The following is a 270621-nucleotide window of genomic DNA, read 5'->3' on the forward strand; positions in this document are numbered from 1 at the left end:
AATCTATGAACATTTAGAATATCCCCAACGCATCAACCATTACATTGATTAGACTGTACTAAAAAGATCACTCGGCGTGTTCACATGAGACCCGAGAAATTCTTTTTTTTTGTTTTTCATGTCAAATTACCAAACCCAACACACAAAACTGTACTTTTACCCTTTATTGGCTATATATTCAAAGAAACTAAGCAAAAACCTGATGAAGAAACTTACTTGAAATCAGGCTATATCAAGCTGGCTACACATTGTCCCATGGGGAGTCAGGAATTCAGCACTATATCTTAAATACATCTATGGAAACAAACCTGTATTCATCACAGAAAACGGTAAGTCTCTCAAATCAAAGACAAAATATCAGGAAATAGACCAGCAGAATCCATCTACAGGATGCTTACAAAGATCTGAACAAATCCAAAAACAAATCGAATTCAATAACAAAGAACAACACCAAACAGATTTTTTTAAAGATTCGTGTGGTTTTGTGTATACCTTTGACCTGTTTCCTGAAGTAGACAAGCTTGTGAGGTCATGGCGGATGATTTAGGAATCGAGATGGAGCTGCCAGTGATCTGAGACGGAAAGAGGAAGATGGTAATTCAAATGAGAGAGAAAGAGGAAGACGGTAACTAAACAAAACTTCATCAAATACAAAATTTCAAGGTTTGCTTACCAGCCTGTCATGAACTTCTTCGACGCCCAACCCCTAATGAACAACAAGCACTGTAAGTTTGCAGAAAATAGCTAAAGCATCAGACCACAATACAACATGAATGACCATAACATAAAGACTCAATAATCGACAGATTCTAACCAAAACACTTGGGATGCAAATTCATACTCTACCTAATCCCCAGAGGTCAAATTTTTATCAGCATATGCAGAATAAAGATCAATATATGTTTGGCTAATTCACACGCTAACCAACTTATCTAAAGAAGTGTTATTATGATTAGACTGAATCTAGGGTAAAACAAGTTCCAAGATTTTAACTAAGGGAAAACAAAATCTTTGAAGAATAAATCTTGAAAGAAACTATGAGCTTAATATCAGTCCAGTTCTACTTTTAATTTCACATGAATCTTGAAATGAGAAAACATATAACAAGATTCTAAATCAGGTGAAAAGAAAACTAGACCTCGTGGCTTCGAATTAAGAAGAACCATCGTCTTTGTCGTCGGAATCAGCCACGAGAGTCAAAAGCACTCGATCTCTTTCAAGATTGGCCATAATAATCTCCGGCTTCTCGTCTCCATCGCCGATATACTCAAGTCGGAGAAGAAGAAGAAAGAAAGAGAGGAGAAGAGAAAAGAGATGGCCAAACTAAATTAATAACCTAATCGATCTTATCTATCTTTTATTTTTTTTTCTAATTATTTTTTTTAACTATTTAGAAACATTTTAGAGGCAATGAAATTTTCATCTTCCCGATTACTCTAGGATAACGTTTTTATTTTCATCTATGCTATTATAAAACTAAAAATTAGGCGCCAATAAGAAATATTTTCGGGGTCATCATATCATAGCGTTTGTCTTTTTAAAAAAACTATAAAAAATTTCTCGAAACTCAACTATAGCAGAATCTCAAAAACGCTATTATATACTGCTATTGATACCCTTATTTCTTGTAGTGTTTGAAAAACTATGTGGCGTTTTTCGGATGCTGATAGTCTAAGTGTCAGATACTATCTCTAGAAAAACTGTTTCAATCGAGTACACAAAACTTTGGAGACAATCTTGTAGATAACTGAGCAAAGACTGATGGGTCGGAGATCAATCATATAAGTCAAGTTTGGCTGTTTTGGGATTAGGCAAATCTGAGTAAAGTTCCTTCATGAAACAACCCTTCCCGTCTTTTTTTTTTAATAATAATAATAATTTTCTAGTGGTCTCATACCCACTAACAACCTAGCCACCAATCAACAATAGCGGATAACCAAAAATTCCATTAAACCAATAATAATCCAACAACAAATAATCAAGTAAAACAATAAAGTCAAGAACCAAATTCCAACATCTTACAATGTTCTATCAACTCAGTTCTAGCAATCTAACAATAGCTAGACCACAATCAATCAAGCCTCTAGAACAACCTCCTCCTCATCACCTCGATTCCACAATCACACTTTGCCTTTACCTGCACCACAAACACATATTGAGATGCATGAGTATTGTCATAAACACTCAGTGAGGCCATCATCCCATCTACTAGGCTATACACACAAGCAACTGAGATTCCATTGTTAAGCTAAACAAACAAACACAATCAACACATCAAACCAGACAAAACTCAGTATCGGATAAGGTTGGTGTCGATCGACGCTGGCACAACATGGTGTCGATCGACACTGAGTTCGCAGACGCGAACTGCACGAATCCGAACGACGAACCTCCGATCTAAATCATCTCAAAACCATCCCAAACTCCTCAAGAACCTATGGGTAACATGAAAACAACAAACCCAAGCAAGCAAACACCACAAAAACCAAGGAAACAAGCAAAACAATAGAGATCTCAGGCTTAGATCAGCCATGGTCAAGCACTCACCTCTTTTGCAGGAGATTTGATTGAAAAACGGTGGAAACAACTCCTCAAGAAGCTTCTCCTTCGTTCCGAGCAACAACCTCCCCTTCCACAGAAACAGAAGTCACCAAAAACCACCAAGAACAAGCCAAAATCTCACAAGAACACTCTCATACACTTTCTCTCCTTTTTCTCTCTTTTTCTCATTCAACGGCGACCAAAAACATGTAACCCTTGACTTGGGTCGATTCTCCCCTTATATACCCGGTTTATACAAACCAAATAACCCAAACCAACCCAAAATCGCGTAATAAAATCAATCTGGTCAAACCAGAAAAGCTGGTGTCGATCGACATACCCATGGTGTCGATCGGACCTCCTGTAGACGGTAGTCACTGATTATATTCCGAAAGGAATAGAACGATGCTTCCACCTGTGCTGGTCCACCAAGCTTCTCTGTGTTATCCTGAAGTTCATTGAGGTTCCTTAAAACCAACCATAGATCATCTCTAACACTTCCAATATCAATTAGCTTGTCCCAAACAATCTAACATAGACTGCATACCGAATCACCATAGACACAGGAAATGAAAAAAGAAATTGATCCCAATTTGACTTTGATGTCTATAATATGGCTATTCGATCTGATAACTTCAACCTTATACGCTCCCTTCCATAATAGAGCCAAACCACCACTAAGTCCTATCGGCTCAACTATATGAGAGTGCTCATATCCCAACCCTTCTGAACATTCTTCACATAGGTTTTGGAGTTCTTCGTCTCCAGGAGGTACAAAAAATCAGGGAAATACTTACGTTTCATTTCCCTCAACTGAGGAATTGTCAAGGTGCCCCCCAATCCTTGGCAATTCTAACTCATAAAACTCAATATTGTGTCGTCGGTTCCTCATGTAGAACCACCTTTCCTTCACTAGTTTTGGCCATCTTTAGTGAATCTTCCATTACAGCAAAGGATTTGCGCTTGGACCGGACACCCTCTCCTACATCTCTGATCTTATCTATCACCCTGAATTCCACTGTATCTTGCTCCTTTCGTGCAGCCTGAGCTTTCCTTCTCCACTTGTTGGGACATCTTCGTTTGCTAGTATGCTTAGTTCTGGTCCCTGTGGAGCCAGCTGAGAAGCTAACTCTTGGATCCGTCGAACCATTACCATGCTTAGTAGCAGTCACAAAGGAGGTAGAAAAGGATTGAGCTGGCTTGGAGATCCTCGTCATTGCAACACCAGATTGTACTGCCTAGTGATCTCCTTTTCAGTTTCACTTATGTGGTCCCCTACTCCCTCAAAATAAAAAAATAGACCTTTCCCTTTGTCTACATTTGTGGTGAACTTTGGTGGCGCTTCCAAACACATCAAGGTTTTTTGTCCTTTAGAGTCTCCAGCTAAGTCCCACACAAAACGTCTGACTCTCTAAGCATGAATCTTCCTTTCTTTGGGATCAACAACATATAAGTATTGTCGCATTTCATCCATGACACTTTTGCAATTTTTGGTTTACCAAAAACCAAATCAATGTCAACATCTTCATCAGTTAAAACTCCATACAGGGGATGTCTTTGCTAATCTTCGCAATCAGGCGGCTGGGGATGATCTTAGCAACTTCAAAACCTCCCGTAGAAATTATTTGTCGGTTAGAGGGATTGAAAGGACAATGATCCTTATCATGAGTGAGGCGGTGATATTGATAGCAGCGATGTCTGATTCTCTCATACTCCAGACCAATTTTGACAACATCTCCATTATGGATTTGGACCTCCCTGAAATTCTTCAAAGGTCGACTAACATTGAACAGAACTCTTACCTATACATATCTTTGCTTTGCAGTTTCAAAGGTTCAAAAGCTACATCAGTGACCTGAACCAAATGCTCTGCAATCTCTCGGATAGTGTCAGCCGTATCATAATTAACGGGATATTCCTCAAACGGATCCAGAACGAAAGAATCTTCAAGTAGTCAAAAGGTGGATTTGCAACCCATCTCTCTATTGTCATGCTCCAGTCGTTAACAGAACAAGCTCCAGCCCCCAGAACTGCTTGTAGATCAGTTTCTGAATCAAAGATGAACTGAAACTTGTCATCTGGTAACGATATTCCTCTTGCTCGATTATACACTCGCCACATCCTTGGTATCTCTTGAATCATACTTGACATCTTTTGGTTCTCCAGATAGAGCAGGCGACCAATGATGTTACATTCATTTCTCACACTCGAGCTAAATCTAGGGTAATCCTTCAAGAAAATTGGATTTTTATCCTCTAAAGACATCTCTTTTAACACTTTGTCTAGAGCAGATTCCATTTTTTCACACTCCATGACCAAAAACCCAAAAGTCACTCTCTAAATATTCAGCGACGCTAAAAAACAACTACGCCGGCGACCCAAAATTGGATGAACTAGGTCTAAATCTATTGCTAAAATACAATCTTTCATCTGTAACAGAAAATATTCTACTCAAATCCGGCAAAAAACGTAGATATTTTCGGTATTCTCAGCTTTCTCAAAGGGTTTGAAATCTGAGAAAGAGGTTCCTAAGCAAAAAACCCATGAAAATCTCAGTAATAATTTATTGTGTCTTCATCCACATTCTAGAATATATATATGTATAAACAAAGTTGTAAAAAATTATACCTCCCTAATTTTACTCCCACCAATGCCTCCACGTTTAAAGCTGATTTACTTAATCCAAATTCTCTCTTAATCTTCTCTTTATTATCTTCATAGTATAATGGTCTGTCTCTTTCATCCCTCTATTTTTTTAAGTTCTTAAACTTCTAATAACAATCACCACTGAAATCCTTCTGAAGACCATGATCCTCATAAAGTTTTTATTTCTTGTGAATTATGATGATGGTGAGCCACATCATAGATTAAATAGAGTGGATCGGAAGCTATTCCGTCAAATGCAAGGTAATCACTATTTCATCTTCTTCTTTCTTTTTCTGAAATGTTTAAAGCAGTTTTAAAAAAAAAAAAATTTTGTCAACACTTTAATCTCCCTTCTTGCTTTTAGGAAGATGACGCAAAATTCAATATCAAACACCAACGACCATTACAAAATACATGATACCTTATCATACCATCATGAAAAGGTATAATCACTATCCTTATCTCACGTGTATCGCATTTTTTGTTCTTCTCTTTGCCTATTTAAGTATTGATTACCTTGATGGTCTATTTGTTTTGTCTATAGTCTTTCCTTCAAAACATGTAAAAATTGTCTTTCATAAAGCAGGTTTGACAATGAGATACAAAAGTTAGAGAATAAAAAGAAGGCAAATTAGGAATACAAGAAAGGTAAATGAAGAAGCATTAAAGGAAGCTCCAAGAAGAGCACATAGATAAACAGAAATTTCTTGGCGGTGTGCTGACACGACATGGATTTTACGCCAAAGGAGAAGCCTTTCAAGAATATTAACATGCCATAAAGCTCAAGTCTTCTCAACCCAACAAAACCTTAAGTCATGATGTCATAAATTATGTGTGGTCAACCGTCAACTTCTTCTACATTGAGTTGAAGCGTTCATGTCTTGGAGACTTGTTTATTTGGAGTTTTGTAATTTAACTTCTTGAGCTTTTCCAAAACATATTATATCTTTCATGAACTCTCTTTCGTTATTTAGTTCTATTTATTCAAGAATTACACCCTATCCTACTATATTAATTGAGAATTACAAAAAAAGAAACTAACCTTAAAAAGTGTTAAAATTTACATTCAAATGCTATTAGAAATAGTTAAATAAAAGATAGAATCAATGAGGATAATATTGATAATTAATAATTAATCATCTAGCCTAATTATCTAAGTAAGCAGAAAAAATCGCGGGTAACATGTATACTCATTAATCAGTCAATCGAACTAAGTTAAATACATTGACCAAATTCAAAATATAACAGCTTAGATTTACCAAATCTAAATACTCTTAACAATAAAATAAATTACTCACCACGATAAGATTATACTCATAATATTTGCATAACCAAAAATAAGAATATATTCATAAAAAAACTACTCACGACAATATCACTAGAGTACGATCCTAATCATATAATCACCCTCAACCCTACAAATACAGAATTCTATTCTGTTTCACACCATCATCGAATCCCGCACACAAATATTTACTAAAAAACATAGCTACAAACATGTTGACTTTCACACCTTTAAAACCATTACCTTTCACACCTTTAAAAGGACCGAAGCCTTTTAAGAATTTATTGTGTATACGCGTCAAAATTCTACATGTCTGGAGGCAATCTTCGGTAATTCGGTTACTGCCGACGATTCCATGGAATTTATCGTAGTGGGTGAAGCTGTATGTCATTTTTCCATATATAATATTAAGGTTTTTTTTCCCATTATTGTTTTATTAAACAATTTATTTTGCTAAACATATTCCCTATATAATAAAACGGAAATACACAACATTATTTTGTAAAGTATATAATTTTAATAAGTTGGTTATAAATAGATTATAAATTAATTATTATATTATTTGTATAGTTTAGATTTATTGTTTCCAAAATTCTTCTAAAAAATCATTTGATATCATCTAACTTACCATATTAATTTTTTTTATTAAATTATTCATCAAATTAAATCCTTTGATATCTAACTTAACATATTAATTTGTTAATTATTATTATACTTCATCTCTCATTTTTATATATGAGTCTATTTTGTGAAACAAATAAATTATCATATTATTTATTATAATTAAAAAATAGTTTTATTTTCGGATATACTATAAGTTGAATTTTTAAAAATAAATATAAATGATTCAATCTATAAAATATTCAATTTTTATTAATATTATTCTTTAAAAATAATATACATTGAATTAAATTTTTTTACTGAGTAACGGGTCAAAATTTGAATATTTAAATTCAATTTCATACTTTTTTGTTGAATTTTATAATTTTATATAATATAATAAACTTTAAATAATTTATTTTGAAATATTTTTAAAATATTGAAACTTGATATTAAAGTTAGAAACTATAAACACTCTAAATTGGTTTGTTATAGCAATGTCAATAATATGTCAATATAATATGAAAGAATTTAAAAAAAAACTAAATATATTAAAACAAAAAGTATAACAATATATTAAATTACTCATAATATAATAACTCGTTTTTTAAAAACCAAATTCACAAAATTATGTCTTATAATGACATTCAAGTCATGAGGTAGAATATACATTGCTGAAATAACTTCACGTACATAAACTAACAAAACATATTAAAATTTTATTTTAAAATAGAAAATATATAAAATTTTGTATAAAATAAAATTTAACTAGTGTTATAGCACAAATACTTATCTAGAATCATTAACAATATAAAATTTACAAAATAAGTGTATTTTTCAAGTCATCATATTTAACATATGATTTTATTGCATAATATTTTATCCAAATAATATTTTAAAAATAATTACATAAATTTTATTTTATAAAAATTACAATATAAAAAAAAATGAATTTCAACCCGTGCTCTAGCACGGATCTTAATCTAGTAGGGTGATAGAATGGGAGCTGCTTAAAAAAAAACATTTTATCAAAAAGTTTGAGAATGGAGTTTTTGAGGGGTCATGGAAAAATAGAAAATCATCCAAAACTTGACAAAATCCATTCACTGGTCAATATAGGTTTTCACACAAATCTTTTGTTAAGATATCCAATATAAAAGATATTTGTGCTACAACACGGGTCAACATTTTTTCTTATCATATAAACTTTGTGACATTTTTTTACTTACTTCAAAACTATAGAAAAGATGTCTTTTTATTGAGAAAAGTTTTTCAAAAGTTTAAACAGTTTTATTCATTGTTACCGCCTCGGTGTTTTATTGACAAAGTTTTTCGATAAACATTTTTAAAATAATAAAAAATATTATATTAGCAAACTGAATTTATAATCACAAATGATTATAAATAACATAATAACAAAATAAATGATTACAAATTTACATATAAAAAACTTATGCTCGCGGTTTACCGCGGGTTAGTACCTAGTATGTAATTATATCACACATATGAATTTAATACAAATAGTAACTGAGTTTCCCGTATGTAGTACATGTTGAATACTAGTTAGTTTATAATACATAGCACTAAACTTTATAATTTTTTTTTCAACCAAACATTAATAATTAAAAAAGTACTCTTAGATTGATTGCCCAAACAGGATGATAAGAGTTTACAAGAGAAGATTCAGAAAATAAAGATCTGGAAGACCGAGCAAGACAATCTGCCATTGCGTTGAGGTCGCGGGGAATCCTGACTAGGGAGAAGGAAGGGTAAGATGTTCGGAGCTGCGAAAAATCCTCCAGTAAATTTGAAAAAGCAGGTCAATCGTCCGGCGTCTGCACCATCGCAACTAGCTTTGCACAATCCGTCTCGAAAGCCTGACAAGCAACTCCAGCCGCTAGTAAAGACTCCATAGCCCAGATCAGTGCTTATAATTCTGCGTGTAGGGGAGTAAGGCCTCGTCTGACACTCCGTGCGCCCAAAAGAAGCGTGTAATCTTCACCATTACAACACCACCAACCCAAACCCTGAAAAGGGTCCGAACCTTTCCATGAACCATCAACCTGGCAGCGGGTAGAATAATCCCTCTCCTCCACTAAGGGCGGGGGGGGGGGATGCAGATTTCTTACTGAATAAGATTTGGCTTCCTCCCACAATAATTTCTCAGTTGCCGTTTGATTTAAAATCTCAACTGGCTCTAACTCAGTGCCCTGGAAAACCTTTTTATTCCTGTCATTCCAAAGTGACCATAAAATCCAGGGGAGGCGAGAAATGAAATCAGAAGCCCCGGCTTGAGAAGTCGTCCGCCAAAATATGAAATCTAAATTCGCATAGATAGAGGCATACGGAAAACCTCCTGGTTCCAGCAACACCGGGACCAACTCCCAAATACATCGCGACCGAGGACAATCAAACAGTGCGTGGTTTATAGCATGACATAACATGACATAACATGAGTTGGAAGTGCCAAAGCCACCGATTTGATCATAATTTCCTTGCCACCTTTCGATAAAAGCTTTGCAGACCAACTATTTACTCGATCATCCAATCGATCTTTTATATAACTAAAAACCTTAGTTTTCAAACCCTGCAGGATTTCACGAATACCCAAATAAAAATCCATGCCGCCCTCTTTAGAAATACCAATAACATGACTAAACTTTATAAATTACCAAAAAAAACTTTATAATACCTAACATTAAACTTCATCTTTTACCAAAAAAAACTTTATAAATTATGTAAACAACTACAATTTTATTTTTGTTCACAACATGCACCTGGTTGGGTTGGGTGAAATAAAAAAAAATTATTTTCTATTGGTAAACAATGAATATTTGAATCCAACGGACTTTCTATACGGAGCGGATCCAAAGCGAATTGCACACCAAAAGTGGATTTTCAAATTACTCTTTGAAACAAGACAAACCTCTAATTAAGAAGTCCGTAATATTTTTAATCACGTTACTTCAAAATCATGTCTTCCAATATTCAGTTACTTTGTCTCTTGCATGTATTCCATTTGGTAATTTTTTTATATGTTTTTCCTTTTGACAACCACTACAAAATTTTTTTATTTATTAATATCAAATATTTCGTCTCAATAACAACAAATTCGTAACAATAAAAAAATTGTGAAATGGTGTATTGTCCGGTTCCTAATGATCACTATCTTAATTTGAGTTATAAGAAGAATAATGTAAAGACCTAATATTGTTGGAAAACCTTTGACTTTCAAGACTTTTTCTCTACTAATTAGAAGGATTTAGAAGTTTGATTCTGTTTACAATATTTGATGATGCGAAAAAAACCAACTTATTGCATCAATTTCATCAGTGAGTCAAAACCAAGATAACAGAGTTTATGAAACAAATTAACAAAACAAAATAACGAAAACAACATATATCACGATCAGATCTTGATGTAATCTAATTGTAGGTTTGAGTGGTGAAGACTATGAATGAGCTTCCGTTCCAAATCACCAGTCAATTTACCTTGTAAATATAAGATCTAATGAAAAGCCATCAAGTCTCAAAGGATGGTTCTGCCACAAAACTAAAAAAGAAAACAGGACTAACATCAGATGTTTGGAAGCCTAATCGACCCAAAAGAACATCAATATATATATATATTTTTAAAGTTTCTTTAAAACATAATTTTTACTAAAACCAGCGGTAAAAGTAAGCCTGGGCATAATATCCGAATCCGAAAAAATCGATCCGAACCCGACCCTAAAAATCTGATCCGATCCGAACCAAAAATTTAGAAAAATCCGAATGGATTCTAAATTTCAAGATCCGAAAATCTGAATCCGAACCTGATCCAAACCGAAATCCAAATGGATATCCGAACATGCCCAAAATATAATTATATATTAATAATATCTTAGTAATACTTATACTTCTAATAGTTTAGGTGCATAAAAGTTTAAAATTTTGGATATTTTAAATTTTTTCATGTATTACAACTATTTTTGAGTATATTTAGGTAAAAAAATACTTGTAATTTTTAGATATTTTTGTTTTTTTCAAGTCGTTTGAATAGATTTGGACACAAAATTTTGAATTTTTGAGTACTTTGGATAACCGAATCTGAACCCGAAAAATCCGATCCGAATCCAAAATTTGAAAATATCCGAACGGATTTCAGAATTAGAAATCCGAAAAATCCAAACCCGAAATATCCGATCCGAATCCAATCCGAATATCCGAACGCCCAGGAGTAGGTAAAAGGGTTACGTGAGTCTGTCATAAAACATTTTAAGTTTTTAACTACTCTAGAATCTAGATGGATATATTACTTGATTAACGTAAACTGGTACGAAGTTTAATTGTTAGGCCATCTTTATAGGCATAACTATGAGGGTGTTCTTGGGCTTTTTTTATTTGGGAAAAATTAGAAAGTGGGCTTAGATCATTAAAACTGATCTTATTTGAGAACTGTTTTTTTGTGTTGTTCTTGTGTGACGTGTTCAATTTTAATTGGAAAGATATTTTTGGTCGTCGAGAGATTACTCTCGTTTCATCTTCTTCGGTATTGTCGACGAAACGGCGATTTCAATTTCTTCTCTTCGATATTGTGTCGATCTCATCTCCTCTGTCTCCTCGTCTAAGCCCACTGTCTCCGCTGTCTCCTCTGTCTCCTCGGCGATCTCCTTAGCGATCTCCTCGTCTCCTCTGTCTCCGTTGTATCGCCAAGCTCCTCGTCTCCACTGTCTCCGCTGTCTTGCCAAGCTCCTCAGCTCCTCTGCAAGAGATCTCCTCGTCTCCTCTGTCTCGGCTGGCTCGCAAATCTCATCTCCGGCGAACAAAGGCAAAGGTAATCTCATCTCCTTGGTTTCATCGATGTTTCATCGATTTAGGGTATTGAAATCTTTGAATTAGGTTTGGATTTAGTATAATATAATAGGGTTTCGTCTCATCTGTCAAAGTTTTTGATTAACATAGGATTTGTTTGAGTCAATTTTGAGTGTCGTGTGTTGTTTGAGTCAATTTTGAGTGTCGTGTGTTGTTTGAGTCAATTTCGATTATGCTTTAGCCTTTGAATTAGAGTATAATGCCGTGTCTTTGAATTAGAGTCAATTTTGAGTGTCGTGTGTTGTTTGAGTCAAACCTTGTGAGTCAATTTCGATTATGTTTGAGTCAATTTACAGTGATGAACATTAATCGATTTTGTTGTTTGTTTATGAGGCTTGTAGGTGAGGTTATACATGGGAAATTAAATCGGATATCCATCATCAAACGATAGTAATCACAAGGTAAGTGTATATTCACAGTTTTGTGGTTTAGATAGTAATCACAAGGTAACTCGTAACCAGGGGAAATTAAATCGGATATCCATCAACAAACCTATGTTTTTAATGAATACTCGAATGTTTGTTTCCATTGTTATATAGTATTTGGAAACTTATATATGTGTTTCGGTTTCAGGTTGAACAAGTCATGGACTCTTTATACGACTATGGTATAAACAGTCCATTAGACTATAGTTCCGATTCAGAAGAGGAGGCTGAGACCTGTTACTATCCTCCGCAACCATCAACTGAGATTGGATTCACAAGTCTGTGGAGTCGTGAAGCTCAACCAATTTCTGATTATGAGACACAACTGATCCAGCTCAAGGACCAACTGATCCAGCTCAAGGACCAACAAAACCATTCAGATCAGAGGTTGGTGAACCTGGAGAGGGTTGTTACTGAGTCACGAGAGAAGAAACCATTGTGTCAAATGGCCCCTGAATTTGTAGTTCTTGGTTGCTTCGGTATGATTGTATTGCTAGTGGTATTTATCTTGTTTAAGTAAATTAGATTAGGCTTTGGTATTTGGATTGTAGTTTTAAAGTTCACATGAGTTTATATGAGAAATGACCAAAGTTCACATGAGTTTATATGGGAAATGACCTCTATATATATGAGAAGAACATAAGAGTGTAAATCATCAAAATCAAACATACATTTTCTCTTCTCTCTTTTGTTCATCTTCTCTCTTTTGTTCTCTTCTCTCTTTTGTTTGTATCTTTTTTTTTTTTTTTTTTACAATGTTTTTTTTTTCATTTGAATTTGGTATTGTATTTTGAATTTTAATAAAAATTTTATAAGTTTGCAATTTAAATGTTATTTTATAAGTTTTTATAATTGTAATATGTTTAAGAATATTATATTATTAAATCTTATGATCTTAAACATGTTCTCCCAATAACTAACTTTTTAACAAAAAATCTTAACTACTGATCTTACAATAATTTCCTAATATATTTAGTCTAAGAACACCAAAAAGAGTTGTCCCTTTAAAGATGCCTTTACATAAACAAAAGTGACATAATGTTAATTAATCGGTTCTATGGTGTAGTGGTTAGCACTCTGGACTTTGAATCCAGCGACCTGGGTTCGACTCCCGGTAGGACCTTTCTTTTTCAATTTTTACCACTTCTCTCAATTATTGTTTGTTTGGACCTTTTTTTTCTCTTTTTCTTTTTCTTTTTCTTTCTCTCATCTTCATATATACTATCTTTTATCAAGTAAAAATCTTTATATATCTCCAAAGTGGGAGCAATCCTCACCAACTATATATTTGGTTACCTAAGAATATTTTGAATAAATACATGACGAGAATGGTTTTTGTTTACCTCCCCTCCCGTTCATGATCCTGAAAACTTGATCTTGTTTTCATTGGAAGTTGTTTTTTTTGGATGAACTGCCCGTCTTCCTTCTTTTTGAACATTCTTCTATTTCAAATCTACATTGATACTTGAGAAGTTTTCCAATATCTAAATTTGACCATATACATTCTTTTTTACCCAATAGAAAAAAAAAAAAAAAGAAAACGGAAAAGCTAGGGCAAAGTGTGAACCATATTTCTTCTTAAGATAAGTCATGATTCTCTTGAATCACACTTCTTCGATAACATGAACTTGAGCAACATGGCTTAATGATTGTGAAATAGGAGCATAATCTGGTTCTTGCGACACTTTCATTTCTTTTTTGATGAGCTTCAAAGGGACACCTAAACGTAGGATGCATAATTCTGTAGCAATTAGCACATACTACTAATAGTATAACATAAACAGCTCAATTTAGATACCAAAAACATGCATTATGTACATATTACTACTAGACTTCTATCTCTCCCTTAATACAACACTAGAATATATCCTGTGCTATAAAGCACGGATCAACAATTTCTCCAAAAATTATTAATACAATAATAAAAGTTATCATTATAGTGGTTTTAAAAATTTATTTTGTTTGAGACAGTTTTTACTTTTAATATTGCAATTGTTTGGTAAATCTAGATATATCTTTTTAAATACTAATTATTTTAGAATATTATCATATTTTAATTTGTTTGATGTATATTATCATTTTATATTCTTTGTCGGTTGTATTTTGCATCATTATTTTGTAAATTATTTTAAAATATTAATTATTATATTCTAATTGTGAGCGAATATTAATCACATAATTTTAGTTTTACTAACCCTTTGATGTGAAAAATTAAAAACACACATTTTTCATCATAGATTGAGTAATATGTCTTCGTTTTTACAAATTCAAATCACAACATATGCAGAAAAAAATCTACATATTTATTTATTTTCCTTTTTTTGTCAACCAAACATATAATTAGAAAATAACTCAAAGGTTGGTTGCTCATATGTATATTATTTGTCATCTACATATTTATTTATCATATGTATTTTAAGATAATTCAAAACAATATGTAAATGAAATAAAGAAAGATGATAAGAGAATCATAATTTAAAATCTTAACAAAATCTTCCAAATATAGTAATTAAAATAATTAGAAAAGATTGGTGGTCCTCTAAGGGATGACTGGACTTTCAGAAATTTTCGAAATATGATTTCAATATGTGCTTTGGATGACAGAAATTCAAGAGGTGATAAATTTTCATGGATTGGTGAACGGTACACTCATACTGTCAAATGTTGTTTGGATCGGGGAATGATGAACAGTATTGGAACAACCACTTTCCCAAATGCAGTTCTAAACTTCATGGAGTTCTCAGGATCAGACCATAGGCCGCTATATTTGCAACTAAACAGAACAAATGAAAACCGGAAGAGAGTTTTCTTTTTTGATAAACGATTGTGTGAATTGCCTACATTCAATGCGGTTGTCCAAGAAGGATGGAACAGGGTGAATGACTCATATACATCATCTATAACTTCAAAGATTGCAAAATGTCGGAAGAGTATGGTTGCTCTAAAACATCAATCCCAACTCAATGCAGACACACATATTAAATCATTATATGCTCAACTTAACACGGCCATGGAGAGTACTATTCAGACAGTAAGAGAACAAGTTCCACAAATTCAAGCTGACTTAACTAAAGCTTACATTGATGAAGAAAAGCACTGGAAACAAAAGAGTCGAAATCAATGGATGGAAGAAGGAGACCATAACACAAGCTACTTTCACGCCTGTGCGAAAACAAGACATGCGAAGAACAGAATCAACTCAATCTACAATGATCAAAGAATCCTTTTGCAGGGTTATAGAAATATTGGAGAACATGCACAAGAATTTTTACTAACATGTTTACATCGAACGGTCACCCAGTTTCTCCTAATGACTTTCATGAATTTGAGGCTACGGTTACGGACGACATTAACACCGCCCTAACAAGAGACTTCTCCGATCAGGAAATTTATGAGGCAGTCTGTTTAATTGGTGATGATAGAGCTCCGGGGCCAGATGGACTGACGACAGGTTTTTATAAACGATGTTGGCCCATTGTAGGACAGGATGTTATACAAGAGGTTCAAAGTTTTTCAGCACTTGTACTATGACACAAGGCATCAACATATGTATGATCCCGAAACTAGAAAATCCTGAAACCCTATCAGACTACAGACCTATTGCTCTATGCAATGTTCTATATAAGATCATCTCTAAGTATCTTGTGAGCCGTCTCAAATGTCACCTGGATAGTATTGTCTCTGATGCACAAGCGGCTTTCATTCCCGGGAGAATTATTCAAGACAATATAATGATCGCACATGAGGTGATGCACTCTCTGAAATCCCGAAAGCGAGTCTCTCAAACATACATGGCGATTAAAACTGATGTCAGTAAGGCATATGACAGTGTGGAATGGTCTTTCTTGGAATCCACTCTCAAGCTATTTGGTTTCTATGATCGTTGGATAGGTTGGATCATGGCGGTAGTTCGCTCAACCACTTACTCAGTCCTTATAAATGGTTCACCGTATGGATATATCAAGCCAGAAAGGGGAATTCATCAAGGAGATCCCATATCACCATACCTTTTTATCCTTTGTATTGACATCCTAAGCCATCTCATTAAATCAAGTGCTACATATGGTGATATTAAAGGTGTAAAAATAGGTAATGTTATTCCACGTATTACTCACCTACAATTTGCAGATGATTCTCTTTTTTCTGTCAGGCAAATAGAAAGAACTGTCAAGCTTTACGTGATATCTTTGATATATATGAATACTACTCGGGCCAAAAAATTAACACTGACAAGTCCATGATTACTTTTGGCTCGAGAGTATATGGTACTACACAAGACAGATTGAAGACCATTCTAAACATTCAGAACCATGGAGGAGGAGGGAAATACTTGGGATTACCAGAACAATTTGGAAGAAAGAAGAGTGAAATGTTTGAATTCATTATTGAACGCGTTAAGAAACGAACTGCACATTGGACTGCTAAGAAACTTTCTCCTGCAGGAAAAGAAGTGATGCTGAAATCAGTAGCAATTTCAATGCATGTCTATGCCATGTCCTGTTTCAAATTACCTAAGGAAGTCACCTCTGATCTTGAATCTTTGCTAATGAACTTTTGGTGGGAGAGGTCTTCTCACCATCGTAAAATACCATGGAATGCCTGGAAGAAATTGCAAGTCTCGAAAAAGGAAGGTGGCTTAGGATTTAGGGACTTAGAGAAGTTTAATGATGCCCTACTTGCAAAACAAGCATGGCGTCTTATACAGTATCCAGAATCCCTGTTTGCTCGTGTTATGAAGGCTAGATACTATCCAGATGAATCTCTTTTAGACATGAAGCCAAGGCGATCTCAATCCTATGGATGGTCATCTCTATTAGCTGGAGTTTCTCTTCTTAAAAAAGGATCATGGTTCATAATTGGAAATGGAGAAACTGTTTGGGCTGGTATTGATAATATTGTTAACACACATCCACCTCGACCAATCTCCACAATGATACCACAAGACTCCTTTTTGCTACGAGATTTAATTGTTAATCAAGGAACTTCCCGCTCATGGGATCTCCACAAAATTGTAGACACTATGGCTACGGAGGACCAGGAAACTGTTAAAAAATTTTATCTCTCAAAGTAGGCTAGACCAGATCAATTAGTTTGGAACTATACTGTTTCTGGCGAGTACACTGTGAAATCAGGCTATTGGTTCCTAACACATGACCCATCTGAGAGTGACTATCAAAATAGAATCCCACATGGATCCATTGAACTCAAGAACAAACTCTGGAAGTTAAACATAATGCCAAAAATTAAACACTTCATTTGGCGCACAATATCTCTAGCCTTACCTACCACTACTAGACTTCGGTCCAGGGGAATGAACATTGATTCTCTATGTTCACGATGCAAACAAGAGGATAAAACTATAAACCATGTTTTATTCACCTGTCCCTTTGCAATATCAGTTTGGCGGTTCTCCAATACCTCTGCTTTAAACTGGAGACATTTATCCGAGAATGCAGAAGTGAATATTTCCACCCTGATAGACCATTCAACAAGACAAGGAATTTCTCTTCAAGATGCTTTACAATCTTTAAGGCTGTTATGGCGGATTTGGAAAGCTAGAAACAACACCATCTTTAACAATTACAGAGAAAGTGCTTCCAAAACCGTTTTGCAAGCTCGTTCGGAAGCAAAAGAGTGGATTGATATAAAGCTGCATAAAATGTGTTCACAACATCCTACACAACAAACTCATCGGTGGTTTGCTCCTTTAGAACCAATAGTGAAATGTAACTTTGATGCTGCTTTTAATCAAAATAACAACCAAGCCACTAGTGGTTGGATAATTCAGAATCATCATGGATCACCTCTCTCCTGGGGCTCGTCTGACTTAGGATATGCAGGATTGCCACTAGAAGCAGAGACAAAAGCCCTACTTGTCGGTTTACAACAATCATGGATTAGAGGTTATACCAATATCATGTTCGAAAGCGATTGTTTAACTCTCATTCACATTGTAAATGGTGTAAAGAAGAACAGGTTTCTAATCAACTTACTCCATGATATACACTACTGGACTTCAAAGTTTGCTTCAATTTCGTTTTTATTCATAAAGAATGTAACACTGCAGCTCATACTTTGACAAAATTTGGCTGTTATAATAGTAGTTTTTATTCAGATTCTGTAACTTTGCCGACATGGCTCAGAGATACCCTTTGTAAAGACAACTTTTAAAAAAATAAAGTATTGTTTTGTGGGAAAAAATAGTTATTAAAATAATAATTTGGATATTTAGATATAAAATATTACTTTTTAAAATTCTGATTGGTTTACAATTTTTAAAATTAATTAATAATTTTTGTCCATAATTAATTAGAGAGAAAATATTTTTTTGGAAAGTAATAATTATATAAAATATTTTATTAGTCTTATATTTAAATTACATTGTTTTATATTTACTAAAAACTAAATATTTGTCTTTAAAACCAATGGCATGAAAATTTTACATTTTATAAAGTTTGTTTTATATTTGTACTTTCAAATTAATATATAGAATAGATAAAGTAATTATGACTTTATTATTCTCCAATTTATCTTTGAGTTGGTCACTGGTGCAAGACTTTATTATTTACATTAAATGTTGAGTTGCTTACTGACATAAATTTTTTAATTAAAAATAACTTTCTCCCATTTATCTTTGGGTTGGTGCTACAAAATATTTTTATCAGATACATTTTTTTCTTCAATTTTTTACTGATCCAGTTCCAAACCGTCTCTTTCAGAATTAGATTCGGTATATTAAAAAAAAATACAATTTCATACCAAGTTAATGCGGTTAGGTAAATTAGAGATTAAAGAAAAAAAATAATAACGAACAAAAATTTCGTCACTCACACATTAATTAAAATAAAAAAGAGAAAAAAAAAAAACCCTGACTCAATTAAGTCAATCGCATTTCCCTAGAGTCCTCTCTTCTTCAAGCTTCACAGAAACCACCACCCTTCTCTCTTTTTCTCAGAGACAAAGAGCTCTGAGAGAGGAGGATCCGTCGGTGTGCTAGTCTCACTCTTACACTACATCCGATCGTCGTCTCCGGTAACTTGATTTCGTTACTCTCCGATCAATTTCTTACTGGATGAACTTTTTTTTTATTTCGTTCGAATTTCTGACTTGAACTTGTTGTTGTCAATTCAACCTTAAGCTTTCTCTTCGTCTTCGTATTCCATTATCTTACTGCTTCGATGCTGATCTCTACTTGTTTCCCCCCCCCCTTTTAGCATTTCCAGTGGCGTCTCTTACTAGTGTTTCTTCACTAGATTTAGACTGGTTCTTTTTTTTTTTTTTTTTGGATGCATTTTTTCTCGTATGATTGTTCGGTTAGCTCCATGTTTCTCTGGATTGGAGAAAAATACGAGTTCGCTGCTCTGGATTTCGTTTTCATTTTCCCGATTTGTCCTCTTGAACGATTTAAGCAGCCTTGTTTGATTGTTCATTTTCATAAATCTGTCCAAAGATATTAACTCACAGTAGCTTGGATCTGAGCTTTTTTTGTTTGTTTGTTTGTTTCCTGCGTCTTTTTGTACAATTTTACTTCAATTTTGAGATTGATTTAGTAGAACCTTTGCTGTGTACAATGTGCTGAGATAGCTTAACTAATATAGCCTGTGATGTTTTTATTGTTCTAATCTGTAGGTGAAGTTTTGCGATTAGTTTGTGTTTGTGACATTCAGATTTACATGTGCAGAGTTGCTTCAGTTTGGTTATTCTGGAATTGATGGATCAGGTTTGTGTACTAGTTGTTTCGGTTCGTTGTCACTGTTTTACTCTTTGACGAGTCTTTTGGTTAAACATGCTCTTACTAATAATGCAGTACGAGAAAGTTGAGAAGATTGGTGAAGGTACTTACGGTGTGGTTTATAAGGCACGAGACAAAGTGACCAATGAGACTATAGCTTTGAAGAAGATCCGGCTTGAGCAGGAGGATGAAGGTGTACCTAGCACAGCTATTAGAGAAATCTCCCTCTTGAAAGAAATGCAGCACAGCAACATTGTCAAGTATGAAGTTGTTCGAAAACTAATTGTTGAAAACTGATTCAGCATGAGTCTGGTTTAACAATTTTGGTTACTTTTTTTTTGTTTTTTTAATTATGTTCACAGGTTGCAGGATGTAGTGCACAGCGAAAAGCGTTTGTATCTGGTCTTTGAGTATCTTGATTTAGATCTCAAAAAGCATATGGATTCAACTCCTGATTTCTCCAAGGATTTACATATGATCAAAGTGAGTGCTACACTTTAGGCATATTTATTTTATTTTTGTGCTTGATGCAGTTTTATGTGAAGCACTTTAACAAACCAGAAACCCCTTAAAGCACTGTCATATGAGCTATTTGGTTGCTCATGCTATCATAAATTTCCTTCTGGTCTTTTTAGTAATTCTACCTGTTACTGCATATTGGTGAAATCTAAGTTATGTTATGTCCTCCCAATGCGTTTTTTGTACTCAACACAAGCTGATTAGAGCTGTTCATTCATTCTCTGCAGACATATCTTTACCAGATTCTCCGTGGAATTGCGTATTGCCACTCTCACAGAGTTCTCCATCGTGATCTAAAGCCACAGAATTTGTTGATTGATCGCCGCACAAACTCCCTAAAGCTTGCAGATTTTGGACTGGCCAGAGCATTTGGTATCCCTGTCAGGACGTTTACTCATGAGGTGCCAAAGAGCTTAATTCTTGTTCATATGTTTCTGTTATGAAATCTTTGGCATGGCTTCACATTTGCTTCATTCCTCAAGGGTAAAGAATCACTTAAGTATCTGATAAATGTGAATTCAGGACTAAGACATTTCAGATAGACGGATTCGAGATACCATAATAAGTTTCAGTGCTATATTCAGATTTTGACGTCTCTTCATGGTTATTCTCACAATTTGTGCGTTGTGTTCCTTCTAGGTGGTTACTCTCTGGTACCGAGCACCGGAGATACTCCTAGGATCTCATCAGTACTCTACACCCGTTGATATCTGGTCTGTGGGATGCATATTTGCTGAGATGATCAGCCAAAAGCCCTTATTTCCTGGAGACTCCGAGATTGATCAACTCTTCAAGATTTTCAGGTTTCATTACTAACTTGCTCAATCCAGTCATCTTCTAAATACTACAAGTCGAAAGAACTTGTCTGCAATGATATCACAAGGAATTCTGAAAACATTCTCATCTTGAAATGTAATTTTGGAGTACTCATGAACACAGAAATTCAAGTGTCAACTGATTATACATTATCACTGCCATGTTTTTTGTCTTCAACCAGAATCATGGGAACTCCATACGAGGATACGTGGGGTGGGGTAACTTCTCTGCCAGATTATAAATCTGCTTTCCCTAAGTGGAAACCAACGGTACTTCAAATTTCTTTGTTCATTTGTACATTTTGTTTCAGCAAACAAGAGTTCACGACACAATAATATTCTTGCCCTTATTTTATTTATTTTCGTATACCACAGGAGTTACAAACTTTTGTCCCCAATCTAGATCCCGATGGAATCGATCTCCTTTCTGTAAGTTCACTGACCATATACACACACATCTATATATTTTACTTCTGCTACATTAGAAACCTGTATGCTACATTAGAAACCTCTACTCAATCTTTAACCACTTGAGGTTTTAGTTGTCTTATAAAGTCATCGATAACAAAAAGCAGAGACATTGGGTTGGCTCCTTGTATATGCCACATCAAGCCAAAACCAAACTAGTCTTAGACATGAACAGTATTCAATAACCAGGATTCATGGAAGTCCTAGACCAAACCAAACCAAACTTGTGAAGCTCATGTGAAAGTAAAGAGGATGATAATAATATATCTCTATTTTAATTTGATTTGTTACAGAAAATGCTGATAATGGATCCGAGCAAAAGAATCAACGCAAGAGCCGCCCTGGAGCATGAATACTTCAAGGATCTTGGCGTCATGCCGTAGAAAGAGATAAAACCAGTAATCTCTCCTTCATTCTATATATAATTATCATGTTTCAAAATTAAGAACAATATTAATGGGTTTTGTTTATTCTTTCTCTGAGTTCATTTCCTACTTATATATCCTAGTACGAAAAAAAAAGAAGAAGATTTCGAGTGTGTGTTTTTTTTTTTACTTTTAAGCTTTTGAGATCATTTTCTTGTATCCTTTTGTTACCCAGAATATACTAGTCCCCCTCATATATGGTTTTTGTTTTGCAAAATTACCGTAATATGCAACTTCTTTCTGTATAGTAATAGTAGTGATTATCATCAGTTTGATAAAATATCACTTTTTCGCAGTTGTGACTTTTTTCATATACTTCTCGGGACAAAATGATATTTTCATGTAAATGTGCCAATAATCAAAACCTAAAAACTTAACAACAAAATAAAAAAATAAGACTAAGGTAATCTTTATAGCTGGACTAGGATTTGATAGAGATTAGAGGGTGGATAGTTTTGTTTAATCAGGATATGTAATTAAGGAGAAGAGAGGGTCCAATAAAATCAATTAGGTGAGACCAAAATTGACGAGTTGTATAACGGCGACAAAAAAATTTTGACGAGAAGAGAGCTGGTCAACACGTATTGGATAATTTGGATTACACATTTTACATTCAGTCTATTTTCGAATAAATAAAAATGTCAAATAATTAAATAGAATCTAATAAAAAAAGGTAGACAGATCATTACCCGATGATGACCATCTAAAAATGTTGACATAGTTGTTGAGTCGACACATTCATAAGTGGAAGCAGTAGGTCCACTTCAATCTGTATTACCATGATTTTTCGATATAGGCTTACTTGGTCTCAGCTGCTCTTTCATTGAGCAAGGAAGCACTGTTCTTCTTCGGAATAAGACATATATTTGGGTGAAACTACATTTCGAATGTAAAACGTTCTCCTAATCTAAAAGAGTTTTTAACAGGAACGTTAAAGATATGCAAATGCAATGATGGCAGATCATGAAATTAGGTGTTTGGAAACAAATTATATGTTTGTAATGGGGATTGCACAATACTAATAAATAAAATTTTGCGGGAAAAGAATTGAGCAAGTCCTTTATTAACGAAATGAGGTCGTCAATTACAAAGAGTGAGAGTTTGTCAGCTTACAGGCAAACTGACGACCAGAAAAATGACTATCTCAAAGATGGAAGCGAATTACAAAAGGCAATAAACTCTGTTTTCGATGTGAAGTATTGCTCTCTGGGTAATGTCCGAGAATCAGAATGAGGTTGTCAATAAATGTCTTGAGCTATTTATAGGTGAGTATAGAGTTAGGGCACTTTAGGGTTTTTGTCGTGAATTCCCGAGATTGCCCTCTGCGGAGTGTTAGTGACTTTCTCCCAATTATATCGGGCCAAAATAAAATTAATCTGTCTTGTTGGGCCGAGTGGCATATTGGGCGCAGCCCATGTCCAACAATAGTCCCCCCCTTAGTCCGGAGAGCGGCAGTTTTCTGCGATCAGCGGGCATGCTTGAATTGTCTGTAATATGTCTGCTCGGCACAGATTGTCTCGGGTTACTTGTGAGATTGCAGATGATCGGCGAGACTCCATAGTTGGAGATCGGCATGGCGCTGATGATGTGGAATTGTGCCGTGATGACTTGACTTCAAGTGGGTTTGACCGTTCTTGATGGGCGTCGTCGAGGATCGCCGCACGAGAGAGTGATCTAGGTGAGATCGGCAGATTTAGTGATTCTAAGGGGATCGAAGATCGGCCGATTTAGATAGGTTTTCAGAGAAATTGAGATGAGTTGAGCGGCAGTAATGAGCTTGGCGGTGAACTCGGCGAGATGAGCAGAGGTAATGAGCTCGGCGAGATGAGCAGAGATAATGAGCTCGGCGAGATAAGCGGAGGTAATGAGCTAGGCGGTGAGCTCGGGGAGATGAGCAGAGGTAATGAGCTAGGCGGTGAGCTCGGGAGATAAGCGGAGGTAATGAGCTAGGCGGTGAGCTCGGCGAGATGAGCGGAGGTAATGAGCTCGGCGAGATGAGCGGAGGCAACAAGGTCGGCGGTGATGGGCTCGGCGAGCAGCTTGACCGAGAGTTTGCTGTTGGTTGTCGCGGGATCGAGAATGGAGTAGCTGGTCACCGCGAGGTTGGCGGGTTGAGAGAGACTATGGTCGGCATGACGGATCTCGGAGGTCGGTGTGGCGTCGATGAGGTCGACACTTCTCATGAGGCTGTTTGTCGAGGCCCCCTCCTAGCTGGAGGTCGGCGAGATATTTGTGGAGTCGAGGTGAAGAGAGGTCGACGAGAGTGAGATTTAGGTCAGCGAAATTGAGATTAAGGTTGGCGCGAGCAGCTCCGTGGATGAGGTCAAGGTTGAGGTTGAGGTCAGCGGACAAGGATTGATGAGTTTTGAGGTTGGTTCTCGTGATGGTGGCAAAGCTGAGGTAGGCGGGACGCTGCACGATGCCCCAGAGGTCGGTAAATCCTCATTCCAGGTCGGCGCTTGTCCTATCGTCGGGGCGAGCTCCGAGGTCAGCTCCTAAGATTGGTGTTCATGTTGTGCGCTTGCATCCCACGTCCTCTCATGGGAGCGGCAAGAAAAGGTTTGATCGTCAATTTGAGGTTGGCACTTATGATAGTGCGGGAGAAGGTTAATAGGTCGGCAAGAGTGTGCAAGTAAGAACTTGGCTTATTCAAACTTGACCGCCTGCTAGCTGAATGCGAGACTGCGCTCGGCTTTTTTTCGTGCGGATTATTTCACCGCGACATCCATGTGGAACGCGTTATAAATCGTACACCTGGCCAGGGCGACAATGTAGAAGCTGGACACTCGTTAAGACAGACTTGTTCGAGAGAGCTTGGTTGTGATTAAATGTACTCTTGCGAGTGTAATTTTTATTTTTATGTTTTATTATAGTTGTGTCTTGTAAAAGGCTGCCTACATACCCTTGAAAAGGGCTCAAACCATTCGTAGTTCATTTTGCGAAGGAAGAGCTCGGTATGCCGAGCGTTCTTTTTTTTTTTTTTTTTTTTTTTTGGCCCAGGGCGCCTTGTTGTTCTTCGATTTGGCTGAGTTCCACGACCGGTTATCTTGATAGATGGTTTGACCTTGCGTGTTTCTCTTTTTCTACCTCGATGTACTTGTTAGCCCGGTGCAGCGCGTCGTCGAGAGTCAGAGGCTCGTATATGATAATATCATCCCTGAAGCGAGACCCATATGCAAGAGCATTTCGGAGAGCGGAGATCGTAGTATCGTCTACAATGGCGAGCTTTGAAACAACCCTCTTGAATCGTTCCATGAACTTTCTGAGCGATTCGTCGTCCTCTTGGTACATCGTCCAGAGATCAGCGTTAGATACCCCTTTTATCATAAAGGTCGAGTGGTGTTGCAGGAAAGCAGCGGTGAGCTCGTAGTAGCTATCTATCGAATTGGCTTCAAGACGAAAAAACCAACTGAGTGCGTCAAGGGCTAAGTTTTCCACAAACATCTAACAGCATCCGGCATCATATTCTTCAGGACTAAAGTGTGCTCGGTTGATTGCAACACTCATCGAAGTTAAGAAAGGTTTTCGGTCGGTTAGCCCGTTGTACGGGATGAACTTGAACTTGTTGATATAACAAACGTGAACACTAGAGATTCTTGTCGTGAAGGGTGAGCGTTGAGCCTTTTCGAGCACCTTCTCCAAGTTGGGAGCAGCGCTTGTTGCTCGATGTATCTTGGCCGAGATGTCCTTTACGATCTCTTCGAGTTTCTGGATTTTTAAATCCTTGTTATCTTTCAGGTCGTCTCGCAAATGGTGGTTCGACAGTGTTGGAGTCGGCTGGCTCCTACTACGCTTGCTATGACGGTGCGTCTGGTCTTGATCGGCGGGCGCCCCGTCCCTGGTGTGGTCGTCGAAAGATCCTTCAATGATGGACGTCAGTCGGCGTCTGTAACTCTCTGAGCGTTCCTCGACTGGCGGTGATAGGGGTGGTAGTGTTTCCAGGTCGGCAGGGTAGCTTGTGTGTCGACGATCGTGCCTTCTTTGCTGGAGTCTGTTAATTTGTTCCTGCAATGCTTCTTGTGTTGCAACGAGTGCGTCGAGCTGCTCAGTTGTTCGTGTGTCCCGACTATTGAGCTTGTCGAGGATAGTCTGCATCATATCGTCAAAGTTGTTCCTCTGTCCAGCAAGCAAGGGAGCTGGGAGCGCGGCACCATCAATGATAGCTGGAGCCACGGTTTGACGATGCTCGTCACGTGCGGCAGGAAGAGGTGGGATTGGCGCATCGAGTACGGTATGCATCGGGTCGTCGAGTCCGCTCCTTTGTGTTGTGGGCAAAGCATTTGGAAGGGCGGCATTGTTGACGACGGTCTGGTCTGTGGTAGGTCCGTGCTCGGCATGCATGGCAGCGAGAGGTTCCAAGGACGCGTCGGGCGCTGGTAGAGAGGTTGTGTTGTTTGGCGCAGCGCCTTCGACTGTGGTTGTCGTGGAAGGTGGAGGTAGGAGAGTGCGTGTTTTTATGTGTCCCCATCGTTGTTCTGAAGGCGATGGTTGTTCGAAAGTGGTGTTGAATTCTTCGTTGGAGTTCCTTGAGTTCGCCATGCCTCGATCTGGAATCTTCGTGGAAACGTTGACCGTCAGTCTTGATCGTCAAAAAGGAGCGCTCTACTCTTGCCCCACGGTGGGCGCCAATTGTTTGTACTAAAGATTGCACAATACTAATAAATAAGATTTTACGGAGAAAGAATTGAGCAAGTCCTTTATTAACGAAATGAGGTCGTCAATTACAAAGAGTGAGAGTTCGTCAGCTTACAGGCAAATTGACGACCAGAAAAATGACTATCTCAAAGATGGAAACGAATTACAAAAGGCAATAAACTCTATTTTCGATGTGAAGTATTGCTCTCTGGGTAATGTCCGAGAATCAGAATGAGGTTGTCAATAAATGTCTTGAGCTATTTATAGGTGAGTATAGAGTTAGGACACTCTAGGGTTTTCGACGTGAATTCCTGAGATTGCCCTCTGCGAAATGTTAGTGATTTTCTCCCAATTATATCGGACCAAAATAAAATTAATCTGTTTTGTTGGGCCAAGTGGCATATTGGGCGCAGCCCATATCCAACATTATAGTTGGTGCAGTTTAATGCGTGTGCCCCTAGCTCATTCATACGTGAATAAAAATGTATAATTATCAAAGGGAATAAATCGCCTTTTATTCCAAATATAATAAGTTCTAGTCTTTTTTTTTTTTTTCACATGACGAGTGATCATTTTTTTTTTTGTGACATGTTATTTTAATATAGATTTATATAATTCTCCAAATAAAAATTTAAGGTATTTTTACTTATAATTATAGAACGCATGGTTTTATATTACAAGTTATTTATCTATATTTCAACAAACAAAAAATGTATATTTGTAGCGTATGATGTATTGTTTAATTTTTTATGTTATTATTTAATTCGTGAATAATAAGTATTAATAATAAAATCAGTTTCTTACAACAATTAATAGCACATTAATAATAAAATTAGTATATACTATATGAGTAATATATTTTGTTTTGTAAACAAAATTCAACAGCTACATGTCACCCCCTATAGACTATGTACTTAATTTTCAGTTAATTTCATTGTCATTTACCTAATTACTTATGATATACTCTGGAAATAACTTAAAATGCTTGTTATAACCCAACTAATAATAATGCCAAGACTGATTCCTCTAAAAACAAAAGCTTACTGAATCTATGACACATCAATTATTTTAGTTGACAGAAAGAAAGAAAAAAAAATCATTAATACAATACCAAAATAAAAACACAATTAAATTTTAAATTGAAGTCATGAAATTAGTTGTTGACTCGTAAAAAAGAGAAAGGTGGCTTAAAGTGGCCAAGTAGGCAGGCGCTCTATAGCTTTTAGAGGAAGAAGAACAAAAAAAAAAAAAAAAAAAAAAAACATAATTCTCATATCTGTCTCCCTCTAGTCAATATTTCCTTTTTTTTATTTTTTTGAATTTAATCTTTTTTTGTTTTCTCTCTCCTTTTTTGTTCTACACAAAACTTATTGCTCCAAAGACTTTGTAGCGAGAAGAAGAAAAAAAAACGCGATTTTTATTTGTTTTCTGGGTTATCTCCGATGTTAGATTTGCAGCCGTCAGATCGGCGTCACGGAGCTCCGAGTTCTAGTGGTGGTGGTGGTGATGAGCTGATCAGAACTTATAAAGGCTGGAAAGGGAATAACGTGAGCTTCTTCTTCTATCTCTTATAATGATTGATTAGAGTTTTTTTCTTTTTGAGTAAGATCTGTATCAGATTTTTGGTGGAGTTGTTGTTAAATACTCGGAAATTGTGGAAAAGTCGTTTTTTTTCTTTCTGGGTTTGTTTCATTCTTCAAAAGTTTGGAGTTTTAAGTTTGACTTCTTCTGTACCCTAATGGTGAGATGTATAAAGCTTTAATTTTTAGGGTTTTTTTTGCTCATTCTTTTTCTTGATTTGGGATTTGACTTTTGGAAGCTCTCAGAGTTTACTTTGCTCATCGTTTGAAACTAGTCTCCATTTTGCTTTTCTCTGACGATTGATTCATCAAGATTTGTGCTTTCATTGAGATGATTAGAGACCCATGGATGCTCAATGTTTTCCTCGTTTTGGTCACCTAATCAGTTCAACTACTTTGTATAGAGATTCTACAGTATAATGTGTCTTCTTAAGCTGATGAGATTTTGTCTGGTTTATGCTGTCAAAGATGCTGTGATCTCATTAGTTACAAGAAGTTGTTTTTAGTGAGTTTAAGTTGTGAAATGTGAATTTAACTGTTTTGGTTATGTATGTAACTAATTTTTTCCCCAATGTTTTACTGATCTTTGTTTTGTTCTTTTTTTCCTACAGGTGTTCTTCCTTGGAGGAAGGCTTGTGTTTGGACCTGATGCTCGATCTATTCTAATCACCATCTTCTTGATTACAGCTCCTGTTATTGTATTCTGTGTATTTGTTGGCAGAAAATTTATTGATGACTTCCCTCACCATAGAGGAGTATCCATATTAGCTGTCGCTGTTGGTCTGATCGTATTAGTGAGTTCCTCTTTCTCATGATTACGATTCTGCATTTACATATCTCTGCTGTATAATGATAATAAAGTTTGGTATTTTACTTCTCCACAGGATCTAATATTTCTTCTTGTAACCTCGGCGAGAGACCCAGGAATAATACCACGTAATCTGTATCCTCCTGAACCAGAGGTTAATGAAGGCAATGGAGAACCGCGTCTTGCTCATACTCCTCAGAGTCGGTTGCCTCGGACAAAGGATTTGATTGTAAATGGAATTACTGTGAAGATCAAATACTGTGACACATGCATGCTTTACAGACCGCCCCGTGCTTCTCATTGCTCGATATGCAACAACTGCGTTGACAAGTTTGATCACCACTGTCCTTGGCTTGGTCAGTGCATTGGATTGGTAATGGTTTTTATTTTGCCTCAACTAGATTCTTGCTTGTTCCCTCTTTTGTCATCCGTATCTAGGATTTCTAAATTGCATTTGCCTAGGCGATTCAAGAGTAACTAACAGTAATTTGGGGTATTTGATTGCAGAGAAACTATAGGTTCTACTTCATGTTTGTGCTGTGCTCAACTCTTCTCTGCATTTATGTCCATGCGTTTTGCTGGATCTACGTCGTACGCATAATGAATAGTGAAAACATAAACATTTGGAAATCTTTTCTCAAGACTCCTGCTTCCATCGCGCTAATAATCTACACTTTCATCTGTGTCTGGTTTGTTGGTGGGCTTACTTGTTTCCACTTGTACCTAATGAGTACCAATCAGGTAAAAATACTTGCTCTCTTAAAGCTCCATGTTTCATTATGCCCTCAAACTGTTGGATAAATTTAGCTGCTTGTTAACTGGTTCTCTGTTGTTTGATTGTGATTTGGCAGTCAACTTACGAAAACTTCAGGTATCGGTATGATAGACACGAGAACCCCTTCAACAAAGGAATAATAGGGAATTTCATGGAAGTGTTCTGCACAAATGTTGCCATATCTCAGAACAGTTTCAGAGCAAAGGTTTCAAAGGAGCCAGCAATCCCACCAAGGACAGTAAACGGAGGGATGTCAAGCCCGAGCTTACAGAAAGTTTCCAACGACATAGAGATGGGAAGAAAACCAGTGTGGCACGAGACAGTAGAAGAAGAGCTCGGTGACATGGACAAGGACATGGAAACAGCGGTTACATCACGGGATTTGAGCAGAATGCTTCCACCAGAAGAGTCTGAAGGACGAGGTATTATGCATTCGAGAGAGTCCAGCAGAGGACGAGGGATTATGCATTCGAGAGAGTCTAGTAGAGGAAGAAGAGGAGGGAGTTGGGAATTGTCAAGCCGTATTAACGAAGATTTAAGAACCAGGGATGAGAAAAGAGCTGGTGAAGACAGCTCAGAGTCTTCAGACAATGATGCTTCCAGGGATTTACATGTTGAGATTTTCGATGCAGCAGCAGCAAGTAGAGGCAGAACCGGAACTGGTATAGGGCGGTTATAGTCTACGGTGTAAGCCAATTTACAAGATTGTGAACAAAAAAAGTAAGAAGAGATCAAGGAAACAAAAAGATTGTCATTCAAGTTTGTTTGGTTATTACCTCATTGTAACGTGTTTTGTGTAAAGTATATGTTAAAAAAAAAGGATAAAAAGCCTTTTAATTGCTGGTAATGAAACAACTGAAATATTTTATTTTACTAGTAGTACCATCAAAAGAGTAGCAATGTTACAAAAGCTCCAAATACCAAAATAAAAACACATAAACAAGACAGACATAGAGACTAGAGTTCCCTATGGTTGGTTGCTTGGGATATAGAGTCATCCTGCAAAAAAGTAGAAAAAAATATTGTTAATTTCACAGAGGCAGGAATTAAATTTACAGAGCAAAATTACCAATATAAATTCTGACATTGACGTACCTTATTTTTTACTTGAGAGAGAATTCATCTGAGATAAGTTTCTCATCTTCTTCGTAGACTTGAAGGTTCTTGGACTTCATAAGAAACTCTAAAGCCTCTTCATCAAACTCAACCAAGTACGCCATCTTCACAAGCTCTGATAACCGTCCGATCAGATCCTCTCTCTCCCACATCACTCCCTTAGCAATAACATCGGCAAAACAGGTGGCGTACTCCAAAACCTTTCGTTTTCCACAAGCTTTCTCCAACTTCTCTGCATAAACCACTCCTTTCTCTCTCTCCCACCTTATCATCCTCTTAGCCTTTGCAATCAGCTTCTCTCCCTTGGACGGGAGATTCAGAGTATACTCCGTCGTTATTGCCTCCAAAGTTTCTTTGACGTCGATGTCAACAAGGCACTGTATCATTCTTGAACGCTCCTCAGCTTCTACTTTGAGAGATGGATCAGAGAGGAATCCAAGAATCAGCTTCACAAGCCCTGGTCCGATCAGATTACTCTTTGACTCGTTAACCTCTTGCTGCTCGATTTTGACACCGGATAGCTCAGCTTCTGTGACCGTGACACATTTGGAGAAGTCTTTGACACCGATTTGTCTGTAAAGCTCAACAAGCTTGGTTCGGGACAATGCAGGGATGCTTGGAGTTGGATACCAGACAAAAACAGGAGAGTTGATGAACAGATCTTTCAAGAGCAAGTCATCAGCTATGAACACGTCGCTTATGTTAGCCAACATAACTCCTTCATCGCTGTTGCAGTCCAATGCATGTACAGGTAAACGCGTAAAGGATTCAGAGAGGAGCTTCTCAGCTCTACGTGTGTTGTGTCTCACAACAAAACTCCAAAACGCACAACACTCATCATTTGACAACTTCTCCTTCGTTCTCTCCCAATCTTTCCACAAACCACAGTAATCTTCAATAGACGGGTTGGTTCTCACTCCAAACACAGACGAGAAGAAGGCTAAGAGCTCATGATCCTTGTAATGGTTTTCAAGAACATTAAGTCTTGAACCAAACAGCTTACCCTTGTCATAGAGAACGCAGCTAGAAACATCTGCCCATTTCTCATCGCTCGGTAACCAAATCCGGCCTAGAGACGCATCTTTCTTAGGTTCCCATTTAGCTTCGTTGAGAAATCCGTATATCCGAGTAATACTATCAGTTTCAGAATGAGCATAGATGTGACTAGCAAGCAACTCGCAAGCTTTAGCTGAAGTATGACCAACTCCTATCTGGATAAGCTCTTCTCTGAACGATTTAAGCTCTGAGCCATAATACTCTTCGTCGATGAAAGGACCATCACACGGCTCTAACTTCCAGCTGCTATCAAACAAGAGACACTCACTGGGACTGCGGTAACCAACATGTGTCTTCAACCATTTGCCAGAAACTTTATCAAGAAAATCTTCAAGGAGCTTATAGTTTCTGTCTTCAATCAAGAAGGTGAAGCACTTGAAAAGTGACAGTGCGCTTGCAGGAGTGATGCGAGATGGATCAGGGAGACTTAGGGACCTAACCACATGGCTCATGCCTTTTCTCAGCTCAACTGTAACATCCAAGCTTTGTAACTCTTTCTTGTAATCGTAGATACTCTTGCCATACCAGTTGGAGCTGTCATCAATAAAGGGAAGATTCGCTATGAGGCGGAGCGGTTCCCAGTCAGCATCAAAGAGAATACAATCTGTTGGTGCTCGGAAATCGCCGAGTTTGGTCTGCAGCCATTTCAACTTTTTGAAGCTATCCACAAGTTCTACAGGAAACTTGTGAAAACTTCCCATCAGCTGCCTGTAGCAAGATAAAAGAGACGAAGAGGTGCATTGGGTTAACCTAGAGGAGGTAGCTTTCTCTTTGAAAGTGTGCACAAACTCTTTCACAACATCTTCAAGCTGAACCTTAACACCAATCTGTTTCAGTTCTTCTTTGTAAGAAAATACTCTGCTTCCATAGAAACCATCGTCGATCAAAGGGAAGCAATCAAAAACAGAAACAAGACAACTCCTCTCTGGATCAGGTATGAAACACTCAGCAGGGGATTTATAGTCATTCTTCTTTGTCTTGAAGCATTGAGAATTCTTCAGGGCGTTGATCAGCCTATGAGGACTGAGATGACGCATGCAGTCAAGTACTAGGAGCATTGCATCAGGTGTCAAATACATCAGCTTTGAAGTATTCAAGTGAGAAACGATGAGGCTGTGATTACCAGGAAACTTAACTACAACGCCAAGCAACTCAAGCTCTTCCTTGTAGCCACTGAGGCTAACTTCACCATAGAAACCTCTGTCAATGAATGGGATATCGCTGATCAGTGATGCAGCTTTCCAGTCTTGGCTGAACAAAACAGCACCATCTGGAGATCTGTAACCAGAACTTGTCTTCAGCCATTGACCATCTTTGACTGCAGCGATGAAATCAGCTGGCGGGAGGCGCTTCTCTCTCAAGTACTTAATAAACTTCAGAATAGAGAACACGTTTTCGCTTGACAGTGTTGAAGTCTCAGCTAAACTCATTAGGTGATTGCCAACAAATGCACAGGCTTCACTAAAGTCAAACATAACACCAGCAGTTTTCAGCTCATCTTTGTAGTTCTCAATCTCTTTCCCATAGTAGCTTCGATCAACCAGCGGGATATCAACTAGAATAGATCCGTTCTGCAGAATACTTCCCCATGATGAAGTATGGTAAAACGACTGAGAAGGTGGACGGTAATCAGAGAAACCATTCATTGTTGTTCTCAACCAGCTTCCTCCTCTAACAGAATCCAAAAAGTTGGAACGAAGAGCATGTCTATTACGCTTGATCCACTCCAACAGCAACAAAACATTCTCCTTTTTAAGAGCTCCTGACAACGCAGGTATAGCAGCATTTGGAGGTTCTATGTCAGGGATATCTCCAGCCTTAACATAAGATTTCAAGAACTCGAGAAGGTCTCTCTTGTTAGACCGCAGACCAGCAAACCTGTCAGATGACAAATACTCTTCTGACAGTTCTATGTATCCATTCTGTCTCCATGGATTGGAGCCAACTAAGCTAACCCATTTACCAGAGCTAGCAGGGACAAGAACCCCATTCCTGCTTGTGTTGACATTACCATAGTTGTCCACAAGCGGCATATCTTTGCAGCATTTACCCGCTTCTTCTTCTGATAAAAGATCCTTTGAGAGTGAGTGATGAAGGAAGTGTGCATATGCAACCACAAGCCTTTTGTCTCCATTAAGATTCTCCCGGAGACGTTTTTCATAGTCAGAGACACTAAGATTGGCGACCTTAATCTTCTCTTTGAGCCAGTTGTGTATCGTTTCCTTCTTGGAGCAGGCTTTGAACGCTGTCCGCGTTGTCTGTGGCATGAAAACAAAGTTGTACATGCATTTTAGCTCATCGTTCCAGTCAAGTAGCCATGCCTGGTTCTTCTCTGTGGACAAGCAAAGAGTCCGAGGATTGAACTCTACCAAACTGCTAAGAGAACTCACTCCCTTTTGAACAACATACTTAATAAGTGGAACTTTCACCATGTTTGTACTCTGAAACCTAGACTGCCAGTTCTCAGCGATGAAGAGTAGAACCTCCACATACGTACCTTCTGACACACTTGTCACGAGGTCACAGCCCTGAATGCATTTTACATACCACTCGTTGCTGACTTGCTTCAAACCCAAGAACTCCAGAACGTTATCATAAACTGTTCTATCAAACGAGGAATCAAGAATGTATATCCCATGTGATGATATATTCTGTAAGCTCGCACCTTCTTCTCTCGCTTTCTCCAAGATGTCCCAAAAAGCAGGAATGAGCCGACCAACTTCGCACGGCCTGTGGAAAAACTTCTGTCCCAAATGTGATATGCTTGGCACAATTTCCTTTGCAGAAATCTTTGCCTTGATAGAGTCTCTGACAACATTCAGCTGTGTGTAAGTAGACTGCTCAACAGGCAAGAACCTAAAAGTAGGCACCAAGCTAGAGACAGGAGCCTCAGTCTTCTTCACCAAGGAAGTGAATGCATCCACAAAAGCTGTACAGACACAGCTGAGAATCCCTTGGTTCCATATATCATCCAGTAGGATAGTTTCTCTAGACGATGCGAGGATGAAATCTGCTTGAATGATAAATGGGAAGTTTGTTACCATCTCGGTGGGAAGAAACGCATAGATACCAGGAGAGCTGTTTCCTCGACCAAGACGCTCTCCGAATGGAAATGCCAAAGTGATAACCCAAACATCGACCTCACTTCTCCTGTCCACACGGTTCTCATGTTTAACTGGAAACTTTTGCCTCCACATGTAGTAAGAGCATTCTTGTTCAGAGTTTCTCCCTTTTTCAGAAGCTGAGAGGTGTATCGTGTATGACTCCGCATCAATGCTCTTCGTCGTGACAAAGTTAGTCTCACTTACAATCCCTATTGAGTTGACAGTGCTGAGCCTAGGATCTTGGCAGTATTCTCTGATAGACAAGCGCTTGATTTTTGACAAAAACAGCAACACCTCAGGATGAACATTGGAAAGCTGTTCTTTCACCGGCTTGACTTTGTCACTCTTCAAAGGCAAGATAATGGTTGTTGTCGGGAGAGCAGAACCCGAACCATACATCCTTTGTATATCAACAAGAGAAGGATGCTGCTCAACCCACTCAGGAACAATGTAGCCAAGGCTGCAGTGGCTGCAAGGTGCCTCATTAAAGCGAATCTGATAGCCATTGCTGAAAATATGTGGCTGTGAGGTGATAAGAAACACACTCTTGAAACCAATTCCTGCCAAGATTGAAACAGAACACACAAGTAAGAAACAACAAGGGTCTTTGAAATTTGAGTTTGTCTAGAGGTCCATATAATAAGAAGGCAAAAGACATACCTTTCTCTCCAATATAACCACGCTTCCGGTTTCCTTTCTTTGTAGACCTACCAACACTACAAATGGACTCAATGTTCTTCTCAGAGAAACCATTTTCATTGTTAAAGATAAGGAGAGTTGCTGGAGCTCCTGTGGCTGTGATATCCTCAGATGTTATCACAAATTCAAGAGATGGATCCACACCTTGCGGATACTCATTATCCTCAGCATTCTGAAAAACCAAACAAAAGTATAAATGCAAATCATTAGCAAAAAATCAAGAAACTTCTGTTTCAAGCACAATATACTTCAAATCAAGAGAAATACATATCTGGTACTACTAACGAACACATCAAAGCCATTTCTATCGGTTCCCTTCGTTTTTTTTTTGTACGTTAAGAGTAGTGCATAAATGATTCTATTGTCTACATAAAAACCATAGGTAACAACAACATATGAAAACGATTGAAACAGTAAACCAAATAAAATGGAAACGAATTGGATCCGTTTAGTTCCGGTTCTGGTACAATAGTGCGGGGAAAAAAAAGATTAGAGAAACAGAGAAATTAAAATTAGTGAGTGAACGTACTTGGATGAGTTCCATGAGGAAGTGAACATCTTTAGCGTAGAGCTCAGCGGAGAGATTCTTAACAGCTTGATGAAGATCCTCCGTCAACGGGTTATCAGCTCCGCCGATAGAAAACTTAGTCTTCCGGATTCGATCAATGTGTTGCTTAGCCGATTCCGCCATTGTTTCGCTTCTTCCAGGTTTGCTTTTGGTTTCTCTCTGCAAATGTGAGAAGAAAGAAGAAACTAAAAGTGAGAGGGATTATTTAAAGAGAGAGTGTCAAGGAAAACTTCATAGGGAAGGTAAACAGAACTTGGGAATTAAGGAGTTGCGTTATAACTAGATGATGTGACACTCTCTCTCTCTCTCTTTTTTGTACAGGGAAATACCAAAAGACTATAATTTTATTGGCTAACCAAAAGACACATATTGTACTACTCTGTTTTTAATTTTCAAGAATAAGCTATGCAACTTGGTAAATCTAAGTATCTTTCAATTTTTTTTCTTTCTTTTCTTTTTCAAAGTGTGAAACATTTTCATTGATTGAATTCATAAGGAGACATTACAATATGAATTGACATAACCAGTCAACTGCTTCCTTTTATTTTTCTGTGTATCCAATTAAATCTTGTGGGGTTCTAATATGATCTTTCCTACTAGCTTACCTTATTTAAAAAAAAAAAAAGATGGTTAGCTATTGGTAAATATGGCAAGTATACTATTGTATACTCAACTATACAAAGCATATGTATTACATGGCCACATCCATTAACTATATGACGTTATACGGTCAACATCATATACATATAATTCAGTACACTGGTCAACTAACTCCGGTGAAGACTGACGTTGACTCCGGTGAAGACTGACGTTGACTCCGGTGAAGACTGACGTTGACTCCGGTGAAGACTGACGTTGACTCCGGTGAAGACTGACGTTGACTCCGGCGTTGACCAACACTTAAAAAAAGAAGTCTAAATTTAAAAAAAAATATTACAGTAAATTATTTATGGGTTTTCATGATTAAAAGAAATTTTCTATTCAATATCCAAATATTTTTTTTATATCTCTAATATATTCATTCTTATAATTAATTACTTTTTATTTTTCAAGCTAAAGTAAATAGTTAAATAAAAATCATCTATAATTATTTTCAAGATAAAAAAATCATTTATAATAATCTTCAAGATAGAAAATCATTATAAATGATTTTCAAGATATAAAAACAATTTATAATTATTTTCAAGATATATATATATATATATATCATAATCAGATTATTTAATTACTACAAAATCAATAAAATCAAATTCAACTACTTTCATTAGAAAATAATATGCAAAATATTGAATATATGACTCTTTACTCTAAATTTTGCATGGCAAATGTTATAAAAAATTTTATACACTCTTTACTTTAAAATTTACATACTCAAAATAACATATAAACAACAAAAAATTAACAATATTTACTTTTAAGATATGAACATTTTCATTTTTACCCTCTTTTACATAATTACAATATGTTAAATTAATTTTTAGAAATTTTTTTTAAGGTTTGGGTTCTCTATATTACATTTAGGATATATTTAGGAAATAGATTCAAAATATCTTTAGATATTGAATTAACATATAAACAACAAAAACAAAAATTCACAATATTTACTTTTAACATATGAACATTTTCATTTTTACCCTTTTTTACACAATTACAATATGTTAAATTAATTTTTAGAAATTTTTTTAAGGTTTGGGTTCTCTATTTTACATTTAAGATATATTTAGGAAATATATAAAAAATATTTAGATATTGAATAGAACATTTTTTAATTTATAAAAACCATAAATGATTTAATATAATAATTTCTTATTTTTAATTTTTAATTTTAGAAAATTTTTTTGGTCAACACCGGAGTCAACACTGGTCTTCACCGGAATTAATCAATCAGTGTACCAGATTGTATGTCTATGGTGTTGAACACATGACGTCATGTAGTTCATGCATGTGACCATGTAATACATATACTTCGTGTAGTTAAATATACAATAATATAGTTGGTATGTGTGACCATGTATTCACATATACTTCATGTAGTTAGTCATCTTTTTTCCAAAAAAAACACACAAAAGAAAAACATAGTTATGTTTTATGGGTCAAATAAAATTTTGACAAATTAAAATACATACATGGATGATTAATATATTTGTGACTGAATGGTTCAAAATATATGAAACAAAATCATTTAAAATATGAATGCCATTTATATAATGCATGTGAAATATGATCAAACCATTATCAGTCACACAAAAAAATAAAAAAGAACTCGCATGTACCTTATGCGAGTAAAACACGCACAATCGATTTGACCAGGAATTAACAACAGATTCAAGAAAACCTATTTCTTTACTGATGGGTAGAAGAAACTCAAAGATTACTAGAAAGTTCTAACAAGCTTGAATAGCCAACTAGATTTTTTCTACACAAATATCGAGCCTACAGGTTCCCTAGTTTGGTATTTATACTGAGAGGGTGTTGGCGTGCGGATATGACTCATTTCCTTATTCCTTAGGAAAATAATCTTTTATCTTTCAATATTTTTTTCGAGTACGTCTATTTATAAGCTAGCCGTACCGAGCTGCTCGAGCTTTTGCTTAGATTTATTTCTAATTTAAACCGGGTTAATACTAGATGTCCTATATCATTCTCCTAAAATGTGTTTTTTTTTTTTTTTTCGAGCATCATATGTATCGTTCATTGTGATCGACTTACATTTAAGTACAAATGTAAGTCGATCGGTATACAAACTAACCTTTCTTTTACGAGTTGAAGTACTGCAAGATTGGTGAGAACGTTGGTCAACTTCATCTTCTTCCATTTCAAGATCCAGAATGATTATTTCCTTTCGTTTCTCTTTGTTTTCTTCCAATGATTTTCTCATGGACTGTTGAATCTTGGAAGAAACTTTTGGGCATGCACTTCTACTTCCTTCTAATCCAGCCAAGTGATGTTTCATTCTATTTATTTCACTTCCAACATATTGTTTACCACAAAAGTCACAAGCTGTAACTTTTCTCCCTCTTGAATCAATAGTTTCACTGGCATAGTTCCACGCCGGATCTTGTTTCTGATGACGAGTGGAGCGTTGGGAAGATTTCTCTTGCTTTACATTGCTTGATGATACCTTTTTCCGATCATTCTTCTCCATGATGAGTATATCACTACAAAAAAAATAACATGGTTGCACCATTAAAAATTAGTATATTTACCAATAAAAATGTTAAAAAAAAAAAGAGCATATGCAATCGACATGTACATCAGTACATCCAACATTATGATCCATAGAGTCAAGAAATGAAGAAGATGACAATATATATTGTAGTGAATACAAAGACATGATTATTAAAACCATAAAACAAAACAAAAAAAGACATGATTAAAATCTTAGTGGTTGTGGAATGGAAAAAACGAAGCGAAGATCGGATTATACCTTAAAGCTTGACTCTGCCTTGAAAGAGAGAGAGAAGTGGGTACCAAGGTTCCGTCTTCCGTGCAAACATACACAACCACTTAGACCAGAGATTCGACTTGGTGCATACTTATAACTCTGCCTTAGACTCCTCCTGATTTTGAGAGTTAAGAGAGTCATCGCTGAACTAATACAGATAAACTCACAATCAATTGTAAACACCTTAAAATTCAATATCGGAATCTCTCGATGTTCAGAAAACACAGAGGATTACCTCGTCGGCTCTCAAGCTGAGAGAAACCCAACGATTACAAGAACAAATGTAGAGAGAGTTTACAAAATGATCTATGATGATTAAAATTGAGAAAATGAGCTAACAAATTGTTTTTATGCTTCTTGAAGATTCTCTAACGGCCTCTCCCTTCCAACCGTCCACGTGTTATTCGATTATTTCCTCCTGAACTCGCACGTACAACCTCGCACGTGTGGCTTGCAATGTTAAACTGTATCAAATCTCCCCCCATTGCAGAGCCTTGTCCACAAGGGTCTTCAAGTTACAAACTCAGGGAACTTTTTGTTTAAGTCAAACAAAAATTCCCATGTCGCCTCCTCGACTGACTCGTTGACCCATTTCACCAACACCTTGGTAGCAGCCCTGCCCTGCCTGTTAACCATTTTCCTCTCCAATATCTGTTCCGGTTCCTTCTCAAACACATCTGGTAAAACAGTAGGAAGACTCGTTGCAGTCGGCACATTACCAACCAATTCCTTCAACTGAGAAACATGAAAAACAGGGTGTATCTTAGTGCCCACAAGGAGGTCCAACTTGTAAGCAGTTTCACCACAACGATCCACAATCTTGTAAGGACCGTAATACTTAGGAGCAAGCTTCTGATTAACTCGCATAACCACTGAATTTTGACGGTACGGCTGGAGCTTTAAGTACACAAAGTCACCAATATCAAACTCCCGCTCCGTACGATGCTTGTCTGCCAACTGTTTCATTCGATGCTGAGCTCGCATGAGATGGAACTTCAAAAGTTTCAACATGTTCTCCCTTTCCTGCAAGGAACGAGCAACCACAGCTACCTTCGATTCACCTGGTAAATACGGAAGATGAACCGGAGGGAGCTGACCATAAACAGCTTCATAAGGCGTCATTCGTGTAGATGTATAATAGTTAGTGTTGTACCAGTACTCAGCCAAAGCCAACCATTTGCACCACATATGCGGCTGAGCATGGCACATACAACACAAGTATGTCTCTAAACAGCGATTGACCACCTCCGTTTGACCATCACTCTGAGGATGATATGCAGTTGACATCCTCAATTCCACACCCTGCAGAACAAAGAACTCCTTCCAGAACTCGCTAGTAAAGACTGAGTCTCGATCACTAACAATTGAGTTAGGGCAGCCATGGTGCTTGAAGACATTGTCAAGATAAGCTTGAGCCACCGTCAAAGCACTATATGGGTGAGACAACGCAATGAAATGAGCCGCTTTACTGAGTCTGTCCACCACCACCATAATAACAGACTGATTTGCGGACACAGGAAGTCCTTCAATAAAATCCATCGACACATCACTCCACAAAGCATCAGGAATTGGCAAGGGTTGCAAGAGACCAGGAGAAGCTGCATTGTCGCTTTTGCACTGTTGACACACTTGACAACTCCTGATATAAGCCTGAATGTCATTGATCATTCCCTTCCAATATAACACACCACGAACTCGTTGGTAAGTAACATCACGACCCGAATGGCCTCCAACACCAGAGCAGTGAAGCCACTGCAAGATTGTTTCGCGAATCTTCGTGTCGTTAGGAACCACTACTTTACTCTTCCTGCGCAAAACATTCTGCATCCAAGAATAATGTTTCTTACCATTAGGCTTAGCCTCCAGAAGCTTAATTATGCCTAGAATTTCTCCATCGTTCGCATAAGCAGCCTGAATTTCCTTCATCAAATCACACTCAACAACCGTCATTGCCATGTGCAAAACCTCAGACCCTTCTACTCGAGATAAAGCATCAGCCCCCAGATTCTCCTTCCCTTGCTTATACTGAATCTCATAATCGAACTCAAGCAGTTTTGGCAGCCATTGCTGCTGAATAGGAGTGTTAAGACGCTGCTCCAACAAGTATTTTAAGCTCCGCTGATCAGTTTTGATAACAAAATGGGCATGTAACAGATAGTGACGCCACTTTTGCACCGCGAAAATCACTGCTAACAACTCTTTTTCATAGATTGAGAGGTGAAGTTGTTTTCCCTTGAGTTGTCTACTGATATATGATATCGGGTGACCCTCCTGCATCAAAACTGCACCGATCCCATAACCACAAGCATCTGTTTCTACCACAAAAAGCTTATCGAATAAAGGTAACACCAACACTGGTGCCCGACATAAAGCCATTTTAAGACCTTCAAAAGCTTCCTGTGCTTCCTCATTCCAAACAAAAGAATCAGTCTTCGTTAAAGCATGTAAAGGTCTTGCTATAACCCCAAAATTCTTCACAAACCTGCGATAATACCCTGCTAAGCCCAAAAACCCGCGTAATTGTTTGATACTATCCGGTCTAGGCCACTCTGCAACCGCTTGAATCTTGGCAGGGTCTGTAGCTACCCCTTCTCCACTGATAAAGTGTCCCAAATACTCAACCTTATCTTCTGCAAATGCACACTTACTCCTTTTGGCAAACAAGCTCTCTGATCGCATCACATCAAACACCTTGCGAAGATGCTCTGCATGTTCAGCAAGATTCCTGCTATAGATGAGAATATCATCAAAGAAAACCAAGACAAACTTCCTCAAGAATTCCTTAAACACTAAGTTTATCAAACTTTGAAAGGTGGCAGGTGCATTTGTCAGTCCAAAAGGCATGACCAAATACTCATAATGCCCCCCATGTGTTTTAAAAGCTGTTTTAGGAATATCTTCTACCTGCATCCGCACTTGATGATATCCCGCCCGAAGGTCAATCTTAGAAAAGACCTTAGAACCACCAAGCTCATCCAATAAGTCTTCGATCAAGGGAATTGGAAATCTATCCTTCACGGTCACTCCATTCAACTCTCGGTAATCCATACACAACCTCCAACTACCATCTTTCTTCTTAACTAAGACCACAGGGGATGCAAATGGACTAGAGCTAGGCTGAATAGTCCCACCAGTAAGCATATCCTCTACAATCTTGTTTATCTCATTTTTTTGATGAATTGAATACCTGTAAAGTCTCTGATTCACTGGATTTGCACCCTCCACCAACTGAATCTGATGGTCATGATTCTTTCGAAATGGTGGTAACTCCTTTGGCTCTGCAAATACATCTGGATAGTCTTTCTCAAGTTCTTCTATCTCCAAGCATGAATTCGCATCACTGCTTATAGCACTCAACGATGCATTCGCATTCCCAACCTCAGCATTCACTGTCGATACACAAATCATAGACACCTGCATCTGGTCTTCCTCCATCTTCTTAAGCTTCTTAGCTTTAACATCCCTAACAGAACCATTCTGAATTCCATGCAACATAATCTTCCTGTTTTGCCACATAAAGCTCATTTCTAACAACTTGAATTCCCATGTGATTGGACCCAAAGTCGACAACCATTGAATCCCTAAGACCATATCACATCCCTGAAGAGGAATTAACATCACATCAGATTTGAAAACAGTTGTGCGAAACCTCCAACGAAAACCATCCACCTTGCCCTGAACTCCCAATTTCCTTCCATCAGCTACAGAAACCTTAGACAACTTGGATGATTTAATCTGACAACCCAGTTTTGTTGTAACTCGTGGGTCAATAAAATTGTGAGTAGAACCCGAGTCCAACAGTACATAGATTGGTTTTTTACCATATAAACCCTTCACTCTCATGGTTTCATGGTCAGAAATTCCAGAAACTGCATTGACAGATACCCGAGGCATGTTCTTCTCCTCCAAAGCTTCATGCTCCCATATCATTATTTCATCATCAGCTTCAACATCTGCTGCTTCAATGCTATACAACTGAGCCTTCTTGTGGTTTTGTTGATAATGCTCTGGGGTAAATTTCTCATCACACCAATAGCACAAACCCTTCGACCTCCTATCACTCATCTCCTCTTTAGTAAGGAACTTCTTCGGAGCACCTTCATTCACCTTTGCAACTGTTCGCGAACTTTGTGAACCACCTTTACTCATATTACTTCCTTTAGTTGTCTGCCAAACTTGAGGAATTTGTTTCTTAGGATGTGCCCTCTCATAAAGTCTTCCCAACAATAAGCAATGTCTCACCGTTTGAGGTTGAAACATCTTCACATGCATCTGTGTATCCAAACGCAACCCTGCCAGATATAAGCTCACCAAATACTCTTCAGGTAGATTCACTCTTGTCTTAATAAGATCAAACTTTTGGTGGTAGTCAATGATTCCATATGTCTCCTGCAACTGCTTCATTTCTGCCATGGGATCATCACACTCATCTTCAAACCTTTCCTTCAACAACTTCACATAACCATCCCAATCATAAAGCACTTCTAGACCAATACCAGACTGCACAAACGAATAATGCCAAGTTGCAGCATGTCCATCAAAATGAATTGCAGCCATCTTTACTCGCATCTCCCTAGGTGTATAATCAACTCCAAAAAACTCTTCAACCTTAAACAACCATTCCTTAATCTGATTACCATTGAATCTAGGAAAATCGATTTTACCCAAACGAGTCAAGTTACCATAATGATAATGAGCATCAGGTCTCACCGGCTCAAATCTGATAACCTTTGGAGGATCCAAATGACTTGATCGAACCTCTTGCGACGATGAGGATGCTGGATCAGTTCGCCCGTTGCTATTACTGTTATCACTACGATCATACTTCACTTCATCCCGATCCACTTCTCTCTGAACTTCTTTACCACGATTAGCGGTGGCGCGGCTTAGAGCTTCAAACATTTCCGCCATATGCGTCCTCATTTGCTGATTCTGTTCCGCCATATGCTTCTTCATCTGTTCGTTTTGCTCTGTCACCAGATCTTCCAAACGCGTCATCCGCGATTTCAACGGATCTACCGGCGCGACTCCATGATTTCGAACTTCGATCACCTGAGAACGAGTTTCCACTCCCATTTCCGAGAATCGTTGCAGCTCTGATACCTTTAATACAGATAAACTCACAATCAATTGTAAACACCTTAAAATTCAATATCGGAATCTCTCGATGTTCAGAAAACACAGAGGATTACCTCGTCGGCTCTCAAGCTGAGAGAAACCCAACGATTACAAGAATAAATGTAGAGAGAGTTTACAAAATGATCTATGATGATTAAAATTGAGAAAATGAGCTAACAAATTGTTTTTATGCTTCTTGAAGATTCTCTAACGGCCTCTCCCTTCCAACCGTCCACGTGTTATTCGATTATTTCCTCCTGAACTCGCACGTACAACCTCGCACGTGTGGCTTGCAATGTTAAACTGTATCATGAACCCGACAGTTCCAGAGAATATTTTAACTAATCCTCTAAATTTTAAGAAACCCTAAATCAACTTCATATCTTCCTAATTCTTTTTTATTTTTTCCCCTTAAATGTTTACGATATCGAGATATACGAATATCGTGGTTAATTACTTAATTATATAAAGTTTCATCTCCAAATATTTACTCCTCACAAAAATTGCCGTAATCGAATATCATCAATGCATCATAATGTGGCATTTCCCGTTTAAAGAAGTAAGTGAAATTAAATTATCAAAAGAGGGAACCGTTTTTTTTTATTAAGTTCTCACCACGAGTCCGGTTTAGTGAGTATACTACACAATACATTTGCTCAATAACAATTAGAAATCCGGATTTGAAATAGCGGTTTATAAAGTTAATAATCAGATTGAATCACCAAAAGGAAAATTACACCAACTTGTATGAGCAATATAATGAACAATCGACAACCTGTAATCTCCTCTATATGTATCAATAATGACAAAAAAAAAAAAAAAAAAACTTTATGAAAACATTTCTCAGAGTGCATTTTTTCAGCATATTCCGTTTCCATTAGTTATCATAAAAATGATGGTTTATATTTGGGAATAATTAATAAATTTAGACACATATAATTGAGTAAATAATCTCCTATATAATAAAACGGAAGTACACAACATTGTTTTGTAGACTATATAATTTTAATAAGTTGGTTACAAATAGGTTATAGATTAAGTTTTATATTATTTGTATAGTCTGGATTTATTGTTTCCAAAAATCTTAAAGAAAATATTCTAAAGAATCATTTGATATAATCTAACTTACCATATTAATTTTCTTTATTAAATTATTCATCAAATAAAATCTTTTGATATCTAGCTTAACATATTAATTTGTTAATTATTATTATACTCCACCTCTCATTTTTATATATGAGTCTATTTTGTGAAATAAATAAATTATCATATTATTTATTATAATTAAAAATAGTTTTATTTTCGGATATACCATAAGTTGAATTTTAAAAAAATATATAAATGATTCAATCTATAAAATATTCAATTTTGATTAATATTATTCTTTAAAAATAATATACATTGAATTAAAAAATTTAATGAGTAACGGGTCAAAATTGAAATCCAATTTCATACTTTTTTGTTGAATTTTATAATTTTATATAATATAATAAACTTTAAATAATTTATTTTGAAATATTTTTAAAATATTGAAACTTGATATTAAAGTTAGAAACTATAAACACTCTAAATTAGTTTGTTATAGTAATGTCAATAATATGTCACTATAATATGAAAGAATTTAAAAAAACCAAGTATATTAAAACAAAAAGTATAACAATATATTAAATTACTCATAATATAATAACTCGCTTTTTAAAAACCAAATTCACAAAATTATGTATTATAATGACATTCAAGTCATGATGTGGAATATACATTGTTGAAATAATTTTACATACATAAATTAATACAGCATATTAAAATTTTATTTTAAAATAGAAAATATACAAATTTTTATATAAAATAAAATTTAATTAGTGTTATAGCACATGTACTTATCTAGAATCATTAACAATATAAAACTTACAAAATAAGTGTCTTTTTCAAGTCATTATATTTAGCATATGATTTTATTGCATAATATTTTATCCAAATTTTTTTTTAAAAATGATCACATCCTTTATTCTATAAAACACAAGTCACATGTCCAATAAAATTAAGCCACTTTATATTCTCTTTTCTATTTTAAAAAAATAACTAAAAAATAATACAACCAAAATGCAAAACGTTAGAAAAAAACCTGAATTTTCTTGAGTAACTGTCCTCCGACTCCTCCACAATCTCTGCAATTTCAAAATAAAACCACTGTAAAATTATAAAAAAAACTTAACAATCATCCAAACCATTCTATTTTTTTACCAACCATCGACACCATCTTTTTTTTTTTTTTTTTTTGAACACACCATCGACACCATCTTTGTTTCTTTTTTTCTGCATAACAAAAGGCCCTCAATGATTTTCACAATAGATCTTTACTCAACCCTTTAAATTTATCCAATAAGATGATATCATCATAGATGCTTGCTTTCCTCATATCGGGTAGAGAAAAAGACGGAGGCATAAGGAATCTGAAGCAATTGACAAGAGCTTAAACTTTTTTACGGTAACAAACTCATGCAAACTTCGTCAACAAAAAAAAAGCAATTACATCAGCTGAATTTATGGTTTTTCTAGCAGGTGCGTCAACTAAACATGATGTTTTTTTTTCATGTACCGTAACAAGAATTGGTGAGTTTGGTAATGTAATTAATTCTGTGTTATTTAAATGCCTACTAGAATTATCCGATCATGATAAACATAAATTTGGCTGTAATTTGCATTACAGTATTTTCATTTTGTAATATGCATAGCGATTTTTGTTTTTTTTTTACTTTGCTATACTATTTGTGTATGTACGTTGATCTCTTGAAGGTGGAAAATTAACTGCTACATACATGCAAAGCACAATGGTGTAGATGGAAAAGTGATGAGAGGTTTAGGAGATGCACATGATTCTTATGTCTAAGCTTTTTCCCGTACAAGGTAGGGGTCTAATACTAGTAAATTATATTTTATAAATAAATTACAATATAAATAAAATGAATCTAGTATCATGTAAAACACTTGAGTAAACTAACATTTAGGGTAGGGAGTTGTTATTAAAAAAATAGTTATAAAATATAATTAAATATAAGAATGGCGACGCTTCTCTCTGAGGGCGATCCTGGGTGTGATCTACAGTTCTACCAAAAAATTTCTTGTTCTCCTCCTTGGAGTTTTGTTCCGATTGAATTTTTTGGTCTAAGGACTTTAATCTTCGTTGGTTTCTCTCTGCCAGAATGGTTACACGGCAGTTTCTGCTTTCCGTTTACCTCGTTGGATAACCGTTTGGGAAAACCGCAATGGACCAACCTATATAATCCTGCCTTTCCCGACAATTCTTCCCTCTCGATTTTGTTCACAACTACTCTTCCCCTGTTCTCTCCTACTACAATCCACAAAATGAGTGACTATATCAGAAAATCTCTCCAAGATATGGACTTGGGCATCACTGATGCACCGGTTCTGTTGCCTCCCCAATTCATTGCTAAAGCCGTGACTGCTAATTGCTACTCATTGGTGGTACAAACGGTGAACCCTCACAAGCAGAATCTGAGGGCTTTGATCGGCCATATGCCCAAAATTTGGGGATTCAAAGGTAATATGATTGGACGAATTCTGGGGCCTGGAAAAGCTTTATTTGTGTTCCAATCGGAGGAATCGCTTAACATGGTGTTACGTCGTGGACCTTGGTCCTTCAATGAATGGATGTTGTCGGTTCACCGTTGGCATTCAAACATCACTGATGAGGCCTTGAAGATAATACCGTTCTGGGTTCAAATCCGAGGGATTCCACTTCTCTATCTCTCTAATGACATGGCCAGGTATGTGGGTAATCAATTAGGACCAGTAGACACTGTTGATTTTGATGAAAATTCCCATATGGTGGAGTTTGTAAGGGTTAGCATAGATTGGAATGTAGACTGGCCATTGCGTTTCAAGCGTAATTTTCAATTTATTGTGGGAGATAACACTATCATCAAGTATCAGTTTGAAAGACTTCGTAAGTTCTGTTCCAAATGTGGTTCGCTGAAACATGATGTGGCTGAGTGTGATCTGAATGGAGATGATGCGGATTTCTACCAGGAGGAACCTCCAAATGATACTGACAATAACATGGATGGCCCCTATGGCGAGGAGAATGTTCTATCTGAAGCCAATTCCCTTGAAACCATTGACCCGTTTGAAACAATACCAGGGTTGAAGAATCATTACTCGTCTCCGGGTGCTGGCCCGAGTTCCACTCCTCCCAGTGAGTCTCCAAGTGTGTTCGAGGATACTGAACTCATGGCAGAGCGACTATGATACTTACATGCCAAGTTCAGCAGAGAATTCAGGGACACCTTTTCTCCTATCCGTGAAGATAAGGATCCAATTCTGGAGACAGGTTTTAAGAGTTTGAAGCGTAAGAGGGTGGCTGTTGAAGCTTTTTACCAACAATGGGAAGCTGCTGAAGATCAGGCGGTCCTGTGCCAGATCCGCAAGAAGGAACGTGTTGAGTCTGCCGGTTCATGTTCTGCAACCAATGAGATAGACAGAGGTGCGGGGGGCCTGGTACCCCCATTGTTCCATCCATGACGATCATCTCTTGGAATTGTCAGGATCTTGGTGGCTCGTTAACACAATCTTCTCTACATAGTATTTGTCGTATTTATAAACCTAATATGTTATTTCTTATTGAAACTCTAAATAAGTGTGCTATGGTTTGTGACTTTGCTCTTTCTCTAGGATTTCCCAATGTAATTATATTGCCCCCTCATGGTAGGAGTGGTGGTTTAGCTTTGTTATGGAAAAACAATGTTTCAGTGTCCCAAATCTACAAGGATGCTAGAATCATTGATGTAAACATTTAGTATAATAACTTTCAGTTTTATTTGTCTTGTGTCTATGGTCATCCCATTCAAGATCAAAGACATTTCTTTTGGGATTATCTGGAACAATTATCTCCATCTAAAGATGGACCATGGGCATTGGTTGGGGACTTTAATGAAATTCTTTCTAACAATGAGAAAATTGGTGGTCCTTTAAGAGCTAACTGGACATTTCAAGATTTTAGACAGATGATGTCCATTTGTGATCTCTCTGATTTAAAATCTACGGGAGACATATTCTCTTGGGTTGGTGAAAGGCACTCACACACAGTTAGGTGTTGTTTGGATAGAGTCTTGGTTAACTCAGAATGGTCAGCTACGTTTCCAAGAGGAGAGGTGGTATTCCTTGAGTTTTATGATTCTGATCACAGACCGGTGGTACTCCGTTTTGGTACCATGACCCATTTTTACGAAAACCTTTTCGTTTTGATAAGCGCCTATTAGAAGTGGCGAGCTTTAAGAACTATGTAAAGGAAGGATGGAACGCTTGCAAAAACCAACGTCATCACACTATTGTTGACAAAATACGACATTGTCGCACTTACATGGCTTGTTGTAAACGAAAAAACAATTTGAATTCTGCAAAACAAATAGATGTGCTACATTATCGTTTAAACAGAGCCATGTCAAGCTTTCGACGTGCAGATCGGGACCTAATTACACGATTACGACAAGAACTGTCCACTGCATACAAAAATGAAGAAATCTATTGGAAACAAAAAAAGCAGAAATCTATGGTTGGAAGTTGGGGATCGTAACACAAAGTTTTTTCACGCTGCTACTAAGAATATGTTTGCTCAAAATTACATTACTTCAATCAAAGATGACCAGGGGAATATTTTTAGTGGGAATACAACTATTGGCCATCATGCTGCAGATTACTTTCAAAACATGTACACAACGACAGGCCATTCGGTTTCACCATTGGAATTTGCGGATTTCACACCTACTGTTACACAAGCTATAAACGATGATCTAACTAAAGAGTTTTCGTCAGAAGAGATTTTCAAAGCACTCTCAATGATAGGAGACGACAAAGCTCTAGGCCCAGACGGGCTCACAGCTCGTTTTTACAAAGAATGTTGGGATGTGGTTGGGGAGGATATTACCAAAGAAATTAAAGAATTCTTTTCTACTTCAAACATGAAACCAGGCTTGAACAATACTAATATTTGCATGATCCCAAAAAATACAGAGCCAGATACATTGTCAGAATACCGCCCCATTGGTCTTTGTAATGTTATATACAAGATCATCTCAAAGTGTCTTGTTAATCGTTTAAAAGGACATTTAGACAGTATTGTATCTGAGTCTCAAGCAGCATTTATTCCAGGGCGTATGGTCACAGATAACATTCTGATTGCTCATGAACTAATGCGTTCACTTAAAGTTAGAAAATGTGTATCACAAACATATATGGCTGTCAAGACTGATGTCAGCAAAGCATATGACCAGGTGGAATGATACTTCTTAGAAACAACAATGAACTTATTTAGTTTTTCACCTAAATGGATCAGTTGGATCATGGCTACAGTGAGTACGGTTGAATATGAAATTCTTGTTAATGGTACACCATTCAGGAAAGTGTTACCTAGTCGAGGAATAAGACAGGATGATCCCCTGTCCCCATATCTTTTCATTCTGTGTGCAGACATTCTAAGTTATCTTATCAAGTCTCAGGTGTCTTCAAAATGCTTACAAGGAATTAAAATAGGAAATGGTGTTCCTCCAATAACTCACCTTCAGTTTGCAGATTATAGTTTATTTTTCTGTAGAGCAAACAGCTGTAACTGCCAGGCTTTAAAAGATGCATTTGATGTATATGAGTATTACTCAGGCCAAAAAATCAACACATCAAAGTCCCTAATTACATTTGGATCTCGAGTTTATGGTCATCGACAAAACTCAATGAAACAAATCCTACAAATTTCAAACCAAGGAGGCGGTGGAAAGTATTTAGGACTACCGGAACAATTTGGCAGAAGGAAAAAAGAAATGTTTGAATATATAGTGGAAAGAGTAAGACAACACACAAACAATTGGAGTGGCAAGTTCCTTTCATCTGCAGGGAAAGAAGTTTTGACCAAATCTGTTGCAGCTGCGATGCCGGTCTACGCTATGTCCTGTTTTAAACTACCACTTGGACTTATCTCTGAACTTGAATCTTTATTGATGAATTTTTGGTGGAAAAAATCTGAGTCGTCTAGAGGAATTTCATGGATTGCTTGGAAAAGACTCCAATACGCTAAGAAAGAAGGTGGTCTTGGATTCCGGGATTTAGAGAAATTCAATGATGCCCTGTTGGCAAAACAGGCTTGGCAAATACTAAAATTTCCTAACAGTTTTTTTGCTAAAGTGATGAAGGCAAGATATTTTCCAGATAGTTCAATCCTTGATGCAACACCTAAAAAGTCACAATCTTATGGTTGGTCTTCCATCCTTTCTGGTTTAGATCTTCTCAAGAAAGGGATTTGAGTTATAGTCGGTAATGGGTCGTCAATACGAGTCAATGTGGATAATGTCATACCAGATAATCCACCACGTCCTGTTTGCTCTGTTGATCCTCTGTTTAACGGAACGCTCTCATCATTTATTAATGATTCTGGTGTTGTTAAATTCAGGGATTAACTGCAGTTCGAAATATGATATCACCGAATGATTTTGAGGTTTTAACACAAATTTACATTCCGCAATTTGACTCTATGGGTAAAACTATTTGGCATTACAATGCCTCTGGTGAATACTCTGTTCGGTCTGGCTATTGGCTAGCTATACATGATCCCGTGAATCTCATCCATGTTCCTAACATTCCTCATGGTTCCATTGGGCTAAAAAACAAAATTTGGAAACTACGAATTTTACCAAAGATAAAGCATTTCCTTTGGAATGTCTTATCTAAATCTTTAGGTACTGCAACTAGACTTGCTTCTCGAGGTATCAATATTAGCAAACAATGCCAGCGTTACCAAGGATTAAATGAAACAATCAACCACACCTTATTCACATGTCCTGCAGCAAAGATGGTTTGGGATTTGGCTGACCTACCTTTCCATGCTACTTTTCATAACACAGATCATGAACTTAATGTCTCTTCCTTGTTCCACATATATGACGATCAATCCGTATCCATAGAACATAAACTTCTTCCTTTTTGGCTTTGTTGGAACATATGGAAAGATCGGAACAAATTCATTTTTCAAAATGTTGTATGTGACCATACTCGAACTGTAGCACAATCTACGACTGATGTCGCTGAGTGGATACATTGATTTCCGGACAGACAAATTAGTACAGCTTGTACTGAACAAACAGTTAATCCTCATTGGGAGAGACCAAAATATCCCTTTGTAAAATGTAATTTTGATGTTAGTTACAGAGCGGATACAAAGAAAACAATTGGAGGTTGGATGGTCCGTAATCATCTTGGAGTTGCCACTAGTTAGGGTTCCAGTGTTTTAAGGAATGCAAATAACCCATTGGAAAGCGAAACACAAGCTTTATTGTTTGCCATGCAACAAACTGCTAACAAGGGTTTCAACAAGATTTGGTTTGAACAGGACTGCAAAATGCTAATTGATTGTCTTAATGGGTCTATACAAGACGCTACCATTCATGGCATACTTCATGACATTAAGATTTTTTCCCATTGCTTTGAAACTGTTAGTTTCTCATTTATTCATCGAACAAACAATGAAGTTGCCCATTTACTAGCTAAATTGGATTGTAATAATGTTGATTTTTATTTTGATTGTTGTAATCCTCTTGTTTGGTTGATGGAACCTCTGTATTTTGAACGATTTTATTCTGAATAAATTTTCTTTGCCTAAAAAAAGAAAATAGTTATTAAAAAAACAATTCTCTTAAAATATTAAATAATTAAAACTATTTATTTAAATTTGAGAATAATACTCGTTCAATATTGAATAGTCAAAAAAAAAATAATAATAATGCAAAAAAACAAAACGAGGAGGAGAAGATGAACTCAAACAAAGGTTGAATTCAAATCTCTCTCTCTTCTCTTCTCTTCTCTTCTCTTCTCTCTCTAGCGTGAGAGCAGGCGCAGATTTTTCCAGATCTTGAGAGAGAGATAGAGAGGAGAGAATCGTATCGGAGAAGAAGAAGAAGACGACGCCGGAGGAGCTGAAACAATGATTACGATCCCATACCTTACAGCTGTATCAACGTATTTCAGCTACGGCTTGCTCTTCGCCTTTGGCCAGCTCCGCGATTACTCCCGCCTTCTCTTCGATTGGTGGCGCACCAACAATCTCCAGGTTCGATTTCTTCTCCTCACAAAATTAATCTGATTCTTCTATATGTCTCCGTCATTGTATTCGCTTTGTGGCGGCGTTGTTGAGTCTTCTTTTACTAATTTGTGTATAGGGATACGCACCGATCTGCTTGGCGCATGAGGATTTCTACATCAGACGATTGTATCATCGTATTCAGGTTTCTTCTCCAATTTTTGTTTCTCCTTGTATTTAACATTATGTTCAATCTCTTCATTTGTTGCCTTATTGGTGTTCATTTAGTTGTTGCAAGCCATAGGAATTATATAAAATGTTCCTGTTTGTGGAGTATTGTGTATGGACTCTTTGTTTGGTGTTTGATTCTTAAAACTTTGATGTTGATACAGGACTGTTTTGGACGTCCCATATCAAGTGCACCTGATGCCTGGGTTGATGTCGTTGAGAGAGTCTCTAATGACAACAACAAGACGCTTAAGTGAGTCTGTTTTCCTCTGCTTTTCCATTGAACAATTATATAGTTTCTATGGTCACGTTAAGATATATATCAAGGCAAATGTAAAGATTTGAATTCATACGGTTTATAATTGAGAATTGAGACTCATCACCTATCTGGAGGATGTCAAATAGTAAACCTTTGGTTGTAAACTCTGTGTAGGCGAACGACAAAGACTAGCAGGTGCCTTAATCTGGGGTCCTACAATTATCTTGGATTTGGTTCTTTCGATGAATATTGCACGCCTCGTGTTATTGAGTCTTTGAAGAAATTTTCAGCTAGTACGTGCAGCTCTCGCGTTGATGCAGGTATAGAGTGTCGTCTTTGCGTATTAGGTCTCCAACATTTCTCTTCTCTTTGTTGGTTGTTGCCTGACATCTGTTGTTTCTGCCATCAGGAACTACATCTGTGCATGCAGAACTTGAGGAATGTGTTGCTAAATATGTGGGACAACCTGCTGCTATTGTTTGTGGCATGGGCTACGCAACAAACTCAGCTATCATTCCTGTCTTGATTGGAAAGGTACGTATGCTGCTCCATCTTCTGATGAACACTTATTTCCATGTTTTTAGTAGCTTGCTTACTGCCATGTAATACAGGGAGGGTTGATAATAAGTGATTCTTTGAACCATACTTCAATTGTCAATGGTGCTCGAGGTTCAGGAGCCACTATCCGCGTTTTCCAACACAACAGTAAGCATTTCTCATGATTCACTTTCCAAATTTTTTTGCCAATTAAATAGGTGACATCATCTTTATGCTCTCTTGTTGATTGCTTTGCAGCACCTTCTCATTTGGAAAAAGTATTGAAAGAACAAATTGCTGAGGGACAACCCAGGACGCACAGACCGTGGAAGAAAATTATTGTTGTTGTAGAGGGTATTTACAGCATGGAAGGGGAAATTTGTCATCTTCCCGAGATTGTCTCAATATGCAAGAAGTATAAGGTGAGGTAACATGGTAAACCATCTTTTGTGTTTAGCATGAATGAGAGATTAAGGAACTCGATCATTAAAAGTTGTCTAACACTAATTTGGTTGTCTGATGTCTTACTTAACTTCTTGCATATCCTCGTTTCAGGCGTATGTTTACTTGGACGAAGCTCACAGCATTGGAGCAATTGGCAAGACAGGAAGGGGTGTTTGTGAACTCCTGGGAGTTGACACTGCTGATATAGACATAATGATGGGAACTTTCACAAAATCGTTCGGGTCTTGTGGTGGCTATATTGCCGGATCCAAGGTTAGCAATTATATACCTTTGTTTTCACTCACTGATTGATTGTTTGCACATTTCCATGGTTTATATTGTTTTCATAAATCATAAGTTGGACCTTCCAGGAAACTTAGAAATATGAAAAAATGTTGTACATTTTATGCAAATTAAAATAATCTTTTATGATGAAGCAATGAAACTTTTGAAAGATGAGTAAAAAGCTGATACAGTAAGGCCATTCTATATCTACACAACAGACAGCGTGATTCCTTAGGCAAACAGTACACTTCATCTCAAAATCGACCAAAGGCTTTATAGCATATTGTATTTCAACTTTGCAGGACCTCATCCAATATTTGAAGCACCATTGCCCTGCTCACCTGTACGCAACATCAATTTCAACTCCTTCCGCACAACAAATCATATCGGCCATACAGGTTATCCTCGGAGAGGATGGTTCAAACAGAGGTATCTCTGCAGTTTTTTTTTGCTCTTGTAACTGCAACTCTTTTGCTCTTTGAGTTTCATAATCTCAAGTTTCAGTCTCAAATTCTTTTAAAAAAACATTCGCAGGGGCACAAAAGTTAGCAAGAATAAGGGAGAACAGCAACTTTTTCAGGGCTGAGTTGCAGAAGATGGGGTTTGAGGTTCTTGGAGACAATGATTCCCCAGTAATGCCAATAATGCTTTACAATCCAGCAAAAATCCCAGCCTTCTCAAGGGAATGTTTGCGAGAAAACGTAAGCCTTCTCTTATTTCTGCTGCATTATCTCACTTGCTTTCACACAAGGGAAATTCAGCTCTTATGTTAACGTATTTTTAAAAATCGTGAACAGTTGGCAGTTGTGGTCGTCGGTTTCCCTGCTACACCTCTATTGCTAGCCAGGGCTCGTATTTGCATATCGGCATCTCACTCAAGAGAAGATCTTATTAAAGCCCTACAGGTACTACATCTCCCTTTTAGTTCACTCTCTTTCTCTCCCACATCATTTAACATGTATTGCCCTAGTTATAGTAGGAAACATGAATCCTCTGATAAACTTCATGAAAGCTTGACAAATTCTCAGCATATCATACATGAATTGAATCTATACACAAAAAGGCTAAGTCCTAAAAAAGGGACTCTGCTTTTAGTTCATCCTTCTCACACTCTGATCCTATCTTTGTTATGGACAGGTTATAAGCAAAGCTGGTGACCTTACCGGGATTAAATATTTTCCGGCAGCTCCAAAGAAGCAAGACGAAGAGAAATATGGCATTAAATTGGATTAAAACAGTAATGCATCAGTTTTCTTTTCGAAAGAGGTTTTGGTTAGCAATTAATTATCATTAAGTGTACAATTTTCTGGCTGTCGGTCTTTGTTTTGTCGTCCTGTTACTTGTCGTGAAACATGTGATTGTTGTCTTCTTTCTTTCTTTGCTTTTGTAAGGGTTTAATTGTATAGTTCCCTCGTGAATTATTGCCCAAAAAAAATTCAGATGCTAGCGTAGACGTATGTGCTTCTGCTTCACTCCACGAACTTAGGGGCCCAATTCGTTGGACCAGAAGTAATGAACTTCGAAATATTTTGGTTTTGGTCTTCCAGAGACCACCAAGACTATACAAGCCGTAGAGTGGTTCTCAAATTTTCTGTGGCAACAAATTCTGCTTGTTGTAGAAAGCTTTCCCGTATGTTAAAGCTTGTGGATGCTTGAATGGTATGGTAATGGTACTCTGCCATTATTGATCTTGTTGAGATCATGAGGCGAAGTGTGTATACTTCCTCTTAACATGTTGAGGTAAACCTAGATTTAGTTGATATGGAAGTTGTTTTATCATGCATTATCTGGCGCCTATTAAATAGTTAGTTAGTTGTTCCAACACTTGAAGCTATCCGGGTAAGCGGTAACGCTTTAAAAGATGAATTACTGCTAGGCGCCCAAATTTATATATATATTTTTTTCTTTACTTGGAAATTTAGCAAAAATGTAACGCACAAAAGTTAGCAAGAATAAGGAAGAACAGCAACTTTTTCAGGGCCGAGTTGCAGAAGATATGATTTGAGGTTTTGGAGACTATATATGATTCCGCAAGTGCTACTATAATTAAACATGACGATCGAGATGAACTTTTGCTGGAAACACAGATCGGTTTAATTTTTGGTTTAGTTGGTTAAAATATGTGTTTTTAATTCATGATTCAGCTATTAATATGTGTTGGTTAACATAGTATGACGGACTACTAAAGCCTAATTTACTTGGAAACAATTAATTAAACCCTTCTTCCAAAAAGGAAAGGAAAAGGAAAAGGAGTTCAGGTGATTTTTTTAGCGTTCAAGAAAAGGAAAACGGAGAGTTGAGGCTAATAAAGTCTCACTATAAATACTACTATAGAGTATACATTGTTTCTCAACACAACAGTCGCAACACGCAAAAAAGACGAGAAAACCCTAAACTCAGTTTGTAAATTGATCGTCTCTCTCTCTGGTTTGTAACTCGATCGTCTCTCGAAAACAAACATCGATCAATAACAATGGGGGGCTTGAAGAGGAAAATAGACACGGAGAAGAAGATCGAGAGGAAAGAACCACGAGCTGTTACATTCTCGAAACGTAGGAAGGGCCTTTTCAGCAAAGCGTCGGAGCTCTGTCTTCTCTCCGGCGCTCAAATCGCAATCATAACTACTCCTGTTTCTGCTAATTCCCACAACTCTTTCTACTCTTTTGGACATTCCTCCGTGGATAGCGTTGTCGCTGCTTTCCTCGCTGATGAGACTCCGACTCCGACTCGGGATGTCGATGATGAAAATCTAGGGTTTTGGTGGGAAGACGAGAGTCTCGCCAAGTCGGAGAATGCGGAGGAACTGGCTGAGGCGATTGATTCCATGAAGAGGATGTTACACGATCTCAAGGAGGAGTTGCAAAGAGATGATCAACACGTACCAGTGGACGACGTGGTGGAGAAGGAGAACAACAACAACAACGATGCTTCTTCTTTAGGTTTAGGTTTAGGTTTAGGTGTGGGTGGATGCAACCGAGGGATGGAATACTTTGATCAAATTGTAAAATATCTTGCATCGAGCTCACTCGCTTGATCTCCCATATCATTTACGGATTTACCAAGAAGAGCCATAATAGTAGTAGTAGTAGTAACTCCATGAATTAACAAATTATCAGCATAGTCCATGATTTGAATCTACCCCCCAAAAGGCTAAATCTTGAAAAAGGGACTGTGCTTATAGTCCTCTCTGTGTTATGACAGGTTATAAGCAGAGCAGGTACCTTACCAGGATCAGATATATTCCGACAGCTCCAAAGACACAAGAAGAAGAGAAAAATGGTTCAAACAAATATGAAAAGGGGTAGGTGTGAGTTTGAAGAGAAAAATGGGATCAAACACGTAACAAATTCCCGTATTAAGTCAGATCCGCTACCTTTTTGGTTAAATGGTTCCTCTGTTTCCACCCCACATATGAAAAGAGGTAAGTGTGAATTTGAAGAGTCTAATTTTACTTTTCTCAATCGCTACGTTTTCTACAGTGTAACTAAAAGACATTCGTTCTCTTCTCCTTAAAACTTCTATTGCAAATAGCTACACCTGTTCGACTACATAATCCTTATCATCATCAAGAACATCCATGGAGACAATCTCAAGTGAAGAAAAGTGAGATCAAAAGAGTTAAAAACCTTCTTCTACTCTACTTTTCCCACTCCCACTTCTACTAACACTACTGTGCCTGATGCTACATTCAAACAACAAATATCAAGATAACAAACAATAGAGACGAATGAAAGATCTATAGAGTAAAAAAAAAAAGCCTTTCATGGTTTCAGACATTGCAAGCTTATACTCTGCCATGACTGACTATCATCAACAAAAAAAAACAACAACAGAGCAAAAAAAAAAAAAACGATCAAAAATCTCTCTCACACACTCATGAGAACTCCCTACCAAGCTTCTGAATTGCACAAAACATCTTCCTCCTCGATCCAACAGCATTAATCCCCATATCTTTAAGATCTTCCAATGTCAACAATGGCAAAACCTCTTCATCAACCTCATGTATCTCAAACATAGGCCAATATCTCCCTAACCCTAACTCCTGTAGCCATATCTTCACACCTTCTCTTCCTCCTCCTCCACCACCAACTCCTCCATCCATATTAGATTCGAATTCTCTGTTTCCACTACTATTGTTACTGTCATACCTTCTCCTACCGTTAAAACCACCACCATCTCTATCCAAAGACTCTTCCTTTATCGGACTCTCTGAATCTTCTCTGCTAAAATCCCTAAACCCACCTTCCAATTCTTCCCCTCCACTAATTTTATCATCCCCATCCCCAGTTTTTGATACCCAATTGGATCGGACCCTCTTCGCCGCCGCTGACCCGACCCGTTTCTTGACCCGCCAACTCGCAACACCAAAAGAATCCACATTCCCATCTCTCTCATCATCTAGGGTTCCGATATTCTCATACCCAGAACTCAAATTCGTTAGGGCTCTCGTCCTCGACGATTTACTCATATCTTTTCTATTACCACTCGTCGCCGCCTGTGTCCATTTCGATCTCCTCCCCTGCGAATCGTACGCCGCCGACCCCGCCGCGTGGTGATGATGTTGCTGCTGATACTGGTCCCCGCCGATTTCGCCTAATCGAACACTTGGTCTTCTCAATCGTTTGGATCCCGCGGCTGTAATCGCCGTCGCTTCGGCTGAAGTAGACGCCGGAGTAGGAATAACTCCGCCGTTTGTTTGCTGACCATCCAGTGGCCGCAATTCCGCCATTTCTTTTTTTCTCAAGGCAAAGTGGTATTCTTAATTTCAAAGCTTCTCAGATTGGAACCGCCATAAGCGTGGAGTTTTACTAAAGAAGATGAAAGGACAAGTCTTTTTTAGGTTTTATCTGAGAAGGAATCAGAAGAATCGTCATCAGGAGAGAGTCGAAGAAGGAAGAAGAAGGAGAGGTGTTTAGTTACTGACACGTGTGTGTTTGTGCAGACAGACACTAACAGTTTTTTTAAGAATATTTATAAACAAGTCCCTCCACTTTTTTCACTTTCTTTTTTAGTCCCTAAAAAAATAATATTTTGATTTCCCCCTTTGAAGGAAAGGTTCAATTCAATTGAGAAAGGGTACAATGGTCATTCACTCATCTTCTTCATCTTCATCCTTGAGACCTGAGATTTTTCAGCTTCGGCAGAAGATTTGGGTATATTCGCGGCGGTCATGTATCTGAAAGAAGGATGTTCGTTGCTGTTGAAAGTTCAAAAACCTCTTATCCCATTTGTGCTCAATACGAATCTCAATGTGAATCATCTCCTCCCAGAAGCTACAACAAACCATGCGGAGATCAAAGAATCAGATGTGGTAAAGAGGCTGAGACAAGAGTCTTGTGTTCCTTTAGCTTTGCATTTCTTCAAATCCGTTGCAAATTCGAATCTTTTCAAGCACACGCCTTTAACATTCGAGGTGATGATCAGGAAGCTTGCGATGGATGGTCAGGTTGATAGTGTTCAGTATCTTTTGCAGCAAATGAAACTCCAAGGTTTTCATTGTTCTGAAGATTTGTTTATCAGTGTTATTAGTGTGTATAGGCAAGTGGGTTTAGCTGAACGAGCTGTGGAGATGTTTTATAGGATTAAGGAGTTTGGGTGTGATCCTTCGGTTAAGATTTATAACCATGTTTTGGATACTCTGCTTGGTGAGAATAGGATTCAGATGATTTATACTGTTTATAGAGATATGAAGAGAGATGGGTTTGAGCCTAATGTGTTCACGTATAATGTTCTTCTTAAGGCTTTGTGTAAGAACAATAAGGTTGATGGTGCGAAGAAGTTGCTAGTGGAGATGTCGAATAAAGGGTGTTGTCCTGATGCTGTGAGCTACACTACTGTGATCTCATCGATGTGTGAGTTTGGTATGGTGAAGGAAGGTAGGGAGCTGGCAGGAAAATTTGAACCTGTTGTGAGTGTGTATAACGCTTTGATTAATGGGTTATGCAAAGACCATGATTACAAAGGGGCGTTTGACCTGATGAGGGAAATGGTGGAGAAGGGGATATCTCCTAATGTTATCTCGTACTCTACAGTTATCAATGTGCTTTGCAATTCTGGTCAAGTTGAGCTTGCTTTCTCGCTTCTGGCGCAGATGTTGAAACGAGGGTGTCATCCAAATATCCATACATTGAGTTCTCTTGTGAAGGGTTGTTTTGTAAGAGGTACAGCAGTCGATGCTCTAGACTTGTGGAACAGGATGATCAGAGGATTTGAGTTACAACCGAATGTTGTAGCGTTTAATACTTTGGTTCAAGGATTTTGTTCGCATGGGGATATGCAAAAGGCTATGTCTGTCTATTCACACATGGAAGAAAACAGATGTTCTCCAAACATCAGAACCTATGGCTCTCTTATCAACGGCTTTGCCAAAAGAGGTAGCCTCGAGGGTGCAGTTTATATATGGAATAAGATGCTAACTAGTGGATGCTCCCCAAATGTTGTGGTGTATACGAACATGGTGGAAGCTCTTTGTAGGCAATCCAAGTTTAAAGAAGCTGAATCTCTTATAGAAATTATGTCTACAGAAAACTGTGCTCCTTCTGTGCCAACGTTTAACGCTTTTATCAAAGGTTTATGCGATGCTGGGAGGCTTGACTGGGCTGAGAAAGTGTTCAGACAAATGGAGCAGCAGTACAAATGTTCTCCCAACATTGTAACATATAATGAGTTACTGGATGGGCTCGCAAAGGCAAACCGAATAGACGAAGCTTATGGTCTTACCCGAGAGATCTTCATGAGAGGTGTGGAGTGGAGCTTATCGACTTACAACACACTATTACATGGAACATGCAATGCAGGTCTCCCGGGGATAGCTCTGCAACTAGTAGGAAAATTGATGGTCGATGGTAAATCTCCGGATGAGATAACAATGAATATGATACTATTAGCCTATTGCAAACAAGGAAAAGCTGAGAGGGCAGTCAAGATGATGGATCTAGTTTCATGTGGAAGAAGAAAGTGGCGGCCTGATGTAATCTCTTACACAAATGTGTTATCGGGTCTATGCAGTTCTAATTGTAGGGAGGATGCAGTGATTCTTCTTGAGAGGATGATAAGTGAAGGTATTGTCCCAAGTATTGCTACATGGAATGTATTGGTTCGATGTTTTATTCTCGATGACATCTTGAGCCCATGAGATCAGTCTACCATATGAGTAGAAGCATCAACTCCGGTGGATATATGGAAATCTTGTGTCAGTTGGAAGCTTGGCTTGTGGGTCTTCACTGAACCCTTTAAGAACTCCAAGCAAACATTTCCATCCTAGCAAAAAATCCTGACAAATACATTGCTGAGAGATTGGTAAGGAAATATGAAGAGACAGATGCTCTTTGGTCATGCTTCTGTAGTAAATGTTTATGGTCAGCAGTCTTTTATTATTCTATAATTATATTTTTGGTTACAGATAAGCTATCCGTAGAAGCTAAATACAATTCTCCAGACTCTTGTAGAAAAAAATCCAAAAGAATGTTTAACAAAACTACCGCTTATGCAGAAAAGGAAAATTTCCAAATACTCTGTGAAAAGGAAAATAGGTTTCTTTTTTTGGGTTATAAATAGGTTTACTAACTTGTTATTTTTATATTTTTTATCTTTTGTTGAAGAGAATCGATATGGTGAAGAACTCTGCGAGGTATTTGGAAATACAAGAGGAACGCAAGAAGCTACCAGTATGGGTACACAAAGACGAGTTTCTCCAAGCTTTGAAAGAAAATCAGAAGGTGATACTGGTGGGTGATACGGGCAGTGGTAAGACAACACAAATCCCACAGTTCGTTTTAGAAGCTGTGGTCAATGAAAACCCTAATCCTGGTGGGACTGCAAGGTTGGTTGGGTGCACGCAGCCTCGTAGAGTTGCAGCGATGTCTGCGGCCCGCCGAGTTTCTGAAGAGATGGATACAGTGATCGATGAAGAAGTCGGTTGCACTGTCCGTTTCGACGATTGCAGCAGCTCCAGAACCGTGCTCAAGTACCTGACCGATGGAATGCTTCTGAGAGAAGCACTGGTGGATCCGCTCTTATCAAAATACAAAGCGATCATTCTGGACGAGGCCCACGAAACAAGTATAGCCACGGATTTGCTTTTTAGTATTCTTGAAAAAGCCTTGACTAGCCGGCCTGCTCTTAAGCTGGTTGTGATGAGTTCAACCCGATACGCCCACGAGCTCCGCCACTATTTTAGCGGTCATAATGTGCCTCTCATCAAAGTCCCAGGTAGGCTCCATCCAGTGGAGATCGTTTATACTCGAGATCCTGTGACGGACTATCTCGAGGCTGCTGTACGCAAAGTTATCCAGATTCACATGTGTGAGCCACCTGGTGATGTTCTTGTTTTCCTAACCGGGGAAGAAGAGATTGAAGATGCTTGCAGCAGGATCTTCCATAAGCTCGGAGATCAAGTCAAAGTCGTGCCACTGTATTCCTTCCTCCCGCCTGCCATGCAACAGAGGGTTTTCGATCCCACACCACATCCCGTGAGAAAGATTGTCGTCTCCACCAACATTGCAGAGACTTCTCTACCCATCGACGGGATTGTTTACGTCGTTGATCCTGGTTTCTCCATGCAGAAATACTACAACCCGCAAACTCGTCTAGACTCCTTGGTGGTGTCCCCAATATCCATGGCAAGTGCTGACCAGAGAGCACGTCGTGCCTGTACAACAGGGCCTGGTTTAATACCGGCGGTTCCTGAGATGCTTAGAGCAAACCTCGTAAACACAGTTCTGGCCTTGAAAAGGCTGGGTGTGAAGGACGTGTTATCCTTGAACTTTATGGATCCTCCTTCCCAGAAGACCCTCGTTCGAGCCTTGACGGATTTGTTTGACCTGGGAGCAATGGACGATGAAGGTAACTTGACAGAGATAGGCGAGATGATGAGTCTGGAGGTCTAATCAAAGCTGATTTAATCGAGATGTTAGCCCCTTCGAATGTACTATTGTTCCTGATTTTCTGATATTTTAGATACTTAACTTCATTATGTACATGCTTAACAACAAATTTTAAATAATATTAGCCAAAACACAGAGTACTACTTTATACAAGAATTTTATGCGACAATATTAGTCAAAATTTGATTATAAAGAACTGATGTACGATGCTTCTTTTTCTTTTCACAGCTGTTTTGCTAATGCAGACAAATTAAGGAATCCAGATACACAACAAAGCTCGTGTTGACGAGTTGAGTGTTAACAAAAATCTCATAAAATTCGTAATTTTTGTATAAAACCTACAGGTGAGTGTATTGATGTATGATTTGCAAATTTTGGTTTCAGTTTAAGATCCTGTCCGTCAAGAAGCTGCTCGGAAGACTTCATAACGATTAGCTCGAGGAGAAAGTTTTGGTGTCTCTATCCAAGGTTTGAGATTATATTCAATTATTCGTGTGTATTGAAGCCCTTGATGAAATTTGGAATATAAGGTTTGGGTTTTTAACTGAAAGTTTGGCTTCAAACGAACATGTAGGAGGGGAATATCGAGCCACTGAAAGATGTAATAAACTTCCTGCTTCAGATACTTTTCTGGTTCAAAAGATCTGTCAGGTATCCTCTTAAGCTCCTTGTCTTTTAGGACTTCTCAGATTTCATTTTTCATTGACTGGTGGTTCCAATTTAATTTCCTTCCTATTCATGCAGCTCGTAGGAACAACGTGAGGGCTGACTGCTGAGACCACTTTACACTACTCTTTCGCTCAATCAATCGCATTGTCTACTTTCGCAACTAGTAAAAAGTCGGGGAATAATGACAAGACAAAATTACAAAGAACATAACATTTGCTTTATATTCTATAATTAGACATGGAACAAGCAGTCTCTAGCTTCCCATTCTATTTTAGTCTTCTATGATTTTACCTACATCTCTCGTGAAGAAAATTTTGGAAAACAGGATAACGAAAGAATCAATGCTCTATAACCTCAAGAGACTACGCAGAAAACTATCACCTCGATGATCTTTCAATCCCCAAAATTGTGCAATAGCAGAGGGACTTGCTTTTCAATGAATCTATCATCTTCCTGGGGTTTTGTTTTGTGCTTCAGTGTGGATGGTGATCAATCAATTCTTAGATATGCAGTTTCTTATTCAGCTGGTGTAATGCAAAGCTGACCATGTCCAGGACTGTGCTCTACAGGGTACATGCTTGTGCTTCTCACAAATTTTTGATGGTCGCTCACAGGTTTTCTGAGCTGTGAGACCATTGAACGCTTGTTTTTGTTTCTCTTCTTTACTATCGAGCATGATGCTAATGGGTCTGGAGATCCTGCTCCAACTCTCCTGCGCATACAATGGTTTCTTAAGAGAATATTGATAAAGTTTGGCAAAGAAAGAAGATGAAATTGGGTTAGTGATGATTACCTGAAGAGCTTCTCTGCTGCAATTCTTGCAGATCTAATTGTATTGCGGCTTGGCACCCATTTCACGACTCGGTTAGGATCAGCTCTCATGGGAGAGTGTATTTTGATGAGCTAAAAGAAAATATAACCAAGTTTAAACCAAAAAGTTAGAAGGGATGTCCTAATCTATAATAGGCCAATGCAAATGACATAAACGAATCAAGTGGTTATTCCATAGCAACTGGTTAACTGGATAATGAGGAAAAAAACGAGACAGCAGATACTTACACCCAAGCATTCCATCATCTGGTAGTAAGCTCTACCATGCAAAGGAGTATGCCCTTGTCGCGATTCTGAAAAATATCTAGTCCTGAAAGAATAGTACAGGAGATTGCTGTCAAACGTAAACATGGTTAATAAGTAGACAGCTAGTCAAAACAAATATAGGTAGACTTTATACCACTCTTTATAGCCTGGATCCACAGTAAAACCATACATATCCACTGAATCACACGTCGAGAGAGCAAACTCAAGAGCCTTGAGCCCAGTTCCTTTGGCTGCCGAGCCAAATGAAGCACCAAGCATTAAGTACACAGGATTTTTTATTGGGACTTCCTGCATAGAAAGAAAATCGTCAAATATGTTTCTAAGACCAGGCGCAGATGACAGATATTCAAAACCAGAAGAGCCAAGAGACAAATAAATGAAATGTACAAACCCGAATCATCTTGTTCATAATATCATGAATTGTTGTTTTTACTAGGAGGACCTCTTGCTTTTTTTCTGCACAATTTCAAAGGATCAGAGAGAGAGAGAGTAGAGTATCCATTTGCAAGCATTAAAAATGTGATACATACAAATGAACATATATAGAGAAAAAATGGCGATGATAACCATGAAGGAGTGAAAAAAAAGGGAACAGATAGTTATACAGTACCATCCAACTCCACGACTTTGTCAAGGGCTTTTGCTGACCCTCTGTTAAGAAGACGGAATGTACTTTTCTCTCCCACATATTCCTTGTAGTTCTGCAAGAGGATATTCCAAACAATAATGAAGCAAAGTGAGACTACAGAGGGGAAAAAAGTATTGGAAGTTTGATAGAATAACTCATCATTAACCTGAATCGGAGCACCATTTTCTCTAAGAACCGCATCATAAGTATCTATCTCCTTTCCAAACTTTGTTTTTAACAGATCACCAGAGTTACCAATAACAGCACATCGCTCAAACTGCCGGGGAAAATATGGTGGTGTTTCAGGAAGCACCAACGAAAGCTTCTCGAAGCATAAAGATTTATTCTGGCAATTATTACTGCGCCAGAGTGAAAGTTTCATTAAGGCCAAGAAAAGAAGACAACAACACAGCATTGTACACTATATTTACAAACTACCAAATAGCTTGTGACTGAGACCCTTAAATTCTAGCTAGTTTTGAGCTCTTGTCTATGAAAAGGGATAGTGATAATAACCGATGATCATGCATTTTATAATACTTACAGTTGAATTCCTTTATTGATTCTGCGCCATGCATAATCTTCCCATCCATTTGGTAAGGCATCAATGTATTCCTTGGTGAGTATGGTAGAGCTATTCCTGACCTAGTAAACGAACTCGCCAATTAACCCATCACTGTAAAAGACTACAACAAATAATATGAACTGAAAGTTACACAAACTATAAGAACTAAAACACCCACTTGTTCCCATGTAGCTACTGCTTCACACAGGTCAAACTCATATGAAAGTCCTTCAAGCTCTCCAGATTTTGGATCTTTCTGTTGTTGTACATTAATCCAAGACATCAAAATAAGGTTAAAGTATAAATATTCAACAAACCAATCTTAAATCTGCTAATGTATAGAATATAGAGTCATGTAAACCAGTCAAGAGGGAGCAATTACCCATTTGGGAACAGTATCCTTTGGGAAGTTAATTGAAACTTTGCAATAATCTCTACCCGTAGCAGCTTGTAATCCCAGACCATTTGCACTCTGCATCATCATCATTAGATCAGTTCTAATCACCTAACTCGAAACGGATCAAGCAATCGATTCCTAGTGATTGTTTCGGATTCACTTACTACGCACTTCTTGAATCCGCTCTGCAAAGACTGCAACGCCTCTAAATCTTCATTGCTAAGCCGATTAGACTCGTCTAAATCTACGGAATCATCTTCTTTATCATTAATTATTTCCATACTTCACAAAAAGAAAAAAAAAAAAAAAAACACGAATACAAACACTATACACTGAGGACAACGATGGAGTAGTATACACCACTTACATAGATTTGAGACGCCGATAATGTAGATTAGAACAGCAGAGATTCCAGTAGTTAAAGCTAATAAGAATATCAAATGCAAGAGCTTCATCGATTCCCCAGTCAAAAAAAAGCTTCAGCTTCGATCCTTTCGAGGAGACAACGATGTGAATTAAATTACTTAACGCGAAAGTTCCCCGATCTAGGCGAACATGACAATGAACATTGTTGGACAAACAACGTGTAGTCTCCGTTATGAAGCTTAAGACGGCATACAGTTTTATCATTAGACAAAACGCTGCGTATTTAACGAAATAATGTTTAAAACGGCAAAGAACGCCAAGATGTTCTGGTGAGAAATATGAAAACGTTAATATCAAAATGTGGCCACGTGGCTATAAACCTCTTCCTTGTTCATCTTCAAAAGCCCTAAAGATTATTGCAAAGATGTCAGATACTTCAGATTCCATTAAAGCAGCTTGATAAGCTTCAAGAGCCCATGATGAAATGGTGAAGAATCTTTTTGAATTTTCATGGCGGTTTTTAAGTATGGGTTTGGCTTGCAGATCCAATTTCTCTGTAATTCCCCTGTTTTACTGTTTCTCGAAGGTAAATATATGCACTCTTTAATAACTACGACAGTATAATTCTATGTAATTTCGTTTTCATATATTTTTAAATTCGTGTTCCTTGTTTGTGTTAATATGTTGTTTCGCTTACAGGTTCAGTTCAACACTGCTACTGCTGCTGCAATATATCATCATGACAAGGGTAAAGCACCAAAGTGGAAGAAATTGAATTCAGAAGATCTTGGGATAACCAGTTCTATGATTTCAAAGCCCGCCCGGGTAGTTCTAAATGGCCTTAAGAGTAAAGGTTGATGCTTTTTTAACCTTCGGATAGAATTCTAAAGATGAAATCTTAAATGTGTTTTTTTTCTCAAGTTGCTGGTTTTGATATTTGTTTTCTTTTTTTTTTCCATGATGTGTGTAGGACATGATGTTTACCTTGTTGGAGGCTGTGTAAGGGATCTTATTTTGAAGAGGACGCCAAAAGACTTTGATGTACTTACTTCTGCAGAACTTAGAGAGGTTGGTGGTCTCTAAGCTTAAGAGTCATCTCTATAACATCGTCTCTCAATCGGATTTCAAGAATTGTTTTTTTTTGGTTGGAAATGTGTTTAGGTTGTTCGGACTTTCTCAAGATGTGAAATTGTTGGAAGAAGGTTTCCTATATGTCACGTGCACGTTGGGAATGATATGATAGAGGTTTGTTGTGTTCTTGTCAATGAATTTATTTTAAAGCCAACATAAGCATAGCAAAGTCAACGATAAGAACAAATCTCGTCACTTTAGATTTCTTTGTATTCTTTTTGAGTAGGTTTCGAGTTTTAGCACATCTGCTCAACATTCTCCTAGAACTGGTTCTGGAAAATCCAATGGCTCCTATGACGAGGACAGTATCCGTTACAATAATTGCTTGCAGCGTGATTTCACTATTAATGGGTATCTTATTAATCCCTAGACAATTTCCTGTCGAAAGAGAGAAATGAATTGTTGGTTCTTCATGTTTCCTGTTAACTTTTATTACATTTCCTTACTTATTTATATTGCTTTTCCTATCTCAGTTTGATGTTTGATCCGTATGCCAAAGTTGTATATGACTATCTCGGGGGAATGGAAGACATTAGAAAAGCCAAGGTGTGGACGTACGCTGTAATACCTTTTTTCGGAGATAATATCTAAATATATATATGGTCTAAGTGTGGTTCTTTGCGCACAGGTACGGACGGTGTTTCATGCTGGCACATCTTTTCAAGAAGACTGTGGTGAGTTTTCACTTTTCATGGAAAACAAGTTCTTGTATGAATACCATTAAGAATCTATATAATGGAAGCTTATTAGTGCTTTATTGTTTATAATATTTTCAGCCCGGATTCTTCGTGGAACAAGAATTGCTGCGCGTTTAGGCTTCACAATATCTAAAGAAACAGCTCATTTTTTAAGGAACCTTTCCTTCCTTGTACAAAGACTCCACAGGGTAGGCTTTTGTTGTTGCTACTCTCCACAAAGAAATATTTTCTACACATCTTGTTCATGAATGATTCTGCATTAAATGTGTAGGGAAGAATCTTGATGGAAATGAATTACATGTTAGCATATGGATCAGCAGAAGCTTCTTTAAGATTGTTGTGGAAATTTGGGATACTAGAAATTCTTTTACCAATTCAGGTTAGTACTCGACTCTTGTTGTGTCTTTTATCGCATCTTTGTGTCTATCTAACTTCAATATTCACAGGCAGCATATCTCGTTCACAGTGGTTTCAAGAGACGTGACGAAACGACTAACATGCTGCTGGTAATAAGCAGATGCACATTTTGAAATATTCTTCAGAGACAAGTGTATGTTGCTTAACATGTGGAGTAAAGAGCTTATACTTAACATTCAACCGTGCAGTCTCTCTTCGGCAATTTGGATACTTTGTTGGCTCCAGATAGACCTTGCAACAGCAGCTTATGGTATATAGGTCTTCGTCTATTAAGATCCTTTAGGAACCATCCTTATTATATACAGTTGACAATATTGTAATACCTAACATAATTGGGTGGGGAATTTGCAGGTTAGCAATCTTGGCTCTTCACAAAGCCCTTGCTGACCAACCTCGATATCCTTCAGTGGTTGCCGCGTTCAGCCTTGCTGTACACAATGGTGGAGATGTTCTAGAAGCTATAAAAATCACCCAGGAAGTCACAAAGCCACATAACAGAAGCTTCTTCGAGCTACTGGAGCCAGAGGAACTGGACTCCCAAACCTTATTGGATGAAGTCATGGATCTTGATTCGTCTATCAAAGAAGCCTTGGGACAGATGACTAATGGGAAGTTCATTTCTAAGGCTATGGCAGCGTATCCTCAGGCCCCACATTCCGATATGGTAAGCACTCCTAATTTTCTTAGCTTCATATAACGAAGTTTCATTGGTACATATGCAAATGCAGATTCGTCTCCGTAGAAAGCCTAGACTATTATAGGATAGGGAGTTTGATATACTTTTTGCTAATGATTAGAAACAAGATTTCCTTGGTTAAGCTGTTGTACTAATTCTCTTTCTATCGTTGGCCTTTCTACAGGTATTCATACCGTTGCAGTTGTACCTAGATGCAAGAAGAATATTCGAGTGTGTGAAAGAAAATGTGCAGAAGGAATTTGTGCCTAAGCAAGACAGTGAAATTGATTATACCTCATTATCTTCAGGCTACCTTCCAGAAGTTAGACATGTATTTGCCAGGGTTGTTTTCGACACAGTCTTTCCATTAAACCCATCTCAAGAGTTGTAGTCCCTCTTGGATTGGCTGTCTTTAAACTGATAGACGTTAGAACGCAAAAGGATGTTTTCAAAAAACTTTTCGTATGTAGAACATAATAGCTAGATGTAGTGAACACCAATTTTGTACTATTACAAGGTAGAAACAAAATAAGAATAATAATTGGGAGTTTGTTTCCCTTTTCTTGGTCAAATGTGCCGGCTATGCGATGGAATGTCCTTGTAGTTTGATGCACTTACAGATGGAGCAAGCACAGTAGCTGGAGAAGCACCATTAGAGTTTGGCCTAAGAAATTGAAAAAATTATAGGTATGTGATGTGTGTCTTTCATATGTTGGTTCTAAAATGACTGATGTATATATTTTTAAGTGCAGGTGATGAAAACTTACAATCCAGCTAAAACTTTGACAGCATCATAAATACCCCATGAAATGCGAAGAGGAAGGCAACGTGTAAACATACCCCATAACCCTAGCCTCTTTACTGCCTGTAGCATGTGAAAGAATAACAGCCAAGTCGGTAGCAGCCATAATTAGCCATGTATATATCATTGGATTTGTATGGAACGGTTGCTCCTTTAGAGTTATTGAGGAAAGAGACTAAGTTATCTGCAGGATGTGAGATGACTGCGCAGAAAATTCCTGCAATGTAGCTTGACTCAAAGCTGATCTGGCTTCGAGCACTCCTCTTTTGGGGTAGGCATCACTTTCTTGTATATGAGCTCCACATTGTTTTCAAAAGTAGCAAATTTCAGAAATGTATCCACAGCAGGCATTCTTTATCTGATGAGTATTTGTCTTGCCTGCTGCCAGAAATGTTATGTTGGATCTGATTTTGTGGTTCTGTTTGGCATTCAACTTTTGAGTTGATTGGTGATATTCAGCAAATGCTCTTGTTGTTTCTTCCGCTGCTCAACTTCTAAAGTTGATTCTTAGTCCATTCGCCAAGGACAAGTCTTCAAGCACTACAGAGGAGGATACAGTTATCTGCCCTATTTGCTAAGCAGATCCTGCAATTCTGTTTTTTGCTCTGCCTTGCTAGCACAGGTATGGTAATTTTCTGAAAAAAAGTTGGATCAGAATAGGGTGATTACCTCTCTCCCCCAGATGTGTAGTATAACTAATTCTACGAGAAACCAAGTAATTGCACATGATTGCGTATTTTGAGGATATGAAGTTAGACGAGAGAGCAGTAATGTCATTGGCAGAAAAATACCATACCTTGTTGTTACTTGCGCTGAAAAGAATGACTTGTGGCAGGTAGTGTTACTTACTACTGCATAAGAACAGACTCAGCCTTCATGCCTACTAGGATGCAGACTGTTTCTACCAACGCCTACATAATCTACTACCTTGTAAGTCATCCCGTATGTTACAGGATAAACCGGTTAAGAACCTGGTTTAGGCTATCTAATTTTGTGGTTTAGTTAATTATGATCTCTGGTTTACTTATTTCATCTTTCTCGCTTCTATATGTACGGCATTAGTCGCAATTGGCAAACTTAATAAAAAAAAAACAACTTTTATCCTCTTCTTCAATCTCTCTCATCATCATCATCAAATCTTAGTTCTCTGAGTTGGTTCTTCTTCCTTTGTAACCTTCTCTTAGCCTTTGATTTGCCCTTATCTCGTTCTCTCGGTGAGAGCTGATTTGGGAGTCTATTTACTGTTTCACCGTATCTCGAACGTCGACAGAAGCGGACTACCGAGCCGTTGCAAACACCAACCCCTTAACCATATATTTACTGTATATATAGGGATGTTAATAATGGGTTTTACCCAGATGGGTACCCGAAACCAGGATAGAATGGGCCGGTCCCGTTTACACAAAATCTTACACGGGTTTTAAATGGGCAGGACTCGTTTACACAAATTCTTACACGGGTTTACCGTAGTGGGTTATGGGTACCCATCGAGTTTTTTTTTAACCTCATGTCACTTAAACAACGACGGTTAAGGAGAAACACCAAGTTACGATTTGTCTCTTTGTTTTTTTTATTGTTTTTATTTTTCTATGTTCATGGTGGCTTTGGTTTAAATAATTTTTTGCTCTTTGATTGGTCTTGATTTTCCAGATCGTTTGATTTTGTGGTTGTCTCTTCTATTCATTTTCGAAAATATGGGTATTGAAACGAAAATTTTACTTAATCTGATGTGTGGTGGGAAAAAAAAAACTGATAGATTAACATTCGGGTACCCATCGGTAGTTTTGATATAATCGGGTTTACCCACACCACGTAAAACCCGAACGGGTTTTTTGAGTTCGGGTCTTTTTTGGATGGGTTTTTTCCGGGTTCGGGTCGAGTTGGGTTTTTTTACCCACCACTACATCCGTATGTAACGTACCTGATAAGTGATAATGCAATCAAGAAGATTGATTTTGGTTGTATAAGAAAATTGTCGACGGACGATTAAACAGGATATCTAATTGGGCCGAAGCTTATTAGCCCTCAAGGCCCATTAAGAAGAGCGAAACCCTCAACGTGTATAAAAAGCATGTTATGTTTACAAGTGTGTTAGTAACTTCGCTGCTCTCAACTCTTCCCGGGAAAGAAGAGCGAGACTGTTTCATCTTCTTCATGGCAAGTTTATTGGGTTTGTTTTGGGTGGCTCTCTAATGTCTTATAAGATAAATAAGTCTGGGCTACTATATCTGAAGAGGTTGTTGATTTTAAAACTTTGTTCTTTTAGGTAAGCGAGAGCTAGAAGATGACTTGGAGACCAAACCTATTTTGAAGAAACATAAGGAAACATCCGAGGAGGAGGAGAAGGTAACCTAAGATGCTCGGATTCCTCTTGCTCTTTGAGGATTACACTATGTTCTGATAATGGATACACTCATGTAACAGGAGACAACGAAAGGATTTCCTGAAAGTCTCCAGCAGCAGATCAAAGGAAGGGACGAGTTTTCAGAGACAAAGTCTGATCAATTTGCAGTGGATGAAACTCCCGATTTTGTAGAGGCAGTTGCAGCAGTAAGAAAGAAGCCTGATGAAATTTTGCTTAATCCTCTAGTTCTTTGAGAACAAATTTTCTTCTTTACAATATTCTGGCTACTCACTCATGTAACAGGATAGTCTCCAGCAGATCAAAGGATGGGTCGAGTTGTTGGAGGATACGAAGCCTGATGAAACTCCCGATTTTGTAGAGGTAGTTGCAGCATGTAGAAACTGGATTTCCACAATGAATTTGTTTATGGGGGAGAACAAATTCGGTAAAGTAAACCCTCTAGAAAATCAATCTAAGCTTTGATTGTTAGAAGAAAGGAATTGATCTTTTAAGAACTAGGGTTTCCATCGCTAAGAACAAGAAGAGAACTCAATAATTGTATTCAATGATGGATAGCTTACAATGGAGAAGTCTTTCCCCCTTTATACATATTCATTAATCGCACAATATATTAACTTTCCTTATCAGACGAACTGAAATAAGGAAAGTTACTCTATCTCTTAGATCGGCCGCCGAGCGAAGTGGAAGTCGGTTCTTCATCCTCGAGGCTGGGCTTCTTCTATCCGAAGTGGGCTTAAATGACCTAACTGAGTACTTAACCGGATTCTCAGTTAAATAACCAAATTGTCTTTCTGGTTTAGTTCGGTATGTCGGGGGTGCTAAATCCCGCACCAACAATTAGTCCCCCCCCCCAGTTCTAAATATTTGGAATTCAATTTGAATATTTTGAACTATGGAAATGAGAATATCCGATCTAGACCATAAAGAATCATTTGATTTTACCCGGGATTCCCGCGCCACTTCAACGTGAACCGTCCGGATGACACGTGTCGTTTGCGTCACATCTGCTAGGTCGGAAGTCGAAGAGCCGCGTAGGTCATAATGACTCTTCGTAGGGTTGCCGCCCATTCGACTCTATAAATACGCCTCCTCCCTTCGTCATTTCTTATTTTCTGCCAACAGTGAAAGGTAATCTGCTCCGAACTCTCTTCTTTTTAATTATTTATCTCCATTTTTCCTCCGCACTCTACGAACTCACATCATGGCGGGCACTTCGGATACCTCTTTTTCGCCGGAAAGCAAAAATGGGCAATTAATTCGTCGCACCTCCAGACGCGTCGCGCAAATCGGAGAATCCAGTAGATCGGGCTCCGAAATCCCATCTCTTCTAACTCGCTGCTCAGATGGAGCTTCATCATCACAGACTCCTCTACCAGTTCGTCATGAAGACAGGAGTGACGAACTGACTCGAGATGTGTTGTCACAAGAAGAAGACCGATTCGCGCCTTAAGGAATCTCAATCGAAGATATCGATCCTTTGTTAGACCATAAAGGACGAATTGGAGGCGATAAAAGTTTGAGTTCGATCAAAACCGTGAACGACATGCTGAACTCATGCGGTCTATTTAACAGCAACGTCACAATTCTGATTCCTCGAGCCGACCAGCGCCCCTGGAACCTGCCGGAAGGGTACATATGCTTGTACGAGGGTTATTTTACTGAATGTCGCCTCCTATTCCCAATCCCAGCATTGATATCACTCTACGCCCAAAGACGCAGGATAGCGATCTGCCAATTTGTCCCTGGAGCCATTTGTAACTTCATGGCTGCCCTTACCATAGCAGCCGAAGTCGGAGTTAACATTGGAGTTCAATGCTTTGAGCAACTATCCAACTTCAAGTCATCAAAGAGTCTGCATCGCTGGGAAGTGAATATGAGACCGGCGCACAATTTCCTTGCGGGTCAAAGAGTTTCCAAATTCAAGAAGTGGGTGAACCACTACTTTTATGTCCGCGTTGATCAGTACTCGCTCGTTAATCCATTGGGTTTCCATCGGAGAGTGTGGAATGAAAATCCTGGTAGATTTTATATTTCCAGTACGTTCTAACTGACTTCAGCACCTCTGCCAATTTTAACTTTTTCATGTCTTGCTTCCAGATCGTCCATTTTGCGCAACACGTCTAGCTCCGGACTATCACCCTGTCAGGAACGCTCTACTATCCGGGAACAATCATCGGTGGGAATTTATTATCCGTATCCGTGTTGAAACAGCGATGGGCAAACCCAGGACAACATTCCCAAGTTTCGCGAGTTCGCTGGGACGAACTGCGGAGCCAGCCGGCTCACGTGTCGTTGAATCCGACAGTCTCCAGGTCGTTCGCCGAGAAACCTAGGCTGCTATCAAAGCCGATATCAATCCTCCTCAGGACCAGTCTGATGTTGATCCTGTTCAGGATCGGACCATTGTCGATCCCACTCAGGCTTCCGAAGAAGACGTCGACTTGGTCGATGTTGCGAAAGGTGATACCCCTCCCCTAGCTTTAGGGAATGCCGACCCTCCGAACGATGAAGAAGATGTCCCTCAGCTCGGAGCTGGACCAAAAAGGAAGAAGAGGAAACACAAAAAGAAGGCGTCGCAGCCAGCAGCAAACCGCAAACGCTCAGCTGAAGACGCCGGACTGGAATATGCCGACCGATTCCGTCTGGCAAGAGAAAATGACAAAACGGATCGGTTTGCCTTTGAGTATTTCGGTGATACCCCTTTGGTCACAAGTCGTGATGCTTCAGGCGAACTTTTCCGAAACTTGAAGATCTCCAGTCGAATTCTTCCGTCAGCGGACGAACTGGAGTTCCAACAAGCGTTCCTTGACGTCGCCGAATCCCACTTAATGGTTAGCCTTATCATTTCTTTAACTTGTTCAAACTTTGTGCGGGCAAGACTGACGTATGTTCTTTGAATTCACAGACTACCGCCAGGATGAATACGCTGACTCAGTTGTACGATAGGCGAGTCAAAAGCTATAAAAAGTCTGGATTCGAGCTTGAAAAGGTGAAGGAATGCGCGGAACAAATCCGAGTTGCCAGCAAAGCTAAGGACGAGAGGATCAAGGAGCTTGAAGCTTTTCTCGCTGAAATGGACGATATCATCGCCAAATCCGAACTGAGGATTGGCAAACTGAATTCTCGAGCGCTTATTCTCGAAGAAGAGAAATCCAAACTGCAGGGAGCATGCAACGAGTTGAAAATCAAACTCGACTTTGAAGTTAAAAGACTTCGGCGGGATCGTTTGGAGAAGGTGGAGTGAACAACGAAGAAAGCACACACTCGATTGAACAAGGTCAAGGCTTATTTAGTCGAACAAGAGAAGATTCGCCCCTTGGAAGACCTGTTAAACCAAGCTACCGAAGTGCAGGAAACTGTGAAATATCTGATCGAGAAGGGGGCCGTTATTCCTGAGGCCAAAGCCGAGGAAACTATCCAAGCGATCGACATCCTCGAACTGAATGAAAACGACCTCGTCATGTCCCCTGATCAGCTGGGCTACGGACTTCTTCACCCCGGAACGATGGCTCCGGACTCCGTCTACCATCCGTATGGCTCCAATGCCGAGAGCTTCCAAGCCGATTTGACCGGTGCTTTGGACGCTGATCTTTAGTTTTTTGTTTTTGCCCCAAACTCTATTATGTATGGGTTTGAATACCCTTGTAAAACATTGCCGACTTGTTCGGCCCATTCTCCCTTTTGAAACTTTTTCTTCTTTTTTGTGCTGGAATTTTTCCTTTTGCCAAAAAGGAAAACTCAACAAATTCTGGAAATTTGCACTTTTGCCATTTTGCACACAATATGGAAATTTCACACCCCAGTGTGCATATAAATCAACCGGCGCGGTCTCCGAACTAAACAATTCTTGAAAAACTTTAAACCAGAGTGATGTCGAACTCTATTAGCAGCGTGGAATCCCCTCTTATTGGGAATGGTGTCCCGATGTTCTCAAATGCCGAAGCTATCGAAAGGGGGATGCCCTACTACCTGAACATCCGAGCACCTTGGATGATGATGTTCCGCTTCAAACCGGAAGAGAGACGTGACCTGGAAGAATTTCTTCATCAGGTGGAAGACCGTCATACGGAGTACCGCGATCGACTCGCCGCACTCGAACAAGCGCAACGCGAATTGCTGCTCAAGCTTGAGATGCTCGAATCCCACCCAAAAGATTGGATCGAGAATGGATTCGAGAGGATAGCGGCCCTGCCGCCATGTCTGGTTGCGTATTGCAACAAGTGCTGAAAGGAAGCAGATCGGAAGCCGACACACATGGATCCTACCCTGATTGGTGACTTCATTCCAGGAAACGTCAAGCCGTTTTATATTAACAGGCGTGCTAGTGATGCCGAGCTTGCTGAAGCTGATACCTTCTTTCGTCATGTAACTATCGCGAGAAATCCTGCAATATCCGCTTCCAAACTAATCCGTTGTTGACTTTGCTTATGCAGATCGCAGGTACACATCAAGAATTGAACCAGGATCTCCACTACTTTCATATGAAAAAAGGTAGGATCGACCGCCAGCTGAAAACTTTAGAATCTGAAGTTACCATATTTAAGGCAAAAAGGAAAAGGACTATTGACTTGCTGGATGAGTCCGAACAGAAGGCCAGGGCATTGGAAACTCGCCCCGAGGACTGGGAGAAGACCGGGCTACAGCTGTTGTGGCCGATGCCAAAACGACTCAAGACGAGTGTTCGTGAGATCGCTGCGAATGGCGCACCAGTTCGGAATTAACATGTGTTATTTGAAATAAAGATTATGTGAGTATTTAATAAGATTCTGCCGCATTGTAGCAGGCGAATTACACTATTTGAATATTTAAAGTTTGCTATTTCTATTGCTGAAAATGTACCAGAAGCGAGACGTCTCCAGACTTATATCCGGCAATTTTTATTAAACGATGGTAGAAAACATCAATCAAACTTTAAAAATTAAGCTATTTAGCCCTAACGGGATACGTTTGGTCGGAGGGCGAGTTACTGGGCTCGGCTTATCTCCTTTGCTTTAGTTCGGATGCCGGACTGCGAAATTATTCTCTGGGTTAGGCTAACCATTCCGTCTGAACTAAAGTTTGGGTGCGAAATAAATACTATGGGTTCGGCTTATCCCTAAATTAAAAGATCGGGTGCGGAATAAGTATTCTGGGTCCGGCTTATCCCTACATATGAAAGTCAGGTGCGAAATAACAACTCTGGGTTCGGCTTAATCCTGAAAAATAGTGTGTAGTTACGCGAGTTGATCACCTGGCCAGGATATTATTTTATTATTATTTTTTTTGTTTTTTTTTTGTTTTTCTTTTTAGAAAAAATAAAAAGACGTGCTGCATTAAATGTTTTTCGCGGTCTTTGAGAATTATTTTCGGGACGCGGCAAAAATTTCGCGGTATTATGATTGGTGGATTCAGCGGCGGTTACTTCCCACGACACTATATAAATAGGGTTGAGGGTTGGGAGAAAGAAACATTCCAACTTTCACAATTTCTTGAAAAAGAAGGATTGTAACTACTCGATCCGCATGGCTAAGACGGGCCCGGGAAAGAATAGCTGCTTCGGCGAGCAATGCCGGGTGTACTGAAGCGTCGGATAATCCCTCCGCTCTAGATCGGGCGGAGACGTTTCTGGTTCGTGCACCTGTCCCCTTCGTCGATATGACTAGCGCGGAGAGAAGTCTTATATGCTAGGAGCTCTGACGGTACCGAGCTCGCCGCTATAGGTTGGGGGCTCATCTTACGGCGAGACGTCTTAGGCTCGTCGAGATTTGTCGGTTCTACCGCTTGGATGGGACTGTTCGGGTTCTGAACGAGATGATCGTCGAAGGTTTCTTCTTGGCGAAGTGGCGAATGACCCGGTAGCTTACCGCGCGTACGTCGTGCCAGGAACAGGTTGCGCGCATGGATGTGCCTGCCCTACTCGAGGTCGACTGCCAACCTTTGGAGGATACCGCGCATCCGTTTATCACGGACATATGGGCCTATCGGGCTTACCTGGAAAGGTTGAGGCGATATGCCAATTTTTTGGAATCGGCTGGCCCAATCTTTCGCGAAAGGCATTTGGTCGAGGGCCCATGCACCTTCCTGGAATATTTGGTAGCTAATGGCTTCGAAGTCCCGGTGGATAGACTTGAGGCCTTAAGGCAGGCACGCTGGTTTTGGCGAGCCAAACTAATCAAGATGGAGGTGGAGGAACCTTTGGAGGACGATTTGTCTGGTCCTCGTCCTCCACTTCGGCTGCAGGACCGTCCAGAACGGTGATGGTGGGCCTCGTACCGCGCCGAACTCCGAAAACGGACGGGTTTTATTTCTTTTTGTTGTTTTTGTTTTTTTTTTTTTTTTTTTTTTTTTTAAGAGAACTGGCGCTAGAAGGAAAGGTTTTCTCCTTTGCGTCTCTTTTCTCCCTTTTTTTATCTTACTAATCGGTCAAATCTCCAAAGCATGTAATGGCGATTTGCGATCAAGAATTTGCTCACTCGTATTGTCCGAATTATTCAATGGAAGTTTTCCATTTACACTTGAAAATAACGATTGTAGACGAAGTGTACTGGAATTTAATCCAAACGACTTTCAGCGTAATTTGGCGTACTGCCGATCGAAGTGTAAGAAAAAGGACGCTCTTTATTGACCATGTCTCTCGATGTATTGTAATATCAAATATCATCGATTTCTTTAAAGATGTTGCCAAACTTGTTCGTGTTCAAATTGCTCTAAACCCCAATGGCAAGCGTCGGTCCTGTGGCTTTGTTGAGTTTGCTTCTGCTAACGAAGCAAACAAGGTGAGAGACTAGTTTTTTAGTAGTATTGATGAAATGTATCTTACATGTGTTTATTTTGAAATTACACCATTTGCTGATTTAAATATTTTCAACTGCAGGCTCTGGAAAAGAAGAATGGTGAATATTTGTTTGGTAATAAGATTGCTCTTCTTGGCGTGGCTGACATAGCTTCCTACCCTCCACGACCACAACGACCCAAGTAAATTGGTTTTGACATTTGTTTCTCTAACTTATTGATATTCCCATTACACAAGACTAACGCTATTATGTTTTTTTGGTTAATTAGTTATTGCATAGATCACGACGTTTGGTAAGTTTTTTTTTTTTTTTTTTACACTATTTGCCTCTTAAGTCATTAGTTGAAATTTTTGGTCTACATGGGGAGAGAACACAAGGGTTTTTGATATTCCAGGTACGAAGATTACCTTCTAAGAGAAAGCTTTCCGATAGAAGAAGAGGAGACACCTCCCGATTTTGTTGAGGTACCTCTTCTTATTTTCTTCAAAATATGCCATATATGCTCACAAGAATCGCTTAGCTTTTTTTAGTAACACAACTGTTGTCACAAAGTCGACAGATGACTTATTTTAAAGTCCCCTCCTCCTTAGAGTTGTGCTAACACACTTGGCTGTTAAAATCCAGATAGTTGCAGCAAGACTACAGACGCTCTTTCTTGCCAATCTCTCTCCCCAAACTAAAATATCACATATGTAAGTAGCACCTTAAATTTTCCAGTTACGTTCTCAGAGCAAGTTTTTCATGTTCTGATATTTAATCCTTCCACTCTTTTACAGCATCAGCTTTTTCGAAGATGTTGAAGTTGAAGTCGTTAGTGTTCGACTTATTGTAAACCCCGAGGGTAAGCATGTGGGCTATGGCTTTGTTGAGTTTGCTTATGCTTACGAAGCAAAGAAGGTGAGAGTATTTCTGTAGTAATGAAGACAAAAAAAAGTATGAAAGTACTTCGAATATACAAGTAGTTATTTGAAAGTATGATACCTGATTAAATCTTACATACACTGTAGGCGCTGAAAAAGAAAAATGGCAGATATTTGCATGATCGTAAGATTTCCCTTCACTTGGCTAAGATAGCTCCATACTCTCCACGACCCAAGTAAACTGATTTTCCATATAATGGAGATTTGTTTTATGCAACTTATTGCTAGAGGTTTGATGCCATACAGAAGACTAACTCCATTGGTTTTTTTCAATTAGGTACAACCTTGTAGAGAAGCTCTGGTAAGGGATTTAACTATTTACCTTTTGAGTTTGTTATCAAGAACACATTGGGTGATTTTTTTGGTGTACATGGGGAGAGATCACAAGGGATTTTGATATTCCAGGTACGAAGACTACCTTCTACGAGAAAGCCGTCTGGTACTACAAGATGAGACACTGGAAGGACTTGATGAAACTCACATTTTTGTTCAGGTAGGTACCCCTGCACTTATTATCTTCAAAATATGCCAGGCTCAGAAGAACGCTTAGCGTTTCATAACACAACTGTTGCCACAAAGTTGAAAGATGACTTATTCTAGGGATGAATCTTTTTAGATGAGGCTACTTTGAGTTGTTATGCAATTTTAACTCCTTTTCTCCTTAAGAGTCAGTGCTAACAAACTTGGCTGTTAAATTCAGGCAGTTGTAGTAAGAAAAAAGACGCTCTGTGTTTCCGATTTATATCACAAAACTAAAGTATCAGATCTGTAAGTAGCACCTTTAATTTCCTCTCTCTTTCCATCTTGCAGCAAGTTTTTTTCATGACTAATATTTTATCCCTTTGTACAGCATCAATTTCTAAAGATGTTGCAACAGTTGTTCATGTTCGACTTGCTGTAAACCACAAGGGCAAGCAACTTGGCTATGGCTTTGTTGAATTTGCTTCTGCTAACGAAGCAAAGAAGGTTACATTAGTTTATATATTAATGATGAAATGTATTTTAGTAATCATCTTGCAAGAAGTGTTTAGCTGATTCAATCTTTTTATACTGTAGGCGCTGGAAAAGTATGGTGAATATTTGCACAATCGCAAGATTCATCTTGATGTGGCTAAGACAGATCCTCCATGCTCTTCTCCACAACCCAAGTAAATTGATTTTCCCATGTTAGGGAGACTTGTTTCTGTAACACTGGTTGCTAGAGTTTTGATGGCATTACTGAAGACTAACGCTATTATTTTTGTGAATTAGGTATTTCATAGATCACAAGGTTTGGTAAGGGATTTAACTATCTGCCTCATAAGTTTATTATCAAGAGCACGTTGGGTGATGTTTTTGGTATACATGGAGAGATCACAAGGGTTTTTAATATTCCAGGTATGAAGACTACCTTCGACAAGAAAGCCTCCTGATAGAAGAAGATGAGGCAGTGGAAGGACTTGATGAAACTCCCAATTTTGTTGAGGTACCCAGGGTACGGTACCCTGTTACTTATTATCTTGAAATAAATCATGCTCAGAGGAAACGCTTTAGCAGTGTTCTAACAGAACTGTTGCCACAAAGTCGAAATATAACTTACTCTAGGGATGAATCTACGTTTTGTTGATATGCGATTTAAGTCTTTTTTTCTCCTAAGAGTCGTGAACAAACTTGGCTTTTTAATTTCAGGAAGTTGCCGTAAGAAAAAGGACACTCTTTATTTCAAATCTCTCTTTAAAAACTAAAATACCAGACATGTAAGTAGCGTAGCACCTTTTAGTATCCTCTTGTGTTCTTGGAGCAAGTTATTACTCATGACTGATATTTTATCCTTTGTTTTCACAGCATCAATTTCTTTGGAGATGTTGGAGAAGTTTTAAGTGTTCGACTTATAGTAAACAGCTGGGGTAAGCGTGTGGGCTGTGGCTTTGTTGAGTTTGCCTCTGCTAACAAAGCAAAGGAGGTGAGAGCAGTTTAATGATGAAAAATATTTAAGTAGTGTAGTACTTATAATGACAACTTTACAAGTAGTTATTTGAAAGCACCATTGCTGATTTAATCTTTCATATGGTAGGCGCTGCAAAAGAAGAACGGAGGAAAATTGCAGCGTCACTATATTTCTCTTGATGTGGCTGAGATAGCTCCATACCCTCTCCGACCCAAGTAAATTGATTATCCATGTTTATGGAGATTTGTTTCTCTATTCTTATTGCTTTTTTTAATTACTTGCCTTTTGAGTTTTGTTATCAAGAGGACATTGGGTGAAATTTTTGGTATTCATGGATGAAGAGATCACAAGGGTTTTTGTTTATTTCAGGAACGAAGACTGCCTTCGACGAGAAAGCCTTATGATAGAAGAAGCTGATTGGCAGACAAAACCTAATAGGAAAATGAAGCTCTATGGGGTTCATAAGAAGGTAATCTTCAGTGTATCTCGCGGTAAGAAGATTACCTTCTCTGACGACGACAAGTGATAGAAGAAGAAGAAACTCTTTAAGGTTTTTAACTTGTGATACAATGCTACTTTTTTTAACTACTTGGGTTTTTCAGAGAATGTTTTTCACTCCCTTAAGCCGTTGCTCTTTGATTGTTGTCATGAAAGCATAAGTTATGTTCTTAAACTTCAATGGATTCAAGTTATGTTACTAGAAGCTCAGCTTTGTCGTGCCTCTATTTCAATGATGTTAATATTTTATCCCGTAAAAAAAGACCACACCTAGACTCTATTGCTTGATCTTACGATCCATAAGCAAAGTACATAATGTGTGATGTAACTGCCGTAGTACATTTTGAACCCCACACACACAAAAACAATCGACAAAGAAGAAACTTGAGAAACTAACTAAAAAACTTAGACCAAAACAACAAACATTAGAGAGCAAATCAAGTAAAGTAATCAACCATGAAGACGATCAATGGAAGAGTTTCGACAATAAGACGTCATAGCGAGATGATTATTTAACAAGATAACTTGTGCATTTATAATATTCTCAATGGAGAACGTTTCCATGAAACATTATTCGGAACATAACATTCGAGTCAATCAATCACAAAATAACATCTTTTTTGGAAACAGAGAAGTAACTCTTTAAGCCACCACATTGTTGTTTGATTTGTAACCTGCACACATCAAGAAGAAGAAGAAGAAGATTTCAAGATCCATTTTAATGATCTTGTTACACCATATATTAATGATTATACGCGCATAATCTTCAATGATCTCCTTAAACGTCTCTAAATGAGTAACACAGAATACAAAACTATCACTTCAAAATCAGAGAAACAAATAAAAAAAAACTCAAAACTAGTAAGATTTTTGAGTGATTATATGCAAGTTTACACCAGATGATGATGATGATGATGATGATGATGATATTACCTAAACCACAATAAGTTAATTCAATTTTGATTTCAAGATGCGAGAGAGCTCTCTCTTCTCAAATTGACTACTTAAATCACACATGGAAATTTTGATATATATAAAACCAGAGGCAATCGCGAAGAAGGAAGGGGGAAGAAGAGATCAATGTTTCCGGATCTGACCTATTTGGAGGAAGATTGAGAGTGTTTGGAGAAGTCAGGCGGCGAATAGATGAGAGAGGCGACCATAGTTCCAGGAAGAATTGCGTATTTGGCGAGCGCAGCAAGTTTCGTGACTAAGGCTTCTCCTCTCATGAATGACATCTTTCTCTGTTCTTCTTCTGCAAAATCTCTCTGAGCCGGCGAATGAATTGGGGAAGACGAAGACGATCTGATTGTGTGATACGACCCCAACAAAAAAGACAACAGAAGTATTGGGCCCTTATGGGCTTCCTCATTACTTACATCGTTTAAGCCCATATTACTTGGGAGTAGGATTGCTGTTTAAATATATTGATGCTATTAGAGAAGACTAAACGCTATTACTTTTGTTAAATTAGCTACAACCTTGCCGAGAAGCTTTTGTAAGGGATTAAATTATTTTCCTCTTGAGTTTGTTATATTATTATTGGGTGAAGTTTTTTTAGTGTACATGTGGGGAGATCACAAGGGTTTTTGATGAAACTCACAATTTTGTTGAGGTACATGTTCTTATTATCTTCAAAATATGTCATTATTTTTGTTGAGGTACTCACGTATTTGCTAAGGTTGTTTTTGACACATCTTTTCATTAAACCCATCTCAAGAGTTGTAGTCCCTCTTGGATTGATTGTGTAACACAACTTGTGTTTAAACTGATGTAGCAGTGTGCAAAAGGATTTTTTTCAATGACTTCCATATGTAGAAACATAATAGGTAAGAGTATAGATGTAGCTAGCAAATACCATTTTTGTACTATTACAAGATAGAAACAAAATAAGAAAAATAATTGGGAGTTCTCTGTTTCCCTTTTATTGCTCTAATGTGACGGCTAAGCGACAGCCCCGTCTTAAAAAAAATTTCGTCCCTAAGCATACAATTTTTTAGGACCCTTATCAACATAATTTTTTTTTTCTTTTTTTTCTGGTCCCCATTTCCTTAATGTTTTTTGCAAAAAAATATTTTGTCCCCTGGCCATTGCCCCTCTCGCCGTAGGTATGAGCCGGGGCTGCTAAGCGAGGAATTTCCTTGTAATTTTATGCACTTACAGATGGAGCAAGCGCAGTAGCTGCTGGAGAAGCACCACCAGTGGTTGGCCTAAGAAATTAACAAAATTATAGGTGTGCTCTTTCATATGTTGGTTCTAAAATGAGTATTAAGTGTAGGTGATGAAAAACTTACAATCCAGCTAAAACTTTGACAGCATCATAGATAACCCACTGCGCGCCAGTGAGTGTTCCTATCATGGAAATGCGAAGAGGAAGGCCACGTGTAAACATACCCCATAACCCTAGCTTCTTTACTGCCTGTAGCATGTGAATTAAAGAACAAAAACCAAGTCAGTTTCAACAAGCTGTATAGCAGTGGACAACTCTAATTAGCTGCTTGATGTTCTGGTGAAGAGCATGGATCTGTGTATGGCGTTTTGTACTTACATCAGCAACGGTTGCTCCTTTAGAGTTGTTGAGGAAAGATACTAAGTTATCTGCAGGATGCGAGATGGCGGCGCAGAAAATTCCAGCAATGTATCCACCTGCAAAGCTAACCCCAAGCTGAACTGGCTTCGAGCACTCCTCTTTTGGTGTAGGCATCACTTTCTTGTATATGAGCTCCACAGTGTTTTCAAAAGTAGCAAATTTCATCATCGTATCCGCAAAACCCTAAAATTCGTTTTTCTGACTGAAATCATCATCTCAATGACTCTACATTTTCTTGAGTATGGAGACATACATGGAATCTGGCGTCCCCAGAGAGGAACAAGTCCTTTGTGCAACCCTCGAAGGCCTTCGGATCTGATGATCTTTGGTAAACCATCAGATAAACCGCGGGCGAAACCAGGCTGAGTCTGAACCCTGACTTTGACCGCTTCCATTGGACAGAGAGCCACATCAGCAACGATTTCCGCAGAGGCCGAGCCAGCTAGGTAAATCAAGGTCTTGTACTTAGCTGCGTATTCTGGGCCAACAATATCTGAGTAGTACTTCTTGGAGTACTCATAGAGACCGTATTTAAAAGCTCCCTGTGCACTGTACCCGAGAAGCGTCGGTGACCAGCCTCTTGTGAAACCCTTGAGCCCTTGCTCTTTGATGGTTGTCTTGAAAGCAGAAGTTATGTTCTTGTACTTCAATGGATCAATCTGAAACAATAACATTAAGGGCCTTTTTGTAAACTGAGCTCAGATTCCCTCTCTGATTTCACATAAAAATTATGCATGAGGTTGAAAAGTCTCTGACGGCGTTGAAGAGTCGATGCCGTGTAAAACAAGAAACTCAAAAGTTGACAGCATGTGGAAAGTATAACAAGAAAAGTGGAATTAACAAAACTTTACTAATTTGAATAATTCATTTGAACAAAAAAATCATAAAATACATGACAGAACAATATCATTCAAGATTTCACCATTTCAATAATAAAGTAGCTTTTGAAGAAGCCTTACAAAATACTATAAACAGAGTAGTTGGTTTGGAAATTGGAACTTCACCTGCATGTTGCATTTGATGACATCAAGTGGCGTAATCGCCGTGTGCGTGATACCGCAGCATAACATCCCGGCCACCGTACACGCCGCGAAATACGCTGGCGAGTACATTTCTACTTTCTCGCTCGGCGTCGCGATGGCGAAACTGGCGGTACCGTTAGATGATGAGACTGAAGAAGTCGGAGAAACCAGCGGCCGTGATTTGAGATGAGTCGTCATGGTCGTAGCTGGCTCCTCCGACGACTGAAACAGACGATGATGATCGGACGAGTAGAGAAAGCTCGGGATCAAAGATCTGCTTGAGTCGCTGGACTTGGACATTTCCAGAGTAGAGATGAGAAAACTCAAAATTATTTCTGTTGGTTTTTGACTATTCGGGAGAGAGGAATATCTCAAAGGTTGAGTTTTGGTGGAATCGAATTTGACGTTTTTATAGGTGCTGAGAGTTTTGGTTATGAAAATGTCAATATTTTAATCAACCCCCTCACCCATTTGCATATTTTTACCATTGACTGACCTGACATCTAACATTCAAATACTGCTTTGTCACTACTCTTTACTTGTCAATGAGGATTTGCATACCGAATAAATCATTGAAAATAAACATTATTATATGTACCCAAATAATTTGGAAAGCCGTAAAAAAAAATTTGGAAAGCCGTCAAAGCAATATCCCCCTTGGTATAATTAACTGTCAACATTGTTATATTTATGTAACAATCCCAAGTATGGTTAGAACTTCATTTGCTGCCAGCTTCGAATATGGCTTAGAGTACTAGCTAGTTTCCTCTGTGGGATTCTTGTCAAGAGGCATTGAGGCCGGGTTTTTTGGATAATTATAATTAATTATATTCTTCAACATAGTGTTGAGTTAATTTATATTAGTGACATATTGAAGTCTGTGAGGTCTTTCATACCAAATCAAGTACCCCATGTGCTTTGAATAATACTAATTGAATTTGTAAAATCTTCACCAAAAAGAACCTAACTTGGACGAAAAAAATAGCATAGCACCAAGAAAATATAATTAACTTGAATCAGGCAGGGGTGAACTTTACTAATGTAATTTGATTAATATACATAACTAAATTTCTTTTAGAAGAGAAATAGTATGATTTTGATACAACATAAACAGTAGTATCTATATGTATTTAAATGATAAGCAGATTAAAGATTTTTGTTAACTAATCTTGTTATTTTTGCCTTAGAATTCAAAAATAAAATATTAAATACCTTATTTGAAAAAAGAAAAAAATAATCAATCCATCGGCTACACTTGACTGATATAGGTCGCATAGCCACACGGTGGACAGGTCATTTGGTTTTCTTTCTCTCGAGGCTCGCATGTGTGTTCTTCTCCGCATCAAACGCTGTCGTTTGTAGTCACTAAATTATTTCAACACTTTTTCTCCAAATCTCACCGAACGTTTTCTTCTTCTTCCCTTCCGTTTTCTCTGGTTCACCTTCTTTTTACCCGCTTTAATCCAACGATTTTCATAATCCGGTTTAACAAACTAACTTCGTCACGAACACACACAACTGATGGATCGGAGGAGGGCGGGTAGCCCAGTGTATGGTCGCCAGTGGAGCGAATCATCGAACAGTACGGAAGCGACATCTCCGGCGATGTCTCCTGCTCACCGGAAGCAACTCGGAGGTGTCGGAGGTTTCTCCACCGTCAAACGGACTCAGAACGTAGCTGCCAAAGCGGCTGCTCAACGATTGGCTAAGGTCATGGCCTTGCAGAACAAAGACAACGGAGACGACGATGATGAAGACGAAGACGAAGATCTAAGTCTCAGATTCGCATCCCCTTCTCTTAAACCTGCTCGTCATGCGCCTTCTTCTCTTTCCTCCACTGGAAGCAATAGCAGCAACGGGAACAGTAATTTGCCGGCGGTTTCCTTCGTTCCCCGAAATAGATCGCCGTCGCCTGCGGTTAATTCCGTCTTCTAGCTTATTCAATTAGTTCAGATCAGCTTGATTTGATTGTGTTATCAACTGTTATTTTCTGGGATTGGTTTTAGCTTGTGGTGAATTTTTGGTTCTTTAGGGCTAACTGGTCTCTCTTTTGTATTGCTTTGATTAGTTAGGCAGAAACTTCGCCGAACAAGTGCCATCAGTGCGTTCTGCTTCGACCCGAAGGCCGTCAATCTCTGCTAGATCCACGACTCCGACTCCTTATCTAATGCCGCCTAGTAGGGTGTCGGTGAAAACTCCGGTTTCTATTCCTCCACTTGATCCTCCAACTAGGAGCAGAGATAAGAGGTGATGCTTTCTCATTTTGAAGTTCTTCAAAAGATTGTGCTTCTTATTATAGTTCTCAAATCTTGTTAGTCAATTGAACATGTGGCTTAGTAGAATATGTTTGGTTAGTCTTTGGAGTTGGTGTATAATATGTTTTTTCTCATTGACTAAATATTTGACTAAAGCCTAATAATAGAGCTTGATAAAGGTTCATGAGAAATTGGAAGTGAATGGGTTCCTTGACCAAAGAGATAGTGATCCACGCTGGAATTGGTTGTGTTGCTTATATGATATTTCGGATATTTAATGTTTTTAGGTTTTATGCTGATGTACCATCCGTAAATTCAAAAGAAAAGGGTGATCAGCGGGAAGCTTCAGCTCTTCGTGATGAAGTATGTGATTGTTTCTTTTGAACTCTATGGGGGCATCTGGTCAATTTATTTACATATTGGAAACTATAGTCAAATCAGAATTTGTGTACCTGTCAGAAGAGTTGACTTGAGGCTGATTCATTTTTAAATGCAGCTGGATATGCTACAAGAGGAGAATGAGATTGTACTGGATAAGGTTTGATCACTGTCACTGAGTTTTATATAAATGATAAATCTGTTAACTTCCGTTGGGCATAACATTCATACTTGATTACAGCTTCGTCGTGCTGAAGAAAAAAGGGTGGAAGCAGAAGCTAGGGCTAAGGAGCTTGAGAAACAGGTTTTTGAACTAGTTGCCTTTTATAATAAGTTGTCTTGAGTATCAATTTTGTTACTGATGCCGTGTCTTGAAATTCTGAGGGGAAAAAAAAAAATACTCCACTTGTTTAAATCTCTTTGCATATCTTGTTGAAGCAGACTCCCACCTCGTTGTTTCTTGTGCATCCTTAGATTTGTTATTAGGAGAAAATATAAACATGAACCATTCTATCTAGCACACGCAGATATAAATTTTCTTGGCATCTGTACAAGGTTTCATTTGTTTTTATTTTTGGTTCCAAAAGGTTGCCTCTCTTGGAGAAGGAGTGTCTCTGGAGGCAAAATTGTTAAGCAGGTGGGAGCCTGTGCCTTCTTTAGCTTCTCTTTGTTGTTCTTTTTTCCAGAATATATGGTGGTAATTTTGATCGCTCACGTTGAATTGTGTGTCTTTCTATAGGAAGGAAGCAGCATTGCGTCAAAGAGAGGTTAGTGTGAACTGGAGTGTCTTAGTGCTCAGATGTAGTTTTCTCTTAGTCGAGTTTCTTTCTCCCCCATTCTGATCTTCTATCACTTTATGCAAAACATAGAATTTAAGCTGTGCAGAAAATTTGTACCTGTTACAGGCTGCTCTAAATGCTGCTAAACAGAAAAAGAGCGGGAAGGATGAGGAAATTGGTTCCCTACGTGCAGAACTTGAGGTAAGGTACACTGATGTACTGGTTCCATGAGATGTACCACTTTTATTGACATGAAGAAATCATGTCTTATTTTTCTGTCCTATGTTCAGAATTTGAAAGACGAAGCCACAGCTGCTGCAGAACGGCTTCAAGAAGCGGAATCCGAAGCAAAGTCTCTTCGCACAATGACTCAAAGGATGATTTTAACACAGGACGAAATGGTTTGTTGATGAAGCTTGGGTCTTATTATCTACTAATCATTTATTTTATAAGTTTCTGAATTTATGAATTGTTGAATTATCCAGGAAGAAGTAGTCTTGAAGAGATGCTGGCTTGCCCGGTATTGGGATTTGGCTGTACAACATGGTAGGTGGTTCATCCATTTCTAAACAAAAGAGTTTATTTTCTGAACTAAAGAAAATATTATCATGCTCCAATAGTAATTAAGACACATACTTGTGGTGCGGTAGTTATACATCAAGTTCACAGATATTTGCTTTTTCTATGGTGTACTTCTGTAGGCATCTGTGCGGATATAGCACCATCTAGGCATGAGCACTGGTCAGCATTGGCTCCTCTTCCATTTGAGCTCGTCACCTCTGCAGCACAGAAAGCCAAGGAGTTATCCTGGGATAAAGGCTCGTCTAATATCTGCTATAGTTTAAAATGTTAATGTCATATTGTTGCTTCCAGAATGTTTAATTACCAGCATATGAAATAACGCAGGTGGGAATGGTCGGAGTAAGGTTGCTAGAGATTTGAGTGATCTAACTGGAGAAGGAAATATTGAAAGTATGCTTTCAGTTGAGATGGGATTGAGAGAGCTAGCATCATTAAAGGTATCCACGATTCTTTCTGAGTTACCTATAAGTGTTGTCACCTAGCATAGATCTCCAAGGACAACGTTTTGAAGTTTCTTCTCTTTTATAAAATTCAGGTCGAGGATGCGGTTGTGCTTGCATTCGCCCAGCAGAGAAAACTGAGTTTGGTTCGTCAAACTGTTTCTGGTATGTATGTTTTTGCGAGCTATATAACTGCAGCTAATGCACAATGACAAATATATGCCTTCTGCTCTTGTCGCTTCTAAACTTAGAATGTTTAAACAAAGGATGAGCAATCTGTTTTCTGTATAGATACTTGACACTTATAAGAAGGCATAACTAAAAGCAAAATTTTAAGCTTTTGTTTTCTCTTTATCTTACAGACTCCAAAGGTCATGGAGAATCCAGATTTATCGATGCATATGGTAAGGAAAAAAATCTCTCTAATCCTAAGATAGAAGTCTTTTCGTTCTTTTACTTCTTTTTGTTTTCCACCCTTGTTTTAGGTCCTTGAGACATAGTGCATGAGTAGTTGATTTAGTAGAGAAAATAGTTGAAAATAATGAACCTGAAAATTCTTGACTGGGTTAGATATATAGAACCATTGATGTAGCATACCTAATAGGATTTTTCTGTGGTTTCAAATTTTTGCCCTACACATATTTTTTTTTCTTATGTAGACGTAATCAACCCTATCATGAAATGTTCTTACAACGTTCGCATGCTGTTTAATATGTAGAATTGGGTGAAGCGGAACAAGAAGATGTTGCCTTCAAGCAGGTACTTTTTTAATACATACACTCATCATGGTATACACAAACTTAAAGCCTAAATCTTCCATCAATTCACTTGATTTTGATTCGACTACACTTTATTGTATATCATTATGACATAGATAGATAATATCCCAGAAAAAGTAACCACATCGATACATCAATTGGAACGCATCTGGATATTGATGGAGTTTATGAGTCCAAACAATGTAAATCCGTGCTTATCACTTTAAGTAAGATATCCTCTTGATTCCTACAAAAATATAATGCAGGCATGGCTGATGTACTTCTGGGGCAGAGCTAAGTTACACGGTGTGGAAGAAGACATCGCAGAGGAACGCGTCCAGTTGTGGATCAGCCGTAGCAGCGGGAAATCTCAGACAACCTCTCATGATGCCTTGGATGGTAAAATCAGACTTGGCCATTTTGTTTCCATTACTTATTTTTTTGCTTGAGTTAGGTTCGGAATGATAAATTTAAGTTTTCCATATTTTGCTCGTCTTTAGTGGAAAGAGGGTTGATAGAGCTAAGGAAACTGGGAATAGAGCAACAGCTGTGGGAAGCTTCTCGAAGAGAAATCGATCAGCTTCCATCTCCTACTTCTTCGAATCACGAACTTGATGCAGATTCATAGTAAAGTCTCTTCCTCTCTTTTGGTAAAAGAAAATTTCGTTTTGTATATCTCTTCATGTAAGTTTCACGAAGTATCTGTGTACCATTGTTTTCCTTTTTTTTTGCCCCCTTCTCACAGTCGAGTGTGTAAGCTTTGGTATTCTTATTTACACAATTAAGTCCAACAATTTTGGGAAAAGAAAGAAAATCTGAGTTACTCCAAAAATAAGATATCGAAAACACTGATCCCAATAAGAATCAGTCTTGCCCTTGCTGTGTAATAATAACCTGGTTGAAGTCTTATGACAGAAGAAAACCATGCTTTGAAAGAAGTATTGAACAAGTACTTCTACCAGTGGATCTGACACTCGTACCTCTATTCAGTATTCAACTCTACCAAATACTGCATTTTTGTTGTGGGAAATTCTCCATGGTTCTCAAACAATCAATATCCCAATCAGAAACAAAGAGATTAAAGTACAAATAGGAATTAAATAAGACTCGAATTCAATAACACTTCAGGGAAGAAAGAAAGAAAAATCTCTAGAATAACCCTTCTACAATATTGGAATTGGATCTTCCATGACATCTTCAGCAACAAAACCACCAGCACGTCCATTGTTACCATTTAACACAACCACACTTCCTTCGGCATCCACATCAACAATCACAGAATCTCCTTCTTTAATGTCCCTTGAAAGCATCTTCTCTGCCATGCTATCCTCCAAAAGCCTCATAATCGCTCGTCTAAGCGGCCTCGCACCATAACTCGGGTCGAATCCTTCATCCACCACTCTCTCTTTAAACCTCTCAGTCACCTGAAGCTCAATCTCTTTGACCTCAAGTCTCGCCACCACCTCTTTCAGCATTATATCAGCAATCTCCTTGACTTCCAGCTTCGTCAACTGTCTGAAGACAATCATCTCATCTAACCTGTTCAAGAACTCCGGTCTGAAATACTGTTTTAGTTCCTCAGTCACTAAGCTCTTGATTCTGTTGTAGCTGCTGTCTTTCTCGTCATGGTCGAGATCAAACCCAATTCTTCTACCACCTTTTTCGATCACACTGCTTCCTACATTTGAAGTCATGATGAGAAGCGTGTTCTTGAAATCGACAGTTCTTCCTTTGCTATCAGTTAGTCTACCGTCTTCTAGGATCTGAAGCATCATGTTGAAAACATCAGGATGGGCTTTCTCGATTTCGTCAAAGAGAACAAGTGTGTAGGGCCTGCGTCGAACCGCCTCAGTTAACTGACCTCCTTCTGTATATCCTACGTAACCAGGAGGTGAACCAATGAGTTTTGAAACTGTGTGTCGTTCCATGAACTCACTCATGTCAAGACGGATCATCGCTTCTTCTGAACCGAAGTAGTAAGCAGCCAAGGCCTTGGCAAGCTCTGATTTCCCTACACCAGTTGGACCAGAGAAGATGAAACTGGCGATAGGACGGTTTGGGTTCTTGAGTCCAACACGGGCACGGCGGATAGCCCGACTGATGGCTTTGACAGCTTCATCTTGGCCAATGACTCTTGTGTGAAGAGTCTGCTCCATTTGAAGAAGACGGCTAGATTCATCAGACGAGACTTTTTCTACTGGGATTCCTGTCCAGGTGGCGACAATGTGTTGGATGTCCGATTCCGTGACAGTAGGACCTCCTTCCTCAGCTTCATTCTCGGCTTTGGTCACTTCTTTGCCTTTAGCTAAAACAGCAGCTATCTCAGCCCTGAGCTCTATTTCACGGTCGCGATGAGAACCAGCCTGTTAGCAAAAAGAACTCAGGAGCTGTAAATATTAAATCTTGGGGTGTATGGAGGGTAAGAAAAAACTCAATGTTGATACCTTCTCAAAGTCTTGGCCTCGCACAGCTTCATTCTTCTCCTTAGTGATTTGCCTGAGTTGCTTTTCAAGCTCTCTAGCTTCCTCAGGAACCTAAACAAACAATACTTTCTCTGAATCAGCTCACGCAGCTATCAAAACACATCTATCTTGGTAAATGAGTGAAACATGCAAATATGAATGAACCTGAGCATGGCGTAGCCGAACCCTAGACCCAGCTTCATCAATCAAGTCAATCGCTTTGTCTGGAAGAAACCGATCACTGTCCAAACAAATAAAAGAAGATGGGTTGAGATTAAGCTGCAATTTGATTAAATGTTCTTTGTTGCTTAAAGACTGAAATAAATAAAAGACAAAAACCTGATGTACTGATGTGACAGTTGAGCAGCAGCAACCAAGGCCTCATCAGTGTACCGAAGTTTGTGGTGAATCTCATAACGCTCACGCAAACCGTGCAAGATCTGAATAGCTTCCTCTACAGTTGGTTCAGGTACCTTGACAGGCTGGAACCGTCTCTCCAATGCTGGATCTTTCTCAATGTGCTTCCTGTACTCATCCAATGTTGTTGCACCAATACACTACCAAAAACATTTAGAAAAACTTGAGTTTTACGGTTCTATTAATTTACATTTTGACATAACTACACCAATAAAAAGTAAGAAAAATTTACCTGCAATTCACCTCTTGCAAGAGCTGGCTTTAAGATGTTAGCAGCATCGATGGCACCTTCAGCGGCTCCTGCACCAATCAACGTGTGCACTTCATCAATAAACAGAATTATGTCATCACTCTGCCTGATTTCCTCCATAAGCTTCTTCAGTCTTTCCTCGAATTCTCCACGGTACTTCGTTCCAGCCACTAGAAGACCCATATCAAGCGTTATAACCTGACAAAAAATGTAAAAGTAAATTAGTTGAAGCATATATACACATACTCGTGCACTCTAACTAAGTATCTTAAATTAATTATTAATTATATCTTATGGGAGAATATTTTACCGTCTTCCCCTCAATTGTTTCAGGAACATCACCACTAGCAATTCGTTGTGCAAGTCCTTCAGCTATTGCTGTCTTACCAACTCCAGGTTCTCCAATAAGACAAGGGTTGTTCTTGGTTCTTCGAGCCAAGATCTGGACCACTCGTTCGATCTGAGGCTGTCTTCCAACAACTGGATCCAGTTTACCCTGCAACAGGAAGTGAAAAATATTAATATTCAGCAGAAACCTCCAGGCATTAACATGACATTCTCTTCAAAATGAGTAAGGATTTTAATTACCTCCTCTGCTAGTTTAGTTAAGTTAGTCCCATATTCTTCTAGTGTTGGCATTTTGCTGTTACTGCTGCTTCCTCCACCAACGCTTGCTGTGACTTCATTGTTTTCCCCAACCATACGTATAACCTGAAAAAATATTATATGAATACCCAAAATGTTATCACGAAACGGTTTACAAAGACAGGACATTATTGTTAGAGAATCCAGAATTAGTGCATTTACCTGCGTCCGGATGTTACTAGGATCTGCACCCAAATTCTCCAAAACACGAGCTGCCACACCCTCTCCTTCACGAAGAAGACCAAGCAAAAGGTGCTCTGAACCAATGTAGTTATGCCCTAGAATTCAAACAACCAAAAGTTCCCAAATTGATAAGAAATAAGTTAGTTACATTAGTAAAAAGAAGCTTTATGTATTGCACAACTCATAACACGCTCCAAACCCTAAATATAATTAAATAGCAACAGATCGTTACCAAGTTGTCGAGCTTCTTCTAGTGACAACTCGAGGACACGCTTTGCACGAGGAGTAAATGGGATCTCCACTGCCACAAATCCACTGCCTCTTCCAATGATCTTTTCAACCTCTACACGAGAATCTTTAAGATTAATCCCCATGGATTTAAGAACCTTGGCAGCAATCCCAGTCCCTTCTCCAATTAGACCTAACAATATTTGCTCAGTCCCAACAAAGTTATGGCCAAGCCTCCGAGCTTCCTCTTGAGACAGCATAATAACCTTAATTGCTTTCTCGGTAAACCGCTCAAACATGGCTTTTGGTACACATCGCCTAGCTTTTTCCATACGATATGAGATATTAAGGTTAACCTTAGAAACGAAATCTTGATGACTAGGCCTTGCCCTAAAATCCAATGCATTGGAAGCCTTTAACCCTGTGAAGCACTGAATTTTCAAAACAGGTGCTTGTGAACTGAACATCATCTTCACAGACCCTCTTGGGTTTCTGTATTCTTTGGACTGCACATGCCTTCCGGGACAAAAGAAAGGAGCTGTAAAATGAGCTACCAACCTACCCATATTGTGGAGTTGCGAGGCTGCAAATTTGGTAATGGTAAAACATAAGTTCTAGCACTATATTGGCTTAAACCAAAATACTTAAAAAAAAAAAAAAAACTCCGATAAGTTTTGTGCTTTCATTGAGTGATTAAGAAAAACACAAACATCATACAATGACAAAGCTACACTAAATCGAAAATCTGTGCATTACAGGCAGTGCTGAAAATAAACAAATGCCAAACACTGATACTTAGATCCTATTGAACCAAAAACAGAGAAGAGAAAGAGCTCATGGCACATGAATACACCATTTCAATTCACCAGCTAAGAGCAGCAGTCACGATTTAGCAAAAAAAAGCATTCAACTTTAAACAAATCTATACGCGAATACACAACCCTAATTTCAAAGTAATCATTTTTTTTTTGCAAATCAATACAACCAAATGAAAAAAGAGTACCCAGATTCCTGAAACACAAAAAATGAAACCACCGAAAGAAACAATCTAAAACACCATGAGAAATAGAAGAAGAAGAAGAAAACTCAAACCTTTAAAAGCTCACACAACAGAGAAAAAGAAACCTTTCAATGAACCACAAAACCCACAACAACAAATGAAGAAAGAAACAGACTGAGAAAAAAGAGAGTGAGTGCAGGAAAAGAACAAGGGTTTTTTATTACCGTCGACGCCTTTGGGGATGGATAGAGAGAGAAGTTGGGAGAAAGCGAGAGAGAGTCCTTTTTAATGGTCGGCCCGTCTGAGGGAAAGAGATAGGAGGAAAGGAAAGCGAAGAGATTATTTCTCTCTTTTTATCTATCTACTCTCCTTCTCTCGCCCTTCATCGCCGCCCTTCATCGATTAAACACACACACACTCACCTACCAAAGCTGCATCTCAACCGTTAGATTTACACAGAAGCATTCCACACCGTCGGATTTAACTACTTTTATAACGAGTCAACCTCAATGAGAATCTTGGTCCCAAAGATAAGGGTTTGTGACGTTTTGAGTTTAAGACCGGTTTTGTCCGTCAAACCGGAAATAAATCAAAGAACATAATTAAACCGAAGTTAAACCAAAATCAAACCGATTTATCATATTATATAGTTTTTTGTTTTTTCGTATGATCCACTTTCATTGGCTAGAGAGAGATTGTAACGGTGTCGTCGTCGCCAAACGATTGATTTTTGCATATTGAGAGCTTCTTCTTCCCAAAAAAGGTTCCTTCATTGATTTCTCAGTGCTCTCTTTTGCGTGTTTTTTAACGATCTGATTCCATGTCTTTGTTTCTTGTTCGATTGTGAATTTGAGAAAATGGCGATTCGAGATCTATCTATCTATGTATACGTTTTTATTTTCTTCAGTTCGAACTGATTCGGAAATGTCAAGAGATCAGATCGATTCTTGGGGGTTTACGATCTTAGTCCTTTAGATTTTCGTAATTCGATTCCTGTACATCAGATTTGGCTTAATTCTATATGTTCGTAACTGAGGAGTTGTACGCTCTTTAGCAGAGTCTTTGGTGGTTGTTTAATTATGTGTTCTTCTGAGTTTTGAATGGCTGATCTTTTGAATTTGAGATTCTTGCAAATGGGATAGTTATACTGTGAATTGGTTTTTATGTTTTTGATTTCAGTTCACCTTCTGATTACGTTTGGTGTTTTTACCTTTTTGTCTTATAACTTAGTATGAAGATCGGTTTTGATAATCTTGTTTTAGAATATAGATTGATTATGGAAGAGAGGTTTGAATACTCTGTTTGTGAGATTCATTCTGTTTGGTAACTCAATTGATTGATCTTGTGATGGAATCGTGGAAATTGATGTGTGTGTGTGTTTCCTGCTTTCCTATTTTATAAGGGCTTGAGGTATATTATTACTTTGATTCTTGTAAAGGATAAAGAACAGTTGGTTAACGTTATTATTATGCTTGCTTGTTCAGGGCACAACGAGAATGGAAGAAGAGTATGAGAGTCGTCGAATGAGGAGATGGGAAGAGTTGGACACTGACATCTTAGTAAGAATTTTCCAGAAGTTTAGCGTCTTTGAGCTGACTTCGGGATTAGCTCATGTTTGTAGAGGATGGAGAGCTGCTTGTTGCGATCCTATTCTTTGGAAGACTCTTAATTTGTCACACATGAGATCTAGTTTCATCAAGATCCCATTAGAGCCTTATGTCTATGTTGAACGCCGCTCTGATGAGGCCCTGACCCGCATCCTGAAACTCTCCATGAACCTTAGCGGAGGAAACACTAGGACCTTGATCTTCCATTTCAACTTGTTTCTGAGTGATGATCAGCTTACTTACACCGCTGAAAGGTATGTTTGTTTTCTTACTTCCCTTAAAAGAGTCTTCCACATTGTTCCATCAAAGCATGGCCAAAGTTCTGGTTTAGGTTTAGTTTGGTTAAGGTTTAGACACTACTCATCAGTTTTAGACAAAAGTTTGTTAGGTTTTTGGTTTAGTTTAGGTTGTATGCCTACTCTGAGTTAAAGTTGGTTGTACTCAATATGTGCAGGTGTCCAGGGTTGAGACGGGTTGTCCTTCCAGCTTGGAACAGAATAAAGAAGACTGGTATATGCAAAGCTATAAGGATCTGGAAAGATCTAGAGTCACTAACAATGCCGAGCATCGCAAACCCGCCTTATCTCTTGACAGAAATCGCCAAGAACTGCAAGAATTTTAAAGAGCTCAAGATCATGGGTCCATTCGAAGTCTTCTTTGCAAACACGCTCATCACTTGCCTCCCAAACCTCAAAATCCTCAGCCTTAGATGCTCGGCTATAAAGCGGGAAGCGCTCATGAAAATCCTTGACGGATTACAGAGCCTTGAAGTGCTCAACATATCACACTCTCACCTGGTGGAGTACAGCAGTTGGCAACCGCAGCAGAAGGTGATTGTTAGAGATCTTGATAAGACGATAATGGAGAAAACAGCGAGGTTGAAGCGGTTTTTGACTTGTATGGAGCACAAGACGTGTTTGATGTGCCAGAGGACAGAAAATGATGAAGGGATAGTGCGATGGTATAAGTACGAGGAAGGAGGGTGGAAGGTTGATGAAGTGAGTTCTCTTCATCTTTGATGTTTTTTTTGGTGATATTGTTTCTTTGTGGAGACTTAACTTCTTCTTGTTCATTTATATTTGTTTGAGTTGCTTTGTGAGTTGTTTTGATGTGAACGATATTATGTGTATATAATGTGTAGACGTTTGTATGTAGTGATCAACTTTGGATCACCAACTTTGACACAAAATAGGCAAATAAAACAATAAACTTTCAATATTACAATGTTTTTTTTGGGTTTTTTTGTCCATAGTTTTTGTTTATTTATTTCTGGAACAGACATAAAGAGGACCAAATAAGTATTGAGAAAAAGGTTGAATTATGGATTTATAAATCATAAAGAGTACACTGTACACTAACTTGTAGTCAAAATGGAACTAGTTTTTAAAAGTTTACAAAGGGGAAAAAACATGCAAACATCACACACGAACTGAGACGGCACGCATGTTACATGCTGCAATTCATATTTCATCACACACAACAACAAAAATGGCACTAAAAGTGCGTTTCTCACAATAGGTCATGCTATCTCAAACTCATTTTTTATCACTAATAATCAAGATTTGATTAGTTAATGAGATATTAATAATTTTGACAACCTACTCTAAACATAGATTAGACTATAGTAGTAGCTAGTATACAACTTTCTTATATAACCGAACCATCGTTAATCGAAACCATAGAAATCAATTCTCTTTTGCCACTGAAAACGTGTACGGGTAATAAAAGACATAATTATGTTGAAGTGTACGCAAATGTCTAAACATTAAAACGAAATGTCTATGCAATGTCTAAAACAGAGTATTCAAACCTAACTATGATAATGTTTAGAGTTTACGCAATGTTCGCTTATAAATTTATAACCTAAAAGAGAGTTTACGTAATGTTACAAGTTCGCTTATAAATTTATAACCTAAAGAGAGTTTACGCAATGTTACAAGTCCTAAAGACGAATAGTTAAGCACATGTATGTATAATAGATGTGAGTTTACACAATATCCTCTTGAGCTACAAGTCTCACTCAAGTAGGTATAGTCAAAAGCACATAGCAGCATACTCGTCTAAAATAAATAAGATTAGTCACATTTGTATTTGCAATCATATCTGTACCTATTTTCTCTTACCTAACCACTCGTCTCGAACGGCATCACCGAACACTGTTTTTATAAAACTCAGCCACCACTACTAATAAGTTAGGTGTAACGATCTATTCCTTAAATAAAAACATTTACAAAAATTTACATGTACACTAAAATATTTTTCAGATTAGAAAAAAAGGACCTCTAGAAAGATTCTTTTTTTTTCTTAGTCCGTCTCTGACGACGACTATTAGAAAAAACAAATTGTTGAAAATTATTGTTGCGTAATTGACCATTTTATTTGTATTATCTACCAAATCGTACAATAATATCATATGTTTAATGCTACCCGATTGCAAAATTAAATTATAAAAATCTATAAAAAATTAAAAACACAAAACACGTTACTCTCATAAGTTCTTTTTCTTTGTTTAGCTCTCTCTCTCTCTCTCTCTCTCTCTCTCTCTCTCTTCGCTTCTCTTCTCTTCTCTCTTCGATTTAGCTTTCAATCATGGTTCTGCAAATATGGGAGACGTTGAAAGAAACCATCACAGCTTACACGGGACTATCTCCAGCTGCGTTTTTCACCGTACTAGCTCTCGCTTTCGCCGTTTACCAAGTCGTCTCCGGTTTTTTCGTCTCTGACGAAGTTCACCGACCTCGTTCTTTGGAGGTACATCCCGAATCTGACCCTCTTCCGCCGCCTGTTCAGCTCGGAGAAATCACCGAGGAGGATCTTAAGCTGTATGACGGCTCCGATTCCAAAAAGCCCCTTCTTATGGCCATCAAGGGTCAGATCTATGATGTTTCCCAGAGCAGGTACTTACTTTACAAAACAATGGTTTGAATCTTAATCATCACAAAGTTAGACAGATAGCAGAAGAAAACGATTCAATCCAATTAGTTTCGAAGATTTAGGGGGTTTAGGTTAAGTTAGTTAATTTCAGTGATTGTTGGATTTGGGGGTTTTTGTTAATCGTTTGATTATGCTCTTAATCTCGTTTAATTATATAGATATGTAGTAGAGCTGATGAACTATGTAACTATGACTGGGTCACAAACTCCTCGTATGTTCTTTTTTGTACACAGAATGTTCTATGGACCAGGTGGGCCGTATGCTCTGTTTGCAGGGAAAGATGCGAGCCGAGCTCTGGCTAAGATGTCGTTTGAGGAGCAAGACTTGACTGGTGATATCTCAGGTCTCGGTGCATTTGAGCTAGATGCGTTACAAGACTGGGAGTACAAGTTCATGAGCAAGTATGTCAAGGTCGGAACCATTCAAAAGAAGGATGAGGAAGGCAACAAAACTTCAGAAACTTCCGAAGCAAAGGCTACCTCTGCGGAAGGTCTTTCTACAGACGTTGGAGAAGAAGCTTCCGAAACAAAGGCTGTCTCTGCGGAAGGTCTTTCTACAAACAATGAACGAGAAGCTTCCCCAGTTACCCATGATGAAACTTCTAGAGGTATAGACGAGAAAATCGCGGAAACCACTGAGAAGAAGGATGATCATGATGTTGCAAAGGAGTAAAGTCGTCAATGTAATCAGAGGGCACACTTTCTCTTGAGGAATTAGTGGGATTTTTCAGGGGTTTTAAGTATGAGTCGTATATAGCTCAAGGTGGAAGAATAAAAAACGGTGGCTTTGTTTGTACTTTTTGGATCTTTTATATAATGATTACATCTAATTCTCTGGTTACGGAAGCTTTAAAATTACATTATTTCTACAATGCACCGACTCGTGAGAAGTGGTCAAATCGGTTCTGAGTTATAAATGCTTTGCTCTAAGGAATTGGTTTGTATTTGCTTTGGAGCATACTTGCCTTGTAGTATTAAGAAAACATATTGAATTAGTAGAGTATGTATGAAAATGATAACATCCAACTCATAAAAGGTTTGGCCGTTTGGGTTCTGAATTGCTAACATGTTAGAGTTTTGTGATCTACTTTGAATCCAGTCGCAGAGGGAAGATAATATATATATATATATATATATGTATATATAGTTTCGGTGTAACCAATTGCAAATTTTTAGTGCAAATTATGAAGAGTTCACGAAACTATTTTGTATTTTCTTTGTTTGTATTTTTTGGATATAGGTTTTATCTCTTATTCCAAAAAAAATAGTTTTATATGTTTTCTATACACTTTTTATGATCAATTAGGGATGAGTATACCACCACCTTATTCATGTTTTGGATTCTTGGAAACTGCAATTTTGTAATATTTTGCCAATCAAAGTATTCATCAAGTTTTCACGTTTTAGTACTAATAAAAAGCGTGATCTATTAAAATTAGTTTTTTTAGTATTTATAATTTTTTACATTTTTTTTGTCCAGTTTAGTTTGTTCTGCTATATTAGCATGTTACTAAATATATAACTAATGAAAACGTGATTATTCTACTAAAACTGGTTTTTCAGTATTTATAATTAATTTACAAAAAAATGTCCAGTTCAGTTGGTTCCGCTTACAATTATTATGTCAGGCCAAGTTGTTAAATTGAAAAGTTCAAAATCTATTAATTGTGAATATTGAAGTTTGATAAGTTAATATTAATTCATGAAAATGTGAGAAGTACTTTTTACCGAGAAGTATTTTTTACATTAAATATTTTTTAATTTATGTGAATACTCTAAAATCAAAATTTTATGAAGTTTGTATGATCAAGTGATCATTGAAAATTCACCTGACAGCAAAATGACAGGGTTTCTTGACAAAGTTTAGTTTATCTAACAATCTTATAAACTTGTTCGAAATAAATCTGATATAATTTTAAAAAGAAAACAATTACAGTCCCATATGGTCTCAAGCACCCAACCAATATTTTTTCCTCAATTTAGCCAAAAATATACATTGTAAATTGTTAAAGTGGAATTGAAATCCATAAATGATAGCATACTGCACCAAGTACGTCCAACAACAAAGAACATGCCAATAACATGCTCTTGTAAACCCATCTTAACATTTTTTAATTATTTCTTCTAGATTTCATCCGACTTAATAATTTTTTATTAATAATAAATGAAGATTTCTGATATTCGTTTTATCAACAAAAAAAACTGAAAATTCTAAACGATAGCAAAAAAAAAAAAAAATTCAACCAAAAAGTTGTCCTGGTGATTCGATTAAAAAAAATGGTTATTGTGTTATGGAGTTCTGAGTAGATAGTCACATGACATTAAATATGTTTACAAAATACAAAATGGTAAATAGCATTATAGAATTATCAAACTATTAACCTAAGTGGCAGGTTTTACCGAATTAAACCAACAAAAATAACTATTTTACCTTTTACAATTTATTGTTTTTTTTTTCACTAAGAAATAATGGCAATATCTGTTATCTATATTAAGGTGTTATATTTTATAACGTGTCTTCTTAATTAACAGATTGCGGATTTTGCGCAAAAAAAAAAAACAGATTGCGGATATGAAGGTTTGGGCATTATTGTTGAAATGAAGTTGTCAAACCGAAGTGAACCGTACAATTCAGTAAAGACGGTTTGAATTTTGGTCTCTGAAGAAATTTTGGATTTAAATCGACAACTGGTTAGTTTCGGTTTGGAACCTTCAAACCGATCGGTTGAAATTATTATTGATCCACATTTTCAAATTCAAATATCAGATTACATTCTTCCCTCTTTCCGCCCCTCTCGCTCTCTCTCTCTCTCGAAGGTGAAGAAGCTATGGGCGTGAAGTATCTGTGGGATGTTTTGGAGCCTTGTAAGAAGACTTTCCCACTCGATCATCTTCAGTGAGTTTATCGCTTCATCTCAATTTCTCTTTAACTTTCTGGGTTTTTTTTTTTTTTAAAAAGACCAAGTCTTGACGAGATCTAATCGCTGTAGAAACAAAAGGGTATGCGTAGATCTCTCTTGTTGGATGGTGGAGTTGCATAAAGTTAACAAATCTTATTGCGCCACCAAAGAAAAAGTTTATCTTCGAGGACTCTTTCACCGACTCCGAGCCCTAATTGCCCTAAACTGCTCCATCATTTTAGTCTCAGGTAATTCTACCCTCCTGTTGTAAAATTGAAATCAGATTAGCCAATCTGGGATTTTGTTTGTAGCTCAATTTTTTTTCCTTTGGCTGGTGGGTTTGTATCGTTTTCATTGAGAATAGTTGTAGCAGAAGGCATGAGTGATCAAATCTGTTCTGAGTTATTCATAATTTGTTTCTAAAGATTTGATTTTTTTTTAATGGTATTTGATCATATACTTGATTTGTTGCAATGTGGATTGTAATTGTAGATGGTGCAATTCCTGGAATAAAAGTGCCAACTTATAGGCGTCGGTTGAAAGCAAGATTCGAGGTACAATGATGTCAAATTTTATCATTGCATATGATGGCTAAGTTTCTCAGATTATGTTTCGATTTAATGCTTTATTGGTTCAGCCAGGTCGCTGATGATGGCGTTGAACCTGGGAAAGAGACTTCACTCAAAAGAAATATGGGGTCCGAGTTCTCCTGCATCATAAAAGAGGCTAAAGTTATTGCATCAACACTGGGAATACTGTGTTTAGACGGGTAACTTTCCAAGACTGTTCGCCTAGATTGACAATGTGACCTATGGTTTGAGTATTTTGCTCTACTTGTGAGAGGGTTTGCAACTGTAAACATGGACACTTAAGCATCTATGCTCTAGTTTCTTGTTTGACCATATTGTTTTCCCTTCAAATGCAGGATTGAGGAAGCTGAGGCACAATGCGCTCTTCTAAATTCAGAATCCTTATGTGTAAGACACATTTTTCAGCTTTAATCAGTTTCTTGTTCTTCATGCTGTTAACACAATATTCAATAACAACTTATGGTTTTCTTGAAAATCCATAGGACGCCTGTTTTAGCTCTGATTCAGATATCTTCCTTTTTGGTGCAAAGACTGTATACAGGGAAATATGTCTTGGTGAGTGGAGAGAGACACTTTAGCCCTGTTGGTTTCTTTTACTATCTGATAATGGTTGATTGTATTTTATGGCCTAATTAATCTGCCAATGAACTAGGTGACGGAGGTTATGTTGTTTGCTATGATATGGATGACATCAAGAAAAAGCTTGGGCTTGGTCAGAACTCATTGGTAACTTAACGAGACTCTTTAAGTGATTAGCTTTATATACTTAACCCTGATCTTTCGAAGCTGCACCATGTTATTATAAAATGATTTGATTGGTAGAAGCATGACGCCTCTGATATTCCAGCCTATAATGTTTTCTCGATAAACTTAGGCGAGATAGATAGGACTAAGCGTATGAATGGTTCCACTGAAATGTTGTAGCTTTAAGGGCTCAATTCCTTTAGTTGCATCAGTAGACAAGAACTCTCTGTTGACTATTATTCCATACGTTAAAGAACTTTGAGATCTTAGATATGTTCCATCAAATGGTAAGGTTATTCTTACAATGTTTTCTTGGGTGATGTTCCAGATAGCTCTAGCGCTTTTGCTTGGCAGTGACTACTCTCAGGGAGTTCGTGGTCTTCGTCAGGTGTGTTCATGACTCAAGCTTTTGTAAACCTCCATCTATCGGGGTTGTATATTATGCTACTTCCTGTGTGTTTATCAATAGTTGGAATCAAAAGACTTATAAACAAGTTCTTCTATGTACAGGAGAGAGCTTGTGAGCTTGTTAAGTCGATTGGAGAAAATGTTATTCTTCAAAAAGTTGCATCGGAAGGACTTGCCTTTGCGGAAAAACCTAAAAAGTCTAAGAAGCAAGTTAAGCCTTCTGTGTGCAGTAAAAAAGGGACCTTACCTTTGGTGGTTATGAATGGTATTGAAAGCAACAACTTCTTTGTGTTTTGTGATAACATGCTTGGCTTATTCACTTAGTTGATTTTGGTGGTTACCCAAACAGAATGTCTTTTATCATTAAAAATCTCTTTCCGTAATTTCAATTTGTTGTAGGAAAAAATAGTGAACCAGAAGGACTGGAACAGATCAAGCAGGTGATCGATGCGTTCATGAACCCCAAGTGCCACCAAGCAGACTCTAATACAGTTTCCAGGTTAATATTTCTTTCCATTTCTTTGTTGTCAGTCCTGTGATGATAATTCTGCTCCATATTGTATCTATTCTTAGAGCTGGCAAGTACATATACCCATCTTTTGTAGCAACAAGCTTATAACAGGAATATCTGTTAAAAGCCTTGAGATTAGTGCACTTGGAAAAATAGTTGAATTTCTATACAGATTTCGGATGAAGGAAGTGATATAATTTTTATACTGTTCTTTCAGGGCCCTAGCTGAATTCTCTTTCCAACGCACCAAGCTTCAGGAGATATGCCACCAGTTCTTTGAGTGGCCCCCAGAGAAAAAAGGTATTACTTTGGATTTTTACATATTTCTTATTCCTTGTAGGTTGCATTTGCAGACATTGTACAAAACCAATTGTGAAACTAGCGTTTCTTCTTTTTCACTATGTTTCATTTTAGATGAATACATACTTCCTAAAGATGCTGAAAGAAATCTGAGAAGGTTCGCTATTTTGCAATCAAAAACAACTGAGGTTGAAGTTAATCTTCCTCTCCATAAGGTACCTCTCTCCCCCTCTCAGGCGGGTTTTACGTTAGATTTACTCCAAAACATGAATTCATAAAATCTATATACTGCTCATAGAAGGTTATGATATTGGTAAATATGAAACTTTTGTTTTTGTTTTGAGTTTGGAGATACCAGCAGCTTAAAAGTTAACTGGTTTTCCCTTGCATAAATCAGTTGGAAGTTAACTGGATTTTGTTTAACTCTTGTGAGAAAAAATTCTCTTGCAGCCAGAGAAGTGTCCGGTGTCTGAAATCATAAAGACTCGCAAAGTACAGGGACGAGAATGTTTTGAAGTCTCATGGAATGATCTAGAAGGGTTAGAGACGTCCATTGTTCCTGCAGATCTTGTAGAAAGGTAACGATAATGATCATAGCATGACCTTCACTCATTTACTCAAGACTGGGAATAAAGTTTACGAGAGATCTAAACATCGATCTAGCTCAAGTGATTGACATTGACAAAACATCGATCTAGCTCAAGTGATTGACATTGACTAAACCTGTGTTGTATGGTCTTTAATGCAAAGACATAACGCACTATGAATCAGTAACTGAAATAGTGTCTGAAGTAGTTTGGCTTGGCAATAGAAACTTCATAAAAGAGTAATAGTTTGGTTTCCAGAACGCTGCAAATACTGAATATGGAACGTCAAAACAAAACTTAGTACTAGATCTACTTATGCAGGCAAATAGCTTCGGTTTATGTGACACATAACACCAAATTTGGTTCAGTTTTATGTTCGTGTTCGCTGAAATACTGTTCTCGTTCTGGTTATGCATATTTATCCGACTTGTTTCTTTTCAGGGCTTGTCCTGAGAAGATCATAGAGTTCAAGGAGAAACTGGCAGCAAAGAAGAAGAAACCAAAGCCGAAACAAAAGCAGAAGGAAAGTAGTTCACCGACCAAATCTTCTTCTCTTGCCGAACTCAGGCATTGTATAAGAATAATGTTATGAGACTTCTTTAATCTTTTTATTCTTTGTATTAAGCTCTGCTCTTTCATTTCATCTCCTCCTTTTCTCCGATTCCACCACTGTTCGAATCCCCACCGACTAGTCAGTCTTAGATTAGATCCACGCTCTAGGTTTCTCGTAGCAGGTCTTTCTTCTTCACTCGCTAACCAGCCGTGATGTTTCCTAAAAATACGGTTTTATCGGATATAAGCGCGTGTGGGATCTTCGGCATAATCACCTTCTCGTGCCTCAGTTTCTGGGGTGAGATTGGCAAACGCGGCGGCATCTTCGACCAGGTCCATCCTTATCTCCATTTCACATACATACATACGCCGTCGTACGTCGATTCCTTTGGTTTAGCATCTGCGGTTGACTTTTGTGTTTTTTTTTTTTTTTTCTTTTTCGGTTTCAGAAACTCATACGGAAGTTTGTGCATATAAATATTGGGCTGGTGTTTCTACTTTGCTGGCCTCTGTTCAGGTAATAACGGAATGAAAAGTGTCGATTTTGATAGGACCAATTTCAGCTTTCACCAGTTAAAATCCAAATACTCTTTGATTATTTCAGTTCAGGAATCCAAGGAGCGCTTTTTGCATCTATTGTAACTGGACTCAATATAATAAGGATGCTATTGCTAGGCCTTGGAGTGTACCACGACGAAGGAACCATCAAGTCTATGAGCAGACATGGAGATCGCAGGTACCTCAATCAGAGACATCACATACATGCCTTAGTATTTGAATCTTTAACTATCTCTTAGCTATCTTAGTTTCTATGATCAAGACTCAGTTCTTATTGCTTTGTATCACTTCACAAAGTGTCTATAGCTGCTCTCTGCACCAGGGAACTACTTAAAGGACCTCTTTATTATGCACTGTCCATCACATTGGCCTGTATCGTCTTTTGGAAAACATCCCCAATCTCGATTGCTGTAATATGTAACCTTTGCGCAGGAGATGGTACGTACATACAGTTAGCTTTGGTTATTTGATACAATAATCGATTGAATGATGAATCTTTATACACGCTGTGTTAAAAGGTATGGCTGACATAGTGGGGAGGCGGCTTGGAACAGTGAGGCTTCCTTACAACAGAAACAAATCATTTGCTGGTAGCATTGGAATGGTCACCGCCGGGTTCTTAGCTTCTGTTGGGTATATGTACTACTTTGCTTCATTTGGTTACATCGAGGTTAGCGTGGGAATGATTCTACGGTTTGCCGTCATCTCTATAGCATCAGCTCTTGTGGAATCACTCCCCATAAGCACCCAAATTGACGACAATCTCACCATCTCCTTAACCTCTGCATTGGTCGGTATTCTACTCTTCTAATAGTACCCTCCTCTCTTTGTTCTTCTGTATCATCAAATAAAAATAAAGGGTCGAAGCTTGATTGCCCTGTGGTGTGGAGGTAAAATTGCTGCATTCAGAATCCCCATCTTCTTCTTGTATATGTACGTATTAGTGAATAATCTCATATTGTTGTTGTCTATGGATCGTAATTTTCAGCTGCTAGGTACAATGTTGTAATGTTCTATCCATTAGTGAGAAATATGACTAATACATATGGAGCTTTCTAGCTCTCTCTAGAAGAAAGTTTCCATGGAGCTTTGACGACCAAAAAAAGAGCACATCATTTTTTTCTGCAATGTGATTAAAAAATGATAGGAAGGTTTCAACTGGATGCATACATACATCACCAGTGAACAATTCTTTTTATATGCATGCATGATGACAAATCAAAATGTACCACTAAAATGAGAGACTCTTTCCAAGGAAGACACTTGTCAAAATATATATATATATATATATATATATATCTTTTGTTAAAGGTCAATAATTGATTTTTGGAGAGGTGTATATTACTAATTAGTTGTTGTTGATCACAATTGTGAATAATCAGAATCAGAGACTCTTCTATTAAAACATGTACAAAAAGAAAGCGTTGTTGATCACAATTATGAATAATCAGAAAAGAAAAAGAAAACATCTCTACAAATGACTATGTTATATAATCGAAAATTCAAATATTAAAAAAAAAAAAACTTGTTTGGTAGACAACAAACAAAAATGAAATAGAAATGAGAAAACTCGTGATTGGTTCACGAATTTTTAATAAATTGTTGACTAAAAATTACTTTGCGCAACGTGGGATTACATAAGCCTGGTAGGCGAGCTTATTTATAAGTTTAAGCAAACTATAGTATATGTTTTGTCACTTTCATAATCCTTTTTTTATAATATAAGATATTTTAGAAAAACTTTTTTTGTTTTATAATATAAGATGTTTTTAAGTTTTTATACTATTTTTAGATTAGTTTAATATTTTCTATTATGCAGTCTTGTTTATGATTGGTTAAATATTTTTAAATAGTAATTTCTTAATCTACATGTTTCACTAAAACATCTTATATTTTGAAACGAATGGAGTATATAACAGCTTGTTTCGGCATATGAGGAACAAGTTGTGAACCCTGCAGTTCGTTGGTGATGGGAGATACGCATACGATCTCCTTCTTTGGCTTGCTTCTCAACAAATCCCATCAATTTTTCTGGTCTCTTTTTAAAGACTAATCTGCTTTCCCATTCAAACTAATGTTGCAAATGATGCAAAAACGCTATTTTCTTTGAATCTAATTTAATATTATTTTCAAAAAAAATAGAACCACTTCTCTTTCAATTAAACTTTCTTTGATCGAGAAGAACAAAACCAAAATTATAAACCTTTTACAATCACAATTTGATATTTTTGTCAATTTCTATCCGCAAATGGAGGCAAAGAGTTGACTCCAAACAAATACTTGTTTTATGTCTTCAATAATGATTTTTTTTTTCTTGTTAATGCATATAACAAATTATATTCGACGATAGATCCTTGAATCCTTCAATGATAATTTATATTTCACAATAGACATACGTAAACCATAGCTATAAGTCTATAACTATATGTTAATAAAGCTTTAGTACTTAATTTTATTTTTAAAATTACACGAAGTGATAGCTCTAACGGACCAAAAATCTACAAATGATTTGCAAGATAGTTAATAACACTTCTTCTATTTTTACACAATTCAAAAAAAAAAAAAAACTCGATAAAAAGTGGTTGACGAAAACAGAATAATGTTAGGAATGAGTTATATTAAAAGATCACAAAATTGACTAGTTCTAGTTTTAATTTAACTGTTATAATTATTTTCTTAAGCTCAGCAGAATAATATATTAATTAAGCCACTTCAATTGAATTGAAGGATTACACAAGTTTGCTATTTTTTTTTTCTGTTTCATGACAACATAATGCTTTGATAGAATTTTGTTCTGTCAAAATTGTCGGTGGATTTTACAAAAAGGATGCTTGTTAGTTTTACTCTGTGACAAACTGTTATTAAAATGTGTATTTTTACGTAATAAAATTTGACCTATCTTCTTTATCTTATTTGCTTCTTCTAACCTAATAATACATCGATGCCACACAATATAGTTAATTAATAAGATCATAGTGAAGTGACCGTAGAACATAGTTATAGGTTATCCTCCATTAAAGTATTTCAAAAGCTTTTTTTTAATATATATATATATATATATATATATATATATATATATATTATTTTTATTATTGAATTAAATTTATTGTTGAACCCCAATAAAATTAAAATACCGGTAGATTCTTCTCTCATCACGTGTCTCAGATTGTTTTCGCAGAAACATTTTATCTGATGATTAAATCTTCTATCTCCTTTTATTTTTATTTTTTATTATTATTATTTTTGTGATACTCATCAGAAAACTCTACCGATGGTTGTGCTCTTAGTGCAGTGGCAGAATGTAAATTCAATTGTAGAAGGCATCATCACATCAGGAATCGAGTTTCGCTTTTAGGAATTTGGCTAATAGACCAACCAGTTGTGGCTGAATGATTTGAAAAAAAAAATTAATAAAATCATCCTTTATGTTTCTTCTTTAATATATACGTCAGTGTGTCATTTTCTATATCTTTTATTTATGTCATTCACTAATTCTGTGCGTTTAGATCCGAAATTCGCTATACCTATAACAAAACGATGCTAAGCATATAAGTCGTGCGTGTCACAGAAACGATATTGGAATCTTGTTGAACTAAAACAAATATGTCAATAGTAAATGTCAGATGATTTAATCCGAATCTAACGTCATCACAGTGTCGGCTACCAATGTGTTTTTCTCAGTGAAGGCATCACTTAATCATAATCAATATAATCGAGATGAGAGAGTCCTTGTAAAACATATTCCATGTTTTTTTAGATTTTCTATAAAGTAGTAATAGTGTAATACTACTAAATATATTACTTAGTATATAATAAGGTGATAAGTAAATGTATTATATATGCTTATTCTGTTACATACAGTTGCTTATTAAGTGAATGTTATTATACCAATGAATTTTTTTTTTGTCATGAGTATTACATTTTTCAATTTTTAAATTCGAATAGTGACTCAAAGACGACATTAATATAAATAATTAAGTTATTCGTAGTTGTCAAACCAATAATGTTATTACTTTAATAATGTCTTAAATAATCTAAACAAGTATCTCTTATTATAATATAAACTGAATTTAATATAAGAGGACAAAAACAAAAGCCAATTCACCAATAAAATATCTGATTATAATTTAATTTACAAGAGTTCATCTTGAGGAAGGCAAGTAGGGTTTAGTTATAAACTGCAAAAGTCTTCTTCAACTCTATCCTTAGAAAGTTAAATTAAATTAGAATAATTCTATTCATAGCCAATAACAATATCACATCACACTTATTTCAATTAAATTTTACAAAGATTACTGTGAAAATGTCCACTCTTGCATATTCAAAAATTGGTAGACCAATCGTTCCATTTTCATAGAAAATTTAATAATAATTGCAAGCAAATAAATAACCTCCCCTATATTATTGTAGCATTTTAATTGAGTTAACCCCTAACATAATTTGAAAAGGCAAGCAAAGCAAAGATTAACTTACAAAAGTCTGAATATTAATCCTGAAACAAAATATATAATTTTTTAATGTGCAGAAAATTTATTAATTTAAATGCACTGTCGTATAGAAAATTATGACACTTAAAATTCAAAGATTATGGCTCCACCTAAAATCATCAATTAATAAAAGACTTGATTGATACAGTGTTCCAAAATGCGATATATCATCTACAAAAATATGTGTTTCGTGTTGAACCAGTCCTCTTTCATATGAATAGTTCGACACTAGTATGAATTAGATATTACTAATCTTACTTTTATTATAACAAAATATATAATAATAAAAATTTGACCTTCAAAAACTGTCTATATATTTCCCCTTTTCGGGTTACGTATCTCTGTCAAAGATTGTCATCACCAATCTACATTGTATATACTTACTTTCAGTATCATATACGTATATATATATATATATATATTCAAAGTAACTTAGGAAAAAAAATGGTGTATAAATCAGAAAAACCAAACCGGAAATTAAAATCAAAGGAGAAGCAAAGGAAAGGATTATGGTCACCGGAAGAAGATGAGAAGCTTAGGAGTTATGTTCTCAAGTATGGCCATGGTTGCTGGAGTACCATTCCTATTCATACTGGTAACTCTTGATAATAAATACCTTTAGATTTAACAAAAATATATATATATATATATATTATGTAAAGAAAGGAAATATGTCAATTTGGATTTTGGAATATGATTAGGAGTTATATACATAATATAAATATTTTAATGGTGGTTTACATAATATAGGATTGCAGAGGAATGGGAAGAGTTGTAGATTAAGGTGGGTTAATTATCTAAGACCAGGACTTAAGAAGTCTACATTCACTAAAGAAGAGGAAATTACACTTCTCTCACTTCACTCCATGTTGGGTAACAAGTAAGCCTTTTAAATTTTTATATGACCATTTTTTTCATCAACATATATAGATTACATACATCATCAAGAAAGATATTATTATTTTGTTTAGAGTTCACCGTTAAGAATTTAAGTAATTATGAGTTTAAGACTTATGTTTATGGTTTAGGTTTTTAGACTTTATAATTAGGAGATAAATTATTTAAACTAGAATTGGACCCGTGCTAGAGCACAGGTTAATATTTATTTTATTTATATTTAATTTTTATTTAAAGTGTTATATATATGATTGTATTATTTGTTTTAAAATTTTTTTTTTTGCTCAAACAAACACTATGCCATGAAATCATACGTTGAATATAACTTATGAAAATAACATCTATTTTGTAAGATCTATTCTAGTAGATCTAGATTTTGACCCAAGGTACACTATAGTTTAAGTTATTTGATAAAAATATTAATTTCTGTTTGTTAATTTTATTTGATTTGTTTAGATTTTAAAATTATATACTGTATTTTTATTGTTAATTATATGAATTAACCTACACTATACCGCATATTAATTATTTTGTTATAGTATTACGTCAATTACTCTAATATTCATATTGTTAACAAAATAATGAGATGATATTTTATCCATGTAGCACCGAATTAATGACATTTTAAGTTTCTAATAATATCTACTCAAACATGTCTAGCCATATAACCCGTCGTGTGATATTTTAATTTGTTGTACACCGTAGAAAAAACTTCATAAAAATCTAAATATATTTTCAAAATTTAAAATGTTTTAATAAAGTTTCTTTTTTTTAGAAATTGAACTACTTATAATATTTGAACTTCTTATAAAGTTTAAATATTATTAATATCTTAAACAGTTATAAAAATTAAATGTTTTAATAATTGAAATATTAATAATCTTTAAAGTTGTTAAAAAGTTCACAAAATAATGAGATGATATTTTATCCGTGTAGCACCGAATTAATGACATTTTAATTTTCTATTAATATCAACTCAAATATGTCCTGCCATATAACCCGTCATGTGATAATTTAATTTGTATATATTATTAAAATTTAAAATGTTTGAATAAATTTTATTATTTTAGAAATTGAAATACTTATAATATTTGAACTTCTTATAAAGTTTAAATATTATTCATATCTTAAACATTTTATAAAAAGATAAATGTTTAAATAATTGAAATATTAATAATATTTAAAAAAAAATTAAAAAATATACATTTGAATTTTTAAAGTTATTAAAAGTTGAAATTCTTTAAAATAAAGAACCATAATAAAATGCATAATTTTTTTAATTTCAATGCCTGATAAATCAAAGTTTCTGCTTATTTGTATTCAGAATCATTTTGGTCTCTTTTCTATTAATATGACTTTGAATATTTGCCTAGTTTTCTTAGGTGAGGTAGGGCATTTTGTATATTTGTTTTATTCATTGGTTGAGCAATATATGTCTCTGTTTTAAAAAATTTTAATTACATCATATACAGAAAAATCATAAATTTTATTAACTAAATATATTAGATAAAAACTTAAAATAATTTAAATATAAAATAAAATAAATGTGAAAGAAGAATCACATATTTTTGTTTTAATTAGGTTGGGAGATTTCTCTATCTTTTCAATATTACCTATAATTGATTTATATGTTACTATAATTAACTAAATCCATACTATTCTTACTTACCAAAAATCATACTAGTATATTATGATACACCTATGTCACAAGTTTATAACTAAAAAATCATAAATATATTTATTATATAGTCTACAATAAATGTCGTGTACTTCCATTTTATCATATAGGGGATGTAGACCAAAACGATGACTTACTATTCTCTTAATACCGATGATGAATAATGATTTTAGTGTATTTTCATGATTATCCCTTTTAATTCCCTTCGTTTTTTTTTTACAAGATGGTCTCAGATATCGAAATTTTTACCAGGAAGGACTGACAACGAGATCAAAAACTACTGGCATTCTAATCTAAAGAAGGGTGTAACTTTGACGCAACTTGAAACCTCAAGAACCCATCAAACACCTTCAATCACAAACTCATTAACTGAAAGATCTTCTTCATCTATCAATCTCGGAGAAACATTTAATGCTCAAACCCCAAGCTTTTCGCCAAGTCTAGTGTTTTCCGAATGGTTAGATCACAGTTTGTTTATGGATCAGTCACCTCAAAACCTTGATGTACCGCAAGAGAGAGGATTCATTGTACCATGTGGACCTCTTCATCATTTAGAAAACAACTCTTCCCCTGATTTGGTACCAACTTCAGATTTTTTGTTGGAGGATGAGATATCTGAGGTCGAGTTCTGTACTTCATTTTCAGACAATTTTTTGTTCGAAGGTCTCATCAACGAGCTACGACAAATGTAATTGTTTGGAGATCCAAGTAAATGGGGTTAAAGTTAATTTAAGTAGAAGAGGATAAGAAGAGTAAATAAATAAATACTTTAATTCGTAAGTCCTTAACTATTTAACTATTCCTTCACGTTTCTTATTTGATAATTATTTTGACCTATTACATTAAGATATTGACTAAAAACATCAATTCTGACGAACACGAGTATTTGATTGGACTAGTCGGATTATCAAACATTGTAAGAAAGGTAGCAAAACTCAGGTCTTAAACAGAGATATCAGATTGGGATGAAATAGTTTGAGCAAAGCAAACAAAATTTAATGTCGGGAAAATTCAATATGAAAATCATCATAAAACATAAATTCAGCTCTATCCAGAAACATAATAAACTAACATCAACAGCAACCTTACATTCCAGTGAAAGCCTTCTTTCCAAAAGAAGAAGAACCAGCTGGGATCACCTTCAACACATTGAACCTCACTGTCTTCGACAATGGCCTGGAATTACCAATCACAGAAAACAAAGATCAAAACAACTACCAAAAAAAAAAAGGATCAACAGAGACAATGTTGTTGGATTGAATCGGATCATAACCTGCATTGGCCAATGATGACATGGTCTCCTTCCTTGACACGGAAGCAAGGTGAGACATGAGCAGGGATGTTTGAATGCCTCTTCTCATACCTGAGAAGAAAAGGATAAGTCAATCTTTTAACATCGACAATAAATATCATAGCAATTCAATAAACATATAGAAGAAGTATGAATGTTATTTACCTCTGATACTTCTTGACAAAATGGAGGTAGTTCCTGCGCACGATAATGGTCCTCTGCATTTTAGCACTGTGGCAAGTACCAGCTAAGATACGGCCTCTAATGGAAACAGTTCCAGTGAAGGGACATTTCTTGTCAACGTACGCTCCTGTTCCATAGAATAAACAAAACACAATCACGCCTGAGAATCTATCTCAAAGATACAAGGATACCGATGCATATTTATTAAAAAACCCTTTCTTCTATTTCATCATACTATGTTTCTCTATATAAGAACACATTCGAATCAGTTCCCATCCTACTAATACAATATCCACTAAATAACATTGGAATCAGGGAAACAGTAATGCAGATACAAGATAAGACTATATAGGGTCAAGACTCACTAAATCAAAGCTTAATACTCTACCAGACAAATAGAAAATGAACGATTTTGAGAGCTATGAATTCAGGGAAACACTAATGTAGATCCAAAATCAAGACTCACTATATCAAAGCTTAAGATTCTAGCAAATGAATTTTTTTTGAAGGCTATGAATCTATCAGGTATATGAAAAAAAACTAGCTCGCAGGGTTCCTAATCTAAAATAAGGAGTTAAGCACTAAACAAAAACCATACCATCAATGGCTTCACGAGGAGTCTTGAAGCCCAAACCAATGTTCTTCCAGAAACGGTTTCCACCTTTCCCAGGTCGCTTCCCCTTTCCAGATTTCTTCGAGCTTTCGATAAAAACAATGAACAATATAAACAACTTGGTAACGCCATTCAAATCACAGTGAACAGAGAGGGAGAGAGAGAAATCGAATCGAGAAATTATACCTAAGGAAGACCTTGGGTTGCTTAAGAAAAGCTTTCTCAGTCTGTTCGGCCATGGTTGAAGCTTAGCTCCCTCGTGAAAAGCTTGAGGCAGTGATGTAGGAGGAGACGAGATAAAGCGGCAGCGACGACTGAAATGAAAACCCTAATTTACAACACACCTTCTTATATATAAGATATTTCTAAGTGATCTATACGATTGGGCCCTTTAACTGGGCCTTCGTATCTAAAAAAAAAGCCTATGGAATTAAAACCCTAAACCAGTCCTAGAGTTCCAGTTGAGTTTGAGTATTTTTTTTTTTTTACATCCTTCTGTTTTTTTTTTTTTTTTTTTGGTTTTGGAATAAATTAAATAGCATCTACGTCTAAAAAAACGAAATACAAAATTTTGGTTAATTTTTTTACAAAAATCAGTTCGAACTTTTGTTTAATTATTTTTACTAATATTAAAATTGTACAACACTTTTTTACATCTAGAAATTTCAAAAGAGGCCCTTTTTTATGAAAAAAAAGCTGTACAAGGTACAAATGAATAACAAATTAAAACACAGTAAAACATGGTTACATAATGACTTTGTATCTTGCTATGTAACCAAATTAAACCCACACCAACCAACTCCTAAGCCACAAATAATCATTTAGTAACCTTCAAAATCCATTGATCACATATAAATCAGAACAATCCAAATAGCTTGGTTGGAGCGGTTCCTGTGGCGCGGTACTTTGCGGCCATTTCTTCGGCTTTGAGAACATCTTCTCCGCGTTTAGCTTCGGCCATAGCTCTCTTCTCTTCAGCTTCCTTGTGGATTCGAGCTATTTTGTTTTTCATTTTCTCTGCGTACTCTGCTTTCTTCTTTAGTAGTTGCTCCTATTACCATTGCCGATTTAAGGGGCTAAATTATAAGAATCTAAAAAGACGGAAAGAATAATAATGAGTTTATACTTTTTAATTACCTCGATCTTTTTTAGCTCAGCTTCTACAGAAGCTTTCTTGCTGTTTTCCCAAGCTCCAACGTACGAAAGCTTCTTTTGAGCTCTGTTCCATTTAGGTTAATAAATTAGATTATATACAAAATATATAGGGAACAAACAAATAAAACAGATCATGATGGTATTAATTAAAACAAATAAAGATTAAGAAAAGTAGAACTCACTTGTTCTCCACTTTGGATTTCTCGGCCTCTTCCCAAGCTTTGATGAGAGAGATCCTCTTATCTTGCTCGAGCCTTACCAAAACAGCATCTTCGTACACACCAAATTATCAGCAAGGAAAAAACAAGAGAAAAGTTAACTATTATAATGCGGTATATACATAAAATTAAACTAGCCGAATCATCTCAATTATTCCCTTTAAAAATATATTTTTCTGATTATGTATCAATCATTATCTAAGTAATTTGTTGTCTTGATTACCTCGGTGAACTGAACCTTCTTTCTTCTCTTCCGCAGGCTCTTCTGCAGCGACGACAACAACAACAACAAAAAAACAATTGAACTATGACAAAAGTAACAATGTTTTGTCAAAAAATTCATTGTTAACACGGCCAAGAAAAAATAAAATTATAAACAGAAATTAAACAAGAAGTAGAACAACAAGTGTTATAAAATATACCAAAATTGTGAACAATAAAAAAAAAGAAATAAAACGAATAATATGAAATAGTTGTATATGAAAATTTAAATGATTTGTTACTTGCAGCGACGACGAGAACAATAGCTTTGGAATCGTCTGACTTCTCCTCCGTGGACGGCGGTGTTGAGTCCGACGCGTTGGTTTTGGGCTCTGTGACCTTCTTCTGCTCCTCTTGAGTCATGTTGTCTTGTGGTAGGTAGCTACGATGTTACGACCGATCAAATATCTGAGAATAATTCTGATTAGTTTCATTGTTATCAGAAGTTCGATTATTTAATAGAGATTTTTGTAAGCATAACTGTAGATACGAAAACTGAGCTGGACTAAGCAATGTCCTGTCTCTCGTTGGCATATGATGACTTTCTAATTTTTTTTCTTAAACGCAAATATTCGTGACAGCAAAAGAAACAAATGCTACTCTTTCCAGTTTATCGTTGTGTGCACGATCATTATTGTTTACACAAAATCCTAAAACGCACCCATTCACCCAACTAATAATGATATTTCAAAAATTTAACCATGTTTTTATTTTTGTGTGTATAATATAATAATTAATTATATAATTATTGATGATGATGATGAAATGTTAGAAATTATTTTCCAGTTTCTCATGTATATTTCTTTTTGGCATAAAAATTACTTTACAACAAACTAAAAAATCTGACACGTTGTGATCACGTTGGCAGAATAAAGGAAAAATGACAACTAAGAATAATATAAACCAATAAGCGAACACAAAAAGCTCACCGGTCATGCACGTACAACCACTCTCCCGATTGGGAAGAGAACAGGTGAATCCAATCAATCACATAAGTCCGGTTACCCTAGGGCCCACCACTTTTCATTCTGCAAGTAGTTTCTGATCAAGTCGTGGTAGATATAGGCACATAGCGATGGTAATATTAATAACATGTTTTAGATGAGGAGGTAATTAAAAAGATCAGCATATTTGATCAAGGTAAGGAGTTTAGGCACTGCATATATGAATAAAATAAGATAGGGTCAAAAAGGGAAATGAATTAAGAAGTTTTTACGCGTTTAAAAAAAAAAAAAAAAAAAAAAGAAGAAGAAGAAGACATGCATAGCGATGCAATCCACCGTTTTCTTATATTTTTGTGTTGTTGGGTTGTTTTTCTTTGTAATCCACATTCCACTCATGCGGTTTTCAAACATTCTTCATACATCATATATAGTAATCTTTTAAATAAAAAGTGAAAGTGAAATCTTTTTTATCTATAAATTTTTGGTTATAATTGATAATGGTGGAACTGATTTTTATTTTTATGTAATTTAGGATTAAGATTCCTAAAATTGAACTCTTTTCATCTATAATTAAAAGCAATGGTTTATAATTATCAAAAGGTTCAAATGTAGCCAAATTAAAATAAAGAGAGTGTTAATGTAGGCTCCACTATAAATAAAAGGATATGGAGCCGTTCGTTTTTTCTAATAGCTCTCGCTTATTTTGGTAAAACCATTACACATCTATAAATTAAGCAACTTATTCCTAATCTTTGTTCAACTTACGACATTGACTATCATCTTTGATAAACACCTTTGATTACGTATTCAAACTCTGAATTTTAAAGGTAAGTAATCAGATATTTTTCTCTGTTTTTCAGTAATAAATATAAATCTTATATGTTATATTTTCGATATTAAATAATGGACGATGATTCACTTATTTTTCAGCGATAATTCGGATAAATTTTTGCATATTAGTAGTTTTGGTGATATTAGATTTTTCGGTGATAGAATCACAATCACTCAATAGCAGTGGGACATACTCAGCTCGGGATCCCACACTCAGTAGGGATTTTGTTGAAAACGTGGTTTTGGAGTGCCGGAGGCATAGCACGATTTTGACGGATTTCGGAGGTATTGGAGATGGAAAAACCTCAAACACGAAAGCGTTTAGAGAAGCTATAAAAAAAACCTTAGTTCGAAAGCGGCTGATGGTGGAAGCCAACTCATTGTCCCGAAAGGGAAATGGCTCACCGGAAGTTTCAACCTCATCAGCCATTTTACTTTGCACATCAAAGAAGGTGCAACCATCCTTGCTTCTCACGTAATGTCTATGTTTGTTGCTAGGTTTAGAATTAGCCTCTCTATATATAGTAACTACTCATCTATATCCCAATTATAATCAGAGGTTTAATTGCGATATTCACAAAATAAATAGATATGTAGATACAAAGATTAATTAAGTAAAACCTCTATATAAATTAATAACATTCTGGATCATGATATATTATTAGTTTATTGCTATACAAATTAAACTGAAAAACTAATTTAGGATTGAAGAAATATACTAATTTATTGAAGTACGTATCAGTATATATATATATATATTGTATTCTCTTTGGGATAAATAACATTTGGTTTGAAACAAACAGGACGAATCTGAATATCCCATGCTTCAAGGGTTGCCGTCATACGGAGATACAAGGTTTGCTAGTTTAATCTACGGAAGAAACCTAACTGATATTGTTATCACTGGTAAGTGGTAATTAATTAAGCACTCACGAGAAAAATATTAACATACATCATACAATTTAATAGGCATTCGACCTAATCAAATGAATATTGGTTTATACAACCAAACGTTATTCGTTAGGTGACAAAGGGATAATCAATGGACAAGGGAAGTCATGGTGGGCAAAGTATCGAAATGGTGGTTTCAAGTCGATACAAAGACCCATGTTGATCGAGATTGAGTCCTCCAAAAACGTTCAGATCTCGAATATCAATTTGTTTGATGCTCCGACGTGGAGTATCCACCCTGTGTATTGCAGAAATGTCATCATTAAAGATGTTAAAATATCTAATCCTATCGATTCTCCTAACACTGATGGAATCAATCCAGGTATATTGTCTACACAAAACTGATATAACAACATTTTCTATATTATTTCTGTTATAGTTAACATTAGAATAAATGAAATGACCAATCTTTAATTTTATAATAAGAATGTATTAAAGTCTTGAATGTTTATATAAGTTTGCAAAATATTAAAACGTCTGTTTTTTTTGTTACGTAATATTATGAACTAAACTGTCTACAATCAAAATGTATAATTTACCACTGGTTTCACAGATTCTTGTGTCAACACACTAGTAGAAGACTGCTTCGTAATCTCTGGCAACGATGGTGTCGGCCTCAAGAGTGGAATCGCAGTTGTTACGGCAATCCAAATGCTTATGATCCGACGGCTCTCATGCATTGCCCCCAACGGTGCAGGCGTAGCCCTAGGAAGCGAAGTGTCCGGAGGAATTTCAGGTGTAAGAATCGAAGACGTAAATCTATACAACACACAATCCGCTGTCAAGTTTGAAACCGCTGTGGACGGCGGCGGTAACGTTCAAAATGTTTGGGCTCGGAGGTTCATGATCAAGACATCGAAATACGTTTTCCTAATGATTGGATCACACAAATCAGTACCAAGAGGTGGATACACTATTTCCAAGTCCAAGCCGATCGTTACCAATATCAACTTCCGAGATATTAGGGCTGAGAATGTTACCACCTCGGCGAAGCTCCAAGCGATGAAAAGCAATCCTTTTACGAGTTTATGCATGTCGAATGTTAGTATATCGCTTTATCCGAATGCGAGTAAGCAGCAGTTCCATTGTGTGGATATCGTCGGAAAATCGAAAAGCGTTACGCCGCAGCCGTGCAGTTTGTTACCGGATACGGGACTTCAGTTTGGGTGTACTTTTCCGACGGAAAAGATTTGTATTGAGAATGTTGTATTAAAAAGATGCCGTGCTCATATTTCCTAGATTAGGATATGCAACGTGCGCGGGTTTATGATTTATATAATCCATAATGTAAATATGAAAGAACTAAAATGTAACATTTGTATATAAGAATTCAAGAAACCCAAGCGTTCATCTTTTTCGTTTTTGCTGACGTTCAATAAAATTTGTAGAAGACAAATTATGAAAAATTAGAAATTGCAAAGAAATATTAACTAGATCCAACATACAGTCTTATATCACTTAATATTATCATTATCAGCACCAATCAAGAAGTCATAAGAACTTTTGTAAAAGTTCCATGCAGTCAACGTGTGTAGTGTGTATATGTATATGTATGTGTAGCGTGTATATGTAAAAGTGTGTAAATATTAAAATCTATCAAAAACTGTGTGCAAAAGCCAAAAGAAAATAAGATGTGGCCAATTTCTATGGCTAAAGATGCATTATTCTAAAGTTAGTCAACGTGTGTAGTGTGTTAATAAATATGAGTCCTAACTAATAACTTTGTTGAATATAATTCATGATACTTTTTATTATTTTAGGATTGTTTCTCAATTACCATTGACAAATATAGTAAAGAAAATTAAATCTTAAACTTAAATACTTTTTCAATTTTCTCAATGATATAAAATCCATACATTTAATAACATATCTCTATAATTGATCCCAAAAAAAAAAATTAACATATCTCTATAAATGTAGTGGTCCAAAAATAAAGTTGGTAAGAATCAGGTCAGCAATGAGAGTCCTGATAATCCCAAGAGGTTTAATTGTAGAATTCCAAATTTAGAACTGTATTCTTGTAAAGATGGAAAAGAAATCATATGATTTTATTCTTAAATGGATTATATGAGATAAATTGGTAGTCTTTTTTATTATAACTTTCTTTTTTATATACTCTTTGGTTATTTTCTTAGGAAAATTATTAATTAAAATATTACAATTGGATTTTTTAAAAATTTGTACATAATTGCAATCGGAAGATAAATGACTATATTCCATAATGTGCTTGGAAATAAATCTATAAATATATATGAATCTCTCATGTTATCTCTCGCAGACAATTAGACCAGAAGGAAGACATATTTCTCTGTTCTTTCTTTGGTTCTTTTTTTTTTTTTTGATTACTTCTTTGGTTCTTAAAGGTTAAAGTATCTTAAGGTAAACAACAGATTCTTCTTCTCATTTTTCCTCCAAAATAATATTGTCCTAATTTACTTGTTTGTCGTAAACTTCTTTATATCCGCTAATAATTTGCGTTACTGTTCGTTATCAAATCTATAGAAGATCAAATTACCTAAAGCAATACATCACGGAAATATTAATTTGATTAATTTAAAATTTCAATATATCATCGTCAGTTTTAATCATCTATGCGCATGTTTGTATGTTGTGTAGATGATTAGGCCGGTGTTTGCTATACTAGCCATTTTGGCTATATTCCATTTTCTGGCAATTGAATCCCGGGGTCACCGGAATTTGGTGAATTCCAAGATTGAGTTCCAAGCGTTGAGATGTCGGAAACATAGTGCAATACTGACTGATTTTGGTGCGGTTGGAGATGGAAAAACTTCTAATACAAAAGCGTTTAAAAAAGCCATAAGCAAGCTCAGCCAAATGGCAACCGATGGCGGAGCTCAACTCGTAATTCCTCCCGGGAAATGGCTTACCGGAAGTTTTAACCTTACCAGCCACTTTACTTTGTTCATCCAACAAGGTGCTACCATCCTTGCATCTCAGGTAAGTGTATGCTTAAATCCGTTTCATTCATATATTTAAAAACCAGTAGTAACCAAACAATAGTTTTGTATCAGTTTTTGGTTTAGGGTTTGATGGATCCGAGTTAAACGTCTTTACATTTCATATACCATATCAATGCTGATTTGACCAAATCAAACTGTTCCTAATGAATCAAATTTAAGTCTAATAGAGGGCTTTGACGTTAGAACTTAGAATTATTTTCTGTTAGCACCTCTCCCTACTTGATACACATCTTAAATGCATTAAAACGAGTGTATGCATTATACAACCGTCCGGTTCGGTTCCACCTATATAACTGTTTTGACAAACACAGGACGAATCTGAATGGCCAGTGATCGCTTCATTGCCATCGTACGGGATGGGAAGAGACGGAACCGGAGCCGGGAGATTCAACAGTCTCATCTCCGGTACAAACTTAACCGACGTGGTTATCACCGGTAAGTTTCCAACACAATCACTACACACCATGTTGTCAGATTATATAATCAAAAAATTTCCGATTCTGATTTTGATTGTTTTTCTTGATTATAAAGGCAACAACGGGACGATCAACGGACAAGGACAGTATTGGTGGGATAAATTCGAAAAGAAGCAGTTTAAGGTGACAAGACCGTACTTGATCGAGCTCTTGTTCTCTAAAAACATTCAAATCTCGAACATCACATTGATCGATTCGCCGTCGTGGAACATTCATCCGGTCTATTGTAAAAACGTCATTATCAAATCCGTCACCATTCTTGCTCCCGTCACTGTTCCTAACACCGACGGAATCAATCCAGGTAATGTATTATCCTACGTGGCAATATTATTATCCTACGTGGCACATTGTTTCATCCTCTGTTTTTGTGTGTTTTAAATAAGCGACTCTGTTTCTTGATTATCCAGATTCTTGCAAAAACACATTGATCGAAGACTGTTACATAGTCTCCGGAGACGACTGCATCGCCGTGAAGAGTGGTTGGGACCAATACGGGATCAAGTTCGGAATGCCGACGAAGCAGCTCTCTATCCGACGGCTCACATGCATCTCCCCAAAGAGCGCAGGAGTAGCGTTAGGAAGTGAAATGTCCGGAGGAATCAAAGACGTTAGAATCGAAGACGTCACTCTAATCAACACAGAATCAGCCATCCGAATCAAAACCGCTGCGGGGCGTGGCGGTTACGTAAAGGACATTTTCGCTAGGAGGATCACAATGAAGACGATGAAATACGTTTTCTGGATGAATGGAGACTACAACCAGCACCCTGACAAAGGTTACGATCCTAAGGCGTTTCCGGAAGTTACTAATATAAACTACCGTGATATGACGGCTGAGAACGTGACGATGTCTGCGAGTCTCGACGGGATTGATAAAGATCCGTTTAAGGATATTTGTATTTCGAATGTGACTATGGAGTTGGCGGCTAACGCTAAAAAGGTGCAGTGGAATTGTACAAATGTTGCTGGAGTTACGAGCAGAGTTAAGCCGCAGCCATGCAGTTTGTTGCCGGAGAAGAATGAGGACTGTGTGTTTCCGTGTGATTTGATTCCGATTGAGAGTGTTGTCTTGAAGAAGTGTTTTGTTTAGAGTCAAGTCTCACAGATTAAGATGAGATTTAAAAACTATATGAAACTATATAACAAAATATATAAAATATAATATGATATGATATTTTCCATAAATTCAGAGAATCAAGCTAGCAACAAAATCGAAGACTGAATGATTAAACACTGATGAAACCAAAAACAGATCTTTGATAATACAGAAAAAAAAATCCAAAAAGAAGAATTTAAGATTGTCACTTCTTTTCTTGTTTCTCAACTTCAGCAGCTCTCTTGGCTCTAGCACCAGCATATCTCTTGTTCGTGCTCTCTAAACGGATCTTTTCATAAGCATTGAACGATTTCATGTCAGAGGTCAGCTTCACAAGCTCCGTTGTTGGCCTCTCGCAGACCATATCTGATACACAAACACAAACGAAGAAACTAAAAGATTAGAACCAAATTTACTCCAATGATTAAGACCAGTAAAACTATCTTGGAACTTGGAAGAAGTACCTTGGCATTATGAGCACCACGCGGGAAGATAACCAACTTAGCCTTGTAGGATTTTAGCCTCTGGAAATTGGATTGAAGACCTTCTAAAGATCGGTTCTTGCGATGATGGTCAAGAGAATAGGAGCCAACTTCTTGGGGATATCAGCAGCCTAAAGTTGATTAAAAATAAGAAATTAATAACAATCTGAACAATATCCAACATGAAACAAAATACAAAAGCTATAAAATGAAGAACAGAGAGATATTACAAACCTTGAGCTCTTTCAGAGTGAATTCTTTACCGGTTCTGATCCTTGATGTTGTACTTAAGAGTCTGACCTTGCACAACAGGTCGGAAAGTCTGACCATGCACTGGGACGGGGGAAGATCTTCACAGCCTTTTTATGCCTCGCTGAGTAAGCAAAGAGAATATAGTGTTAACTTAGTGAAACATCAAAGTTTTTTCACTTCTTTTTGAAGTGTCATCCATTGGGGATGACATTGTTGTGCTTCATTTCTTCACCACAATCTGCAAAAACAATAACAATGGGCAACATGTGAATTCGTGCATTTAAAAAAAAAAATACTTAGGCTCAAGACTCGAGAGAAATCAAATGACGTAAGTTCACACTGCAAATTTAAGACACCTCAACAATGCTATATAGCTAATTAACATCAAACAAGCAAAACGTATAATAAATAAGGATCTAGAAAACGCTTATTAAAATCAGTACTACATTAGGGAGTTTTCAACATCATCAAATCAATGAAAAAAAAAACACATGATGACATAATAGTCTTACTGATTAAAACTCGGAATAACGCAATAACGAATGAGCTAGCACAACACATGAGATCGAAGTAATAAAGAGAGGATCACAAAAACATTACACAATTAGCAGATCGAATACAGATGATGAGTACAACACAATCGATGACACGTAGAGATTAAATTAAAAAAGAACGTCACTCACACGTAACAAAGCCCTAGATAATTTTCCGCTAGGTTTATTATATATGTTAAGATTAGGCCTGGTCTTAAATGGGCCAAAATAAGATAAACCTATTTGAGAAGATCTTAGATACTTAGACTCGGTTAAGGTTACCAAATAAACCGATCAGTCTCATTTGTTTTGGCAATTTCCCCGATTTCGTTATTAATCGTACATTTATCAGTCTAATTTCGTATGAAAACAGATTTCGAGTCGGATAATATTTGTTTAGTTCATGTGTTGTTGATCCAATTTTTTCAGACTAAACACTCTATTTACTCAAAACAACATATACTTTACTTTCTCATTCCAACATTTAGTTATACAAAAACAAACACATCAAATCAAAGCTGGACATGGAAGATGCACTGAAAACATATTTTGTATACTTAAAAAAAAAAAAAAAGATTACATCATGGTACAAGCATGGGGATTATCATCGCTAAACATGGAAGCCGCGATCTCATCGCCGGCCACCGCAACAGAGTAAACCGCAGGAGTGTGGACACCACCGGTGGGATCCGTACGATGTGCGTCAGAGTAATAGTGGTTGGTCACATAAGAAGGATATCTGTAGAAAGAAGCAAAATGGCTATTACCTAACCGGTATGGCCACGGTTCAGCCGCTTTACCGGCCCGTCGTACCGCTTTCAATACCTTCTTCTCCTCTAACCGGTATCCTCGAGCCGTCACTTTTTGGGTTTTCATCTCCACTTCTACTTCTTCCACTCCTGCATGTAAACCAATAATAACCAGATAAATTAATTAAAAAATCTGACCATGTGAAGTAACCGGAAAGTGATGTTCGATTTTAGTCGGTTCTTTATGGTTTAAGATTTGGCTGAGATGTTTAAATTCAGATATATGAACCAAACTCTAATCTTAATTTTGCTAAACTTAATTAATCTGTTCTTAAAATCTAAGAAAATAAAACAAAAACATATCAAACTAAACAAATCTAAAACTTAAATTGGTTTGAATTTGTAAGATATTGATTAAAATCACAAATACAATGAGAACCGACGACGTTATAACGATTCATGTATTGTTTTCAATTGTCAAAACTCAAAACAAACCAAAATACGTATGAGCGAGCACTCTCACTACTTAGATTGAGCCAAAAGAAATATACTAAAACGCAAAAGCTTTCAATACCTTTAAGCTTGAGCAGAGTCTTCCTAAGCTTAGACGCACATCCTTCACAATCCAAGTTTGGAACTCTTATCTCCACTGCCATCTACAAACTCACATTTCAGCTATACATATATGAATTATAATCGAATGACAATAAGTAAGAAGAAAGGAGTGAGATAGATACTCACAGACATGATCTTATCAACTCAATTCAAGCTTATAATACTTAGTTCTAGAGAATGAAGCAGTGTGCTCAAAGGCTCCTAAGTGTGTATGCCTATATATATAGGTGGATTCTGTATATGCACTGTGAATACAGATTAGTATTTTCATATTTTATTATAGTATATGTTATAATGGAAAGGGTTCTTGGGTTGTGAAATAGGGAGACAAAGGAAGAACACAGCACGCGTGAAATAGTAACAGAAAAGGTGTGAGTGTGAGCTTTCGGTTTTCTTCTCTGCCCCCAAATCATATCGCTCTCACTCTCTTCCAATCACTTGTAATTAATATTACTTTCTAATACTATTAGTTAGGCATCGCCTTATCTTATAAAGAGTATATTTAGTTGATATTGATAACGGAACAAGAAACAGTCCCTACTATAAAGCAGATAAAATGAAAATCCGGATTTACGCAAAGCTTTTGTGAACTCCTTCACTTTTTTTTTTATTAGTTCAAATATCTTATCATGTTTTAATATATACTTTATAAATGAAATAATGTCATTCGAAATAATTGAGAAATCTCATTTAGGAAAATAACAAAAATCGAGAAACCTATATACTAAACTATATTATCTTTTTTGGTTTTGTTAAGTTATTAAGTGCAGTTTCTTGAAGGCATCATGATGAAATAATTCGATGAAGTAAATTACGTATCAAAGAGTGTTTCGATTAACTCAATTAAAGGTCTTAACGATACGGGTTCGGTTAAAAATTTAGATACTTGACTTTCATTAAAATTATTTTTAACTTTTTACCTCATATATGAAACTATTCAACTTTTTGTGAAAGAAAAGAATGTAAAAAGCAAGAGCGTATAGTCTTATTTTTGATATAAAGTTGTGAATTGTGATTAAAGGTAGGGACATGGATAGTTATTAAGCATGAGCTTTAATTCAAAAAATGTCAAAGAGGGTGGACACTCCTAAAAAGATTTGTTAATCCATAATTTTCGATTTATTTGCTTTTTTCTTCATCATTATGTTTCCATCTAATTAAGAAGAACCAAGAAGATGATGTGATATTTGCAAGTGACGGGTACAAGTTCCTAAATATATGAGACCTAATGGTCCTCTTTTATTTTGGGACAAATAGACCTAATGATCCATTAACTTTGAAGTTGGTTCTGAATATTAAACACTAAAAAAGATCTCAGTTGAACCCTTATTGAACAGTGAACTCCGACCAAGACAGCTCTACAATGTAAATGTCATGTCGTAACCAGATCGTCGACAGTACTATATGATATTAGAACAATATCACTTAAAAATAGGAGTTAAACAACATTGGTCCATTTTCTCGAAATGACCACATGTGTACTCCAATCCAATGTGCTTTATTGTGGTCCAAAATAATGCTCGGTTTGTTAGTTGTTGCCACTCTTTTGAAAAAAAAATTATGTTTAAATATGAACCTAAACCGGGAAATATGAACCTACGTCTATTATTTGATTGGTTTGAAATAATTACGATATGATGTCCATCTTCTGATCTTAGACTCTCTAGGCAAATTATATAAACGTTTAATTCGGGCTTGGGCTTGGGCTTGGTCCCGGAGTTTGGCGACGACCTATAGGCCTTAAAGACGTTTACACTGTTTTTTTTTTTTTTTTTATTTCCCGAAATTCACCTAATCTATCTAGTACTACTTTTGAAGAATTTTATTGAACCATCATACATTTAAAATCTTACAGTTAAATTAACTTTTCCAAGTGCGTTTTGCAACAAACTCTATCGTTTTTTGTTTTTTTGTTTGTTTACGATCTAAATGATCTAAACATTTTTGTATAACTTATATAAAAGAGCATTTTCTAGTAAAAAAAGAAAGAAAACATTTAGACGAATTGTACTTATATGTCTCCCATTTCACCTAGAAACTTTAAGCATTTATTCCTTTTTCGAGGTATACAAATAGTATAAAACCTTCAAAAGTCTTTGCAAACATTAAAAGAGTTTCGTTTTTAATTTAACCAAACCTTTTCTTGTTCTGGTTCACATGATTCTCTCTGTCCCTTCCTTTTCTCACACAACAAAAAAAAAACTCTCTTTTTCTCTCTCTTACCTCTCACCTCTCTCTTCTTCATCTTTCGTTGATTGATTTATCAAATCAAATTTGGCATGCAACAGCAAGGAGGAGCAATGATGAGGAACTCGCCGTCGTATGTCTCTGGAGCAACGCATTCTCGTAATTTCGACACCATCTGGTCTCCACTTGTCAAAACCGGCACCAGTGCTTCCAGCCGATCCTACGCCTTCTTCTCCCTCTTCCTCTTCCTCCTCCTCGGCGCGTTCCTCTCCACGCGCCTCCTCCTCGACCCCTCCGTACGCACAGATCACTTACTATAATTAGATTTCTTGTTCTATTACATCAAAAACGACGCTCCTTCTTGTCGTTTTGCTCATCACGATATTTTTTTTGCCACGTCGGACTTTGGTAATTAGTAGTGGGTGCTAAAAAAAAACTCTTTCGCGCCTAATTTGTTGCGTCACCATCACTTTTTGTCAAACAAGTTCACGGAGCGTTCAACACGTGTTTTACACAGGAGCTTTACTAATCTCACGTGATCGTCTTTAGTCAATAACTAACTATCCCATCGCTGTTTTGCTAAACGGCTTCGTTTTGTAGGTTCTGATAGAGAAAGAAACGGTGACCGTGACTCAGAGAGAAGCTACCCAATCCCCAAAATACCCTCAGTCGACTAAGCCAGTTACGGAAAAACCAACTAAAGAGTTCACGCTAAACTGCGCCGCTTTCTCCGGCAACGGCACTGTTAGCTGCCCAAGGAACAGTTACCCGACGAGTTTCCGATCCAACGCCGGAGAAGACGAATCAGATCGATCTCCGTCTGCCACGTGTCCCGATTATTTCAGATGGATTCACGAGGATCTACGGCCGTGGGAGAAGACCGGTATCACGAGGGAAGCCTTGGAGCGAGCCAATGCCACGGCGATTTTCCGGTTAGCGATCATCGACGGTAGGATCTACGTCGAGAACTTTCGTGAGGCTTTTCAGACGAGAGATGTGTTCACGATCTGGGGCTTCGTTCAGCTACTACGGAGATATCCGGGAAAGATTCCGGATCTCGAGCTCATGTTTGACTGCGTTGATTGGCCGGTGGTGAAGGCGGCTGAATACTCCGGTGTTGATCAACCTTCTCCGCCGCCGTTGTTCCGGTACTGTGCTAACAACGAGACGCTCGACATTGTGTTTCCCGATTGGTCCTATTGGGGATGGTAATTGCTTCACCACTGTATTTTTAGATTTGAGTATATGACAAAAATGGAACCCTATATATTGAATGTACTTGGTAGCTTAAGAAGTAGCTGTGAGGGTTGTTTAGAGAATGTAGAATGCATAGGTTAGAGATGAGAATTGCATTGGTTTTGTAGGGCTGAGGTGAACATAAAGCCATGGGAGAGTCTATTGAAAGATCTTAATGAAGGGAACCAGAGGACTAAATGGATCGACAGAGAACCTTATGCTTACTGGAAAGGGAATCCAACGGTTGCTGAGACGAGACTTGATCTCATGAAATGTAATCTCTCTGAGCAGTATGACTGGAAAGCTCGTTTGTACAAGCAGGTACTTCACTCTATGCTGATATCACGTTGTTCTTGTTCTATGATGAAATTAGTTAGAGAGTCTCGGATTGATCACCCAGCCTTTCTAATACTGAATCTAATAGTGAAAGATGTCTTAAAAATCATCTCAAATACGTATTGACATTGAGTAACTTGAGTGTTACTTGTATTGACATCTTGTTGGCATTGTTATGGCTGTACAAGCATTTGTATCTAAACACTTCTATTGGAGAACATTAGCAGTTGATATTGTTGGTTTTGTTCTTAATGGTTGATGTACTAAGGTGAAAAAATTGGGAGTCTTGGAGTTGTGATGTTGGTGAATGTTTATATGATGCTTTTCTATGGGCTTAATTTTGGTGTGTTTTTTGTAGGACTGGGTCAAGGAATCAAAGGAAGGTTACAAGACTTCAGACTTGGCGAGCCAATGCCATCACAGGTAGTATAAATTTTTTAGAGGAACCTTTACAATTCCTTTTGGTGTTCTAAGAAGTGGCTTATGCAAAAAAGAATTGTTATGCAGGTACAAGATTTACATAGAAGGGTCTGCATGGTCGGTGAGCGAGAAGTACATTCTGGCTTGTGACTCGGTGACATTAATGGTGAAACCTCATTACTACGATTTCTTCACACGAGGTATGTTTCCAGGGCACCATTACTGGCCTGTCAAGGAAGATGACAAATGCCGCTCCATCAAATTTGCCGTTGATTGGGGCAACTTGCATATGCGAAAGGTATGATATTTATTTAAACAGAGTATCAGATTAAACTGCAGCTGTGTTTACTGGCTCTCAATCTCGGTATAATCTAATAATATCTACACCGAGAACACACACACATGTCCATTGATTTCAATCAACCCACATTAGGTAGTGAATCCCCTTGGCTTAGTTTACTGGATTTAATCTCTATCAGCTGCATATGATGAATCAGACGCACCTTTATATGCATTTCATGAGTGTTTGGTTGAGAATCTGGTCTAAGTACTCCTAATGTTATACTCTCAATGTTATTTTGTCTTACAAGGCACAAGACATCGGGAGGAAGGCAAGTGAGTTTGTGCAACAGGAACTTAAAATGGATTATGTGTACGATTACATGTTCCATCTCTTAACCCAATACTCTAAACTCCTCCGGTTTAAACCCGAGATCCCTCAGAACTCCACCGAGCTCTGCTCAGAGGCAATGGCATGCCCAAGGGATGGAAATGAGCGGAAGTTTATGATGGAGTCACTCGTGAAACACCCAGCTGAGACCGGTCCTTGCACCATGCCGCCTCCTTATGATCCGGCTTCATTTTACTCGGTTCTAAAAAGGAGACAGAGTACAACTAGTAGAATCGAACAGTGGGAGAGCAAGTACTGGAGGAAGCAGAACAAGACCGGTTCGTAAAAGTAGTTAGGCGTATAAAGTTTTGGTCTGTAGAGTAAAACCACTTGTCAGCAGAATTGTATGAGTATTATCTAGAAAACGTACGATCTTTATTTTCTTTCCCCTTTTTTTTGGGTAGAAATTCGTTTCACTGTTTTAAAATATTAACGAATGTAGTATTATGTCTATAATGAATTCGACGATACAAGTTGTAATCGGTGATAGAAAGTGTACTGTATAATTTTTATAAAAGAAATGTAACGCTAAAATGTTAGATTTATCAAATGAGCATCAGCTATTTCATTGCTAGATGGTGGCTTAAGCAATACACCGTTTGATTCCGATAATTAACCCCAATATTGCACGACTAATAATAAGAAGATATTGATGGTAGCACGATGCAACACGAGTAGAGACTTAACTTGTGTAAGCCTACCTGTCCCACTAAACGGTTGGTTTGTTCTCTGATTACAAAAGATGACGATGTAATATAGATGCATGTGTTAAGAAACTCATTCAGCTTTATCCGTTTTGGCAGGACGCTTTAGTTGTCAAATTGGTCACGACGTATTAGATGAAGAGCATCTTCAACAAACGACGCAAAGACAACACCAAGAAAAAGAAACTCTCCTTTATTGTACTGCAATAATCTCTTATCAACTTTATTTCCACTTTTGTAATTTAACTATACCCTTCACCAGCATGTGCTCTTTTAACCATGAAAAACATATGAAAAGTAACTTTTGAACCAAGAACCAATAGAGAAAGCAAATCCACTTGCCTAACTTTAAGACTCGAATCGATTCGATCAAGATGGTGTTTGTTGTGTGTTTTAGGGGTTTTCGAGGAAATGCTGAGCGACAATGCGGCGCTGAATCTTACCGGAAGCAGTTTTGGGGAGGTTATCAGTGATGAACACTCTCTTTGGCACCTTGAAAGCTGCCAAATTCTTCTTACAAAATGTTTTAATGTCCTCTTCTGTCACAGTTGTTCCTTCTCTTGGAATCACCGCACAATTAATCTGATAAATCAAGAAAAAACTCTGTTATTAACCAATCTGATTAAACAGCTAATTACGTTTCTTAAGAGCATACTGAAGTAAGTTCACATAAAGTTTTAATAACTATGCAGGGCATAATGGTTAGATAGATAAGCGAGACCAACTGATGAATTCAAATTAGAGCAACTAAAGCAAAGGTTTTGTTTACCTCTTCGCCATATTTTTCATCAGGAACACCGAAAGCAACTCCCTGGGAAACGTCCGGATGGGTTAAGAGTACTGCATCCACTTCAATTGGCGATATCTTCTCACCTGAAATAGAGATTGTAAGTAAGTACACATAGAAGACCTAAGTACATAATACTGCAAAGTAGCCTCTTTCTTTGACTTGTCTCCTTTCTAAGTTGTTGGGATTTTATTTGACAAGTGTAGTCATTCCATTGTGACTATGCAAATACAGAGTTTGATCCATATAAACTGCTTCCAATAGACTATTATACTTTTGAACAGTAAAGCAAGCCATCACATAAGAGTAAATGAGACTGACCTCCACGGTTAATAAGCTCTTTGATCCGACCGACCAGAGACAAATAACCATCGGAATCAAAGTAACCGATATCACCAGTGTGGAACCACCCAAACTCAAAACCTGCCTTGTTAGCCTCTGGGTTGTTCTTGTAACCCTTTGTCACATTTGGCCCTCTAATACAAACCTCTCCTTTGTTATTTGGCTCTTGTATCTCGCCTTTCTCATTAAGGATCGCCATTTCTTGACCTACCGGCTTCCCAACAGACCCAGGCTTGTGTGGACCTTCCTCTGGTAAGGGGTTTGAGCTCATCAAGTGGGTTGCCTCTGTCATTGCATAAGCCTCTAGCACCGGTGCTCCAAAAGCTTCCTCAAGCCTGGACAATATCACCTGACCAAAACCATAGACATACAAAACCATAAATATCTTGAAAGACGAAGGAATCCAACATTTTACTATGTTCTCCATAAATAACAATTGGCTTGAAACAAGAGCTTTACCGGAGCCAAAGAGGCACTGCAACTCCTGATGAACCGGAGTTTAGGGTACTCAGGCTCAGGATGGCTGGCGTGGCGGTCCAATATGATCTGATGAATGGTCGGAACAGCAGTATACCATGTAGCGTTATACTTCTTCATGTCAGGCCAAAACGTTGTCGCTGAGAATCGCCCAGCAGCTGGGAGAGTCACAGCCGCACCAGCTCCAAGTGAGCTAAGCAAACCAGCTAACAACCCATGAACGTGGAACAGTGGGAGAACAATCACCGTAGAATCAGACTCGGTAAGCTTGTACACGGATTTAATGTTTTTCACAGATGAAACTAGATTGAGCTGCGTAAGCGGTACACCCTTTGGACGGCTCGTGGTGCCAGAAGTGTGGAGGAAGAGTGCCGCGTCGTCCGGGCTATTAACTAGCTCCGTCGCTGAGTCAACGACCGAGTCAGAATCCGACACGGACAGAGCCAAGTCCGAGCCAGCGTCTAGCAGCGTAGCGGTTACGTGAGAGATGTTTAGCTTCGAAGCTGCTTCTTGAGCCGGTGCGTTTCCTTCTTTAGCGGTTAACAACAGCTTTGAATCCGAATCGGAGAGATAAAACTCAAATTCCTCCGCTGTGTACGCCGCGTTTAACGGCGCCGCCGTTGCTCTAGCTCTTATCACCGCCAAAAACATTATCACAAACTAAAAACAACAAAAAAAAAATTCGAAATCAAAATCTGAATCTGGAAATCACCATTTCTGCTTCCCATGAGATTGTTCAGCACGCAAAAATAAAACCAGAGACGAAGCTTTAAAATCCAAAAGATACAAAGAAAGCTCAAAAAAAAAACTACCTCGACGGTGTTAGGGAAGGTGAGAGCGACGACATCTCCAGGTTTGATGCCAGCGGCGGAGACGAGACGTGAGGCGGCGCGTTCGATTAGATCGTGAAGACGCGCGTGAGTGAGATCGAATTTGCCAGAAACAGAGAGAGCTCGTCGATCGGGGAATTTTTCGGCGACGTTTTCTAACAATCCGGTGAGTGTATCGGCATCCATGGTTACGTCCAAAACACAAACACGAGAGGAAACGATGAGGATGAGGAGGAAGAAGAAGAAGCAGAGAATGTGAAAGCAAAAATGCGATATTTATAAATTAATCCGAAAGGCCTAAAAGATGACGACACGTGTCATTTTTAGAACCAACGTTTCGGTTTTTGAAGAGGTGGCTTTTAAATAGTTTTAATTTGGTTTCCGGTACAAAGCCTGAACCGAACGGCTAAAGCCGCTTGGTTGGGTAAAATACTAAAAAAGCTAAAAACAATGTAATAAACAAAACAAAGCTTAAGAAAACATTACTTTAGGCCTTGATTGGAATTCATTAAAGAAATGCTAATGAGTCCATTGAGCATGTGCCTTTATTTTGACTCGGATTAGCACAATTTCAAAGATGCTCCTACGTACGTAGCACAATTGTACAAAGAAGATAATAATCTTAAGAATTGGAGGTGGGTGGTATAACTATAAACTAAATGAAGTGTACACACTTTTAATTAGTGATCTTTTTAAAAAAATTCGATCATTAATGAAGTGCCTCTAAAGATCACGATTCAGGAGCTTGAGTTTTAAATTAACTTTTCTGAGTTCCGGATCAGAAAAAAATTATGGGTTAAATGTCCAAAAGGTTTTGTTGATATTGTATATACAAAAGAAAGAAAATAATACTATTAGTGCTAAATGACCAAGGGGGAAAAAAACCTTTGAACGTTAAGAGTAAATGGGACATACATCTTTTTGAAGTTATCAATTCTGGTTTGTCCATATTATAATTTTTAAATATATATCGCTTTAGTTGGATTAGTTGTTTTGTCTGAGACAAGCACACCATTTAAATATAAATTATTGAACTTGGATAATAATTCAACATCATAAAACGATTAAACTATGATTTTTTTTTTGTTTTGTTTTAATGTGTTGTTCATATATATCAAAAGGAAGAAGCATAGCTTAAATTGACTAATTTGGTATTATAAGCTTAAATTTAGGTAAGTGTAAAGTCATAAAAAATTAGGTAGACAACGAATATATAATGTCAAACATTAATAAAATAAAATTATCTGTTTAGAAGAGAAATGAAAACAGTTATGAATTCCAACAGACAAATTATTTACAACTCCTACCTAGCTTACAACAACACATGTAACAACTACTAGACCATTTAACTTACTTTTGATAAAAGGGCAGAAAAAATGTATTAGTTGAATATGGATATATATGTTTAGTCGTGATTCGTGAAATGTCTTTTGTTAGTCCAAAATTATTGATTTGAAAGTTGAAACCACAGTATTGTATCACTGTTTTGGGTCTATATCACTATACTACGTTATCATGATTCACGACCATAATTTTGCTTGCAATAGCTTAAGTAAAGAATCAGAGTAGAATTTAGAAACTCAAAAATGTTTGTTTTACCTGATTTAAGATGAAACAAAGTTATTTATGCAAATAGAAGTCGATGATTTAAATCTCCTATACATGAAAAAACGTCGAATACAATTTTATTTGATAAAGAAAAAACAAAGTCATATTCATGTAGCTGAAAAAATCATTTTCTCTTTCCTAATTAAAAACATGGTCTTCAATTCATGTAAAAATGTAAAGCCATCACATATAATAATTACAAATAGAAGAATTTGATTTGTGTTTGTTCTTCTTTACCGACATACACAAATAGAGAAGCAATGGGCCTCACCCTCCATCAAATTGGGCCTTACCGTCCATCAAATTGGGCTAAGGTTTTTAAACAAACAATCGCAGAAAAAAAAAAAGTTGAGAACTTCCCGATCACCCTTCCTCCACCGGCGGAAGCTATCTTCTGTCACCGAAACCCGTCAAGGGTTTTGACACTTTATATCAGTCAATCGAAGCGTAAAGAAGGTACTTTTTTTCAAAAGATTTGTACTTTTTAGTCAAATTTGCGATTTTGCTAAAAACCCTTTTGTGTGTTGTTGTTTGTGTGTTTGCGGGAGACAGAAGAAGACAACAAGTGTCACACTAATCATGGAGACGGCTGAGTATGGCATCGTCTACGCCGTCCACATTATCTCAGTCCAGTTCGGAACCGTCGTATCGGTAAATTGACACACTTACTTTGATGAACCCTTCCAAAGATGATGAAATCTATGATTCCTGTGTTAAATGAGTTTTGGTGATTGGCTTTATTTGCAGAAAGTTTGTGAATGTCTTCTCCGCAAAGGACCTCTTTCTTCGCGAGACATCTCTCGTTTCCCCGAATCTGAAATCAATCATAACCAAGTCAAGGATATTTTGTACCTCTTGATTCAGCACAATTGCGTTCAAGCATTCTCTATTGAGCCGCCTGGTTAGTCCTGAGTTTTTAAGAGTTCCGAATAGGTTTTGTGATTAGTAAACTAAACATTGAGGTTTTCTTCTTGTTGTGAAACTCAGAAAGAGAGAGTAATCATGAAAGTTTTGTTGTATCTTTTCGATGTGTAGATGGTTCCGATAGCAAAGCTACTGTACAGTACCTTGTGCTGCTTAGCAACATTCTTCATCGTGGGAGGTATAACAAGTTTTCAAGGATTGTAAACGAAGAACTTGGGTCTCAGGTTTAATCCTGCTTCTTCTTCGCTCTGTTCAGTGTTTGACTTACTTGGTTGTGCTTCGAGACATGCTAACCTTATACGTTTGATCTACATGTACAGTGCGGTGCAGTTCTTGATGGTTTACTTTGTAACGGTAGGCTTACCTTAGGACAGCTGATAGAAAGAGACCAAGGTGAGTTCTAATATCTTACCTACCTCCTGTGTTGTATTGCCACAATACTCTCATTGTAGGCGTTGGCTTTGTGTTTCTCGTTTTGATTACAATATTGTGTCATAACAAATGAATTCTAATCTGTTATACATGTTTTCTTCATACATGATCAGATTCAGAAAAATCGATAGGTTCAAAAGTGATCAAAGATTCTCTTCAGAAATTGGTTGCTGCCCGTTTTGTTGAGCGCATTCCTTCTCCCGAACCTGTTCTTGCAAACAAAGAACATGAGCCGGCAAAGAAAAGAGGCCCTAAGGCTGCCAAGGTAATTGATAAAGTCTTTCTGTTGTAATATGTGTATGAAAACTAACAGCTTTATATTTTTCCGGATATATCAGTTTCTTGTTTATTAGATCTACCAATTGCAGCGATATGAATCTCTGTTTGACTGTTTTTTCTTTTTTGGTATTAATAACAAAATTTCTTTAACTGTGCAGATTCTTAAAGAACCGGAAACCTTAGAGGAACGTGTTCTTGAAGCAGCAACTCCAGTTGACACAATAAGGTTTCCACTTGTATTTGAACAAGATTCAAATTCATCAATAGCCGAGAATGATAACAACATCACTGAGGGGAAGGTATCAGCATTCTTACCATGCAGCTTTGGAGAATAGGGATACATTTCTCGATGATGTAGCACTAAATACCTTTTGTTTTGATGTTTCTCTCTGAACCGAATATTTCAGCGTAAGCAACGTGATGTGGACTTATCACCTACGAGCAATGAAGTGATTTGGCGTCCTAATTTTGATGAGTTCATCCGCCGCCTTAGACATAAGGTCAGTTACCCGTGTCTCTCATTTGAGGTTATTTTATTGGTATTCATTGGTATTCAAAATTTAATTTTCCTGATCTATCTGTAGGAGTCTTTTGACCACCTGTTTCTTTGTTTAAGGTGTGTGTGGAGATAGTGAAAGAACGCAGGGATGAAGGATGTGCCATTGTCTTGAGGGCAATGTTAGAAGTAGGAAGATCGCAGGAGAAGAAGGTGAAAACAGACAAGTCGGGTAATATCTGAGATGCTTACTCATTTTCGTTAGATATCTTTGAAATTTCGATTGTTGTTTTTGGTGCGATTGATTAATCAATTTACACTCTCCACCAAAGTCACCTATGAAAATTCTGTCGGGTTACTGAATTTGCTTTCCTCTTTAAACAGTTCCAATGTCGGTTGGTTCCATTTATGAAGAGGTTATAAAGACAGAAGCAGGTCGTACTATGTTACAAGAGAGAGTTGAAGCATGCCTTGATCAATTGTGTGCAACGTCTTCCTATATACCAGCATTTGTGATAGAAATGGATAGTTCATATATAGTTGGTATAGTAACTCCATCAACAATCTATTCAGCTGATTTTTGTATTCAAACTTACCTTTTATAATTTCTTCTGTTAATTGGTTTTTGCAGATTTTAAATCAATTATCAGCGTAGCACAGAAAGACGAGGTGTGTTTCATCTTTTTCTATATTTCCTGAAATATTTCTGAAATTGAAAATGAGATCTTTGAGATGGTTTCAGATGGAAGCAGTAGTTATGAGAAGATATGGGAAAGAAGCTTTCAGAATGTTTAGATACTTATCACAAGAAGGGCGTTTTGTTGAGACCGATAAGGTTAAAAAGACTGTTTCTTATAGTGAAATATTGAAACAATATTTTTTGGTGATAACCAGTTTCCTAACTTTACATCAACTTTTTTATTTTTTTAAGATTGCTGATGCCGCGCTGACTGAAAAGAAAGACACGCCTCAAATCCTTCTGAAGATGTGGAAAGATAGTTACTTACATATGCAGGTACTATCTTTTTTACCAAGTTGTAACCAAATCTTTTTAAATGAAATATTGTTTTAGATGTAGATTCATTATTTTCCTCGTTATGTTGTTTTAGAAATTCGTGGTTACGGGTGGTGGTTCTGGATATACGTCCTTCTTATTGTGGAAGGTAAACAAGTTGATTGTGACGAGGCAAATGTTGGATGAGATGTATCATGCTTCTTTAAACTTGAGTCTCAGGTTGACCCATGAAGGAGATTCCGAGAAAGAGGTTAGTCCACGCTTTGAAATTACTAAAAATGTGGATTTGATGGATTCCTAGATGTTCCTATTACTAAAAAAAAAAGAAACTGTTATTGCGTTTGTGGCAGTTGATGATGTTGTCATCGAAGATACTGAAAAACACATCGGAAGGAGCACTAAAGGAGAGAGTGAAAAAGGTTAACGCCAAGAGAATGTTGCTTTCTGCCAGTAGGTTTAAACTCGATGATGCAATAATGCTCTTTCATGACTTCTAAAGCTCCAATTTAAAAACCCATTTTTTCGTTGTCGTTTTCATTTTGCTATGGTCGACTTAGTTTTGTTTTTCCTACCTATACTACAGAAACAAGTGTCTTTTAGGTTTTTTTCGCTGCTGAAAACATGAATATATTGGAATGTTTCTCAAGCTATAATATATCAACTATGGAAATATGAAGTAACAAAAATGTTTACGTGGAAAGATCCCTTCTTCTGACCAGAGTATAGATTATGTAACATGTCGTCGTCGCCTTGACTAAAAAATGAACATCATCGCTAAATATTGTTCTAATCGGCACTAGAGTGATTTTAGAAACTAAGCAGAACAGTACATGTTGCAGAAGTGTTGCACAAGTAAAACAATCGTACTCGAGACAAATTTTCAAATAGCTAAAAATACTTTGTCTACAGTAAAAAGGTGGGTACGACTAGATGGCAAAATGTGTGATATGATCTTTTTCATAAAACCAGAGAAGCAAAGTATCAGCAAAATCAAAGATTCAAGGATACAATACTTGAAGAAACAAAAAACAGAGTTTGATACACCAAAATTCAGATCCAAAAGATGATAACAAAGATTCTAAATAAGAAGAAGGATCCTCACTTCTTCTCTTCTTTCTCAGCCTCTTGAGCCCTCTTGAGCCTAGCACCAGCATGTCTCTTGTTTGTCCTCTCGAGACGCAGCTTGTCGTATGCTTTAAAGGACTTCATGTCTGAGGTCAGCTTAACGAGCTCCATAGTGGGCTTCTCACGTACAATAGGCATGTAGTCTCCTTGGACTTGGGTAGCATTGGCCAACTCTTCTGGTGTAGAATCACCAGCCTGACACAACACAAACAAAAATAGAACAAGAGATCAGTACCAAATCAAACCAAAATGATGAAGACCAATAAAACATAAACTTGTTGCTTCGAAATAGTACCTTAACCTTCCGGGCACGGCGCGGGAAGATGACCAACTTGGCCTTGTAGGTTTTCAGCCTCTGGACATTGGTTTGAAGACCCTCCAAAGAACGGTTTTTGCGACGATGGTCAACAGAGATACCGATTGTAGGAGCCAACTTCTTGGGGATACCAGCAGCCTATATTAATAAAAAGCAATCAGAAATCAACAATCCCAAAAATATTCAGCAAGAAATGAAACATGACAGCTCCAAAAACAAAGAAATATCCAGCCTAATTTAATCATCATCAATCAGAAATCAAGGGTACCAACCAGCCTAATGTAATCAACAAATGAAAATTGATAGCTACAAGAATAAATGACAGACAAAGAGAGATAGATGTTACAAACCTTGAGCTCTTCAAGAGTGAATCCTTTACCGGTTCTGACCTTCATGTTGTACTTAAGAGTCTGACCATGCACAACAGGGCGGAGAGGTCCAGATGTTGGACGAGGGAAGATCTTCACAGCCTTCTTTTGCCTCGCTGAGTAGACATGACACACAAAACACACAATTAGATTCTGGAAAACCATACGAGTAAGCTTAAACAGAAACATGACACAAAAGGGGGGGGGGGGGGAGATAACTAACCAACTCTTCTTCTGGTCTTCCTGGCAGGCTGGTTGAACCATGTCTTCACATAGTTCTGCCAGTGCTTTTTAAAGTGTCCATTGGGGATAACATTGTTGTGCTTCATTTCGTCACCTCAAGCTGCAAAAAAAAACCCAACAACAATCAGCTCCATTAGTGAATCATACATTCAAAAACCATTGATGTATCTCTAAAGATATCAAAATGATGAAACTTTCACACCGCAAACCGTAAGATCCATCTCAATGCTTTAGCTAACATAAAACAAACAAAACTGATACAAAAAGCTTGTAATACTTCGAAGTATCTAGAGATAACTCTTCTTAAAACCATTCTAAAGATGACGACTTATAAGCAAAGAATCTCAAAACTCTCAAGAGATTTCCAACGGTATGAAAACTACATTTTACAGTTCATCAATAAAAACTCTAATCTTACGCATTCCAAGAGCGATACTTTGATAAATCTCTAAAGCAGAACAAACAACAGACTCTAAAGACGCTTATATCATCAGGTCAGTAAATCTCGAAATGAAGAAAGCAACGAACTTAGAAAATACCAGGAGCAGAGACAAGAGAGAAGAAACAATCTAGTAAACCCTAATACATAAAGAAAGCTGCGAGGGAGAGATTCACAGAAACGAGAAGTAGAAGAGAGGAGAGGAACGAGAAAACTCACACAGAGAGAGAGAGAAGCTTCTTCTTGCGCGGCTGGACGGACTGGTGAGGAGGTATCTCTCTGCAACTCTAGGGTTACGAGGTTTTTATAGTATCAAAGCCCTAAAAAATGTTGTTAGCTATTTGTCTAATTGGGCCTGGGCCTGGGCCGGAAACAAACAAATTTGAGCTTGTGAATGTTTTTGGATATTTTTAAAAAAACTCAAAAAAGGGAAAAACGAAAAGACTCAAGTTAGTTTGCTTCCGTCATCTTCTTCCTTTCTTCTTCAGAGTCTATGCATTTGGATCCTTTTGTCTGTCTGTCTAATTAAAAAAAAAACCACAAGTGAATATATAAGTTTGAAGCTGAATCTTTTCAATATTAATCAAATGTAAGCATCAGAACGGATTTAGTGTGGTAGGCGTTTGGAGCGTTCGTAATCTGAAGGATTTTGTTCCAAATTGCTGTCTTTGTTTAACGATAATGGAACAACAACAGCGGTATGTCTCGTTTATGGTTTTTTTTTCTTTTTCTTTTCTTGCTCGGAATCTATTTATATGGCTTTCTTAGTTGTAAGCCCCGACCTTAATCTCTGTGGTGAACCCTAAAGATCTTAACTTTTTGTTATTTTGTTTTTTGAATACAGCAAAATCGGTGGTTTAGGTTTAAGTAATCGAGGTGTTGCGAACAAGGACAGGATCAGTGAGTTGCCTGAAGCTTTGCTTGTGGATATATTGTCTTCACTTCCAACAAAAACTGCCATAGCCACTGAGTGTTTTGTCTAAAAATTGGAGATCTCTTTGGAAGTTGTTGCCAAAACTCAAGTTCTATTCTGGCTATCACCGTACATTTTCAGAGGATGTTTGCAGATCTTTGATTTCACATAAAGCACCAGTTCTAGACAGTCTGCATTTGATAGTTGAAGAAAAGAATTGTGATGCTTCGGATGTTGGGATATGGATTGGAATTGCTTTTGCACGCCATGTGCGAGAATTGGTACTCAGTTTTGAATTTCAGAAGGAAGGCTCAGTAAGATTTCCGAGTGTTTTGTGTACATATAATGATACACTCGAGATCTTGAAACTCGAGTATTTCAATTGTTTAGACTTTCCTTCTCGTGTTTTTTTAAAAATTCTAAGAGAGCTACACCTTTCCTATGTATTCTTCCAAAACGAAGAATCTGTTTCCAACCTTTTATGTGGCTGCCCTTGTCTTGAAGATTTGGTCGTGAATATATCTGGCAATGTAGAGAACTTCACTATTGCCGTGCCATCGTTGCAGAGACTAACCATTGATGATGAATACAGTGGAGAAGGTGATGGTGGCTATGTGATAAATGCTCCTTCTTTGAAATACTTGAACATCAGTAGGTTCAGTGGGCTTGAGTATTTTTTAATTGAGGATGCGCCAGAGCTTGTGGAAGCAAAAGTCAGTCACGTTTCTGATATAACCAATGAGAACATCCTGGAATCTCTAACTGCAGCCAGACGTCTTTCCTTTAACTTATCACCCTTAGAGGTAACTTTTAGATTTTTAAGTTTTTTTCATTTCATAGGGTTCTTTTATGTGCCATAGGGCTACTAACATTGTTTTGTCTCCTGTACAAGATTAAGTATCCCACTGGTAAAATCTTCTATCAGCTTCTATCTTTGGAGCTGCATACAAACAAAGAAGAGTGGTGGAATCTTCTTTCGCTCATGCTCGATAGTTCTCCTAAATTACAAATCCTCAAGCTCATTGACGTAAGCCATTTCACTCTTTAGGATAGTCCGAGCTCTACTTTCATGTATTTTGATGATCTCTAAATATTACATTGATTGATTGCTTTTGCCGCAGCCATATTACTATCGTAACAAAGGTAGTCCGAGCGGCTGGGAGTGGAAGCAACCAAAGTGTGTACCTGAATGTTTGTGGTTCCATCTTGAGACTTTCGTGTGGACAAAGTACGATTGGCAACGAGAAGATGAGAAAGAAGTGGCTACATACATCCTTAAGAACGCAAGACGCCTGAAGAAAGCAACTAACTCTCTCCACAAAACCCATCGAGTCTAAAGAGCTCGAGAAGTTGGAAAAGAGACGTGAGATGCTCAACCAGTTGGCTACTGAGGCCAGGGCTTCAGATTCATGTCACCTCGTGTGTGAAGCTGATACCTACTCTTCTAGTTAATTATTATGATATTTTCCTTTTCCTGTTCAATTAGGATTTCTATTTTGTAGATTTATAAAAAAAAAATGTTTAGAAGGGATGATGATGAATGGAACTGCCAATTTCAATTTTATCTATGTAGTTAACTTTTTTACAAATTTAGTCAATGATTTTCTCAGAGTTCACGAAGCAGTTCAGAAACACACAAAGAAGGGATGAAAGTGCCCAAACTACCAAAAATATATATCTCTCCAATTATTGGTTTTCTCAAATGTTTTGAAGCATAATAAGTACTTCACAGGGTAAATTGGCTGAAGTGACATGAGTTGGGGTTCTTAATAAAATCTAGCACCCATATTTAGTCAATTTGGTATATATATATAGCAATCGCCAATCCAAAAGATGCATTAGAATTGCCAAAAAAATAACTTTTGCATTTTCAAAGCAACAGATGAATATAGCCTACATCTCTGTTTTGTGTTAGCATTCAAAAATTATATATGTTCACCATTCACTAAGGATTTGTGTTAGTTGAAATCATCGTATGAGAAAAAGGAAAAAAACCATCATAAGCAAAATATATATTAGTTTATCCATTTTTTCTCTTTTGACTACTTTCAATTTAATTCTTTTATTTTGGAGTTCTACAATTTTATAACATCTCTATATTCTTATTTTAGCAGTATTGACAGCAAAATAACCAGTTGGCATGTGGGATATTACAAGATGTGCCATTGGGCAAATTAAAATTTACACAACAAACAAAATCTTCGACCGAAGGTAATATAGGCAGTAATTTTGACACCATACTACAAAAGCACGCAGACCTGAAAAAACGACCCATTGGAGCATTTGACCCGATTTTTAGAAGGCACGCAGATCCAATTATAGTGACCCGTCGTCGGTCAATATATGTACTTGGCTCTATATTTTTGGGAGCATTTACCTGTTTCGTTCAGCAATAATATTTTTGTTGTACTTTCTTAGTTTGGTGTTCAAATAATCAAATTCACGATTGTGTAAAAAAAAAACTGTATTTTTCTATAAACAACCAGAAAATAATTCATTTTACAAAACCCATTTTCCTATAATTCTGTTTACTTATATCATAGTCGATTATATTAACACTAGATTAGGACCCGTCCGATGTGCGAGTTTAGAGTTTTTAAAATAAAATAAAATTTAACAAAAAATATAAAGTAAATATTTCTAGTAAGTAAAAACTATCTATAAAAGTAAATAGATACACCGATGTGTCCAATGTAAATATCTTGTTTAAAAGGTGCGACTCTCCAGTTGAGACTATTAATCACATTTTTCTTTGAATGGCCTCACTCGTGGGAAGTTTATGATTTATCTCTAACTCCGGTCTCATAAGAGGGTTTTCCATATGAGTCGGTGTACTCAAATTTGGATTTTGTTTTCTGGAGAGATGTCTCTCAACAGGGTGATCCTGATCAAATTCTTCAATTACCATGATTTTTATGGACAATCTGCAAGGCCATAAAAAAAAAATTAAGGTTTAGAGATCGAGACGAATGATATAACTGCTCAGGCTTTGGGCGATAAATTAGCCTGGGAAAAAACGCTATCTTTTATGGCGGTCATATCGGCTCCATCTCCGTCTTCTAATGTCCATGTTTCTTCACCTTGTTGTCAAATTGATGGTTCTTGGAAAGCAACTAATGAGCATTCATGATTGGGCTGGTGGTGTTGCGTTGGTGAGGAGCGAACCTTGTTGTTGGGGACCAAGTGTCTAAGACGGAGCCCCTCCCCCTGCATTCAGAGTTAGAAACATTGTTGTGGGCCATGGAGCGGATATGTGTTGAGTTACTCACTATGGTGTATTCCCCTGAATATTGGCCATCCTTCTTCAACTTGCTCGATAAGTTTAATTCACTGGAGTTTTTTTCACTATTCTCCATCTCTTAGATCCCGCATGCGACAAATTTGAAAGCAGATTGTCTTGTCCGTGCTTCGCATTCTATTATCTCTGAAGTTTCTTTTGTAAACCCCTTTCCTCTGGTTTGGGAAACTAACTGAGGAAATTCCTTTTAATTTATTGTTTGGTTGAAAAAAAAATAGATACACTTTTAGTTAAAGAAAATAGTTGTAGATGAGTTCAATAATATTAAAATTTAAGTTAATTTAACAAAGAATATATATTTAATTATTTTCATAAGTAAAAACAATGTATAAAAGTAAAGAGATAAGCTTTTAGTTATAGAAAATAGTTGTTTTTTTTTTGCTATAATACACTAATGTATATCTATTTACAAATCTACTGTCTATATTACCACTAGAAGTTTATTTGCACACACAAATATATTTTACTGTTAAAATATACTCTTTAGTCTTAACTACTACCAACAAATTGTCTTTATGAACACATTAAATAACATGTTATATGTCTCTTCACTTTAACATTTTTATAGTTATAAAAGCGCATACGTTAATCTTACATACTCCTATCATATATATTGCAATAACAGTCTTTTGAATAAATTATTTGATTGGTGAAAAAAATATGAGACGATCTTTTTTTTTTTTCCTTCAAGAATCTTTTTTTTCTTGTAATATAGCAACTAAAAATTAAAGTAAGTAAAAAATATTCTAATTTTGAATTTTATGGTATATATATATATATATATATTTATCTTTTTTTTTTTTTGACAGCAAAGTACAAGAATCAGCTTAAACGAGCCAATTAGTAGGAAAACCGTTCACATAGGTAATTTGATGCGACTCTATTCTAGCTCGTCGTGCCAGCTTGTCCGCATATATATATATATATTTATCTTATAATTAGATTTTAAATAAAATTATGTTTTATTTTATCTAAATAATTTTATATAAAACCTTTATAGATTAGTTTTAGAATTTTTACATTTTTATTTTTAAAATTTTTAATAATGAATTGACATGTGTCAACATCTGAATAATATAATTGACACATGTCATGATCTTGTTAATGAGTAATTTTGTCATCAAGGTTTATTAGGTTTTATTTTATCTATTTACTTTTATATAAAACCTTTATATAAAATCTTTTTAGATTAGGTTTAGAATTTTTACATTTTTATTTTTTAAAATTTTAATAATGAATTGACATTTGTCGACATCTGAATAATATAATTGACACATGTCACGATCTTGTTAATGAGTAATTTTGTCATGAAGATTTATAATAAGATGCTATTGTGGTATAGGGGTCCTAAATACTCCATCTGTTCCAAATTATAAGAGTTTTTTTTGACTAAAATCACAAAGATTAAGAAACAATAAATGTTTTACCATTTAACAAAATCCAACTAATAGAAAAAATACTACAAAATTTAAATAGTTAAATTATTAAATTAATATTAAAATGTACCTAGAAACTTGAAAAGTTTAATAAAATGGAACAAATAAAAAAAAAGCTAAAAGATTATACATTGTAATTGGAACAGATAGAGTATTATTTATATACACAATATTTTGCTCCTATAAATTCTAAAATTGGTAAATATTATTCAAAAGTTGATAAATATTACCCCTACATATTTTTAAAATTAAATTAATTTCACTATGTATTGTAATATAATAATATAACTATATTATAAGTTGTAATATATATATATATATATTTATTTATTTAAAATCATATTTTCAGAAATATAAATAATGTTACTTTTCTAATAATTTTATAAAGCTTTAATAGTGAAAGAATCGAAGATCATTTGAAACTGGCTCAATGGCTCAATGTTTATTCTTTTGCTAAAAACAATAACTATATTTGCCCAAAAGAACATATGATCACCAATTGAAATGACATGAATATATAAATTAATTTGGATAACTACGTAGTTAAACATTATATATAAATATGTAGTTATATTGTTTTAAACATTATATATAAATATGTAGTTATAGTGTTTTTACAGAAATCTTAAAATTAAGAAAATCCAGTCTAATAAAAATGAAAACAAGTAATAATATTATACCAATATCTGAGATATATAGGGATCTAACGACTAATTAAAATTTATTAAATCCATTGATATCATACCGTAACTAAGACCAATTATATAAGGGATTTAATGACCAATTATAGTCTTCCCCTTTAGGAAACAATTTTGTAATTTTATTTCTCCATCAATTACGTACACATATATTACTTTAAAAAACTAAAAATATGCAAATTTATAGAATTCTCCCTAATAAAATAACTTTTGATATCTCCTATATAAATTTTTATATCCCATTTTATTAATTGCTCTTCTCTTACTATATTATTTACATTAAATTACCATTAGTATAACTAAAGAATATTTCATTCAATAATTGAAGGAAATCTATACTACTAATTGGGGAATACACTTATGGGTTAAAAAGAAAATCATATCAAATATCCATGTTGCCAAACTGACTCAATTTACATATTAGGAAAAAAAAAGATTAAACAACAGATTTCTTATATTTTAGGAAATCGTTCAATTTAGTTCCATAATAATTAGGTTATGAGAATTTTGTTTGGGTATATATTCATGTATGACAAAATACGGGACAAGAATTTTGGGAACAAGAATTCAAGCAGAACATATGCGGACATTCTATTTACTCATGTGAATTACGAGAAATAGGGTTTTTTGGGTCAAAAAAATATTAAACGTTACAATTAAACATATTAGACGGGTTTGATCGCTTGACAATTATATTTTTAAAAACATTATGCAAAAATAAATCTGGACGTACGGAACCTAGTTATTTTTAATAGGATAACCTAATGTAAATAATACTTTAGAGATAAATGTAATTCCTAAATATATTTTCGGTTCTCTATCTCCTAGGGTTTTGTAACTAGGTCATCCTTTTACTAATGAAACACAACTACACAAGTGAATCTCATCACCTTTATCATATCTAAGTATTAGCCGGATTCGTGTATTAGGGACCGTTTGCATAAGAGTTTGGAGCGTTCGTAATCTGAAACAATTGTTTTCTCCCTTTAACTAAATAATGGAACAACTACAACGGTATGTCTCTATGTTTCGTTTATGTTTTTTTGTTTCTCGGAATAATCCGTTTCTTTGAGGTTTCTTAATTGTGTAACTTCCAACTTTAATTTCTGTGAACTTTATCTTTAGTTTCTTTTTTTTTTTTTTTTTTTTATACAGCAAAACTGGTGGTGACGGTTTGAGTAATCGAGATGTTGTAAATGAGGACAGGATCAGTGAGTTGCCTGAAGCTTTGCTGGTGGATAAATTGTCTTCACTTCGAACAAAAACCCCCATAGCCACTAGTGTTTTGTCTAAAAGTTGGAAATCTGTTTGGAAGTTGTTGCCAAATCTCAAGTTTGATTCTGACTATCACCATACATTTTCAGAGGATGTTTCCAGAACTCTGATTCTACATAAAGCTCCGGTTCTAGAGAGTTTGCATTTAATGGTTGGATGTGAATGTGATGCTTTGCAGATGGGTTTATTGGTAGGAATCGCATTTGCTCGCCATGTGCGTAAATTGGTACTGGAGTTGTCCTTTCCATGGAGAGGCTCAGTAAAATTCCCGGGTGCTTTGTGTAGATGTAACAATACACTCGAGATATTGGAACTCAAGGGTTCAATTCTTTTAGACCTTTCTTCTCCGGTTTGTTTCAAGTCCCTGAGAAAGATGTACCTTTCCCATGTAAGCTTCAAAGACAAAGAATCTATTTCCAACCTTTTCTGTGGATGCCCTTGTCTTGAAGATTTGGCCGTGTGTAGATTTAGCAAAGCCGATGTGGGGGTTTTCACTATTGCCGTGCCATCATTACAGAGACTAAGCTTAGTAGATGAATACTATCCAAAAGCTGTTAAGGGCTATGTGATAAATGCTCCTTCTTTGAATTACTTGTACATCAATGAATTCGATGGGGTTGAACTTTGTCTGATTCAGAAAGCGCCAGAGCTGGTGGAGGCAAAAATCTATAGCGTGTATCATATAAAGAATGAGAACATATTGGAAACTCTAACTCCAGCCAAACGTCTTTCCTTAGACTTATCACCATTACATGTAATTTTTTTTAGATTTTAGATTCTTTTCTCGTGGTTTCATCAACAGTTGGGCTAACATTGTTTTGTGTACTACTTATGTTGCTTGATGCACAGATTAAGCATCCTACTGGTAAAATCTTCTATCAGCTTCTATCTTTGGAGCTGCATACAAAAGAAGACGAGTGGTGGCATCTTCTTTCACTCATGCTCGATAGCTCTCCTAAATTGCAAATCCTCAAACTCATTGACGTAAGCCATTTCACTCTTTAGGATAGTTCTAAATTGCAAATTCTAAATTGCTATACTTTCATGTATTTTGATGATCTCTGAATATTTTATTGATTGCTTTGGCCGCAGCCATATCTCTATTCTAACAAATATAGTCGGATCGGCTGGAAATGGAATCGACCAAAGTGTGTACCAGAATGTTTGTTGTTCCATCTTGAGACATTCGAGTGGAAAGGATACGAATGGCAACGAGAAGATGAGAAAGAAGTGGCTACATACATCCTCAAGAACGCAAGACGCCTGAAGAAAGCAACTCTGTCCACAAAATTCATCAATTCTAAAAAGCTCAAGAAGTTGAAAAAGAGACGTGAGATGCTTAACCAGTTGGCTACTGAGGTCAGGGCTTCAGATTCATGTCACCTCGTTCTCGAATCTGAAACTTTCTAAAGAGGATATTTTCCTCCACAATTAGGATTTCTATTTTGTTGATTTAGGAAACTGCTTTAAGAGATATGAATGGAAAAGCCAATCCCAATATGTTCTGTAGGTAACTTTTACAAACTTAAGTGCCTGATCGAATTTTTCCTAGTTATGTATTTAGTTGCAGCAGAAACATGTTTTTAGAGAAGACGTCCCTTTGGGAAAACAAGAAAGGATTTGATCCACCAATGAGCTAATTTACCAATTCAGACGGCATGGAAAAGAGTCGTGTGATGCTCAACGAGTTGGCTATTGTGGTCAGGGCTTCAAATTTATAGTTTGTATTTATTAATTCACATTTCTAATGGTTTATGGTGTAAACGCTTAAACCATACCTCAATCATATACAAATATGTGTCAACGATATTATAGTTATAGACTCACTAGTTGACTATTTAGTTTAATTCTTTAATTTTGGAGTTCGATCTTATAAACTCACACAATCACAATATAAACTAGAGCTGGGATGATAAATCAAACCAATGTAACAGAACCAATATTTTGGTTGTTTGGTTCCTTTAACCGATCGGTAATATGTGAAATTTAGTTCGATTAACCAAAAACATCAGTTAGTTAGGTTTAGTTTTAAATAATCGGATTATACTAGTTTTACAAAAAAATTAGATCAGTTTTTTTTTTATAACCGAACTGATCAAGGAACCGAACTAATCAAACTAACTACATAACCGAAATTATCCCAAAATAACCGAAGGAACCAGAGTTTTGAGAAAAAAAACCAAAAGTTTGGTTAATTTCGGTTTTGAAATATCGAAACCAAATTAACCGAGGAACCAAATTTACCGAACAGAAATTTATTCCGGTACCGAACCGAACGGGGGAAGTGTCATGGCTACTATAAACAGTTTAGCTATTCATGTAAGTGTGCCTGGGCCGGAGCAAAGGAATATCAAAGTAGTTTTTAATTTGTTTTGGGCTTGTAAATGTATTAGATTTGGTTTGATATTCAAAACTCAATTAGGGTAAAAAATCGATTCCAGTCTTAAAATTGTTGATTCCCTCGTCTTCTCTATCTTTCTCTTGAGAGTCTGTTCGATGCATTTGATTGCTGTTGTTTAAATTTATTCTATTAGGGTTTTGTGTTTCATTGAACTTTTTACGGTTGGTATTCTCAATGCATTTGATTACTCATCACCGTTATCATATCTAAAGCATTAGCCGGATTCGTGTATTACATTTGCGTTTGGAGCGTTCGTAGTCTGAAGCAAATTGTTTGACGATAATGGAACAACAACAAGGGTATACGTCTTTCTCTCTCTCTCTCCGACCTTAATTTCTCTGTGAGGCTGTGAGCCCTAATACGAATATCGATTTTTGTTATTAATTTTTTATTTTCTTTGACAGCAAAATCGATCGCTTTGTAGTGAACGAGGACATGATCAGTGAGTTGCCTGAAGATTTGCTTCTGCGGATATTGTCTTCACTTCCGACAAAAATTGCTATAACCACTAGTGTTCTGTCTAAACGGTGGAGGTCTCTTTGGAAGGTGTTTCCAAATCTCAAATTTAAATCTGGCTATCACCATACATTTTCAGATAATATTTGCAGTTCTTTAGTTCTACATAAAGCTCCGGTTCTAGAGAGTTTGCATCTGGAGGTTGCAGATGAGAGTGATGCTTCGGATGTTGAGATATGGATTGGAATTGCTTTTGCACGCCATGTGCGTAAATTGGTACTCAGTTTTCCATTTCAATACAAAATTTCAGTAAGATTTCCGAGTGCTTTGTGTAGTTTCAATAATACACTAGAGAGCTTGACACTCAAGTTTACAATTCTTCTAGACTTTCCTTCTCGGGTCTGTTTCAAGTCCCTTAGAGAGTTGCATCTTTACTATACACTATTCAAAGAGGAAGAATCTGTTTCAAACCTTTTATCCGGCTGTCCTAGTCTTGAAGATTTGGTGTTGCATCGGCTAAGAAATTACGACCATATGGAAACTTTAACTATTGCGGTGCCATCGTTACAGAGACTAAACATTGAAGATGATCTCTATGGACGTATTAAAGGCTATGTGATAAATGCTCCTTCTTTGAAATACTTGAACATCTATGGATTCGATGGGGTTGAATTTTGTCTGATTCAGAATGCGCCAGAGCTGGTGGAGGCAAAAATTCACCAACGGTTTTAATAATACCAATGAGAACATGCTGGAACCTCTAACTTCAGCCAAACGTCTTTCCTTAGACTTTTCACCCTCAAAGGTAATATTTTGATTTAAGTTTTTCTCTCTGCAACTTGGCTAACATTGTTTTGTGTACTACCAATGTTGCCTGATGATACACAGATTAAGTATCCTAATGGTAAAATCTTCTATCAGCTTCTATCTTTGGAGCTGCATACAAACAAAGAAGAGTGGTGTAATCTTCTTTCGCTCATGCTCGATGGTTCTCCTATATTACAAATCCTCAAGCTCATGGACGTAAGCCATTTCATAATTAGTCAGCTACTTTCTTGTTTTTTTCCAGTGCTCTTTTTGAGGTATATTGATGATCTTAAATATTACATTGATATCTCAGTCAAGGTGGTATATTTTTAAGAGAATTTTAAGAGTTATACCACATTCATAACTCACCCTTTTGTAATGTACCACGTTCGAAAATCCTTTTGCAAGACTACCACACATGTAATTCAAAATTACCGTTATAGCCCTCCATCTTTTTTACATTGCAGAACAACAAGAAAGTGAATACTTGTTTTTTTTTAATAAATAAGACCTCTGTCGGGTCTTTTCAGTTTCTCTCACATTGCAGGTCAGTCCAATTTGAATATTAATATGAGATAATTGTACAATTCTCTTTTCAGTATCTCTCTTCTCTTCCGTTAGAATTACAACCTTTCTTCTCTCACTCTCCGAATATTTTCTCATGCAAATCTGAGAAGATGTCCATTATTATAGACAAAATGTCCATTATTTATTTATGAACATGTTTTTCCCACCAAAATCTATAGACCAGTTTTTGAGTAATGGACAAATTTACACTACATGTATATAGACAATTCTAACAAAAAAAAAACTTGTCCACTAATAGAGATGCATAACAATAAATTTTTTGGCAGACAACATTGAATTTTTCAGTGGGTAACATTGAATTTTTCAGTGGGTAACATTGAAATATTCACTGAACAACTTTCATACTCTTACATATTAGATAAGTCATATGAGCTCTCCCAAGTTATATTGACGGACAAAAGTTTGAAACAAACAAATATTACTAAATTCTGGTAGACAATAATTCTTGTCCACAAAGTTTGTCTTTTTGCACTTCTGTTCTTTTTTTTACTTATACACGTGCTTTTTTTATGGCCATTATATGCAGGTCAATTTCGTCTTTTTATCTATCCCTTATGGTAGATCAGAAAAAGATTTTCCAAATGTAGCAGAACTCAAAAGTTTGAAAAAAATGTGGTAGATTTAACAAAATTCCCTATTTTTAAAGATAATCTGATGGACCAGAAATGGAATCAACCGAAATGTGTACCAAAATGTTTGTTGTTCCATCTTGAGACATTCGAGTGGACAGGATATGGATGGCAACTAGATGATGAGAAAGAAGTAGTTACTTACATTCTAAAGAACGCAGAACGCTTGAAGAAAGCAACTCTCTCCACAAAATACATCAAACCTAACGAGCTCGAGATGTTGGAAAAGAGAAGTGAGATGCTCAATGAGTTGGCTAATGTGATTAGGGCTTCAAAGTCATGTCACATCGTGTGTGATAGCTGACAGATGAAAGTGCCAAAAATACTAGAAATATATCTCCAATTATTGGTTTTCTCAAATGTCTTGAAGAATAAGTGACGTGAGTTGGGGTTCTTCATAAGTATCTACGAGCACCCATATATTTATAAGTCAATTACTTAGGTATAGATCAAACGTCAAACCAAAAGATGCATTAGAATTGCCAAAAATAACTTTTTGTTATGAAAGTAGAGATACTCGAAGGATGTATTCTCTTCTTCTTATTCATGATTCAATCGATAGGATTACATATATATAATAAAGTATAAAGCCTTATCATAATAGGACACTAAACCGACCAAGTATAGAGAATGTGGCCGATGGGCCTTATGGACTTAGACAATATATGGGCCGGTTATGGAGATCCATCCTAAGTGATTTACAACACTCCCCCTTGGATGACATAACCGTGCAAATGCTAAGAGATCACCGTAATACGCTTGGGGATGCTGCCTCATTAAAACCTTACCAGGAAAATCTATTGGGACAAAACCATGGTGAAGGAAAAAGAGTACAGCACGCATTACTCCCCTTGTTCCAAGCATCACTAAAAGTCCTTAAGTCTCCGCATCCCAATCTGGTGCGTGAGCTTCTTGAATGTCGATGTCGGTAATGATTTGGTGAAGAGATCGGCTGAATTGTCGCAGGATTGAACTTGTACCACTTGAACTTCTCTGACCTTTTGTAGTTCATGTGTGAAGAAGAACTTAGGCAAAATGTGCTTGGTCCGATCTCCCTTGATATATCCTTTCTTAAGCTGTGCGATGCAAGCGGTATTGTCCTCATATATAACGGTTGCTTCCTTGTCATCGGTCATGCCACAATCTGTCCTGATATGTTGAGTCATCGATCTCAAGCACACACACTCACGGCTGGCTTCATGCATTGCCAAAATTTCCGCATGATTAGATGAAGTGGCCGCAATGGTTTTCTTCATTGAACGCCAAGAAATTGTTGTACCACCGTGTGTAAATACATAGCCGGTTTGAGACCTAGCATTGTGTGGATCCGATAGGTAACCTGCATCAGCAAAACGAACTAAACCTTCCTTATTATAGTTAGTATAATATAAATCCAAATCAAGCGTTCCTTGTAGGTAACACAACACATGTTTGATACCGCTCCAGTGCCTTTGGGTCGGACAAAAACTAAATCTTGCTAGGAGGTTCACGGGAAAACAAATGTCTGGTCTAGTGTGGCTAGCCAAGAACATTAACGCTCCTATAACACTAAGGTATGACACTTCTGGACCGAGAATCTCTTCATCGTCCTTCCTTGGACCGAATTGATCACTGTCCAAATTCAGACTTCTCACAACCATTGGACTAGGCAATGGGTGAGCTTGGTCCATATTAAATCTCTTGAGTACCTTTTCAGTATATGCCAGTTGATGCACAAGGATCTCATTATCTATGTACTCAAGCTGCAATCCCAAACAAAACTTAGTCTTACCTAGGTCTTTCATTTCAAACTCTTTCTTGTGATATTCAACTGTTTGGGCGATTTCTCCAGAGGTTCCTAGGATATTCAAATCATCCACATATACTGCTATGATTACAAACCCTTTGTTTCCAAATTTCTTTATAAAAATACATGGACTGATGGGATCATTCTTATAGCTCTCTTTGCCTAGGTACTCACTTAGTCTATTGTACCACATACGCCCACTTTGTTTCAGTCCATAAAGGGATTTGTTTAGCCTTATGCAGTATTGTTCTCGAGAAGCACTCTTATCTTTGAGCTCAATACCCTCTGGTAATCTCATATAAATTTCATTATCCAGTGGACCATATAAATATGCGGTCACTACATCCATTAGCCGCAAATCAAGTTTTTCTCTTATAGCCAGACTTATTAAAAATCTAAAAGTCGTTGCATCCATCACAGGGGAGTATGTCTCCTCATAATCTATTCCTGGTCTTTGAGAGAATCCTTGTGCTACAAGCCGTGCCTTATATCTCACGATTTCATTATTCTCATTTCTCTTTCTTACAAAGACCCATTTGTGTCCAACTGGCTTTATATCGAATGGTGTCCTTAAGATCGGACCAAACACATTCCTTTTCTTGAATGAATTCAACTCCACGTCAATGGCTTCTTTCCATTTTTACCAATCTTTACTTTGAGTGCACTCTAATATAGACGTGGGTTCATGATCCTCATTTATTTCAAGTGCTACTTTATAAGCAAATATTTCATTAATGTCGACATCTTTTCGGTTCCATTGAATTCCAAACATGATATAATTTATTGAGATCTCATTATTATTAATACCTTCAGGACCTTGAGTTTCAGCGTTCCAAACCTCATTCGGTACTTTAGGATTTGCCGCGGCCATGTCTATGGTTTCCTTAACCTCGGTTTTATTTGCACCTTTCTTAGATTTCCGAGGGTTCTTATCTTTGGAACCTATTGGTCTACCACGTTTCAAACAGGCCTTAGACTCTGTAGCAACTTGATTATTATGTTCCTATTGAACATCAATACGTACTGGTGCATTACAAGCTGGTATGTACGATTTCATAACTCTTTTTGGGTCAGCAAAGGAATCTGGAAATTGATTAGCTAGCTTTTGTAAATGTATAATCGTTTGGACCTCTACCTCACATGCTAGAGTCCGAGGATCTTGCCAATTTAAGGATGTTTGATTCCATGATATTTCTTTGACCAGCTTGTTTGTCTCTCCACCCAACATAGGAAATTCGGATTCAACAAACTGACAATCCGTGTATCTGGCCTTAAATAAATCACCCGTGGTTTGCTCAAGATACTTAATAATGGTGGGAGAATCATATCCAACATATATTCCCATACTCCTTTGAGGTCCCATCTTAGTTCTCTGTGGTGGAGCAATCGGTACATAAACGGCACACCCGAATGTTTTTAGATGAGATATGTCTGGCTCATGACCCGTTAATAATTGGGATGGCGAATATTTATGCTCACTAGATGGCCTCATGCGTATAAGTTTTGCTGTATGTAATATTGCGTGTCCCCAAGCCGACACAAGAAGCTTCGACCTCATGAGTAATGGTCGAGCAATTAATTGTATTCGTTTAATGAAGGATTCAGCTAATCCATTTTGTATATGGACATGTGCCACGGGATGTTCCACACTCAACCCCATGGACATACAATATTCATTAAACGCTTGGGATGTAAATTCACCATCATTGTCTAGACATATAGTCTTAATTGGAAAATCTGGAAAGTGGGCTCGCAGACGTATGATATGGGCCAACAATCTAGCAAACACAAGGTTTCTAGTTGATAATAAGCAAACATGCGACCATCTGGTCGATGCATCACGAAGGACCATAAAATATCTAAACGTCCCACAAGGTGGGTGTATTGGTCCACATATATCTCCTTGTATCCTTTCCAGAAAATTTAAAGTCTCTTTAGTGACTTTTACTGGTGATGGCCTTACAATGAGTTTTCCTTGTGCACATGCTACACACGCGAAATTTTTAGGAATAACTCTTCTCTCTTTAAGAGTGTGCCCATTTGAATTCATAATTAGTTTACGCATCATGTTAGAACCCGGATGGCCAAGCCGGTCATGCCATAAAGTGAATTGTTCATTGCCAAATTAGCCTCTATCATATTTATCTTAGCATGGTAAAGACCAGTGGCTAGTGCGGGTATAGTCTCTAGGATTAGATCCGTGGGTGATTACAATAATATATAGGAACTCTTGGTTTCCTTCACCCTTAGTTTCAACATGGAAACCATTCAAACGAATATCTTTGAAACTTAATAAGCTCATCTTTGAGCTGGGTGAATATAAGGCATCACTTATTTCAAGATGTGTGCCATTAGGTAATAAAATATGAGCTTGGCCGTAACCTTCAATTAGGCTTGCTATACCCGCTATTGTGCTAATATTGGCATTTTTCATAATGAGATTAACAAAGTATCTCTTATCCTTCAAAATTGTGTGGCTTGATCCACTATCCACCACAAGTATGTTCTTGTCCTCAGCCATTTCTAATATAGACAAGAATTTATGTTTTAAACATAAAGTAATAAAATAAACAATTTTATATCGAAGGAAATAAAATAATTGAATTTAAACCAAATTATAGTTCAATAAAATTCAAAGCATAAATCATAGAAATTAAATCAAGACAATTTTTAAATTTAATTATTTTCTCCTAGACAATAATCCAATTGGTCATCATTCTCATGGTCGAAATCTTCTTCACCATCGAGATGAACCAGGTTAGCTTCTGGATTCTTTTTCAAACTCTCTTGATAGAGATCAATAAGATGCTTAGATGTCCAGCATGTCTTAGCCCAATGATTTGTCATACCACATCGGTGACAAACCAATTTAGTCTTATGTTGCGGTTTAAAAATTCCGTGGCCTGTACCACAACCACGACCGAAGTCGGATCGGTTCCCACGGCCATAACCATCATATTAGTTTCCTTGGTAATGGCCACCACCACCACGTCCTCTTCCACCACGGCCACGGCCATGATGCTTATCTCTATGGACATAGTTAGATTCTTTGGTCTCCTTGGGCTCTTTAGGCTCTTTCTTAGTCATGCCAACCTTGTGGGCCTCTGGTAATGGGGTAGATCCATGAGGCCTCACTGCACTGTTCATCAATAATAGCTCATTTTTTTGCTCAACAAGTAGCAAACAAGAGATGAGACTTGCATATGTCTTAAAACCCTTTTCACGGTACTGTTGTTGAAGTAGTATATTATTGGTGTGAAAGGTTGAGAATGTCTTCTCTAGTAAGTCTTCCTCAGTAACCTCCTTACCACATAATTTCAAGATCGAGACTATCTTAAATAGCTCTGAATTATACTCATCCACGGATTTAAAATCCTGGATCCTTAGGTTTTTCCAATCGAATTGAGCCTTTGGTAGGAGCACCGTCTTTTGGTGTCCATATATTTTTTCAACTCTGTCCAAAGGTCAAGAGGATTCTCTATGTTAAGGTACTGGTTCTTGAGACTCTCAGCAAGATGATGGCGTATATGCAAAATCGCCTTATATCTACTCTTTTCAGTGCAATCGTTATTATCCTCAATGCATTAGCATAGGTCTTTTGATTTCAGGTTGATCTTAGTGTCCAATGTCCATTGTAAGTAATTGTCTCCAGAGACATTAAGGGCAGCATATTGGATATTGTTGAGCTTTGCCATCTACACAATACAAAACATGCATCTGATCATTATCATGCGGTATTTAAAACCGAACCATGCAATTAATTTTCGTCTAGGTCATGCGGTATTTGAGACCGAACCATGCCATCATATTAAACTAGGCCATGCGGTATTTGAGACCAAAACATGCCATCATATCAAAATAGGCCATGCGGTATATGAACCGAAACATGCCATTATATCAAACTAGGCCATGCGGTATATGAGACCGAAACATGCCATTATATCAAATTAGGCCATGCGGTATATGAGACTGAAACATGTCATGCCTTTATCCATAATTTTCGTGGTTGATATGCATGAAAATAATCCTAGATATAGTCTAGTATGAAACAGGAAATTATGCACATAATTTTAGGTTTTAAAAATTTTCCCTTTTTTTTTTATTCTAGATAAGATTTTCTTTTTTTTCTTTAAACAGGATAATGACAAGAAAATTTAGGGAGCTAGATTTTCTCTAGGATCCCGATTTTAAAGTTTGATTTTAAACAAACAATCAATAATAATCGGATCAGATTAATATTTTTCTCTATGGGTTTCGATTTTAGGTTTTTTATTCTAAGATTGTGATGCAAACGATTTTCAAGCAAACAATCAACAACAACCAGATTTTAAACATAGCATAATCAGTTTAATTTCAAACAATCTAAGCAATCCTAAAACCTCATAACAATCGATTTTAAAGTTTTAGGGTTTCAAAGCTTAGGATTTTGTTTGTTGATTGTTTACTTGTAGATTTTAAGGTTCTTATAGGATTAAGGACCAGATTCAATTCATATGTTCTAAGAAGGTTTGATTATTTACCTTAACACCTTTTGGGGTTGACTGGAATTGATCCGGGAGCTAAAGACCTCGGATTTACCTTGAGTTTGATAACGAACCTCGGACTAGTCACGAACAAAATTTGATCACGAACAGGAACTGACCACGAACGCGGATTGATCACGAACAGGAACCGATCGTCGAACTTGGACGAACAAGAACTTATGTGCGGCGGCGGTTTAGGGTTTTAGGAATTTTCTCAGTTGGAGTTTAGGGCAAACTCGTGCTAATAACGTGTTATGAAAGTAGAAATACTCGAAGGATGTATTTTCTTCTTCTTATTCACGAAAGTTTATTAATACTTAAGCTGGGAACAAGAGAATGATGGTATATGAGTCATGACGGAAACATTTGCAGCGAGAGGAGATTTTGACAGTGTATCCGCACACTTGTTACATTTCCGTGAGATCCAGCTGAACTTCACCCTCTCAAATTTTTGAATCAATGACTTCTCTACGGTTGTACCCTGAAGTAGAGAGAGAGTTTCTTACTATCACCTTCCAAGTAATTTTTTGTGTACCCTTTATTTAAGCCAGGCATGTTGCAAAGCATAAACGACGGCTTGGAGTTCGTTTTCTGGAGTTCGACAATCTTGTAACATAATTTCGATCTTATAAAAAACTCAAACTATAAGTTGTGGATAGAAAATAAACTCACACTATAAAAACACTTAAACTATTCATGTAAGTGGTCATGGGCCTGAAGCAAACAAATATACTTTTCTTATCTCATTATACTAGACTTGAACCCGCGGTACACCATGGTAAGAATATTTCAATTTTATATTTTTTTTTAATTTTTTTAGAAAAAATATTTATGTTCTATTAGTATAGTTTTTATTTGATAAAATTGTAAGTTGGAAATTATTATTATTTGTGGGTACAGTTTATGATTTCCATATAATAATCAAGTTACAATACTATCTAAATTGATATGTAGTTTTACTTACAAAGTAAGTGTGTTGTATTTAGAATGACTTGTCGGTGTAGGAGTGATTTGGTGATATTTGGAATACTAATAAACTTACGATTCTAAATTTATATTTCTATTGCATTGTTTTGAAATTAAAATTGTTTTTTTTCTATACAAAAAAATTAGTATAATTTGAAGAATATTTTTTTAAAAAATTATACAAATCTGGTTGTAAACTGTGGAGATGATAAATATACAATTCCGAACAAACTGAAAATTCGGTTATGAAACGGATCCGAATAACCATAAAACAAAATGAATTCTAGAAAATTTTACCCAAATTAAACCAAAAACCGAACATTATACTCAAAATAAAATTATATATTCAAAATATTAGTTATATTTTAACTATAATTTTATATCCAAAAAATACCAAATAAAAAATTACCAGAAAAACCTTAAGTTAGTATTTAAAATACATGTCTCACAAAAAAGTCTACATTTTTTTTTTGGTAAATTTTTTTTTTGGTGGTCAACGTAATCATAAAATTTTAATTATGGCAATCACAATACTTTCAGTAATTTATAACTTAAATTACTAATCAAATAAGTTTTAAAAGAAATGTTTAAAAATAAGAAATTTGGTCGAAATACTGATAATTGATGACACGTCGTGTTGTTGTGTCTTCTTTCTGGGCTTTGACTAATTTGGGCTTCTTGTGCTGTAATATTTGGCTATTAGAATTTAGAATTTAGAAACATAAAAAAAAAGTTTCCCTTAAGACACAAATACTTTGACAAAGGAAAAAAACGACCAATTTTAAAGCAAACAAAAAACAGATTCAGATCTAACAGTCTGAATTTTGATGTTCTTTCTCGGTCTGAAAAAAGACCCATTGCATGCGTATGCATATCTGGAAAAAAACCCATAGTTTTCTTCACTGATCTCAGTCTAATCTCTCGACGTTGAAAAACTTCTGCAATTTTTTCAAAGTGAGACAGATAAAAAACACAAACGTCTCCATCAATCACGGTAAACTGGATTATCCAGCCTCCGTAGTCATCATCGTTCATGATACCATGCAATAGCAGGTAAGTATCTCAATGAATTAAAAACTATACCTCTTGGTATATACGTGACATCTCTGATATACATGGTGCTTTAATCTTTTCGATTTTAGCTATACCCCCGTTTATTTGTTTTAATTTATAAGTAGTAAGTTATTCTAGCCCAATTAACCTACTATCACTCTGTAGATTTTGGTTGATTTGCTAATTTCTCAAATCAATGCTTCACTTTCACAGTTTCACATGAGTGAGTTGGTCAAGAAGTACGAAATAATCAAATCAATGGTGCCGATTATAAAAAGGAAAAAAAAAAGAACTTCCACATCTGTCATCATATTCTGTAACAAATTTTTTGATGATCTTTATTTGGAAGTTGAATTAATAGTCTGTTAAAAAAAATCTGGTTCAAAATTACCAGACTGTGATGAATAGAAGAAGAAGAAGAAGAAGAATGGTTAGTGAGAGAGAAGCAAAGCTTCCATGTGCAGAGATTGGTAGAAAAGGGTATGAATCTGGTGGAGGTAACATACATACATTCATCACCATTAATGTAAACTTTTCTCGGAAAGGCCCAACCTTGCTTGAAAGTGAATGTCTTTTGATCGTTTTTAAAAAAATCTCAGATTGAACATTCCCTGAACGCCCAAATTCTATTAATAGTTCATTCTAAAACTTGGTTCAATAAAACATTACAGTATCATCTGCATAGGAAAAAAAAGATTTAAGCATTTGATTAGTTTTTTTAACGTCGTCTTTTTGTGTTGAGACCTTTCATGGTTAGAATCTTTGAATCTGACCTGCAAGAAAATATTGGTAATGTCTTTTCAGTTTAGGAGATATAAGAAAGAGTTTTGAATTTGACTTACATGACGTAGTTCTTTTTGTTTCCGCAAAAACATGCACCAGATGAGCAAGCAGTTATGATGTTGTAGTAGAAAGATGAAAAGGAGACACAACAGCTTGGTGCTTTCTGGCTAAAAACTGTGAATATGTGCAGGTTACATTCCATGTATCCTTCAGCATTTGTAAAAATTAGTAATAAGTTATTGTAACTTTTATACTTAAATGAAATGCAGATTAATACTTAGGCGTGAGTTTGTAGAGGATCGAACATTGATACTTTTGAATCATCATTAACATCAAACCTTGTTGAGTAGGTCTTCCATGAATGAAGAACCCTCACTTGCACCTTCTAAGAAGTCTTGTAAGGCTTTACGTCTCGGAGGTAAGGCTAAGATGCAGCCATTGTTTTTTTGCTTGATAAGAAATGATTTTTGCTTGATGAGTTATGAATGTGTTTGATGTTGGATTATTTATAGTGGTCTAGTAGTTTAGGGTATCATATAGAATGGTTTTGATAGAGTCGTTGATGATTGCGAGATTTTTGGTTATAATTAGGATTAAATTATGAATTTGATAGAATTTTCAATCAATGTTGATTGATACTCAGGGAATTAAAGATTATGCAAAGAGATTTGAGGGCGGGATTGATTGAGAAGATATTGTGCGAATAGTTACCAAAAATTCCGAAGGAATATTCTTCAGTTTGATTGTTGAGCTTGACAATATTGGGCTTATGGACAATTTAAAAAACTGTATCATGCTAATATGGCCGAAAATGTATTAAACTGGCCCAAACAAAGGATGAAACCGGGTTTTTAAAAAAAAACACGCGGATCTTAGTTGTTTGGATCAGATAATTTTTTTTAGGATTTTGGACACATTTGCCCTGTTCAATTTATCGAATCCTCCTCCTTTTAAATGTATTCAGTGGCAATTGCTGTAAATACATGAAGGATTTCAGGCATTTTTTAAAATGTATTCCTCTTTTAATTATAAGAAGATACCAATTTTTAGACAGTTTTTTTTATTTTTGTCGTTTTATAAGATTTTTCAAACTTTTGTACATAATATTGTATTAATTTAATAATTTATGACTACTGGATTTTAGCAGTATAATTTTTTAATAGGCTGAAATTTTATAAAAAAGGTAAAATATTTATTGTTTCTTAATTTTTGTGTTTCCAAATCTATTTATTTAAGATTTTCACAGTTTTGTGTACTAATGTGTAGAAGACTCTGTTGGTGTGTGAGGTGTGATTCAGCCTAAATTTTGAAAGGCCGAGTTATGAATGAAGCCCATTAATGTGTGTACTTTTGGACTCCGGTTCAAGTTTAAAACTTCTCATCACAGAAAAGAAAACGATTCGGTCTCATTTTCATTTTCTCACACTCTCCAACCTCTTTTTTCTTCTCCAGATCTTGTGCTCGAGTGGGTGACTGCTGTAACTGTAAGTGTAGCTATTGCATAACTATTTTGTTGTTTTCAGCTTTGTTCTGACTCGTTAATCGTCACTGTTGCCATAACTCTAAGCTTTAGCGGGTTTCTTTGTGTTAGTTTGCGTTTGCGTTTGGAGCGTTTTTTATTGCGATAGGATAATGGAAGAGAAATGGTATGTTTTGCTCTGTGGCATCCTTTTCTGTGGTTTCCTTGCCTGTAAAATTTAAACCCTATTCTGTGGTTTTCATTTTTTTTTTTTACTGAATTTTGAAAGCAAAATCGGTGGTGAAAGTTTGAGTAATCGAGGTGTTGCGAACAAGGACAAGATCAGTGAGTTGCCTGAAGCTTTAATTCTGTAGATATTGTCTTCACTTCCAACAGAAACTGCCATAACCACGAGTGTTTTGTCTAAAAGTTGGAAATCTCTTTGGAAGGTGTTGCCAAATCTCAATTTTGATTCTGATTATCATTATCGCCATAGATATTTATGCAAATCTTTGATATCACATAAAGCTCCGGTTTTAGATAGTCTGCATTTGAGAGTTGAAGATGAGAGTGATGCTTCGGATGTTGGGATATGGATTGGAATTGCTTTTGCACGCCATGTGCGAGAATTGGTACTCAGTTTTCCATTTGAAGATGAAAGCTCAGTAAGATTCCCCAGTGTTTTGTGTAGTTGTAATGACACACTAGAGATCTTGAAACTCAAGTTTTCAATTCACCTAGACCTTCCTTCTCGGGTTTGTTTCAAGTCCCTTAAAGAGTTGCACCTTCACTATGTACAATTCAAAGACGAAGAATCTGTTTCAAACCTTTTATGCGGCTGCCCTAGTCTTGAAGATTTGGTGTTGCATCGGATGAGAAAGTACGACCATGTGGAAACTTTAACTATTGCGGTGCCGTCATTACAGAGACTAACCTTACAAGATTTTTCCTATGGAGATGGTGATGGAGGCTATGTGATAAATGCTCCTTTGAAATACTTGAACATCTATGGGTTCAATCGCCTTGAATTTTGTCTGATTGAGAATGAGCCAGAGCTGGTGGAGGCGCTTATCACCAATGTTTCTGATGTAGCCAATGAGAACATTCTGGAATCTCTAACTTCAGCCAAACATCTTTCCTTAGACTTCTCACCCTTGAAGGAGGTAATTTTTAGGTTTAAGATTTTCCTTGTGTTTTTATCTGCAATTGGTCTAACAGTTTCAGATTTTCCATGTGTTTTTTTATCTGCACAGATTAAGTATCCTACTGGTAAAATCTTCAATCAGCTTCTATCTTTGGAGCTACATACAAACAAAGAAGAGTGGTGTAATCTTCTTTCGCTCATGCTCCCTAGTTCTCCTAAATTGCAAATCCTCAAGCTCATTGACGTAAGCCATTACATTAGTCAACTACCTTTTTTCCCAGTGCTCTTTCAGTTTCAGGTATTTTACTGATCTTATATATTACATTGATCTCAGTCAAGAATGAAATATCTTGATAAAGATAAGCTGGTGGACCGGAAATGGAATCAACCAAAGTGTGTACCTGAATGTTTGTTGTTCCATCTTGAGATATTCGTGTGGACAAGATACGAATGGCAACGAGAAGAGGAGCATGAAGCTGCCACATACATCCTTAAGAACGCAAGACGCTTGAAGAAAGCAACTCTCTCCACATACCCCATCGAATCTAAAGAGCTCGAGAAGTTGGAAAAGAGACGTGAAATGCTCAACGAGTTGGCTAGTGTGGTCAGGGCTTCAAACTCATGTCACCTCCTGTGTGAAGCTGATACGTACTCTTTCTAGTTAATTATTAGGATATTTTCCTGTTCAATTAGGATTTCTAATTTGTAGATTTATAAAACTGTTTAGAAGAGATGATGAATGCAAAAGCCAATTTCGATTTACTTGATGTATTTAATTCTTACAAATTTAGTCACTCACTCTGTTAGGGTTCAGCAACACATAAAGAAGCGATGAAGTGCCCCTACTACTAACAATATATCTCCAAATTATTGGTTTTCTCAAATGCTTTGGCAAAGTGCAAAACTGCAAATCAATCTACTTCACATGAGTTGGGGTTCTTAATAAGAATCTAGCACCCATATATATTTAATTAATGAGGTATATAGCAATGTTCTAACCAAAAGATGCATTAGAGTTTCCAAAAATACCTTTGGCATTTTCAAAGCAACAAATGAATATGGCCCATGTCTTTGTTTGTGTGTTAGCAACTTAGAATTTAAAATATGTTCACCAAAAACTCTTTTATTTTGTGTGTTAGATGCAATATTCTAAAAAGCGGCTTATTTTAGGGGATTGAGGCAATCGTCTAAGTTTTGTTGTGTATTTAATTTAATTTTATTTTCTAACTATATAGATTAAAAAAATTTATAAGTCTAATGTCAATATATATATATATATATGATATATATTTTCTATTTATTAATTCACATTTCTAATGGTTTTTGGTGTAAACGCTTAAACCATACCCCAATCATCACCTACTTACGACCTGAGGCAGAATATTGTCGATTTTAACATCGCCTTTTGAAAGAAAACACCATCATATACAAAATATGTGTCAACGATATTATAGACTCACTAGTTGACTATATTCAGTTTAATTCTTTAATTTTGGAGTTCGATCTTATAAACTTACACAATCACAATATACAGTAGAGCTGGGATGAAAAATCGAACCAAAATAACTGAATCAATACTTCGGGTGTTTCGTTCGGTTTCGGTTAAAGGTCTTTAACCGATCAGTAATATGGGAAACTAGTGTTTTGTCTAAACAGTGGAGATCTCTTTGGAAGGTGTTGCCAGATCTCAATTTTAATTCTGGCAATCACCAAACATTTTCAGAGGATGTTTGCAGATCTTTGATATCACATAAAGCTCCGGTTTTAGATAGTCTGCATGTGGAGGTTGCAGATGAGAGTGATGCTTCGGATGTTGGGATATGGATTGGAATTGCTTTTGCACGCCACGTGCGCAAATTGGTACTCAGTTTCCCATTTCAAGTTGAAGGCTCAGTAAGATTTCCGAGTGCTTTGTGTAGTTTCAATTATACACTAGAGAGCTTGACACTCAAGTATTCAATTCACCTAGACCTTCCTTCTCGGATCTGTTTCAAGTCCCTTAGAGAGTTGCACCTTTACTATACACTATTCAAAGACGGAGAATCTGTTTCAAAACTTTTATGCGGCTGTCCTAGACTTGCAGATTTGGTCTTGCATCGGATAAGAAATTACGGTGTGGAAACTTTAACTATTGCGGTGCCATCATTACAGAGACTAACCATTGAAGATGGTCACTTTGGAGGTGATGGTGGCTATGTGATAAATTCTCCTTCTTTGAAATACTTGAACCTCAATGGGTTCAATAAGCTTGGATTTTGTCTCGTTGAGAATGCGCCAGAGCTGGTGGAGGCAATAATCACCAAAGTTTCTGTTATAACCAATGAGAACATGCTGGAACCTCTAACTTCAGCCAAACGTCTTTCCTTAAGACTTATCACCCTTATAGGTATTACTTACATTTAAGTTTTTGTCTGCAACTTGGCTAACATTGTTTTGTGTCATAATCGCTACTGCCTGATGATGCCCAGATTAAGTTTCCTACTGGTAAAATCTTCTATCGGCTTCTATCTTTGGAGCTGCATACAAACAAAGAAGAGTGGTGTAATCTTCTTTCGCTCATGCTCGATAGTTCTCCTAAATTACAAATCCTCAAGCTCATTGACGTAAGCCATTTCATATTTAGTCAGCTATTCTCTTTTATTTTATTTTATTTTATTTTTTCTTTTTCTCAGTGCTCTTTTGAGGTATATTGATGATCTTAAAAATATTACATTGATATCTCAGTCAAGATCGTATGTTAATAAAGATAATCTGATGGACTGGAAATGGAATCAACCGAAATGTGTACCAGAATGTTTGTTGTTCCATCTTGAGACATTCGAGTGGACAGGATATGGATGACAACTAGAAGATGAGAAAGAAGTGGCTACATACATTTTAAAGAACGCAAGACGCTTGAAGAAAGTAACTCTCTCCACAATATTCCTCGAACCTAACGAGCTCGAGAAGTTGGAAAAGAGACGTGAGATGCTCAATGAGTTGGCTAATGTGGTTAGGGCTTCGAATTCATGGCACCTCGTGTGTGGACCTACTCTTCTAGTTAAGGCTAGAAGAAATGTTCTGATTGGTAACATGATTTACTGAAGTTGAGTTGCAAAGAATATTATATTTCGATGTAACTTGCACTAAAGATTATATGGTAAAAACAACAGTTTGGTGTAATAGATCGTTGTAAAAATATGATTTATTAATCTTATCAAAATTATTGACTGATGACATTTTTGTGGTAGACATTGCAATATGTATTATTTAATTATAATTATTAAAAATATTAGTGAATATATTTCACAAAATTATAAAAATAAAATATGAAATAATAAAATAATTTTAATATACACAAAGTTAACTAAACTTCTTTGTTACATTGCAAATTAAAAAAGTAACTACATGCATGCCATAATATTTACAATCTTATCATATTTAGATCTATGCCTATTTAGGAAAATATAAAATAACAAATTAAAAAAAGTTATTAAATAAAAGAAAACAGTAAAAATTATATTTATTGATATATGAATTAAATAAAACAAAAAGAAAACATTTTTTTTTGGTATTATATAACTGAATTTTTATTTTTTTATTAAAAAAATAGATAACTCAATTACCACACTTAACTCCCTTCTTTATATGGTATTAAGGAGCACATCTGGAAGGTTAATTAAGGCTCCCTCAAAAATAAAGATCCTTTTGTGGAAAGCGGTCAGCAGAGCTATCCTAGTAGCAGATAGGTTGGCTACTAGAGGCATTAAAATGGATATGCGTTGCCAAGCCTGTGAACTGAATGGAGAATCTACAAATCATGTTCTTTTCTCTTGTACAATCACTAGACAAATTTGGGCGCTCTCGGGTTTCCCTTGTCCAGAAGGAGGTTTTGAACAGAATTCAATTTACCAGAATATGCACTCGGTATTACTGATGGGGGAAAACACAAGATTGGATTCCGAGGTTAGTAGAACTTTTCCCTGGATCTTGTGGTACTTATGGAAAAACAGGAACAACCTCACCTTAGATGGTATGGTCTATTTGGCAAGGGACCTGCTGGTTAAAATCAGGGAGAGTTCAGATGAATGGTTCCAGGCTCAAGAATTGGAACAAGATGAAGAAGATAATAGTAAAACTACCATGCCAGCTAATAGATGGAGACCTCCAGAGAAACCTTGGCTAAAATGTAATGTGGCTTCCTCTTGGGATAAGGTTTCCACCATTTCGGGAGCGTCATGGGTTCTAAGAAATTCTGAAGGATCAGTTTTAATCCACGGCAGAATCTCCTTTGTCTCGGTAGTTTCTAAGGATGACACAAAAATTCAAGGTCTCCTGTGGGCAATAGAAAGCATGAGAAGCTTAAAGGTGTGGAAAGTTCTGTTTGCTTTGGAATCCAAGATTTTGGTAGGGGCTATTACTCGTCCTGATGCATGGCCAAATTTCAAGTCTCTATCGGAAAAACTGGGTCTGGCTTTGTCCTCCCTTCTCGCGTGGAGAGTAGTCCTGGAAGTTAGGGAATCTAATCTTGGCGCCTTTCTGATAGCTAGAAGTGTCATAAGGGAGGAACGAACGCAATCATATATAGTTGTTGGCTATCCTTTTTGGTTACAGAATCTATTCGAAAATGAGAAATGCATTACGCCTGTGTAATGTTTCATTCTGTTGATGATTGCCTTCGTTCCTTTCCTCTTTTGTTTTGTGATACCTCCTCTACGTTTTAATATAATGAATCATTCAGACGAAAAAAAAAATCACACTTAACTCATGAAAATTTCAATGATGTTGAATAATGTTTTGAGGTAACAATTTTACAAAGGATATAACTCAAAATTGTAAGTCAACCATAATACATTGTAACTCAAACTCAACTTTAGAATTTTTAGTTTGTTGTTGATTGGTAACATTTTTGAATAATCTATGAGTTAAGTCCATAACTCAACTTAACTCAATAGTAACTTATGTTACCGATCACAGCCTAATTATTAGGATATTTTCCTGTTCAATTAGGATTTTAAGTTTATATAACTGTTTAGAAGAGATGAATGGAAAAGCCAGTTTCGATTTACTATATGTAGTTAACAGAGTTCAGGAAGCAGTTCAACAACACACAAAGATGGGATGAAAGTGCCCAAACTACTAAAAATATATGAAAGAATTACTCAGATGTACTCCAAAAGTTGGTTTATTCCTCATATCTAACAATTTTCTAATAATTGCTCAAATGTTTAGTGTTGTGGGTGTAATTACAATTTACCCCTTGGATTTATTTTTTTTGATTTCGATTATAAAATAATAAAAATACACATCAGCAAATTAAAATACACGTCATCTTCTATAATCCACGTCACAACCCAAAAAAAAAAACTTAACGGCTGAGTTATAGTTTTTATAGGAAAACCAAAGGTCTTATCGATTCATATGACGGCTGAGTTATGATGTTTTGTGGCTGAGTTATCACAAGAAATAATCTGAAAACAAACAGTTGATTTATATTACTTGACGATTGAGTTATAGTATTTACGGGAAAATGAAAGGTCTCGTCGATTCATATGACGGCTGAGTTATAATGCTTTGTGGCTGAGTTATCACAAGGAATAATCTGAAAGCGGAAAACAAAAGGTCTCGTCGATTAATATGACGGCTGAGTTATAATGTTTGACGCCTGAGTTATTGCACAAAATAAAATAAATGTATTACAATAATACTACATCGGACAAGTTTTTGCATTGTGCCCAACTTGTTTACATCGAGAACATGTGTTTAGCTCATGGCTTAACGCGTTCAATCCGTAGTCATCAAAAACAAGCTTCACAAGCTTGTCGTGTGTTGTTTTTGCATCTATATGCACAACTCTACACCCTCTATTGTCGGCGTTAAATACATATTTGTGTTTCTTTACCCAATTACCGGAAACAATAATTACCGGAACTTGATCCATGAAAGAAAATGAAGAACAAGGTGAAGAAGAAGTAGAAGAACAAGGTGAAGAAGAAGGTGAAGAAGAAAGTAAAGAAGAAGTAGAAGAAAGGTGAAGAAGAAAGTGAAGAAGAAGTAGAAGAACAAGGTGAAGAAGAAGGTAAAAACCATGTAAATAGTTCACTTATTAACCAGTTGAAGAACAAGAGTCGAATGAATGACCATTCATATTTCCGGAAAAGAAAGATGATGACATGGAATGCTGACATGGATGATGCGTCCGACGTGGCAAGTCAGCCATCAAACAAATTATAACTCAACCTAAATATAACTCAACCATCAAACAAATTATAACTCAGTCACAACATGAATAACATTATAGTAATTAAAAAGCAAAAAAATGGCTGTCAAATTCAGCCGTTTCATCAACTGAAAATATGTAACTCAGCCGTATCGTTTAATAAGTCAGCGGTAACTGAATAATATTCTAGTAATTAATCTTTTGCTACTAAGTCAGCCGTAAAATGGCCGAGTTGTAAAATAAGTCAGCCTATCATAACTCAGCTGTAACTACATCTCGTAAGCCAGCCGGAAAAAGTTAATTCAGTCGTGTCGTAGTGATAACTCAGCCAAAATTTTGACAACTCAACATCGTGTGAAAACTCAGCCGTAAGGACGGCTGAGTTATATTATAACTCAGCCATATTTCAATAAGTCAGCCGTAACGCTTGGCTGAGTTATGCTATAAGTCAGCCGTCCGCTGTTACTCAAATTTTTTTCCATAAATCAGCCGCAACATACTTATAACTCAACATATTTATTTCTTTATTTTATAAGGAAGTGTGAGTGAAGAGATATTGTTCTTTAAAAATTTGAAAAAGTGATTTGATAAAAAATGACTTTTAACCTCACATACTATATTTTACTTTCACGGGTTTCGTATGATGAATTTTTGCGGATTAAAAATCTTTGAACATGTTGCGTGATCCGCCTAGCTTGGCGGATTTGGACTATATAACCAACACTTAAATTATTAGTTTATTTCATATACTATAGATTTTCTTCTTTTTTTTGTCTTTCATATTCTATAGATTTGTAGTTATAGTTTGGAAAATTAACTTATAAATTATTTAGTCTATGAACTACAAAATATTACACATACTACAACACATTCTTAATATTCTTCTTAATATTTAAAAAAAAAATTGTATACACATAAAAATATACGCTAACATAACCTATAGACATATACCTCTGTTTAATTATAGAAAACAAAACTAAAAGTTTTAAAATTTTATATTCTATCTAATAACAAATTTAATGTAATTATGTTCTAAACAGTATAAAACGTAAGAAGAAGAAAAAACATTCTAAACAAAATTATATATTAATTAGATAAATTTAATTAATTGAGAATTTAAAAACTAAATAAATTAAAAATTATTATTTAAAATATATTAATTTATAATTTAGTTTCGCGGTATACCGCGGGTGAAAACCTAATCTTCTGTAAAAAATAACCCCATCATAAACTACTAATATATGTGCCTAGGGGTGTCGAACCCTTAACCTCAAGGATTTTTTGGCAAGTCTAAAGCCATTTTGCCGCTTTAATAATCTTGTTTAGTGTAAAAGTTTTCTCTATTTCAATAGTTACTGGTGGCAAGTGCCACCACAATCCACAACGTGGGTCCGCCACTGGTTGTGGTATGTTCTATGTTGTGCCACCAGTTTAGACCATCTCCAATGGTTTTCTTTATTTTTTCCTCTATAATAGAGAAATTCTATAATAGAGGTGAGTTTTACTCCAATGGTCCTCTATTCTCACCTCTAAAATAGAGATTGTTATTTTTTTAGAGGAATATTTGTAAAAAAAAAAATAGGGTTCCTCTATAAATAGTGGAAAAAATAGCAATCTCTATTTTAGAGGTGAGAATAGAGGACTATTGGAGTAAAAATCACCTCTATTATAGAAGTAAAATTAGAGTATCATTGGAAATGCTCTTGATTACTTGATCTTTTGGTATATGATGTGATATTTATTTTTAAATGCTATTTTGAATATCATTTTTTAATTGATAATCTATTTTGAAATTCATGTTTCTGTATTTTCTACTTTCTAAATATACCACAGTAGGTTTGCATTTATGGGCGAAGTTGTCATGTGGTTTCTATTAAATATATATGTAACCACTGGAAAACTTTCTGATAGGCGATAGCCCATTTTAACATTTTATGAATAAATATTTTGAAAGTTTGCTAGTGAAATTGTTTAATGTTATATAATTGTACGTAGTTCTAAATATTTATCCATTCGCAATGATTAATTTGTTAGCTTTTTCTTTTGACAGGCTTTTTGGTAGCTAATGTAGATATCTTTAAGCGACATTATATTAGATCTTTTGAGTTTTCAACCCAAAATTCTTTCTAAAAAAAGAAAAAAAAAACATGTAGCATAGAGAATATTGAGATGGGTCGATAAGATGACTTCGGTTATTTTTATTGTAAAAGAAGATGGCTTCATATTTATTGCGATGCATGTGGTGATGAAAGTCAAATATGTCACCAATATATTAGGTAATTTATATGTGAAGATATTATCGGGAAAGCTCTTGTTGAGTTAATGCTCTCAAGTAGCTTGTCCATGCACGACGAAACTTGGGAGAAGATCCTATGCATTCGATTTGGGATGTGTACGTGATTCTTTGATCTCAATGCCATCTCTTTCTCTTGTGGCCCGTATATGATCTTCCTTTCTATGGAATAAACATACTCTGTCCATACTAAAAACCAACAAAAATCTAACAGAAATACATATATAAATTAATTTGTCTCTAAGAATAAAAGGACAAAGTTTGTATCAGCGTTGGAAACATCAGGTATCATCTAGCCAAAAAGTTTGAAAGATTAATTTTAAGAGATTTTAAACAAAGCATTATAGAAAAATATAGTAAAGCTTTTAAGAATAAAATATAACGTGCGACTTTTCTTCTATAAGAGAATGTGGCCATTCACTATTATTATTACTATAGTTTATTAGCCACAACAAAATCAACTTCATATATCCGACAAAGTTTTTGGGAAAAGAATGAACATTTTTCAAAACTTGCTGCCAAATTGATATTGTTGGGCAATCAGTTGATACACATACTTATCACAAACGCCTCATCATCATGCAAATCAAAAGCAATTTTATTCGTATCTCACTTTCATATACCCACCTTCTAGATAATCTAATCCTAAGCGGACGATGTAAGTGGTTAACATGTGTAAGCATTAAATGTGATGTAGGGAATGCTTACATTTCCAATTTCATTTTGACTTTTAGGTGATTAAATTTTTTGTTGACTTTTTTTGCTTACTAACTTCTAACTACATTTCCCTTCTTGTCGCCACGATCAAAGGACGGGAAAGTACATTTCTATTATTGTTTCAACAAAATTTGGAAGAGCGTAGCCAACTTTAAATTGATTTTGGACCACACTAGCTACCTTTTAAAGTATTTGTTACTGTAGTACCTTATTAAATTTGGATCATATCAACTTCCAACTAATAAGAATGTTTTAGTTGAAAGAAAAATATACTTCCAACTAATTTGGGCCACGTTAAAATCATGGGCTTGTTGATTAGAGTTACCCAAAAATAAATAAAACAAATATAATTTGTTCTCTTTTTGTTGACTTTTATTTTTTTGTTTGAAATGGCAAAACTTATAACAATACATAACCCTAATTTTACTTTATTTTTCAATCAGCAGCAGCATTGTCGCACTTATTGGCTTCCTTTGAGAAATCAGAAGGGAAAACGAACAATGGCTATGACAGATCTTCCACGTGATCTGTTGGAGAGTATAGTCTCTAGGATTCCGTACGAGTCTCTAAGAGAGTTGCGATTTACTTGCAAACTGTGGAACGTTTTATTCAAAGATCGAGGATTCATAAAACAACGCTTCCACAAAGCAGCAAGAGAAGTGGTCGTGATGGCGTTTTCATGTGTTAATTTATTCAACTTTTATTTGGATGGGGATAACAACTTTGACGGGCTTGAATTCAAAACATTACATTGTGGTATCAGCTATCCTAACGTTATATCTGATATGTTTTACTGCGACGGTTTATTGTTGTTACGAACCATGGAAAATAAAAAGCTTGGGGTTTGGAACCCGTGTTCGGGGAAATCCAGGTGGATCGAACTTATGTATCATATTCATTACACGAGTGGCATATTTGCCCTTGGATACCATAAAGACTTGTGCGATAGCTACAAAGTCTTGAGTATTTTGGATAATCCAAAACCAGAGTTATATATCTATGAGTTCAACTCTGATTCATGGAGGTCTCTTGATGACGTCATTCTCGGCTGCATGATAAAATCTCGTGGGGTGTCTTTACACGGGAATACTTATTGGATTGCTTCACAAGTCAAAGACTTTTTCCTACTAAGTTTTGATTTCACAACAGAGACATTTGGACGTCTAAATCTTCCACTTCAGCGTCTTGGCTATGAAACTTTGGCTCTATCAGTTGTTAGGGACGAGCAGTTTTCGACTTTGCAACATAGTTTGGGTACAACAAAGGTGGAAATTTGGATGACTACCAATGATAAGATTGATCAGACCAAAGTCTTGTCGTGGACCAAGTTGCTGGCAGTGGATTTGAACACTTATGATAAGCGTACGTTTACGTGTGATGTAAGTTTCTTCATCGACGAAGAGCGGAAAGTCGCCGTATGTTGGGACAGAGGAATAGTGCACACTTTAGGAGAGGATCATCGCTACCAACATATCCCTTCTAATGGATTTGGAGAAGCTATGTTCCAAGGTTGGTTCAAATTCAACCTAAAAGGAGAGAATTAATTAAGTAAAAACAGAACGTAATTTCTTGCGCATCTCATTTATCTTTTTTTTTTCCTATTTAATTTTTTTCTGTTGTCACTTTTCATCTCCTTTGATTTTTTTTTAAACAATTAAATGAATTTAAGGCCTTGATTGGAAGCACTCAAAGTGCGTATTTGAAGAGTTAAAAAAAAAGAATTGTTGATGTTACCAATCACACTTATTTTCAGTTGTTTGCGGTTTTGTATAAAGTGAAAAAAAGTTCATTTGCGTTTTTCCAAACAGGATAAATTAGTCATGGACCGCTTTCCTTTTTTGAACCTTCAATTATCCAGCGGATTGTTAAAAACGCACTTGTATAAAATAAAATATTTATTTATGTTTATTTTAATTTATGATTTGAAAAGAACTAATCAACATTCTATATACTAATAATTTCCCTGTGTTAAACTTGTTTTTAATTTAAAAATTGTTGAATGACTTTGTAAATCATTTACTTTTTTTATTTATTTAAATAATCTATGTCATTATTTCTTCATATATGATAAAAAAATCAGTTTTAATTTTGAAGGAAAAATTTATAAGAATAAAAATGCAAAAATACACATGTAAATAATTTGTAAATAAAATAAATAAAAAATATAAATAATTTTTTTGTAATCTAGTTTACTTAAAAACAGAAATTTTTGTTTTAAAGAAACACATATGTTTAAAAAAATTCTAATTAACAACTGAAATTTTTTTTTATTAACAATACCGCTAATAGTTTTTTCACCAATCAAACATTATTGTGTACCGCTTATTCAGCATAAACCGCACTTGTCCTGCAAAAACTTTCATCCCGCACGTACCGCAGTTAAACCGTACTACACTATCATATTATAAGTTTTGCACTACCAAATCCGCCGTTACCATTCAGACCCTATATTTATCTGATTCTCTTTGTTCATATAGTATATAGTAGTTGGTGTTAGAATCATATATTAATATATTTATCAGACAGACCCCATTGTCGATTTGATCATCAATGGTATGATTTGAGTGACGACCGATGATAAGATTGATCAGACCAAGATCTTTTCATGGAGCAAGTTGTTGGCAGTGGAATTAAACACTTATTATGACCATAGGTTTACGTGTGATGTAAGTTTCTTTATCGACAAAGAGAATAAAGTCGCCGTTTGTTGGGACAAAGAACAAGTATACATTTTTGTAGAGGATCATCACTATGGAAATCTCAATTTTGGAGGATATGGATGCGAACCTCTTTTTCCAGCAGTTATGTTCCAAGGTTGGTCCAAATTTAACCTGCAGGTAGTATCTATAGACTATAAGAAAGCATGTCAAATTCGGTTTACAAGAAAAAGAAAAAAGCATGTAAAATTCCGGGTAGATGAAAGATCGGAAATATGTGACAAATTCTCGAAAATCTTTATTTCACTCGGAAATAAGTGACAACTTCTGGTTACTAGTACAGCATGAGTGATGAGTGTATGACGGCCAAGGAAAAAACTTTACAAAGATGAGGATAGAAAATAATAGAGAAAATAAATTTGTAAGCAATGAGTCTGAATCATTTCCTTCGATACAAATCCTACACCACCATCACATGTTTCCGGAGGCTAATCATTGTCACAGAAGATAAACCAAACCACCAAGAGCAAAAGGTATCGAGTATTCTTTATGTAATTACATTAGATGAACGCAAATACATTTGCATTTCTGTGCTAACCTGGTTCAACACATAGTAGATTTTGAATTGATCTGGGTATTGTCGGTAAGACCCTCCAGTTCTTTCTGAAAACAGAAAAGTATTAATTCACATGACATTAAGTGTTTGAAATAAAATGTGAAAACGCAAAACTTGTTCTCCAAGCATAAGAATCAACTGGTGAGAAGCGTTATACCTTTAAGAGAATGTCTTCGTATGTGATATTGGCGTAAATGAGGTGCACCTTTGTCTTGTCTGTTGGGTTTTCTAGAATTGCTCTATCGACCTTCACAAATACGAAATAAAATGCGTTTTCAAACAGATACATTGGTTTCAAAAACAACATTAAACGCAAATGTAATCAGACTTACTTGGAACATAGGGGTGATGCCTGAACCTCCAGCAAGCATTCCAAGTTCCCTAAACTGACCAGGTCGATACTTGAACCTACCTGACAAATAAAAGGTAATAAAACAACAAAAGTTTGAGATTCAAGAAAAGTAAATACTAACATGTTTGATCAGCTAAGCACAAAGTGTTTTTAGATTGTCTAAGAGTGTCCAAAAATGAATAAAATGTCTTCAAGTAGAGATTTAAGACATATTTTGATACTCTTTTAAGACACTTACAATTAAATAATATTAGAATTAACTATAGAAAATTTTGTAGACACTCCTCAAATATAACTGATGGAGGTGCTCTTAGGTCCCTTTACGGCGTAACGACAAGATGGTCTCTAACACGCATCTCCCCGAAATGATGAGACATCCTTCTTTGTGGATACATCTAGTGGACAGCATTTTTCGATTAAGTTAAAGAGAGAGAACAAACAAATCAAAAACCAAGTGAAGTTGAGAAGTGTTTTGAAGCATATACCTTAACGACAAGTTCATAATGCCTTAGGTTTGAATCTAGTGTTGTTGGGGTGTATGGCTTAATTCATATCAAACCGCCAAAAGACATAAACGGTTCCTCCTTCCATCAGAGCCCTGGATTTGCGATTTCAATAGATCTGAGATCTTCAATCTAGGGTTTCAATCCCAATCATGGAAGAAGCTTATTATCGTGATGTTTTTGAGGTGCTAAGCACAACTGTAATACCGATTCTTCTACGTATGGCAAAGCGTTGTCTTCGTCGTCGCAGATCAGGTACGTTTGATCCTTCTCTCGAATTAGAATTTAGAATTGGAGTAATCTAGGAACTCATCAGCTCTGCTTCTTCTAGGACATCTTTCTAAGCGGGTAACTCAAACGGCAAAAGCTCTTGGAACTGACGAAAACACTGCAACATTACTCCTCCTTCATTATCATTGGGATGTGAAGCTCCTTATCTCTCATCGACCATGCTACTAGAGACTCAGTCTTGCCACTCATCATGTGGCTCGTCCTTTGTCGTTGAATCTCAATGCTGCCGTTCATGTAAGTCTATCTTTCTTGTCTTTAATGTATGTAGTTTTGTGTGACCAAGTCATTTTTTGGTGGTAATGGTAGAATCAGAGCTGGTGGTACTGGTACAACCATATTCATCACAACATCCATCAAAACCCTCTAAAACCCAAAATCTAAACCTACAGTCTACAAATGAGCATGTTCATAAAGAAATGTGAATGTAAATTTACCTTGAGGGCTAGGTAAGTATCGTCATAGTAAAATATAAGTGGTATGGTATGTACATTTTGTGTACTACATAAATATTTTTTAACCATTTTAATGCAATTATTTCTTTAATTTATGTGTTTATGAGAGATGCATCTATAAGATTTTTAAACATATATGATTTTGTGAAATCGCATGGACTTATATAATGTTTTGTAGGTTTATAAAGTAACTTAAAAAAATTACAATTATTAGTTTATCTTAAAAAAAAGATATATTTATATATATGTATATACTAAATTAATTTTATAGTTTATATATCTTTAGAGCATATAGTTTTAGTATCTTTTAAAAACATATAATATATATATATATATATGTATTTATCTTAATTTAATCAGCAATAAGCTTATATGTGTGATGTATCTCAACAATATAAATTTCAGAAATCCACTTTTTGTCACTATTAGCTTTATCACCTGAAAACCACAAAGTTCTCAACTTCTCATGCTATTCAAAGGTAAATATCACAAATATAAGCTTCTTTAACCATTTAATTTTATAATCTCATAACTCTATTATATATAAGTAACTACAATGTGGTCTACGGAACTAACTACACATATTACATATATACTCAAATAATCTATAATACGTACGTTGAGCAAAAAAAAAAATCATAATATCCAACTTTGTAGATTTATTACACTTTACCTTTTCCATCGATCTTCTTCTAAGATTTTAGAATTTGCAATTTCAGTATTCTCATATATATATAACTCAAATACTCTATACTAGGATTTCACCCGCGGTACACCCCGAAACTAAATTATAAATTATTGTATTTTAAATAATAATTTTTAATTTATTAAGTTTTCAAATTCTCAATTAATTAACTTTTGTCTAATTAATTTATAATTTTGTTTAGAATTTTTTTTGGAATATTAAGAATGTGTTATGGTATGTGTAATATTTTGTAGTTCATATACTAAATAATTATAAGTTAATTTTCAAATCTATGATTACAAATCTATAGTATATATGAGATAAACTAATAGTTTTATTGTTGGTTCTATAGTCCAAACCTGTCATGCTAGGCGGGTCAGACAACATGTTCAAAGATTTTTAATCCGCAAAAACTCATCATATGAAACCCGTGAAAGTAAAAATTAGTTTTAAATATGTTGAGATCAGTGCGTTGAGATAAAAATCTCGGCCATAGATCCTCCTCCAAGATCGAAAATCAATTCGTTTATTGATTAGGATGATTGTTTAGAAAATTTGTGTATGGAGAAAATATTGTTTTGTAAAATTAGAAACTTAATATTAATTAAATTAATTATAAACTTAATACTTAATGTTAAAGAGAGTGGTTCCAATTGTTTTGGAAATTTATTTAGGATGAGAAATCTTGTTTTCAAAAATAGAAACTTAATATTAATTAATTAAATAAATACATAATAATAATTAATGTCAATGGCATACTTGTAAATAGGTGTGAACTTCAGGATTTATTTCATAAATGTCTCAAAAAATTTATATATAGATACTGATAGGTATTTTATAGGAAGTTGGTGAACATATAACATGTTCCCAAAAAGAGTCTCCGTCTATTGTGTCGTGCAAGCAAAGGCACTACTATATCATTGCCGGGATGAATGAAATCAACCTATGCTAAGCAAGCTCTTTACCGAAATATCCTTATTACGAAAAAGTTAATTGATTATCATACTTGTTAATTAGGTCGAAAAATGGGAATAACGCATAAAAGTATATAATATAACAAAAAGAGTTGATGAGTTAAATCCCTTTATTAATAAAACGAAAGTACACAACATATATTTTGTAGACTTTATATTTTTCATAAATGGTTATAAATGGTTACAAATAAGTTATAGATATGTTATAGATTAATCCATATATTAATGAGTTACACCTAAATATTTGGTGCAACCTTAATTGGGAATATTCCAAATTGATAATTGATATATTAATGGTAACAAATAAAATCATGGATATTCCAAACTGTATTTTAGGAAGATTTTAGTCCTATATCAAGTTGTTTCCAAAGATCTTTAAACACAATATTACAAATTTATTTTCCACAGATTTTATTGATAAACCACAACGTTCAATAAAAATTAGGACTTGTGTTAGAGCACGGATTGAAATTTCTTTTATTTATATTATAATTTTAAGACTTACATACTCTAGCATAGGTTAAATTTGTATATACTCTAACACGGAAGCTGCTGGACCACTCTAGTACGGGTTAATAATTTTATATACTCTAGCACGGGCTAAAATTAACAATATAAAACTTGCATAATAGATTTACATTACATGAGTGATAATTACCATAAAAATTATTTGCATGAGTTGCATCTAAATAATATTCTAAACAATTACACACATATATATATATAACATTTTAAAAATAATGAAATGTATTTCAACCCGTGTTGTAGCACGGGTCCAAATCTAGTTTAAAACTTATAGTTGCAGACTTGCTGAAGAAGAAACAAAAAAAGACTAATCCGATGATTGACCTAGTTCCTGATCTAGTGGAAGAAATCCTTGTTCGACTGCCCTTCAAATCCATCATCAAATTCGAAACCGTACTGAAACAATGGAGATCAATACTGGAGTCGAGGAGTTTCGCGGAGAGGAGGTCTACGTTTATGAATAAAGTTCAAAAGAAGCCGCAAATACTTTTTTAATATTTTTTTTAATTTTCTTTTTCTTTCTGCTTTATAGATTGTAGTATATTTGGAACTTTTGGTATTTTGGATTTTTTTTTTCGATTTTTCAAAATCGAAATTTAATTTATGATTTTAATATGAATATATTTACTAACTAGATTATAATTCACAATCTTATTTTACAAATATATACACTACACTTTTTTTTTTGTCAACCATTGGGCCACAACTGGCCGGCCCATTAGCCAAATCCCTACATTCGTTGGGAGCGGAACTCGATCTCGGATGTGATGGTACCTTGTATATTAAAGACTTACCATTGACCACTGCACTAAGGTCACTTCACATACACTACACTTTTATAATAATTATTTTATTAATATAGTATATCAATTTTGTTTTTTTTTTTTTTTTTTTAATAACACCAATCATAAAATTGTTTTAAAAACTATGATTTCGGGCTGCCCACAATGCAAGTATACAATTGATAGAGGGAGGCACGGGGTGCAAGAAAATATGATTAGATGATTCATAACGACGTAAAGATGAGATTTACTTCTCTGCAGCGAACTTGAGACCCTCTTCTTGTATATAGGAATTGAAGTTAAAGAACAAAATTTTCGGTGGCGCCATGCGGCTCATCCTGGTGATATCAATCAGTAGATTCATGAGACTTATGCCGCCTTCTACTTCAAAATGGTCATGAAAGCACCAAGAGATTATCTTAGTCAAAAAATTCTCAAGGCCTTTATCCTCAGCTTGTGCTTGTAAAAGAAGATTGGTCGTACTTTATTCTTAAAAAAGAAACTGTTGGAGACATCTACTTCTTGAAGCTTGGTGAGGTCGACCGTGTTCCAATAAGTTCTTTTGTGAGAGGCAAGGAACCAAGAGATGCAGACACGTGAAAATCCCTTGGTAATGTCCATCATCTCGAGTTTATCTTAAATTGAAAATGAGGACATGTGTCAGATATATAAGAAGCCAGGTGTCATGTTTTTTAGAAGAAGTTGAGAAAAACCTTCTCATATTATACCTGTCTTCTCATATGAGAAGGTTTTTCTCAGTTTTTGCTAAGAAGATGACACTTGGCATGTTATCTATCTAACACCTGTCTTCTTTTGTTGTTTGGACATAATTAATTAAATTCATGTGTACTTTGGACCTAAGTAATCAGAGACCCATAAAACAAACAAAACAACTCTTAACAGTTGTAGATCCCTTCTGATCTAAAACCACTATTTATCAGTTTGTATTTTCATCCTAGGAAAAAAACTGATTATAATTTATTTTGATTCAGGGCAAAAACGGATTCTAAATTATGTATAAAGTTTATTTATGAGTTTCAATTTTATAAATGATTCTAGATTATGTTAGACTGTGAGATGTTTATTTGTTCTCAAAATTCTCTTATAAATTCATAAATTTTTAGATTTTCATTTGTGCTTAGTTTATTGCCTTTAATCTTATATAATCTAATGGTGGAATGTTTTCCGTAAGTAATTTGATAATCCCCTATATGTTAAAAGAGAATCATTCTTGAAGAAAAGCTTACGTGTCGCCGCCAGAAAGCTCTGTGCCCAATTTATTACTTACCCTTAATATTCTATAATCTATATATATAGAGATAACTTTTCTCTCTTCTCCTTCCTCCACATCATCATCCACCTAATCAATATTTTTTTTGTTTTTGCATAAAAAATACTATTTTAAATTTCATTAATTGCTTATTTATTAATAATGCTAAAAATAAATAAAAACAAAATAACTAAAATTAATTAAAAATTTTAAAAATAGTATAGACAATAATTTATTTTTTTAGTAAATAATAAAAATAATAACTAAATAAAAATGAATTAAGTAAAATAAATGAAAATTTTTAAATATTAAAAATAATAATATGAATTTGTTTTGGTAATAATGTTATTATTCAAATTATAACCAAAACATGATCATATTCCAAAATTTATAATGGGTTAATGAGTTTTAGAATGAAAGTAAGATTTTAATGCATGGTGGAGTAAAAAAAAATTATGTAATTGTATTTATGAAAATCTAAACAGAAAAATAAAATTGAAGTGGAACATTAGTTTCTAAGAAATATATACTACAAGATTTATTATTAAATTTCACTTATAAAAAATAAAAAATTAGGGAAGTGTCTTTAGTTAAGTGGTTACAACACTACTTCTGCGACCGAACCCATCAGAGTTCGACTCCACTAAATCGTGTTACCCCGCGTAGTAGAGATTGGCCTTGTCTATTCAATAATGACAAAAAAAATATTAATTACTTAAATCAACTTAATAGTTTTAATCACATTTGTTTTTGGAAAACTATGAAAAATATTTTGGAAAAAATAATCCATCTAAAAAAATAAAATCAGTGGTTAGAAAATATAGAAAAAATGATATGTAAGCCGTTACAAAAAGTGACATGTGATTTATGTAGTATATCTCATAAGGGATATTATTAAGGAGAATTTTCAATAATAACCCTTTTTCTATGTCACTTTTCAAAAATACTTGTTAATAGTATCTATTTTCAAAAATACCGCTTTTTAATATATAAAATGACTAAATTTTAAACTTTAAACCCAAATACTAAACCATACCCCCTAAAAACTATACTCTAAATGTAATATAGAGAACCCAAACCTAAAAATAAAATTCTAAACATTAATTTAATATATTATAATTGTGTAAACGAGGGCAAAAATGAAAATGTTCAAAAAAATGATATTTTTGAAAAAGAGTATATCAAAAAGGGCATTTCTAACAAATTCTCTATTATTAACTGGAGCAACAATTTTATACCATGATAAAAAAAAATATATATATATATATATATATAACAAGCTCGAGATTTCATCAATTTTATCAAATGATTTTAACCCAAAATATTGGCAAAAACAATATATTTAAAGTACACTATATTTTTTTGAGAAAACGAAGCTGAGGTTGCATCACAAAATTAACATCTGCAAATAACATATGAGGTTTTAAAAAAATATGTAACTTGGATTCGTGAACAGATATTCATCGTTGGGTTTAAACGTTTCCCCAGTAAGACATTCTTGACTTGGTCGAAAATTTTATTATGGCCGATGATTCACTTGGACAACCCCATTATAGCGACATAGCTCTAAAACTGTTCATCAAACTTTATATATTTGCATTTAATGTGGGATATCAATATGTTTAAATAGTCTCTATAATTAGGTCAACAACCAACATTCGACGTTAGAACTTTTAAAAAGATGCTTTCATGGGATATGATTATGGAATGAACTCTTCTAAGGATAAAAGGTCATAAGATTGTCGACAATATTGTTTACTTTTCCAGTGAGGTTATTAAGTCATCTTTTGTTATCACGTGATATATTGTTGATTTGCCAAAAAACATTATTTCTACACTAGACAATATATGTTATATATAGATTAGTAAAATAAGTACAATGTTTATATAGATTTATCTTTTAATCTTCAAATAATTATATTTATATTCAATGATTCTTATTGATAAAAAAATTAAATAAAATCACACGCAAATAGATATAACAAATAAATATTATCTTCAACAATATATCACTTAGTAAAATAAGTTTACTGTTTATATAGATTTATACTCAAAAGTTTGAATGATTATATTTGAGCTCAACAATTTATATTGATATGAAAAAAAATTAAAATCCCGCACATGCACGGGTATAAATTCTAGTTTAATATAAGTTCAAGTATGTCTGCTTGACAAAAAAAAAGTTCAAGTATTTCTCTGTCTCCATGGTTATGTTTCCTTAATGGCATTGAACTAATTTTAGTGGAAACCCAATATCCGAAACATAGTTAAAACTACAGAGTTTTTATTTCATAAAGTAATTATTATGTAATTACTCCCAAGTGGATGGTAACAACATCTGTAATAAATAAATAATATCAGTCTATCTAACAACTGTCTAACTAGGTATTCATCTGATTGTTGAATTGCCATGCATCAAACGGACCTATCACCCCTTAGCGCTCTTAGACATTTCCTTCAATCTTTCAGGAAAAAAAAAACATAATTTGATAAATAAATAAAGATCCAATGAAAAAACAATTGACTGGAATTTTTTTGACAAAATTTGGTGCCAAATATGGTTAAGTTCACAGTCCAGAGCCAAAGAAACTTGGTCTTGTCGTGGGCTAAGTTCTTGTTCTTGGTAGTGGATGTGACCGTAAGTTTTTTTTGTTTTTTTCCAAAATGAATTTACATGTGAACGAATGAACCATATGTTTACGTGTGATGTAAGTTTATTCATCGACAAAGGATCATGACTACGGATATCTAAAGTAAGGAGGTTACTTGGTTAAAAATAGAACGCAAGTTCTTGCAACTCAGTTCTCTTTATAATTAGAAACATTTTTATTTGATTTTATTTTTAGTTCTTATAGTGAATTTTAAATTATAGATAAGTATAACAAAGATGCTCAATATATCTCGATTAGAAAAAAACCACAACACTTGAAATTTTCTACAATGTATAAAACAGTATTGTGTGTTCCCTCCTTCTCCCTTCTGTACAAATAACACTATAGTGATGAAGATACTCTTCTTTTGATCAAATCTTTTATCGTGTTTCTTCTCTAACCATTTGCGCGAAAACTTTTCTCATTGAGACCCCTGCAATATCTCCCACTCCATTTACACTGAACTGCACAGTTGAGCCCACAACACTCGCCTCTGGCTTATCATCCACCACCATTGCCGCTTTCTCATCTTTTGCTTGGATCTGAAGCATGAACTCTAGGTTCCACAACAAACTCCCATTGTTGGTCTCTCAATGCCGTTTTGTGCCAAACACTTCTCTGTTAAATCACAATACTTTTTCACCTCTTCAAGCTTCACTTTCCCATCAAGAAAAGGGTCTATGATCTTTTCCATTTTCCCTTTCTTCACCAACTTCATCGCCCACTCTATCAAGTTCACTTTCTCTCTTGGAAGCGATGGATCGATGACTGGTCTCCCACATAGTACTTCAAGCATCACCACACCAAAGAAGTAAACATCGGATTTCTCAGTCAATTGTTGTCTGGTTAAGTACTCTGGATCTAGATAACCAAAGCTTCCTTTGACCGTGGTACTCACATATGTCTGATGATCAAGATCAGGACCTGTCTTAGATAATCCAAAGTCCGCAACTTTGGCCATGAAATTCTCATCTAAGAGAATGTTAGCTGATTTCACATCACGGTGTATGATTGCTCTTGTCGAACCTGTATGGAGATAATGAAGTCCTCTAGCTGCACCAACACATATCTCAAGCCTCTGCCTCCAACTCAATCTAGGGTTATCATTTGAGTCATACAGATGATCTTTAAGCGTTCCCTTCTCCATATACTCATAGACAATGATCATTTCACTGTTCTCATCACAATACCCGATTAAAGAAACCAAATGCCTAATGTCTGAACTGAGTAAGCATTTCAACTTCTGTCTTGAATTCAGCTAAACCTTGTCTAGATTGAGGAGCTCCACGTTTCACAGCTATCTCAGTCTTGTCCTTCAAGAATCCTTTATAAACTTTACCAAACCCACCAACCCCAACCACCAAGCTTTCATTGAAATCATCAGTTGCTTCCTTGATTAGAGCCAAAGGGTATCTATAACCGATCTTTGAACTCGAAAAGATCAAGCTCTCACCTGTTTCATTCTTCTTAACCTGCTCATCTCCTCTAAAATGAACAGTCTGCATTTCTCTATTCCTTCTTCTTTTTTTCCTGATGCACCACCAAGATATAACCACACCAATCAATAAAGCAACACACAAAGCTGCAGCTAATCCAGCTATCAATCCGATACTCGGATTCGAACTCTTGTTACGCAAAGAACCATCAGGGGAAACAGCATCAAAAGCATCAAGACTCCGCTTATCATTGCTTAGCTTCATAATCTCAAATCCGTTAATAAAAGAAATAGGGTACAAAGAAACATCCATAACTCCACCAATAGATAGATTCATGACTCCTTCTCGACTTCTCGCTTTCCGCATCACCGCATCAACGAAATAAGGAGCTCCAAAAGAGCCATTTGCAACCTCTGTCATATCAACGGAGCCAGCTTTGTCTGAATTCACGAAAATGTCAAAGCGTATCTGACGCTCGAATCCAAACGGATCCACTATTATGTTACAAAAGTGAAACCGGACAAAGTAATCGAAACCAGGCTCGATGTTGAACGTCCAAGTAAGATTGGCGTTAGTATTCGGATCGAGATCAGAGTTCAACCTCGTGGCGGTTCCATAGACGTAAACTGGTGCAATGTCATCTGTTATCCCACCAGCACTGAAGTTAACTGCTTTCAGGTTCATCACAGGGGTACCGTAGTGAGCTTTATACGCAGAATCCGAATCCCATTGCCTCCAAAGCTTATCTTGATCACGAGTCACAGTCAGATTCCCCATGTTTACACGAGAAACAGTCTCCATCGCATGACTCCCGAGCTTGAGATTCTTCTTGCTCTGTGAACTAAGTCTTGCTTCTTCAGGAAGCAAATCCTCTGGAAGTCTGAAAACTTCTAAAGCATTGATGAAAGCTACAGAACCTATCTAAGGACGAAACTCAATGATAAGATGATCTGAAGAGATGTTTAAACTGTATTCTTTAACAAGAGAAGCCGTCGAGGGTTTGTAATCTCTGATCAGAGTGATGTTTTGAGACGAAACAGAGAATCTAGCTGTGGGTAGATCTTGAGAAGAGGTGACAAAGGGTAAGAAGTAGAGACGAATCAAGAACCAACCGTGTTGTTCGATCGGGAATATAATTGTTTTCTTTCTCTCTCTCTTTTTCTTTCTATATATTATTTCCCTTCAATCATACTTATTCAAATAATCGTAAATATAATTGTTTTTCAGAAAACTTTTTCAATACAAAAAAATCTATATTTTTTTCTTTACATTTTGATATAAATTTTGTTTAATAATTTTAAATATATTATATACATCTTCTGTATCCGTACACTTTGTTAAGTGTACAGATGTCTGTACACATTATTAACAATTATACTTGTACACTAAATAATTTGTACAAACATCTTTACACTTAATAGTATGTACAAACATTTGTACAATTTTAAAAAATAAATTTTAATTAGCCAGCATTTTTGTTTTTAGATTGTAGGTGTATGTAATAAAAAAACAAAAAAAAAACAAAAAAAAGTCAGTGTAAAAGATTGTCCAGTGGGTTGGGAGTGGAGTCAACGAAAATGTGTACCTGAATGTTTGTTGTTCCATCTTGAGACTTTCTTGTGGACAAGATACCAGTGGCAACGAGAAGATGAGCATGAAGTTGCCACATACATCCTTAAGAACGCAAGACGCTTGAAGAAAGCATTTATCTCCACTGTAGCCATCAATTCTAAAGAGCTCGAGAAGTTGGAAAAGCGACGTGAGATGTTCAACCAGTTGGCTACTGAGGTCAGGGATTAAGTTTCATGTCACCTCGAGTTCGAGTGTGCTACGTATTCTGATAATTAGGATATATCCATAACATCTTCCACAACGTGACAATAGGACCTAAAAACAAAATCAGTCAGAAACTAAATCAAGTTTTCTGAGCTACATAATTTAGGTTTTTAATAGTAACGGCATCTTAGGTGATTGAAACAAGATTAATTAATAACTGCAATATTGGGATAAACCCAAAGTTAGCTACCCTGGTTCGGGACGACTCTGTACTCCCAATTCCATAAAATGTGTTTGACCCTTTGGTGATTGATTAGTAAGTTTAGGTACCACCAAAAATTAGTCGAAGGTACAAAAAGAACTTAAAACACAAATCCATAATAATTTTTAGAAATTTGCTACTACGATAGTTAAATGAATACTAAATTTGCTTCAGGGCTTCGTGATGGTTTGGTGGCTCATTTTCTCTCCATTTTGTCATCACTCATGTGATGGTTCTTTTCGGTGAAGATTGAATATGTAGTAATTGGATCTTAGTTCTATGTAGTATTCGATCTTCAACTAGCCCTCAGGGCTTTTTAATGTATTTGATTATTAGATGGAAAATATTAGTATAGTTTTACTCATGTTTTATTTTGTATAATTTTTTTTTTTTTTTTTTTTCAACCAAACATTAATCAAATTAAAAAATAACTCCAAGATTGGTTGCCCAAACCGGAGGAAAAGAGTTTACAAAGGAAATTTCAGAGGAAAGCAATCTTGAAGAACGGGCTAGACAATCTGCCCTTACATTGAGCTCTCTAGAGATCCTGATCAGGGAGAACGAGGAAAAGCATGGTCTGAGCACAAGAAACTCCTCTAACAGGTTCGAAAAAGATGGCCAATCGTCAGGCGTCTGCACCATCGCCACCAATTCTGCACAGTCTGTCTCAAAGCTTTGACATCCAACTCCAGCCGCCAAGAGTGACTCCATAGCCCAAATCAAGGCTTGTAGCTCTGCATGTAAGGATGTAGGACCGCATCTCTGACTCCGTGCTCCCAAAAGGAGAGTCGCATCATCATCACTACAACACCACCATCCTAGACCCTGCATAGCATCTGACCCTTTCCAAGAACCATCAATCTGACATCGAGGAAACGCTCCCCTATCCTCCACCAGAGGCGTAGTATGCAAATACCTATCCGAATAGGATTTTGCTTCTTCCCATAGTAATTTATCATTATTCGCCTGGTGTAGAATTTCCGTCGGCTCGGCCTGTAACCCCTGAAAAACTTTTTTATTCCTATCTTTCCATAATGTCCAAAGTATCCAAGGAAGACGATTAGCTACATCCGAATCCCCCGACTGAGAGGCTGCCCGCCAAAAAATAAAGTCTAAATTTGCATAAATTGAAGCAAATGGAAAGCCATCGGGGACTAACGAAACTAGGGACAACTCCCAAACATCGAGCGAGCGAGGGCACTCAAAGAGAGCATGATTGATAGTTTCTGGTGCAGCCCCACACCGTTTGCAGAGTGTATCACACCGGATACCCCTATACGCAAGTCGTTCGAGCACTGGGAGGGTGCCCGACGCAATCTGCCAGAAAAAATGTTGGACCTTTGGGGGAACATCCAGCTTCCACACCTGGGCCCTGAGGGCCATACATGTTGGTCCGTATTCGACTTCCGTCATCAGTTCTCTGGCTAATCTATAACCTGATTTAACCGTATACTTCCCTGACTTGGTAAAATGCCATACTAACCGATCCCGTTGCTGGACCTTACTGACCGACATACGCCGAATAATCGGTATATCCCCCGGATCCAGAAACTCTTCTAGAGTAGGCAAGTGCCAATCCTTCGTGACAGGATTAATTAAGTGGTTCACCATCAAGCTCGGTAACCAGAGTCGTCCCCGACCATTGGCAGGACGTGGTCTAATATCCGGAATCCATGGATCTCTCCAAACCGAAATAGAACTACCCGAACCTACCGCCCATCGCGCTCCATATTCCACTAAATCTTTCGTTGAAAAAATACTCCTCCAGGCAAAGGAGGGATTAGAAGGTTTTTTGGCCATAAGCGGGTGTTTATTGCTAAAATATCGGCCTTTCAAAACCCTCGCCATTAATGACGTCGGGTGTTGAATTAAACGCCAATACTGTTTTGCTAACATAGCATCATTAAATTGTTCCAAGGCTCTGAAACCTAGACCCCCATCACACTTATCCTTACATAGTTTATCCCAAGCCACCCAATGTAAACCATGAGCCTTATCGTTGGATTTCCACCAAAAAGTGGAAATAGCACTCGTTAATTTAGATGTCAACTCTTGCGGCAATTTGTAGCAGGACATCACATGCGTGGGAAGTGCCAAAGCCACCGATTTAATCATAATCTCCTTACCACCTTTTGATAAAAGCTTTGCATTCCAACCATTGACACGATCATCCAATCGATCCTTGACATATCCAAAAACCTTATTTTTTGAACCCTGGAGGCTTTCAGGAATGCCCAAATAAGATCCCATACCTCCCTCTTTGGTAATACCAATAACTGACTTCAACTGATCCCTTATCTCAGTAGGAACCTTCTTGCCAAACATTATAGATGATTTCTCTAAATTAACCTCTTGTCCTGAGGCTTTGCCGTAATTCCTGATAATTTCCATGACCGTCTGACATTCTGTCGCCTCTGCTTTACAGAAGAAAAGACTGTCATCAGCAAACAACAAATGCGAAATGGTAGGACTATCCCGGGCGATTGTGATACCCGTTACCTTTTTCTCCCGTTCTGCCTTTTTGATATTCGCTATCAGAACCTCTGTACAGAGTATAAACAAGTACGGTGACAACGGGTCCCCCTGACGAAGACCCCGCTGTGGTTTAATAAAACCCCGGGGTTGACCATTAAGAAGAACTTGATACGACACCGAAGATACACACCACATGATCCAAGAGATCCAATTCCGATCAAACCCTAACTTAACCATGACTGCCTCTAAAAAAGCCCATTCTACACGGTCATAAGCCTTACTCATATCCGTTTTGAAAGCCAGAAATTCCGACTTGCACCTATTATTAGTATTTAACCCATGAAACATCTCCTGCGCAACCAATATATTATCCGTTATTAAACGACCCGAAACAAAAGCCGACTGAGTTTCGGAAACCAAAGATGGGAGAAACCGCTTAAGCCGAAAACACAGGATCTTAGAAATAATTTTATAGCTCACATTACAAAGACTTATCGGCCTAAACTCCGCCATCCGCTGCGGACGATCAACTTTAGGAATAAGACAAATATTCGTCTCATTTAAACACGGGTCAAAACGTCCTGAACGGAAAAACTCTCTGACTAGAGCCACTAAATCCCCTTTTAAGGAAGACCAGAATCGTTGAAAAAACAAGGCCGTCATACCATCAGGTCCTGGTGTCTTCTCCGGGTGCATAGCAAACAGAGCTTTCCGAACTTCGGCTTCAGAAATATCCCGAATTAGATCTCTATTCATAGTATCCGATATTAAAGGGGTAACCTCCTGTAACATCTCTGACACACCTTGAGCATCTGAATTCCTAAAAAGGTCCTCAAAATATTTTGTAGCAATATTCTCCATACCTGAAGCCGATTCATTCCATACATTATCTGTATCAAAAAGACCAATGATCCTATTTCTTACCCGACGCTGTTTAGTAGAAGCTTGGAAAAATTTTGTATTCTTATCCCCAACCCTTAACCAGAACTTCCTACTCTTTTGTTGCCAATATAACTCCTCATCCCGATATGCTTCTTTTAATTTCCTCTCTATACCTCGAATTTCCTCCTGAGAAATTGAATCATCCATTTTCGCCTCCTGTAACGCCGCCTTTAAGGACGAAATGAGTCTTGGGCCAGAAAAAATATTATTCTTTCTCCACCAAGAAATCGAATTCCTGCAATTCTTTATTTTATCCACAAAGCCCGTAGGCCGGAAATTTATAGTACGATTCCAACCTGACTCAACTGCCCCGGATAATCCATCCTTCCCCAACCAGCATTTGTCAAAACGGAATTGCCGATTCCGTTTTATATGTGTCTTCAGACAAGTTGCCAAAATTGGACAATGATCAGAACCAATCATATCCAAATAGTTTACCTTGGAATTCGGGAAAAAACCTTGCCAGTCCTCATTACCCAAAGCACGATCTAACCGGCACCGAACAACCTGGTTATTGCACCGATTACCCCTCCATGATAAATGCTCACCATAACAAGGAAACTCTAACATCCCACAATGTCGGATCATGGAATTAAAAGGCACAAAAGAAGAGGCTGGACGCAAAGCACCTCCCCTTTTCTCATGATTACCACTCAATTCATTGAAATCACCAATCATAAACCACGGATCAACACGGAAAGACCCGATATCCGATAATTTATCCCATACTTTTACTCGATTTTGGGGGACCGGATCCCCATAAATAAAAGACATATAAACTAATTGTTGGCCAAAGAAAGCTTGTACATCTATAATGCGATCACAATCATAAAGAACTGAGAGTTTTATTTCATCTTTGTAAAATAATGCTAAACCACCACTTGTCCCGCAGGGTTCAACAGTATACAAATTATTAAAACCAAACTTATTCTGAAACTTTTGCAAATAAGAAAAACATTTCTTAGTTTCTGATAAAAATAAAATGTCTGGTCGATGTTGCTTCCATAAATCACCCAAATACTTCTCTGTCAGATCAACCCCAATGCCCTGACAGTTCCAACTCAGGATCTTCACGTGTGCGCCGGTGGTTTCGGGAGAGCCACCGTCCCTTTCTTGACTTGACGACTACCATCCGCTGGTTTACCTCTCAAGGGAATATCTTGCCTCCCCTGACTCTTCTGTTTTTTTCCTGCACCTGCAGGTTTAGATAACGCCTTAGCCAATAACCGTTTCCCCGGAGAAGCCAAAGTCCTAACAACATTTTTAGCAACTATTCCTGAACCACTAACACCCTTTCTAACATTAGGCCTATTAAGTCTCACCCTATGTATTACCGGATCCACTAGCTTAACATCAGCCAAAGCGTTATTAACAAGACCCAAAACCGAATCCGGCAAGACTAAAACAGGAGGTTTACCTTGTGAGTCACCAGTCATATCCGACTGTGAATCCGTACCCTGCTCGGTGAGAGTGTCGTCCTCCTTACCCAACTCAGTATCAGGTATAACCGCATCATCACCTTCGGGATATTCTCCCTCCTCCAACAAGTCATCATTCTCCTCCATAAAGCCAGTCTCCTCTCCCTCCTTGACCAATCCGGTGAGAGTCTCTTCCGGAGCAACCGTAACAGCCTGAGAAGTGGAACCTCTCCCAACCGCATCCTCTTCCTCTTGGGATCTCTTTGCAACAGCATTCTGTTTCACCGCGCTCCCCTGTTTGACCTTATACAACGGTTTTGGCCACACAGGTCCCATACCCTTTCGATTCAGATTGAAGGAAGGAACCTGTCCCTCTAACTCACCACTTAGCATCTGCGAACCTCTCTGTCCACCAGAGCCACTAGACTCCACAGCTGTAAACTGTTTTTTCTGTCCCCACGTTGAACCTTGGAACCTTTCTTGATATCGGGAACCATAAGCACCCCCATCTCCGTGCATACCCTCGTGACCCTGGAAATCCAAAGCCCTCTTAACATGCTTCCTTGGTTTCTCCCAACCACCTTCACTTTTGAATCCCCCTTGCTTACCCTGAAGATGATGTTTCAGAACAAACCGTTTATCCACTTGCTGTTCCGCGACCTGCTCCCCCGCTCCCTTCTTCAATTCTGGGCACTCACGCACATCATGAGTTAGACGAGAACAATGCTCACAAAAACCTGTCAGCTTCTCATACTCAAGGGAGACAATAACCTCATCTCCAAACTCAAAGGGAACAACCATCTTGAAAAGGAGAGGATTAAAGCCATTAACAGTCACACAGAAACTTCCAGTCTCCTCATCAATCTCCCTGAGAATACCCACCTTCTTACCTATTGCTCTCAAAGTCGCTTCTTCCCAAAGATGCATGGGAATACCCGTTACCTTAACCCAAAAGTTGATTGCGGAGGGATAAGTAGATGATATGATAGGCTCCCATTTCACCAACGCGAGCATCCACCCATCAAAATGGTATGGACCGTTCATCAGCACCGCCTGCAGTTCCTCTTCAGCCTCAAAATTAAACTGAAATAAGCCCTGACCCAAGTCTGCTCCTACCACCTTGTCCTCCAGCTTCCAAATCTTCGGTAGATTAGCCACCAAAGACTCCATTTGCTGAACACTTGGATTCATCAAACGCCCAATAAGAGTCAGTGAGAATTGTTGTATTCTCTGAGCCAAAACCGAATTAGCGATCCTCACTGTCTCCGTACGGACCAACGGAGCTTTGCCTTTGTTGAGTGCTAACTGAGACATGATAGACCACCAACGACACAACCAAAACTCCTTGAGGTCTGAAAAACACGACACCGCAAGACACAATTCTCTCAGAAAATCAGACAAATCGCCCACTGAAGAAAGAATGATCCAGCAGTTATAAAACCACCCTATCAAACTGAGCTCGCGGATAAATACCACTTGAACAAAACACCCATTGTCAAGGGATAGACAAAATCTGTCCGAAATTGATATCTCAGAGAACATCACAAAACATTCCAGAATCACCAATACAAGATCGTAACGAGATACCCATCTGACAAACCAAGGAAAGAGAATTGATCTCATACCATAATTAACATACCAATGAATCCTCCCGATAGTATATTCAGGTGGAGCCTCAATCAACATGATATGAAAATCTCGACAATGTATAACAAGCAAAATCAATCGCCATGCAATCCGGAAGCAAATCCTATCGCACTCGCAATCAACCCGAATCGAATCAACCTCAATAAAACCAACCCGATACAAATCCTCAATCCACCCGTACCGTATCGAATCCTCAATCAGCCCGATAAGATTCGATCCAACTCGATCCCCACCATAGAGAAAGAGATCCCGTAAGTCCCGAGTGAACCCAGACCAAATCGAAGACAGATTTCCGATCCATCTCCGAGATCCAAACGTAACCAGAGCACACGAAAGACCAATCTTCCGCCTCTCAACAGCACTGAATTTTATGCATGTAATTATAAGTAAACACATAAAACACAACTTGAGTTTATAAGAATGTATTCTCGATTACTTGATAAGAATCTATCTATCTATATAAAGTTAATTTTTGTTTTTTCTCCTTCCTCTTCATCATTATCCACCTAAGCAATGCTATATATATATTTTTGCATTAAAATTTACTATTTTAAACTAAAAGATATCTTGTGCTTAAAGCACGGATCAACATTTATAAAAAAAATTATAATATAATCAAAAAATTATTTTTCTATTTCTTTAAAAAAATTATTTTGTTTGAGATAATATTTATTTTTAATTGTTTTAAATATATATACATATTTTTAATACTAATTATTTTAGAATATTATACTATTTTATTTTTTGATGTATATTACAGTTTTATATGATTTGGTTGTTGTATTTGCATCAATATTTTGTGAAATATGAAATAGTAATTTTAATATTATAATTGTGAGCAAATAAAATTTATCAACTATCTAAATTTAGTTTTACCAACCCGCTAATATGGAAATTAAAACAAACATTTATTTTCATAGATTGAATAATATATTTTTACATTAAAAAAAGAGTAATATATCTTCGTTTTTTAAAATTCAAATCACAACATATACAGAAAAATTCTGCATATTTATTAATCAAAAGTATTATATGAAATTCCAAACAATTTGTAAATAAAATAAAAGAAAAATGATAGGAGAATCATAATTTGAAATCTTAATAAAATATTCGAAATCTAGTTATTAAAAATAATTTTGTTGTTACTTGGATATAAAATCTTAGTTTTTGAGATTCTGATTGGTTTATATTTTTAAAAAAAATATTATTAATTTTCATCTATAATTTTATTAGAGAGAGAAAATATTTTTTTTTAACTAATAATTATCTGTATTTTTAGAAATTTAGCTGTTCATTTTTTTTTTATTTTTTTTTTCATTTACAAATTATTTTTGATTTGAATATAATTTTTTTTTTACTTTTCTAGATTTTTTATTTTTGATCTGTTAGTGTTTTCTATTTTTAATTAATTATAATTAATTAATTAATTAATTAATCTTAATTAAAATTTTCTAATGGCAACTGAATGTAATTTTTTACATATTTTAAGGTTAGTTTCATATTTGTACTTCTCAATTAATATAGTAGGATATTTATTCATTGCATATTTAATTATTTATTACTTATAATTAATAATAATAAAAATAATTAATAATAATATAAAATAAATAAAAACGAATTTAAAAAATTAATTATTATTTTAAATAATAAAAACAATAATATATTTTATAATAAATAATTAAAATTATAACTATATAAAAATAAATTAAGTAACATAAATGAAAATTTTAAAATAATAAAAATAATATTATGAATTTGTTTTAATAATAATGTTATTATTCAAATTTTAACCAAAAAATAATTATATTCCAAAATTTAGAATGAGTTAATGAGTTTTAGAATGGAAGTAAGATTTTAATGCGCGGTGGAGTAAAAATTAATTTATGTAATTGTATTTATAAAATTCTAAATAGAAAAATAAAATTGAAGTGAAACATTAGTTTTTAAGAAACATATACTACACAGATTTATTATTAAATTTAACTTAAGAAAAATATTAATTACTCAGCTCAACTTAAAGTTTTGATAAAAAATGAAGACATTGTAAGGATCACACTTTTTTTTGGGAAAACTATGAAAAAACCTTTTGAAAAATAATCCATGTAAAAAAACATAATCAATGGTCACTAAATATAGAAAAAAATGATATGTAATTCGTTACAAAAAGTGACATGTCATATGTGTAGCATAACTCAAAATACACATTATCAACTAAAATTACAATTCTATAATATGATAAAAAACTAAAATATAAAAAAATTTTGAAATTTCATCAATTTTATCAAATACTATGCTTGGATTTGCTCAAGTCCGGACCAATATTTGTTAAAAGATAAATGAACTATTTATTTATTAGCTAAACCACAAAATATCTTATTCTATTTGTCTCAACAACAGTTTAGTTAGAATTATAATGGTGTGCTAAAAAAATGTTTGCGCATTCTACAATTCCATTCAGTTAGGGTTTCAAATTTTTCTGACTACAAGCCTCTTGGGTTTTAGTATAAGATAGGCACAACATAGAACCACAATTATTATTTTCCGTCGAAACAATGATTAAACAATTGACGCGTAGACCCGCATGTGTTAATACAAGTTGTTAGTTTTTTATAAAACAAAATTATTAATTTCATTACGGAGCGTAGGCCGGATTGTCCCCGGATATATATTTTATTTATCTTTTATTTTACAAATATTAAATCAGTTGAAATTAATTTGACATAAAATAAAATTAGAGAAATATCCTATAATAGCAAGTTTTTCTTCCAACATTAGCAAACATCTTTAAATTTTCCAAAACTAGCATTTATATATTGAGATTATTATTTAATTTAAATAATAAAATTCATTTTATCTCAAATGAAACTAACGAATTTTAGATCTCAAAGCTCCGACGAACCTTGTGGTGAAGATTCCAAGTTGAGATTTTCATTTCCGATCTCAGATCTTTTCAATTAAGTGCCAATAGATCGATTGATTCCAATAAAATAAAAATCCACATCAAAAAAAATATTCATTCACCAGATTCCGATTGAAGATCAAAGTTTAATTAAGCTAAATGGTGCTTTCGTCGTTTACGATAATGAATGTGGCGGAGGAGAGTCTTCCGGCTACAATTACGTACGGCAGATGATTGGGGGAAAGTATCAACGATTCTGTTTGATATGGATGGTGTCCTTTGTAACAGTGAGAAGCTTTTTAGATGTGTTGCCATTGATGTTTTTGCTGAGACATGTGTGTTTAGATTGAATCTATTTTCATGTTAATGTGTGTTTAGATTGATTTTATTGATTTATTGGGTTGGGCAATGCAGAGTTGAAGCCATGTTTTTAGGAAGTGTTGCTTTAGTCAAAAGAGTATAAGGATTTGATGCAGATGCAGCTACAAAGTGATTCTTTGAGATATATTTCGATAAGGTGATGTTTATGCTACTTAATTAGAACACTTAGGAGGGGGATTTTCTTTACATTAGTAACTTGTTGATATTCTTGTGATTGATTGTACTCGAGCTTTGTTGTATTTTTGATTTGCGGAATGTCTTGAGATAGAGGTGAAGAAAAGATAGCAGAGAGTTGATGATGAAGATGATGATGAAGTTTGAGTTCAGGTCATTATGGAAGCCCTTCCTAAACTTCAAGAATGTCTTCCTAAAAGCTATGGAATCATTCCTAAATCTTTGAAAAATATGTTTTTAAATATCTCTATACTATGTGGTTTGCCTTATTATATCACATATTACTCCATTAGTGATGTATAATGATTTGATATTGTCCACATATTGGTGTTTTATAATAAAGGTAGCAAATATGAATATGCAGCATGATGTTTTAGGAAGACCTTCCTAAACGTTAATGACTACTTCCTAATTTTCAAGAAGTCTTTTCTAAATTATATTTAGACTACCTATCTTATGTTTTGCATTAATGTAACACAATCTAATTTAACATAATCCCTAAGATAATGTGATCAAAACATGGATGTCATACTGAATGATATGTAATTTTATTTGAATATCTTGAATCTAAAAAAATGTGTTTAGAATCTTTTTATTTTTATGTTTTGCCTTAATGTATCACAGATTTTCCCAACAATGTGGGGGTAATGAAAATTGTTTTCGTGCAAGTCTTAGTTATATGTACAAAATTGGTGTTTAAAGAGACTCAAATATTTTATGAAGGTCACCCTGAATTTATGAAGACCTTCCTAAACCATAGAGAGTCATGTCATGGCATATTAGCATCAATTTGACACAATGTATCTGCCTAACGAAGCACACCATCAATCCATCTAAACCGAATTTCTTCAGTGGTGAATCGAATCTGTAGCGCGGAGAAAGAGAAGACCCAAGATTATGAATTGAATCTTCTTCGTTTCCTAAACAAATAAGCCATAATCTTCTTCACTTGAATCATCCTGCTTTTCTCCACTCTCACCACCACCACCACCACTTCCGTCAGCCTTTCACTAGACCTACGCTGTCGATCCCACATGTTTCTCTTTACTCTCATCGGTTTCAGTGTTTGTCATGGCGAGATCCATCGCTACTTCGACTCTACATGGAAATAGAGACTAGTAATAATATTCTTACCGGAGACTCGTCGGATTGATTTGGTATGGAGGTGAAACATCGGAGTTGATGTGGATGATTCCGGAGGAGATGAAGCGAAGGAGAAAGATGAGGAGAAGAGAAGCAATTTTGTGAAAAGAAATATTTAATTTTGTGTATATGATTTTGTGCTAATTTTGGAACATTTAAGAGTATATGCTAGTTTTGGATTAAAAACTAAAATGAGTGCTATTTACTTATGAAATTACAGCGTATAGAGAAGTTTTATTTAAAATAGTATTCAGACTAAATTGAAATCCACTTTAAAATTTATAGTTGAAATCCGCTTTAAAACAAAAATTTCCAGATTAAATTGTTTTTTATGTGTGGGTTATTATTTATTATTTCAATATTATCAGTAAAAATCTTACAATTTTTTCATAATCCGCATAGTTACGCATGTCTTACTCTAGTATGTATATAAAGGTGCAGTATATTTTACTATGTTATATTTGAGATATTTTTAATTTTCTATTAAATTATCATTTAATTTTCATAGAAGAAAAAAATTGAATATCATTTATTATAGTTTGTAAGTATATATTAGATTTTAATGTCCTAAAAACCTTAATTAGATTGAAAATCCTTAATTAGTTTAAATATCTACAATATATTATTTATCATAGTTTGTAAGAAAACAAAATCAAATATCATTATCATAGTTTGTAAGTAATATTAGATTTTCTTGTGATGAAAAAATCCTTAATTAGATTAAAAAGCCTTAATTGGTTTAAATAGCTACAATAATTATTATAGTTTGTAATTTTTTTGATAACTAAAAAGCCTTAATCAGTTTAATCAACAACATATTATTTATTATAGTTTATAAGAAAAAAATAATTATCATTTATAATAGTGTGTAAGTAATATTAGATTTCCATGTTATGAAAAATCCTTAATTATATTTAAAAGCCCAAATTAGTTTAAATAGCTACAATATATTATTTATTATAGTTTGTAAGTATTGTATATTTGAAGCTGAATCACAGCACCATTATCATATCTAAGCATTTGCTTTTGGAGCGTTCCTAATTAATCTGTGCCAAATTGTGTTTTCCTTTTAACGAAAATGGAACAAAAAGGGTATGAAACTTTGTTTCGTCCATATACAATTTCTGTGAACCCTAAAGATCTTTATTTTTTGTTATTTTGATTTTTTATTATACAGCAAAACTGGTGGTGAAGGTTTGAGAAATGGAGATGTTGTAAATAAGGACAAGATCAGTGAGTTGCCTGAAGATTTGCTTCTGCATATATTGTCTTCACTTCCAACAGAAATTGCTATAACCACTAGCGTTTTGTCTAAACGTTGGAGATCTCTTTGGACCTTGGTGCCAAATCTCAAGTTTGATTCTGAGTATCATTATAGATTTTCAGAGAATGTTTGTAGATCTTTAATTTTACATAAAGCTCTGGTTTTAGAGAGTTTTCATTTGAGAGTTGAATATGAGCGTGATGCTTCAGATGTTGGGATATTGGTTGGAATTGCTTTTGCACGCCATCTGCGTAAATTGGTACTCACTTTTGAATTTCAGGATGAAGGCTCAGTAAGATTTCCGAGTGTTTTGTGTATTTTCAATAATACACTAGAGATCTTGAAACTGGAGGGTTCAATTCTTTTGGACCTTCCTTCTCCGGGTTGTTTCAAGTCCCTGAGAGAGCTGCACCTTTACTATGTACACTTCAAAGACGAAAAATCTGTTTGCAACCTTTTATGTGGCTGCCCTAGTCTTGAAGATTTGGTCGTGCATATATCTGACAATGTGGAGACCTTCACTGTTGCGGTGCCATCGTTGCAAAGACTAACCATAAATGATAGTTACCCAGAAGAAGGTAAGGGAGGCTATGTAATAAATGCTCCTTCTTTGAAATACTTGAACCTTAAAGGGATCCATAGGGTTGAGTTTTGTCTGATTGAGAATGCGGTAGAGCTGGTGGAGGCTAAAATCAGTGACGTTTCTTATATAACCAACGAAAATATTTTGGAAACTCTAACTCACACCAAACGTCTTTCCTTAAACTTATCACCCTTACAGGTAATATTTAGATTTAAGATTTTTCACATGGTTTTATATGTAATTGGCTGACATATTGTTTTGTTTACCAATGTTGTCTCATGCACAAGATTACGTATCCTATTGGTAAAATCTTCGATCAGCTTTTATATTTGGAGCTGCGTACAAATAGAAAAGAGTGGCGAAATCTACTTTCGCTCATGCTCGATAGATCTCCTAAATTACAAATCCTAAAGCTCATCGACGTAAGCCATTTCATTCATTAGGATATTCTAAGCTCTACTTTCATGTAGTTTGATGATCTAGTATTTACACATTGATTGCTTTGGCCGCAGCCATATCACTTTGATAGAGAAGATAGTCTGAACGGCCAGGAATGGAATCAACCGACATGTGTACCAGAATGCTTGTTGTTCCATCTTGAAACATTTTTGTGGACAGGATACGAATGGCAACTAGAAGATGAGAAAGAAGTGGCTACGTACATTCTAAAGAATGCAAGACGCTTGAAGAAAGCAACTCTCTCCACAAAACCCATCGAATCTAAAGAGCTCGAGAAGTTGGAAAAGAGACGTCAGATGCTCAACGAGTTGACTATTGTGGTTAGGGCATCAAATTCATGTCACCTCGTGTGTGAAGCTGATACCTACTCTTGGAATTGATAGGATATTTTTCTTTTCAATTAGGATTCTATTTTGTGGATTTATAAAACTGGTAGAATATTATTATATTATTAAAAAATCTACAAATTCGTCTTCTATCTCCAGACTTTTTATGCAATTGCTTGATCCTTTTATTTACTAATAAACACAAGTATATAACTAAAGGGCTTCACTGGTTCAACCGCAGCGTTTGCGGTAGATTGCGGAAGCGGGTGATTGTGATTTCAAATGTTATTAAGCGTTTTGAATGATTGGTTTAGCGTTTTAAAATGGGTGCGTTTGCGGGAGTTTACGACTGGTTGACCAGCGGGTGAAATAGCGGTTAAAACATAATAAATGTAATATATAATTATATCTATGTTTAAAAATACCAAAAGTTTTATTAAATTTGATTTATAATTATAATTCATTAAAAAATATTAAAATAATTATTTAAAAAATAAATAAATTTCATATTGAAATATAATTGCTTTATGCATTTGGCTTTTTACCAAAACTTTTAATCAAGTAATTTGATAAATGAAAAAACATAGATCTTCTTTTTTAAATCTCACACACTCAATAAGTTCCGTGGGGCAGTAGTTGCATCAGTAGTAATGATCAAACGAGAATTGAGAAGAGTCACTCGTGATTTGTTTTTATATATTTTTTTTTAAAAAAATTCTGATGAAATGTATATTTATTTAGATTTTTTTGAACATATGTGCAATGTGCCATTAATTTTACATCAACTTTTCTGAGTTATTGTTAATTGAAATCTTATTTTCTTCAAATTGTTTATTTTTTAATATTTTCAATCGTATTCATACTTCATTTTCTCCAATCCTTAATGAATAATATATATATATATATATAAAAAATACTTCATTATCATTGATTTGTTTCAATTTTTTTTTTTTAAAAAAGTTCTAACCGCAATTGTCTGCAACCGCAAACGCTTGCGGGAAACAGCTTTTGGAATTCAGTGGTTTGGAGCAATTGGAAACTATTTGGATCGATTGGGATTTGGGAGCGGTTTTTGTGATTGGAACCAATCGCTAGCAACCGCTACCACTCGAAAACGCAGTGTTTGCGGGTGGTAACGAGAAAACCAGTCAGGCTCTGGATCTAATCACTTTAGACAGCATTTGCATTTGCGTTTGGAGCGTTCCTAATTAATCTGAAGCAAATCATAGTCTCTATTCAACAAAAATGGAACAACATTAGTATGTTTTATTTATGTTTTGCTGGTATTTCGTTTCCATGATTTTCGTAGTTTCAGGCGTTCCAACTAATAATATAAATATCGATAATTGCTTATGAAATTAGACCTGTTTACCATAATTTTTCATAATATATCTTATACTTATAATCGTTATAGTTTTTTGTTTGCATTGTTACTTGATTCATTATGACTTCTAAATTGATATTTTTTACTCAATTTTTTTTTGTCATATTTTATCATGAGTTTCATGGTTATGCTTTTTTTTACTAACAGTTATATAATATGTTCAATATTTATGAAGTTTTGGTCATATTTGTTTTTCTATCTTTTACAAGATAACTTTAATTTTATTTGTAACCTATACTTTCAAACCATTTTGTTTCTTTCAAATTATATCAAAATATATAATTCTAAATTTAATTTTTTTTATTATATATATATTTTTGAAATATTTTTCGTGACATTGCAAGGGATCTGAGACAGAGTATTTTTTTATCCTTTTTATGGAGACGGGTAGTTATGTTGTGGAATTTATTGTTTTAATTGTTAAATAGGTACTGACTAAAATAGATGTCAAAGCCTAAAATAAAGGGATTCTTACACAAAATCTGCAATTCCTTGTTTTTAAAGGAGACCGAGATAATATAATGGGAAAACGTGAAGATTGGTCAGTGACCGCTTGCGTTTTCCTATTCTTGTCTTTGGCATCACAAGTCCATTGTTCGAGCCAAACACATTTGTCCCGGTCTGAACTAGGAGTTCGTTCGTTATGTGACAATGCACTTCCTCGCGTGCTATCGCCAAAGGAAAAAGATTTAATCAAGGAGCTCCCCGGACAACCTTCTGACGTTAGTTTCAGACAGTATGGCGGTTATGTGGCTGTAAACAAAACGGCTGGTCGATTTCTATACTACTATTTAGTGGAAGCCATCAAACCGTGTGACTCTACTCCTCTTGTGATCTGGTTAAACGGAGGTACACATAGAATAGATAATATTAATATGTATCCCTCTACGTACAAACTCTTTTTATTTTGAAACTATTATATTTCTATAATCAGACTCTTCTTAAAAAATTGAAATGATAATTACTCTTTTAGTTTCTAATTTTTGATGAGGAAGTATTTTTTTGTCATAATCATTGAGACTTAAACGGGTAACTTAAAAAAAAAAAAAAAAAAAAAAAAAAAAAAAAAAAAAAAAAAAAAAAAAAAAAAAAACAGGACCGTGCTGCTCATCTCTAAACGGTGGGGCATTTCAAGAGCTTGGTCCATTCCGAATACATGAGGACAACACGCTATTCCGCAATCCTTATTCATGGAACAACGGTACATTATAAGTCTATTAATGACTCTTATAAGCTTTGATATATATTCACAAGATATAATGAGATTAGTCAGTATGCAACTAATTACACGTATGAATTTGCATGCAGAGGCGAATGTGTTGTTCTTAGAAACGCGTAGGATTCTCGTACTCGAAAACTGAAGATGCGGAGAAAATTGGGGAACAAGGGGACACGCTAACAGCAGAAGATAATTACATCTTCTTGTTGAATTGGCTTGAAAGATTTCCGGAATATAAAAAAAGAGAAATTTACATCGCCGGTCAGAGTTACGCCGGCCACTATGGTCCCCAGCTTGCCCAGATTATCCTTCGCCGTAACAACCAGACCTTCATCAACTTACGAGGCATGATGATTGGTAATGCAGCACTTGAGGTGAGTTCCGTGGATGAACATACCAACCAATATTTTGTGAGTCATGGTTTCTTGTCCCAAGAACTTGTGAATAACCTCGACAAATTCTGCACCATAGACAAGTCATCTGATATGGATAAGTGCTTCGAATGGCAAGACAAAGTAAATAATCAAAAGAAAAATGTGGACGTTTACAATATATACGCTCCAATGTGTATAAACTCCACATCGAGCACCAAACTCAAGAATTGCACGACAATAATGAACGTTGATCCGTGCCAAGCCAACTACGTGAATGCTTATCTTAACATGAAAAATGTTCAAGAAGCGATACATGCCAACACCACGAATTTACCGTACCCGTGGACCGCTTGCAATGATGGGTTGGAAAGCAATTGGAACGATACTCAAAGAGAAGAGTCAATGATTCCTGTTCTTCACGAACTGATGGGTAAGGGTGTCCGAATGATGTTTTACAGTGGAGACATGGACGCAGCAGTTCCGTTTACATCTACATTGGCCACGCTGAAGTATATGAATCTAACGGTTGTAAATGAATGGCGTTCGTGGTTCACCGAAGGGCAGGTGGGAGGGTACACAGTGGATTACAAAGGCAACTTGTCCATTGCAACTGTGAGAGGAGCAGGTCATAGTGTCCCTATGGACCAACCTATACGTGCTCTTACTCTCTTTACCAACTTTATCCGTAACACTCCTCTCCCCAAAACACCATGATTTGTGTAACATGTCACCCCTATAATAAACTTAATAAACTTAATAAGACACTTTGGTTCAATGATTGAAAGATATATGAATATCATGTTTTTTAAATCGTATATATGAAAAAAAAAAAAAAAAAAACTCCCACCAATTTCTTCCTTTTGCATGTTTATATAATTAGTCATTTTCAGGTCTAAATGGACATACATGTGCGTGTGTGATACAACACTCTACAAATTATTTTATTAGGTTAATTATTGTCAAGCAAAGAAAATGTCGAAATCATCAAACATAAGATTAATACAACAGTGGTCACATACACAATATTCTCAATCCGAAAAATGCATTGTGTCTCTTCCAAAGATATATATATATATATATATATATATATATATTGTTAAAATTTCTATATTCGATTATTTTTTATTCATTTCATTGCAATTTGTTTTGTTTTCGCTTCATAGCAATAATGGATTCAATTTATAACCCTAAAAAAAATACATCGGTCTCATTCTCATACGTGTTACTTGTAAGTTACACTCGTCGTCTTCTTTCTTCTCCAGATCATGTACTCCAGTGGGATCTCAACTGTATAAGTTTCGAAACTCTGTTAGGGTTTCCAATTTGGTTTAAGATAACACAAGTGAATCGTTTTGAAGCTGGATCGTCATCAACTCATCATATCTTAGTTTTTAGCCGGATTCTTGATTAGCACTGGGAAGGATTTAAAGAGAAAATTTTACCCCTAGTAAAATTTTCTTTGGAGCTGCATATAAACGAAGAAGAGTGGTGGAATCTTCTTTCGCTCATGCTCGATTGTTCTCCTAAATTACAAAGTCTCGAGCTCATTGACGTAAGCCATTTCATTAGTCAAGTACCTTTTTTTTTTTTCCTTGTGATCTAATTTCTAAGTATCTTAATGCATCTTTTAAAACGCATTGATCCGGAAAATCTCGAAATGTTGAAAAAGAGACGTGAGATGCTCGACGAATTGTCTAGTGTTGGCAGGGCTTCAAATTTCATGTCACTTTTTACTGTGGTGTTTTCGGCCATTGGGAGATGAAAATGAATATGTTCCTCTTATTATTTCGACCGCTTGGTAATATAAGCCAAGTTATACAACAACCTTACTTACTTGGCCACCACTACTCAGTTAGTTACTATATTAAAACGGTACGAGAGGGAAACTCGTATATGACTGGGCCTAACTTAAAATGGGCTGAATTAATAAGCCCATTTAAAGAAAGACTTGTTATGGTTGGGATTAGATTCGATTCATCGTTCTCACTTTACTCTCCAGATCTCTCTCTCATGGGATGTGCCCGACTCCAGTGTGATCTCTCTAACTCTTTAGTGTTGTTCAGTTAGGGCTTCCAGTTTAGGGGTTACGATAACACAAGTGAATCATTTTGAAGCTGAGTCGTCAATCATTTTCTTAGCTTTAGTCCGATTTTAGTTTGGAGCTGTTCGTAATGCAAAATGTCTTTGTAGCAAATTGTCACCTCTATTAACTACAATGGAACATAAATCGTAAGTATCTTTTATGGTTTTCTTTAGCTGCCTGTTGTAAAGATTCAACCCTAATTCGTTGAACCTTTAAAAATCTTACCTTTTTTTTTATTTGTTTGTTTTCCTTTGATTTTTTACAGCAAATCCGGTGGTGTAGGTTCGAGTAATCGAGATGCTATGACTGAGGAGGACAGAATCAGTGAGTTGCCTGATGCTCTGCTTCTGCAGATATTGTCTTCACTTCCGACAGAAAACGCCATAGCCACTAGTGTTCTGTCTAAACGTTGGAGATCTCTTTGGACGATGTTGCCAAAACTCAAGTTTGACTGCGATTACAATCCTGTGATTCATGATGATAATATAGTTCCCCGTGTGTTCTCAGAGAATGTTCTCAAGTCTTTGGCTTTACATAAAGCTCCCGTTTTTGAGAGTTTGCATTTGAAATTTGCTGGTGAATATGATTGTTTGGATGTTGGAATGTGGATCGCGACCGCGTTTGCGCGCGGTGTGCGCAGATTGGTATTGGATAGTTTCTATCAAGAGGAGCAGACGGTCACGCTTCCTAGTGTTTTGTTTGGCTACAATGATACACTTGAGATCTTGAAACTCAAGTGTGCTATAGATTTAGAGTTCCCTTCTCGGGTTTGTTTGAAGTCCCTTAGAAAGCTGTGCCTTGACCAAGTACACTTCAAAGACGAAGTATCTGTTTGCAATCTTTTCTGTGGCTGCCCTAGTCTCGAAGAGTTGGTTGTGGATAGATATAGTAATGCCGATGTGGCGACTTACACTATTGCGGTGCCATCATTACTGAGATTGACCATAAATGATCTTAACCAAGAAGGAGGTTATGGAAATGGAGGCTATGTGATAAATGCCCCTGCTTTGAAATACTTGAACATCAGTGGGTTTAGCGGTCTTGGGTCTTGTCTGATTGAGAAAGCACCAGAGCTAGTGGAGGCAAAGATCAGTGACGTTTCTGATATAACCAATGAGAACATTCTGGAGTCTTTAACTTCAGCCAAACGTCTTATCTTACACATATCTCCCCTTGAGGTAAGATTGAACATTCTCTGCAATTGGGCTAACACTGTTTCCTGTATTAAAAAGTTACCATGTTTTGTGTAAATGTCCTCAGATTAAAGTTCCTACTGGTAAAATCTTCGATCAACTGATCTTTCTAGAGCTACTTACAAACGAAATAGAGTGGTGGAAGCTGCTTTCGATCATGCTCTGTAGTTCTCCTAAACTACAAATCCTCAAGCTCACAGATGTAAGCAATTTCACTAGTCAACTTTGTTGGTTTCCACATCTCTGCTTTCAGGTAATCTAGATGACATAAACTGCATTGTTCTCAGGTATATCTGCGTGATGACAAAAAGAATCCAGACGAACGGAGATGGAATCCACCAAAATGTGGGCCGGAATGCTTGTCGTACCATCTTGAGACATTCGTGTGGATAGGATACGAATGTCAACGAGGAGATGAGAAAGAAGTGGCCATGTACATCCTACAAAACGCTAGACGGTTGAAGAAAGCCACTATCTCCACAAAACGCATCGAGATGGGAATGCTCGAAAAGTTGGAAAAGAGACGTGAGATGCTCAACGAGTTGGCTAGTGTGCTCTGGGATTCAAATTCATGTCAACTTGTGTTTGAGTCTACTTAATAACTTGAACTTTTACTATGTTGTTTTGGCTGTTGGGAAATGTATAATTCACTACTCCACCTACCTGTATGTCGGATGCTATAACATTTGCCTGGTGACCTTTTGAGGAAGAGATTCAGAAGATTATTACTTTATGTAGTGTAAAGAGTAGGTTCGTTTCCGTTGGAAGTTTTAGTTTTTGAATATCTTGCATCAAACTACAAGACTTTCTCTCAATGCCAAAAGTGCTTCAAAAGATCTATACAACATCTCTACATAGAAATAGAAATCGTCAACAGAAACCATAGAAACCACAATCGCTAAACGACAGAAACCATCAGAAGTGACAGTGATCTTTGTGCAGCGGGCTTTACCACAATACCACCAACTTTGAGCCTCTCTTGAAGGAACTAGTCGAGAGAAGCAATCTCAGCCGGTTTCTTTGCGGCAATCGACTTCGAGGAACATATGTCCTGAAACAACCCCATCAGTAGGTCTCCTTACTACAGATGTGTAGTCACAACCGTTGGCCCTGAAGCTTATGTGGAAGCTAGCATTCACAGACTTGAGCTAGCTTCAGAGACGGGTCAGTATGAGTTTTTAGGGTTTCCACAAGTATCTTCTTGATCTCAATCTCGTCTGGCAGGAAAGAATGAGATCCAGCCTCCTCGCAAACATGGAAAAGTGCAAACACGGTATACAGAAGAAAAGCCGATCATTTTTATCAGTGTCCTTGTCCTGAACCTCGTAGAATCTCATAGCATCATCATCATCAGCTTCTTCTGATGGTACCAACAAAAAGGTAGGCATACATCCTTGAATTATAACAATGGAAACAGTTATAATTCAAGGGATCTGTTTCCACCTCTCTGTATAGTGGGTTTGATTCTGCAGCGTTGCATGAAGAGTTTCCAACTCGGGAAAGGAAGATCTCCTGACCATAGTTTGCAAAGTGAGAGAATCAGCAGCAGCATCAAGTATATCTTTAACCTCGAACTTTGCCTTGTTCATCGAAACCTAATCCGCTCAATATAGAGAGGCATTGTTCGTCCGTTAGCAATCCGCTTTCCAACATCCGCCGCAGAGTACTATCCGCCATCTTCTTCTTTCGATCTAGGAATTCGATTAGAGGTTAATACAAAAACTAATATTGTTTTAGTTAATAGTAAAAAGTATTAAGATTCAAAAATATATATATTTTGTTATTTCTTGTGAACATTTTGGTATTTTCATAAAATCATTTCTAATTATTATTTTCATCCCTTATGTATGAACTTCATATCTTCATTATAATCCTCATAACATTTTGGTTTGTATTTGCTTAATTTATACTAGGATATATCCCTTGCTATAAAGCACGAATCAACTGTTTTTTCCAAAATTTATAATATAATAATAAAAATTATTGTTATATCTTTTTAAAAATGTGATTTTGTTTGAGACAATTTTTATTTTTAATATTAAAATTGTTTGGTAAATCTACATATATATTTTTAAATACTAATTATTTTAAAAATATTATACTGTTTTAATTTGTTTGATGTATATTACCACTTTATATTGTTTGTTTGTTGTATTTGTATTATTATTTTGTGAAATATTTTAAAGTAATAATTATTATATTTTAATTGTGAGCAAACAAAATAATTAATTTATCAACCACATAAATTCAGATTGACCAACCCAGCGATGTGGAACACTAAAACACACACTTTTTCTTCATATATTGAGTAATATATCTTTGTTTTTAACTCAAATCACAACATATGTAGAAAAAATATACATATTTCTTTATCATATGTATTTTATGATAATTCAAAACAATTTGTAAATAAAATAAAATAAAAGATGATAGGAGAATCATAATTGAAAATCTTAAAAAAATCTTCCAAATATAGTTATTAAAATAATAATTTGGATACTTAGATATAAAATCTTAATTTTTAAAATTCTGATTGGTTTATAATTTTTAGTAATTTTCTTAATTATTTAATTAGAGAGAGAACTTTTTTTGGAAATTAATAATTATTCAAAAGTTTTTGTTAGTCTATATAATATTAATGAAAAGTTAAATAGTTGTCTTAAGACCAATGGTATTTTTATGTAATTTTTTACACTTTATAAAGTTAATTTTATATTTGTACTTTCTAATTAATATAGTAGAATGTCATATATTAATTTTTTATATTAATAATGGATAGTTAGTTAATATACAGTTTAATTGTATTAAATTGAAAAAAAAAATTCATGTGGTATGGTGATATACAAAATTCTAGAGAGTTCCTTCAACAATTCTATTAAGGATTGGACCTAGGTCGTGACATTTCGTGTGATAGTCTGCGTTTGCGTTTGGAGCACTGAGAAGGCATCTTAGCAAATTGTTGTCTGTATTAACGACGATGGAACAACAATGCTATATGTTGCTTTGTTTCCTTTATGTTTTTTTTTTTTTTCTTCTCTCGAATCCTTTTCTGTATTTGATATTATTAGATTTAAGCTCTAACCCTAAAATCGTTGAACCCTTATTAAAACTCTCTATCTTACTACGTTTTTAATTTTTATTATTTTTACAGCGAAAGTGGTTGTGAATGTTTGAGGAATGGAGATGTTGTGAATGAAGACAGAATCAGTGAGTTGCATGAAGATTTGCTTGTGCAAATAATCTCTTATCTTCCGACAAAAAATGCCGTAACCACGAGTGTTTTGTCTAAGCGTTGGAGACATGTATGGAAGACGGTGGAAAATCTCAAGTTTGATTCTAAGTATCACCGAACATTTTCAGAGGATGTTTACAGATTTTTTATGTTACATAAGCTCCGGTTTTAGAGAGTTTGCATTTGGATATTACAGAGATAGATGGTGCTTTGGAGGTTGATGTTGGAATATTGGTTGGAATTGCATTTGCACGCCATGTGCGTAATTTGGTTCTCGTTGGTGATTATTCTGTAAGTGTGGGGAGGTCAGTCAGATTTCCGAGTGTTTTATGCAGCTATGATAATAATACACTGGAGACCTTGGAACTCAAGGATTACATTTATTTAGATTTTCCTTCTCGAGTTTGTTTGAACTTCCTTAGAAAGCTGCACCTCTACGATGTTGATTTTAGTGATGAAGAATCTGTTTGCAACCTTTTATGTGGATGTCCTATTCTTGAAGATTTGGTAGTGCATCAAAGCTACAGAAACTCTGATTGGACTTACACTATTGCATTGCCATCATTACAGAGACTAACCATTGAAGAGTATTATTTAACTGGAAAAAGAACTGGAGGGTATGTGATAAACGCTCCTTGTTTGAAATACTTGAACATCAAAGCGATCGATAGGCTTAAATTTTGTCTGATTGAGAAAGCGCCAGAACTGGTCGAGGCAAAAGTTAGTGACATTTCTGATATAAACAATGAGAACATTCAGGAATCTCTAACTTCAGCCAAACGTCTTTTCCTACACTTCTCACCCTCAAAGGTAATTATTAGATTTAATATTTTCATTGCTATTGGGCTAACATTGTTTTGTGTACTAATAATGTTGCCTGACTTGCCTGATGGACAGATCAAGTATCCTAAAGGTAGCATTTTCCATCAGCTACTATATTTGGATCTGCATACAGATAAAAGGAAGTGGTGGAATCTACTTTCGTTCATGCTTAATGCTTCTCCTAAGTTGCAAATCCTCAAGCTCACCGACGTGAGTAATTTCATTACTAGTCAGCTACCTTTTTTTTTTTTTTTGTTCAAAACTCCACTTTCCGTACTTTGTTGATCTAATATTACATAAATTGCATTGTTCTCAGCTTGATATGTCTTCTAACAAAGGAAATCGGATCAGCCACAAATGGACTCAGCCGAAATGTGTACCAGAATGTTTGTTGTTCCATCTTGAGACAATCTTGTGGATAGGATATGAATGGCAACGAAAAGATGAGAAAGAAGTGGCCACATACATCCTCAGAAACACAAGACGGCTGAAGAAAGCAACTTTCTCCACAAAACCCATCGAACCCGAAAAGCTCAATAAATTGGAAAAGAGACGTAGGATGCTCGACGAGTTGGCGAGTGTGGGCAGGGCTTCAAATTCATGTCATTTTGTGTTTGAATCCATGTAAATATCTTGAAACTAATCTGGTTGAAACAAATATGAATTGATTATTTAATTAAATGTAGTGCTTGAAAATGTGAACTTGCAAGTTTTGTAATTCCGTATAGTCTTACATTTTTTAATTTCAAAACCATCTTTCATCGAATTACTGTTTAGTCTACATTTTTTAATCATACAGTATTTTAATTTCAAATAAAATAGCATTAAAATTTTAATATTCTCATCAATGGAAACATTCAATAGAGATAATATTTGTTAGTGAAATTCTTTAACTTAAATGAAAAGAAAAAAATAGAAAATAAAGATAAACTAAACCGTTGTCGCAATCTCAGGAAAACAATAACAGAGTAAAAGCCAAGCACCTTCTTTTTCTCAGTTTCGTTGTTGATCTTCTAATTCTTTGCCTTTCTCAAGAAGCCACAACTATTGAAATTACAACTCAGATGATTTGAGATAATAGGAATGATGAGGTCCCGTTTGATATTTTTGTATTTGGTTCTGGCCTTGCTTTCGGAATCATCGGCTTACTCCAATTCAGAAGAGCTAGTGAGATTCACATTGAACATGAAAGAGAGCACAAAAGTACCTAAGCTGATTCTACTCCAGTGGACACCTCGTATTAATCAGGAGGTTAGGCTATCTGCGAGAGGAGGTCATGCACATGCGTCTCCTTGTTTGTAATATTAATTATACCATATATAATGATCGATCGACAACTTATATTTTGATCTTCTTATATATATAGGCCATGCAAACGCCTCCAGAGACTACAAGTGGTTTAGTTCAGATAGTAGAATTGTGTCTGTGACACCCTATGGGATTATTCGGGCAAAGATGCCTGGAGTAGCCATTGTGAAGGTCGTGTCCACTTGTGATCCTCAAAATTATGATCTTGTAATTAATTAATCATCCTTTTGTCCCCATATATAATCTGTTATATGTATATTTAGTTTTTTTATTGTTGCATGTCGTTGTTATATTATTATGTGTAGATTGTTGTCAAAGTTTTCGCAATTCGTCAGATCATGCCCTATGAGATGGATAATATGAAGGCGAACGCAGAATCTATATTTTCGAAGCCAAGCGATTTGCTTAATTTAACTTTAATAGGCTTATTAATGTTATATTTCCCGGCAAATCCTCATATTGAGCCATGTTCATCTACAACTAAAAGTCACAGCGACCAAGAATGCCGCAGAACAAATCGGCTACGTAGACGGACGACACTAGCAACCATAGTGGTGGAAAAAAAGATATATAGGCGTCGCTGGTTTTTCCGGCCATACATCTCAGGCGTAGTTTATTATATCTCCAGTCGGGTAAATTCGAATTTATCATAGTTTATATTTTCTCAAATGATAATTTCGTTTAACAAAGAAAGTCTTTATTGCTTTTCATTATCAAAATATCTGCCGCAAACTTGCGTGATATATATGACCTATGGGCAGCTTATATCATTTGACAAGGAACTGCTCAGAGAAAATACAATTATATACTACAAGAAAACATTACGAATTAGCTATCAATGTTCCAGAGAGGAGTGATACAAACTTCCAAACTACAGCATATGACAAGACACTGCACATGGCGGATAATGACAAGCATTTTTGCTAGAAAAAGGAATAACCAAGAACAAATATTAGATAACCAATACGCAAAATTAAAGAACACGCATCAAAATATTTACCATCGCAGTATGTTAGCTAAGATATCAATAGCCATTGCATAATATTCATGTCAGTATCCCTACCTTCCTTACAAAACTTTTTCGGTTCGAAGTTAAAGGTGACTATAGAGCGACTCCTGAAAAATTAGCATTTATGGATGTGTAAATTAGAGAAAAAACTGTTAGGGACAGCATGTATATATGATTTACCTCTCCATGATAAACTTTGAGGGTGGCATCGTTCAGCTGCCAAAATTAGAGATGCGTAAGATTTTGAAACACTTGTTAATTATTATCATTTATCATCTACAATTAACGAAGATTTACCTGAAGGTTGATCTCATATATAAGGCGCAACAAATGCTGAAATAAAAGTCCTCAGGACACTACTATAACCAGAGACTAGTGGCTGGGAAAGTGAAAATAATGATAGAATCAACATAGGGAAGAATAACATGAACCAAAAAAAAAAAACATGAACAAAATTAATTTGCAAAAGATTGGTAAAATAGAACTTACGCCCGAGGACGGCTCACCTAATGTACCTCTACGGCCGGGATCAATGACTCTTAAAACCGATGCTGCGTAGGAATCCCACCTTTGTGGCCTAGGTTGCATAGGCAGAAACGAACAAGGAGCAACAAGTTTTAAGGAATCCTCAGCAGAACGCTTTGTCGCATCAAAACTGGTTTACAATCAAAATTCCCGCCATCTACTCCTATTTATGTACAAAATGATCAAATTACCTTTTTTTTTTACTGACAACAAGAATGTACAGTCATCAAAATCGAAAAAATATTCCATGTTTATCTCTCGCTGCTCCAATAGAAACTTCAAACTTTTTTGGTCTGTTCTCACCACAAACCTCCTTCCTAAGAGATAGTGGCGCCATTTCTGTATAGCTAACACGATGGCCATGAGTTCTCTTTCGTAAATGGATTTGAGTCGCTGTCTGTCTGAGAGTGCCTGACTGTAGTAAGCCACGGGTCTTTCTTGCTGCATAAGGACAGCTCCCAACCCGAACCCTGAAGCATCCGACTCCACGACAAACAGCTCTGCAAAATCCGGTAAGGCCAGCATAGGCACCGTTGTCATCACTGTCCTGAGCTTAACAAACGCTGCTTCACTCTTCTCACTCCACTCGAACTGATCCTTTTTCAATAAATCAGTCAATGGTCGGGCAATCTCTCCATAACCTTGCACAAATTTTCGATAGTATCCTGTCAGTCCAAGGAAACCTCTCAAGGCTTTGATGTTGGACGGTGGTTCCCATTCCACCATGGCTTGTATCTTGCTAGGGTCGGCTGATACTCCTTCCGGGGAGATGATGTGTCCCAAGTAAGCGATTGTTGAGGTACCAAACTGACACTTCTTCCTATTGGCGTACAACTGATGCTGCTGAAGGAGCTTGAGAAATTCTCTCAAATGCCCTTGGTGTTCTTAACTCGAGCGACTGTAGACCAGGATGTCGTCGAAGAAGACCTACACAAATCTGCGGAGGAAAGGGCGGAATACATCATTCATCAGGGATTGGAAGGTAGCTGGTGCGTTTGTCAGGCCAAAAGGCATCACGAGGAACTCGTAGTGACCATCGTGAGACCTGAAAGCTGTTTTTGGTATATCCTCAGCTTTGACTAAGATCTGATGATAGCCGGAATGCAAATCGAGTTTCGAGAACACTCTTGCACCGTGGAGTTCGTCCAGCAACTGATCGATCAATGGAATGGGGAAGCTGTCCGGTACCGTGGCCTTGTTGAAGGAGCGATAGTAGACGCAAAACCTCCAACTGCCGTCTTTCTTCTTAACCAGAAGCACCAGACTTGAGAACGGACTGCCACTCTCTCTAATGATCCCTGCAGCTAACATCACAACAATTTGCCTTTTGATTTCTTCCTTCTGTGCGTGAGGATACCGAAAAGGCCTCACACTTACTGGTTCGCTGCCTAGTTTGAGAGTGATCGCATGTTCCCTTCCCCGTGAAGGAGGAAGCCCTTGCGGTTCAGAGAACACCCGAGCAAATTCCCCCAACAGCGACTGAAAGATCTCCGGGGTTGTGTCTTCACCTCCCTCCGCAGAACAGTGTAGGTTGGTATACTCGACGTATAACTGTAACGCCGCCGAACCGTTCTATGACCACGAAGGCCATCGGACAGCCACGGGACGCTACTTGCAGAACTGTACCGAGGTGATCCAGTCGAGGGACGGAAGCTGCAGACTTCCCGACCGGTCCTCCCTAGCACAATTCCACCCGCAACCGAGACTACTTAGGCTTTGCAACCCTTGCGGCCTGGTGCGTTGTGTTGACCCGGACAAGGCCGAGTACCATTTGCAAACTTGCCATGCTTTCCCCGAAAACCGAATATATTACTTCAATAGTTTATTACATTTAATATAAATCATTAAAGCAATATATAAAGATAGTCGGATAACTTGTCATAAATCACTTATGAAAATACATAGGGTTTTACAAAGAACACAAGAAAACCCTATCCGGTACCCTAATGTTTGCTCCAGCTCTAGACTTACTTAGGCTTGCTGCAAAACAAAATATTATCGTGAGTAATCTAGTATTACTCAGTGAGCCTGGGCACCCCTTTCTCCTAAACAGGATTCTACTTCCCAACCCGACTACCCCAGCAAGCAAAATAAAACAAGCAAGCAAGCAAGTAATCAAAGCAACGCAACAGAAATAAAGCGGAAGCAACAATAATAAACAAGCGAGAGAAAATAGAAGGACACGACTCCACTCGGACGAACTATACTCGCTAAACACAGAGAAAGATGACTAGAGGTACAAGGACTGCTTGTAGGCATACTCACTTGGACACAATAGACTCTTAACTCTTACACGACTCGCAAGGACGACTAGAATAAAACAAGGGACACTTGAAATACCCTAGACTCCTTCACCTATGGGCCCTCGATATTCTGTTCCACTCCACAACACTTCCCATGCTGAAACCACAAAGGTAACCAGCATGAGCCCCAAAAGTTACATCGTCATGTAACGGTCACGCTAGTAGCTAGCTAGCCGTGACATTGTCCCGCTTGAGTGTTCGTCGGGAACTCTCGCGAGACAAAACCACAATTGGAACAGAACTATCGACTTCACTATTCTAGCTAAGACTCGAGAAACACATTCAAGAGACTTCGCTAAAATACTTACCACAACTCAAGCAAGAAATCAAGCATAACAAGCAAGAAACTCGAGCAAGAGAAAAGCATGCAACAGCCAACAAGCAATAGAATAACAATTCACTCAGCTTATGATCATTCTATATGCATGCAACCGGTTTATCCAACTTAAGCAAATTAATGCAACAAGTTCCTTTACGCATGCAATCCAGTTTGATTTCACCATTTAAATCCTTTAAGTCCCATTTAAGCATGCAACTAACCTTGTCCAAATTATGCAATAAAAATTGCAAGTAAATCTTACCAATTTACTTCATGCATGCAACCGGTTTTAAGCAAGAAATATTGCAAGTAAAACCTTCACAATTTAACCATGCATGCAACCTTTTTATACAAATTTGAAGTATTCCAATTACTTAACATGCACCCAAGTTCATTTTCTCATGGTGATTCCTAGCTCAAATTCTATGTTCATTTAAACATGAATCTAGCATGAATCCTACCATATTTCGCATGCATCAACTTTAAACTGATTCTACCATGAATCTAGTCTACATGCATTACCGCAGAACTCACCCTTTACCGTCGATGATTACCGGACTTCACCGCACCACTTCGATGATCTCGCTCTCGATCCGCAACCACCGACTCTCTCTCGGTTTTCTTCGACACTAACACCGTCTCTTCTCTTCTTCTCTCTTGCGAACTCGCCCATTTTTCTTTCTTTTCTCTCTCGCTCACCTTCTTTCTCAATTTTCTCCTTACCCCTTGTAACTTTGTGCGAAAATGAGAGAAGTAAGGCTCCATTTATAGAGGGCTTGGGCGGTGGAAGCAACCAATGCATGCGATTCTCTTTTCTTTCTCTTAGTGCATGCGATTTCACAAGTGTGAGAGTTTAACATCAACACTTGGCCACTAAGCTCCACTTCCTCCATTTGATTTTTTTAATCTCCCACTAACTCCTTCTTGATTTGTTTAATATCCCACTAACTCCACTAACTCCTTGATTAAATTAATCCTTGGTGGAAAATCCCACTTAGATTAATTTTGTTATTCAATAATCACTTAGTGGAATCTTCACTTTTAATATTTAATTCTCCCTCCTTAGTGGGCTCTTTCCCACTCTTGCTTCCCATCCAGGACACGTCCATGTCCACTCGGCGTTCGTCTGGTGCATCCGGTCGTTCTGCGTATGTCCGGTACGGTACATGGTACATGGTACATGGTACCATCGGCCATCTTTCGATCTGTCCAGAATTTCTCGGACATTCCTTCCGTAATTTTTCTACCTTCCCTTTACGTCATCTCCAGTCCTTTGGCCAGGGATTTTTATTTTGAATTTTACTCCTTGGTGAGGGTCATTACAATAACCCTTCTCCATCCTGTTGTAACGTTTTCCACATAGCCTTAAGAGATATTGAAGCATTCTTCAGGCTGTGTTCCCCCATGAGGGTCACCCAATCTCTCCCGACCATGAAACTCATCCTTTTTTCGAGCCAATTCACCCTCATGTCTCCCAAGTTTTGCAACCATTGCATCCCTAAGATCACGTTAGCCTCTCCCAATTCCAATGGCAAGAAGCTGGTGATCAGCGTGTAACCCGGAAGCTGTCGACTCACGCACTGACACACCCCGCTACCTCTCACCATTAAGCCGTTTCCCATTCTCACACCATACCCCGCGGTTCCTCTTGTGATTATCCCAATCCTCTGAGCCATCATACTGGATATAACGTTGTGGGTGGCGCCGCTGTTAATCATTACCACCACTTCTTCCCCTTGCACCATTCCCCTCAGCTTCATGGTGCGTGGAGAAGAGATACCCGCGGCGGATTGGATAGATATCGCCGCGAACTCTGGTACCTCGACGGTTTCTGCCGCTGTTTCCTCTCCCCCTTCTTCCCCGCACATCCCTTCGTCGTCCTCGGTAGCGACTAGGATCTGGAGCCCCTTGAATCGACATTGGTGTCCGGCCTGATACTTCTCTTCACAGTGGAAACACAAACCCTTGGCTCGTCGGTCGTTAGCCTCCGCGTCCGTAAGCCGTCTGAACGGAGGTCGTCGTGATTCTGAGGGTTTCGAATTAGGGTTGGAGCTTTTTTCTCCATTTGTTCGCGACGCCGTCGTTTTGCTCTCGAGAGTAGAGGAAACAAAATTCTTGGCAACGGACGAATTTGCCCTTCCTCCCGTGTTCTGTGTCCCGCGTGTCATGACTTTCTCCCCTGTCCCGCGGTTCACTGCTCTGTTTGAGCTTTCCCAACCCGAAAACGGCGGCGAGTCGCCTTGTCCGTTCCATGCCTCCACCATTTTGGAGAGGCTCATCATCTTTTTTAGGTTTCGAGGTTCAAACATCTAGACCCCAGCTCTGACCTTCGGTTTTAAACCAATCATGAAGGCCATCTCTAAGACTTTCTGTGAAACCTCCGGTGCGTTAGATGCAAGAGCAATGAACTCCTTACAGTATTTCCCTGCAGTCTCGTCCTGCCGGAGTAGCAGCAGCCTCTCTCCGGCCGTCAGATCTTGTGTTTCAGCAAAGTTCTCCAAGATTCGATCTCTCATCTGCTCCCAACTAAGAAAGGGGTGTCGATCCCTTTCCTAACGGTACTAAGTGAGAGCATCACTGGAGAATCACACCCTCACTGCACGCAACTTCTCGTCCTCAGTGTACTCCTTGAGTTCGAAGTACTGCTCCACTCGCCCTACCCAACCTTCTGCGTCTTCCCCATCGAACAAGGGCAACTCGATGTTTAGGTTGAGTGGCTCTCGCCTTTCCGGGGACTCACTTCTCGACGGTGGGGGTTTGGTGGTGCGTGTCATGCTCTGGTTTCCCGGATGAGTTGGCAATTCTTCAGGGTTCATCTCCACACCGAAAATCTGGGTTTCTTCCTCCAGTTTTTGCTCCGGTGGCCAAGATTTCTGGTTCTCGCCCATCATCCTCTTCTCCAGGCGCTCTAAGACATCCAGCTTGGACATCTGCTTCTCAAGGGCGTCAAGTTTACTCAACTGCTTCTTCATTTCCTTGACGTCGCTTTCCAGCCTGGAGACTTGTTGGATCTCCCTCTGAAGGTTCTCCACAACTTTATCAAGCTCTTCCATCTTCTTAGCTGGTGGCATGGTGAATGTTTCCCAAGATAGATCTTGCTCTGATATTAATTTGATACGTTTTGGATGTTATTCTCAAGAACAGACAAAACGACAATGAAAGAAACTCTCTTTATTAAGAATAAGACAACGGTAACAAGTTGAGAGAAATGCTTTTGGAGTCTCTCCCCTCCCCTTTACGATTTTTACCAAATACTCGACGACCTTCCCTCTTGTCCAACCTACTACCTAAGTACTACTCTGATACCCTACCCCACACCAAAGAACCGTTACAGACTCTGCAGTAGGATAGTGACAATTATTCCTTACTAAGACAACTTGACCCTCCCACAAGGCCCATTACTACTACTGGATCCTTCTTAGTGAACTCCTAGCCACTTGGGCTTTTCTTCTTTCTATGGTAGCGGTAGTGGATAGGAGGGTGTTGGACCTCAAATGTATCAAGTAGTCTTTCTTCTACCCTCCTTAGGATCTGAGATGCTTTAGTTGATTTACTGATATGTTTCGTTGCCACAGAACCTTTGTGTAGGCCCAGCAGAGATTGAAGGATGACAACATGCTAGATTTGGCATTGTCTCGCCTCTGACCTTGTTAAAAGATTTGGCAAGTACATTCCATAATTGACAAATAGCAATTGTTCACTTTTCCCAATGGAAGATTTTGTTAACATAACCTCTTTTCTCGCTTGTGTGTATGTGGTCATAATTGTTTTCCTCCCACGCATTGTGTTGTGGAAGTTGATACTTTGCTCTAAATTGTTGCAGAGTACAGATTCTGGTCTTCCTGGGTTTCATCATCATTTACAAGAAAACCAATCTCCGTTGCAGCTATGATTCTTATTTCTGCAATACTGTATGGACTTCATCCAAATTCCTATTTTCATAGTAGTAGATGATTTGACCAGTTACATGTCTAAAAATCAAATATTTCTTGCAGACTACACAGACTTGTGCTGCTTAAGTGCTGTGAAAGTTCTTTGCCTGGACAGAATCAGCACAAGGTCAAAATCCTATATAACAAGCAATGCAGACAATAAACAGGTTAGAATTATATCTCTGTTTTCTGTTATCTCTTTATGTTCATGTAGTATTCTGCGGTCTATTTGTAAGAATCAAGACAAAATCAATGATCTTTTTCTTTTTAGATTACAGAATTAAGAAGTTCGGTTACTCAGATCGTAATTGACATATCGGGACAAAATGAAGATCTAGTCATTGCCACCTTGACTACTAACGTTATTCACCATCACGATCAAGGAAGGTCTGGAGCTAGGACACACATGGAGACATCTCTTCAACGGTCACAGGGTAAGTGTTGAATCCGAATTATTACTAAGTTTCCTTTTATGTCTGTTTTGCAGGATTTGTCCTTTTTAGTTTAGGATCTTTTCAATTTAGTTCCTTAGTTTTTCTTTGTAATTAGTGCATTTTTACTTCCCCTTTCGTGTAAAAGAAGACCCTAGAAGGTCAGACTGATGAACATATTAATAAGGCTCCTTGCAGCTCTTGTAACACTACTTTTTTATCTAATAAAAAACGAGTATTTTCTTCTAGCAAAAGCATATTAGATTCAGACGAAGACTCAGCTGCTGGCAACTTATAATAGTCAGGCTTGTAAATCTCGCTTATCGCACATTATCCACTACAATATGGAGAGAGATCTAGAGATCAACCGACTTTGTCTATAGGTACTTCGAAGGCTTAATATTTTCAGTTTGTCTTCTTATTACAATGAATTTATATGTTAAATCTTCTAGATGGCCTGTAATATTTAATCATGGTTTCACCTTCTCCAGATACACACTTAAGCTGAAGATACATTGTGTTGACAGAATTGTAAGACTGACAACAAGGCGTAAAGGAGCAATTATTGAAACAGAAGAGAGAAGATCACAATGACAGAATCCTCTTAAGGACAATGAAGCTGCCAAAGATTATGCTACAACATGAAAGCTTGAAGATCATCAAGTGCAAGAATAGAGAAAGCTTGAGTTCTATAACTCAGTAACAAAGGGAGAGATTGAAGATATATTGGTGTTGTTACTGGTTATACAACACAAGAGAGATGATCAAGAAGCAATGAGTAAACCTGATACAACCAAGAGTACATAAACAGATTCATTGAACGTTGCAGTGAACAAGTCTGATACTGATCAACAGGTCAATTAAACCCAATGTGTACTCCACCACGATCTAGTGGTATCGTTGTAACACTTCAGGATCGAATCCACAGACACCAAACAATTACACTAAGAAATTATGTAGATTAAATATAGCTAAGACAATGGAAAAGTTTGTGAATCAAGTAACTATCTAAAAACGGAAAGTAAACAAACTGTTTTAATTCAAAAAGGAAATATTGGGCGCAGGGAATCTATGGGGATATAATTCTCGGACTAAGGTGGAAGATGGGGATGCATTAAACACCGTTCTAGAACTCAAATCACGGTTGTAAAGCTAACCTACTTTCGCAGCGTTAACTATCTATGCTATGAATTCACTAAACCCTAAACCGTCGTTTGAACCTAGCAAACCAAGCAAGCAATAAAGTTTAAGTTTGATTTGTTCACAAGGTGCCTCAACTTCAACTTTCGTTGGCTAAGGTCCACCTTGCTCACCTATATTCTTTTCAAGCAATTCAACAACACTTTTGATGCCCAGATGAATTAAACCTAAGATCTTAATCTAGGTGATCAGTCTAGCTTAAGCATTAAAAACAACAATAGATGAAGAACACAAAAGATCAATCCCAAATCTAACAACCTACGTTTAGAGAATCATAAAACCCCTTTTGAAACCCGAAACCCAACAGTAAAACTACTCAGATATGGAGAAATAGAAACAGCAAATCAAAGATGAATAAGACATAATTAAATTGCAAAAGAAATAGAAAATAGGGTTTAGAAATCTTCTCAAAAGTGTCAAGAAGGATTAGAGATATTCTCCCAACTCTCAATACAAAATAGTCTCAGAAAATAAAAGCTTATATATCTGGAGGTCGAGCCTCTAACTTAAATATCAAAATAAAACCCTAAAACTCGGTTTAAAACAAAAAAGGAAAACTTGAGTCGGGTATGGGATCGGTCGATCCCGAATGTGGATCAGCCGATCCTGGATGCTTTTCTCTGTTTTCTTTATCTGCTTGCTATTTCGATCAGTCTTCACCAAATTGGCTTCAGATGCTTGTCTTCATCCCCAAAACACTCATTTTCCTTCCAAAGTAGCCCAGAACCTGTACAAACTCATAAAAGACTAAAAAGACTCTAAAACCACACTTTGACTCAATAAAAGACTCAAAACAAACCTAAAAACTATGGTTAAAACCAATAAAATATAGACACATCCGATACAAACACATGTTCAGACATAGAAGCAGTGAACAAGATGGAGCATGTGTAACCAGCTACAGACACAGACGCAATGATTCCTCATGAAGAGAATCAGAGAATACTAGCTCATCCAAGACAGCTCAATGTGAAGTCACATGGAATGAAGTGACATGCTGAACCTTGGAGTCTTATCGAAAAGATCCAAGAAGTGAGAGCTCAACCAGTCATGCTTTAAGCTCATGAGAACAAGTCATTCATTAGCAGCTGCGTAAACCTGAAAAGCACAACAGAGCAGAAATAGGTTTTAGCAGTTGAGTATACTTGAAGTGCAACAGAGCTGAAAATAGAGCATACAACTTGTAGTGGCTGTGTAGTGCAATAGAGCTGGAAACAAGGTAAACCTCGTAAAGAAGTTGTCTAGTGCAACAGAGCGGAAAAGCGTCAAGTTGCAGCAAATAGTGGAACGGCTGTGTCAGAAAAGCATGTTTGTGTTAGGTGCGACAGGAACAAAAGTATGGGTCAAGTTGACAAAAAGAGAACAAGCTTTTACCCAGAAGAAAAGAGGAAGAAGATTGTGGAACCTAGGGTTTGTGGAGAACTCTAAGAAGTATAAAAGGAAGAGGTGGTAACAAGAAGCAGTTTACGCACCCTAGACCTAAAATTGAGAGAAGCACACATGTTGTGTGTGGTGTTGTCCAACCAGTAAGATAGAGAATCTGTTAGTGGTTTTGTAGAGGTTCACACTCGTCGGAAAAGACAAAGAGTGGTGGTTCCTTTAGTTCATGTAGATTAAAGTGGTAGGCACAAGTGTGTGCTAGATACCATTGGCAAATGTGACTTTTGCGTTCTAATTCTAGTGAATGATTCTGGACTTGGCCCCGGGGATGTAGGTCATCTGAACCCCGTTAACAAATCTCTTGTGTCGTCTCTTCACTATCCTTTCATCTCTCTGTTAAGAATCGCACATACAGATCTGTCATACAAATCTGTAGATCTAGCACGCATCTCATTCTTTCAATTGGTATCAGAGCAGGAAACCGATTTGAGATTATACTGTCTCTAACAGGTTAGATCCTGAGATGTGTCTAGATGAGGAAGAAGAGCTATGATCTTATTTGAAGAAAATCAATTGATGGGTTCTCTCCAGGTTGGTGAAAATGACGAACAAAGAGAAAGAGAGAAAGATGACGATGACAGATCTGTTTACAAACTCGCCGGATTTTGTTTGTACAGTTCATCGGGATTTTCAGTGTCGTCTTCAAGATGTCTTGGTTCTCATGTCGTGAGAAATTGTAGTCGAAGAAAGGAGAAAGGGTTTCTTACATGGGTATTTTGTGTTATTGGTCGGCATTCATCTAAATTCGTAAATCAGGCCAAATAAAAGCCCACAAGGAGTTGTTTTAAGGTGTTGGGCACGTGAGGGTTCTTGCCACGTGTGGATCGGGTTTTAAAAATCAACAAGTCAACGAGAATCTTCTGCTCCAATTTGGTCTTCACCTTGAAATTAATAGAGGATCTTGTTGATGCTCAGGGATTCTCCATTGTCTCTACTTTGTCACAAGAAGCCTGAATCAACATGTATTTTCTCTTAAAGCTTATGGATTTGGTTTGGAAGATTAGCCTTCAAGTTTTGCGATTGCCTTCATCAATGCTTTTGAAGTTTATGTTCCGACGCCGGAAATGCTGTGAGCCGTTGTGAATTGTTCCTTAAACATTTCATAAAATTCACTGGAGATTTTGGTAACAATATGAAGTATATATCGTGGATTTGAGGTGGCACTACATCATTTTTGAAATTATAAAGAGAGTTGGAGGCTAAGAAGATGCCACCAGATGCTCATAGTTGATAATCCAAATCTGGGGTGAGTCCTTGTTCTGTGTCTCTAACAGTAATGAGAGTGACGAAGTGTTGTGGTTTACATCTGATTTTGAGTAAGAGAAGAAGACGTTCGTCTCTCCGCCACTGAGGATTCAATGGTTGTTTGGTTGGTTCTTTGCAATCACAAGTGTTACTTGTGTTGGGACTTTAGAGAAAGAGTTAATAACACCCTTGGTTATTTTCTCCAGTTTGAAAAGAAAGGAAGTGATTCTCGGAAAAGAATTATGATCTCTGAATTTGGGTTCTATGGATGTGAAGAAGACCTTGTGTGAGGAATGAAGTTTGATCCTCACTAATATTGAAGAATTGATCTTGTGTGGTCTTGTGTTATGTTGGGTTTCTGGTAACTGTGCAAAGGCCTAGTGTGCTATTATATCTAAGCCCATTACAGAAAATGGTGAAGATAGGTCAAAGCTGTAGATGACTGTGGAGTTCAACGTCAACCACATGTTTGGGTTCAGTTTGAGCCTTTATGTACGCTTGAGGAAGAACGTGGAGTATTGCGATCTGATGGAGATAGAAACAGTTTGGTGAACAAGTGATCAGGGAGGGGCTGAATTGCATTAGTTGTGTTGCAGAGGTTTGTCTCAGCCTATCAAAGATGCTTCTAGCTAAAGAAGAAGACTTGAGGTCATATTGATTAGTTGAGATCACAAGAAAGGGAAGTATCATCAAAAGATAATCATTTGGATTATGGACCTCAAAAATGTTGTTGGCTTTTGAGAAGAGATCAAATGAAAGATTTTTCTCATACTGAAATCTGCAGTCCTGTTATAATTTCATACATCAAGGAAATTGTTGTGTCGCTGGTATGTGTTCTTCTTCTACAATTTCCTTTGACTACAGATCTTGGCTTCTAGTGCTGTCAGATGTTTTGAAAATTGGAAATGAGATCTTCTCAAGGACATAAAGATCCCTTTCTGGTTCTGTGTGATATTATTGGAATCTGCTTTTGAAGCTGGTTGTTTTCAGAGTTATCTTTCTAGATATGTTATGGGAATTTGGTTATAACTTCCAAACCGTAAACCCAAACCATGATCTGCTTTCACCTATGGCTCCCTATCTCTGATGTTGATCTTGCTACTAAGTTGCAGAATTTTCTGGGTTGAATTGCTGCTTCGTCAATGTCGTGTATCAAGGATGGTTAACAAGTTCTTATGAAAGATATATCAAGGTTTTTGAAGTCTACAAAGAGATAAGGTCTGTGTTGTGTTGATTGTGTGTTTCCTATGGAACAGTTCTTGGTTGAAACACATAATCAACATGGGGGAGAACAACTAACTCATAGTGATAAAAGAAGAAGATATGAAGAAGTTATGAGTTTGATGGAGTTGCAGGTTCATGAAGCTGTTTTATGTCTGACTTTGCATCTTCTTTTGACATGGCTATAGACCTCGAGTTTTAGCATTGAAAGATGTTATGGAATCTTGAAAGCAGGATATTTCCAATGATATAAAGGTATCCTTCTGATTCTGTGTCATTTGATGGGAAACTGTTCCCAAAGTTAGCTGTTCGCAAGTTTAACCATTTTGGATTTGTTTTGGAAAATTGTTCTTAACTTTCAATATCTAAACCCAAATTGTGATCCGCTTTCTCTTGTGGCCTCACATTCTTGTCCTTAATCATCCCACAACATTTTGGAATTTTCTGGGCTGTTTTGTTATTTCGTCTATTCTCTGCATCAAGGCTGGAGAAGAAGCTCAAATCAAGACCTCATGGTTGGAAATTGAAACAGAAGTTCTTAATGTTCCTAGGTCTGGTAATCACAATCAAAGTATTACGATCCATCAGTGAGTAATACGAAGTTGATTGTGAAGAAGTGTGGAAAGTCATCTGATCTGAAGTCGAATATCTTGCACCAAAGTCTGAAGTGTTCAAGGCAGACATTCACCTCTATGTCACTACATCAGAGCTATGTCAATGTAAGTAAAATCTTCTGCGTGATGGAATATGATTACAAGGAATTAATATCTGCTGGGAGTTATTGTCACGAGAGAAGTGTTACTATGAAGATGTGAAACCCATATTTTTCTGTTGAAAATGGAGGTTTTAGTGAGCAATGTCCTTGAAGCTCTTATCAGATGTTATTGGTTTTGTTCTCTGTTGTGCCTTGTATTGGTTGGGATTGTGTACAAGTAAGTTGTTGCAGAATATTCAAGAAGACCTATGGGTGTTTGAAGAGAAGAGTAAGAGCGCTCGATTATTAAAGTTTAAGAGAAGGATTCACTTTCACTAGTAGTATAAGATGGTCGGGATCAATCTGAGGTAGAATACTCAGAGTTGTGTAACTCCGGTTCAGTTCTGCAAGGTTAGTGTAAGTGACATCTGCAAGGAGATGTTGTTCGGAATCAATCTGAGGTAGAATACTCAGAGTTGAGTAAAACCGATTAAGTTGTAACCCAGGAAGCTGAAGTGTCTTGTCAATGAAAGTTGGGAAATCGCTTTTGAAATTCAAGAAATTGTTGCTGCTCTAGTTTTTAAATCTGAGGATTGTTTATGAGGTTCTTCTTTTGTGTGTTGAAGAAGGATGTTCCAAATACTGAAACAACAACTGCTTCAGAAGCTGCAATCGTCTATCTTATTCACTGGTTCACTGTTGGGATCAAAAGATGTTGTTTAAAGGTTGCCTCAAGGTATAGTCATCTGGATTTATCTCAACATTACTCTTAAGGTGAAGAATATTTTTATGGTCATGATGTATTTTCGGTGTTGCAAGCAACTAGTGTGTGTGTGTGGTTCTGTACCAAATCTCTGGTCTGTATATATCTTGAGGTTCAGGAGGAGTTTCAAGAAAAGCATGGGTGTGATATGTATTGTAACTGATTGATTTGGAAGATACCTCTACTTCATGAAGTATAGTATATGGATCTCTGATTTGCCTTAGTAAAGAAGAGCGTCTTGAAGCCTATATTTGCAAGGATGAAAAACAGTTTTCGATTAAGACTACTTGAACAAGCTAGTCTACAGAAGCAAAGACAGAAGTTGAGGCTATTCAGTCAGTGCTACATTTCACATGATCATCATGGTTCGAGAGAATTGTCTATGTTTCCGCTGCGACTACAAAGGTATTATTTTGATGATCATGTTATTGCATCTGATCAGTTTTGCTTCCCATTGTTCAAAGGCTGCGATTTGAAATGAAGCACCATGCTTGCTAGTGCTAATGAGGTTATGATTGAGTTAAGAGTCATCAGGTTCAAAGAGGATTTTAAGATGTTCTCACAGTTGTGTTCTCAAAGAAGTGTTCTCACAGTTGTGTTCTCAAGGAAGTGTTCTCGGCTCAGAACTAGTTTGTGTTTCGTCTTCAGAAATTAGCTGTCCTGTGCGTACGGCAGGCTTTGATCCTGATCCTATTGGCGACAGCGGTACATTTCTGAAGATGGGTTAACTAGTTCTGAACTACTCTCATATGTGTCATTGTAACCAAGTAATCATTGTCAATGGTTTGATGGCTGATATCGTGTTCTCGTTTTATGATTTTCGTATGTGTGAAGTTTCTGCAGTGTTCAGGCAAGTCTGAGCAGACTCTTAACATCAAAGCAAGAGGAGGATCATTATTTTGCATAATGAGTTCTTTATTGGACTATGCTCTTGATATGTTACTTTTTACCTTAGTTATGTACTCAAGCAGAGGGAGCTTTTATGGCTGCCTTGCAGGATGAGTTAGTGCCATTGATTGCTTGAGTATCAAACTGCGCTTAAAAGGGAGACTTCTTGTACTTACTCCCATTTGCTAGTTGTTGGGTCTGCTATGCTTGTGTCATTGCTGCTGTCACAACTTGAAGGTGTTTGATAAATGCAGAAGATGGCGTTACATTCAAAATCGAAGGTTTGATGATGATGAGTTGGTTTCATTGTATGAAGTGGAATATCAAACTGAGCTATAAAGGGAGACTCTCTGATTTACTTCCATATGCTAGTTGTTGTTGTTTCTATGCTATGTCGTGGTTGCAGGCAACACTTGGAGGCGTTTGATATTCACTGAAGATGTGATCAGGTCAAAATCAGGAACTTGATGGGTTATGATTAAGGGAGAGCAAGAGTCCTTCAACTCAGTCAACAAGGGAGAGATTGATTTGTGTGTTGACCGAGTTTGAAGTTGTTTGAAACGGATGTGCCAAAAGAAACAAGAACATGATATTTACAGGTTGCAGATCATCAACGTTTGTCAGTCCTACAATTCAATCAACAAGGGAGAGATTAGAGATACATTGTGTTGACAGAATTGTAAGACTGACAACAAGGCGTAAAGGAGCAACTATTGAAACAGAAGAGAGAAGATCACAATGACAGAATCCTCTTAAGGAAAATGAAGCTGCCAAAGATTATGCTACAACATGAAAGCTTGAAGATCATCAAGTGAAAGAATAGAGAAAGCTTCAGTTCTATAACTCAGTAAAAAAGGGAGAGATTGAAGATATATTGGTGTTGTTACTAGTTATACAACACAAGAGAGATGATCAAGAAGCAATGAGTAAACCTGATACAACCAAGAGTACAGACACAGATTCATTGAACGTTGCAGTGAACAAGTCTGATACAAACACATGTTCAGACATAGAAGCAGTGAACAAGATGGAGCATGTGTAACCCGCTACATACACAGACGCAATGATTCCTCATGAAGAGAATCAGAGAATACTAGCTCAGCCAAGACAGCTCAATGTGAAGTCACATGGAATGAAGTGACATGCTGAACCTTGGAGTCTTATCGAGAAGATCCAAGAAGTGAGAGCTCAACCAGTCATGCTTTAAGCTCATGAGAACAAGTCATTCATTAGCAGCTGCGTAAACCTGAAAAGCACAACAGAGCAGAAATAGGTTTTAGCAGTTGAGTATACTTGAAGTGCAACAGAGCTGAAAATAGAGCATACAACTTGTAGTGGCTGTGTAGTGCAACAGAGCTGGAAACAAGGTAAACCTCGTGAAGAAGTTGTGTAGTGCAACAGAGCGGAAAAGCGTCAAGTTGCAGCAAATAGTGGAACGGCTGTGTCAGAAAAGCATGTTTGTGTTAGGTGCGACAGGAACAAAAGTATGGTCAAGTTGACAAAAAGAGAACAAGCTTTTACCCAGAAGAAAAGAGGAAGAAGCTTGTGGAACCTAGGGTTTGTGGAGAACTCTAAGAAGTATAAAAGGAAGAGGTGGTAACAAGAAGCAGTTTACACATCCTAGACCTAAAATTGAGAGAAGCACACATGTTGTGTGTGGTGTTGTCCCACCAGTAAGATAGAGAATCTGCTAGTGGTTTTTGTAGAGGTTCACAATCGTCGGAAAAGACAAAAAGTGGTGGTTCCTTTAGTTCATGTAGATTAGAGTGGTAGGCACAAGTGTGTGCTAGATACCATTGGCAATTATGACTTTTGCGTTCTAATTCTAGTGAATGATTTTGGATTTGGTCCCGAGGATGTAGATCATCCGAACCCCGTTAACAAATCTCTTGTGTCGTCTCTTGTTAAGCATCGCACATACAGATCTGTCATACAAATCTGTAGATCTAGCAAGCATCTCAATCTTTCATAAGCGTCAAAAAAGGTTGTGGCAGCAACTTTCTAACATTATATCACAGGCGTCTAAGCTAAAAGATTCGACAGGTGGAAGTTGTTTACGTAAGGAAGAAATCTCTAAATTGTTTGTGAAATATCAGTATCGGTGTTCTGTTTTGGAAATTGTGGCGTGATTCAAATCCCAAAGATATCTTTTCAAAACGGTGTGACATATCAATGGCCTTCTTTAGATGGTGACACCGTGAAATAAACTTCCAAGCAAAGGCACGTATTTCTTTGACCTGGTCTTCTTATTGAACTATGCTCATTGAGATGTATGTGGCGTTCATTTTTTTTACTTATAAATCACAAGAAGTAGAGTTTTCACCACATTTGACACCTTCTGCATAGGTTCATCTATGTTTCAGAAATAGTAATTCAAAGTTTTAAATGTTGCTCATTTTCTGCATTGATAGGTTGCTGCCATTATACCTATTGTGCATTTGATTGCGAAACTGGAAACATCTGGCGAAGGAGTATTGTCTATGGTTTTAATAGCGAAGATCAAACTCATATCAGCATTGTATGTTCCTCTCTTTTGGCTCCATCTATTTCTGTGGTCTTTTCAACTCACTTCTCAAGGCCTTGTTATATCTGATTCTGATGTCTGTTTAAAGAGCATGCTGACAGGTTTGTGCTCAAACTGCTTTTTCTGAGTTGTTGGCGCAACATTTCAAACTTGGTTATAGGTAAGACCATTGTTACTTACGTTTTTTCTTTTCCTGCATGTCTTTGCTAATTTTCAAAATTTAGTAGCGGATTTTATCGTTCTTAAATCTACAGTCGGCAATGAATCTCCTTGTATCTTTACTTGTTCGTTCTCATGTTATTCAAAGAGTTTATCACAATGTCACATTTTGCTTATAATCTATTGGGTTCTTTTGCAACATGTCTTTGTACAAGAATTTGCTGTTTGCGGAATCACTGAAAATGCCATGTGTGGAGCCGAAAGAGAAGACAAATAATTCAGTGTGCTCCACCCAAATTAACTTGGACAGCTGATTCAGATCTGAAGGATATCTTTACAAAATGGTGTGACGTATCTGTTTTGGATGGCTTTATCCACTCAGTTTCTTCTTTAGATGCTCAAAGTGAAATAAACTTTCAAGAAAAGGTTTGACCTAGTCTTCTTATTCTTATTGAACAATGTTCATTTATGTGGTTTTTCATTTGTTTTTCGTATAAAGCATTGGCAGTAGAGTTCCACACCACACTTTACACTTGTTGCTTAGGTGCCTCCATCTTTCAGAAATAGTAACTCAAAGTTTTAAATAATGCTCATTTTCTGCATTGATAGGTTGCTGCAATTTTTTACATATGGTGCCTTTGATTGTGCAACCGGAGACATCTAGCGTTAGAGTTCGTCTATGGTTTTAGTTAGAGAAAATCAAACTCATCAGAAATTTTATGTTCTCTCTTTTGGCCCAATCTATATCTTTGATCCTTCCAACGAACTTTGTCATAAATATGCTGACAGCTTTGTGCTCAACCTGCATTTCTTGAGGTAACATTTTTCGCCTGGTTATTTTCTCTGCAATTGGGCTAACAGTGACACTGTTTCCTGTATTAAATGTTACCCTGTTCTGTGTAAATGTACTCAGGTGTAAGTTCCTACTGGTAAAATCTTCGATAAGCTAGTCTTTCTAGAGCTACTTACATACGAAATAGAGTGGTGGGATCTGCTTTCGATCATGCTCGCTAGTTCTCCTAAACTACAAATCCTCTCAAGCTCACAGATGTAAGCAATTTCACTAGTCGACTACCTCTTTTTTTTGTTTGTTTCCACATCTCTAGTTTTAGGTAATTTGTTGAACTAGATGACATAAACTGCATTGTTCTCAGGTATAACTGCGCGTGGACAAAAGAAATCCGTACGATCGGAAATGGAATCCACCAAAATGTGTACCGGAATGCTTGTTGTTTTTTTTTTTTGAGACATTCGTGTGGATAAGATGCTAGTGAAAACGAGAAGATGAGCATGAAGTTGCCACATACATACATCTTTAAGAACGCAAGACGCTTGAAGAAAGCAACTCTCTCCACAAAACCCATCAAGAGGGGAATGCTCGAAAAGTTTAAAAAGAGACGTGAGATGCTTAACGAGTTGGCTAGCTAGAGTGCTAATGTTTGGTGGACCTTTTGAGAGTTTTGAGGAAGAGATTCAGAAGATTATTACTTTATATAGTAGTGTAAAGAGTAGATTCATTTCCATTGGAAGTTCTAGTTTTTGAATATCTTGCATCAAACTAGAAGAGTTTTCTCTCAAAGTCTCAATGCTAAAAGTGCTTCAAAAGATTAGCTAGCTTAGAGGTTATTACAAATTACAGTATTATTAAACTAACAGAGTATTATCTCCTTTGGTTAGAAAGAGGTTAATACAAAAAAATTAAACTAATATTGTTTTTAAAATTCAAAATATTATTTTGTTAACATTTTGGTATTTTATAATATCATTGCTATTTTGTTCTCTCCTACATAATACAAATAACCCACTCACATACAACCATGAACACAGATAAGGGACAAATTCGGTAAAAGGAGTGCTTTCCAATGGAAAGTCTTACATGCTAACAAATAAAATCTCATATTCTCAAGTCTCAACAATGGAAACATTCAATAAAGATATGATTTGTTAGTGAAATTATTTAACTTAAATTAAAATAAAAATAGAAAATAAAGGAAAACTAAACCGTTGTCGTAATCTCAGGAATACAGTAACAAAGTAAAAGCCACCTTATTTTTCTCAGTTTCGTTGTTGTTATTCTAATTCTTTACCTCTCTCAAAAAGCTACAACTATTGAAATCACAACTCAAATGCTTTGAGATCATAGGAAGCATGCATTTTTAACTTATTTAGTAGGTTGGAATGATGAGGTACCGTTTGGCATTTTGTTATTTGGTTCTGGCCTTGCTTTCTGAATCATCGGCTTACTCCAATTCAGAAGAGGTTTGTGAGCTAGTGAGATTCACATTGAACATGGAAGAGAGCACAAGAGTACCTAAGCTTATTCTACTGCAGTTGAATTCTATTAATCAGGAAGTTAGGCTATCTGCGAGAGGAGGTCATGCACACGCGTCTCCTTGTTTGAAATAATAATTATACCATATGATCGATTGACAACTTATTTGATCTTATATATATAGGCTGTGCAAACGCCTACACACACTACAAGTGGTTTAGCTCAGATAGTAGAACTGTCTCTGTGACACCCTATGGGGTTATTCGGGGAAAGAGGCCTGGAGTAGCCAATGTGAAGGTCGTATCCTTTTGTGATCCTCAATACTATGATCTGGTAATTTATTTTTTGTCCCCACAATATATTATATATGTATAGTGTCAATTATATCATTTACATTTGTTGTTGTTGTTGTATTATGATGTGTAGGTTGTTGTCAAAGTTTTCGGAATTCAAGACATGTGCTATGACATGGATGATATGAAGGCCAATTTAGACTCTATATTATCGAAGCCAAGTATTTTTAAGTTCACCTTACTTGAGTACATAATGTTCCCATTGGCGGGCCTCATTGGTAACCTCATTTATGTATTTTACCCGGCAAAGCCTCGTATTGAGCCATGTTCATCTACAACTCACAACGACCAAGAGGTCCAAGACTGCCGCAGAACAAAGCGGATCCGACGAACCATACTAACAACCATAATGGTGAAGAAAAAGATATATAGACGCCGGTGGTTTTATCGGCCATACATGATCTCAAGTATAGTTCATTCTCCGGTTGGGTAAATTTGATTCTGTTTCACTTGTGTCGAATTAATCATGCTTTTTAGTTTCTCCAATGATAATTTCGTTTGAAAAAGTAAGTCTACATTATATTAATGAGATACCCATTGGATATCTCATATTCTCATCAGTGGAAATATTCAGTAGAGATATTATTAGTTAGTGAAGTTCTTTAAATTATATTAGAAATAGAATATTTTTCATAACCTAAAAACAAGAAAATAAACAAAATATTTTATTATCTTTTAAATATTGTAAAATAAACATAGAAACCTAATGTTAATTTCCCAAAATTTTCTGAAAATAACTCATAAATTAAACTAATCTTATTATATAAAGTTTGGTTCTCAAAGTTAGTAACTCACTAGATCGTGACACGTGTTAGTTTGAATGATCAGATATCAAAACTAAAAACTCACCAGAGATCGTGTCAGTTTTAATGATTACATATCCATTATTGAATAATACGTTATTTAATTAATTATTTACCAAATAATCATCAAATCCAAAAGTTGTATTTATTTGGTATAATAAAAATAAAATTTATCCTAAAGATGAGTTAAAACAAAATTTAAATTAGAGAAAGAAAACCTATTTTATGCATACATTTTAAAATTAAAAATTAATTTCAATCCTCAATTCTTGGTTTCTTCCGTTGATCATCAATTGGTTCTTGACGTTCGTCACATTTTTCGCGTTTGGTTCCACAATTGACATCGTCTGAATTTGTCTAAACAGATATAGATAAACCATTAACATATTAAGTGAAATAATATATTTTATTTAGCAAACATAACACATCATAAAATATAATATATACATTTACCTTTCTTTCGTCTATAATCTTTGAGACTGTAAAAATTTGATATGATGTATCAAAATCATACTTTTTAACCTGATTCTCGAATAAATAAGTATTTCCAACAATTGAATGGACACATGTGGGAACGTCTTCTAACTCTTGTTCGCCCGGATCAATTTTTATCCATACAAGTAAAGAGACATATAATAGTTGGCTTAATTTGTTCATATGAAAATTTTCTAGGTGGTGGTAAATAATATATTTGTAACATACAATATACATAAATGTAAAAAAGCACACTTTTAATGGTAACATACATAAAAGATTTGTATATGGATATAAATCATTGTATTATAGCAAAAAACAATTTTTATAAATAATATACAATAAATTTTAATATATTTTTATTTATAATAGCATATTATTTAATGTTTGTACTTTGGCAAAATTAAAATTTCATTGATTTAATGTTTATGCATATTTTTTATAAAATTGAATATGATCAAATTTAAATAAGATAATTTATATGCAACTAATATATATCATATTAGTTTTTAATACTATAAAGAGTATTAAATGTCAAATTAAAAATAAATAAATAAGTGGTATGGTGATGTATTAAATTCTGCAGGGTTCCTTCAACTATATTATATATAGGATTCGCCCTAGGTCAAGAGTTAAGACCAAATAAACCTATTCCCCTTTTTGGTTTGTCGGCTGAATTCAGTTTAATTCTGAACCCAGAAGATAACTCACGTACGTTGTTACTCTTTTAGTCGGATTCGGTGTTATAGTCTGCGTTTGCCTTTGGAGCACTGAGAAAGCACCTTAGCAAATCGTTGTCTGTATTAACGACAATGGAACAACAATGGTATATGTTGCTTTGTTTCGTTTATGTTTTTTTTTCTACTCTCGAATCCCTTTCTGTATATGATATTATATAATATATCCTTGAACCCTAATAAATCCTAAAACACTATCATACGTTCTTTAAATTTTTTAAATTTCTTTTACAGCGAAAGTGGTTGTGAATGTTTGAGGAATGGAGATGTTGTGAATGAAGACAGAATCAGTGAGTTGGATGAAGATCTGCTTGTGCATATAATATCTTCTCTTCCGACAAAAAGTGCCGTAGCCACGAGTGTTTTGTCTAGACGTTGGAGACATGTTTGGAAGACGGTGCAAAATCTCAAGTTTGTTTCTATTAAGTATCACCGTACCTTTACAGAGGATGTTTACAAATTTTTTCTGTTACATAAAGCTCCGTTTCTAGAGAGTTTGCATTTGGAAATTAGAGATAGATATGGTGCTTCGAATGTTGGAATATTGCTCGTAATTGCATTCGCACGCCATGTGCGTAACTTGGTACTGGATTATGTTGGCAGTTTATTCTGTTTTCCGAGTGTTTTCTGCATTGATAATAATACACTCGAGTCCTTGGAACTCAAAAACTCCGTTATTTTGGATTTTCCATCTCGGGCTTGTTTGAAGTCCCTAAGAAAGCTGCACCTTTACAAAATACATGTCCATAACGAAGACTCTTTTTGCAACCTTTTATGCGGATGTCCTAATCTTGAAGATTTGGTACTTCATGGAGGCGAAACTTACCTTGGGACTGTCACTATTGCGGTGCCATCATTACAGAGACTAACCATAGATAAAGAAAATAACTATGGAGGTGGTGAAGGTTATGTGATAAATGCCCCTGCTTTGAAATACTTGAACATCAACGGGCTGTTTTATTTTGAGTATTTTCTGATTGAGAAAGCGCCAAAGCTGGAGGAGGCAAAAGTCAGTGACGTTTCTAAGATAGACAATGAGAACATTATGGAATCACTAACCTCAGCCAAACGTCTTTCCTTACAGTTGTCACCCTTCGAGGTAATTATTAGATTTAATATTTTCTTTGCGGTATTGGGCTAACATTGTTTTGTGTACTAATGTTGCCTCATGGACAGATCAAGTTTCCTAGTGGTAGCATTTTCCATCAGCTAGTATATTTGGATCTGCATACAAATAATAGGAAGTGGTGGAATCTACTTTCGTTCATGCTTAATGCTTCTCCTAAGTTGCAAATCCTCAAGCTCACCGACGTGAGTAATTTCATTACTAATCAGCTACCTTTTTGTTTGTTGTCGTTGTTGTTGTTGTTCAAAACTCCACTTTCATGTACTTTGTTGATCTAATATTACATAAATTGCATTGTTCTCAGCTAGATATGTCTTCTAACAAAGGAAATCGGATCGGCCAAAAATGGAATCAGCCGAAATGTGTACCCGAATGTTTGTTGTTCAATCTTGAGACATTCGTATGGATAGGACACGAATGGCAACGAAAAGATGAGAAAGAAATTGCCACATACATCTTAAGAAACACAAGACGGTTGAAGAAAGCAACTTTCTCCACAAAACCCATCGAACCGGAAAAGCTCAAAAAATTGGAAAAGAGACGTAGGATGCTCGACGAGTTGGCGAATGTGGACAGGGCTTCAAATTCATGTCATTTTGTGTTTGAATCCATGTAATTAATGTCTTGAAAACATACTATACTAGAAATAGGCTCGGGCATTGATTTTATTTTTATAAATTATGATATATCTTAATTTAGAATTATATTTTTTAAATTTATTTTTTAATATGAAATGTTTTTTTTAAATGTTTAATATGTGGTCTTTTATATATATGGTTCTCAATGTTTTGACGCAAAATAAAATAATCAAAACAGATCAGAATTTATTTTAATCAAAGTAATTAAATCCTTCAAAGATTTGTTGTTTTAGATTTTCTTGTTTATTGATAAATTGTTAGGTTCTTATAGCATTTTCAATCCCACTCTATTTTAAAATCAATACTCTATTATAGAGTAACATTTGCTCTAACCCTACTTAATATCTTACTCTAAAATAGAGAAAATAGTATGATTACTCTATATTCAACTTTATTTTTTACACTAAATCTAATTTAGAGTAAAAAATAGAGTGATACATTAAAATACAAAACTATGCATTATTTTAGTGTAAAAAATAGAATATACATTGGAGATAGTTTTAGCACACATGAGTTTGTGTAGAGACCATATATGAGCATTCAAACGAAAATTGAATATTGAAAACAGTTTATAAATGTTACCCGATAAATCTCATATTTTCCTACATATTTTCCAAAGCTTTAATATATGGATGAGATCAAGACAGATATGATGATTCGCTAGATCTCTATAACCAAAAAATTATTATAAATATTTGATAAATATTTATCTTTTTGCGAGTGGTTTTACAACTTTATATAACCTTTAACTCAATCTTAATATTTGATTTTCTTTTTGACTCCACAATATGTTGCTACGATTTGATTTTCTTCAGTTAGCCTTCTAACAAACTTCTTGTGAATTAGAAACTCTATGGAATGCTTAAAATGTGTTATATTTCTATGATGATGGTTGTTTCTCGGTCCTTCTCTCTATTCTTATTCATTATGTAATTTTAATTATCAAAAAAAAAAACTCCAACATGTCAATTGGTGTAGATGGAAGGGAAGACAAAATCAGAAAATTGATATCAATAATAAATACATTCAAATTGATTTTCTGACATAACTACATTTTAAATTATATCTAAATAACAGTATTTTTTAATTAACTATATTTGAACTTATAATATCTATATGTTGATTTTTTCCATCAGTTTTTGATGATTTTCATGATTTTAAAATACGATATGTGCGAAGAAAGAAATCAAATCGACTCAAATAAACTAAACTTCTGAAACCTGAATCTTGTACTATACTAATGAGATTATATATCTAGACAATATGTTTTACAAGGTAACAAAGGAAACACTAATGATTATCTTGAATAATTTAATAAGTGTATTCCCGATTTACCATATCCTCTAGTGTTTACTCTCTAATCTCGTAATCACCCTTAATCTTGTAAAAGTTTTTCAGGGAGTTGAGGCGGAGCCTATTGACGTTATTAATCAGGCGGCCAATGAGAAATTGTTATGGGAAGAGGCAAAGTCCTCCTACTTGGAATCTATAGATTATTTGCCTTTGGAGGTTCGGGATCCTTCTCCTCGGTGTCAGGTTGATTGATCTTGGAAGGCTTCAGATCCTTTTGTGGGTTTGGGCTGGTGGTTTTGTAATAGTGAGGATACCACACTGCTAATGAAAGCACGGAGTCAGCGATGCAGTCTTTCCTCCCTACACTCAGAGTTTCAGGATTTGATTTGGGCGATGGAATCCCTTCTGGCGGCGGGTATTGATTGTCAAAGTTTCGAGACGGATTATGCAGATTTAGTGGCGATAGTGCAATCTCCCGCTGAATGGCCCGCTTTCTCTAACATGTTGGATGAGTTCAGCTTAATTCGACCATCCTTTCCGTCCTTCATGCTTTCACGGATCCCACGGCCGTCAAATGTACGGGCAGACTGCCTTGCTTGTTCTTCGAGATCTTTATCTTCTGAAACTTCTTTTGTAAACTCTTTCCCTCCGCTTTGAGCAACATTGAGGTTATCTTCTAGATTAATGTTTGGTCGACAAAAAAAAAAAAAAAAAAAAAAAAAAAAGAATGGAATAATGCATACTAAATATGGTGCGTGCCATAAAAACTTATGAAATATCTTGTAATATATCTCGCATTAAATTTGAATAAAATTCATAGAAAGAAAAGTGTGTCAAATTTAATGTTTTTTATATTTGATATATAATATATGTTTTCTAATCATTTTAAAATAAATAGTATAATTACCGTTAAATTATTTGTATTTATTGTTTCTGTTATTTCATGGGGTGATTAAGCAATTATATTATGATACCATTATGTTATTTTTATTTTAGTACATACGTTTTAAAGACAGTCAAACTGTAACTTATATAATATTAAAGACAAATTTAATTTTATCTGAGTTTTTTCTTTAATACAATATATATGATTATTGAATAAAATGTTATTTTTAACTATATTAGAACATATTCTATATTTTTAAATTAGTTTGACCAGTAGTTTTATTTTTAGGTCATATGGTATATGTTTTCATTAGAAAATATATTATATGTTAAAACTAAAATTTGGAACAAATATATTTTTGTAACAATGTTAATTTTTTTTAAAGCAAACTATATATACATCATATAAGATATAAATAAAATGAAGTATATAAAAAATATATTATATGTTAAAACTAAAATTTGGAACAGATATATTTTTGTAACAATGTTAATTATTTTTTAAAGCAAAATATATATACATCATATAAGATATAAATAAAATGAAGTATATAAAAAATGTTTAAATTAAGATTAGTGAGAAAGACATCTGTTACAAATATAAAGCGCCAAATGTCGCATTGTGAGACAAAGTTAGAAAAAACCTTCTCATGTTAGATAGGGTATTACATAGCCATTGGGAATAATTCTAACACATATTCAGCCGTACCGGCAAGTTAAAATCCGATCCTCAACTATACCTATTGATAATAAGATGCTAAATCTTGGTTATATGTTGAGGAAGATATTATTCTAACAAAAGCTGAAGTTATGTTTTTGTATTGTAACGACCTTTCTTCCACAAGAAATGAAAATCTGAACCTTCAAGTTTGTGTAATTTTGATCCAAACCACAAAGCATGCATTGCAATTGGTCACAAAGCCAAACCAAACTTCTGTTTTCCGTTTGGGATTTGCGCAAACAAGTGTCTATCGGTTCCATGACTCTTTTGACCTCTAGGTGATAGGTAGATAATCTAAACCAGTAGATAACAACAACTTTACCACCTAATACTTTTGTTGAAATTAAACTGAATTTACATTTGCTGTAATTGAAATCTTTTAATTTATGTTGTATCATCAAAAATCACCAAACTGCTTTTTTTTTTCCTGAATAAAAATGAATTTTTTGGATCAAAATGTACATTAAATTTAGAGAAATTTACAATTACAACAGTTATATTAAACCTATCCAACGACTGATTATACAACCATTAAATTCTCATTTTTAAGTGTGATTGTGTAATGTGATTAATTTGTCTGAACACTAATTATCATCAATACTCGTAATTTAAAATCTTTAACTAAAAAGTTGTTAAAAAACAAAAATTAGTATTTATATCTCTTCTTCACACAACAAAGCAAGGGGAAGGAAGCTCCAAAGCTCTGCAAATTTTACCCAAAAAGTTACTGTCAGATATAAAAGGTTAGCAAATTCTAGAGCACGAGTCCAGCGAGTTGCCACCACGAGCTCGGCGAGTTTTGCCTCATCCCTTCCATTGCGTGAATTTCATTTCTTCTTTCCATCTTCCACGGCAAGAAGAAACTTACCTTTTCTTCTTTTTTTTATTCTACAATTTCCCTCAAATTCATAGACCTGGATTTGTGCTTTTAAGCTCATCCTCTATCTCTTTGATTTATTGTAGTGAGATCTAAGTCCTGTAGCAATTAGGAACTTCAATCTTCAGTTTCATCTTACTTTGAATCTTTCATTACATTGTTTTTCCGATTCACAAAGTTTGACTTTTTTTTACTTTGGTTTTTACTTCAGTCACTTTCTTGTTCAAGATTCTTCAATTGGGTATACTAAAGTTTCGAAATTTCTTGGTTTCAACATTTAAAGTTTATGTTTTGATCCTTGAAACCTTAAGGCTTTTTGCTTCGTTGGTCTATGATGATGATGGTGTTATAAATCTGTACTGTTAATGTCGATTCTATGTGGTTGTTGCCCTCTTTTAGAATGCGTTTACTGTCTTGGCTGTGCACGTTGGGGTTATAAACGCTGTCTTTACACTGCTGGTCACGACAGTAAAGATTGGGGGCTTGCAACAACTGATGAGTTCGAACCGGTTCCTCGGTTTTGTCGTTATATTTTAGCTGTTTACGAGGATGATATCCGAAACCCTTTATGGGAGCCTCCAGAAGGATATGGAATCAACCCTGACTGGTTGCTTCTAAAGAAGACTTATGAAGACACTCAGGGTCGTGCTCCAGCTTATATACTGTATCTTGATCATGTTCATGAAGATATAGTTGTTGCGATCCGGGGTTTGAATTTGGCCAAGGAGAGTGACTACGCAATGCTTTTGGATAAGAAGCTTGGTGAAAGGAAATTTGACGGTGGTTATGTGCACAACGGGCTGTTGAAGTCTGCAGGTTATGTGTTAGATGAGGAATGCAAAGTTTTGAAAGAATTGGTTAAAAAGTATCCGAGTTATACTCTGACTTTTGCTGGACATTCACTTGGATCTGGTGTTGCTACAATGTTGGCTTTGTTAGTGGCTCGTCATCCTGATAGATTGGGGAACATTGATAGAAAGAGAGTTAGGTGTTTCGCTATTGCTCCTGCAAGGTGTATGTCGTTGAATTTGGCTGTTAGATATGCTGATGTGATCAACTCTATCATCCTTCAGGTGTGTCTAAATTTCCAAGACAAGTTTTTGGCTTATGCAGTAAAATGGCCTAAGTTCATTCTAAAAGTTTGAGTCTAAAGGTTTGTGTGTTTTAAATCTGTTTCCTTTAGGATGACTTCTTGCCCAGGACAGCTACACCTCTAGAAGACATATTCAAGTCTCTTTTCTGGTAAGGCTATCTTATCATGTTTCAGATAATCATCTGTGTTTTCTTGGAACATTCGCTCATGTTCTAGTCCGCTAAGTACGGCAAAACCCCCAAAAATATGTCTTTTATATTTGGCATGTTTGTCTGGGACAATTTAGGCTTTTTGGTAGTCTTGTGTTCTCATGATGGAGAGTTCTCTTTTGCTACCCAAAAGCTTTTGTTAGTTCACTTTGTCCTGTAGAACACCTTTCATTACTCTCCTTACTTGTAATGGCTTTGTGCTTAGTATTTTGGGTTTTGTTTTTTTTTTTTTTTTTCTGTGGACAGTTTGCCATGTTTGCTATGCATAAGGTGCATGAAGGATACATGTGTTCCAGAGCAAAAGATGCTCAAAGATCCTAGGCGGCTTTATGCTCCTGGTCGCATGTATCATATCGTTGAAAGAAGGCCTTGCAGGTACATAACACACAAATGTTTAGATTTACACATAACTTAAAGGACTATGGTAGTAAAGCCTTGCAGGTACATAAAACAAAAATCTATAGCTCACCTAGTTTGTAATTTCCAGTCTCTTATGTGACATTAAATTGAAGACACATCACTGTTTTGTTCTGCCATTTCATGTGGCTAAATGTGTTTTGAAGTTGACCTTTTTGGTTTCTTACAGATTAGGAAGATATCCACCGGTGGTGAAGACAGCAGTGCCAGTAGACGGAAGATTCGAACACATTGTTCTTTCTTGTAACGCAACTTCAGACCACGCCATCATCTGGATCGAACGAGAAGCTCAGAGAGCTCTCAACGTAAGTGTTCATTATCAACCTCATTCAGTCATTTGATAACAATTCCTCTTAACAGGTTACTATGCTAATTTGCCTCTGTATATTTCTTCAGCTAATGTTGGAGAAGGAGAATAAAATGGAGATCCCAGAGAAGCAAAGGATGGAGAGACAAGAATCATTAGCCAGAGAACACAACTTGGAGTACAGAGCAGCGTTAAGACGAGCAGTAACGTTAGATGTTCCTCACGCAGAGTCAATGTCCTCTGAGTACGGGACATTCGACAAAGCTCAAGAAGACGAAACCGAAGAAGAAGAAACAGAGGAAGAAGAAGAAGAAGAAGAAACAGAATCGATTGCACCAATGATGGGTGAATCATCATCATCCTCTCTTAGACCATCGTACAGGAAAAGACGGAACCGTGGAGTTAGTTGGGACGAACTGATCGAAAGTCTCTTTGAACGAGACGAGTCTGGTAACTTGTCATTCGAGAAATCAGATTTGCATCAATGATCAAGATTCAGTGTTCTCTATCTTATGTGAATTATATTGTATTGTGTAAAAAAGAGTTGCTCATTACAATCATCATCATACAGACCACATTGGTCTGAAGTTTTTATTACAGATGATTTCTCCTAAACTTCCAAATCGAACTTTAGGGTTTATTTCTTGGGTTGAGGAAGAGAACAAGAAGATCTAAAAGCTTCTACCTGAGACTGACACTTCGAGTGATCTCCTTTGTTTTCTTCTAAGCATTTCTTCAGCGCATCCACATCGCACGATGAAGCTATCTTCTTCGTCGTCACTGTGACATTGTCTTGTTTCTTCTCTTCTCCCATCGTCTTCGCCGTCGTCTTTGTTAGAGGACTTTGTTTTTCGCCGCCGAGGAAGATGTGTTTCTGCTTCGGTTTCTGTTTCCCTAAACGACCCCGTATAACTGAGTGAAACGTGTAATGTTATATGCTTCTCGTCCAGCGTGAGGTCCATCTGAAATCTGACGAGGAGACTCTCTAATTCTTTAAATGACACCGTTTTAAGTTCTACTATCGTCTAGGAAAAATCACAAGCTTCTAGTTTCTTACTTCTTAAACACGCTACAACCCTTTCTACAGCAATAACAACATGAAGGATAGACATAAAATTTGGTCTTTGATATTTTTTCTTGCAGTGTTAGTGTTTTTTTTAATGGGCTTTTTCTCGCAAACATTTACGTCTTTCGATTTTATATAAATAAATATTGAGCTTCTGTTGTCATGGTATACACAACTCTTGTCCAAACACTACTAGATCACGCATCATATCGTAACAATGAAGAACTGACAGTAGCGGTCACAGAAGCAGCTGTAGGTAAACGCCACAACGGCCAACACCAAACATACCTAAACCTTCTGCCTCTGTGTTCTGTAGACTCTGCTTCGTCCAGTTGGCGGTAGAGATGTTCAATGCGGCTGAGAAGCTCAGCTATTCTTCTCTCAGACAATCGCAGAGATTTCTCAGCTGCCTCTTCTGCTGCCATTGCAGCTTTGGCCAAATCTTCTTTCATTTTTATTTTTCCCTCTGATATCACCAATGCTGATCTCAGCTTCTTCACCTCAGCCTTTAAAACCTCTATCTGATTTTAACAATGTCATGTGTTAGTTATGGTTGTTTTTATTGGTTTTAATAATAAGGTTTTTTAGTTTGGAGTAGTGAATGAAACTTACGAGGTGATCGCGTACTTCGACTTCACGCTGCCCTGCTTCAACTTCTAGTTCACAAGCTTCCCTCTATCTATTTACTTCTGATTCAGTTTCTCTTATTGCTTTCACTAGCTCTTCCACCTGTTGGTTCATTAAAAAAAAGTTTTCTTTAGTAAGAGATTCGTGAAAAAATTGAGAAAACATATAGAGGGAAGACAGAAGCTATTGATCCGCAAATAACATTACGTTTTGAGCAAGATACTTCTCTCGGTTTTGCAGCTTGTCGATATATACCGTGTTCTCTGCTATTTTCTTAGTTTGTTCCTCTGTCAATTTCTTTAACCGCTCTTCTTCTAACCTGTCGAAACAACAAGAAGATTCCAACTCTTTATTTTATCAGACGTTTCTCTAGAAACACTCACCTCGCATCTATATGTTGAGTTCAAGAAATAAACTTACCTTGTATCATCCACGGATATCTTTAGTTGAGAGATCTCTTGCCGTAGATTCTTCATTGTCTTCTCTATTGCTATAACCTGTTCTTGCCGTAGGTTCCATTATAGTTAAACCTTTGTTTGATTCTTTCTTGATGCTAAAAACAAAGAATCACAAGAATGTGAGTAAAGTAATAAACATACCACACCATTCTCTTCTTCTTCTTCTTCGTCCTTCACAAGGTTTCCTGTTTCTGAGCTTTCCTGTGATGGTTCCCTAAACCCAAACCCAAAACCTATCCTCTGCAACCCTCGTCCTGCTATTTGCTCATTCATCTCTTTCAATTGCTTCTCTGCAGTTTGTTTCTCAGACAAAGCAGCCCTTAACAAGACATTGATGTCTCTGTTCTCCTCTTCCAAAACCTCCACACTTCTGCCTAGCTCCATCTAATTCTTCTCCATAGTTCCCATGAACGTCTCTAACTTTGTTTCAACCTCCTTGACTAACTCCAAAATTGACTTGGAATTGCATTCCTCTGTTTCCATTTTTCCACCTCTTCCTTCTTTTGGAACATCCTCTTCGTTTAAGCATCGGATCAATTTCGACAAGCGATCTTCCACAGATCCTACGAGTTCCGCAGTTTTCGTAAGTACTCTGGATTTCTCCTTCGTCTCTACTTCCAATTCATAGACTCTTACTCTAGAAACTTCAAGATCTCTCTTCATTTCCTTCCTAACCATCCCAGTCTCATAAATCCCAGCTTCAAGCTCACGGTTTCTTCGCCTAAGTGCATCTCTCTCGTAAGACAACTCACGGTTCGCTCTAATCAAATCAGTCTTCCGATAACTTGCTTCGAATATCTGGCTTCGGAGACGGATATAGTCAGAGTCTAACGAGGAGTGAAACCATTGTCGGAGGTCGTTGTCTTGATCGGAGATAGGAGAATCCGAGCGGTTGACTGTGAAATCCATGGGAGATAATGATGATGATGGTATTTGGTGAAATTCTCCATAGGTGAGAGGACACAAAGAATGTCTGATGACTCTGATTTGCCATTTACCTAACAGTCAAATGACACACTGCAGATTAAAACATCTCTTCAACGCTTTATATTTTCTTTTTGGCGGGCAAAAACGAACGACGTCGTACTATGTGTATCAACGTAATAAAATAGAGAGATTGGTCTCTCCCTTCCTGTGTTATGCGTTTGTGTGCTCGTTGGCTCTAAAGTTCTCGTTTTTAGTCTATCCCTTCTTGTGTTCTTCGTTTTTTCAATGTGGAGAAGAAGAAGTATTGGGTTTATAACGTTTTTTTATTCTCGAACACTCACTGTTTCATTGTTAAAAATATTAATATGAGGCTTTTGATTTATTTTTCTTGTTTAATTTCTTGGCTTCTTTCTGATACCAATCTCACTTATCTAACTGTTAAGTAGATTCTGTAATGGCCTTGAGACGCACTCTATCCCTCAGATCCTTGTTCAATGCTCGCTGCTAACAACCATCTTGTAGCGGCATCATTCTTCGTGGTAATGGTCGTGAAGAGAAGCCAAATTACCAGCTCGATGATTCTCTCTCAGCATCTCAGAAGCTCTTCTTCACATTTCTCTCTGTGTGATCCTTTTGGTGTCTCTATCTATCATCGCTCTATGTCGACTTTACATTTTCCAGGCTCAGATGTGATGCAGCATATAATGGGCTTTACGTGAGTGTTTACGGATTTGGATCCATTAGATTTGTTAGCTTATTTTAATTGTTAATTATTTATTTTAGAAAAGATTAGGATTAGAATATTTAGTGTTTATATCTTTCCTTAGTTTTAGATTTGAGTTTATCATAAAGGGTGTTATAAAAGGGATCAAAACCTCACATATGTAATAATCGATTATTGAATAAAAAAGTTTTAAAAGAGCTTTGCCTAAAGCCCAGAGATGAGGACTCTCAACCCTAAGAGCTTGTGTTCAAGTTCTACAAGGTAACACAAGCTCTACAAGGAGGACTTGCAAAACCAGGTCCATATTGTTCCTAAGAGCTTGCGTTCAAGCCCTATCATTTTTGCTTCTTCGTCAAGTTACGACGTTCTAAGCAAGATCCGTTTGAGAATCCGAATTCTCCTGGAGATCTAGTGTTCTCGTCCGTTAATTAAGCTTCCGCTCTCTATCAAGATGTGAATGATGTTGCTAGAACTACTATAGATTCGGTGGTGGAACTCCAACTCCTCCTTGAGATCGTGTAACATCCTCTTCATGGAATCAATCCCCTCAGCCAGTTCCTCCGCATTCTCCGAATTGGCGAGACTCTCGTCTTCCCACCAAAACCCTAAATTTTCATCATCGACATCCCGAGTCGGAGTCGGAGTCTCATCAGCGAGGAAAGCAGCGACAATGCTATCCACAGATGAATGTCCAAAAGAGTAAAAAGAGTTGTGTGAATTAGCAGAAACGGGAGTAGTTATGATTGCAATTTGAGCGCCGGAGAGAAGACAGAGCTCCGACGCTTTGCTGAAAAGGCCCTTCCTACGTTTCGAGAATGTAACAGCTCGTGGTTCTTTCCCCTCAATCTTCTTCTCTGTATCTATTTTCCTCTTCAAGCCCCCCATTGTTATTGATCGATGTTTTCGAGAGACGATCGAGTTACAAACCAGAGAGAGAGACGGTCAAATTACAAACTGAGTTTAGGGTTTTTTCGTGTTTTTTGCGTGTTGCGACTGTTGTGTTGAGAAACAATGTATACTATAGTAGTATTTATAGTGAGACTTTAGCCTCAACTCTCCTTCTTCCTTTTCTTGAACGCTAAAAAAATCACCTGAACTCCTTTTCCTTTTCCTTTTTGGAAACATTAAGCGTTTAATTAATTAATTGTTTACTTTTAAAAAAAAAGATAAGTAAATTAGGTTTTAATTAGGTTTTAACTAAGAACTAAGAACTTAAAATATGTTACAGTAAGTAAGCTTCCTTTTGTGTTACATAACTGCGACACATAATATATGTAAGGCTTATATATATTTCATACGTTGGGGGGTGACTTTACACAGTGACAATCTAAAAAATTGGGAGTTGTTAATGCCTGCAGCAATATTTGCGTCTGAGAAAAGAAGGCAAAAGAAGTAAATCACCATTGGTTTTGCCAATCTTGGATAGCTAGATGAAGAGCGTGATTAGGTATGAGATTGCAATCTTCCATCTTCAGGTTTGTCATCGGTGACGTATCGTGCCCGTTTGCTAACCATTCTCTAACCGCTTCTGCTTCGTAAGTGAACCCATCTGCTGCTATCAATGGATCTTTCATCACTTCCTGTGATGCCAACAAACATTAAGTTAAAATTTGTCTTTATTCCCTGATCAAACTCAGTTTGGGCTTTAATACTCACCTGGAAAATGGGGCAGAGGTAATGAGAAGGAGGCTTGCGTGGAACTTTTGGGTCAGCGTATGATGTTTCTGATGAAGGAACTTCTGGTGCCTTCATTCGATCTATAAACCGTAGAACCACTGCTAAGTCTGGTCGGTTCATTGGGTTTTTCTTACAGCAACGGATGGCTATATTAGCTAGCTTTTTGCCTCGTGCGACTGGCCAGTCTCCTGCTGAATTATCCAGAACTGCACTGATGTTATCGTTCTCCACAGCGCATTTGACGTCTCTCAGTATGCCAGAAACAGGTCTTCTGGTGAGAAGCTGAAGGAGAATGATCCCAAACGCGTATATATCTGATTCCAGAGTCATTTCCCTGGAAACAAAGTAATGTGGATCTACGTGAGGATCAGTTTTGTCGAATCCATCAAGCGGAATCAGCTGAGAAACCCCATAGTCGTTGATTTTGGTGACGAGATTGGAATCCAAAAGAATCTTAGATGGCTTTAGGTTTCCATGAATGATGCAAGGTATGTTTGAATGAAGAAATAGGAGGGCAGAGCATATCTCAGAGGCAATCCTGATCCGAGATTCCCATGAAAGTGCAGGAACGTTGTTCTCAGATGCAAAGCAGTCTTCTAGGCTTCCGTTAGGAATATATTGGTAAATGAGAGACCGAGACTCTGGACAAGCACCCATCAGCGTTACCAGATTTGGATGCCTTACCCTGCTTAAAATTTCCACCTGAAATCCAAAATATAATCAGAATTTGTAAGATGTGTATACATATATATATATATATTTAGTTTTGATTTTCTACAGACATAAAGTCCTTTACCTGACGCTCGAACTCAAAGTGATTCAGGGATCCATATGAGGGTAACATCTTCACAGCAACTTGAAGATGTTGAAGATTCCCTTTGTAGACACTTCCGTATCTGCCTTCTCCAAGTTTCCAGGATTGATCAAATTCGTTAGTAGCCTCATTGATTTCCAGAAAAGAGTACTCGAGCATTTCTGACCCCGAAGAATCTCCAGTATCTCCTTTAATAAGTCTTCTCAGTGCGTTCACTTCCTTTACTGCGTTCTCATGATCGATTCGAATCTCATCCCTTTTCTGCCTAAAACTTTTCAAGAGCTCCATAGCCGTATCAAATTTCTCACCATGTTCTCTTTCCAAGTCTTGTAGTTTCCTTATCTGACTCTCTAACTCAAGATTTTGACCCTGAACCATTTGAAGTTTTTTCATGAATCCGTTGTTCTGCTCTATTACCATTTTTACTTCATGCTTTTCTTTTTCCAGAAATTCTTCCAATTTCTTTCTTTGGCTCGACTCCTTAATACATAAGCCTTCCAAGGCTTTAGCCTGTGAAATGACATGATAATAAAGTTTAAAACCGGGAAAACAAGTTTGACAAAGTGTCAGCTTAAGAATCTGCAACACTGGCATCAAGCCATCAACTATTCAACCATAACTCTTGACATAAACATATATAACGCCATCTAAGGAAAAATACATAACGCCCTTATGAATCCTACATGGATCTATCAAGTGAAGATGTTCTGTACCCAGTATTAGCAATCTACAAATCCCCAGTGAAATATTTCTTCATGTAAAGCTTTTTTGCATGTGGTAACAAGACGTACTGATATAAACACACAAGTAGTAGATATGGATCGAGAATCATCTGCATATCTTTAATAACTGAGAAATGGATGGGAATATAACCTTGCATAAAGCTTCCGTGGTACTGGCATCCTCTTTCCATTTGTTCCCACCTTCCCCATAGACCGTTCTCTCTGATTGGCCAATATCATGCATGGATTTGTCATACCTATGAACTTTGCGTGCTACATCCCCTTCACGCTCTTTTTCCTGAAATTCCGCAGGATTAGCCGATTACCAGGTGGTTAAAATGCTAGCTCATACGAAAAAACTATACATCATCATGTTCACTTTAAGTAGAGCTTTCAATATATATTGCAAAGACAAATTACTCATAAATCGTTTCGTTTTAAAACATCAGTGTCTTATCGTTACTGCATAATCAGTATCTCAGTAGAAAAGTAACGATGAAGCAAACTCCTACCTCAACATTTGAGGTAGTTAATGTATCTGAGTCAGCCAATTCTGGGCTAACAGGCTCTGGACCAACCGGCTCTCCGATGGAAGAACTTGAACCTGAAGAAAAATGAGGAGGTGGTCTCAGTTCTACCTTTTCTCTCTCCAATTGACCTGTGTCTTTATCACCATCTGCACAATTCTGTAATAAAGTTACACGCATAGACAGATAAACCTGACTGATAACAAAAGATATGATATGCAGAGGGACCTTGCAAAATCCAAGGAAACTGCTACCTTGTTCAAGGAGGCTACGCCAATATCTTAATCTTCTCCTCATATAAGAGGATTCCAATTTTTCTGATTTCCTCGTCTCAGTATCTGAATCCAGCTGTACCAGGGGCGGCATTGTTTGTCTGTTATTACTATCCTCATTTGACGCCCTATTTTTGAGAGTAACTCGTTTAGCTAAATGAATAGAGGTAGAAAACAAAAACGAATAGTAGAAGCAGTTGATTGAAGGTAGTAGACCAACTTAATTAGAGAGCCAAAGTCCAACATATGTCGAAGTTTCAATAGATGTATCTTAATAGTTACCTTATTCACTCTTTCTGCAACTTTTGAAAGGAAAAAAGAACTTACCTTGTAAAAATAAGGTAACCTTTACACAGAAACCAGATATGGCAGGCATCATGAGCTTTTTTGCAAACGAAGATAGCTTTCTTGGACTTTAGATCCGTCATTTTCCTGGCATTTCAAATGTAAATTGATTTTAGAGGTAAAAAAAAAAAAATTAAAAAGCATAAGATAAAATATAGAATCATGTCTTACCATGAGTAATGCTTATCTGATGCCGCTCCCATAACTAACCACTTAATTTTGTGCCGAGCAATTAGGTCTACGATACCTTCCTCGATATTTTGGCCCGCAATGCAAAGTTTACCTGTTTGAACCTAAAAAGAACTATGTCAATTCATTAAACCTTGACCACCAAAACAGCTAACTGATAGCTAGTGTGAGATTACAATCAATAACATTACACGGAAGGAAAAAAAGAGAGAAGTGATACCTCAGTTTCAGATAAGAGTTGAAGATAAGAATTCATAAGCTCATCAACTTTGGGTTTCTCAACGCGCTCAATCACCTTGACATCATGCTTTTTAAAGCTACCACCAACAAGTTTCTTGTGCGCTGCAGGTAAAACAAGTCTTTAACATCCTTGGCAATGAACAATATAGCTAATCTAATCAACATTATAACCAAATTATACTTACAATAAACTCAAACACCGTAGTCGTGAATCATGAGCAATATATGGAAAGGTTCGATTCTATCTAAAAGGTTATATAATCCAACAGACAGATCTATCTATATCATAATTCACAATTCACCAGAGAGAACTAAATTAGAAAGTGAGAAAGAGAAGAAGAAGAAGAAGATCTCACTCCAGGAGGCAGGACGAGCAGTTCGATGAACGTAAAGCAAGCAAATCTTCTTGCCGGAGAAATTACGCGCCGCCCATAACACAGTGGTTTTGCTCCTCTCCACATCTTCCGCCACCGCTACGAAGATCGTCTCATCCACATCTAAGACCAGTTCTTCTCCACCGATTTCTCCCATATTAATTTTTTTCTCCCCCTTTTTTTTTTTTTTTGGGGTCTCTCACTCTCTAATAAGCATTTGTTCGATTCTTCTCCATATTGCAAAAGCGACTTTACTAAAAAAAAAAAAAAAAAAAAAAAAAAAAAAAAAAAAAAAAAGTGGAACTCGTGAGATTCGTCGAATTGGAATCGCCTTTTTTTTTTATGGTTCTGACGAGTCGATGACTCGGTTTATGAGTCAACCGATTTACCTACAATTGGAGGACAAAGAGAGGATATAAAAAAAAAAAGTTGCTTCTTCAGTTTTTTTTAATGAATTAGTCTGAGAGAGAGACTCTCCTAACACAAACCAAGAAGAGGTCGTCTAAAAAAACTCTAATTTTCCTAATTTTGCGACACGTGTAATTTGTAAATTGGAAATTTTGGGACATCTTTTGACAAATGTTAAAATTTCCATCATTTTTACTATATAAAAGGTAAGTGTGTGGGTTACACATTAATGAAAAAGACATTGCCATTTTTCTTACAAATATACTAAAAATTCAAAAAACTATGTAATGGATGTTTGGTTTTTAGTATAATATAGTATTAACAAGGGAAAAAAAAAAAAAAAAAGAAATACTACAATTTTGTTTTGGATTTGGGAGCAAAAGAACAATAAGGTGGACCATGAGAATCCAAAATCTCTCTAACAACAAGATTCCTTGCACGATTGATAGTCATGAAACACAAGTAGATATGTTCTTCAAGCTCATCAAGTTCTTCACCGAAGCTTTCTTCACATCTTTTCAACTCTCGACCCACTTCTTCACTTCCTCGAACCCGACCCGATCCTCTCCCTACCCAAAACTCAGCCAATGCTCGAACATGGTCCACTTCGTCGTTAATCCGTGTTACTAGTCTGCTTATCGTGTCTAAATCACGGCTTAATATGTAAGTGCCTTTCGCAGCCACGTCGAGCCGAGCCGCGGTTTTCGTCAGCTTGTTCCTTAGACCGGCTGGTTTGAATCTTCCGGTTAAAAGAGTCGGACCGGCTATAAACAAAGCAAAGGCGTGAGAGGCTATGGTTACTATCAATGTAGTGGTTAGAGCCAGAACGAGGAGCCCTGAGCTATGAGTTAGTCCGTTGATGAGTTTGAGCTTAGCTCGTGTCTTGTCTCGGCTGGACTCTAACCGTTTTAGCAAGTCTAGACAGCCGCATCTGATTAGCTGGATCCGAGAACCCGACGAGATAAACGGGTCGAACCATCTTGATAGCTCGGTGAACTGGTCTATAAGAGCCAATGAACTATGATTCTCTGTTTGAAACTTTGGTTTTAAAGACTCGTATTTAGAACGGAGGCGATGAATGTTTTTAAGTAGTAGCGTGCAAAGCAAGAAAGCGTTTGCGGTCTCCAAGAAGTAATTAGAGAGAAGAGTTCGGGTGGATCGTCCAACCCGGGATACATCCAGTATCCGGGTTATGGCATTCGGATCAGGGTCTAGGAGATTGTGTGCGAAGAGGCGATATGACATGAGACGAGCTGCTGTGGAGGATGATTCGATCGGTGATGATGAGGAAGAAGACACGGTGGATTTTTTACGGCTTAAATGTATGACTCGTGTCCAAAACTGATTGTATGATTCTGTACGGAAGGCGTTTGCATATTCTTCTCGGACATCGACATCATCTTCTTCTTTGGGACTTGAACTACTAGCCGAAGCTATATCAAATAGTTACAAATTAAAATGTATTAGAAGAAAGTACATGATTAAAAAAAAAAAATGTCAGTAGTATTTTACCTATAGATGCAAGAATCCTTTTGATCTTTGATGAAACTTTTATTCCCATCTTCAAGATCTTGAATGAAGCAAATTCTTTTTTGGTTTTGAGGAATGAAGCAAATCTTTATGGTTTCGAGGTGTTGTTGGGAGAAGATAATGAGAACGACCAGAAGGTACGTTGTTATTATATAGTCCTTCAAGTGATATGTTATTTTAATGAAACTTAGAATAGTTATTTCGATTGCTAGAATAAGGATAGCCAAGGATTTTTTTTGGGAAAATTGTTAATTTTGTTAAGTACTTGTAGTAGGAGTGACGAAATCAAATGAGTGGGATGCTTGCACGCAATATAAAATAGAACCTTCAAGTGAATTGAATACACGTTGTTAATTTGTTATCATCAAAATGTCAAAATATATCCATTGCCCCTTTCTATGGAAAGTTTTTATACAAACTCATAACTCATGTTTGCTAAATCGGGATGGTATAGTAGAGATAAGAGAGTTTATCTAACTTCGTTGTCTAAGAGAATTGGACATTCCTTAACATGAGGATTGATCAAAAGAATCAAGATTTACTTGATAACATAAATCATATATTGAGTTGATCATATTATGTTTAAAAACATCATTGCACCTTTTGAAGAAGCAGGGCATATTGTCGGAACAAAACATACAAAAATATGTGTCCGACTCACAAACCAAAGAAACTCCAGTTTCCAAGAATGTGTTGGTGGTACAAGAAGATAACTAAGGGATCGAACCATAAGAACAAGTTATTTGCCGGTGATTCTCCTAAACCCGGTATAAGTAGCTGAACCAATGAAAATGACAGAGACAAAAAAAGAGAAGATATCGTACGCATTTTAACGTTTGACCCATTGGAAGCTCTTTCTTGCCTTGGCTTTTCCAGGTTTCTTCCTTTCCACAACTCGTGAGTCTCTTGTCAAAAAACCAGCTGAAACATATCGAAGATATAAAAAGCTCTGAGATCAAAACCATTCAATCCAACAGACATGAATACACAGAGACTGACTATCAAATGAAAACATTTTGGATAACAATATATTGCATCGCTGCTAAAAATCATCAAGAGGATTACACAATTTTCATAAAGCTAAGATGTGCATAGTATCTTGCTTACCAGCTCGAAGCGGTGTTCGCATATCTGGTTCCCAGTTTTGCAACGCCCTGCTGATACCCAATTGAATAGCTCCGACTTGACCTTTAAACCAAACATTTGAGTTCACACAGTAACAACGGTTAGAACAGACTACTCTGTTAGCTTATGACCAAATCCTCTGCGTACACTTGCTAGTGTAAATAGAGATTCGAGATCTGAGTGACTAACAGTAGAAATGAGATGGGGGGATTTTACCTGTGGTACCACCACCTTTAACAGTGCACTTAATATCCCAACGACCCAAGGTTTTGGTTTCAGCAAGTGGGCGTAGAAGAGCAGCACGATGATCAAGCATAGGGAAATAGGCATCAAATTCTTTTTCGTTAACATGAAATTTTCCTTCCCCAGGTTGAATCCAAACACGGGAAATGCTACATTTTCTTCTTCCCGTTCCATAGGCTCTACCTGTTTCGTCAACCTGTCTCACTCGTGCTTTGGCAATGTCCTCTTGCATCTGGAGTTCTATATCAGCTCTTGAGGACTTCTTTGAACTTTTCTCACGGCGCAGGTTTTCAATCTCAGTCAGAGGAGGCAATCCTTCGACTCCTTGGAAATCCTTCAAGGCTATTAAACTATCTAGCATTTCATCTGTTATACCTGACTTAGCAATAAGGTCTCCAAATGCTCGATCAGGACCTACAATAGCAAGTTCCAAATCAGTAAAACTGCAAAACTTACACTCCCTTTGGTATCTTACTAGCAACAAAATAAACTATGGTGAATTTTTCAATTCGTTCAACTGACTACTGTTCATAGCAAACTAATAATAGAAACCACACATTAACGAAAGCAAGTATCAAACTACCTACTTTAGACACAACTCTTTCTACCCAAATGCTCATATCTCTTAAACCTCTGAGCTTACTCCAAAAACAAGCATATCGTTCAAAAAGCAAACATGCCTATCAATAGATAGATTACATAACCTTGGTACTTGAATGACCCTCCCATCCAAATCTAACCTTAACAATGCAAGTCATGTGATCAAATTTGCCATCATTATTAGCTACTCACTCGTTCCCTAATTCCAAATCTAGTCAAATATCCAAAGTAGTGGTGCATTGCATTATTAAATCCAAAAACCTCAAAAATTCCCCAAGAATCCTCACCCTTGATAACCTCAAGAAGCTCCTTCTCCTCTTTCTCAATCAACTCCTTCTTCACACGCTCTTCCTCCGCCAATTCCAAGCTGTTTTCAAAATTAAACGGCACCTCACCACCCGTGTCAAACACAACACCTTCCTCCTCCTCCTTCAAATTCCACGGCTTAGAACCTTCCCATTCATTAGACTTCACATCTCCGCTCGCCCCAAATCCACTCACCACCTCGTTTCCAGCACCAAACACGCCTTTATCATCTCCCTCCTCCTTCATATCCCATAGCTTACTCTCCTCCAAGCCATTACCCCTCCTCTCGCGTCCAGTTTCAATCCCTTGACTCACTTCTCCACCAGTATCAAACACAACCTTATCATCCTCTTCCTTTATATTCCATCTCTTAGGCTCCTCCGGCCATTTCCCCTCTCCACCAGATCCTGCAACTCCAGAAGAACCCCAAGAATCATCGGAAGAGAAAGGACCGGACTTGTCGTCGTTTACACCAGTAAAACTCCACGGAGCATCATTCCGATTACGCCCATTCCCATCACCATTTCCTCCGCCGCCGCCGCCGCTACTGTTAGTCGAAAGCGGACGAATAAACGATGAGAAGATCTGAGAATTTGATTTGGATGAAACTAGGGTTACGAGACGTAGATTCGAAGGTCTAAGAAATAAACGAGAGAGCATGATGTGTGAAACACGAACACTGAGAGAGAGAGAGAGAGAGATTCACAGATTTGGGAGTTTCGCAAGAAGAACGGTTAGGGTTTTTACTTACAAATCTTAATTCTTTAAACATTAACGAACCGGTCCGGTTATTTCGGTTTATTCCGGGTTGATTCATCACTTTTAATTTTTGATTTTGACACAAAATAAAGAAGAAGCCGTCTTTTTGCTTTGCCTCTCTCTCTCTCTCTCTCTCTCTCTCTATCTGCTTCTTCTTCTCCGTCGAGTCTCTTTTCCCGGAGATTTCAATACAAAATCGAATCGCATAAACTCAATTCGCCAATTTAGCTGAATCGAGATGGTTTACATCGATACGTGGGACGAATTCGTGGATCGATCTGTTCAGCTTTTTCGAGCTGATCCCAAATCTGTAGGTTAATCTTCTTTGTTTTTGCTTTAATCATTACGGTTGATTTGGATCTCGATTTTTTTACTGGGAAATTTTGGATAAAACTCTGATTGATTTTGAATCTCCTCGTGTTGGTCGCAATCTACATGAATTTGATATCTGGATTCGATTTTATTTGTGGGGTGCAGACTCGGTATGTGATGAAGTATAGACACTGTGATGGCAAGTTGGTACTCAAGGTTACTGATAACAAAGAGGTAACTGAAATGTGTCCTGTTCTCTATGGATCACTGCTTCTTGGAGTTTTTATCTTTATATAGTAGATACTTTCCCTCAATTATGGAATTCAATATTTGCTTTTGAAGTTGATAATCTGATTCGTTTTTTGATTGTATGATTCTTGTTTTGGAGAATGTAGTTTCCATGATGATGATGATGATGTCTAGACTTATCTTTTTTTCATGTGTACTTTTGTTGTAATTTTGTGTTTACTTTGTCTTGGTGAATGTGATTGCTAATAGGCTTATAATTCTTAGTTTACTTACGTCTTGATTGAATTGCGTGGCGGCGATGGGTTTGTGTTAGATAAGCAGACCTAGTAAACTCTTTTAGAGCAATTGTTTTTTAGCAGTGGATGTTGAAGCATGTTTTGTGTTTGTTAGCCAAAGTGTGCTACTATTGAATTCGTTGAGAGCTAGGCGGATTTTGAAGTAAACCATTGCATCAACTTACGTGGTTAATTAGCTCTCCCCCTGTTAGTTAGGCTGCATTCTTTTCATGTTAAGTATATGATATATTTTTAATTTCTACTTTTTTTCTTAAACTTAGTGTCTCAAGTTCAAGACAGACCAAGCACAAGAAGCAAAGAAGATGGAGAAACTGAATAACATATTCTTCACCCTGATGGCTAGAGGACCTGACGGTAAATCTACTTTTCTGTGATCTTCATTTTTCGCCTACCAAAACGTAAAAGAGAGAATGGAACTTCACACTCGAATTATGCATATCATCTCTAAATGCTTTGCTTGAGAGGAGATCTCCTTTGCACACCAAAAAAATAAAGAGAGGAGATCTCCTTTGTTTTATGGTGCTTATGTGGTTCGACTCCTAGCTGACTCTTATCCGGTTTGTTGGTGTATAATGCAGTTGATCTTTCTGAAGTCACCGGGAAAGAACAAATGGAGACACAACCTGTGAAGAAAGGAAGAGGAAGGAAGCAATAATTCTGATGAATCTGTTTTTTTGTTTTTCTTTGTTTTCAAGATTTTGATCCATTTTTGTTGGATATTTTAAAGTTGGAGGTTTGTTATATGGAAATACAACTTTGATCCAAAATGCTAATCTTGTAGTCATATCATATGTGTGGTTCTCTTCAAGCTTTGGTGCAATTTAGAGCATAGTTGTTCAAGATTTCATACTGCAATAACGTGTTATGTGTGTCTCATAAGTTCAGTTAACATATATATCTACATAGTAAATTAGGTACTAGGTGTTTTAGATAATTTCAACTGACTTATAATCATATGCAGACAAAAATTTCTAACTCTTTGTTATGAAGAGAAATTAAAAGACTGTCAATCTAGAGGAAAATACTTTACAAATGAAATTACAGAAAATAACAACCTATATTTTTAATCTGATACTAGTTTACAATTTCTTATAAATAAAAGCTAGTTATTTAGCTTATTAAAGTTTGAAAGTATGTCAATTGATCATTTATAACAAAAATACATTAATGTTGATGATGAAAAATATTGTTTACAATAATAAGTATCTAATATAATAAAGTAGACTTACACCCTTCTAGGAAGCTTTTATTTTATTTTTAACTAGATTAGGACTCGCGGTATACCGCAGGGCAAATTATTTATAACTAAAATATTTAAATTATAAAATATATTCGTTGGTTAAATATGTTATAATTATATAATAATTGTTAATTTTATAATATAAAGTTTAAACCATGTACTACCGCAATATAATTTGTTTTTTACATAATATTTATTTAATCAATTTAATTAGATATGTATATTCTCAATAGTGTTAACAAAATAATGAAATGATGTTTTACCCGTGTTACACCAAATTAATAATATTTTAAATTTATATAAATATCGACAAATCCGTCCCACTATATAACTCTGTCCCAAAATATTTTAACTCGCTCTATATCATCTTAATTTTTTAAATTTATTGTTTTGTATTATAAATATTAGCTTGAGTTTATATGTTATTTATTAAGATTGTAACCATTTACATTTTATAAGATTGACGCTTCTTATAAAGTTTAAATATTTATAATACTTAGAATTCTTAAAACGGTTGAGTATTTATCATATTTGAAGTTTCATAAAAGTTTTAATATATTTTTAATATTTAAAGGTTTTCTAACTTCTTAAAAAGTTGAAATATTTATAATATTTAAACTTTATAATTTGAAACTTCATAAACGTTTAAATAATATTAATATTTTTAACATTTTATAAAGTTTAACTTTCTAAAAAATAGAAATATTTCTACTTTTTATAAAATATAAATATTTATAATATTTAACTTTTTTAAAATCTTTAATAAAGAACCGGAATAAACCAAATAAAAGTTTTTAAAGTTTGAATGTGTGATAAATCAAGCTTTTTGTATTATGAATCATTTTTGTCTCTTTTATAGTATGGCTTTGAACCATTGAGTAATATATGTCCGTTTTTAAAAATTTGTATTACAACATATGCAGGAAATAAATGTATTATAGAATAATTCAAGATAATTTAAATATAAATTCAAAAAAAAAAGAAGGAATCATATATTTATGTTTGAATTAGGTAGACATATTTCCTTATTTTTTAAAAATCTTACTTATAATTAATTTGAAATTTTTGGTAACTAATATTTAAGTCAATGTATTAAATGTAAAAACTTTCCAAAACTGATTTTTGAGCAAAACTGCTGCAAAAATACTAGTATAGTTATATTATTTAGGCCCACGTGCCAGCCCGCTAACCCGCTAGGCTTAACGGGGCAGGCTTGGACATAACTTTTATGTCCGCGGGCTTAGCGGGCCGGCCTGTTACGGTCCAAAAAATAGAAATTGCCCGCTGCGGACGGTCCAGATGGACGCGGGCCGGCCCGTTTGACACCTCTACATATGACACCTCTGAATCTTGTATTTTATTTTTTAATGTTTTATCTCATCTTTAAGCCAATTGGTAATAGGTCGTAAATGGTTAATGGACCACATAATTTTTTCGACTTCTCAAAGAAAAACCGAGAAATCTCTGAATTACTAAGTAAGCTACGTTGTCATTGATCTCTTCCTCTTCTTTTCTTCTTTTTACAAAAAAACGAGAATATATCTTCATTAAAACTTCAAATGCTTAGTTCTTCCGCAGCTTTGGCAGTTATAATGAGCACAATTTTTTAAAGAAATGCTTCACGAAGGCTGAAGAGAGAGGACAGATAGCGAGAGAGCCCCAGCTAAAAACCACCAACAAGGTCCATCTGGTATGAACTTCTTCGCTTTACTCTTTGTTTTAATGGAGACTTTATTAGTTTGTTTAGATACTGACAGCGTATGCGGGAGAGAAAAACACACACATTTGCTTTCCACAACACCCACAAGACGCATCACAAAGAGAAAAAGGTATCCTTTCTAACAAAAATATACTTATACTCAAATTAATAAAATAGCAAAATTAGATTCACTAATTATGAAACAGAAACCCCAACCAGATAATCAACTAAACGGAGGACCAAACCAAAAGGATACGAAACGATGTCAAGTAATGCAAGACCAAGATAAATGAAGATCATCAAAGGAAGGGAATAAAATACAACCTAAAAGTATCCTTGACATGGGGGACACCCAAATTATCCCTATACTTGATATATTTACATTTTCACACTTCACTTTATATAATCTAGTGTACATATACCAATGAATTGTTTTCCTTGTGGGGACACACCTACTAGATATGCAACTAAATGGAGGATACAGAACTACATAACCATATGCCATTATTTCAGTGCTCCAAAACGCGAAAGAGATGAGAATGCAGAGAAACCCAGCCTCACCTAAACTGTTTCCCCAAAGTTTTATTATATGATTTCCCCAACTCTAAATTCATTAAAAATAGATGTATCTCTAATCTGTAGGCAAGTCATTAACGTGTAAACCACATCAGAGGTGTTTTACAACATAATTTAGTGGATGTTGAGAGGTCAGTATCTCCATACGTAGCGGCTGTGATATGATCATGAGAGCATCCAAGACGACCCTTGAGTCTTGCTCACCTCAAATGAAGTCAAAGGTCAAAACTCTTACAGCCAAACTACTATTTGGGATACATTTTTACCTCATCTAGAGAATACCTCGAGGTGGAATCAGTCCAATCAGAGTTCAGATGAAGGAGTTATTCATTTTACAACTCAGCTGAACTCATGGCTACGCGATTTGGACCTACGAGTATTCAAAGGAGGATTACGACCAAGTCAAAAGGATTCAAGCTATGAACCAAACTGTTCTGGAATCTTGATCCACTCTAAAAATACGGAGAATTGGAATCACATTCAGATCAGTTCATATGTGAAAGATATGGATATTTCAATTAAGTGGATCTATCCGAGTTCCAGTTTCACGTCTGGGCCAAAGATCGTATTACACAGACCAACTCAGCAACCATTTCGACACGCAATCAGTTGGAGGATGTCAATAGATCGCTTATGTTTCCAACATGCCCAAGAACACAAGATTTGGGCAATAAACAACAAGGTTACGCTCCATTTGCCAAATGAAGTTAATCTAGTTGTTCACTTGAAGAGTTTTAAGTCCAACTGGTTTAAGAGCTTCCAGAATTATGTATTGCAACCAAATGTTGTTTCTACTAAGCCAAAAGTGAAGAAATGGTACAACCCATGTTGTTTCTCATCAGCAAAATAGGACAAGGAGTGAAAGAGAGAGAAGTTCAAGGATGCACTTATTGGGCTAATTCAAGAGATAATGGGCAAGGAGAGCATAGGAAATTCTATTGGGGATGTTGTCTACCAAGTCCAGCCCACTTTGAGCCTAAATCAAGTCCAAGAAATCCCAAAATAATCACTTT

At 36.4% G+C, this 270621-nt stretch overlaps 41 protein-coding genes, 6 long non-coding RNA genes, 1 other non-coding gene and 14 pseudogenes across 74 annotated transcripts in view; 39 read left to right on the forward strand and 23 right to left on the reverse strand.

The window, feature by feature from the left end:
* Positions 1-1375, reverse strand: part of LOC104780692 (uncharacterized) — a 1833-nt gene extending 458 nt beyond the window's left edge. The window contains exons 1-4 of one of the 2 annotated variants that reach the window (XR_766797.3): positions 1139-1375; positions 674-706; positions 493-572; positions 217-308 (exon numbers count right to left, since the gene is read on the reverse strand). This is a non-coding gene — a long non-coding RNA (uncharacterized LOC104780692). Of the gene's footprint in view, positions 1-216; positions 309-492; positions 573-673; positions 724-1138 lie in introns of both variants that reach the window. The other variant, XR_766796.3, reaches the window with a different exon arrangement.
* Positions 1376-2017: 642 nt separating this feature from the next.
* On the forward strand, positions 2018-6143 carry LOC104780693 (uncharacterized). Its single transcript, XR_766798.3, has 3 exons — positions 2018-5448; positions 5552-5630; positions 5774-6143. It is a non-coding gene; the product is annotated as an uncharacterized LOC104780693 (long non-coding RNA).
* Positions 6144-13401: 7258 nt separating this feature from the next.
* TRNAQ-UUG (transfer RNA glutamine (anticodon UUG)) lies at positions 13402-13473 on the forward strand. The gene has a single exon. It is a non-coding gene; the product is annotated as a tRNA-Gln (tRNA).
* Positions 13474-19156: 5683 nt separating this feature from the next.
* LOC104780694 (cyclin-dependent kinase A-1) lies at positions 19157-22526 on the forward strand. 2 transcript variants are annotated; one of them, XM_087510399.1, is made up of 9 exons: positions 19157-19382; positions 20032-20070; positions 20158-20342; positions 20445-20565; positions 20829-21002; positions 21241-21404; positions 21599-21686; positions 21792-21845; positions 22178-22526. In XM_087510399.1, the coding sequence occupies exons 2-9, from the start codon at positions 20062-20064 to the stop codon at positions 22265-22267; spliced, it is 885 nt and encodes a 294-aa protein (XP_087366525.1). In that variant the 5' UTR covers positions 19157-19382; positions 20032-20061; the 3' UTR covers positions 22268-22526. The 2 variants fall into 2 exon arrangements, with proteins under 2 accessions (XP_087366525.1, XP_010503516.1); XM_010505214.3 differs by having other exon boundaries at positions 19173-19382; positions 19980-20070.
* Positions 22527-27485: 4959 nt separating this feature from the next.
* On the forward strand, positions 27486-30980 carry LOC104780696 (putative protein S-acyltransferase 5). The gene is made up of 5 exons (XM_010505216.3): positions 27486-28491; positions 29136-29318; positions 29409-29705; positions 29840-30073; positions 30184-30980. The coding sequence occupies exons 1-5, from the start codon at positions 28387-28389 to the stop codon at positions 30784-30786; spliced, it is 1422 nt and encodes a 473-aa protein (XP_010503518.2). The 5' UTR covers positions 27486-28386; the 3' UTR covers positions 30787-30980.
* Positions 30955-36990, reverse strand: LOC104780695 (uncharacterized). Its single transcript, XM_010505215.3, has 4 exons — positions 36612-36990; positions 36044-36254; positions 31203-35943; positions 30955-31106 (listed from the first exon to the last, which is right to left on the reverse strand). The coding sequence occupies exons 1-3, from the start codon at positions 36771-36773 to the stop codon at positions 31211-31213; spliced, it is 5106 nt and encodes a 1701-aa protein (XP_010503517.2). The 5' UTR covers positions 36774-36990; the 3' UTR covers positions 30955-31106; positions 31203-31210.
* Positions 36991-48576: 11586 nt separating this feature from the next.
* On the forward strand, positions 48577-49787 carry LOC147946004 (uncharacterized; annotated as a pseudogene).
* A 4173-nt stretch (positions 49788-53960) lies between these two features.
* On the forward strand, positions 53961-57629 carry LOC104780698 (long chain base biosynthesis protein 2b). The gene is made up of 12 exons (XM_010505217.3): positions 53961-54319; positions 54429-54494; positions 54682-54770; positions 54951-55096; positions 55186-55310; positions 55388-55481; positions 55572-55735; positions 55869-56030; positions 56345-56471; positions 56577-56743; positions 56840-56947; positions 57180-57629. The coding sequence occupies exons 1-12, from the start codon at positions 54194-54196 to the stop codon at positions 57273-57275; spliced, it is 1470 nt and encodes a 489-aa protein (XP_010503519.1). The 5' UTR covers positions 53961-54193; the 3' UTR covers positions 57276-57629.
* A 791-nt stretch (positions 57630-58420) lies between these two features.
* Positions 58421-59707, forward strand: LOC104783917 (uncharacterized). The gene is made up of 3 exons (XM_010509017.2): positions 58421-59043; positions 59244-59463; positions 59574-59707. The coding sequence occupies exons 1-3, from the start codon at positions 58516-58518 to the stop codon at positions 59705-59707; spliced, it is 882 nt and encodes a 293-aa protein (XP_010507319.2). The 5' UTR covers positions 58421-58515.
* Positions 59708-59760: 53 nt separating this feature from the next.
* On the reverse strand, positions 59761-60980 carry LOC104780699 (uncharacterized). The gene has a single exon (XM_010505218.3). The coding sequence runs from the start codon at positions 60769-60771 to the stop codon at positions 59917-59919; it is 855 nt and encodes a 284-aa protein (XP_010503520.1). The 5' UTR covers positions 60772-60980; the 3' UTR covers positions 59761-59916.
* Position 60981: 1 nt separating this feature from the next.
* Positions 60982-65058, forward strand: LOC104780700 (pentatricopeptide repeat-containing protein At3g48810 pseudogene; annotated as a pseudogene). Its single transcript, XR_015596906.1, has 2 exons — positions 60982-63341; positions 63644-65058. The product of XR_015596906.1 is annotated as a pentatricopeptide repeat-containing protein At3g48810 pseudogene (transcript).
* On the forward strand, positions 63653-65058 carry LOC104780701 (putative pre-mRNA-splicing factor ATP-dependent RNA helicase DEAH3 pseudogene; annotated as a pseudogene). The gene has a single exon (XR_015596907.1). The product of XR_015596907.1 is annotated as a putative pre-mRNA-splicing factor ATP-dependent RNA helicase DEAH3 pseudogene (transcript).
* A 113-nt stretch (positions 65059-65171) lies between these two features.
* LOC147946005 (uncharacterized) lies at positions 65172-65889 on the forward strand. Its single transcript, XR_015596908.1, has 3 exons — positions 65172-65395; positions 65502-65578; positions 65672-65889. It is a non-coding gene; the product is annotated as an uncharacterized LOC147946005 (long non-coding RNA).
* LOC104780703 (sialyltransferase-like protein 2) lies at positions 65792-69056 on the reverse strand. 3 transcript variants are annotated; one of them, XM_019244678.2, is made up of 12 exons: positions 68652-69056; positions 68449-68522; positions 68270-68359; positions 68066-68143; positions 67867-67967; positions 67489-67681; positions 67305-67395; positions 67086-67150; positions 66828-66982; positions 66656-66737; positions 66390-66499; positions 65792-66308 (listed from the first exon to the last, which is right to left on the reverse strand). In XM_019244678.2, the coding sequence occupies exons 1-12, from the start codon at positions 68737-68739 to the stop codon at positions 66113-66115; spliced, it is 1323 nt and encodes a 440-aa protein (XP_019100223.1). In that variant the 5' UTR covers positions 68740-69056; the 3' UTR covers positions 65792-66112. The 3 variants fall into 3 exon arrangements, with proteins under 3 accessions (XP_019100223.1, XP_010503524.1, XP_087366530.1); XM_010505222.3 differs by having other exon boundaries at positions 68449-68528; positions 68652-68861; XM_087510404.1 differs by having other exon boundaries at positions 68449-68540; positions 68652-68821.
* On the forward strand, positions 68978-72144 carry LOC104780704 (uncharacterized). Its single transcript, XM_010505223.3, has 13 exons — positions 68978-69236; positions 69350-69503; positions 69621-69718; positions 69812-69895; positions 70008-70132; positions 70255-70327; positions 70410-70455; positions 70558-70667; positions 70751-70858; positions 70926-70985; positions 71085-71146; positions 71248-71560; positions 71757-72144. Exons 1-13 carry the CDS (start codon positions 69135-69137, stop codon positions 71961-71963), a joined length of 1542 nt encoding a protein of 513 aa, XP_010503525.1. The 5' UTR covers positions 68978-69134; the 3' UTR covers positions 71964-72144.
* Positions 72145-76282: 4138 nt separating this feature from the next.
* LOC109132511 (meiosis-specific protein ASY2-like) lies at positions 76283-78334 on the forward strand. Its single transcript, XM_087509451.1, has 5 exons — positions 76283-76775; positions 76837-77051; positions 77106-77570; positions 77645-77974; positions 78092-78334. Exons 1-5 carry the CDS (start codon positions 76283-76285, stop codon positions 78332-78334), a joined length of 1746 nt encoding a protein of 581 aa, XP_087365577.1.
* Positions 78335-81161: 2827 nt separating this feature from the next.
* On the forward strand, positions 81162-86359 carry LOC104783918 (polyadenylate-binding protein RBP45A-like; annotated as a pseudogene).
* Positions 85366-86326, reverse strand: LOC104780705 (uncharacterized). Its single transcript, XR_766802.3, has 2 exons — positions 85955-86326; positions 85366-85531 (listed from the first exon to the last, which is right to left on the reverse strand). It is a non-coding gene; the product is annotated as an uncharacterized LOC104780705 (long non-coding RNA).
* A 280-nt stretch (positions 86360-86639) lies between the features above and the next one.
* Positions 86640-88874, reverse strand: LOC104780706 (mitochondrial phosphate carrier protein 2, mitochondrial). Its single transcript, XM_010505224.2, has 5 exons — positions 88452-88874; positions 87701-88106; positions 87406-87620; positions 87152-87276; positions 86640-87067 (listed from the first exon to the last, which is right to left on the reverse strand). The coding sequence occupies exons 1-5, from the start codon at positions 88767-88769 to the stop codon at positions 87007-87009; spliced, it is 1125 nt and encodes a 374-aa protein (XP_010503526.2). The 5' UTR covers positions 88770-88874; the 3' UTR covers positions 86640-87006.
* A 741-nt stretch (positions 88875-89615) lies between these two features.
* Positions 89616-94475, forward strand: LOC104780707 (coiled-coil domain-containing protein SCD2). Of its 2 annotated transcripts, none has more exons than XM_087510405.1 (17): positions 89616-90386; positions 90538-90716; positions 91012-91087; positions 91221-91262; positions 91344-91406; positions 91690-91739; positions 91842-91869; positions 92008-92082; positions 92172-92282; positions 92367-92427; positions 92583-92699; positions 92788-92900; positions 92999-93068; positions 93266-93307; positions 93622-93662; positions 93928-94060; positions 94162-94475. In XM_087510405.1, exons 1-17 carry the CDS (start codon positions 89991-89993, stop codon positions 94287-94289), a joined length of 1725 nt encoding a protein of 574 aa, XP_087366531.1. In that variant the 5' UTR covers positions 89616-89990; the 3' UTR covers positions 94290-94475. The 2 variants fall into 2 exon arrangements, with proteins under 2 accessions (XP_087366531.1, XP_087366532.1); XM_087510406.1 differs by having other exon boundaries at positions 89764-90386; positions 90542-90716.
* Positions 94476-94675: 200 nt separating this feature from the next.
* LOC104780709 (chaperone protein ClpC2, chloroplastic) lies at positions 94676-100331 on the reverse strand. 2 transcript variants are annotated; one of them, XM_010505227.3, is made up of 10 exons: positions 99071-100331; positions 97851-98429; positions 97598-97713; positions 97379-97501; positions 97101-97286; positions 96773-96988; positions 96463-96680; positions 96289-96364; positions 96106-96195; positions 94676-96024 (listed from the first exon to the last, which is right to left on the reverse strand). In XM_010505227.3, the coding sequence occupies exons 2-10, from the start codon at positions 98410-98412 to the stop codon at positions 94825-94827; spliced, it is 2787 nt and encodes a 928-aa protein (XP_010503529.1). In that variant the 5' UTR covers positions 98413-98429; positions 99071-100331; the 3' UTR covers positions 94676-94824. The 2 variants fall into 2 exon arrangements, with proteins under 2 accessions (XP_010503529.1, XP_010503530.1); XM_010505228.2 differs by having other exon boundaries at positions 98939-99093.
* Positions 99511-101671, forward strand: LOC104780710 (F-box/LRR-repeat protein At3g48880). The gene is made up of 3 exons (XM_010505229.3): positions 99511-99609; positions 100331-100707; positions 100908-101671. The coding sequence occupies exons 2-3, from the start codon at positions 100343-100345 to the stop codon at positions 101470-101472; spliced, it is 930 nt and encodes a 309-aa protein (XP_010503531.2). The 5' UTR covers positions 99511-99609; positions 100331-100342; the 3' UTR covers positions 101473-101671.
* Positions 101672-102696: 1025 nt separating this feature from the next.
* Positions 102697-104227, forward strand: LOC104780711 (membrane steroid-binding protein 2). Its single transcript, XM_010505231.3, has 2 exons — positions 102697-103350; positions 103621-104227. Exons 1-2 carry the CDS (start codon positions 103043-103045, stop codon positions 104057-104059), a joined length of 747 nt encoding a protein of 248 aa, XP_010503533.2. The 5' UTR covers positions 102697-103042; the 3' UTR covers positions 104060-104227.
* A 1923-nt stretch (positions 104228-106150) lies between these two features.
* On the forward strand, positions 106151-110068 carry LOC104780713 (single-strand DNA endonuclease 1). Of its 2 annotated transcripts, XM_010505233.3 has the most exons (14): positions 106151-106282; positions 106377-106534; positions 106779-106840; positions 106928-107055; positions 107212-107263; positions 107359-107431; positions 107529-107602; positions 107949-108008; positions 108131-108293; positions 108428-108527; positions 108757-108839; positions 108954-109054; positions 109290-109417; positions 109868-110068. In XM_010505233.3, the coding sequence occupies exons 1-14, from the start codon at positions 106215-106217 to the stop codon at positions 110016-110018; spliced, it is 1401 nt and encodes a 466-aa protein (XP_010503535.2). In that variant the 5' UTR covers positions 106151-106214; the 3' UTR covers positions 110019-110068. The 2 variants fall into 2 exon arrangements, with proteins under 2 accessions (XP_010503535.2, XP_010503536.2); XM_010505234.3 differs by lacking the exon at positions 106151-106282 and having other exon boundaries at positions 106458-106534; positions 106924-107055.
* LOC104780712 (farnesol kinase, chloroplastic-like) lies at positions 109868-111941 on the forward strand. Of its 3 annotated transcripts, XR_015596905.1 has the most exons (6): positions 109868-110311; positions 110428-110495; positions 110583-110714; positions 110859-110974; positions 111055-111426; positions 111525-111941. XR_015596905.1 is itself a non-coding variant. In XM_087510401.1 (5 exons), exons 3-5 carry the CDS (start codon positions 110702-110704, stop codon positions 111345-111347), a joined length of 438 nt encoding a protein of 145 aa, XP_087366527.1. In that variant the 5' UTR covers positions 109868-110311; positions 110428-110495; positions 110583-110701; the 3' UTR covers positions 111348-111449. The 3 variants fall into 3 exon arrangements, 2 of the variants coding, with proteins under 2 accessions (XP_087366527.1, XP_010503534.1); XM_087510401.1 differs by lacking the exon at positions 111525-111941 and having other exon boundaries at positions 110843-110974; positions 111055-111449; XM_010505232.2 differs by lacking the exon at positions 111525-111941 and having other exon boundaries at positions 111055-111449.
* A 3395-nt stretch (positions 111942-115336) lies between these two features.
* Positions 115337-118378, forward strand: LOC104780715 (transcription factor MYB86-like). Its single transcript, XM_010505236.3, has 3 exons — positions 115337-115618; positions 115774-115903; positions 117822-118378. Exons 1-3 carry the CDS (start codon positions 115468-115470, stop codon positions 118288-118290), a joined length of 750 nt encoding a protein of 249 aa, XP_010503538.1. The 5' UTR covers positions 115337-115467; the 3' UTR covers positions 118291-118378.
* Positions 118379-118536: 158 nt separating this feature from the next.
* On the reverse strand, positions 118537-120028 carry LOC104780714 (small ribosomal subunit protein uS17z). The gene is made up of 5 exons (XM_010505235.3): positions 119872-120028; positions 119671-119771; positions 119055-119199; positions 118872-118961; positions 118537-118774 (listed from the first exon to the last, which is right to left on the reverse strand). Exons 1-5 carry the CDS (start codon positions 119922-119924, stop codon positions 118684-118686), a joined length of 480 nt encoding a protein of 159 aa, XP_010503537.2. The 5' UTR covers positions 119925-120028; the 3' UTR covers positions 118537-118683.
* Positions 120029-120280: 252 nt separating this feature from the next.
* Positions 120281-121959, reverse strand: LOC104780717 (remorin 1.4). 2 transcript variants are annotated; one of them, XM_087510402.1, is made up of 6 exons: positions 121801-121959; positions 121562-121727; positions 121282-121323; positions 121023-121110; positions 120823-120904; positions 120281-120736 (listed from the first exon to the last, which is right to left on the reverse strand). In XM_087510402.1, exons 2-6 carry the CDS (start codon positions 121680-121682, stop codon positions 120542-120544), a joined length of 528 nt encoding a protein of 175 aa, XP_087366528.1. In that variant the 5' UTR covers positions 121683-121727; positions 121801-121959; the 3' UTR covers positions 120281-120541. The 2 variants fall into 2 exon arrangements, with proteins under 2 accessions (XP_087366528.1, XP_010503539.1); XM_010505237.3 differs by lacking the exon at positions 121801-121959 and having other exon boundaries at positions 121562-121761.
* LOC104780718 (putative polygalacturonase) lies at positions 121832-125399 on the forward strand (annotated as a pseudogene). The gene is made up of 5 exons (XR_015596312.1): positions 121832-121838; positions 123194-123569; positions 123898-124000; positions 124119-124367; positions 124599-125399. The product of XR_015596312.1 is annotated as a putative polygalacturonase (transcript).
* A 696-nt stretch (positions 125400-126095) lies between these two features.
* On the forward strand, positions 126096-128687 carry LOC104780719 (putative polygalacturonase). The gene is made up of 5 exons (XM_010505239.2): positions 126096-126424; positions 126662-127003; positions 127338-127461; positions 127558-127803; positions 127910-128687. Exons 2-5 carry the CDS (start codon positions 126662-126664, stop codon positions 128590-128592), a joined length of 1395 nt encoding a protein of 464 aa, XP_010503541.2. The 5' UTR covers positions 126096-126424; the 3' UTR covers positions 128593-128687.
* A 116-nt stretch (positions 128688-128803) lies between these two features.
* On the reverse strand, positions 128804-129566 carry LOC104783919 (large ribosomal subunit protein eL13y-like; annotated as a pseudogene).
* A 741-nt stretch (positions 129567-130307) lies between these two features.
* LOC104780720 (heavy metal-associated isoprenylated plant protein 31-like) lies at positions 130308-131691 on the reverse strand. The gene is made up of 3 exons (XM_010505241.3): positions 131356-131691; positions 131189-131270; positions 130308-130764 (listed from the first exon to the last, which is right to left on the reverse strand). The coding sequence occupies exons 1-3, from the start codon at positions 131359-131361 to the stop codon at positions 130442-130444; spliced, it is 411 nt and encodes a 136-aa protein (XP_010503543.1). The 5' UTR covers positions 131362-131691; the 3' UTR covers positions 130308-130441.
* Positions 131692-133218: 1527 nt separating this feature from the next.
* Positions 133219-136571, forward strand: LOC104780721 (uncharacterized). The gene is made up of 6 exons (XM_010505242.3): positions 133219-133712; positions 134017-134624; positions 134781-134973; positions 135347-135411; positions 135496-135706; positions 135999-136571. The coding sequence occupies exons 1-6, from the start codon at positions 133509-133511 to the stop codon at positions 136362-136364; spliced, it is 1647 nt and encodes a 548-aa protein (XP_010503544.1). The 5' UTR covers positions 133219-133508; the 3' UTR covers positions 136365-136571.
* A 388-nt stretch (positions 136572-136959) lies between these two features.
* LOC104780722 (oxalate--CoA ligase) lies at positions 136960-139644 on the reverse strand. The gene is made up of 5 exons (XM_010505244.3): positions 139201-139644; positions 138371-139048; positions 137891-138260; positions 137552-137655; positions 136960-137364 (listed from the first exon to the last, which is right to left on the reverse strand). The coding sequence occupies exons 1-5, from the start codon at positions 139402-139404 to the stop codon at positions 137176-137178; spliced, it is 1545 nt and encodes a 514-aa protein (XP_010503546.2). The 5' UTR covers positions 139405-139644; the 3' UTR covers positions 136960-137175.
* Positions 139645-141031: 1387 nt separating this feature from the next.
* On the forward strand, positions 141032-144618 carry LOC104780723 (uncharacterized). Its single transcript, XM_010505245.3, has 15 exons — positions 141032-141282; positions 141379-141477; positions 141574-141727; positions 141862-141974; positions 142071-142143; positions 142296-142447; positions 142620-142760; positions 142869-142961; positions 143078-143189; positions 143342-143500; positions 143589-143626; positions 143700-143792; positions 143889-143972; positions 144067-144222; positions 144323-144618. The coding sequence occupies exons 2-15, from the start codon at positions 141406-141408 to the stop codon at positions 144467-144469; spliced, it is 1587 nt and encodes a 528-aa protein (XP_010503547.1). The 5' UTR covers positions 141032-141282; positions 141379-141405; the 3' UTR covers positions 144470-144618.
* A 285-nt stretch (positions 144619-144903) lies between these two features.
* LOC104780724 (large ribosomal subunit protein eL13z) lies at positions 144904-146982 on the reverse strand. The gene is made up of 5 exons (XM_010505246.2): positions 146683-146982; positions 146005-146124; positions 145764-145897; positions 145393-145551; positions 144904-145292 (listed from the first exon to the last, which is right to left on the reverse strand). Exons 2-5 carry the CDS (start codon positions 146108-146110, stop codon positions 145071-145073), a joined length of 621 nt encoding a protein of 206 aa, XP_010503548.1. The 5' UTR covers positions 146111-146124; positions 146683-146982; the 3' UTR covers positions 144904-145070.
* Positions 146983-147144: 162 nt separating this feature from the next.
* Positions 147145-148985, forward strand: LOC104783920 (FBD-associated F-box protein At3g49020-like; annotated as a pseudogene). The gene is made up of 4 exons (XR_015596313.1): positions 147145-147161; positions 147308-148179; positions 148269-148403; positions 148498-148985. The product of XR_015596313.1 is annotated as an FBD-associated F-box protein At3g49020-like (transcript).
* A 4820-nt stretch (positions 148986-153805) lies between these two features.
* LOC104783921 (FBD-associated F-box protein At3g49020-like) lies at positions 153806-155493 on the forward strand. Its single transcript, XM_010509021.1, has 4 exons — positions 153806-153822; positions 153964-154837; positions 154933-155067; positions 155176-155493. Exons 1-4 carry the CDS (start codon positions 153806-153808, stop codon positions 155491-155493), a joined length of 1344 nt encoding a protein of 447 aa, XP_010507323.1.
* A 1273-nt stretch (positions 155494-156766) lies between these two features.
* LOC104783922 (FBD-associated F-box protein At3g49020-like) lies at positions 156767-159268 on the forward strand (annotated as a pseudogene).
* Positions 159269-166991: 7723 nt separating this feature from the next.
* Positions 166992-169128, forward strand: LOC109125096 (uncharacterized). Of its 3 annotated transcripts, none has more exons than XR_015596909.1 (5): positions 166992-167292; positions 167687-167789; positions 168175-168265; positions 168345-168493; positions 168719-169128. It is a non-coding gene; the product is annotated as an uncharacterized LOC109125096 (long non-coding RNA). The 3 variants fall into 3 exon arrangements; XR_002037717.2 differs by having other exon boundaries at positions 167008-167292; positions 167506-167789; XR_015596910.1 differs by having other exon boundaries at positions 167008-167292; positions 167506-167789; positions 168426-168493; positions 168719-168991.
* A 209-nt stretch (positions 169129-169337) lies between these two features.
* LOC104780725 (FBD-associated F-box protein At3g49020-like) lies at positions 169338-171440 on the forward strand. Of its 2 annotated transcripts, XM_087510408.1 has the most exons (6): positions 169338-169559; positions 169667-169721; positions 169824-169983; positions 170075-170697; positions 170788-170922; positions 171013-171440. In XM_087510408.1, exons 4-6 carry the CDS (start codon positions 170407-170409, stop codon positions 171337-171339), a joined length of 753 nt encoding a protein of 250 aa, XP_087366534.1. In that variant the 5' UTR covers positions 169338-169559; positions 169667-169721; positions 169824-169983; positions 170075-170406; the 3' UTR covers positions 171340-171440. The 2 variants fall into 2 exon arrangements, with proteins under 2 accessions (XP_087366534.1, XP_087366533.1); XM_087510407.1 differs by having other exon boundaries at positions 169342-169559; positions 169824-170697.
* A 212-nt stretch (positions 171441-171652) lies between these two features.
* On the forward strand, positions 171653-173762 carry LOC109132512 (FBD-associated F-box protein At3g49020-like; annotated as a pseudogene).
* Positions 173763-174305: 543 nt separating this feature from the next.
* On the forward strand, positions 174306-175310 carry LOC147946006 (uncharacterized). The gene has a single exon (XM_087509452.1). It carries the CDS (start codon positions 174306-174308, stop codon positions 175308-175310), a length of 1005 nt encoding a protein of 334 aa, XP_087365578.1.
* A 5077-nt stretch (positions 175311-180387) lies between these two features.
* On the forward strand, positions 180388-181431 carry LOC147946007 (putative F-box protein At5g47300). The gene has a single exon (XM_087509453.1). The coding sequence runs from the start codon at positions 180388-180390 to the stop codon at positions 181429-181431; it is 1044 nt and encodes a 347-aa protein (XP_087365579.1).
* Positions 181432-182924: 1493 nt separating this feature from the next.
* LOC104783925 (NADH--cytochrome b5 reductase 1-like) lies at positions 182925-185440 on the reverse strand (annotated as a pseudogene).
* A 21528-nt stretch (positions 185441-206968) lies between these two features.
* On the forward strand, positions 206969-208982 carry LOC104783928 (FBD-associated F-box protein At3g49020-like). Its single transcript, XM_010509026.2, has 4 exons — positions 206969-207290; positions 207376-208243; positions 208333-208467; positions 208558-208982. Exons 1-4 carry the CDS (start codon positions 207277-207279, stop codon positions 208882-208884), a joined length of 1344 nt encoding a protein of 447 aa, XP_010507328.1. The 5' UTR covers positions 206969-207276; the 3' UTR covers positions 208885-208982.
* A 1753-nt stretch (positions 208983-210735) lies between these two features.
* Positions 210736-212583, forward strand: LOC104780728 (serine carboxypeptidase-like 36; annotated as a pseudogene). The gene is made up of 3 exons (XR_015596167.1): positions 210736-211063; positions 211311-211415; positions 211523-212583. The product of XR_015596167.1 is annotated as a serine carboxypeptidase-like 36 (transcript).
* Positions 212584-213762: 1179 nt separating this feature from the next.
* Positions 213763-215816, forward strand: LOC104780729 (F-box/FBD/LRR-repeat protein At2g04230). The gene is made up of 4 exons (XM_010505249.2): positions 213763-214036; positions 214156-215068; positions 215151-215285; positions 215371-215816. The coding sequence occupies exons 1-4, from the start codon at positions 214023-214025 to the stop codon at positions 215680-215682; spliced, it is 1374 nt and encodes a 457-aa protein (XP_010503551.1). The 5' UTR covers positions 213763-214022; the 3' UTR covers positions 215683-215816.
* Positions 215817-215946: 130 nt separating this feature from the next.
* LOC147946008 (UPF0725 protein At3g44770-like) lies at positions 215947-216793 on the reverse strand (annotated as a pseudogene).
* Positions 216794-218383: 1590 nt separating this feature from the next.
* LOC147946009 (FBD-associated F-box protein At3g49020-like) lies at positions 218384-219274 on the forward strand. Its single transcript, XM_087509455.1, has 5 exons — positions 218384-218411; positions 218512-218620; positions 218738-219125; positions 219213-219217; positions 219271-219274. Exons 1-5 carry the CDS (start codon positions 218384-218386, stop codon positions 219272-219274), a joined length of 534 nt encoding a protein of 177 aa, XP_087365581.1.
* Positions 219218-219903, forward strand: LOC104783929 (putative F-box/FBD/LRR-repeat protein At3g49040). Its single transcript, XM_087509088.1, has 2 exons — positions 219218-219347; positions 219454-219903. Exons 1-2 carry the CDS (start codon positions 219303-219305, stop codon positions 219763-219765), a joined length of 357 nt encoding a protein of 118 aa, XP_087365214.1. The 5' UTR covers positions 219218-219302; the 3' UTR covers positions 219766-219903.
* Positions 219904-221266: 1363 nt separating this feature from the next.
* On the reverse strand, positions 221267-227117 carry LOC147946010 (uncharacterized; annotated as a pseudogene).
* A 15505-nt stretch (positions 227118-242622) lies between these two features.
* LOC147946011 (uncharacterized) lies at positions 242623-243293 on the reverse strand. The gene is made up of 2 exons (XR_015596229.1): positions 242980-243293; positions 242623-242883 (listed from the first exon to the last, which is right to left on the reverse strand). It is a non-coding gene; the product is annotated as an uncharacterized LOC147946011 (long non-coding RNA).
* A 341-nt stretch (positions 243294-243634) lies between these two features.
* On the forward strand, positions 243635-245647 carry LOC104783930 (putative F-box/FBD/LRR-repeat protein At3g49040). The gene is made up of 4 exons (XM_087509089.1): positions 243635-243826; positions 243972-244836; positions 244914-245048; positions 245168-245647. Exons 1-4 carry the CDS (start codon positions 243813-243815, stop codon positions 245477-245479), a joined length of 1326 nt encoding a protein of 441 aa, XP_087365215.1. The 5' UTR covers positions 243635-243812; the 3' UTR covers positions 245480-245647.
* Positions 245648-248926: 3279 nt separating this feature from the next.
* On the forward strand, positions 248927-251918 carry LOC104780731 (uncharacterized). Of its 2 annotated transcripts, XM_087510416.1 has the most exons (6): positions 248927-249252; positions 249677-250350; positions 250461-250519; positions 250826-250954; positions 251166-251301; positions 251393-251918. In XM_087510416.1, exons 2-6 carry the CDS (start codon positions 250018-250020, stop codon positions 251789-251791), a joined length of 1056 nt encoding a protein of 351 aa, XP_087366542.1. In that variant the 5' UTR covers positions 248927-249252; positions 249677-250017; the 3' UTR covers positions 251792-251918. The 2 variants fall into 2 exon arrangements, with proteins under 2 accessions (XP_087366542.1, XP_010503553.2); XM_010505251.3 differs by having other exon boundaries at positions 248952-250350.
* A 551-nt stretch (positions 251919-252469) lies between these two features.
* LOC104783931 (uncharacterized protein At3g49055-like) lies at positions 252470-254473 on the reverse strand. Its single transcript, XM_087510417.1, has 5 exons — positions 253596-254473; positions 253417-253493; positions 253204-253315; positions 252982-253098; positions 252470-252890 (listed from the first exon to the last, which is right to left on the reverse strand). The coding sequence occupies exons 1-4, from the start codon at positions 253836-253838 to the stop codon at positions 253045-253047; spliced, it is 486 nt and encodes a 161-aa protein (XP_087366543.1). The 5' UTR covers positions 253839-254473; the 3' UTR covers positions 252470-252890; positions 252982-253044.
* LOC147946012 (uncharacterized protein At3g49055 pseudogene) lies at positions 253839-254363 on the reverse strand (annotated as a pseudogene).
* A 1040-nt stretch (positions 254474-255513) lies between the features above and the next one.
* On the reverse strand, positions 255514-255990 carry LOC104783933 (agamous-like MADS-box protein AGL97). The gene has a single exon (XM_010509028.2). The coding sequence runs from the start codon at positions 255988-255990 to the stop codon at positions 255514-255516; it is 477 nt and encodes a 158-aa protein (XP_010507330.2).
* A 290-nt stretch (positions 255991-256280) lies between these two features.
* Positions 256281-260800, reverse strand: LOC104780732 (U-box domain-containing protein 32). 7 transcript variants are annotated; one of them, XM_010505252.3, is made up of 11 exons: positions 260655-260800; positions 260248-260519; positions 259872-259993; positions 259634-259755; positions 259445-259549; positions 259100-259245; positions 258831-258994; positions 258470-258616; positions 257579-258106; positions 256762-257484; positions 256281-256685 (listed from the first exon to the last, which is right to left on the reverse strand). In XM_010505252.3, exons 2-11 carry the CDS (start codon positions 260420-260422, stop codon positions 256503-256505), a joined length of 2415 nt encoding a protein of 804 aa, XP_010503554.2. In that variant the 5' UTR covers positions 260423-260519; positions 260655-260800; the 3' UTR covers positions 256281-256502. The 7 variants fall into 7 exon arrangements, with proteins under 7 accessions (XP_010503554.2, XP_087366538.1, XP_087366537.1 ...); XM_087510412.1 differs by having other exon boundaries at positions 260659-260787; XM_087510411.1 differs by having other exon boundaries at positions 259097-259245; positions 260655-260747.
* A 142-nt stretch (positions 260801-260942) lies between these two features.
* Positions 260943-262312, reverse strand: LOC104783935 (UPF0496 protein At3g49070-like). Its single transcript, XM_010509030.2, has 2 exons — positions 262186-262312; positions 260943-262106 (listed from the first exon to the last, which is right to left on the reverse strand). Exons 1-2 carry the CDS (start codon positions 262232-262234, stop codon positions 261025-261027), a joined length of 1131 nt encoding a protein of 376 aa, XP_010507332.2. The 5' UTR covers positions 262235-262312; the 3' UTR covers positions 260943-261024.
* A 428-nt stretch (positions 262313-262740) lies between these two features.
* LOC104780733 (small ribosomal subunit protein uS9m) lies at positions 262741-265292 on the reverse strand. The gene is made up of 4 exons (XM_010505254.3): positions 264459-265292; positions 263545-263985; positions 263311-263391; positions 262741-263124 (listed from the first exon to the last, which is right to left on the reverse strand). Exons 1-4 carry the CDS (start codon positions 265135-265137, stop codon positions 263033-263035), a joined length of 1293 nt encoding a protein of 430 aa, XP_010503556.2. The 5' UTR covers positions 265138-265292; the 3' UTR covers positions 262741-263032.
* Positions 265293-265308: 16 nt separating this feature from the next.
* LOC104780734 (signal recognition particle 9 kDa protein-like) lies at positions 265309-266901 on the forward strand. 2 transcript variants are annotated; one of them, XM_010505255.2, is made up of 4 exons: positions 265309-265546; positions 265714-265782; positions 266354-266447; positions 266672-266901. In XM_010505255.2, exons 1-4 carry the CDS (start codon positions 265475-265477, stop codon positions 266746-266748), a joined length of 312 nt encoding a protein of 103 aa, XP_010503557.1. In that variant the 5' UTR covers positions 265309-265474; the 3' UTR covers positions 266749-266901. The 2 variants fall into 2 exon arrangements, with proteins under 2 accessions (XP_010503557.1, XP_087366535.1); XM_087510409.1 differs by having other exon boundaries at positions 265328-265550.
* Positions 266902-270621: the final 3720 nt, after the last annotated feature.

Source organism: Camelina sativa, chromosome 4 (assembly GCF_030686135.1).
Source record: "Camelina sativa cultivar CO46 ecotype springtype chromosome 4, ASM3068613v1".
NCBI classification, from domain to species: Eukaryota; Viridiplantae; Streptophyta; class Magnoliopsida; order Brassicales; family Brassicaceae; genus Camelina; species Camelina sativa.

Excerpts from the sequence above, each read along its gene's own strand:
- LOC104780694 (XM_087510399.1), top strand. Across the intron at positions 21,003-21,240 it reads TCAGGACGTTTACTCATGAG|GTGGTTACTCTCTGGTACCG; the intron begins GTGCCAAAGAGC and ends TGTTCCTTCTAG. Across the intron at positions 21,846-22,177 it reads ATGGAATCGATCTCCTTTCT|AAAATGCTGATAATGGATCC; the intron begins GTAAGTTCACTG and ends GATTTGTTACAG.
- LOC104780696 (XM_010505216.3), top strand. The coding sequence starts at position 28,387 with ATGTTAGATTTGCAGCCGTCAGATCGGCGTCACGGAGCTCCGAGTTCT. Across the intron at positions 29,706-29,839 it reads TTGGTCAGTGCATTGGATTG|AGAAACTATAGGTTCTACTT; the intron begins GTAATGGTTTTT and ends ATTTGATTGCAG. Across the intron at positions 30,074-30,183 it reads ACCTAATGAGTACCAATCAG|TCAACTTACGAAAACTTCAG; the intron begins GTAAAAATACTT and ends GTGATTTGGCAG.
- LOC104780695 (XM_010505215.3), bottom strand. The coding sequence starts at position 36,773 with ATGGCGGAATCGGCTAAGCAACACATTGATCGAATCCGGAAGACTAAG. Across the intron at positions 36,255-36,611 it reads TCCTCATGGAACTCATCCAA|AATGCTGAGGATAATGAGTA; the intron begins GTACGTTCACTC and ends TTGGTTTTTCAG. Across the intron at positions 35,944-36,043 it reads TGGTTATATTGGAGAGAAAG|GAATTGGTTTCAAGAGTGTG; the intron begins GTATGTCTTTTG and ends CAATCTTGGCAG.
- LOC104780698 (XM_010505217.3), top strand. The coding sequence starts at position 54,194 with ATGATTACGATCCCATACCTTACAGCTGTATCAACGTATTTCAGCTAC. Across the intron at positions 54,320-54,428 it reads GGCGCACCAACAATCTCCAG|GGATACGCACCGATCTGCTT; the intron begins GTTCGATTTCTT and ends ATTTGTGTATAG. Across the intron at positions 56,472-56,576 it reads AGAGGATGGTTCAAACAGAG|GGGCACAAAAGTTAGCAAGA; the intron begins GTATCTCTGCAG and ends AAACATTCGCAG.
- LOC104783917 (XM_010509017.2), top strand. The coding sequence starts at position 58,516 with ATGGGGGGCTTGAAGAGGAAAATAGACACGGAGAAGAAGATCGAGAGG. Across the intron at positions 59,044-59,243 it reads TGGAATACTTTGATCAAATT|GTTATAAGCAGAGCAGGTAC; the intron begins GTAAAATATCTT and ends GTGTTATGACAG. Across the intron at positions 59,464-59,573 it reads CACCCCACATATGAAAAGAG|CTACACCTGTTCGACTACAT; the intron begins GTAAGTGTGAAT and ends TATTGCAAATAG.
- LOC104780699 (XM_010505218.3), bottom strand. The coding sequence starts at position 60,771 with ATGGCGGAATTGCGGCCACTGGATGGTCAGCAAACAAACGGCGGAGTT.
- LOC104780703 (XM_087510404.1), bottom strand. The coding sequence starts at position 68,739 with ATGAAGCTCTTGCATTTGATATTCTTATTAGCTTTAACTACTGGAATC. Across the intron at positions 67,682-67,866 it reads ATCAATAAAGGAATTCAACT|TAATAATTGCCAGAATAAAT; the intron begins GTAAGTATTATA and ends ACTCTGGCGCAG. Across the intron at positions 67,151-67,304 it reads CAAAGTCGTGGAGTTGGATG|AAAAAAAGCAAGAGGTCCTC; the intron begins GTACTGTATAAC and ends GAAATTGTGCAG.
- LOC104780704 (XM_010505223.3), top strand. The coding sequence starts at position 69,135 with ATGGTGAAGAATCTTTTTGAATTTTCATGGCGGTTTTTAAGTATGGGT. Across the intron at positions 70,986-71,084 it reads AAACGACTAACATGCTGCTG|TCTCTCTTCGGCAATTTGGA; the intron begins GTAATAAGCAGA and ends TCAACCGTGCAG. Across the intron at positions 71,147-71,247 it reads CCTTGCAACAGCAGCTTATG|GTTAGCAATCTTGGCTCTTC; the intron begins GTATATAGGTCT and ends GGGAATTTGCAG.
- LOC109132511 (XM_087509451.1), top strand. The coding sequence starts at position 76,283 with ATGCTGAACTCATGCGGTCTATTTAACAGCAACGTCACAATTCTGATT. Across the intron at positions 77,052-77,105 it reads TTGAATCCGACAGTCTCCAG|GACCAGTCTGATGTTGATCC; the intron begins GTCGTTCGCCGA and ends AATCCTCCTCAG. Across the intron at positions 77,571-77,644 it reads TCGCCGAATCCCACTTAATG|ACTACCGCCAGGATGAATAC; the intron begins GTTAGCCTTATC and ends TTGAATTCACAG.
- LOC104780706 (XM_010505224.2), bottom strand. The coding sequence starts at position 88,769 with ATGTCCAAGTCCAGCGACTCAAGCAGATCTTTGATCCCGAGCTTTCTC. Across the intron at positions 87,277-87,405 it reads AAGGAGCAACCGTTGCTGAT|GCAGTAAAGAAGCTAGGGTT; the intron begins GTAAGTACAAAA and ends CACATGCTACAG. Across the intron at positions 87,068-87,151 it reads GTCAAAGTTTTAGCTGGATT|GCCAACCACTGGTGGTGCTT; the intron begins GTAAGTTTTTCA and ends TTAATTTCTTAG.
- LOC104780707 (XM_087510405.1), top strand. The coding sequence starts at position 89,991 with ATGGATCGGAGGAGGGCGGGTAGCCCAGTGTATGGTCGCCAGTGGAGC. Across the intron at positions 92,283-92,366 it reads TTTTAACACAGGACGAAATG|GAAGAAGTAGTCTTGAAGAG; the intron begins GTTTGTTGATGA and ends TGAATTATCCAG. Across the intron at positions 93,069-93,265 it reads GGTTCGTCAAACTGTTTCTG|ACTCCAAAGGTCATGGAGAA; the intron begins GTATGTATGTTT and ends TTTATCTTACAG.
- LOC104780709 (XM_010505227.3), bottom strand. The coding sequence starts at position 98,412 with ATGGGTAGGTTGGTAGCTCATTTTACAGCTCCTTTCTTTTGTCCCGGA. Across the intron at positions 97,502-97,597 it reads CTAGTAACATCCGGACGCAG|GTTATACGTATGGTTGGGGA; the intron begins GTAAATGCACTA and ends ATATTTTTTCAG. Across the intron at positions 96,365-96,462 it reads CTGTCACATCAGTACATCAG|TGATCGGTTTCTTCCAGACA; the intron begins GTTTTTGTCTTT and ends TTGTTTGGACAG.
- LOC104780710 (XM_010505229.3), top strand. The coding sequence starts at position 100,343 with ATGGAAGAAGAGTATGAGAGTCGTCGAATGAGGAGATGGGAAGAGTTG. Across the intron at positions 100,708-100,907 it reads CTTACTTACACCGCTGAAAG|GTGTCCAGGGTTGAGACGGG; the intron begins GTATGTTTGTTT and ends CAATATGTGCAG.
- LOC104780711 (XM_010505231.3), top strand. The coding sequence starts at position 103,043 with ATGGTTCTGCAAATATGGGAGACGTTGAAAGAAACCATCACAGCTTAC. Across the intron at positions 103,351-103,620 it reads TATGATGTTTCCCAGAGCAG|AATGTTCTATGGACCAGGTG; the intron begins GTACTTACTTTA and ends TTTTGTACACAG.
- LOC104780713 (XM_010505233.3), top strand. The coding sequence starts at position 106,215 with ATGGGCGTGAAGTATCTGTGGGATGTTTTGGAGCCTTGTAAGAAGACT. Across the intron at positions 108,009-108,130 it reads GAGTTCGTGGTCTTCGTCAG|GAGAGAGCTTGTGAGCTTGT; the intron begins GTGTGTTCATGA and ends TTCTATGTACAG. Across the intron at positions 108,294-108,427 it reads ACCTTTGGTGGTTATGAATG|GAAAAAATAGTGAACCAGAA; the intron begins GTATTGAAAGCA and ends AATTTGTTGTAG.
- LOC104780712 (XM_010505232.2), top strand. The coding sequence starts at position 110,192 with ATGTTTCCTAAAAATACGGTTTTATCGGATATAAGCGCGTGTGGGATC. Across the intron at positions 110,312-110,427 it reads GCGGCGGCATCTTCGACCAG|AAACTCATACGGAAGTTTGT; the intron begins GTCCATCCTTAT and ends TTTCGGTTTCAG. Across the intron at positions 110,715-110,858 it reads AGCAGACATGGAGATCGCAG|GGAACTACTTAAAGGACCTC; the intron begins GTACCTCAATCA and ends TCTCTGCACCAG.
- LOC104780715 (XM_010505236.3), top strand. The coding sequence starts at position 115,468 with ATGGTGTATAAATCAGAAAAACCAAACCGGAAATTAAAATCAAAGGAG. Across the intron at positions 115,619-115,773 it reads TACCATTCCTATTCATACTG|GATTGCAGAGGAATGGGAAG; the intron begins GTAACTCTTGAT and ends TACATAATATAG. Across the intron at positions 115,904-117,821 it reads CACTCCATGTTGGGTAACAA|ATGGTCTCAGATATCGAAAT; the intron begins GTAAGCCTTTTA and ends TTTTTTTACAAG.
- LOC104780714 (XM_010505235.3), bottom strand. The coding sequence starts at position 119,924 with ATGGCCGAACAGACTGAGAAAGCTTTTCTTAAGCAACCCAAGGTCTTC. Across the intron at positions 118,962-119,054 it reads TTTGTCAAGAAGTATCAGAG|GTATGAGAAGAGGCATTCAA; the intron begins GTAAATAACATT and ends TTTTCTTCTCAG. Across the intron at positions 118,775-118,871 it reads GTCATCATTGGCCAATGCAG|GCCATTGTCGAAGACAGTGA; the intron begins GTTATGATCCGA and ends TGGTAATTCCAG.
- LOC104780717 (XM_087510402.1), bottom strand. The coding sequence starts at position 121,682 with ATGACTCAAGAGGAGCAGAAGAAGGTCACAGAGCCCAAAACCAACGCG. Across the intron at positions 121,324-121,561 it reads TGTTCTCGTCGTCGCTGCAA|AAGAGCCTGCGGAAGAGAAG; the intron begins GTAACAAATCAT and ends TCGTCGCTGCAG. Across the intron at positions 120,737-120,822 it reads CTGAGCTAAAAAAGATCGAG|GAGCAACTACTAAAGAAGAA; the intron begins GTAATTAAAAAG and ends CAATGGTAATAG.
- LOC104780719 (XM_010505239.2), top strand. The coding sequence starts at position 126,662 with ATGATTAGGCCGGTGTTTGCTATACTAGCCATTTTGGCTATATTCCAT. Across the intron at positions 127,004-127,337 it reads CTACCATCCTTGCATCTCAG|GACGAATCTGAATGGCCAGT; the intron begins GTAAGTGTATGC and ends TGACAAACACAG. Across the intron at positions 127,804-127,909 it reads CACCGACGGAATCAATCCAG|ATTCTTGCAAAAACACATTG; the intron begins GTAATGTATTAT and ends TTGATTATCCAG.
- LOC104780720 (XM_010505241.3), bottom strand. Across the intron at positions 130,765-131,188 it reads GACTCTGCTCAAGCTTAAAG|GAGTGGAAGAAGTAGAAGTG; the intron begins GTATTGAAAGCT and ends GTTTACATGCAG.
- LOC104780721 (XM_010505242.3), top strand. The coding sequence starts at position 133,509 with ATGCAACAGCAAGGAGGAGCAATGATGAGGAACTCGCCGTCGTATGTC. Across the intron at positions 133,713-134,016 it reads GCCTCCTCCTCGACCCCTCC|GTTCTGATAGAGAAAGAAAC; the intron begins GTACGCACAGAT and ends TTCGTTTTGTAG. Across the intron at positions 135,412-135,495 it reads GCGAGCCAATGCCATCACAG|GTACAAGATTTACATAGAAG; the intron begins GTAGTATAAATT and ends ATTGTTATGCAG.
- LOC104780722 (XM_010505244.3), bottom strand. The coding sequence starts at position 139,404 with ATGGATGCCGATACACTCACCGGATTGTTAGAAAACGTCGCCGAAAAA. Across the intron at positions 138,261-138,370 it reads GCAGTGCCTCTTTGGCTCCG|GTGATATTGTCCAGGCTTGA; the intron begins GTAAAGCTCTTG and ends GGTTTTGGTCAG. Across the intron at positions 137,656-137,890 it reads AGAGCTTATTAACCGTGGAG|GTGAGAAGATATCGCCAATT; the intron begins GTCAGTCTCATT and ends TCTCTATTTCAG.
- LOC104780723 (XM_010505245.3), top strand. The coding sequence starts at position 141,406 with ATGGAGACGGCTGAGTATGGCATCGTCTACGCCGTCCACATTATCTCA. Across the intron at positions 142,448-142,619 it reads GAGGCCCTAAGGCTGCCAAG|ATTCTTAAAGAACCGGAAAC; the intron begins GTAATTGATAAA and ends TTAACTGTGCAG. Across the intron at positions 143,190-143,341 it reads GGTGAAAACAGACAAGTCGG|TTCCAATGTCGGTTGGTTCC; the intron begins GTAATATCTGAG and ends CTCTTTAAACAG.
- LOC104780724 (XM_010505246.2), bottom strand. The coding sequence starts at position 146,110 with ATGAAGCACAACAATGTTATCCCCAATGGACACTTTAAAAAGCACTGG. Across the intron at positions 145,552-145,763 it reads TCACTCTTGAAGAGCTCAAG|GCTGCTGGTATCCCCAAGAA; the intron begins GTTTGTAACATC and ends TTATTAATATAG. Across the intron at positions 145,293-145,392 it reads GCCGTGCCCGGAAGGTTAAG|GCTGGTGATTCTACACCAGA; the intron begins GTACTATTTCGA and ends GTGTTGTGTCAG.
- LOC104783921 (XM_010509021.1), top strand. Across the intron at positions 154,838-154,932 it reads TAGACTTATCACCATTACAT|ATTAAGCATCCTACTGGTAA; the intron begins GTAATTTTTTTT and ends CTTGATGCACAG. Across the intron at positions 155,068-155,175 it reads AAATCCTCAAACTCATTGAC|CCATATCTCTATTCTAACAA; the intron begins GTAAGCCATTTC and ends CTTTGGCCGCAG.
- LOC104780725 (XM_087510408.1), top strand. The coding sequence starts at position 170,407 with ATGAGAAAGTACGACCATGTGGAAACTTTAACTATTGCGGTGCCGTCA. Across the intron at positions 170,698-170,787 it reads ACTTCTCACCCTTGAAGGAG|ATTAAGTATCCTACTGGTAA; the intron begins GTAATTTTTAGG and ends TTATCTGCACAG. Across the intron at positions 170,923-171,012 it reads AAATCCTCAAGCTCATTGAC|TCAAGAATGAAATATCTTGA; the intron begins GTAAGCCATTAC and ends CATTGATCTCAG.
- LOC147946006 (XM_087509452.1), top strand. The coding sequence starts at position 174,306 with ATGGTATTAAGGAGCACATCTGGAAGGTTAATTAAGGCTCCCTCAAAA.
- LOC147946007 (XM_087509453.1), top strand. The coding sequence starts at position 180,388 with ATGGCTATGACAGATCTTCCACGTGATCTGTTGGAGAGTATAGTCTCT.
- LOC104783928 (XM_010509026.2), top strand. Across the intron at positions 208,244-208,332 it reads TAAACTTATCACCCTTACAG|ATTACGTATCCTATTGGTAA; the intron begins GTAATATTTAGA and ends CTCATGCACAAG. Across the intron at positions 208,468-208,557 it reads AAATCCTAAAGCTCATCGAC|CCATATCACTTTGATAGAGA; the intron begins GTAAGCCATTTC and ends CTTTGGCCGCAG.
- LOC104780729 (XM_010505249.2), top strand. Across the intron at positions 215,069-215,150 it reads TACACATATCTCCCCTTGAG|ATTAAAGTTCCTACTGGTAA; the intron begins GTAAGATTGAAC and ends AAATGTCCTCAG. Across the intron at positions 215,286-215,370 it reads AAATCCTCAAGCTCACAGAT|GTATATCTGCGTGATGACAA; the intron begins GTAAGCAATTTC and ends CATTGTTCTCAG.
- LOC147946009 (XM_087509455.1), top strand. The coding sequence starts at position 218,384 with ATGTATGGAAGACGGTGGAAAATCTCAA. Across the intron at positions 218,412-218,511 it reads AAGACGGTGGAAAATCTCAA|AGATAGATGGTGCTTTGGAG; the intron begins GTTTGATTCTAA and ends TGGATATTACAG. Across the intron at positions 218,621-218,737 it reads TATTCTGTAAGTGTGGGGAG|AAAGCTGCACCTCTACGATG; the intron begins GTCAGTCAGATT and ends GAACTTCCTTAG.
- LOC104783929 (XM_087509088.1), top strand. The coding sequence starts at position 219,303 with ATGCTTAATGCTTCTCCTAAGTTGCAAATCCTCAAGCTCACCGAC. Across the intron at positions 219,348-219,453 it reads AAATCCTCAAGCTCACCGAC|CTTGATATGTCTTCTAACAA; the intron begins GTGAGTAATTTC and ends CATTGTTCTCAG.
- LOC104783930 (XM_087509089.1), top strand. Across the intron at positions 244,837-244,913 it reads TACAGTTGTCACCCTTCGAG|ATCAAGTTTCCTAGTGGTAG; the intron begins GTAATTATTAGA and ends CCTCATGGACAG. Across the intron at positions 245,049-245,167 it reads AAATCCTCAAGCTCACCGAC|CTAGATATGTCTTCTAACAA; the intron begins GTGAGTAATTTC and ends CATTGTTCTCAG.
- LOC104780731 (XM_010505251.3), top strand. The coding sequence starts at position 249,643 with ATGTCGATTCTATGTGGTTGTTGCCCTCTTTTAGAATGCGTTTACTGT. Across the intron at positions 250,351-250,460 it reads TCAACTCTATCATCCTTCAG|GATGACTTCTTGCCCAGGAC; the intron begins GTGTGTCTAAAT and ends TGTTTCCTTTAG. Across the intron at positions 250,520-250,825 it reads ATATTCAAGTCTCTTTTCTG|TTTGCCATGTTTGCTATGCA; the intron begins GTAAGGCTATCT and ends TTCTGTGGACAG.
- LOC104783931 (XM_087510417.1), bottom strand. The coding sequence starts at position 253,838 with ATGGAGCTAGGCAGAAGTGTGGAGGTTTTGGAAGAGGAGAACAGAGAC. Across the intron at positions 253,494-253,595 it reads AAGAAGAAGAGAATGGTGTG|GTTATAGCAATAGAGAAGAC; the intron begins GTATGTTTATTA and ends CGGCAAGAACAG. Across the intron at positions 253,099-253,203 it reads AGAAGTATCTTGCTCAAAAC|GTGGAAGAGCTAGTGAAAGC; the intron begins GTAATGTTATTT and ends ATGAACCAACAG.
- LOC104783933 (XM_010509028.2), bottom strand. The coding sequence starts at position 255,990 with ATGGGGGGCTTGAAGAGGAAAATAGATACAGAGAAGAAGATTGAGGGG.
- LOC104780732 (XM_087510411.1), bottom strand. The coding sequence starts at position 260,422 with ATGGGAGAAATCGGTGGAGAAGAACTGGTCTTAGATGTGGATGAGACG. Across the intron at positions 259,756-259,871 it reads AACTCTTATCTGAAACTGAG|GTTCAAACAGGTAAACTTTG; the intron begins GTATCACTTCTC and ends AGTTCTTTTTAG. Across the intron at positions 259,246-259,444 it reads GGTTACCTTATTTTTACAAG|GGCGTCAAATGAGGATAGTA; the intron begins GTAAGTTCTTTT and ends TCTCAAAAATAG.
- LOC104783935 (XM_010509030.2), bottom strand. The coding sequence starts at position 262,234 with ATGGGAATAAAAGTTTCATCAAAGATCAAAAGGATTCTTGCATCTATA. Across the intron at positions 262,107-262,185 it reads AAGGATTCTTGCATCTATAG|CTTCGGCTAGTAGTTCAAGT; the intron begins GTAAAATACTAC and ends TATTTGATATAG.
- LOC104780733 (XM_010505254.3), bottom strand. The coding sequence starts at position 265,137 with ATGCTCTCTCGTTTATTTCTTAGACCTTCGAATCTACGTCTCGTAACC. Across the intron at positions 263,392-263,544 it reads TAAAGGTGGTGGTACCACAG|GTCAAGTCGGAGCTATTCAA; the intron begins GTAAAATCCCCC and ends TTTGGTTTAAAG. Across the intron at positions 263,125-263,310 it reads GCGAACACCGCTTCGAGCTG|CTGGTTTTTTGACAAGAGAC; the intron begins GTAAGCAAGATA and ends GATATGTTTCAG.
- LOC104780734 (XM_010505255.2), top strand. The coding sequence starts at position 265,475 with ATGGTTTACATCGATACGTGGGACGAATTCGTGGATCGATCTGTTCAG. Across the intron at positions 265,783-266,353 it reads AGGTTACTGATAACAAAGAG|TGTCTCAAGTTCAAGACAGA; the intron begins GTAACTGAAATG and ends TCTTAAACTTAG. Across the intron at positions 266,448-266,671 it reads GATGGCTAGAGGACCTGACG|TTGATCTTTCTGAAGTCACC; the intron begins GTAAATCTACTT and ends TGTATAATGCAG.